General features: G+C 44.5%; 6 protein-coding genes across 16 annotated transcripts in view; 2 read left to right on the top strand and 4 right to left on the bottom strand.

The window, feature by feature from the left end:
- EIF4E2 (eukaryotic translation initiation factor 4E family member 2) overlaps positions 1–9,617 on the bottom strand; it is a 44,879-nt gene extending 35,262 nt beyond the window's left edge. For 3 of the 5 annotated variants that reach the window (XR_004540703.1, XM_033959466.1, XM_033959467.1), the window contains exons 1-3: positions 9,215–9,617; positions 3,057–3,168; positions 1,202–1,360 (exon numbers count right to left, since the gene is read on the bottom strand). Coding sequence is in view for 4 of the 5 variants with exons in the window: in XM_033959466.1 (XP_033815357.1) it covers positions 1,202–1,360; positions 3,057–3,168; positions 9,215–9,330 (387 nt within the window). In the remaining variant the exon portion in view is untranslated. The remainder of the gene's footprint in view (positions 1–1,201; positions 1,361–3,056; positions 3,169–9,214) is intronic. The other 2 variants (XM_033959468.1, XM_033959469.1) reach the window with 2 other exon arrangements.
- Positions 9,618–9,822: 205 nt separating this feature from the next.
- On the top strand, positions 9,823–86,134 carry RUBCN (rubicon autophagy regulator). Of its 3 annotated transcripts, none has more exons than XM_033959462.1 (21): positions 9,826–10,133; positions 16,380–16,533; positions 17,466–17,549; positions 20,439–20,598; positions 22,272–22,378; positions 26,072–26,231; positions 28,455–28,994; positions 44,110–44,205; positions 46,346–46,461; positions 49,083–49,290; positions 49,680–49,781; positions 51,001–51,075; positions 55,615–55,672; positions 56,065–56,197; positions 60,231–60,376; positions 64,855–64,919; positions 67,830–68,068; positions 68,752–68,813; positions 68,913–69,066; positions 81,560–81,650; positions 83,177–86,134. In XM_033959462.1, the coding sequence occupies exons 1-21, from the start codon at positions 10,012–10,014 to the stop codon at positions 83,338–83,340; spliced, it is 3,036 nt and encodes a 1,011-aa protein (XP_033815353.1). In that variant the 5' UTR covers positions 9,826–10,011; the 3' UTR covers positions 83,341–86,134. The 3 variants fall into 3 exon arrangements, with proteins under 3 accessions (XP_033815354.1, XP_033815353.1, XP_033815356.1); XM_033959465.1 differs by lacking the exon at positions 9,826–10,133 and adding an exon at positions 10,247–10,460; XM_033959463.1 differs by lacking the exon at positions 51,001–51,075 and having other exon boundaries at positions 9,823–10,133.
- Positions 86,135–103,959: 17,825 nt separating this feature from the next.
- LOC117366627 (deoxyribodipyrimidine photo-lyase-like) lies at positions 103,960–119,231 on the bottom strand. 2 transcript variants are annotated; one of them, XM_033958230.1, is made up of 9 exons: positions 118,908–119,231; positions 115,797–115,942; positions 114,490–114,672; positions 110,493–110,651; positions 109,981–110,182; positions 109,316–109,468; positions 108,944–109,065; positions 105,567–105,726; positions 103,960–104,974 (listed from the first exon to the last, which is right to left on the bottom strand). In XM_033958230.1, the coding sequence occupies exons 1-9, from the start codon at positions 119,134–119,136 to the stop codon at positions 104,820–104,822; spliced, it is 1,509 nt and encodes a 502-aa protein (XP_033814121.1). In that variant the 5' UTR covers positions 119,137–119,231; the 3' UTR covers positions 103,960–104,819. The 2 variants fall into 2 exon arrangements, with proteins under 2 accessions (XP_033814121.1, XP_033814122.1); XM_033958231.1 differs by having other exon boundaries at positions 109,981–110,179; positions 118,908–119,229.
- LOC117366626 (mucin-17-like) lies at positions 105,672–154,600 on the top strand. Of its 2 annotated transcripts, XM_033958229.1 has the most exons (10): positions 105,672–106,268; positions 122,277–122,409; positions 131,393–138,175; positions 141,226–141,483; positions 141,666–141,923; positions 142,106–142,363; positions 142,546–142,803; positions 149,656–149,910; positions 150,359–150,441; positions 153,014–154,600. In XM_033958229.1, exons 3-10 carry the CDS (start codon positions 131,458–131,460, stop codon positions 153,086–153,088), a joined length of 8,163 nt encoding a protein of 2,720 aa, XP_033814120.1. In that variant the 5' UTR covers positions 105,672–106,268; positions 122,277–122,409; positions 131,393–131,457; the 3' UTR covers positions 153,089–154,600. The 2 variants fall into 2 exon arrangements, with proteins under 2 accessions (XP_033814120.1, XP_033814119.1); XM_033958228.1 differs by lacking the exons at positions 105,672–106,268; positions 122,277–122,409 and adding an exon at positions 128,734–128,835.
- Positions 154,601–155,848: 1,248 nt separating this feature from the next.
- Positions 155,849–259,114, bottom strand: MUC4 (mucin 4, cell surface associated). 3 transcript variants are annotated; one of them, XM_033959662.1, is made up of 42 exons: positions 258,649–259,114; positions 255,365–255,487; positions 252,515–252,637; positions 250,515–250,625; positions 249,633–249,749; positions 247,768–247,878; positions 246,294–246,407; positions 243,443–243,556; positions 239,902–240,024; positions 239,484–239,608; positions 236,606–236,764; positions 230,224–230,397; positions 228,630–228,763; positions 227,741–227,859; positions 225,892–226,110; positions 223,149–223,361; positions 221,100–221,219; positions 220,402–220,610; positions 219,254–219,332; positions 210,161–210,328; positions 207,010–207,123; positions 203,846–204,109; positions 201,738–201,884; positions 201,267–201,445; positions 197,949–198,129; positions 192,374–192,499; positions 190,479–190,601; positions 188,622–188,741; positions 186,514–186,750; positions 185,176–185,295; positions 183,037–183,162; positions 181,956–182,084; positions 180,959–181,081; positions 179,239–179,418; positions 176,685–176,764; positions 174,484–174,548; positions 172,093–172,268; positions 169,862–170,018; positions 167,852–168,013; positions 166,569–166,612; positions 161,962–162,068; positions 155,849–157,319 (listed from the first exon to the last, which is right to left on the bottom strand). In XM_033959662.1, exons 8-42 carry the CDS (start codon positions 243,453–243,455, stop codon positions 157,266–157,268), a joined length of 4,869 nt encoding a protein of 1,622 aa, XP_033815553.1. In that variant the 5' UTR covers positions 243,456–243,556; positions 246,294–246,407; positions 247,768–247,878; positions 249,633–249,749; positions 250,515–250,625; positions 252,515–252,637; positions 255,365–255,487; positions 258,649–259,114; the 3' UTR covers positions 155,849–157,265. The 3 variants fall into 3 exon arrangements, with proteins under 3 accessions (XP_033815553.1, XP_033815552.1, XP_033815554.1); XM_033959661.1 differs by having other exon boundaries at positions 155,850–157,319; positions 167,831–168,013; XM_033959663.1 differs by lacking the exons at positions 239,484–239,608; positions 239,902–240,024; positions 249,633–249,749; ... (2 more) ...; positions 255,365–255,487; positions 258,649–259,114 and having other exon boundaries at positions 155,854–157,319; positions 167,831–168,013; positions 247,768–247,874.
- Positions 249,568–288,127, bottom strand: LOC117366454 (serine-rich adhesin for platelets-like). The gene is made up of 17 exons (XM_033957790.1): positions 284,647–288,127; positions 281,494–284,604; positions 277,120–281,451; positions 275,854–276,555; positions 275,221–275,571; positions 273,355–274,767; positions 272,266–272,505; positions 271,777–272,016; positions 270,610–271,449; positions 269,760–270,219; positions 269,053–269,525; positions 268,141–268,269; positions 260,683–261,588; positions 258,649–259,299; positions 252,515–252,637; positions 250,515–250,625; positions 249,568–249,749 (listed from the first exon to the last, which is right to left on the bottom strand). Exons 1-17 carry the CDS (start codon positions 288,125–288,127, stop codon positions 249,568–249,570), a joined length of 17,745 nt encoding a protein of 5,914 aa, XP_033813681.1.
- Between the last annotated feature and the right edge of the window lie 231 nt (positions 288,128–288,358).

The following is a 288,358-nucleotide window of genomic DNA, read 5'->3' as shown; positions in this document are numbered from 1 at the left end:
CCTCTTTAGTCCGAGCTCCACTAAATAGTTTGGTGTCATCCTACATATCCCATTAAGGACAGGCCATCCTGAACCTTACCAGACATTAGCTAAGTACGGGGAAACTTGGCTAGTCATATTAATACGAGTCACTTATTATATCTGATGGTTGGTTGCATAACTAAATCTTCTTTGTCTTATTCACTGTTTCCAATTGTTTGTTTTTAGATCTGTGTCCGTGACTGGTCAGTTTCTTTCTTATTTGGTTTGTACGTATGTTTTGGGGTTTTTTTAGTTATAATTTTTATTCGTCTTTATAATTTACATCAAGTGTAACAGGAAATAACATTTGAATTGTAAAACAATCACTTGATTTGCTATAATATCATCTGAAAATCACGAAATTTAACCACCCTTTCCGTCTCTATTACATCACAAAATATTCATATATTATATTATACATTATATGATTTAATAAAATACAAAAAAATACCATCCCACCCACCCATTCCCATCCCCTCATTTCAATTATCTTATTATGGGAAAATGTTTATTGCTCATTACAAAAGTCTGTTAATGGTCCCCAAACCTCTTGAAATTTACCAAAATATCCTCTCTGTATTGCTAATGTTCTTTCCATTTTATAAATATGACATACAGAACTCCACCAGAAACTGTCATTTAATCTGCTCTGATTTTTCCAATTGAATGTAATCTGTTGAATGGCAACTCCAGTCAAAATAAGTAAAAGCTTTTTAAAACGTTTTTTTTTAAACCAGTTCATTTAGGGGTTTTCACAAGGATTAAGTATGCCTCAATAGCTTCAGGATCAAACTGAAATCCTGTTGTCAATATAGGACTGCATGTGCAGTTTCAGGATCCTGCCAAGCACTGCTCAGACTCTATGTGCCCATGGGATGCAACAAGCGATTTGCCTTTTTTTACTGACTTGTTCAACATTGGCACTTTTAGAGATTCCCAAAACTGTCCTGAGCTACATTTGGAGTGCTTAATCAAAGAGAGAAATACTTCCCAGGCAATCTGGCATCTGGACTGGTATGAAAGAGGAATCAAGAGCCTCTATTCACACTCAAATACTTTGCCCTTCATCCTGTCATGCTGCTCTGCAGAGGACAAAATGGAAGGCAGAACGAGGCATGAAGAGGAAGTGAGGATCATTAACTTATAATAAGAAAAAATAGTGCAGTAGACATGCACTTACCGAAGCGAATGAGCCAATCTGTTTAATGTTCTGTTCGTAGCTTTGGGAGCAGGTGGGTCTCCCTGGGGTTCTCCTGGAGTACCAGAAAGAATAGTTATACTGCAATGGGTGTTCAGCTGGGCCCGGCACAATAGCCTGTGAAAAAGAGCAGCTCGGACACTGTATCAAAAAGAAATGCCCAAAATTGACAAGCATTATGTACTATGACAAGCAAAATTAGCCTCATGTCACACTCACTCTATGTCTGCTTTTTGAGCATTGTTTTAGGGATTCTTGCCCAGAAATAGCTAAGAAGAAAAAAAAAAAAAAAAATTTAAATTGAATCAGGTTGGGCAGACTGGATGGACCATTCGGGTCTTTATCTGCCGTCATCTACTATGTTAGAACATTTTATTGGACTTAATCTATGACTTGCTTGTAGAGCTGGGTGGGGTCCTCAGCCCACTTTCCAATCAGTTCACAGAATAGAACAAAGCTAAATGAAAAAGTACTTAGTCCAATATAAAGCAACTCCTTGCTTGCTGACCCTTATTTTCTACATATCTAAGTAGGTCCATGGAGCATGCAATAAACCTACTAAGTAAAACAAACTGGAGAAGATATTTCTTCATTGAATGTGTAATTAAACGCTGGAATTTAATGTTTCAGCCTTTTGGCTAAGATCAAGTGTAGATACTCTGGAATTCGTTGTCAGTGAATGTGGTGAAAGCAGTTAGCTTAGCAGGGTTTAAAAAAGGTTTGGCTAATTCCCTACAAGTTAAAAAAAAAAAAGCCATTATTAAGGATGGGACTTGGGGAAATCCACTGCTTATTTCTAGGATAAGCAGCATAAAATCTATTATACTATTGGGAATCTTACACTTGTGATCTGGGTTGGCCACTGTTGGAAACCTTTGGTCTGTCCCAGTATGGCAACTCTTATGTTCTTATTCTAACCACAAATCACACCAATGACGCACAAAACTCTGATCCTTCAGGTGCAAATGTATGCATGATGGTTCCCAGGAGAATAAATCCCTAGTGCCCATGAAGACTGACAGACTGACACTGAATGCTTTTTCACAGGAAGTCCATCAATGGAGTGAAGAACAGGAAATACATAGTTCACACCCTTAATGTGCCACAAACTCTATATGCAATTTTGGGGTGTCAGCACCTCTAGACAGACCTGGAGCAGATATGACTTGAGGAAGAGCTGAAAGGGAGAGAAATGGGCAGGCAGGATGGCAAAGCAGGTGCTCAGGCCATAGCGGTTTGGCTGGATTGTGATTTTCAGAGAGCATTTTCAGGTTGTCCCTAGATTCAAAGTACTGGCCAGAGGGGAGATGGTTTATCTCGCAGTGTGAAACACATAAATACTGGCAGGGAATCTTCACAACATGTGAGATCCTTTCATTATTACTCATAGGACTCACAAGGTGATACCTGGGTGTAAAATACTTAGTACTGCAGTTTCCAAGCTACTGCTTTTGCTTTCTGACTTGCACAAAGGACACTTGAAAGATGACTTCTCAGCACATGTCATATACAAGTTACAGGATTTATTCCAACAGCTCCAGTACCTGCTGCAGGGAAATCGAAGATGAAAAGGACAAGAGGTGCTGTATGAGCCCAATCTCTAATCATCTAGTTAAAGCAGTCGTTATCCTGCTCAGGGATAACCCACTTTGCTATGCATAGAGGATGTAACTGCTTTCTTTTTTGAATGTGACACTGTCATGTTCAGAAGAATATCCAAACTGGGTCCATCTAGTCCAGTATTTTGTTTCCACCAGTGGCTAATCCAGATCATAAGTACATGGCAGAAAACCACCTACTAGCAACTCTGAGCAGGATGGAGGTGTTCTGGACTCACCTTCCTCTTGCAGCCTTGGCTTTTGTCCTTCTCTGGTTTTTCCTTCTCACTGTCTTTCTGTGCGCTGTTCTCCTCGTTCTGTTCATGGTCTCCACTGTCATCATCCTTCAGACTGTAGATGAGAGAATAAACAGGGACACACATCATTTTGGGAGCTGCTACTGTTCTTCCCTATCTGCTTCCACACCGGCCTTCAGAACCAGGGCTTTAAAGTCGGTACACAAAACCTTCCGACTCCTTTATTTAGATATCTATATAGGAGTTCACGGGGATGGGGACAAACTTTGTCCCTGTGTCATTCTGTGTGCCACTTTCACTAATCTCGTAAATATCATAAAATATATTCCATTTTGTAATCAAAGAAATTAATATCGAAATGTATTCTAAAAGTAAGACATAGCCTAAAACAAACTGGTTAATCAAATTATCTGTGAAATAAGAAATATAAGCATTATATTTGCATGACATATAATTTCACTCTATTAGGAATTGGAATCGGCACATTTTCATCGACTTCACAGCCCTGTTCAGAACATCCCTGGTTTTCCTCCAAAATTCCTCACAATGTTCATAATCTAAACTAAACTAAACTAAATCTTGGATTTATATACCGCATCATCTCCACTGATGGAGCTCGGCACGGTTTACATGGTTAGGGAAGGAACGGAAATCCAATGGAATTATATAAGTAAGAGAGGAGAGAGGTTTAGGTGTAAGAAAAGACAAACTTATAATATTATACATCAGTATGAGACAGAGGAAAAAAAACTACAGATCCATCAAGAAGAGAAACACTGGTACAAAATGCAGCAATCACAATATCATGAAACATTTGCAGAGTTCAGATGGCTGATCCAACTCGTACAGGATGCAGCTCCCACTAGAACATTTAAAAACTGAGCAGACTCTTTCATGAAACCCTGTTACTTTATTCGAAGCATTCACCAGGGCATCTAAACTACATATATCCCTGAGCTGTGCAAATATTGAATGCCAGTAGAAAAGGTGACTAAAATCGGCAGAAACAAAAAAATGAGGTTTTACTGAATTCTGTTAGAGAAAACAGCCCAAAGCCCATCCTTTTATGTGAAAATAATTTCAAAGTTACAGAAGTTCAAACATGTAACTTTTGTAGACTGCTTGTGGACCTATGACATGAAAAAAGCAAACAAACATTCTCAACATTTGGGATCTGCTACATTAGTCATCTTTTCCGAGAGCTGGTCACGTATCTGGCTTTGCCCGACAAATATTCCTGTGCATTATTTTCTGCACACCTCAGAATTCTGAGGAACAGAATGTTGATCTGCTGTTACGGGCAGAGGAGGACCGGTTTCCAGATCCTGACAAGAGATCATTGTCTTCATTCAAAAAGCGAGAATATTCTTTGTCAGAGGATGAAAGATTCAAGGTAACTAACTGCATGTATGCTATACCAGATAACATTCATTTCAAACAAGCTTGGAGGTAAATAACAAAACCTCAGACCATATTGCTGCGTCTCATGACAGCCAATGGCTGTTTGACAAATGCAATGTTGTAGTTTCAATCATTGGTCCGCCTTCGTCCCTTTGATATAAGTGCAATAATTCATTAAAGAAATCTTATAGTTTTATGATTAATGAAGTTAATGTGATTGTCAAAAATTGATAATAGGATTGTGTAAAATCAGATGAAAATTCTGTGCAAAATAGCAATTTTATCTCATAAAGCGTATTGAAAATTCATAGAAAAACCACTTATCTTAGTGGCCACAATGACTGACTGACGGATCCGTATTGTTAGTACTTCTTCAAAGAATCAGTTGAAAAAGCCAAACCGTAAATGTCACTTTTCAAGGAGCGTAAATGGACTGTATCAGACCTGAATAATGGCGCTTTTTCCATATATTAATTGTTTATCGGAGGGTGACTGGCTGAGAAGAAACAATGACCGATTCCTTTAAGCTGAGAATGTGTCCTCTAACTTTACTGCTACGAGTAGGGAGTGGTGCTTTTGTGTTTCTATTACAGAAAGGGTGGTAGATGTGTGGCATAGTCTCCCAGCAAAGGCGGTGGAGATAAAGACTGTCTGAATTCAAGAAAGTGTGGAACAGACACATAGGATCTTTTAGGGAGGAGATAGTGGATGCCGTGGATGGGCCATTTGGCCTTTATCTGCCGTCAGGTTTCTAATTTTTTCAATCACTACGGACAGGCTGGTTCTGTTTCCTGGAGTTCGGCTGCATTTGCTTGCCCCTCACTATTGAAAATGTGATGGTGAAACAGCTACCCCCTCCCCGGGCTATATGTGGAGGACCCACCTTTTAGAGCAGTGGTCTTCATTAATTTTTAAGCTGGGACCACTTTGGATTCTAATGAGACGAAGAAGAGCTGCTCAAGGTTGATAAGGCCATGGCAGAGAGACTGAATTAATTCTTTGCTTTGGTCTTTACAGAAGATGTTCAAGAGATCTTCCTGAATCGGAAATGGTTTTCAAGGGTGAAAGAAATCTCAGTGAACCTGGAAGATGTACTAAGCCAAATCGACAAGCTAAAACTAAAAGAACTCAAACATGAAATTGCTGACCTGCTGTTAATGATCTGTAGCCTGTTGCTCGATCTTTAAAAAGGGTTCCAGGGTAGATCCGGGAAATTACAGACTGGTAAGCCTGATTTCAGTGCCGGACAAAATGGTGGAAACAATTATAAAAAATAAAATTGTGGAACACGTAGACAAATATGATTTAATGAGACGGAGTCAGCATGGGTTCAGCCGAGGGAGATCTTGCCTCACCAATTTGCTTGACTTCTTTGAAGTTATGAACATAAACATAAGAACATAAGAAGCGCCATCTCCAGATCAGACCTTCGGTCCATCAAGTTCAGCAATCCGCACACACAGAGGCCCTGCCAGGTGTACACATGTGGGTAAAGGTGAGCTGGTTGATGTAGTGTATTTAGATTTTCAGAAAGCTTTTGACAAAGTTCCTCATGAGAGGCTCCTGAGAAAACTAGAGTCATGGGATAGGTGGTAAAGTTCAGTTGTGGATTAGGAATTGGTTATCGGAGAGAAAACAGAGGGTAGGGATAAATGGTCATTTTTCTCAATGGCGAGTAAACAGTGGAGTGCCGCAGGGATCTGTATTGGGACCAGTGCTATTTAACTTATTTATAAATGATCTGGAAATTGGAACGAGTGAGGTGATTAAATTTGCAGATGACACTAAACTTTTCAAAGGGAATAAAACGCATGCAGATTGCAAAAAATTGCAAGACATTGGAAGACTGGGCATCCAAGTGGTACATGAAATTTAATGTGGACAAATGCAAAGTAATGCACATTGGGAAGAATAACTGAAATCACAGTTACCAGATGCTAGGTTCCACCTTGGGGGTTAGCACCCAAGAAAAAGATCTGGGTGTCATCGCAAACAGGATGCTAGGATTTTAAAAAAGGATGGTTAACAAGACTAAGAATGTTGTAGTGCCACCTCTGTATCGCTCCATAGTGCAACCTCACCTGGAGTATTACATTCAATTCTGGTCTCTTTATCTCAAGAAAGATATAGCGGCGCTAGAAAAGGTTCAAAGAAGAGAGATCAAGATGATAAAGGGGATTGAACTCCTCTTGTATGAGGAAAGACTAAAACGGTTAGGGCTCTTCAGCCTGAAAAAGAGACGACTGAGGGGAGATAGGATTGAAGTCTACAAAATCCTGAGTGGAGTAGAACGGGTACAAGTGGATTGATTTTTCGCTCCGTCAAAAATTACAAAGACTAGGGGACACTCAATGAAGTTACAGGGAAATACTTTTAAAACCAATAGGAGGAAATATTTTTTCACTCGGAGAATAGTTAAGCTCTGGAACGCATTGCCAGAGGTTGTGGTAAGAGCGGATAGCCTAGCTCAGTGGTCTGAAACTTGCAGCTTGGGGGCCACATGTGGCCTGCCAGATACTATTTTGAGGAGCTCAGTATGTTACCATTGTTCTGGAACGTTGCCCGCCTCACTGCTGTAACCTCATGCAAGCACTTTCCTGCATCTTTCTGCATGTTGCACTTCTTTCAGCTGTGTATAGCTGAAATTATCAGAAGTAATTAAGGAGAGATTTATAAACTATAACAAGTTTTACTTCATGCAAAGTTATCATTTCTTTAATAAGCTCTCCAAGTATCTACAAATCCAAAATGTGGCCCTGCAAAGGGTTTGAGTTTGAGACCGCTGGCCTAGCTGGTTTTAAGAAAGGTTTGGACAAGTTCCTGGAGGAAAAGTCCATAGTCTGTTATTGAGAAAGACATGGGGGAAGCCACTGCTTGCCCTGGATCGGTAGCATGGAATGTTGCTACTCCTTGGGTTTTGCAAGGTACTAGTGACCTGGACTGACCACCATAAGAAAGGGCTACTAGGCTCAATGGATTATTGATCTGAACCAGTAAGGCTATTCTTATGTTAAATATTGGGGCCATGGCACTGCTGACATCCATTTCTAGAGCCCACCCTCACACCTCATAGGCGAGTATTTTTCAGGTTGTGACCACTTCCAATTGCGCTCTCTTTTGCGAGAAATGCCTTGTCCTTCAAACATGTGCTCTTCCACCCATCTACTTTCCCCTTTCTGTCCACAGCCTGGGTGGAGAGGCAGAGCAGCAGGAAATAAAACCCACCAGAAACGTGATGGGGGGCCACCATTGCCCCCCCCAGGCCTTGCATTCAAGAACACTGGTTTAACATATGAAAGAGATGTTTCAGCTTCCCAGCAAATTACACCTAGTCAGGAAGAATTGACTGCACTACCAAAGCCTAAATGAATTTGAGCAACACCCCCCACCCGGGGAGGGGGCAGGGCCGGATTTTCCTATAGGCTAACTAGGCTTCAGTCTAGGGCCTCAAGATCAAGAGGAGCCTACATTCAAATTGTTAGCAAAATTAAAATTACACTATTCTAAGAACAGTGAACACTAAAACACTGAACCGAAAATAAGGAGAAATTCTACGCATATGACTAATAAACAAACATAAAAATGTATTGGTTAAGATCAACGCGTTCGGCTCATTGGGTCTGTTCGTTTGTATATACTAGATTGCACCAAAGTATAGTTCATACGTTCACTGATTGCTATGGCAAATATTGAAGTGCCTTATGCTACTAAGCTCTGGTTTGTTCTTACATAAATAAAGTGCAGATTGGTGTAGATTGAAACAGACAAACGAACAGACCTATTGATATCCCGACGTTCGGTTATATTCGTGTTACTTCGATAATATGAAACACGTCTTAATGTTATTAGAAAAGATTCTTATTTTAGGATTGCGTACACGATCATTTGATTCTCGCCTTTTGAGTTCAGTAGGTTCAATACTTTAGTGAAGTGTTTATAGACTACTGAAAATTTTTTTGTGACAATATCTTCATTTCGCGGAATTCTAAGTAAGTTCTTAACATATGTTTTAATTTGCATATTTTAAAATGTATATTACGTGCTTTATTTTATATTTTCTATGATTATATCATAAATAATAAAATTCTAGAGCGCGCATGCGCTGTTGAATATCGTGAGTCCTGGTGGCGTGAGGTTTTGCTTCTGTGTCACTCCTCACGGCGCCTGCGCCAGCGACTCATCAAAATTCAGCCGGGGGTGGGGAATCCGAATTGCACACGTGCTCCAGCTCCGGATCAGATCCCACTGCTCCTCTCTCCCCCCCCCCCCCCGCTTTCCCGGCTCCGGAGGGGAATCGGTCTCAGCCCCGGGTGATGTATTTTATTATCTCTCATGTAATTTACAAACTTAAAAATGGGAGGTGAAAGGGCCTCATAAGTGGAATAGCCTAGGGCCTCTTTTCATCGAAATCCGGCCCGGGGGGGGCACTTATATTCTCTGCCTGAGCTTAGGTCAGCTCCCTGGGCCCAGGGACTTTGGTGCAGTTCTTTCAGCAGAGAGCTCCTTCAGCTTGGGATGGGGGCGCAGGAAGGAGCAACTGACCCCCCCCCCCCCACTACTGAACCATTCTGGGGTTCCTTACAGCTTTAGTGGGGGGGGGGCGTGATATTACGCCCCTCTATCACAAAATGTAAATCTGTGGCTGATGGGGAGGTTCCCGTTCCCCCCCCCACTGGCTGTGAGCTGGGGCCGGGACCGCCGGGGAGGGAGGGGGAGGCCGGGGCCAGCGCTAGACTCACGCGTCAAATTTGTTGTTCATCCTCCCTCGACGCTCTCGGCCGCTTCCCAGCCCTCGCGAGCGGCGGAACTCGAGCTGCGCGCGCCGCGTTTCCGGCCGGCCCTTCAGCGGCGCCATCTTGGGTGAGGCCGGCGGCGGCTGTTTGAGTGGAAGGAGTGAGGGAGGGGAAAAAAGTTCCCCAAATGGGCCGAGTTAACGTTCGCTGTGTCTGAACATGGCTCGGAAAGACGGGCCTAGGGCCTGGGTAAAGCACGGATCTGCTCTCCGTGGTAACATTTCACGCTTTCCTGACTCTCTTCTCCACTGTATGCAAATCTCTCTCATGCATATTCATTAGGGCTAGCCTGAAAACTCGACTATTTTTCATAGATGTCAGTGGACTTTGAAGGATCCGGATCCCCGTCCTTCAAAGTCCACCTTAAAAGCCTTCCCCTCTCGCGGGGAGCCCCTGTATGATGTCACGACAGGGGGCGTGGCCCGTGTAGGCCAATAAGATTGCTGAGCCTGAAGGGATATGTGGATTTTTTTTGAATGTTTTTACGCAGAAAGAAAAAAACGAAGCGCCGCAGTAGCGCATGCGCGCAATGGTTTTCCTGAAGCCCTCACGCTTGATCAGCTACAGAAAGACAGACACATTTTTATGTGTATGAGCACCAACAGAACCCACCACACGTTTCCAAAATTATCGGGGAGGGTGCTAAAGGCCAAGAGAAACGACTTCCCGCTGGACACAGTCAAGGGCAGCCCCAGAACGAGCTGCTATGATAGGCAGCGACCCAGCTTCCAGCCTCACCCAAGATGGCGCCGCCGAAGGGCCGGCCGCAAAGACTCAACTTCCGCCGCTCTGCCGGAAGTAGCCGTTCGCGAGGGCTCGGAAGCGGCCGAGAGCGTCGAGGGAGGATGAGCAGCGAATTTGACGCGTGAGTCTAGCGCTGGCCCCGGGTCCCCCCCTTCCCCACCCCCATAAGAGAGCCAAAGCTCCCGCTCTTAGAACCGAATGAGCCCCAATGATAATGCTAAGCCCCCCCCCCCCTCCTTTTGAGAATCGCTCGGAAAGCCGGTGGCTGCTTTTGGACGCTTTTCCCCCCGAGGCCCCCCGAAGGCCTTTGGCTTTCTTCTGCAATTGGCCCGTTGGGGTTTTTCTCTTGATGCTGTTGGCAGGGAAGTAGCAATGTCCTAAGAGCGACATGGGATTGCTCTACTCATTTCATTTCTTGGTAAAAGGTGGTGACTTTAACCAAAGATAGGTAGGAGAAAGCTAGAGATGCCTAGGCAAAATGTTTGGGTTTCTTTTTGAAATGTTCCCAAGATTTAAGTGTGGCTATCAGACGTTTTGGGGAAGATTTATTACAAAAACAAAGGAATTCATTTGTATCATTCTGTTCCAGTTGGTATGCCTGTATCATTTCTTTTATATCTTTGCCTATGTTGGTGTTGTGTTTGGAAGGCGGACCTGGGGGGGACTTGTTTGGGGAGCGGGGTGGTTACATAAGGGGGGGGAAGCAAAATTTGAGCTTCATCTTATGTACTTTTTTGCCTTTTTTGATGAGCTCAATAAAATATATCTGAACAGAAAAACAAAGGAAGGAAATACACTCTCCACAATTGTGGAATTGGAATGTGCAGAGACAGGTGTCCTTAAAGTCAGTACAGAGCAGTTCTTTACAGGAGTCACTGCCATCTGATAGCGGTCTCTTACCGCTTGGCCTTGCACTGCACAAGGAGGTAGAGCTTGAATTCTGTCCGAAGCTCATCCAGATCTTTTGTTTTAATAAAATATATTCTTGCAGATTGATTATATACACTGTGAATGTTCAGTGGGTTGATTTTTGGTTGTTACTGTGTTTCCTGCAGTGGGGGACAGACAGAGTGCCTCCTCTGTTCTTAATTTTGACAGTACTGTGGCAGGAATGAGCCTTGTCCTTATGTCAAGGCTTGTGTCGCATAACCTTAGTCTCACAGAGGCAGTGCCTCCACATTTAATGTGATGGTAATGAACCTCGCTCCAAAGCCAGGGTATGTAATGTACGAGTATGATCCGCAGCCCCTGTTTTAAACTGCTTTTGGTGTAACTTCTTGTGTGTAGAGGTTCATTAGCATGTGTCTTTGTGGCTCTTGGGTACATGAAACAATCTTCACATGTGAAAAATAAGTTTATAAAAGAATATTTGGTGCAACTTACTTCCCTCCTCCCCCTCTTATGAAGTTGCATTAGGCTTTGGTTTTTTTTTATCACCGGCCGCAGTGGTATTAGCTCCAATGCTCATAGAACTCTATGGTTATATAGCACTATATAAATGATAAATAGTAGTAGTAATGTGCAACCTTTATTTTGCCTGGGTGTGATAGGCGATGATTCTGATGTTAGCTAAGAAACTGACACATGAGGAATGGATCCGCCCAGCCTTATGAAGGCAGGTATCGATTTCATAGCTTTAGCACAGGGATAATGCTAATTACATAAGAACATAAGAACATAAGAACTGCCATCTCCGGATCAGACCTTCGGTCCATCAAGTCCGGCGATCCGCACACGCGGAGGCCCTGCCAGGTGTACACCTGGCGTAATTTATAGTCCACCATATCCTTATATGCCTCTCTTAAGGAGATATGCATCTAGTTTGCTCTTGAAGCCTAGGACGGTTGATTCCGCAATAATCTCCTCTGGGAGGGCATTCCAGGTGTCAACCACTCTCTGAGTGAAGCAGAACTTCCTGACATTAGTCCTGAACCTGTCCCCCCTTAGCTTCATTACATGTCCTCTAGTCCGTGTCAAATTGGACAATGTAAATAATCTTCTCTGCTCTATTTTGTCGATTCCTTTCAATATTTTGAAGGTCTCGATCATATCCCCACGCAGTCTCCTTTTCTCAAGGGAGAACAATCCTAGTGTTATAAGTCTGTCCTCGTATTCCAGTTTCTCCATACCCTTCACCAGTTTTGTTGCTCGTCTCTGCACCCTCTCCAGCAGTTTTATATCCTTCTTTAGGTAGGGAGACCAATGTTGGACGCAGTATTCCAAGTGTGGTCTGACCATTGCCCTATAAAGCGGCATTATAACTTTCTCCGATCTACTCGAGATTCCTTTCTTTATCATGCCTAACATTCTATTTGCCTTCTTTGCCGCTGCCGCGCATTGTGCCGACGGCTTCAGGGTCCTATCTATCAGTACACCCAGGTCCTTTTCTTGTTCACTCTTCCCCAGAGTTGCACCTGACATTGTATACTCGTATTCCTTATTCTTATTGCCTAAATGCATTACCTTGCATTTCTCCACATTGAACTTCATCTGCCATTTCTCCGCCCATGTTTCTAACCGACACAAGTCGCTCTGGAGTTTCTCTCTATCCTCCTGCGATCTGATCGCCCGGCATAGTTTTGTATCGTCTGCAAACTTGATGATCTCACTGGATGTTCCTTCCTCCAGGTCATTGATATAAATATTAAAAAGGATCGGCCCAAGTACCGAGCCCTGGGGTACACCACTAGTCACTTTCTCCCAGTCGGAGAACTTCCCATTTATGCCCACTCTCTGCTTTCGGTTTTCCAGCCATTTGCCTATCCATCTTTGTATATCCCCCTCTATGCCATGGCTTTGTAGTTTCCTGAGAAGTCTTTCGTGTGGAACTTTGTCGAACGCTTTCTGGAAGTCCAAGTATATTATGTCCACCGGCTTCCCACTATCAATTTGCTCGTTCACGGTCTCAAAAAATTGGAGTAAATTCGTCAAACACGATTTCCCTTTCCTGAATCCATGTTGACTGGGTTTCATCAAGTCGTGTGCGTCCAAGTGCCGGACTATGCTATCCTTGATCAGTGCTTCAACCATCTTGCCGGGGAAAGACGTAAGACTCACAGGTCTATAGTTGCCCGGTTCCCCTCTCGATCCTTTTTTGAAAATTGGGGTGACGTTCGCTATCCTCCAGTCGTCCGGTATCTGTCCAGTTCTGATTGTCAGGTTTGCAAGTTTTTGCAATAACTCTCCGATTTCAACCTTCAATTCTTTTAATACTCTCGGGTGAATTCCATCCAGTCCAGGGGATTTGTCACTTTTAAGTTTGTCGATCTGATAGTATATCTGGTCTAAGTCCACTTCAACTGTGGTGAGGCTGTCTTCTATTTCTCCTGCAAACACTTTCTCCGCTTCAGGTATTGTTGAGGTGTCCTCCTTCGTAAAGACGGTCGCAAAGAAGGAATTTAGTTTGTCTGCGATTTGTTTATCTTCCTTGATGTACCCTTTTCTTCCCTGGTCGTCCAGGGGTCCCACTGCCTCTTTTGCAGGTTTTTTCCCTTTCACGTATCTAAAGAAGGGCTTGAAGTTTTTGGCCTCCTGGGCTATTTTTTCCTCATATTCCTGTTTTGCATCCCTCACCGCCTTGTGACATTTCTTCTGATCATCTTTATGTTTGTTCCAGGCTTCGGTTGTCTTTATGCATTTCCATTTTTTGAAAGAGTCCTTCTTTTCTTTTATGGCTTCCTTCACCTGTATGGTAAGCCATGCCGGTTCTCTTTTGCTCTTTGTTCTCCGATCTTTGGAAATCCTCGGAATGTAGAGATCTTGTGCTTCTGTGATAGTATTTTTCAGTAGGGACCATGCCTGATCTACCGTTTCGAGTTTGTCCACCATCTTCTCGAGTCGTTTTTCTACCATGGCTCTCATGCGATCGTATTTACCCTTTTTAAAGTTCAAGGTGGTGGTTAAGGTTTTGGCATGTTTCCCTTTCCCGATGTCAAGTTTAAAGTTGATTACATTGTGATCACTCGTTCCCAGTGGAACCATGACTTCCACTTCTGTTATCGGTCCCGTGAGGCCATTTAGGACCAAGTCCAAGGTGGCGTTGCCTCTTGTCGGCTCTTTTACCATTTGTTCCAGGAAGCAGGGTTATATAGTTTCATAACAAACACACACCCTCTTTATATCCAGTGGCAAATTTCACCATTTAATAACTAGTTCTTTTACAAATCCTTAGCATGTTATGTATTTATTGTCTGGTGATTTAATTCCAAAGATAAAAACATAAGTGTTGCCGTACTGGGGCAGCCGAAAGGTCTTATCAAGCTCAGGATCCTGTTTCCAGCAGTGGCCAACCCAGGTCACCAATACCTAGCAAAATCCCAAAGAGAAAACATATTTTATCCTAGGAAGAAGCAGTGGATTTCCCCAAGCCATTTTAATAATGATTTATGGACTTCTCTTGTAGGATATTATCCAAACCTTTTTTTAAACCTTGCTGAGCTAACTGCTTTCATTACATTTTCCGGTAATGAATTCCAGAGTTTAATTACCCGTTGAGTGAAGAAACATTTTCTCCAGTTTGTTTTACAAATCTGCTAATTAGTAATTTCATCGCATGCTCCCTAGTTCTAGGATTTTTGGAAAGAGCACATCTGGCAAATAGGTACATCCAGTCTTTCTTATCTTTTATGACTATTTGATTTTTATTTTATTTTTTAGCATATGAATGTGAAAAAAGTGAGATTTCGTGAGCTAGTGGGAATATTTAGTTGTATCTGCTGCTTAGCAGGAGAAAAGTGATTAGCAGTAACTGGATGTAATTATAGGCCTAATACCCTTGTTAGACTGCAGTAAAGGGTGAAAAAAAAACCTGCTAATCTAATTTGGCTTATTGTTAGAGACCTGGAACCTTTTGTTTTCAATTTTAATCATTTCACTTTCTTGAGATTTTACCAGAGTTTACTTCAAAGAGGGCAAAATGGAGAATTAGAGTAAATACTGAAATTTGAGTGACCAGATAATAATTTTTTTTGTCTTAACTTGTGTCCTTTGGCATGCTGTATATACTAAAGCCTGCAATAGGTAATTAACATTTGCACTGAGTGATTAGTTCCTTTTAATGGCTTTAGTGCAGGCTGATAGGTAAATGCCCTGACACTCATAGGCATTTTATGAGCACGTGCTAAAAACCTCTAGCGCAGTTTAGTTAAAGGAGCCTTTAACTAGGGGCCTTATTTACTAAGGACCCATGGTTAAAAAAGCATCATTGGCTGCCTGTAGGGTCTTGAATAACTTTAAACACCAGTTGAGGACTTTAAGAACTGAGGGGGGCGATACGACTATGTTGGACAGAATTTTCACTGCAATTTCTTTAGCTGGAGTGAAATAATGGAACAAATTAATAAGACCACTAAGAGTACTTTTGGATCTACAAAACTTTAAGAAAGTATTGAAAACCACATTATTTGTTTTGAGATACGGTATAATCTCCCGATAAATATTGGCGTTTCATGAAGAATTCTTTCTACTATTATATGTAGGAATTTAAACATCTTTATCATATCTCCCTTTTCACACCTTTCCTCCAAAGTATACATATTGAGATCTTTAAGTCTGTCCCAATAACGCCTTATCACGAAGACCACACACCATTTTAGCAGCCTTCCTCTGGACCGACTCCATCCTTTTTGAAGGTGCGGCCTCTAGAATTGCACACAATATTCTAAAGAGGTCTCACCAGAGGCATCAGGACCTCCTTTTTCCTACTGGCCAAACCTCTCCCCATGCACCCTAGTAGCCTTCTAGTTTCACTGTCATCTTTTCAACCTGTTTGTTCACCTTTAGATCATCACATATATCACACCCAAGTCCCGCTTCTCTTTCGTGTACAAAAGTTCTTCACCCTCTAAATTGTACTGTTACTTCGGGTTTTTGCAGCCCAAATGCATGATCTTGCATCTTCCTGTCCCCCCTCCAAATTGTTCACCCCCAGCTTATGTTTTCTTCTCTCCCTGTCCCCCAGCAAGATGCCAGTTTTTTCTCTATACCTCTTTCTCAAAACGCTCTTTGGCATGCAACGCTCTTTCAGCATGTCTTTGGCATGCTCACACGCTAGTAGCTCTCTCTGACTCTCCAGCCTCCCCCACAACTCCCACCAGTAAGCCATAGCTTGCTTTCTCTCATCCCTTCAGCACCCCCTCCCCCCACACACACACAGTAGTGTGCTGGTCCACTCTCATAGCCCTTCCTTCTGAACACCCCTCCTTCCAACCAGGCACACATCTCACAGCTCTCACTCTTTAATAGAACCCCTGGAACATACCATCAGAGTCCGCAGCAGTTTAAGCTCGTATCAGTACTGTGGTTCGAGTCTGTGAACCTACAAGTCAGTGTATGAGGGTCTCTGATTTATTTCTTCAATGCTTTACAGAAAGGAGCACTGGAAGCTACTGGGGAACTTGAAGACCACTGTTGAGGGCCTGGTATCGACCAATAACCCCAATGTATGGTCCAAATATGGCGGCTTGGACCGACTGTGCAGAGACATGAACAATATCCTCTATCATGGGCTCATTCAGGATAAGGTAGGTCTTCGCAGCTTATCTGCAAGATACTGCTCTAATGGAAGAAGTTAATGCTGCAGAAATTTCTCTTTAGGCCTTATGAAATTCTCAGATGGACCTTTAAACTGTGTAACAGCGAGAACCAATCTTTACTTTTCTTAAAGTAGCTGTACTAGTCTTCTAGGCTTGTAAATAGTGAAAATGGGCAAGAAGTAGCCATACACTTTGTACTGCCCTCCTAATAAATGACCATATACCGTGAGGGTGGGAATCTAGTTTATTGCTGGTCAGAAGGATTCTGTAGGGCAGTTTTGAGATATATTGGCAGGATCCCAGTAGTGGAGGTCCCGAATGTAAGGTTTCATGTGTTCCCTGAATGCATAAAATTCAGTGTTTGACATGTCAAGATATAGAAACCTAAGTCAGTAGTGCAAGTGCAGAAGTATTGAATGCTGAAAGCAAATTTTTGGCCTTGTGCATCTTTAACTTAACCCTTTATTTGGCATTATTGCTTTGAACAACATGTGTCTTCTATGGCTCTTATGGGAGATCTGCTGAAATGGGGCTGAAAAAAATGGTCACTGCGGGGATGGGGAGAAGGCCATTTACCGCCCCGTGGAGTGGTGAATGGCCTTTTCCCTGCAGTTAAATGAGGATCAAGTTGAAGATCACATGGTCCAGCAGCCCCCTCCTCCCTCTTTCCTCACAATCATGGTCCAGGCATTTAGTCTTGAGGTAGCCAATTTGTCAGTGGTCTCCACCACCCTTCCATATAAATATTTGTTTGCTAAAACAGTTTTGGTTTTTGAACGCCATGTGGTAGCTGGAAGCCCCTGGGGTAGAGAGATACAGCAGCTTTCTACACACTTGGCAGTATACTTATTTCCCAGTGAGTCACTCTGTCTTTCACAGAAAAGCTTTTTCAGCGTGATTGGTGTTTTGTTTCTTGACAGGTGTACTGCAAGGAGCAGGACTACTGGCATTTTGTGAAGGATATTCGCTGGATTAGTCCACACGCCTCTCAACACATGGAGAAGGTGAGTGTCGGAAAGAAAATCACTACACCCAATCGGAAGCTTTAATCAGGCTTAAAAGTGAACTGTTGGACTTTCACTCTTCATAATGTGGTGTCAAGTCATTGGCTCTCACAGGGAGGGAACCAAAAATAACAATGTCTCACTTTAAATATTGTGGTTTCCAATTTCTCTCTATCGGGAAATCCCCAGTCTAAACCTTGAATTTAGAACAGGTGTCAGAAAGCATTTCTTAGCAAAGCAATAGAAACATGACGGCAGATAAAGGCCAGTCTGCCCATCTTCAGCATCCACTGTCTCCTGCTCTCCCTATAGGCTAAGGCTCTTTGCACCTGCATTGTGAGGTCCTGGAGCTTTATTCTTGTAAACTAAAGTTCTTAGCACTTGCATCACTACAGACAACTCTCACCACAGCGATCACTTCCTCGTTTCGCTAAACACAGGCAATGATCCTTCAGTATTTCCGTTGTGTTCCACTTTTTTTCTTCAAAAAGACCATCGGGGACCCCTGAGGAAGAGGTTTTAATTGAAATACGGACTATGTCGGGTCTCCGTTTCTCTAGAGAAAAGGTGGATTTGTATCACGTAACTGCTCACTGATTAAATAAAGTGCCTGTATCTTGTACTTCTGTTCTGGCAGTTTTTGTATTTTTTATGGAACCCCATCAGGCCCCTTCTATTAAATTTTCAGAGGCTGATTTTGTCTTTCATCCCCCTCCCCCCCCCCCAAGAGAGGCGTTATTGAGTATAAAGCAGCAGGCTAAGAACCAGGGAAGCCAGGTTCAAATTCAGTTCATCTTGGCCAAGTCACGTAAAGGGAGGTTCAGTAAAGATGGGCACAGAAGTCATAGAACAGCACTCGAGTGCATGATTAGTGCCACAAATTGGCATTTATGTGTTAAGGTCAGGAACATACATGTGGTGGGTCAAGAGTGATGTATAGAATACTATGTTGTGTGCACTTAGGGGACATTTGACTTAAGTTTCCATGCACCAGAACTGACTTCTTACATTACATCAATTCTTATATACTACAGCTACCTTTCGGTTCACAGCTAAGAGATATTAACCATATGTGGTATGATCATAACAAATTAATCAAAATATTTACCATAGAAATGGGTTTTCAGCAATTTTCTAAAGACTAGGCAAGAGTACTGACTTGTTTGTCTCACAGAGCTGCCAAATATGCCAAAGTTTTACTAAGAAATTGTTTGTAAACATGTCTCTTTAAAGATGGAAAATCAAAAAGTCATATCGCAAGTGTTTTCTAGTAGCAAAATTGAAGCAATCTAGGTAAAATCTGGGTAAAAGTCCATTCAAGGCCTTAAAGCAAACACATCCAAATTTGAAAACTATTCTAGTCTCTATTGTCAGCCAGTGCAGTCTATAATAATACTGTGACACGTGATCTGATCTTTTCAATCCGAAAAGCAGTTGTACCACAGTACATTTTTTAAAGAAATCGATCGATAGAGAATATTACAGTAATCCAATGAGGGACTGTACCAGCAATCTGAAAGTATAGCTTAATTCTTAATTTCAAGGTTTATTCAATATTTGATTAATCGCCTATCGTAACTACTAAGCGATTTACATTTACAGAAAATACATAATAAAAAGTTAACAATAATATAATAAACTATTAAAATCAATTTAAAACAAACTAGACAAATTTGGACAGGAAACATTAGGAAAGATGGGGAAGAAATACAATTTATAATAGGAAAGGAGGGATAAATAAGGTAAATACACAAAATGGATGGGAAAACAAAATAAATATATAGCTGACTGAAGTAAAAGGGAGTTGTACAGAGTAATTGGAAATTAATTAAGGATTAAAAGCGTCTATAAAAAGAAAACTCTTAAGTTGGCTTTTGAAATTGTCGAGGTTTTTCTCCTCCCTTAAATAAAGTGGGAGAGAATTCCATGTTTGGTGCTGTGACTGAAAAAATATACTGTCTTCTGGTATTTATAATTTTGAGAGAGGGAACAACTAATAAAAGTTGCTGATTGGATCGTAAGGTTTTTTGAGAAGTGTATGGAATTAGAACTTTATAAATGAATGATGGAGTTTTGGATGATAAAGATTTAAAGGTGAGTAAAGATAACTTGTATAAAATTCGATGTCCTACTGGGAGCCAATGTGCTTTTTGTAATAAAGGGGTTACATGGTCAAATTTTTTGGCCCCAGTAATTAATTTAATTGAAGTATTTTGTATGATCTGTAATCTTCTGACTTCTTTTTGGGCCATTCCTTTGAATAAGGCATTACAATAATCGATTTTTGCGATAATTAATGAATGGATTAATATATTTAAAGATTTTGCACAGAGAAATTTTGAAATAGAACGGATTTGACGTAGTCTGTAAAAAGAGGCTTTGACCACATAACTAATGTGGTCATGATATGTTAAGTTTTCATCAAGGATGACTCCTAAGATCCGAATTTCTATAATAGGAAGTGAGATTTTTTTAACTGCTATATTCTATAATGAGACTTGACACCCAGTTGCTGTTACAGACGTTGGGATGCCTAAATCTTGGAGCCAGTTTATAGAATTGCAACCTTAACCCGCCATTGCCTCAGATACAGACTTAAAGTGTAAGCCCTCTGGAGACGGGAAAATGCCTATTGTGGCTGAATGTAACACATCTTGAGCTACAGTGGAAAAAGTCATGAGCTGATTTCAGAATCCCTTTTCCTTGTATATAGTTTCCCCCCCCCCTCCCTAGTCTTCAGTGGGTTTGGAAAATAAAAAACTGATTGAGAGACCTGTGCTGAAGCTTCGTAGTCGCTGGCAGCATGTCGTGGGAAATAACTGTGCAGCTGCTCTTAGGGCTCTGTGTGCAGTGATGCTTCTTGAATTATGTCCTTGCTCTATTTTGTAGTTCATCTCCTCGCAAGAGAACAGACAGAACAGAGGCGATGGAGCAAGTGGCCAAGACACAGCCCAGCTCTGGCTGCAGCACAGCCTGCAGTTCCATTGCCTGTCTACCCAGCTGAGAGCTCTGCTGGGAAACAGACAGTACACTCGGAAATTCTACACAGGTAACTACAGGAGCCAAATGTGGGAGTAGAGAGTCACTGGTAATGCACTGGTTCTTGCTGGCTTTGTTGTACAAGGAGGGTGCCTCTTATTTAAAATGGCCTTGAATGGCCAAGAACATGCATGTTTTTACGCAGGAGAAGAGTTTGAGTGAAGTGTGGGCAGAATTGCAATTTACACAGATGATTTATGCACAAATGTGTCCCTCTACTTCACATATTTAATTTAGGCTTGCTTTCTGCAAAGTTCGTGCTGGTATTTTATAAATACACATCGACACTCGTTGCTTTTTGTTAAAGTTTAAAAACTTATTTGTATGATAACTCATCCTTAATTGGATATTTTAATTTAAGCTGCGTCACGTAGCAGTGGTTATATTTGTATTAACTAAAGTACTGTCCACCATTTTGGATCTGTCATTGGGAATTAAGCGGGTTACAAATGCCAAGATTAGATTGCATTTGATTTAGGTTTCTATAAAATAAGCCATCACCTTCCTTCTCAATCTTGTTGGGCTTGTTAGAAAATTAACCCTAGCAGAAATCTGCCTCATGGGAGCAGCCTAGGATGAAACTTTTTTTTAAAATTCTTTATTCATTTTTAAGTCTTTCAATAAGTGCAATATAAAATACAATCACTTGACACTTAAACATCACTTAATATTCCATCAAAAATTAATATACCCTAAGAAAACATAACATATCCCTCCTGGATGTGTATAAATAAAGGGAAAAAAACAATATTCATTCTATGCAGTAATTTGTTAATGGCCCCCAAACATCCTCAAATTTCCTAAAATGCCCCTGCTGTATAGCAAGTACTCGTTCCATTTTAAAGATGTGGCACAATGAGCTCTACCAAAAACTATAGCTCAGCCTATCCCAGTTTTTCATAATTTGTTGTATGGCAACTCCTATCATTATAAGTAAAAGTTTATTAGAATTGCCCCTCCTTTTTTTTTTTTTTTAACTGACCACTGGCATGTACAAAAGTGCTTGCTTATCATTTGTTTACATCAATTTAGTTATAAACTTCAGCCTACAAGTTTTCAGCCATGTCAGGGGTTGGGTATTTTCCTGTCATTATGTAAATATTGAGGCTTTTAGGGAGTACCTGTATATATATGTCTGCTCAGACCTCAGCGAGTATATAGACTAGGGGTGGGGAACGAAGGCTGCAATCAAGTCGGGTTTTCAGGAGATCAGTTTGCATGCACTGCCTCCATTGTATGCAAATAGATCTCGTGCCTATTCATTGGGGAAATCCTGAAAACCCAACTGGATTGCGGCCTTCGTTCCCCACCCTTTGTATAGACAGTCGTGCACACTAAACAGGAAGCAACTTTGGCGATGTAAGCCAGTTGATTTTTTCTTTCTGCAAATGATGTTAAGGATTGTATCCCACTTTAGGATATTCTTTAATAAGCAATTCAGGTTTTTTTAAACCAATAAACTAAGCAGATTTGGTCCAGAAATGACAAAACAGTCTTTCAGATATTACCTGCAGGTCTGATTTTAACATGGTCATCAGTTGATGGTGGAAAGATACTTTCATGCTTCCGCTCGAAACATTAATTCTTGACCTGTCAGGGAGGAGGATTGATGGTGCTGTTATTCACCCAGCAAGTAAATGGACAGATTTCAGCTAATAGCAGCTCTGATTCTTCTGTTCTTAGATACTGCCTTTCTGCTCAGCAATGACCATGTCAGGGCCATGTTTCAGTGCCTGGAGGCCGTGGAACAGAACAACCCTAAACTACTGGCTCAGATTGACACGTCTGTGGTGAGAAATAGCTCTTGCTTCGTTTGTTCATGAAATTATCTTACATTTTTAACTGTGGTGAAAATTTGTCCTTGTAAAAGTGGTTCCCAACCCTGTCCTGGAGGACCACCGGGCCAGTCGGGTTTTCAGAATAGCCCTAATCAATATGCATGAGAGAGATCTGCATATAATGGAGGTGCCAGTCATGCAAATCTGCTCCATGCATATTCATTAGGGCTATCCTGAAAACCCGACTGGCATAGTGGTCCTCCAGGACAGGGTTGGGAACCACTGATCTAGATGACTGTTTATTTTTGTAAAAGTTTAATTCTCCTCCTTTAGCAGAACCTAAGGATTTTTCCCGCTTACGATAGACGGAGACAGAGGAAAAATTCCTGTGTACTTTGCCCATTAAGACACTCCAGCCCTGGGGCTTCAGTATTGTTGTCTCCGGGGGATAGTGACGGGTCAACTGTGCATCTTCTGGAGTGATTGCTGAGGTAGCTCCAGAGTAGAGAATGACACGGGGACAAATTTGTCCCCATCCCTGCGAGTTCTGTCGCTGTCTCTGTCCCATTCCTGTAAGCTCTGTCTTAACTGCACAAGCCTCGGACATTTATGATTTTAAAGTGTTTGAGGCTTGGGCAGATGAGTGCGGAGCTTGCAGGAATGAGGAAAAGAACTTGCCGGGAAAGGGAAAAATTTGTCCCCATATCATTCTCTACTCCATAGCTATTAGGGCTTAACTTATTCCCACCCGTCTTGAGAAGTACTGTTCTACATCTTGCAGTTTTTAGACTTTTCTGGAGGTCCTCAGCTGCTGATCAAAATGAAGCTGGTAAGCTGGAGCAGAGGTGCAGCTCGGAGGAGTTTGTTACACCCCCATATCTACCCCACTTTCTAGTTCTTTTATCCCTGAGAATAATTTAAAAGGGACAAATATGAAAAGAACCTTGCTGCAGTTCACTTCAGTTAACAGCACTGTGTTAAGAAATTAAAACTTTCATCTGCACTGTGTGTGTTTGTGGGGTTCTTTTTTTTTTTTTTTTTGGAGGGGGGTTGGAGGGGATGCCTATTATGAACTGTTACTGAGGGAGCTTGTAATTTGGCCTACGAGCCTTCTCCAAGGTGTTGCTAGTACTTGCAGTTTTTTCACCTAGAAGATAATTGGACCTGTATTAAACAAGATATGGAGATGACAGCCTAAATCCTTCACCTTTCCAAGAGCAAGCTTGTTCATTCTCAAGAACTAGAGTATTTGAGAGCGAAGTCTGTCATGAAGCCAAGGATAATCTTGGTAGAAGGGTTATTCAAGTTCAATCCAGTTGCTTTGCATCAGGAGGAGCCTTTGGCATGGGCCTAATTGCAGGTGCTGGGTCAGCAGCAGGATCTGTGTATCTGACTGTCATAGAGCTCTCTACTATCATTAGTCTAAAGTTTGAGCTCTTCTTTCCAGATGTATTCTGATCTTGTGGGCAGTCTTGACAACAGTGATGATTCCAGTCAGCATCTGTAGGATAGCAATATGGTTATCCTTATACATTTGTAAGGCATTTTTGATTCGAAGTAGAAGCACTAGCACTAGTTGCATTTGGGGCTGAACTTATTCCAGCAGTTATTTCAGTCCCATCTGCAACCCCCAATCTTGAGGAGCGCTTTGCTAAATCCTACAAGCTCTTGATTGGTCTGGTGAAGATGCTAAGGCATAAGAAAGTAGGTCCTGCCTGTTAATATTCTATCCTTTAGTCCCACCAGATCAGTCCAGAGGCCCTCTCTAGTATATCACCAGTTCTTAAATGGCTTTAAATTTCTGTGATCTTGCTCTTTTTGGTTCTGGTTGGGAAATGTTACTTTCTCCTTGTGTTCAACATTCAATTTTCTCCCACAGTTTTTCAAAAGCCTATTTGACAATAATATGTTAACACGAGTAATATAAATAAAACATCTCCAGGGTAAAGGAAAACAAATGATCCATTCCCTTGAAGTTTTGAAATACTGAAACTTTAAGGCTACACAGTGCCCTTATTGGACAAAGTACATAGGAGGACTTTTTTTTTTTTCTTTCTTTTGTCTCCATCTGCTGGTGGATGGGAATAACAACGGGTTCTGGACTGGTTTGGTGGGACTAAGTAAAGTTGTGTTTTTAAGTGGAATATCAAGATACAATATTCCAGATAACAAAAGGGAACATTCTATAAATGGTGCCTTAACTTAGGCGCCGGGGGGCACCTTACCGGCACCTAAATTAACACGGAAATGCCGTTTGAAACACCAATTAACTTCAAAGCACCTACACAAAAGGCACCAAAATCACACCTCTGGAGGCATCTACCCCCGAAAATAAGCCCTAGTTGCCGGCAGCAACAGCAGCCCTCCCCCCTCCCCATCTCCCTCCCATCCGAACTGCAAGACAGAAATAAATACCTTATAACAAACCGGCAGTGTCAGCAGTAATCTAGACAGGCTGCTTCACGGCCTATCACCTGGCTGTTCCTTTGCCAGGGCGATAAAAGGCCACGAAGCAGCCTATCTAAATTGCTGCCGGTTTGTTATAAGGTATTTATTTCTGTCTTGCAGTTCAGATGGGAGGGAGAGATGGGTCGGGGGGGATAGAAAGATGCTACACGGGGGATGAGAGAAAGGAAGGGATAGAAGCTGCAAGGGATGGGGGAGAGGGATAGAAAGATACTGCACAAGGGGAAGGGTGAGAGGGGAGGAAAGATGCTGCACGTAGGGGAGAGAAAGGAAATAGGAAGAATTGGGGTGAAGGAGAGGAAGGGAGAGATGATCATTGTACATGAAAAAAATAAGACATCCCCGAAAATAAGAGACTGTCTTATATTAATTTTGGGTACAAAAAAGGCACTAGGTCTTATTTTCGGGGAAACACGGTTCCAGCGCCTAATACCACTACAGATGTGGCTTATGTCGGAAGTAGCATTAGATGACATAAAATGCCTATGTACATAAGAACATAAGAATTGCCACTGCTGAGTCAGACCAGTGGTCCATCATGCCCAGCAGTCCGCTCACGCGGTCTAAGACCAGCACCCTAACTGAGACTAGCCCTACCAGCGCACATTCTTGTTCAACAGAAACTTGTCTAACTTTGTCTTGAATCCTTGGAGGGTGTTTTCCCCTATAACAGCTGATGGAACTGTAGGCCTTGAAACCCCTGGCCTACATTTCTAGTGCTTATCTTTCCTGGAGGTGCAATTCTCTAAATGGGGCCATCGCGTGATTGACACGCGATTAACGGCCGCTTTTAAAGTGGCCGCTGACGGTGCCGTTTAGAGAATCCAGCAGAAAATGACTAAAAATCCTGACACATAGGAGAGGGAGTTGCAGTAACATTACATTACATTGGTGTCTTCTATCCCGCCAATACATTTCAGTTCTAGGTGGTTTACAACAAGAGTTGGCCTGGGCATTTCCAAGGAGAATACATGGTTAATAGATGTAGTATGCATCAGGGTCTGTGGAGGGTCGATCAGTTTTAGTTAGATCATTTGATAAATTTCTTGAATAGAAAGGTTTTAAGTTCTTTCCTCACTATTTTCTAGTTGGGCGTTATAGTCAGCAGATTGGAGAGATGTAAACAGCCTTATAACTTGGCCGTTTCCATTTTATACACAGCATGTAAGAAGTTTGTACTTTCTCCTAGCTTCAAATTACCTTTCACGTTCTTTCATTTATTCTATGTGTTTTTGTTAGTTTGCCAGGAAGAATGAGACTTTTTCGTCAATGATAAAAAGTCAAAGTTTGACAGCTCTTCCTGGCTCCCTTGGACTCCCTTCTCTGCAGTACTCCCAACACAGGTGCTCTGGATCCTTCAGCAGCCTGCAGCAGCAGCCAAGCTCCGGCTCTGACATAGGTAATGAGGCTTTGGCCACCAAGGCCTTCACTTATATTTTAGTGTTCGGCAGAAGTAAAGCAATTCACAGACTTACATTTACAGCCAAAGCACAGGAATGAAGCAAATGTAGACAAGTAATAACAGCTAAAGATAGGAAAGCTTCTGGGACACTTTAATTAATTCAAAGTCCTTTCTTCTACTAGTGTATATACTCATCTATAAATCAATCTTGTATACGAGTCAAGGGAAGTTTTAAGGCTAAAAATGGCTAAGTTCAATTTATTTGATATACTACAAAATATAAACATAAGTTTAGTCTAAGTGGTTTTCAAGGGAGGGGAAATGGTATTATAAAATAATAAAAACAAGTATAAAAACAAAGAACACAACAAAATACAAATGGATTGGTAGGTCTGGTAGGATTACAATTTTTATCGAAGAAAAAAAAGAGAAGGGGAAACACAAAAGTGAAGCAGGAAAGAGATTCATGATGTTGTGGATCCAAATGCCAAATTAAAGGGAGAGGCTTTTAATTGAGATTTACAATTCTTGAAGGATTGTTCCGTCCTAAGGTACAATGGAAGAGTTCATAGAGTATGTGCCCTAACAGAAAGACAAGAATTTCTATGAATGTCTAGAATATATGCCTGAAAGAGGGAATTGTTAGAAGATATTGCTGAGTTGAATGAAGTGTCCTTTGAGGAGAATAAGGAACAAGAAAACTAGATAAGGATAAAGGAAGACCTGAGGACTGGATCTGGAAAGAGAGGATATTAAGTTTATAAGGAATTCTATAAGATAGAACTGAGGTTTGTTGACCCCGTTTCAATTGTGTATAAAAAAAAATGTTTTGACAAATAGGAGGCTGCAAGAACTTCATAAGTGTTAGTTTTAGTTGCACTCAGGTAGTGGCTGTTGGGTTTCACTTTGTTTTTAGGATCCTATTGGCATTGGTTTTTTTAATGATAGCTGATTAAGAGCAGAACAGACTTGTTTTCATCAGGAAGTTCCCTTTGCCCATCCTCTTTCTTTGTCCTGTTGTAATGGCTATCAACTGCTTTGGTACAACCTGAGGAGCAAAACACAGTGCAGAGATAGGGAAGGCAGAGCTGAAAAATGTAGGTGATGTCTTCTACACAGACTTGCAAGTAGAGGTGAATAACCCATTGGTTCAAGACTTATGTTCCTTTCTACTATCATGGAAAGAAGATTATTGAGGTAAAAACCTAATCTTTTGGACAAGCAGTCCTGCATAATCTTTTTGATTGATAACCCTTTTTTTAAAAAAATATTTTTTATTCATTTTCATATTTTACATCAAGTGCACAAAATATTAAATTACAACAAATTATTACACAATATCACTTTTATATCTACTACATAAAATTCTAATAATATTTTTACCCCCCTCCCCCACCACCCACCCTTCAACTGCTTTCCAATCACCATATACACATTATATAACATATTATGTAATATTATTTCCATTACTCACCCCTCCTGATGTGCCAAAAAGAGGAAAAATTGATGATTATTCACTACAATATTTTGTCAATGGCCCCCATATTTTTATAAATTTAGTATATGTCCCTCTTTGTATTGCTATTGCTCTTTCCATTTTGAATATATGACAAATTGTATTCCACCAAAATGTATAACTAAGGTTACTATGATTCTTCCAATTGTTGGTTATATGCTGAATGGCAACCCCTGTCATGACTAGTAAAAGCTTGATAACCCTTTACCATCCACCTATCTGCCTTCTAGGTTGCTTTTACATTTGATAATAACATTTATATATTGACTAAGTTTTGACTCGCCATCAAGTGTCTCTGCATGTTTTTCTGTCAGTCTATTTAAAAAGCAGAGTTGCTTACATGTAATACTCTCCATAGTCAGCAGGGAAACCAACTATACTTTCCTAATCTCCTTCCAATCTTTTTATACATGACTACTTTATATTGAGCTGTCAGGGTATTGACTGAAGGGGATAGGGTCACTTATGCTCTGGGGAAGCTAAAAGGCATGACATCACCATCCAGAGAACGCCTATTACAGGTAAGCAACTCTACTTTTTTGGTTTCAATGGTTAAGGGGGTTCATGTGGTTTGATATTTTTTTTTTCCCCTCTCTCATTTTTAAGTTCAAATAGTCTTTATTAAGTGGCTGTGCTTGTTTATAGCTAGTCCTTTATTGTGGGGAAATATGACTCTAATAAATGTTTACCTTTTTGCCCCACAGATTGGAGAACAGCCCTTGAGGTGTCCAAGACCACAGGCAGTATCCAGTCTGAGGAAAACACACCGTACAAAGTCTGTGTCTCGGTCAGTGAGGACAGATTGGCTGCAGACACTTCTGTGATCCCAGTATTTAGTTCTCACTCACCCAAAGATCCCTTTTCCCCACTCAGTGAAATGAGCGTGAGTACGCTGACCAGCCAAAGTGAAGACCCCTGGGCTGGCAGCCAGGACGACACACAGAGCGAGGCCGATGATGGTCCAGAATACCTGGCAATTGGGAACCTGCGCAATCGGAGACGAACTTCCAGCCAGAGCAGCAGCAGCAGCAAAAGCAGTGCCTCCAACTTGTTTTCTTCCAGCAGTTCACAGAGACCAGATTCCCTGGGCCATAGCACATGTGCCAGCAGGAGCTCATCACTGCTAAGCTCATTGCGCAGATGCAGCTTCTCAGAGGGGCAAACTTCCACCAGCCAAGGAGGCAACAGGAAGAGCCATAACCGCTCACACTCTGACACCAGCGTAGCCTCTGTGAAGGTGCACGGTAAGCAATGCCTCTTTGCATGCTGGTTACAGTCTAATCTACAGTGACGTGATAGTCCTGTCCTGCCCAGATTTCCCCCATCTTTGCATAATGTTGCATTGAACAGTTTCTGATTTTTAAAGTGTAACAGGCAAAGGGAACACAACCCGGACTTAACTTTATTCCTTAAATAAATGAAGTTATCTAATCCAGCACCCATATCACTCATGCAAAAAGGTAACTGCCCCTGACTAAATTTAATTAATAATTAGATTTCGCTAATTGATTGCAGCCAGCGCTATACAATCTAAACCTTACCATGAGAGTGAAGTAGTCACTAGAAATGTTTTCCATAACAACATAAGAATAGCCTTACTGGGTCAAACCAATTGTTCATCAAGTCCAGTAGCCCATTCTCATGGTGGTCAATCCAGGTCACTAGTAGCTGGCCAAAATCCAAGGAGTAGCAACCAATGCTACCAATTCAGGCAAGCAGCGGCATTCCCCATGTCTTTCTCAATAACAGGAAATTGTTCAAACCTTTCTTAAAACCAGCTACGCTATCCGCTCTTACCACAACCTCTGGCAACGCGTTGCAGAGATTAAGTATTCTCTGACTGAAAAAAAATTTCCTCCTATTGGTTTTAAAAGTATTTTCCTGTAACTTCATCGAGTATCCCCTAGTCTCAGGATTTTATAGACTTCAATACCATGGATCAAAGGAAATTCCAGTTAAGAGATGAAGAGGAAAAGGTTGTTGAAATATATAGCTCTGGAAAGAGTTACAAAGCCATTTGCTTTAGTGAACCACAGCGAGAGCCATTATCTACAAATGGAAAAGTCTTGGAACAGTGGTGAACCTTACAGGAGTGGCCAGCCTGCCAAAATTGCTCCAAGGGTGCAGCAGCTTACTCATCTGGGAAGTCACAGAACATCTCAAAAGAACATTCAAAGAACTGCAGGCCTATAGCCTCAGATAAGGTCAGTGTTCACGACTCCACACTAAGAGAGAGGCTGGGCAAAAATAGGATTCATGGGAGCGTAGCAAGACGGAAACTGCTGTTATCCAAGAGTAACATCAACACTCATCTCGCATTTACAAAAACACATCTGCCTGATCCCCAAGCGGAAGTTTTTGGACCACATAAATCCCATTATGCCTGGTATAAAGTAAATACAGCACTCGGAGGTAAGAGCATCATGCTGCCAATTAAACATGGTGGTTAGGGTTGTCCAGAAAAACCTAAAGTTGGTAAAACTGAGTGAATTAAAGCTTTTCCCATGAATTTGATTGTGCTTGATCAGAAAATAATAGTGTTAAATTATTTTTAGAGCCCATCCTGGGGTCCCTCAAAAGCTACTGATTACATAATGCTCCATTTTTCTTAAAATTAACTGCTATTTTTGTGTAGTGGAGCAAATTTCTTGTTGTTATAGTCATAACTTTTACGTTTTCACACTCAGCAATGATACATTGATAAAAAGACAATTGACATCAAGTCTGTTGTATTGGAAAATGCTTGAGTACCTGAATGTAAACCATGTGGAGGGGCATAATCGAAAGGGACGTCTAAGTCCATTTATGTCCATATTGCAAGTCGTCCAAAGTTAAAAAAAAGCCTAAGACACATTTTCGAAAGATACGTCCAACTTTTTTTTGCTCTCGAAAATCGTTTAATTATACGTCCTGCCGATCTGATCGTCCAAGCCATTAAATTGTCTATCTTTATACCACATTTCCATCCAACATTCCATCCAAGTTCAAAACGCCTAGAACAAGCCCTGTTGGATGTGGGAGGAGTCTGCAAAATGATGGACTGCACACCCAGACATGCCACCTAAATAGTGGGGTACCTTACAGGGCCCTGCTGTGAACTTCACAAAAAGAGTGCCATGGCTTCTCCTCACTACAGCTCCCTTATAGGTGACGGTGAGCTCCCCAAACCACCTCCAGAATCCCCTAGACCCACTTATCTACAACCCCAATAGCCCGTATGGCTGCAGGAGCCACTTATATTCCAGTAAAAAAGGGTTGTGGGAGTGTATAGGGCAGTGCACATGTTTAAGTATCAATGCAGTGATTACAGGGGCTTATGGGCATGGATCCTCCTCTCTATGGGTCCCTAACCCACCCCCAAGATGACTTAAGCTGCCTCTGGGCTGGACGACTAGGCTTTCCTATGCCAGGCGGCCAGGTGATGATGGTCTGGAGGCAGAAATTTAAAGTTGTGAATACAATTTTTATGGGGGTGGGGGGTTGATGATCACTGGGGTAGTGTGTGTCTGTGTTATGTGTTTGCAGTGCTTATCTGGTAAGTTTAGGTGGGTTTTTGTGACTTACATGGTCTAAGTCATAACGTCCAAGTTCCGTCTAGGCTCTGTTGTTAAATTTTTGGTTATACATGCTGTACAACTAAGTCTAAGCTGGCCCACGTCTCGTCCAACTCCTGCCCTCGACACGCCTCCCGAAACACCCCGTTTAGCTTTGGATGTTGAGCGACACTATGAAGGCCTAGGTCATTTTTGTTTTTTTTTAAATTCTTTATTCATTTTCATATTTTACATGAAGTGTACAAAATATTGAGTTACAACTAATGAATACACAATATCACTTTTATATCTATTACATAATATTCTGAACAAATTTTTTTATCCCCTCTCCCACCCCCCACCCTTCAAGTACTTCCAATCACCTTATACATATTGTATACCATATTATAACATGTTATGTAAAATTATTTTCACTACCCCCCTCCATGTGTGCCATAAAGAAGACAAGAAAAAGAAAAGAAGAAGATAAATCCTACTATTCATTCAGTACAATACTTTGTCAATGGCCCCCATATTTTTATAAATTTAGGATATGTCCCTCTTTGTATTGCTATTACTCTTTCCATTTTGAATATATGACAAATTGTATTCCACCAAAATGTATAATTAAGGTTACTATGATTCTTCCAGTTATTGGTTATATGCTGAATGGCAACCCCTGTCATGACTAGTAAAAGCTTGTTATTTTCTGGTGAAATTTGACTTTTTTTTCTCATCATCATTCCAAATAACACTGTATCATATGATATTGCTACATGATTTTCCATCAATTTATTAATTTGTGGCCAAATTGCATTCCAAAAACTTTTAATGTAGGGACAATGATACAGTAAATGATCCAACATCCCAGGTTCCAGATTACAGTGCCAGCATTTATTGGACTTAGAACTATCTAATTTTTGCAAACGTGTAGGGGTCCAAAAAGCTCTATGTAATAAAAAGAACCAAGTTTGTCTCATAGATGCTGACACTGTACATCTCATTCTCCAAGACCAAATTAGTGGCCATTGAGATGCAGTAATTTGATGCTTAATCTCAATGCTCCAAATGTCTCTTAGACCATTTTTTGGTTTTTTATTCAAATATCCAGATATTAATTTATACCACAATGCAGCTTGATGCCCTAGGAAGTCTGCTTGGAAGCATAAGAACTCTAAACTCTATTGATTATTCAATGTTTTCCATTCAGGGAACCCAACCTGAATGGCCTGCTTCAATTGCAACCATTTAAAACTTTGTTTTTTACTAAGACCAAATCTATGTTGCAATTGTGAAAATTCCAGCAGTTTACCTTCTGAAATAACATCATTCAGAGATCTAATGCCTGCAATAATCCAGTCCTTCCAAAGGATTTGAGCTCCAACAATTTTAATCTTGGAGTTTATCCATAAAGACTGATTAGTTGACTTGTTTATTGGGACAGGTGTTAATTTACTAATAAACCTCAACGTTTTCCAAGTATCCATTAATATCTTATTTTCTCTGTATCTTCTAGGCATGATGATACTTGGAAGATGAACTAAATTTAGGGGAAACATAAGGCGCCATTCCAAATATAACCAATCCGGTGCATTATCTATCAGTTCTGGGAGGATCCAATACATACCCTGACGTAAAATATAGGCTTGATGGTACCTATAAAAATTTGGAAAATTTACCCCTCCCTCCTTAATTGATTTTTGCAAAGATACCAAAGCTATTCTATGCGTTTTACCAAGCCAAAGAAATTTCGTTAAAATGCTATTAAGCTTTTTATAAAAGGACCCCTGAAAATAAATAGGTATCATACTCATTTGGTAGCAAACTACAGGCAAGATCATCATTTTAATAGTTTGAACTCTCCCCCACCAAGAAAGATGTAACGGATTCCATTGCTCACATAACTCTGTAACTCTTTTCAATACAAATTTTTCATTTTCTTTTACTGTATCTTCAATTGTATTTTTAACTTGAATGCCAAGATATTTAAATCCTTCTTTCCATATGAACGGAAAAGCGTCAAATAATCCTTTTACACAATGAACATTTAAAGGTATAAGTTCAGACTTACTCCAATTAATTTTATAACCTGAAAATTTGCCAAACATATCAATTAATTCCAATAGACAAGATAAGGTAGACTCTGGATTCCTCAAATAAAGTAAAATATCATCCGCATAAGCCGAAATTTTATATTCCATATCGGAATATGGAATACCCTGTATCCCCCTTGCTTGCTGTATTGCTAACAATAAGGGTTCTAATACAACATCAAATAACAAAGGAGATAAAGGACAACCTTGTCTAACTCCCCTCTGCAATTGAAAACCATCAGATATCATATTATTAATATTTAATCTTGCAATCGGGAAGCTATACAATGTTTTTACCATTTGTATAAATCCAGAACCTATACCAAACCATTCTAAAGCCTGATACATAAAATTCCATTCTACCCTATCAAACGCTTTTTCTGCATCCAAGGAAACTGTAAAAAGCCAGTTCATCCATTTTTTTTTATAAATTTAACATATGAAACAATCTAGAGTTATTAGAGGAATGTCTTTTAGCAACGAAACCCGTCTGATGCGTGTCTATAATATGTGAGAGAGCTTTGGCTAATCTCAAAGCCAAAATTTTCACCAAAAGTTTATTATCCACATTTATTAAAGATATAGGCCTGCAGTTTGAAACCAAAGTAGGATCTTTATTTGGCTTAGGCAAAACAATTACTATTGATTCAGCCATAGTACCTTTAATATCACCTTTTATCAGTTGTGTCTGATATAAATTTAGTAAATATGGGGAAAGGACATTTTGAAATGTTTTATAAAATTCTACTGTATAACCATCACCACCTGGAGCGGATCCAACTCTAAGAGATCTCAACGCTGTTTCTAATTCTTTTAATGATATAGGTTCATCTAAACTCCGTTTTATATGATCAGGAACCTTAGGTCCAATAATTAAATCTAAAAAATTTTTACCATCTTTTTGCCTCTCCAAATAAGGCTCGGAAGAATACAGGTCCTTATAAAATTTTAGAAATTGCTTTAAAATTATATCCGTTTGATTGTTTATTATACCATTATCATCTTTTATCCCATTAATGTTAGTTCTTCTTTTTTTTGCTTTAAGATAATTTGCCAATAATCTTCCCACCTTATTAGAATTTCCATAATACATTGTCTGTTTGGAAAACAAGTCTCTTCTTATCATTTTTGAAGCTAATTCGTTATATTTACCTTTTGCTTTCAAAAGAGCTTGTAATACATTATGTTCCCATTTGCTTACCAATTTAGTTTCTAGTATTTTAATTTCTTTTTCTAACTCTATATACTGTTTTTTAATCTGTTTCCTAACAAAAGCCGAATATGATATAATATGACCTCTCATAGTCGCTTTAAAAGCGTCCCATACATTTTCAATAGATGTATCTTCCACTAAATTAATTTGAAAGAAATCACTAATTTGTGTTTTAAAATTTTCCAAAAATTTTTCATCCACAAGCAATGCATTATCAAATCTCCAAAGAGGTCTTCTATTTTCTAATTGATCTAATTGTAAATCTATCCATACTCCCGCATGATCCGAAATGATAATGGGATCAATGGAAGCCTTAATCACTTGCTGCACCTTATGTGATGAAATAAAAATATAATCTATTCTTGAAAATGATTTATGAACCTGTGAACAAAATGAAAATTCCTGATCATTAAAATGAAGAATACGCCATATATCCTTCAAATCACATGATTGAACCAAATTATCTAAACCTAAAGATTTTATACTTTTACCTGGTTTTTTATCCATTAATGGATCCATTACAGCATTAAAATCTCCAGCCACCACTAAATTAGAAGCAGCCAGTGGTAACAACATACTCTGCAATTTTTTAAAGAATTCTGATTGATTCGAATTAGGGGCATATATATTGAACAACGTCAGGGCATTATTTCCCATACTTATATCAACATGTAGCCATCTTCCATGTGGGTCCGAATTTACTATCTTAAAATTGGCCATACACTTTTTATTTATAAGAACTGCTACTCCTTCTTTTTTACCCTCTGCTGGAGCAAAAAAACATTCTTTCACCCACCCACCCGTTAGTTTCTGTGATTCCTTTATATTAAGATGGGTCTCCTGCAGACAATAAACATCCGCGTTTTGCTTCTTTAAAAATGATAATACCTTTTTCCTTTTGATTACATGATTTAGGCCATTGACATTAATAGAAAATATCTTAAAAGACATAATATATTTTATACTCCTTATCATAATCTTCCTCTTCCTTTCTTCCATAACTAAGATCTAAAAAACTTCTCCCCATGGCACACATTCTTACCTCCAAATTACCCAATCCCTTATTAATCTTTTCCTTAATCATCCTAGTAATATCTTTAATACCCACCTTCTTCCCACCCCTCCCCCCCAATATAATGACTGCTTAAGGACACACATTGGACAGTAATCCCAACTTCCCCCCTCCCCCCAGGCAACCAATATTTATTAATAACCCCTTTATCTTTTATTGAGACAAACTCACTACCTCTCCACAATGTATCTAATTATATCTCTCTTCTAATCATAAAACCTTTTCTTTTTTTTCCATTTTAAAGTAATGAATTTCTCTATCTATTATTTAACCTTTAGTCACATAACCATATTTATTTCCTAACATTCCATTAATGCATTTTTATCATTTCACCAATCTCTAATTCATTCCCCCAACATTTTATTTCATTCAAGAAAATTCTATCATAGTCATATATTTAATAAAAAGTATCATTTTCCTATATCTTATATTATCTAATCCATCTTCTCCTATCCTCCTTTTAATATCCAACAGCAAATATCCATCTCTTCATATATTTGTTAAAAAAACAAAACAAAAAACTTTTCAATTTTATAAGTTTTTATCCTCTATTTGTATTTAAACATTTTTATTTCATTTTCAAAATAATTTTTTTTTTCCCTTTTCCCTTTTTTTATATTCCCTCTTCTCCAAATTAAATCCAATCTTTTTAAAACTATATTATCACAACATCAATCTTTACATTCCTTCAGCTACCAATAAATTCTTATGTATCTTTCTTTTATATTATTCATTTTCCTTTCCTTTACTTGCATTTAAATATCATATAACTTGTCCTTTCTATCATTAGTCCATTCTGCAATCTTTTCCTTATTGTCCTTTCATTCTTTACTTTCTCCTTTTCTGACTTATTAAATAAACTGAACTTTAATATTTATTTCTTATCTCCATCCATCCACTCTTAAAAGACTTTTGACTGCCCATTGTCTTTCATTTTTTTTTTTTTTTTTATAATATCCTTTTAGTCTATCAGTCCTGCTTTCTCCTTCACATCTATTTATTTTCCTATTCAGTCTTCACTTTTCCTTTTGTGTTAATTTGTCCAGTCCTTTAATCCTTCTTGTTCATTCTTTACTCCAACCATCCATCTTTCAGTCTCCTAAAAGTTCAGTCTAATAACTTCACTTTAATGTCTTTCCAGTCTATCCTTCTTTCTACTTTCTTTTATTTTCTTTTTCACTTGTCCATTTTTATTTCCTGTTCTTTGTTGCATATTCTTCTTTTTCCAACAAACAAAAGTCCCATAGTTCTTTATATTTAATTTTTTGTTCAATATCCTCCAATCCAGTCTTAGTATTTATCCCTTCATTTCAACACCCATTGTGCTAAAATGACATAGGTTCTGATTTTGAAAAAAAGGTCTTTAGTTTTTCCGGATCACCAAAATACAAAGATTTATCCCCACAAGATACCCTCATTTTTGCTGGGTAATATAACCCATACTTATATCCTTTTTCCTTTAATTGAGATCTCAGATCAAGGAATTTCTTCCTAATATTTGCTGTATTTTTAGCAAAGTCTGGTAAAAACCATATTTTGGATCCTTTATAGTTTAAGTTTTTATCTTTTTTATTGCTTGCTGGTATCTTAACATCTTGAATATTAATGGTCTTGGTCTCCCTTGATTTTCCAGACTCTTTATTGGAATCCTGTGCGCCCGTTCTATTTCCAAAGGCTGTTTGAAATCCAACTGCAATAATCTAGGAATTAAATTTTCTAAAAACTGTATTGCATTTTTCCCTTCCAAATTTTCCTGTATTCCAAAAAGTTTTATATTCTTTCTTCTTCCACGGTTTTCGTAATCTTCCAGCTGACTTTTCAATTGAATTATTTCCAAACTGTCATTTTTGCATCTTTTTCCCTCCATTTTAACTTCTAACTCTGTTGTTCTTTTATTAGCTACTTCCATTTGTCTGTGTATATTCAGGATTTCTTCCTTCAGTTCTGCCATATTACTCACAGTCTCTGTCAGCATTTGTTTGATTTGCCTCAGTTCCCCCATAACTTCAGCTTTGCTTAACTCCTCCGATACATCAGCAGGAAGCGGAACCTTACTCGGGGTAATTTGATCCTGCTTCTGCCTTTTCACCACCCCTCCGGTTTCACTTTTACTCTGTCGGGTGCTCGCCATGTTCCCGCTGTCCTCTCCGAGGTTTTCAGCCGAAAACAGTTTAAAAGGAAATCTTTATTTATTCAACGGTTGCCCAGGTAAGAGGAGCGCTGCCACCACTCGTTGCATGAAGCAGAACTTCCTGATATTTGTCCTGAACCTGTTCCCCCCTTAGCTTTAGTCCATGTCCTCTTGTCCTTGTCACATTGGACATTGTAAATAGTTTTTTGTCCTGCTCTATTTGGTTGAATCCTTTCAGTATTTTGAAAGTCTCGATCATATCCCCTGGCAGTCTCCTCTTCTCAAGGGAGAACAATCCCATGCCTAGCATTCTATTCGCTTTTTTCGCTGCCACTGTGCATTGCGCCGACGGCTTCAGGGTCCTATAGATTAATACGCCCAGGTCCCTTTCCTGTTCGGTTTTCCCCAGAGTTGCACCTGACATACTGTACTTGTGTTCCTTATTTTTTCTTCTTAAGTGCATGACTTTGCATTTATCCACATTAAACTTCATCTGCCATTTATCTGCCCAATTTTCCAATCGGCTCAAGTCGCTCTGGAGTTCCTCGCTGTCCTTCTGCGATTTGATTGCCCGGCATAGCTTTGTGTCACCTCCTCCTCTTTATATTATTACTGCTGCATAGCGAGACTTGGGAGTGCGAGAGACTGGGGCTGCTAACAGCTGACGGGGAAACTAGTAAACGCCTCGTAAAGCCGAACAGTCGTAACTTGAATAGGTCGTAAGTCGACGAGTTCCTGTAGTCTCTGAAATATTTTATTAAATGAACCTTTAAGATCTGCACTTTATTGTGGAAAATAGCAAAAATTTGACATACTTGGCTAATAGCGAAACACGTACATTTTGTTGTAGTCGTCACCCAATGGAGTTCCAAATACTCAAGCATTCAGTGTTTTCTTAAGATAGGATAAAGCCTGTGATGCTGGTCAACTCTTTGCAACAAGGCCTCGGTGAGCTGAACAAAATTGCAAGCTTTATCCTGACTATCTCAAGAAAACATTGAATGCCATTGGGAGATGCCTACACCAAAGTGTACGTGCTTAGCTATTAGCGATGTATGTTAAATTTCTGTTATTTTCCACCATAAAGCAGACAGTGAAGGTCCATTTACTAAAATACTGCTAGATTTTTTGCATAAAATGTCTTTATCAGTGTCATTGCTGAGTGTGAAAATATAAGTTATAGCTATAATACCAAGAAATTCGCTCCATTAAGCAAAAGTAATAGCAAATTTTAAGAAAAACACAGCTTTATGTAATCAGTGGCTTTGAGGGGACCCCAGGATGGGCTTTAAAATTTTCTGATCAATCACAATCAAATTCATGGAAAAAACTTCAGTTCTCACAGTTTTGCCAACTTTAGGTTTTTCTAGACAAACCCTAATGATGGTGTAGGGATGCTTTTCCAACTCGGGACCAGAAGAAGTTGCCATTATTGGAGAGAAGCAAAATTTAAAGTTTTGGATTGGCTTAGTCAATAGAGATGCTGTGTCAGGAACTGAAATGAGCAGTTCATGCACAAAAACCTACAAAATGTGTGGACAAAGATTCTCAACAGTGATGTAAAAGATTGATATCTAATTATTGGAGGGAGGGTTGCTTGCAATCATTGCTGCTAAAAGTGGTATAACCAGTTAAGTTTATGGGCAGTTACTTTTTCATATGGGCAATATGTAGCATTGGAAGTTATTTAAAAATCTGAATAGTGTTTACTCAGTTTCCCTCTGTCTTATATTACATTTCAGTGTGACATATATGCAATAAGAGGGGAAATCAGGAGGGGGTAAATGCTTCTACATCTCTGTACTATAGAGGACCTCCAAGAGGTATGTTATAAGCGGTTTCATTGTGAGGACATGTTAGGAATCTGCCTAGACTTTGCTAGGCAAATGCCTACACTTTCTGATATGCAAGTGGACAGATGTTGCTGATGGCAGTGGGTTGGAGTACAGGGTCAGTTAGGGACGCCATTGTACATACTTTCACTATGTCCTCAGTAAGGTTTGATTGAGAGGATGCAGGAGCTTTAGAATCGATGGGTGGGTATTTGAGTTTTACCCAATGTTGAACAAACTCCGCCTCATCCAAGGAAAGACAATTTGTGCTGAGTTTAGCATCAACTTTTCTTTTTAAAAATGTGTTCCTATGGCCACCTGTGCTGTGTACCTAAAAGATAATAGATGGAAGAATCTTCTCATTTCCTAGATAGGTGGCATGAACCAAAGCTTAACTGTAGATTTTTTTTCATTCTGCACTAATAAGGGGAAAAGTTCTCGTAACTTGCAAATTTAGCTAATTCAGCTCTGTTCATCTTAAGAGTTTTGATATCATTTGCTAAAATTTGAGGTATTCAGAGACATTTCTGTGACGATGCTCAAGATTAGAAGTTCTTTTTGGACTTCCAAAGACTGACTGACTGAGGGCTGAAGTTTTTAAGTGTCAGGTTCTTAGCAATATATCCTTAGCTTTCTTGCTTGTGTCTCCATCTGAAGGCAACCTCCTGTGCTGGAGGTGTCTGCTTCCAGACCAAAAGGGTCTTCAGTTATGGGGGGGACCGATGTCTTGAGTGTCTCTAACCTCTTTGCTTTCCCCTTCTCTTAACACTGGCTGCTTCTCACAGGAAGTCTCAGGAATATCACCATTATAGTCGAAGATCCTGTGGCAGGTTTGGAAGCCAGTAAAAAACTCTGCATGCTCTCCTCATTCTGTGCAATTATTCCATCAAGATCAGACCCATTTCCAAAGCACTGGTGTCAGATGAGGTGCAAACAAACTCATGATGTAATAATGACCATACCTAGTAGTTAATTTGGGGAACAATGCCCCTTTGTGCCCTCCTCTTCTCTTTTCCCTTGATTTGTATGGCAGATCAAGACTGCAAAGGCTCCTTTAATTACCCATTTCTCCTTCCTGTTGCTGCAGACGCTCTCTCTGTTCACCTGTTGTTTTCTGTAATTTGCATGCAGTTTTTGCCATGGTTTCCTGCACTGGAGAGTCATCTGTATACATTTGCCGCCCTTTCTGTCTCTCCCTAGAATAACGCCTGGAATAAAGAATAGGACTATTAGAGATTTAAAAAACCAGAAGGGTAATTTTGTAATGCTATGTAAATTCTTTTCCTGATGTACTATCAAGAACCAAGTGTGCTGGGTGGAGATGACCCTTCGTTACTGGCCATACCCTGAACCCACTTCCAGTGGAGGAGGGAGGGGGAGTTTTACTTATGGCAGGGGTGTCCAATGTCAGTCCTCGAGGGCCGCAGTCCAGTCGGATTTTCAGGATTTCCCCAATGAATATACATGAGGTCTATTTGCATGCACTGCTTTCATTGTATTCATTGGGGAAATCCTGAAAACCCGAATGGATTGTGGCCCTCGAGGACCGACATTGGACACCCCTGACTTATGGGATACACAAAAAAAGGGTCTTTTTTTTTGAAAAGTGTCCCCATACGTAAACAGTAATACATCGATCAAGGCCAGGAAGAAACTCAGAAACAGCACCAAGAAATCACAGACTGTGGAGCAAGCCTGGTCTTTATTCAAAGACACGGTAAATGAGGCGCAAAACCTGTATATACCCAGATTTAGGAAAGGATGCAAGAAGAATCATACAAAAAACCCAGCATGGATAACCAATGAAGTAAAAGAAGTGATAGACAAGAAAAAATCATTTTGGAAGTGGAAAAAGGACAAAACTGATGAAAATTGGAAGGAGCACAGGAAGCAGCAAAAAGAATGTCACCGAGTGGTCAGAAAAGCAAAGAAAGAATACGAAGAGAGACTAGCCAAGGAAGCACGATATTTTAAACCATTCGTCCTTTATGTGAAAGGAAAGCAGCCGGCGAGGGAGGAGGTGAGACCTTTGGACGAGGGAGACAGGAAGGGAGTGGTGAAGGAGGAAAAAGGTGGCTGACAGACTAAACACGTTCTTCTCGTCGGTCTTTACACATCCAACGTGCCTGAACCGGAAAAAATCTTCAAGGGGGATCAAGAGGGAAAATTATCATACATGGAGGTAAGCCTCGAAGATGTGCTCAAGCAGATAGATAGATTAAAAACTGACAAATCTCCGGGCCCAGACGGAATCCACCCGAGAATACTGAAAGAGCTCAGAGACGAAACAGTGGAGTTACTGCGGCTGATTTGTAATCTATCCTTGAGAACAGGGGTAATCCCGGAGGACTGGAGGATAACAAATGTTACACCTATCTTCAAAAAAGGATCGAGAGGCGACCAAGGAAACTGCAGACCGGAAACTGCAGAGCTTAACCTCAGTTCCGGGGAAGATGGCCGAATCATTGATCAAAGAAAGTATCAGTGAGCACATAAAAAAAAATAATCTGTTGAGAACAAGCCAGCATGGTTTCTGTAAAGGAATACTGCATTTCTTTGAGGGAATAAGCAAACAACTGGACAAAGGTGACCCTATAGACATCGTATATCTGGATTTCCAAAAAGCCTTTGACAAGGTACCCCACGAGCGCCTACTAAAGAAGCTGTGGAGCCACGGGGTGGAAGGGGTCGTGCACAGATGGGTCAAAAATTGGCTGGCGGACAGGAAGCAGAGGGTAGGAGTAAAGGGACACAACTCTGACTGGAAAGGGGTCATGAGTGGTGTCCCACAGGGGTCAGTGCTGGGACCGTTGCTGTTCAATATATTCATTAATGACCTGGAAACAGGGTCAAAGTGTGAAGTTATAAAATACGCGGACGACACAAAACTCTCCAGTAGGGTCAGAACTGTTGAGGAATGCAAAGATCTACAAAGTGATCTGAACAAGCTGGGTGAGTGGGCGAAAAGATGGCAGATGAGCTTCAAAGTAGAGAAATGTAAAGTCTTGCACATAGGGAAAGGGAACCCGATGTACAGCTATACGATGGGAGGAAGGGTACTGGGGGAAGGCAACTTAGAAAAAGACTTGGAGGTATTGGTGGATACAACGATGAAGCCAGCGGCACAATGTGCAGCGACCTCAAAGAAGACGAACAGAATGTTGGGCATTATCAAAAAAGGTATCGCTACCAGAACGAAAGAAGTTATCCTGCCACTGTATCGAGCGATGGTGCGCCCGCATCTGGAGTACTGCGTCCAATACTGGTCGCCGCACCTTAAGAAGGATTTGGCGATGCTTGAGAGGGTCCAGAGAAGAGCAACAAAGATGATTAAGGGCATGGAAAACCTTTCATATACTGAAAGGCTAGAGAAGCTGGAGCTCTTTACCCTGGAAAAGCGGAGACTTAGAGGCGACATGATAGAGACTTATAAAATCATGAAAGGCATAGAGAAGGTGGAGAGGGACAGATTCTTCAGGCTAGCGGGGACATCAAAAACAAGAGGGCATTCAGAGAAACTGAAAGGAGACAGATTTAAGATGAATGCTAGGAAGTTCTTCACTCAGAGGGTGGTGGACACCTGGAATGCACTTCCAGGAGAGGTGATAGGACAGAGTACAATATTGGGTTTCAAAAAGGGATTGGATGTCTTCCTGAAGGAGAAAGGGATTACAGGGTATAGAATAGAGGGTTACTATACAGGGTACTTCAGGATTAGGGCATAAACAATTTAGGTGGTGGAGAACTTACAGGTCATGGACCTGGGGGGCCGCTGTGGGAGCGGACTGCCGGGCACGATGGACCCCTGGTCTGACTCGGCAGAGGCAATGCTTATGTTCTTAAGTCATTTCTTTGTTAAAGCATTTGGTTGATGTAAAAATCTTGATTGTTGGATAATGGTGAAATATGGCCTTTGGAGAGTAGATGAAAATCAAATTGGATAGGACAACTTCACCGATTGAGTTTGTTGTTATTCTTATGTATGTTTTATTGTGAGCGGATTATAAATAAATAAATAAACAATCTGCTCCCAGGAGATAAGGTAGATAAGGCAAGACAGAAGGGGATTATTGTAAGAGTGAGGCTCTTCGTGGTACCTTAAATCTCTCTCATCAGCACGGCTTCCTTTAATTGACTTTAGGTAGTAGTTTGGGTTGGCAATGGCCTTTGCTTCTGAGGGAATAAAAGCCCCTGTTCAGCAAGACAAGGAATTGCTTTTGAATTGACACCAGTGTTTGTACTCCTTTCTTCCCCATTGCTGGACTGACTGTTGCATGATTTTATACTTCACCAATCATTCACTCTTTGTTTGCATTAATAAATATGGACCCTTTAAGTTGAGCAAAATAAATGTTTTTTGTACATGCATTGTGAGCCTTTTGTAATAGTTTTCTCTCACGTCATTTTAGGTCCTCTATCTTCAGTATAATTGTTTCTGATTCATAATGCCACTGGTATGTTTTTCTTGTCCTTTGTATCTCTTAGAGTCCTGCAGTGACACTTTGAAGTTGAAGAACCATATCTCCTGTACATCTCAGAGCAGAGGAGTCCACCCGCAGAGTTCCCTGTATATGGAACAAGGTGAGTGGCATCTGCATTCACTTCTGCACCACATTTGAAGCTGTTTTACTTGCAGATGAGCAGATAAAATCCCTTTTACAGAGGAACACAAAAGCCCTCTCTCAAACCCACAGTGGGTTTTCTCTATTTCATCTCTCTGTATACCATGTCTTTTAACCATACCTTTCTGCCTTCATCTGCTTGATCCACTTGAGGAGTAGGGCCCAGTCTGAGCCCTCTAGTTAGCTTTGTTGACAGGGGAGGGACCAGGGGTGGCTGCACTAAACCCGAACCACGCCCTGAGCCTCCTGGGTTGGGCTTCATCTGTCAGCTGAATGGCAGTAAGGAGGGGAACCTGAATCGAAGGTGGAGGATCCATTGAAATGAAGCAGGCTGAGTTTTGCAGATAGCCTAGGTAAGAGCCCCCGTCCCCTACACCTGTTTTCTTTCAGGGAGCTGAGGTTCACCAGCTGTAGATTAGATTTAGCTGGATGCTGAGATCAGCTAAAACAAGTTGGATTATTTTTTAGTTATTTCATTACTACTAGTATTAAATTGTACATATATAGTAATGGCAAACAATTTGGATTTTTACATTTAGTGGATTTAGAATGAATTGTTCATCTTTTCCAAATCCGAGCTCAAGGTGAGCTATTTCTCTGCCCAGTTGTGTTAACAGTCTAAGTTGCAATTGAGGCAATGAATGACATGGAATTTGAACCCTGGCTCCACTGGTTCACAGCATGCTTCTCTGACTTCTAAGCTGCAGAGTCATGGATTACATTGTAGAGCATCTGTGTTAAGAAATTATTTAGAAATATATTTTTGAAAAACTAGTTGGGTGGACTGTAAACTAAGAAGAAAAGCTGCTTGCTCTGGGCACTCCTGGCAAGCATACCCTGACCCTGTAACACGTAAAGGTTCTATTAAATGTATGCTGTACGCTAGGGTTAGTGTTTGTATTCTATACTAACATTTTAATTGCAGGTTGCCATTGCAGAAGGTAGCAAACAAAATTCTTCAAGACCAGAGTTCCTGATTCTGTGTAAAAATGACCAGAACATAGTCGGATCTACTTATGTCCCACCAGAAAGTTCCTGATGTTGTTGTGTAAAACCAGAGCCATTGGCTACCCCTTGACAGAAAATGAGTCGCCTCTAAAACCAGAGCCATTGGCTACCCCTTGACAGAAAATGAGTCGCCTCTAAAACCAGAGCCATTGGCTACCCCTTGACAGAAAATGAGTCGCCTCTAAAACCAGAGCCATTGGCTACCCCTTGACAGAAAATGAGTCGCCTCTAAAACCAGAGCCATTGGCTACCCCTTGACAGAAAATGAGTCGCCTCTAAAACCAGAGCCATTGGCTACCCCTTGACAGAAAATGAGTCGCCTAAAAAACCAGAGCCATTGGCTACCCCTTGACAGAAAATGAGTCGCCTCTCTCGGCAGGAAGCAGACCAGCTTCTCAGGCCTACCTTCAGAAGCACTCATGGTCTTGTGGCCTCATCGAGCTAGTTCGGTGCCAAAACCAAAAACATAAAGGGAAAAAATGATACCTTTTTAATTGGATTAGCTTAATGTAGTTTGATTAGCTTTCAGTCAGAAAAACCAAAACTGAAATTTGGCCACCCTCAGTAGCCAGACCTAGTGCAAGTCCAACCAGAGAGTTTCTGATTCCACGATGATAGATTTTCAAAAAAAAGTTTTCCCATTGATATTTAGATCTACTCAGAGGAGTTTTTGAGCGTCAGTTATCTGCTTGCTTGGACCCAGTGTCTGTGCTAGTGATGGTGGGGAGGAACAAGAGGAGTTCTACTTACCTCAGTAGTATCTTAGTGCTACCTCAAGCATAGCAGTGTCAGTCTGTTTCTTAATTGGCTTCTCTTGTATACGCAGTCTTCTGAAATCTGGCATTTGACATGTGTAATAATTACCAGTGTCTATGTGTGTAAAACCCTAAATGATGTCGCTTGTTTTGAGAAAGTGATGCTCCTGCTTTTGAGTTTGGCAGTAAGTTGCTGGTATTCTAATGCAAAACACACATCCTGACCTGAACATCTTGTGCAAATGAAGCTTTTTTGCCCTCCTCTGACCACTTTGTTTTTTTACCTGCACATCAGGGATTCCTGGGCAATATGTAATATTTACTCTTCTCTTGCAGAAAGCAGCCAGAGTCTGACTTCAGGAGAGGGGATGTTCCGAAGACCTTCCAAGGGACAGTCCTTAATAAGTTACTTATCTGAGCAGGACTTTGGAAGCTGTGCAGACTTGGAAAAGGTATAACGGGAAGTTAGAGGCTTGTCTTTTCATCTTTTCTCAGTTATTGTAAATTGGCTATACACAGTTGGGCTGGGAAATTCCCTGGTTCTTGTACAATCCTGCTCTATTCCTAGACAAGTGGGTTATGAATCTATGGTCACCAGACAGCTTGTAGGAAGCCTCATGTGCATATTTTCAGCCCCCTCCCATGAATTCAGTTGCATTCCTACAAGCCAGACAGTTGGAGCTAGCTCGTCTTTTCTTCTCATGCTTAGTTTTTCTTTAAACTCGGTCTTTTGATTGTGATTTCCACCTTTGTGCTGTGGAGGTTCCCCACGGGGACAGCTCTGACTGCGGGAGATCGCAGAGTTTACAGAAAGTCTGTTTCCAGGAGGTTGGCTGCCTAGCAGTGCACCTTCTGGATAGCCTGCACTTTCAGATCAGGGCTCAGTAGGTCTGAACACAGGCGGTATGGCTTCATGGAGGTGTGCCCAAGATCGGAGCTGACGGTGTTTCACTGCTCCGTTGTTACGGTGGAGAATGGAAAATACTGATGGGAATATGATGGCAGCTTACAGTGACTGGTGATGCTGTAGAATTTGAACCCTATTTTGGTGTTTCAGAAGAGTGTCCCAGCAGTTCATGAAGGGAGGAAGTTAAACTTAGTCTTTTATGCTAGAAACATTTTTTGGGGGAAAGGGAGGTTGTAGAACAAGAAATCATGGTGCAGAAGGACACAGTACTACTCGAAAGGGTCCAGAGAAGAGCGACTAAGATGGCTAAGAGGCTGGAGGAATTGCCATACAGTGAAAGATTAGAGAAAATGGGCCTTTTCTCTCTCAAACAGAGGAGATTGAGAGGGGACATGATCGAAACATTCAAGGTACTGAAGGGAATAGACTTAGTAGATAAGGACAGGTTGTTCATCCTCTCCAAGGTAGGGAGAATGAGAGGGCACTCTGTAAAGTTGAAAGGGGATAGATTCCGTACAAACATAAGGAAGTTCTTCTTCACCCAGAGAGTGGTGGAAAACTGGAATGCTCTTCCGGAGTCTGTCATAGGGGAAAACACCCTCCAGGGATTCAGGACAAAGTTAGACAAGTTCCTGCTGAACCGGAACGTATGTAGGTAGGGCTGGTCTCAGTTAGGGCACTGGTCTTTGAACAGACTGCTGGGCATGATGGACCACTGGTTTGACCCAGCAGCGGCAGTTCTTATGTTCTTATGCTTGGAATGTCCTCCCTAGCAGAAGTATAGAGACCAAATCAGAAGTAGAATTCAAACAAGCCTGAGACAAATGTAAATAAGTGAGGAAAACCAGAGAGCAAGTCAAGCCTATGGCACTGTGAGAGGAAGCCAGTTGGCCAGACTAGATGGTCCATTTGCTTATTCAGTAGGTGCCATAAGTGACTTGCCAATACACATCTGTAAGAGGGTTGACTGAGTTTCTATTATAAGCAGGCATAAAGAGGCTGTCGTGCCTTGGCAGAATCTGACAGTACTTCATATGGGTGACCAGTGAACTGACCATTCCAGTTCTGGCCCTGATTCACTTTCCTAAGCTTTAGCAGTTTTTATATCTTTGTGGTGAAGCCTGATGGTCTGAGTTAGTTTGAAATGAAACTCTGTCCTCTACACTGGGGCAGGGAGAGCCGCTCTCGATTTAGAGCTAGGTGCAGTGCCTTTGTTCCAGAAAGGGACTTGTGACGTTTCTGCCACTGCATCCGCACTATCAGTAGACTGGTCAGAGTGACCCTGCTGCTCCTGAATCTAAAGTTTGCTTCTTGTGGTGGGAGTAAAAAATGCTCACAAGAAAATTGAAATTACAGAAATATTTTGCAAACCCCTTAGAGATGGACACTGCCCAAATTCTTGTTTGACTCTGATCTGTCCTTCCAATGCTGCTGTCTGCTCTTTTTTTCTCACCCTCTTATACACACACGCTCCTTTTCTCCGTTGTCATCTCATGTATTGATTACCAGAATTCTCTTTATGCATCTTTCTCTTTACTTCCTCAAATGGTTACAGTTAATCCAGTCTGCTGCTGTAAAGATTCTCAACTCAGCCCATCGCTTCGCTCCCTACTTCAGTCTGGTCTGGGCTTCAAGTCCCGTTATCCTAGTGCTCCTCCCTGAGCGCCCTCTTCATCCCTTAGACACCTCCCCGCACCCTTCGCTAATCTCTTTGCAAAGCCTACTTTCCCATCTTTGTCTTACTATCTCTCGAGAATATCTTCAGCTACCCAGGCCCCTCTCTATGGAATGACTTTCCTCCTCACATCCATTCAGAATCCTCAAGTTCAAATCTCAAGACCCATCTGTTATTTATTTACCACCTATCAATGGAGGTTGTCTAAGCAGTTTATATTCAGGTGCTTCAAGCATTTTCCCTGTCTGTCCCGGCGGGCTTACAATCTGCGTATCTAACGTACCTGGGGCAGTGGAGGATTAAGCGACTTGTCCAGGGCCCAGAATCATTTGGACCAATTGTTGTATGACTTTTGTGTCTCTTATCTTGTTTTTATTGTAAACTGTGTAGTTGCCACTGTGGATCGCTTGCAACATATCAAGTCTGGAAGTAAATACAATTTCAATATTTGATTGTTCCCTTCTGACTGACCCATTTCTAATTGTGTCTAGGAGAATGCGCACTTCAGCATTTCGGAGTCGCTGATTGCAGCCATCGAGTTGATGAAATGTAATCTGATAAGTCGACAGTTGCGGGAGGAGGAGGAGGATGATGACAGTGATAAAGAAATCCAAGAGCTAAAGCAAAAGATTCGAATGCGGAGAAAGGAAATCCAGACTAAGCGCAACCTTCCCATCTATGGAGACCCGGAATCTGATAGTAAGATCTCTCTCGAATCAGTGATTGTGTCCTGGGAAATCTTTCATTGTCAAGAAGGGTTGGATCAGACTTCAAGTTGCAAGCACAATGTCTAATCTAGTTGTTGATAATTATCTCAGGAATTCATCTCTCCATCCTATTCTTAGCCATTTACTTACCTGAATTAGTGATGAACCTGGTGTTTTGTCCAGTAGTTTCCCAAAAGGAACCTGTGATTAGAAAGCTTTCTTTATGAATCATCGTATCTCTTTCCATTCAGTGGACTGTGATCTTAGAGCCACATATAGTCTTAAACCAGCAAAGGCTGTCTGCTCCATTTTAAAAGCTGACGAGAGACCTCACATGGGTGGCGATGGTGCTTAAAATTGCTTTCTTGAACTTCTTTTCAGGCTTCACAGCCACAGAGAGTGGGTCTCAGTTCAGCTCCCGTGATTCCATGAGGCTGTCTGATTCGGGGTCAGTGGATGAGGTGGATGAATACGAGATAAGAGGTGAGAGAGCCCCACTTATGTGGGCAGAATAGAATTGACCGTTTCTGTCATGTGGATTTAACCTTCTCCTTGCTGTAATCCAAAATATGTCTCCTGATCAGGCATAATAACCTTATATGCAAGACGTTATGTCCTGATCTGGAAGATATGGAATCCTTTAAGGGCAACCATCAAAATAAGGTTAAAATACTGCCTGCCTTCAAAGGAGCAATTTTTAAGGATGTTTTCATGGTTAAATAGCAAATGACACGTGTAATTGACCTCCCTCACTGGTGTTCTGCAAGGCATGTAATGTTAGACCCACTTGGAAGAGGATTTCTGCTGGGTCAGAGCAAGCAAATAATGTACATAGGTTGTATTTTCCGTACAAAAAAAACAGGGGCAGATATTTTTTACCTGCAGTAAATTTCAAGGGAAACTTTGAAAACTGATGCAGAGTCAGCAGGTTAAAAGTTTCCATAAAGTTTGTCCCAATATGGGCAGTTTGGAAACTGCGCCCGAAAAGTTTTTGCTCTTTTGATACACCTTGGTCTTGAGCTCTGCTGATTAGAAAGTCTCTTTTGGCCAGCAAGCCTTCACCAGTGAAGCCACTTCATGTGCCGCATGGGTTCGCATTTTACTCAACAGAAGGAATCTGTCTGAGATCGGCCACTTTTTCTTACGTATTAATACTCAGGGGATCTTGGCTGCATACTGTGACTTTCCCACGGGTTAAGTTCTGTATGTGTAATGAATTTCTTGCTATGAGAAGCAGTCTGAGCAGACCCTGTCTTTTCTGTCTACTAGAGCATACCATTTCTGTTGACATCATTGCACAGAACCTGCTCTCTCCTCTGCATCAGAAGAGCTCTGGGTTTAGTTAGACTTTCAGTGTCATCTGATGAGTGGAAATGTCTTGATTTGTGGCTGTACCTTATTGTGAGCCGAGAATTTGACAATTGCTTAGTAAATCTTAATTCAGAGCAAAGGAAGTTAGGCATCATGATTCTGAACGGAACGGCAGACAAGGTTGCCAGGATCTCTGAACAGAAACCTCCAGATACGGAACTACTTAGACTGGGATGTCCTTAAACTATTTTATTGGCCCAGGTATAATGCCTGCTCTGTTATCTATTTAAATCTTAAGGAGCTAGTTTGGCTACAGAATTGTTCTTGCTTTCACTCCACTGCTCAGCTACCAGTGTGCCAATGTTAAACATTTTGTTGCTGTATCACACAGATGGTTGTGATGACTCTAACCTGGTTCTAATGTCTAAGAACGGACTGTCAGTATCAATGGCTTCCTTATTTTCAGGTAGTATACCAGCTTGCATAACGGGGGTGTTTCATGCGTGTGCACTTCATGTGTGCGAAACTTTTTTTATTAGAGTTTATCTAAGCATCACAGGGAGATTACATTTTGGACTGCAAGATTGGACTTTAAAGATGAAGTCAAAATACATAATCTAATTCGGCTCCAGATGCTGCTACTTCTAGACAGGTTTTGCACTATATTTTCCCGGCTCCCTGTCATTCTTAGATCATGCCATACACCTGTGTGTGTGACCTTGCACTTGCACTTACCTGTCTGCTGGGCTTTTCTTGGTCTGGGTCCCTGCAGAGTCTTTTCTCTAGGAACTGATTAACAGATATTAGGTTTGGGGGTGGACAACTGCTTTCTGTACCTATGCGTGCAAATGCTTTTTTTGTTGTTTTCTGTAACTCTTTTCACGGTGCTGGAAATGGATTGAGTCACTCCTGAATAATGTGCATATGCTAAATTTTACTGTGATATCTGTAGTATATAAAGCCACATAGATCCAAAGCCCTGGCTTCTGCATGAAATCTTTCTGTTTTGAGAATACTAACTGAATCAAGACTGGGAAATTGTTGGAAATTCCTCTCTTGTCATGGCTGACGATGATGATGAGGAAACAGCATAGAAAGGCAAAAAGCGGGTTACAAATTTGTAAAATAAAATATCATATCCATGACACTTTACTCTGAGTTTCTGTGGGCTCTGTCTAACTGGAGATAAAACTCTGCCATATAATTTTGCTCCTAGGTAAGTGCTATTTTTTTCCAGCAGTTCTAAATCAGGAGGGTCTCCTTTTAATATGTTGGTGAAGTAAAAAAACCAAACCAAACCATGGAGTCCTTCACATTATGGGAATCAAGGAAGCTCTTGACATTATTCAGTATGTTCTGAGAAACGATGCACACTGTGGTTTGATGATAGAAATTGCTCTGTAAATTCAGCCTGCCAGCAGTGGCCCCTTCCACTTGATGCGTCTCATAATCCTCAGGAAGGATAATTACTAGGGATGGGCTGTTATTTCCAAACACCTAGGAAAATGTTTCAGGTTACCAAATAAAAACGAGGAGAAAAAACACATTTCATGTTTTGTTTTGTACACTATTATCAGAAACGGAGAAAACAAAATGAAATTTCATGAGAAACGGCAGGAAACAAAAATGTTCTGCCTGCCAACCCCTAATAATTTCAGCAGGGTCCAGGCGTGTATGTCTTCTGGAAAGGTACCAAAAAGCCACACAAATTCCTGGGGGTTACAGGTAGTTTAAAATGAAGTATTTATTTCTCAAAAGACTGTGTGATAAAAGTCAAATATACAAAAGGTATCAAGGAATTACAGTGATAACACCAAAATGAAAAATGGACCACAATACTCCTGGATTTTGATATTTGAAGGGCTAAAATGATCTGTTTAACTTGTACGGTCTGGATAAACAATGGTGAGGGGCAGAATTACAGGATACATCACTTTTTTTTTTCCTCTTAAGTCATATGTTCTATGGTTCGAGTTCAACAAAGATGAATTCCTGTGTAGACTCCTTTTACAGCAGTGACCTTTGCTAGTTTATATTACCATAGCACAAAGTCAAATTTATGCATCTCTATCTATTGTAAATCTCCCTGAATTGATTCTTTCAATCTTGGTCTTCTAGGACAGCGTTATCTCAAACCAGCTGTTTTTCAGGATGTCCCCAGTGAAAAAGATTTGCATGCAGTGGAGGACAGTCCTTCAGGACTGGCTTGCGAAACTGATCATTGGCTAGATTAAGCTGGCTCAATTAGCATAAATACAGTTAATTATACAGAATAAAGATGGTCAATAAATATTGATAGTTGACTCTTTTAGTACAGTGGGCAATAGTGAAGTGCTATTCAAGGAGACATTAGATAAATCAAGGGAATAACCTCTCCATTGTACCCAGAAGTCTCTGCTCCAGAGGGCTTACAGAGAGGGTGGCACATGGGTAGGGGCTGCACTAAACTGATATTTGATGGGTGATGGCTTTCTTTTTTTTTTTTTCAAATCTGTTTTATAATGTAAATAAGTCCCAGTCCTTGTGGCCCCAAAGTCATTTCTTTTTTTTCTTTCTTTTTTTTTTTTAAATCTTTATTCATTTTCAGAAATTACAACAAGTGTACAATAATCACTCAGAAATATATTAATTAATCACTTGACAATCTTATTTGTAACCCTCCAGATATATAAATATAAAAGAATCCCATCCCTCCCACCCATATATTAATAATTAACAATTATCAATTATTGTCATTCATATTCCCACCCCCCCTTTATCTTAACCAATACTGAGGTGTTTAAGATGTCTGATCATTAGAATAAATAATCAGTGGCCCCCAAATCTTTTTAAACTTATTATAATTACCTTGTTGCATAGCAAGCACCCTTTCCATTTTATAAATATGGCATACTGAATTCCACCAAAAAGTATAATTTAGTTTAGTATAATCTTTCCAATTTCCTGTAATCTGCTGAATGGCAACCCCTGTTAATATTAATAGAAGTTTATTATTATTCGCTGAAATTTGGCTTTTAAATCTCATTGATGTATCATATGAAAGGCCAGTATGATTTTCTAACAATGAATTAATTTGTGGCCAAATTAACTTCCAAAAGGCATTTATATAGGGACAGAAAAATATCAAATGATCTAATGTCCCAGCTTCTAAACCACAATGCCAACATCTATTGGACCTTGAACTATCCAACTTCTGTAAACGAACTGGGGTCCATAAAGCTCTGTGCAACAAAAAAAAACAAGTCTGTCTCATAGATGCTGCCCTTGTAGTTTTTATTCTCCAAGACCAAAAACGCGGCCATTGAGAGGCAGAAATTTGGTGCCCAAGCTCAATGCTCCAAATATCCTTAAGAACAGTTTTTTGTTTTTTATTCAAATATCCATATAACAATTTATACCACTGTGCGGCTTGGTGGCCCAAGAAATCCGCCTGAAAGCACAGGAATTCCAAACTATACTGAGAATTAAGAACTTTCCATTCAGGGAACCCTTCCTGAATAGCCTGCTATTGGTACCCAAAGTCATTTCTCTTTTGCACTTGCACTGACTGAGCTTCTGCCCATACAAAATTCTCCATATTCAAACTCCAGCATGAATGATCAGTGGAGAGCTTGCTGAGAGGGAGGACAATCCCCCTCTGAATCAGGGCTATAAACAGCAAATCTATTCCCCAGCTGGTAGTGAACATTTGTATCCAGGATCTTTTGGGTCTATGACTTTCCTGCATTTTGGATTAACTATATAATGGCTAAAAAAGATCCTTATTGTCCATGCCAGATCAGATCAGATGAGGGTTATGTCATTCTGCCAGCAGATGGAGCCAGAGAGAAACAGCTCAGAGCTGACCACTCCTCTTAAGGGGGGGGGCTGGTGCTGCTTTCATCTCCTCAGTATTTCTGTGGCCTAGTTCTACAACTATAAGTAGGCCATTCCTAGGAAGGCTGGGGGAGACTACAGGCAACAGGCCAACCACATTTGGGGACCCTGAAATCTAAAGTCTGTCACCTCCATGAGTGGGCTTCATATTAGAAATAAATGAAGGGGCCAATTCCTGGATGTTGGGAGACTAGGGCATCACAGTGGCAGATGAAAACCACATAGAAGACTTAATGTTGGAGTTTGAAGTCTCTGCAAATTCAAGTTTGGGGGACACTGTTCCCATAGGAATCTATTTCTTCAGTCATTTTGCAGCTCTCACAGAGGACAGAGGTTGACTCAGAGACACAAAGGGTGGTACATGCATGGAATAGTCTCCCAGAAGAAGTGCTGGAGACAGAGATGGTCTGAATTCACGTGGGATCTCTTGTGGAACAAGGACGAGATAATGGTTACTGCGAATGGACAGACTAGATGGGCCATTTGGGCTTTATCTGCCATCATATTTCTATGTAAACTTCTTCACTGCTCTAGACAAGCATGCAAGAACACTATTAGTCCTAAGGGTTTAGTCTATCCCTCCCTCTTAAGCCTTGCAGGGTAGAATCTCGTAGTTTTGTGTTTTTTTTTCTATTGATGTACCTTATTAGAGTGCAGTGGTCTTTAAGGCACTTATTCCAGGAGGAGTTGAGATGATCACCTCTGACCACACCAACAAGAGCTAGAAAGTCTCAGAGAATTAGAGTCCTCGTTGGCAAAATTAGACTCTGGTTTTCTGTGCTCCCATGGTAGATACCAGAACACAACATATTCAAATACAAGCTAAAGAGCTGATCAGCTACTCTGCAGCATGCAGGGCTGTGTGCTGGTGTCTACCATGAGGGCTCAACCTACCACCAGCTCTGAGGGTGGCATAGATCCCCCACTGTCTGCATTGGGATAACTGTAGGATTTTCATTGTATGGCTTTACTGAGCCCTAACGTGGTTTGCCCCTGCAGGTTGTTCTCATGGAGAAGTCGCACTCCAGAGAGATTATCCATCTTTTACTCTTCAGGTGGATCTCCTATGCAAACAGAATTATTTATAACCACTTCTTGAATATTTATACTTTTCTTTTTAATTTCATAGATGCAGACATCAAGAGAGGTGGAATGTTGAGCAGCAGGTCGACCACCACTTCGTCAATGTGCGTAGAGTCGTAGACCTCAAGGAGGGATTTTATGTTTTTGGGAGGCTTGCCTGTTTATAGCCTTAGAGATGTGCTTCCTCAAATCCATACATACTTATATGCCATGGGAGGGAAGGTTCATTGGAATTCATTTACATTAGTGTGTGGAGGAAGGAGGAGGGGGGATTTTTAAAATTATTTGTGTAGCAAAGTCAGGGCTCAGAATCCATGTACATAAAATGAAGGGGGGGATGCTTCTCAGATTGTATGTAGTTGAAAAGAGGGGAGTTATCTTGGAATCCATGCATATTGCAGGAACAGAGACTTAGAATTTATTGCTGTATATAAGCTAAGCCAGCCATGCCTGTTTTTATAGCTTTTAAAGATGCTCCTTGCTTGCTTTTGCGCAGCTCTCACTCCTTCCTGTATTCTAATTCTGCGGAGGCGGTAGCCATGGGTCTCTTGAAGCAGTTTGAGGGGATGCAGCTGCCGGCTGCCTCAGAGCTGGAGTGGTTGGTGCCGGAGCACGATGCTCCTCAGAAGGTATAGTTACCTTGAAGTGCACGCGATGGTGGACCTACGCTGTCTTGCTCAGGTTCCAGGGGGATTGCTGCTCTGCCAGGGGTCAGATTTCAGCTTACTGGAGCCTCTTGCCCTTGGAAGTGCTAAAAGTCTCTCCATTGGCATGCAGTCATTAGAGGAACGTGGAACATACTGAGTAGACTTTGGTTTGAAGTGGGGTGTGGATACCATTGTTTTCTGTGACCTCACTTTGCCATGTGGCTTAACATTTTTACAATTCAAAAAATTTCAGGATTTTCAAATGTATTGTTCATGCATAAGCCACTTATTTTCAAAGAGCACAGTGTTCCAGTAGTGATAGTCAACATGTCTTTAAACAAGAGTGCCACTGGCTAAATTAGATCAGATATTCAGTGCCAGCCTCTATGTGGGTAGTGCCGCTGAATACCTGGAACAGCTGCCGGCAGTTACCTGGTTAGCCATTTGGGTTCTGAACTAATGCTCTGGCGAACAGATAGGATATTGAGCAGTTCTGTCATCAAATGTTCTCATTAACTGTATAGGAGCCTGTCATACCTGGTTAATTAGCACTGAATATGAATTGGAGATGGTTATGGGGTCTGTCCCCTCAATGGCTGGAATAAAGGGTCTGGTAAGAGAGTGGAAAGCCTGCCTGTCTGTGTGCTGGAACGGATTTCCACAACTTCTGGAAGGAGAAAAAAATTGCACAGAAAAATCCGTGGAAACAAAAGTGCTGTGAATGTTAGTCTGATCCTTATAATAAGATGATAAAGCAGTAAAAGCTCTATTGGTCTATCCAGTCTCTTTACTGTTCACATTACAATGATATATCTCAGCTGCCAGTCCCCGTCTCCTTATCCAGAACCATCTTTGGCATGTTTCTCCTGTTTTCCTCCTTCCTGGGTGTTTGAGCTTACAAGATTCTCTGTTTAGAATGAATTCCCCCCCCCCAACCTTCCCAGTTCCAATCAGCTCAGTAGTTACCAGTATTAGTGGCTGTCATCAGGCTTCCTAGATTCCCGGACTTTTATGGATGGTACCTTGCCATTGCCAGTTGTTGCACCTACGCTGTTTCCATGAGGCATGTGTAGCCTGCCAGCCTGACCCTGCTACAGGACCATGTGCACGTCTGCCAGGACTTCAAGTATTTGTTGCTTGTTTGCTGTCATTCTGCCATTCTGTGTTAAACTGTCTGGGTAGAAAACTTGAAGCGTGTATCACAAGGACACACTTTCTTAAAGTCTAACTGTTTTTAGTTTCCATCCAGGTAGGCATGCTGTCTGTCCGTCCACCTACCCAACTACCCACCGCTTTCTTTGGGGGAAAAACAATTCACTTTTTGTACCCGAATATATTTCACACTATTGAAATGTCTTCATCTCTTTTCACTTACATATATTTAGACCCTTATCTTAATCTACAGAGGCATCTTACCTTCCTTTGCTTTCTACAAGTTAATGCACCCCCAAGCAACTCTCACCTCTGGTCACCACTATACTACACTATTAGAGCTAAAGGTGCTTTTGAATAAGTTTGGTTGTTTTTTGTGCAGTTTTTTTTTTTTCAGCAGAAGTTCTAGGAAATGAAAGCCTTAGTTGAAAGGTGTGCTGTTCAAGAATTGTGAAAGCACAGAAACTTTGGGGTTTGTGTCTGGGTTCTGCCACTAAAGACTTGCTCATTTGACGGGCCTTGGTTGGTGCTCGTTGCGCCTCTGATCCTGCCAGATAGGGAGAGTTCTTGTGGAGACCCTTTATTGCTCCTCTCTTGTTGGTTTTCAGGGCGCACGGCTGCCTTTTAAAAAGCTCTTTAAGTTTACCCAGCGCCTTAAGAGAAAGAAACTTTCCAAAAAGCTTAAGTTGGTATGTTGTAAGTGGAGTGTGCCCTAAACATGCATGAGTGGAAAGCCAGAGCTTGCCCTGACCTGCTACTAATCTCCATGGAATAGGGAGCATGGAGCTGTTGGCCTTGCCCTGAATGGAGCGTGCCGCATCCCCCCCCCCCCCCCCCCCCACACACACACTTTGCTGAGGAGGACAGTAATTAACAAACCACACTACACTGGATCACATCACAGTGAGGTCTGTTTGTGTAGGGCCGGATTTAGAACCATAGAGCAATCGGGAGGAGAGATTTCTTCCCCGAGTGCCTTCAAAGTTTGGCACCAGGTCAGTTGCCTATCTTGCTTAAGCCAGGCCTGCTCATGTGGCCATCGGGGAATTATTTCCGCTAGATTACAGATAATGACCATTTGTTTTAACAAGGCGCCAGAAAGGTTTTAAAATGTTTTATTACACTAGTTGACTGTATCCTTTCCTGGCAATTCAAATGTCCTATGGATGAGACTGGAGAGAAGAAATCCATTTTCATGTTTCATAATTCATTTGCAAATACTCAAATCGGTCCCCCTAAACTGTATCGCCACACCAGTATACACAAACAGTTAGTATGTGTCCATGGTGCCTGTGCCTTTCTCTCCTTCCCCTATAAACTCAGAAATCCCAGGTTAGTCACCCATAAAGACCTTTTGTGTTTTCAGAGAAGTATCGGACTCTTTGCAGACTCTGAAAACTCCCTTTGGGGCTTTCCTGATTGCTCTGCTATCTTTTACTGTTACTTACCCATGGGCTGTAAAGTAGCATAAAGGTGTGAAAAATGCTGAAGAAACCCCACTTTAACTGTCTGAATCTTCATTCTGCACTGATGGATGTTTGAATGCTTTACTGGTGTGAAATGAACTTTGGAATTTCCTCAGAGAAATGGCAGTTCACTTCATTCCTTTCTACTGCAACGGTGGCTCTCAGCAGCAGAAAGGAAATGGCTTATATTTGACGTGATGAAAATAAAATGGCATTTTGTAATCCAGCTTGTGATTCTAATGGGCTCCTTAACTAATGTAGCTTCCAAGTCATGGTAGTTATTTGTTCTGCTCCTGTATGGAAGTTTTAATACCATTTTTACAGCAATATCTCACCTCTTTACTCAGGGCTAAAGGGAATTGGTATGTAGATTCAAACCTCCAGTTGATGTAGGCTACTAGACACTTAATAGAGACACTTGGGGGGAGTAATGTTAACTTATCCTGTATTACACTTCCCCCTCAATATTTGCAGGGGTTAGGGGTAGAGCCAGCCCGCGAATATTGAAAAAACGCAAATAACATTTAGGGCCGACTCTGACCCAGCCCTGCCTCCTGGACCTCCCCAGACCTTACGTGGTAGTCTAGCGGTGAAGCGGAGCAGGAGCTCCTGTCCCATGCAAAACCATCAACAAAAATGGCTGCCCTGAGTTCCCATGGTCTCACAAGACTACAACGGGAGCTCACGGCAGCCACTTTTGTTGACGGCTCTGCACGGAGCAGGAGCGTAGGAAGATCGCTCCTGCCCCACATCACCACTAGACCACCAGGTGAGGTCGGGGACGCAGGGATGGATCAGAAGCAGCCCTTAAAATTTAATTTTGTTTGGATAGGAAAAAACCGCGAATAATCAAAGTCGTGAGTAATAAACCTGCGAATGTGGAAGGAGAAGTGTATATGTGACACTGAGATATGTATTGCTCCTAAACTATATTGTTGGGTTAGATTTACTTTGTATTATCTGTGACATAGTTTTAGGTACAATTTTGTTTTTGTTACTGGTTCATGGTACACTGCTGTGAATTGACTTTCCAGCCATTTAAGCGGTATATATATTTCCAATAAAGAGAGCGGCACAGTTTTTGCAGCATCTCTGGGATATTCCAAGCCTAAGTGAAGTTCAGAGCCTGCCTGGGGATCACACAGTGAGCGCTGGATAGTGAAACTGAGTCAGGCTTTGGATTGTATATTGGCCTATTAACTCTGTGTCTTGTAAATCTGACACAAGACATTGCCTCTGATAACAGAGAGTTCCCTTGGCTTTTTGGAGTCGCTTTGCATCTCTAACAATCCTTGCCAGTGAATATGCACTTTGATGGGACTGGCATTTAACACTGGTGGGACTTCTAGGAGGCTCTAGACTTGCCGTCTTCTCATTGTCCTCTCTCCCTGTCACAGCTGTTACCAATTCCAAACGCCCTGCCAATTTCTCCCGATGACGGAGAACACGCTGATATCTATAAGCTCCGGATCCGCGTCCGAGGAAATTTGGAATGGGCACCTCCAAGGCCTCAGATCATCTTCAACACTCACAAAGCCCCAACGTATGTAGCATATTACTGTTGATTCCAAATACATTACAACTGGGGGAGGGAAAGAGGAGCCAAAGGAAATTGATATGTAGATTCAAACCTACAAGCAAATTTCCTCTATTGTGATAAAGCAATAGGGCATTTTATAGTATTAAAACAGAGCAAATGTTTTCTTGTATCTTATGCAAGGAGATCTGTAACATTTGTGTGAAGGCAGTATGTATTGGTTTGGGTCCCTGCAGTATAAATAAATATGGCCTGCTAAGCCTCTGAGCCAGGCAGGGCAACTTTCATGCGTAGGGGGCTGCAACATTATGTCACATCGGAAGCGGAATTGCAGAGAGCTTGATAGACCTGTGACAAATAAACCGTTTAGTTCTATTTGGTCACTAATGTGATAAAGGAAAGGATGGAAATTGCTAGAGTGAGTGGCTCTTCTGAAAATATTGTGTGAGACAGTATTTAAAATCATCAAAACGCTGGTTAATTTGACATTCTGTCATAAGTGAGGACTAAGTGCTCTGAGATGTCGTGAAAGGGTGTAATTTTCCTGTTATGCATGGGTCAGGATGGGGCATTTCACTGCCTTGCTCATTTCTCATTAAGATCAGAGAACAGTGTGGTGTAGTGGTTGGAGCTCTAGCCTCAGCAGTCTGAGGTTGTGGGTTCAAACCCCACACTGCTCCTTGTGACTCTGGGCAAGTCACTTACTCCTCCACTACCCCCAGGTACATTAGATAGATCAGTGTATCGCAAACTGTGTGACCCGAGAAGCCAGGGAGGAGGAGAGGCACCGGCTGACTGCCTACAGGACGCACCTCTCGCAGTGAGAGGCACATCCATTGGCAGTCAACCAGCGCCGCGCCTCTCCGTGCATCTTCTCTTCCAGCACTCTCCACTGGCAGCTCAGGGCCCGTCTGGAGGGTCTTCATGCATGCGCAGACGTCGACTTGATGACATCATGTATGCGCATGACATCATCAGGTTGATGTCCGCGCTCTCCCGGATGCCTCAAGCTGTGGCCACTAAACTAAACCGTAAGTTTGTATACCGCATCATCTCCATAAAGATAGAGCTCAACACGGTTTACAGGAAATTCAATAAACGAGGGAAGGACATAATAAGAAATTAGGGGTTTTGAAGAGGATAGCTAGCTTTACATTTTCAATAGATAGCTTTACGTTTTGGAGAAAAGCCAGGTTTTCAGATGCTTTCGGAATAATTGGAATGAGCCTAGATTCCGCAGCGGGGCAGGGAGGTTGTTCCAAAGCTCAGTGAATTTGAAGAAAAGGGATTTCCCTAATTTACCTGCATATGATGCCTTTTAATGAGAAAGAGAAAGAAAGAAAAAAAGAAGAGAGAGAGAGAGAGAAAAAAAAAGAGAGAGAAAAAAGGAGAGAGAGAAAAAAAAAGAGAGAGAGGAAGAGAGAGAGAGAAATAGAGAGAGAAAAAAGAGAGGAAGAGAGAAAGAAAAAGAAGAGAGAGAGAAAAAAAGAAAGAGAGAAAAAAGGAGAGAAGAGAGAAAAAAGAGAGGAAGAGAAACTAAACTAAACGAAACCTTAAGTTTGTATACCGCATCATCTCCATAAAGATAGAGCTCGGCACGGTTTATAGGTAATTCAATAAACGAGGGGAGGACATAACAAGAAATTAGAGGTTATGAAGAGGAGAGCTAGCTTTACATTTTCAATAGATAGCTTTACGTTTTGGAGAAAAGCCAGGTTTTCAGATGCTTTTGGAATAATTGGAATGAGCATAGGTTCCGCAGCGGGGCAGGGAGGTTGTTCCAAAGCTCAGTGAATTTGAAGAAAAGGGATTTCCCTAATTTACCTGCATATGATGCCTTTTAATGAGAAAGAGAAAGAAAGAAAAAAAGAAGAGAGAGAGAGAGAAAAAAAAAGAGAGAGAAAAAAGGAGAGAGAGAAAAAAAAAGAGAGAGAGGAAGAGAGAGAGAGAAATAGAGAGAGAAAAAAGAGAGGAAGAGAGAAAGAAAAAGAAGAGAGAGAGAAAAAAAGAAAGAGAGAAAAAAGGAGAGAAGAGAGAAAAAAGAGAGGAAGAGAAACTAAACTAAACGAAACCTTAAGTTTGTATACCGCATCATCTCCATAAAGATAGAGCTCGGCACGGTTTATAGGTAATTCAATAAACGAGGGGAGGACATAATAAGAAATTAGAGGTTATGAAGAGGAGAGCTAGCTTTACATTTTCAATAGATAGCTTTACGTTTTGGAGAAAAGCCAGGTTTTCAGATGCTTTTGGAATAATTGGAATGAGCATAGGTTCCGCAGCGGGGCAGGGAGGTTGTTCCAAAGCTCAGTGAATTTGAAGAAAAGGGATTTCCCTAATTTACCTGCATATGATGCCTTTTAATGAGAAAGAGAAAGAAAGAAAAAAAGAAGAGAGAGAGAGAGAAAAAAAAAGAGAGAGAAAAAAGGAGAGAGAGAAAAAAGGAGAGAGAGAAAAAAAAAGAGAGAGAGGAAGAGAGAGAGAGAAATAGAGAGAGAAAAAAGAGAGGAAGAGAGAAAGAAAAAGAAGAGAGAGAGAAAAAAAGAAAGAGAGAAAAAAGGAGAGAAGAGAGAAAAAAGAGAGGAAGAGAAACTAAACTAAACGAAACCTTAAGTTTGTATACCGCATCATCTCCATAAAGATAGAGCTCGGCACGGTTTATAGGTAATTCAATAAACGAGGGGAGGACATAATAAGAAATTAGAGGTTATGAAGAGGAGAGCTAGCTTTACATTTTCAATAGATAGCTTTACGTTTTGGAGAAAAGCCAGGTTTTCAGATGCTTTTGGAATAATTGGAATGAGCATAGGTTCCGCAGCGGGGCAGGGAGGTTGTTCCAAAGCTCAGTGAATTTGAAGAAAAGGGATTTCCCTAATTTACCTGCATATGATGCCTTTTAATGAGAAAGAGAAAGAAAGAAAAAAAGAAGAGAGAGAGAGAGAAAAAAAAAGAGAGAGAAAAAAGGAGAGAGAGAAAAAAAAAGAGAGAGAGGAAGAGAGAGAGAGAAATAGAGAGAGAAAAAAGAGAGGAAGAGAGAAAGAAAAAGAAGAGAGAGAGAAAAAAAGAAAGAGAGAAAAAAGGAGAGAAGAGAGAAAAAAGAGAGGAAGAGAAACTAAACTAAACGAAACCTTAAGTTTGTATACCGCATCATCTCCATAAAGATAGAGCTCGGCACGGTTTATAGGTAATTCAATAAACGAGGGAAGGACATAATAAGAAATTAGGGGTTATGAAGAGGAGAGCTAGCTTTACATTTTCAATAGATAGCTTTACATTTTGGAGAAAAGCCAGGTTTTCAGATGCTTTTGGAATAATTGGAATGAGCCTAGGTTCCGCAGCGGGGCAGGGAGGTTGTTCCAAAGCTCAGTGAATTTGAAGAAAAGGGATTTCCCTAATTTACCTGCATACAAGACGCCTTTTAACGAGGGGAAAGATAGTTTGAGTATGTTTGCGGATCTGGTAGTGTCAGATGTTGAAGCATTCCAGGATAGTGGGATTAGGGGAGGAAGAATGCCATGTGGGATCTTGAATATTAGGCATCTACATTTAAAGGTTAGTGTGCCACGGCTTGACAAAGTTTGCACCGGGACAGAGAGGGAAAATGCTTGAAGTACCTGTATGTGAACTGCTTTGAGTCTGGTTCTAAAACTACAAAAAAGCGGTATACAAGTGCCAGTCCCATGGATTGGCCACTGCTTAGGCTTTGTTGGCAACTCAGCTAGTTGGGAAGTAGGACCGGTGCTGGGCAGACTTCTACAGTCAGTGCCCCCAAATTGGCAGGGGGTGCGAGAGATTTAAGTATGTTAGTGTTTAGTCATGAAGAAGTAGAACCTGTGCAGACGCTAGATACAACACCGTCTGCCTAGATCAGGGGTAGGCAATTCCGGTTTTCAGGATCTCCACAATAAATATGCATGAGATAGATTTGCATCTCAAGGAGGCAGTGCATCCTGAAAACCTGAGCTGTCTGTGGCTCTCAAGGACCAGAATTTCTTACCCCTGGCCTAGATGAACCATGCAGGTCTTTAAAAACATGCCAGCATTTACTCCATTGCTATGTCTGAAACGCACTGCTGGGGTTCAGTGGAGAGCTCTTCTGATCAGCATGACCGTCCTTATTGGTTTGTATCTCACAACATCACAGCTTTAGCTGTGCCAGAGATTTTTGATGAGAGGTGTTCAATCTTTTTCAGATATGACCTCCAGGAAATGTTGAAACGTAAAGGCTGCAGCTTTACTCTTCTGAAAAGTTTTCTGTCGTCATGGGCTCTGTCCTGCAACTTTTACTAAATCAGGATCTGTCCACAATGCCAATTGCTGTGTGTATTTCCTCACTGTTTGATACTGATGCTTAGCAAATTGTCCTGTGTAAACAGTAGTGAAGGAGACCTTGATTCCCCCGAGTTTAAAATTGTCCTGTGCGATTTTCAGGCTCCTCTTGAATGCTGTTCCTCTAAGCCACCCTCTCTTTACTTGTTTTGCAGAAGAAAAGTGGCTGTAGCCAAGCAGAATTATCGATGCGCAGGGTGCGGTATAAGGACAGACCCTGGTGAGGCTCCATCCAAATTCAGTACTTGTCTGGGAAATTAGCCACTTTGCAGTATTCTGTATGATAGCCCAGTCCCTTGTGAGATAGTTGGGGACGGAGGAGTCACATGAACAGATCATAAGGCTAACATTATTGCATGGCGAAATCCATTCAGCAGATCTGTGTACTGATCAATAGTAAGGCAGCTTTCATGGTGCTCACAGACTCTATGGAGGGGTGTTTGGATTTAAACCAATTCATGTAAATCGAGCCTAGAATTACATTACATTGGTTCTTATATACCGCATCAATCTCACAGTTTACAGATCACAATCAGTCATAAAGATTTAACAGAAATAAATTTCCAACAGTTTAGAAATCTAAAATTAGTCATGATGGTTACCAAACAGATATGTTTTCAACATTTTTCTAAAGACTGAATATGATGCAGAGATAGATATATGAATACCAGTTTCTTTCTCCCATAGTGCTGGTGGAAAATCAAAGTGACGTACTATACGTAAATGCTTCCTATCAACAAATATATTTTTTTTTAATCAACAAATTTAAAAGCATCAGAAAGATAACTAGATAGCAATCCATTCAGAACTTTAAAACATAAGCAGCCTAGCTTAAAAATCAGGTGAGGAATAATGCTTTTCAGGGAAGTGCAGTCATTCTAGAAATGGCATGCAAATTCTGGAAGAGTTTCCAAAAACTTTACAAATAACTACTTTTCTATGTCGCTTCCAGTGCTCGTTCCTTTTAAAGCTGCCATTCTGATTTCCCTAGGAAAAGCCTCAGAAATCTTGCTGTTCAAAGAATCTCAGGATTAGTTACCATTCCACATGAAACACATTTTTGAATCTCAAGTATTTAAAACTTTTTTATACCGTTTACAAAAAAACTAAATGGTTTACATTACATTAGGGATTTCTATTCCACCATTACCTTGCAGTTCAAGGCGGATTACAAAAGAATTATCCAAGATGTATTACAACAAGAACTTTAAAAAAAAAAAAAAATTGATCATTTTCAAAAAGAGTAAGAAATGGGTACGGTTATTTGTTTGGGGTAGTTGGCTTTAGTGAGAGGTGGAGTTTGAGACTTGCGGTATTATTTCTTTTTTCAGAGTTTTCTTGAAGAGTATGGTCTTTACATTAGTAAAAACATACATAAAATAAAGGACAATAAAGGGAGTAATAGTGGACAACACAATGAAGCCGTCGGCACAGTGCGCAGCGGCCTCTAAGAAGGCGAATAGAATGCTAGGTACTATCAAGAAAAGTATTACAACCAGAACGAAAGAAGTTATCCTGCTGTTGTATCGGGCGATGGTGTTCACATCTGGAGTACTGCGTCCAATATTGGTCGCCGTACCTTAAGAAGGATATGGCGTTACTCGAGAGGGTTCAGAAAAGAGAGACACGATTGATAAAGGGTATGGAAAACCTTTCATACGCTGAAAGATTAGAGAAACTGGGGCTCTTTTTTTTCCCTGGAGAAGCGGACACTTAGAGGGGACATGATAGAGACTTACAAGATCATGAAGGGCATGGAGAAAGTGGAGAGGGACAGATTCTTCAAACGTTTGAAAACTACAAGAACGAGAGGGCATTCCGAAAATTTAAAAGGGGACAGATTCAGAACCAATGCTAGGAAGTTCTTCTTCACCCAAAGGGTGGTGGACACCTGGAATGCGCTTCCAGAGGGTGTGATAGGACAGAGTACGGTATTGGGGTTCAAGAAGGGATTGGATGATTTCCTGAAGGAAAAAGGGATAGAAGGGTATAGATAGAGATCACTATACAGGTCCTGGACCTGATGGGCCACCGCATGAGCGACTGCTGGGCGTGATGGACCTCTGGTCTGACCCAGCAGAGGCACTGCTTATGTTCTTATGACAAACCAGATCATAAAATCTACGTAATTAAACAATTTCTTCTCTTCAATTTTCATCTAATAAATCACAGGAATACAACTGCAAACAATGATTAAACAGATTCTTTTCTTCAAAAATGCAGGAACAAACAAATGAGTTTTTAACCGTTTCTTAAATTGAAACTGGTTTACACACAGTTGCAATTGGCCCATTAGAGCATTCCACATTTTAACACCAGCAATACAGAAAGTCATCGCTCTAGTTTCTGCATAATTTCCCTGCACTGTTGGAATTAATAAGTTTTGATTTTCAGATTGTAAAGAACGATTAGGCTTATAGATGCCATAATTTGTTGCTGTTATTCAAATCACATACAGTATATGTAACTGAAGAAAAAGATTTATTTAAGTTGTGAATGGGGTTAATTTGCAACCAGTATGTTTTTATAGCCCAACACTTGCATACACTGAGTGCAGGTCTTGCCTATCTCGGAGGGGGGGGAGGGCAGAAGACATAGGAGAAAATGAATACATAACATTGTGCTTATTGACTGTGTAACCAGAAGTTCAAAGTGGTTTACAAAAGTTATAAAAGTAAACATGTTACAAGAAATAAGATGATTCATTAAACAGTCAAATATTTAGAAATAATTAGAATAATTATTAGATTGTTGGTTCAGCATTGCCTCGATAATGAATGTGACTGATGGACCATTCAGGTCTTTTATCTGCCGTCAATTAAATGTTTAGACCCTGGGATCAACTATTGACAGCTGACCCCATAGATTGGTGGCAGTCAGGTTTGGGTTTTGGCTAGTGGAGATGATAATCTTGGGGCTCCATGGCCAGCCTTGGAATCTTTAGTTGGTTTGTATGATTCTCCTAGAAGCAAGAGAAGAGCGGCAGTGTGGAATAACATCTGTTACGAGTCACTTTGGTCCTGTGCTAGAATTGAATTAATATCTAATACGCGATTACAAAGATTTGTGCTTTAATGCCTTGTTGTTCTCCGGAACTGAACCTGCCACTGCTGTCTTTTCTCTCTGTCAGATTACATCAAGCGTATGCGGTACTGTGAGTACCTGGGGAAGTACTTTTGCCAGTGTTGCCATGAGAATGCTCAAATGGTCATTCCCGGTAGGATCCTGCACAAATGGGACTTCAGCAAGTATTATGTCAGCAACTTTTCCAAGGACTTGCTGACCAAGATCTGGAATGATCCCCTCTTTAACGTTCAAGATATCAACGACACACTCTATCGAAAGGTGAAAGCACTGGACCAAGTGCGGGTAAGACCTTGGCCATTGCCATTGACTGATTCGTCCTCAGGTGCTTTCTGTGAAGATTACTTTATGAAAGGAATGTTTTACACACACAAAAGAGCTGTTATAAAGTTACCCTTGCGTGTTGAAGTTGTGTCCTTTTGTGGCCCTCATGTAGTGTTCTGGGAGGAAACTTGTTTTATGCATATATTTATAAGAACTCCAGAAGGAAGCGCTTTAGCTGAGATCATGTGTCACCTGATAGGTACAAAATGGAGCCATTTGGACATACTTACCCCAAAGATCGATTCAGCTCAGTTCAGCTCTGTTAATTTTCTATTTAATGTCAAGAACAAGAGTTGCCAGACTTGTTCTGGTGACTTATTTATTTAATTCATTCTCCCCAAAGAGCTCAGGACAGGTTAAAGGTTAACATACATAATATACAATTGTGGTACAAGTTTTTATCCTAACTCATACAAATATCCAGAACATTTAAACTTGATGTTTCAAAAGAGGCAAACATTTTGGACTTTGGGCCAAATTAATGGTTCTTCCTTACCTCAAGGGCTCAGGCTCTTTAAGTCAAACGAATATCCTAAATCTGACATCGCAACCCAGAAAGGGAACAAGCCCATAATGCAGTTCATGTACTGTTGGCTGAATGATGCCTTTGATTGACACTAATCTAGGAATGATTCTTTCCACAGGTCCTCAGGGTTCAGCTGGTGGATATGAAGAATATGTTTAAGACCTGCAGGCTAGCTAAAGAGTAAGATTTTCCGTTCTCTCCTGCTTCTTTTGGCTGGTTGTCTCTTTGAACACCTCTGGAGTATGCCCTTAACTTTCCCTTTTTTTAATTTTTTTAAAGCCTCCTGGATTTGTTTGACACGATACCAGGTCATTTAACAGAAGACCTTCATCTCTACTCATTAAATGACCTTAGTGCTGTTAAAAGAGGCGACCTTAGCCCCTGTTTTAAGGAGCTCGTAAAAGCAGGAATTCTGCATGTTGAAAAATGTATGGTGAGTAATTTAATGTGTCCAACTTTATTTAATAGAAATGAACACTAGAATAGACTAAACTGCTTATTATTTTAAAATGGTGCTAATGAATTTGCATAGAAGTCGCTCTGACCTTTGTACATTAATTCAGTCAGTGGTGTCCTGGAAAATGTTTTTCTTTGCTAAAAGAGGCCTGTGAGGTTGCTCTTAATCTCTTGGGTTTACTTCTTCCATTTACAAGATAAAATGCTCGTTTATTAGATGTTCAGAGAGCAATTTTGAAACTCTGAAAAGGAAGCTTCTCGTGCAGTTTTCCTTTGAAAATCCTACTTTGTGCATGTACAAAAGGTGATTGCCATCTACTTGGTCACATTTCCTCTTTAGCTTTTTTTTTTGTGCGTGTGTGTGTGCGCACTGTTCACAATTCAAGTACTATTGCCTGGATTGAGGAGATGGACAGTAATCAAAACACTTCTTTCCCCTGTAAAATTCTTTGATTACTGGTCTCTTAGTTAATGTGCAGTACAAGGAAATAACAGGAAAACTCATCACCAAGATATAAAACAGGCTTTTAGCTAACAGACTGAAAATGGACACAAAGGAATACACAGGTCTTCTTTCATATTTAGACTAGCCTGGAATTGACTTCTAGGGCCAAGGCCTAACCTCTGCTTTCCAGACCCACTAGGGCTGGGGAGATTGTGCAGGTAGCACTTTAGATTCCTTCGTCTGTGCTGTACCATTAGACTGCACCGCTTCCTTAAAGAGATTCTGTGATCCACTAAGCACAAAAGCAAAACGACTTGTATACCGCTTTTTATGGTAACACATTAAAAGCAATGGAGGATGAAATGACTTTGTCCATGGTCACAAAGAGCAGTGCTGAGAGTTGATCCCACAATTTTGGGGTCCTGAGGCAGCAGCTCTACAACTAGGCCACTCAAATTGAGATAAACAGAATTTAAAATGTATCCCGGGACAAGCAGGCAGCATATTCTCTACATGTGTGTGACATCACTGACGGAGGCCCCTAGCGGATGTTTTCGCAAGCAAACTTGCTTGAAGACCTTCAAGCTTGTGATTGACCCGCACATGCCCCTCCCACCCGACCTAGGGCATGCGTCTCCTCAGCGTGGCCTCAGTTCTATGTTTTCTGCGGAGCCAGAAGCACTGCTCCCTTGCTGCGAGCGATCTCGTTGTTCCTCTTGCATCGCGGCTTTCTTTGTTATTTTCGTTTGAGTCGCTGTGCTCGCGTCTTTCTTTATTTTCTTATGTGTCTTTTTGAACGGATCTCCAGTCTTGCTCTGGACGCTGGGCCTCGCAGGGTTGCGGCCATGTTTTTTCTTATGTCCCGGCCTCGCACCGGGTTCAAGAACTGCACCAAGTGCAACCGGGTTATCTCCATCACCGATCCTCATCGTTGGTGTGTGGAGTGCCTGGGTGCGTAGCACCGCGCTGAGACGTGTCCGCGTTGTGTGACTTTGCAACCGCAGGCTCTTCGTCGGAGGGTGGCCAAGATTCTTCAACTTTTTGACCCGATGGATCCTGAGGGACAGGCCTCGAGCTTGGCTTCGGCACTGGTTTTAGGTGCCTCGGCCTCAAAGTCCTCGGCCTCGAAGTCCCCCCCGGCCTCGGGTAAGTATCCTCTTTCCTCTTCAGGTGTGCCGGCAAAGAAGCTACCACTGTGTCTCATGCGAGTGCCGCCTCGTCAGCATCTTCGAGACCTCATTCTAAGCGTGGTGGAGGAATTTTCCTTTGCCCCGTCTTCTTCGGGGCTCCGCAAGATGGTCCCTCGGACTTCGAGGTCCTCCCCGACCCACTTGATGCGGGGTCGTTCTTTGACGCCCCCGAGGCGCTTTAGTCGAGCCTCCTCAATTTCCCATTCGCAGGACTCTGAGGCTCCAGCATGCTATTTGAGGGAAATTTCTCCTTCTTTCTCTGCTGCCCCCAGATCTCGCTCAGGGTCTCCTCAGGAGGATGAGTCTTCTTCTCGAAACTCTTCCTTCACTCATTTCATTTCTGACAAGGGCAGGGCCTTGAACCTGGACCTCCAGTCTGAGTCCCGTTATACCCAGGAATTTCTGGCGGAAATGGGTGTTGCTCATCCGCACTGAGAGGCGCTGCGCTTGCCGTTGTACCAGGATCTTCAGCAAACGTTTCTCCAGAACCTGGAGACCCCTTATGCGGTCCCAGCTATTCCCTCCAAATTGGAGTCCCGTTACCGGACGATCCCGGTCAAGGGGTTCTAAAGTTCTCAGCTTTCTCACCAATCCTTGATGGTTGAATCTTCCTTAAAGAAATCCAACCCCTCAAAGGTATACGCAGCCGTCCCTCCGGGCCGGGAAGGCCGTATGATGGACAAGTTTGGTCGCCGTTTTTATCAAAACTCAATGAATGGAGGGGAAAGGGGAGGGATTGTATAAATGAAGAAAAAGGTAAAAAGAAAATATGAAAAAGATTGATTCAATTAAGAAAATAGTATGGAAAAGGAGGGGGGAGAAGGGTTTAGATACATATACATTTGTTATTATTCTTGATAGATTTATCAAGTGTTGTTTGTATCACTTTTATTGTACACTTGTTGAAAGATTAAAAATGAATAAAGAATTTAAAAAAAACAACTCAATGATGGCGAACCGTGTCCTCAATTATAACTTTATCTTCTTTAGCACTCTCCAGACCAGTAGAGGTTAACTTTACGATTGGGTATATATCTAATCATGACCAGCAGGTGGAGACTGAAAACAAAACTTTGGGACAGTATATCCTAGCCCCTCCTCTCTATTTCCCTCAGTCTTCTTTCAGTCTCCAGCAGGTGTTGAGTGATCTGTACCCATCTCCCTTGGTAGGGCTGTTGGAATTTGTTTAGAGGTTTATTGTCCCTGTTTTTAGCCGGACGGAGCTTGGACGGACTCTGTTTGGGGGTTCGTCCGACCTCGGGGGTGTCAAACCCGGCGGGTCACGAGCGGGGTCCCTCCCCCCACTTCCTCCACCTCCCCATATTTTTTTAGAGGAGCCTCAGCAGTAAGCCTTGCCCCCTAAATCAAGCAAGGCATATTGCTTCGAGAGCCTGTGGAGTCTGTTCTGTAAAAAAAAAAAAAAAAAAAAAATCCTGAGGTAGTGCTGGTCTGGAGGGTTGTATCCCTTTAAGAAAACTGTATTTTACTGTATTTTTTCAACTAACCGGCACTTTTTTACAGCTAGGTCGCGTATGGAGCAATGAGCACTTCTAAAGGGAAAAAGTGCTCATTGTGCTCCAGACGCGAGGCACTCGCGGCCGGCCTGTGCAAGCGGTGTTCAGGCCGGTGCGGTGGAGGAGATCCGTCGGCAGCGGCTGCAGGCGCCCAGAGCTCCCCGCCGATGGTGCCTCGCGAGTCGGCAGGGAACGGTGGAGAAGCCCGGTCTTCTCCGTCCGCCCACGGAGGGATTCCCCGAGCCGCTGACGGTCGGGTTTTAGAGGATTCCCTCTCAGCTGATATTTTGACAGCTGATGCCGGCTTGCCTGTTTTAGCGGCTGAGACTATTCAGGTCTCTCAGCCGCTGCAGGCTATGGAGGGAGCTGTTTTGGCGGGAAAGACGCCATCTTCTCTGTCTGGCCCCTCCATTTTGTCTTCCACCTCAGGTGACCTTCCCCCTGTTTTGGCTAAGCAGGGGCAGGTTTCTGCTGGGTCCCCTGCTGTGGCAGGGAGTCCCTTGGGACCCTCGGGGGGTTTTTCCCCTGATTTTTTCTTTTCATTATGCAAAGCCTATTTTCAGGCGGCTGGGGGTCCCGGTTGCGCCCAGGGGGTCTCGGGGGGTGGGGTTGCCTCCGCGCTCCCTGCGGCTTTGCCTCTCTCGTCTGACGTGACGTCCCCTCCGCCGCCTCTCTTGTCCAAGCGTCCGCGGGTGTCGTGGGACGAGGATTTGTGGTCGGAGGAACGTGTCGGTCTGGAGGAGGACCTGGACCCTTCTGAGGAATTCCAGGACCCTCTGGAGGGGACGGAAGCTGGCGGCGGGTTGTCGGGTTTCCCGTTCTCCAGTGACGAGGCGTCCGTGGTGCGCCTTTTTCAGAGAGATGAGCTGCCTGACCTTATTCAACAGGTTTCTTCGGCTTTGCGTTTTGAGGACGCGCCGCCGGAGACTCCGCGTGTGGGGGACCCTCTGTTACGAGGGATCCGTTCCGTTTCCCGCTCTTTTCCTATGCATCAGGATATTAGGGATATTATTCTTGAGCAGTGGAAAACGCCGGAGACGCCGTTTCGGCTGGCGCGCAGCATGGCTCGCCTGTATCCCATTCCTGAAGGGGATCGGGCTACGTTAGCTTCGCCAGTCGTGGATGCGGTGGTCTCGGCTATTTCCAAGCGGCATACCGTGCCTGTTGAGGGCGGTTCTGCCTTGCGGGACTCTGAGGAGCGCAAATTGGAGACCATCCTTAAGCAAAATTTTCAAGTCTCTGCCTTTGGGGTCCAGGCGGCTATTTGTGGGGGACTGGTCGCTCGCGCCGTGTTTCGGTGGGCGGAGCGGGTCTTGGATCGAGAGTCTGACGACTGGTCTCTGGTGGATCAGGAGGTAGCGAAGATTGAGATGGCTGCCTCATTCCTCTCGGATGCTCTGTATGACTTGGTGCGGATCTCGGCTAAGTCCATGGCTTTTGGCGTGGCCGCAAGGCGTGTGTTGTGGCTGCGCGCTTGGGCGGCGGATGCTGCGTCCAAAGCTAAGCTTACTAAATTTCCCTTTCGGGGGTCGTTTTTATTTGGAGAGGACTTGGATAAGCTGATTCAGACTCTGTCGGACTCGAAAGTTCCCCGTTTGCCGGAGGACCGTGCCCGCCCGGCGTCTCGGGGTGGTGCGGCCCGGGGGCGTTTGCGGGAATTTCGCAAGTATCGCCCTGGGCGTGGGGCTGCTTCTTTCCAGTCTCCGGGGTTTTCCCGGGGTCGGTTCTTCCAGCGCATGCAGCCCTTTCGGGGGGCCCGTCGGGGGGCGGGGAATCCCTCCGCCGGTTCCCCCGCTTCCCGTCCTGCACAATGACGCCTTGCCGGCGCCCCCCTTGGTTCCGGTGGGGGCCCTGCTGCACGACTTTTTTCCCAAATGGGCCGAGATCACGTCCGATCAGTGGGTCCTGGAGGTGGTGCGGGACGGTTATGCCCTGGAGTTCGCCCGCTCTCTGCCGGATTTTTTCCTCGCTTCTCCGTGTCAGACTCCTGGGAAGACGCTGGCGTTTCGCCAGACCCTTCAGCGCTTGCTAGATCTCAGGGCAGTAGTTCCAGTGCCCCCCCCGGAGTGGGGCACGGGCAGGTACTCCATTTACTTTGTGGTGCCCAAGAAGGAGGGGACTTTTCGGCCCATCCTCGATTTGAAAGGGGTCAACAGGGCTCTCAAGGTTCCCTCTTTCCGTATGGAAACGCTGCGGTCGGTCATTCTGGCGGTTCAGCCGGGGGAGTTTCTCACTTCTCTCGATCTGACGGAGGCCTACTTGCATGTTCCTATTCGGACCTCTCATCAGCGTTTCCTGCGCTTTGCGATCTTGGGTCGGCACTATCAGTTCTGTGCGCTTCCCTTTGGTCTGGCCACGGCTCCCCGGACGTTCACCAAGGTGATGGTGGTCGTCGCGGCAGCCTTGCGGTCGGAGGGCATCCTGGTACACCCCTACCTGGACGACTGGTTAATTCGGGCCAAGTCGTTGCAGGAAAGCTCCCGGGTTACGGCTCGGGTGGTGGAGTTTCTCCGGTCGCTGGGCTGGGTGGTCAACCTTTCCAAGAGTCGGTTGGTTCCGGCTCAGCGTCTGGAGTACCTCGGGGTGCTGTTCGACACCTCCTTGGGGAAGGTCTTCCTCCCAGAGGCCCGGGTGAGCAGATTGCAGTCTCAGATTCGCCTGCTTTTGGCGTCCCGGTGTCCTCGGGCGCGAGATTTCCTCCAGGTCCTGGGGTCGATGGCGGCGTCCCTGGACGTGGTGAGGTGGGCGCGGGCCCACATGCGTCCTCTCCAGTATGCTCTGCTCCGGAGGTGGTCTCCCCAGAGGCACGGGATGGATGTTCCGGTTCCCCTGCGAGGCTTGGCGCGCTGCAGTCTGCGTTGGTGGCTCCGGACCCCTCACCTAGTTCAGGGGGTGGGTCTGGATCTTCCGCAGTGGACGGTGCTCCTTACGGATGCGAGTCTCCTGGGTTGGGGGGCCCAGTGTCTGGGTCACTCAGCTCAGGGAACCTGGTCCACGGAGGAGGCCTCCTGGTCGATCAACGTGTTGGAGACCAGGGCGGTCCGGCTGGCGCTGTTGGCTTTCCACTCCCTTTTGTTGGGCAAGTCGGTCAGAGTCCTGTCGGACAATGCCACGGCGGTGGCTTATGTCAATCGTCAGGGGGGCACCAAGAGCACTCTGGTGGCGCAGGAGGCGGCTCGGCTCATGGTTTGGGCGGAGTCGCATCTTCTGGACCTCTCGGCCTCTCACATTGCCGGGGTAGAAAACGTTCAGGCGGACTTCCTCAGTCGTCACTTCTTGGATCCGGGAGAGTGGTGTCTCGGCGCCGAGGCGTTTCAGTTGCTAGTGCGTGCTTGGGGGCAGCCCCTGATGGATCTGATGGCTACAAGTGGCAACGCCAAAGTACCCCGCTTCTTCAGTCGTCGCAGGGACGGTCTGGCCGAGGGTCTGGATGCTCTGGTCCAACCGTGGCCAACGGAGGGGCTGTTGTATGTGTTCCCTCCTTGGCCATTAGTGGGCAGAGTACTGCTTCGCATTGTTCGCCATCCGGGGCTGGTGGTCTTGGTGGCTCCGGATTGGCCTCGTCGTCCGTGGTATGCGGATCTGGTGAGGCATCTGGTGGCGGATCCTCTTCCTCTCGAGTGCGATCTTCTGACGCAGGGTCCCATTCCCATGTTCGACCCGTCTCCCTTTTGTCTTACGGCTTGGCTCTTGAAAGGGGCCGCCTGAGTAAGAAGGGATATTCCGACAAGGTGATCTCTACACTTTTGGGGTCCCGGAGGCTTTCTACCTCTCGGGCTTATGTACGGGTTTGGCGTCTTTTTGAGGAATGGTGCCGAGCGCGGGGAGTGGTCTCCTTTCGCGCTTCTCTGCCTAACATTCTAGAGTTTTTGCAGGATGGCCTGGATAGGGGCCTGGCCTGGTCTTCTCTTCGGGTTCATCTGGCGGCCCTGTCGGCTTTTCGGGGGCTGGTGACAGGTCAGCGTTTGTCAGCCATTCCTGATGTGATTCGCTTTCTTAGAGCGGCCAAGTTGATCAGGCCTCCCATAAGGCCCTCGATTCCCTCTTGGGATCTCAATCTGGTTCTCTCTGTTCTAGTGCGCCCTCCTTTCGAGCCGTTGGATGGCTGTTCGTTGAAGGACCTTACGCTGAAGTCGGTCTTTTTGGTGGCCATTACTTCCGCTAGACGGGTGTCTGAGCTACAGGCTTTCTCTTGTAGGGCTCCCTTCCTGGAGTTTTCGAAGGAGCGGGTTGTTTTGCGGCCTGTTCCTTCCTTTCTGCCGAAGGTAGTTTCTCCTTTTCATGTCAATCAATCGGTGGTCCTCCTGGTCTTGGGTAGTCGGGAGGGTTCTTCTGAGCAACGACAGCTGCGCAAGTTGGATGTCGGTCGGGTCCTCCATGCTTATGTGCAGCGGACCCGGGATTTTCGGAGCTCCGATCATCTCTTTGTGCTTCTGGCGGGTCCTCGTCGGGGGGCTGGCGCTTCTAAGGCTACTATTGCGCGTTGGATCAAGGAGATGATTGCTTCCGCTTATCTTCTGAGTCAGAAGCCGGTTCCGGAGTTTCTCAAGGCTCATTCCACTAGGGGTCAGGCGGCTTCTTGGGCTGAGTCGTCGCTCGTGCCTCCGGTGGATATTTGTAAGGCTGCGGTTTGGTCCTCCTTGCATTCATTTGTTCGGCATTATCGGGTAGATGTTCAGGCGCGTCGGGACGCGGTGTTCGGTGAGCGTGTTCTGGTATCGGCCCTTCGGGGGTCCCGCCCGTGAGAGGGACTGCTTTGGTACGTCCCAATCGTAAAGTTAACCTCTACTGGTCTGGAGAGTGCTAAAGAAGGAGAAATTAGGTTCTTACCTGCTAATTTACTTTCTTTAGCTTCTCCAGACCAGTAGAGGTCCCCACCCTGTCTGTTGTTGTTGTTGTTGGGGCTGTTGCGCGGGCAGTTTTTGGTTTTTGCTGCGGGTTCTAGTATTTTTCTAGGGCCGGGGAGAATTGAAGAACAGCGGCTGTGGCTCGGCTGGCTTAGCTGGCGAGCTGTGGGGACCTTCTTCCTTCGGGAATTTCTCCTCTGCATTTTCCAACAGCATTTTTGGGTATGTTATTTGTTACTCCTTTCGGAGTATTGTTTTTTCTCTCTGTTGTTTTCCAGTTCTTGGTTCTGCTTGGCTATTCGGCAGACTGAGGGAAATAGAGAGGAGGGGCTAGGATATACTGTCCCAAAGTTTTGTTTTCAGTCTCCACCTGCTGGTCATGATTAGATATATACCCAATCGTAAAGTTAACCTCTACTGGTCTGGAGAAGCTAAAAGAAAGTAAATTAGCAGGTAAGAACCTAATTTCTCCTTCACGTCCTATCTCCGATTCTGTGTGGAAGACCTCCACTCGTTCCGGGCGGATGTGCCGGATTCTCGTCGTCAGGAGTTTTGTCTCCTCGAGGAGACTCTCTCCCAGCTCCGCCTCTATATGTTTCAGGCGGCCTATGACGCCTTCGAGTTGTCCTCGAGGGTCACGGCTTTTGCGATCGTCATGCGTCGCCTCACTTGGCTCAGGATTGTGGATATGGATCCGAATCTCCAGGATCATCTAGCCAATCTCCCTTGCGTGGGTAATGAGCTCTTTGATGATTCCATAGAGGCGGCCACCAAGCGCCTTTCGGAACATGAACGGTTCTTCGCCTCTCTGAGACTTAAGCCGAAGACCCCTCCAGCTCGGCAATACAAAATCCCTCTCCGGAGGTACCCACAGAAATCTACTCCTGCGTTCTCTCGGCCTTCTTCGAAGCGGCCGCAACAGCAGCAAGCTAAGGCCCAGTCGCCGGCGAAGCCTGGGCCGTCTTTTTGACAATTCTGGTATGAGCCTTCGGGCTCCCTTCCTTCTGGAGACTTCTACCTTCTCCATCGGGGAGTGTCTCCATCATTTCTACACCCAGTGGGAAAGTCTTACCACCGACAGTTGGGTGCTTTCCATCATCTGGGATGGGTACTTCCTTCATTTCAGTCACGTAGCCCCAGACCTTCCTCCAAGAGGGTTTCCTTCAGTCCGGTCTCAGCTGCCTCTCCTTCAGTGGGAAGCGCGGGCCCTTCTTCGCCTTCGGGCGGTCGAGGAGGTTCCTCGGGACCAGTGGAATACGGGATTTTATTCCCGGTACTTGCTGGTACCCAAGAAGATGGAGGATCTGCGTCCGATTCTGGACCTCTGTGCCCTGAACAAGTTTCTGGTCAGGGAACAGTTCAGAATGCTCACCCTTCCTACCCTGTACCCCTCTTGGACGAGGGGGACTGGCTGTGTTCACTGGACCTCAAGGAAGTGTACACGCACATTCCGATACACCCAGCCTCTCGCCGGTATCTGAGATTCCGGGTGGGGGATCTCCACCTCCAATATCGTGTTCTTCCCTTCGGCTTAGCGGCCTCTCCGAGGGTTTTCACAAAATGTCTAGTTGTGGTAGCTGCAGCCCTACGTCTTTGCGGCCTGCAGGTGTTTACCTACCTCAACGATTGGTTGATCAAAGTGTCTTCGCGCCTCGAAGTTCTGCGAACCATGAATCAGACCATCTTGTTCCTTCAGAGTCTCGGCTTTGAGGTGAACTTCCCCAAGTCCCACCTCTGTCCGTCCCAGTCTCTGGAATTCATCGGAGTGGTCCTGGACACGGTTCGTCTCTGCTTCTTGCCTCGGCCTCGTAAAGATGCCCTTGTTCGTTTATGCCAGAGGTGGTCCATCTGACCTCGGCCCCGGCTCGGCTCTTGATGGTCCTCCTGGTTCACATGGCCTCTACGGTTCACGTGACTCCTTTTGCCAGACTTCACCTCCGTATTCCACAATGGACTCTTGCGTCCCAATGGAACCAGGATCGAGATCCTGTCTCTCGACTCATTGTCGTGACTCCTTTGTTGAAGAAGTCTCTCCGTTGGTTGATGCTCTCTTCCAATCTTTCTAGAGGTTTTCTGTTTCATGCCCCCCCTCCGCAGAAGGTCCTCACGATGGACTCGTCAACCTATACTTGGGGGGCTCATCTGGACGGTTTTTGCATTCAGGGTCTTTGGTCCAGTGCCAACCGCCTTTGTCACATCAATCTGCTGGAACTTGTCACCTGCTTCGTGACCGAGTGGTGCTGATCCGCACGGACAGCCAGGTTGCCATGTATTATATCAACAAACAAGGGGGCACGGAGTCCCTGTCCCTGTGCCAAGAGGCGATGCGGCTCTGGGATTGGGCCATCTGCCGCAACATATTCCTTTGAGCGGTCTACATTCAGGGCCAGCACAATTGTCTGGCGGACAGGTTGAGTCGTCTTCTGCGGCCTCACGAGTGGTCCATCCATTCCTTGACCCTGTGTCAAGTATTTTCTCGTTGGGGGACTCCGGACGTCGATCTGTTCGCGTCCCCCCTCAATCACAAGTTGCCCCACTTCTGCTCCAGGATTTACACCCCTCTCAAGCTCGAGGCGGATGCTTTTCTGCTGGACTGGACGAACCTGTTTCTGTATGTGTTCCCTCCATTCCCTTTGATTCTGAAAACTTTCGTCAGGCTCAAGTCCACGAGTGCCACCATGATTCTGATAGCTCCTCGGTGGCCCCGACAGCCGTGGTTCTCCCTTCTATTGCAACTCAGTTCCAGGGAGCCTCTTCTTCTGCCTATTTTTCCTTTTCTGCTTACGCAGAGTTGAGGTTCTCTACTTCATCCCAACCTTCAGTCTCTGCACTTAACGGCTTGGTTCCTCAAGACTTAATGCCCTCATTCCAGTTCTCACAGCCTGTGCTGGATGTCCTGGAGGCGTCTCGGAAGGAGTCCACTCGCTAATGTTACCATCAGAAGTTGACCCGCTTTTCTTCCTGGTGTGCTACTCGGCAGCAGGAGCCACTATCTGCCTCCTTATCTGCTGTCCTGGATTATATGTTACACTTGTCTGGCGCTGGACTCAAGTCCTCTTCGGTTCGAGTCCACCTTGGTGCCATTGCTGCTTTTCATCCGACGATTGACGGAAAGCCTATCTCTGTTCATCCTGTGGTTTCCCGCTTCATGAAAGGCCTTTTCCACGTTCATCCGCCCCTTAAACCTCCTCCTGTGGTTTGGGATCTTAACGTGGTCCTTGCTTGTTTGATGAAACCCCCGTTTGAGCCGCTAGCACGGGCTCTTTTGAAGTATCTTACTTGGAAGGTTGTGTTTCTTATTGCTCTCACTTCTGCCTGTCGGGTCAGTGAGCATCAGGCCTTGGTGGCGGACCCACCCTTCAATGTCTTCCATCATGATAATGTGGTTCTCCGTACCCATCCTAAGTTCTTGCCTAAGGTTGTTTCTGAGTTTCACATCAACAAATCCATTGTTCTTCCTGTGTTTTTCCCGAAGCCCCATTCTCACCCTGGAGAAGCGGCTCTGCATTCTCTTGATTGTAAGCATGCGCTGGCCTTCTACTTGAAGTGCACCTCTCCTCACCGTTCTTCTCCCCAGCTGTTCCTCTCCTTCAATCCTAATCGCTTGGGTCGCTCTGTTTCTAAGCGGACCATTTCTAACTGGTTGGCTTCTTGTATCTCTTTCTGTTACGCTCAGGCTGGGCTCAGGCTGGTCTCTCCCTGCTGGGTGGAGTCACAGACCTCAAGATCAGAGCGATGGCGGCGTCTGTTGCTTTCCTCTGCTTGACTCCGATTGAGGAAATCTGTAAGGCTGCCACTTGGTCCTTGGTTCATACGTTTACCTCGCACTACTGTCTGGATGCTTTCTCCAGGTGTGATGGCCATTTTGGCCAGTCCGTTTTGCAAAATCTGTTCTCCTAAATTGCCAACCCTCCCTCCATCCCATTCTGGTTAGCTTGGAGATCTCCCTCATGTAGAGAATATGCTGCCTGCTTGTCCTGGAACAAAGCACAGTTACTTACCGTAACAGGTGTTATCCAGGGACAGCAGGCAGATATTCTCGCAACCCACCCACCTCCCTGTGGTTGGCTTCTTTGCTAGCTATCTGAACTGAGGCCAGGCTGAGGAGATGCATGCTCTAGGTCGGGCGGGAGTGGCACGCGCACATGCGCGGGCCAATCGCAAGCTTGAAGGTCTTCAAGCAAGTTTGCTTGCGAAAATGTCCGCTAGGGGGCTCCGTCGGTGACGTCACTCACATGTAGAGAATATCTGCCTGCTGTCCCTGGATAACACCTGTTACGGTAAGTAACTGTGCTATTTGTCTCAAATGTGGAATTTTCTAGAAGTACAATGCCCATTTATCCCAATGCGCTTTCAAACGTTCCACATTTTCAGACATGTTTTAAGGTAGGCATCAGCATGATATGAGAAATCAAAGTCCTTGAAACTGTTTCGTTTGGTTAATCTATTGGGTGTGTTTCCATCACTTTTACAGCTCTGCCAAGCTAAAGGCTTTATCTGTGAGTTTTGTCAAAACGAGGAGATTATTTTTCCATTTGAGCTGAACAAATGTCGGCGATGTGAAGGTAAGAATCTTATAAATCAGCAGGGCCTTTTAAATTCTTGCATGCTTGGCTCCATCTCTGATGTCTGAATTTCTTAATACTGCTTTTGGGGGAGTTAGTCCTATCAACCATGCTTGGTTCTCTCTGCTCAGTAGGAGAGTAAGATATATTGTAATTGTGACCCCAGTCTGAGATGCACACCAGTGTCACGGTAATTATCCTTTGACATAATTTGGTAATGTAAGTAACACGGAAGTGAAACATTAGCAGATTTATTCAGTAGTTGTTGAGCATTTTGAATTAAATTACTGACTGTTTTCTAATCCAAGCTCAAGATGAGTTACAGTTCAGGTACACATTTCAGGTTGTGGTTGAGGCAACAGGGGGGGAATTAACTTGTAAGTGGGATTTGAACTCTGGCTGTCCCAGTTCAGTCTCTTCCTCTATCCTAGTGCTTCCTAGACTTTTATCCTACAAGACCTAGTTTTATTGTTAAAATCAAAATATGGGAACTCCATTCTCTTACCCCTTCTCATCCTAGCTTATCTAAAGCATGAAGGTAACTGCAATCAGCACAAGACCTTGTGTGTCACTGTGCGAATACTAAGAGACCCCAGTATTCTGTGCCTGTGAACATTTATGGACTTGCAGGTCCCATGCTAGCGGCTACTACTGGGCATAGCTCACAGTGGAAGTTCAGCTGTACTTCTGAGACCTCATGTTTAGCTAATGTGAGCCACAGTTTGTGAACCATAAGGGCTTCTGCTCCATGCCATGATCACAGATAGGGTTGTGCATTTAACCAGTGCCAATGGAGAGCTAGATTTTCACCCTTGAAGCTGTTTCATCGTAGCCTAGTGCCACAGCTTAAGAAAGATGCCAGCTGTCATGTGAGCTAGTAACAAGAACAGTTTGCCTTCAAAACCACTCCACTGTGACCTATCCCTGACGCAGAAGCACTTCCTCCATTTGCTGAGACAGTGAGATAGGGCTGTACCAATTGATGCCCTGAATACATTAGTCACATGCTCGGACGTCATATTGCTGCTTTTATTATTTCTTATGTTAAAAAGCTTGATGCTTAGTATTTGGTATTGGACTGAATAATATAAATATAAGCTATTCAGTATAGCGTAATGTAAAGAAAGCTGAGAAACAGTCCTAAAATGCTTTTTCTCTCTCGGCTTTTCTTCTGTTTGTCCCCCTTTTACTAAGCCACGGTAGAGGTTTCTACCTTGGCCTGGAGCGCTAAATGCTCCGACATTCACAGGAATTCTATGAGCATTGGAACATTTAGCGCTCCGGGCTGTGGTAGAAACCTCTACCGTGGCTTAGTAAAAAGAGGGTTACGTCCCCATGTTTCCCTTGACTCAGCCATCACAGGCTTGATGCTGGAGAAGTGGCATGATGAAGCACAGGAAGAAACTCATGTATGAATCTGAGTGTTGTCAACTTAACACAAAATATACTTTGTATATTGGATTTTAAGTGCTTCTAGACTGCTTAGTGTCCAAGATCTTTAAGTTAGTACCTTCTTTCTCTTTCAGAATGTAAAGCCTGCTACCACAGATCCTGCTTTAAAACCGAACACTGCCCAAGATGTCACCGATTGCGGGCACGGAGAGAGCTGCTGGCAAAAGAGAACATGGAATCCTACATCTCTGACCATGAGGAAGAGGAGGCTGCAGAACTGGTGATGAGTCCGGGGTAGTAGGACTCAAGTGACTCTCCTGTCTCTGGATATTTCTCCATCTTAGTGGACTGATGAGAGAAGGAACTCCAAGTGGCTAAAAAGGAGTGAAACCGACAGGGCTTCCCTCACCTTGCAGACTGACAAGATGGCCACTGAAGGATCTGACCTCCATTTAAGTACGAAATTGTATGGGAACTGTGTTTTGTAAATTAAATTATTTCATGTAAATTTACATTTAAGGCACTAATATAGATTTGCATAATCTTCACAGAGCCAGAGCTACTTCCACGTGCCTTGTCTTTTGTGATGGTTTGTGGTTTAAAAAAAAAAAAAGACCTTTTCCTGTGAAGGGGATTTTGGGTTTAATGAAGAAACTGTGTTATTAGCCAGTTCTATTGCACTCACTAAAGCTGATTTCCTGGTAAGGAGCACTTCTAACCTTTGAGAGAACTTGCCTGCCATTATAACCTAGAAACTAATTTCCATTATGTCTCTGTTAATTGACTGACTTGCAACATCAGTGGAGAAGGAAATAGTGTTTTGTTTTGTTTTATTTATTAGGATTTTCTTTATGTAAAAAAAGACATTTCAGAAAAATAGGCAAAATACAAAACAGAAGAAAAAAAATGCATCCACTTATTCAAATCTACAGCAAGGGAGATCAATGGAGATAATCTAACTGAAAAATAATCTACCTCTTATATCAGCAACATTATAATCAGACATTGTCACTTGCTAACCAACCCCAAATTAACCTACCTAACTCTAAAATTTTTTTCGATAAAAAGTATCTCAACTCACATTGTCTCCAAGTGAAGTATAAGACTTTATCTCCAGATGTAACTAGACAGTTACAGGAAAATTTTCCAAACAAGTGGCTCCCACAGCTAATACCTTAGGCCTTACGTTTCAATTGTGTTGGCCTAGAAATATCTGGAAATATAGAAATCTTTTTTTAGGGAAATAAGCTTTACGAGCTAACTTTTTGTTCTTCTCTTCAAAGAGAGACCAATAATGTTGATCTCTTCGTAATGGTATCTTGAAGTAGATTCAAGAAATTTAGATATCTCAAGACTATCTGAAGAATTAAGAACATCAAAGGAACCTTCCTGTTCAAAGGACAAATTAAGTGACTCCTTCATATACATTTTCAGTAATTCTAAGAAAGAAAGAGTGTGTGTAACTGGAAAATGGTGTTTCATTGATTGCTTCCTCAAACTTTCCTGGCTGAATTATTTATTTGTATTCCAATAGTTTTACTTGGAATGGAAATTGTTTTCTTAAACTTGTTCTGTTCTGGTTTGAAGGGACAAAAAAAGCAACTTGGTTGGAAACAGCCGTGCAGTTGTTGCTTGTTGATTTAGTAGGTATGAGGGAGACTTGTTTTGCCGCCTCTACTCCATGACTGTGCTTTCCAAGTGACGGAGATCAGAGGTGGTTGTCATTCATAGGTATCTTGCCATGGGTTTAACTTGAAGGTGTACACACAGTATAAGATATTTTCTTCATTTGTCTGGCTTCTGAAGAGCTCTTGTAGGTGTCGGAGAAAGAAATGAACTATTTAAATGGTTTTTGCTCTTATTTTCCTTTGACATGAAAATGTGTCTCTCTTCCTCGTGTCTTCATGTAGTTTCATGGACTTCATCCAGGCGAAAGATTGACGGTTCCCATGGTGAAGATGTGTGCTGCTGGACTACCACTTTCCCTGTGTGTCTTGACTCCTTTTAGGATGTGTTTCAGTCCAGTCAGGTTTTCAGAATTTCCACAGTGAATATGCCTGAGATTAATTTGCATGTAGTGCTTCCTATGTATACAAATAGATCTGAAGCATCTTCATTGTGGAAACTTGAAACCCTGACTGGGTTGTGGTCCTCGAGGACCCCATGGTTGCCTGCCCCTGCTCTAGGGACTGGGCTGCCGTCTGTAGCAGTGTTCCCACTCTGGATCTTTTAGCTGGTTTAAATTTTTCTAAATAGTCTGAAAAGGAGCAAAGAAAATGTGTTGAGCCACAACCACCCCAGCGCTGACAGCAATATGTGTAGCAAGACCATAATCTGTCATGCCATAGGGCTCTTTTGTATTAGAATGCAAAAACAGGTTTTGTTTTGATAAGTTGAATGCTTCTCTTTGTGTCAATGTATTGAAAGCTCTGACTTTCTGTCACCTTTTGTGCAATGCTTTCAAGTAGAGAACGCCATGGGGACAGATTTCTCCCCGTCCCCGCAGGAACTCAATTTCCCCATCCCTGTAAGATTTGTCGTAACTGCACAAGCCCCAAACACATGATTGGAAAGTGTTTGAGGCTTGTGCAGATGAGGACAGAGCTGGCTGGGATGGGAAAATGAGTTATTTGTCCCGTTGTCATTCTCTGCTTTCAAGCACACTAAACCTGCTGCATTGAGCACTCCCAGTTCTTGGTGTCTTGGCTTTTCCTGCTGTTTCTCATGGCCTTTTTTTTTTTTTTTAGTCTTTTGCTCCTTTTTTGGTCTAGTACTATTGCCTTGTGCTATAGATGAGCATTTTAACCCTATGCAAAGAAGTAGCTCGTTCTGTGGCAGGCAGTGTCTCTTCAGGAAGGGAGGAAAAAAATACCACAAATGACCAACTTTCCTGTCAAATGATTAATGTGGTAAAGGTGCTTTTTCACTCTAGAATTCACAGAGCAAATAGCTGTCATGGAGTACTATTTTCTTTCATTGTTTAAGGGAGTTTATAGATGAGGTATGATTAAAAAAAAAAAAAAAAAGATTCTACTAAAAGATACATTGCCATTAATCTCCCACTTTGAACACACTTATCCCATCGTTCTTGCCACTTTCTGAAGCAGTTCTGGAAATCCTCTTTCGTGAGTGTCTTTGCACTGTCATGGCTGCCTCGATGTCCTGAATTGATTCAAAATGTTTACCTTTCATGGTCATTTTGATCCAGTGAATAAGGTAGAGGAGGACATACAGTAATGTCTCAGAAGCATTGTGTGACATGGGATGTTGTCCTGATGGAGGATAAACCATTTGCCCATTTCTCAGGTTGTGCTCACTCACCTCTTGTTCAAATGTTTTGAATGGAACCACAAGTGATGTCCCTAAAAGTCAATCGCCTGTTTGATCAAATCATTTTACTTACTCTTTCAGCATTCTCTTGGGGTTTTGATGTTGAAGAGCGTCTTGATATCTCCTCTTCAACCGATTCACAAATGTTATGAAATAGCTCAAACCACTTTGCAGCAGCAGCACCACCATAAACTAATTTTAACATTTCTTGTGTTTCTTTAGCACTTTTTTGCAGTTTGAAACGCAATTTCATGTTGTTTGTGATCCCTGATTTATGGCACCCTTTAAACACAGCTCACAACCGCCTGCACCGAACAAGTTGAAACTTGTCACACATTGTTACTAAGGTTTGAAGATCCCTGCCTCTCCACTGGATGGCGTTCAGAAGCAGCATTCAACGTGTGTGTGTATATACAAACTCCCTTACACAATGAAGGAAATTTTTTTTAAAGGATGTCTGCTACCCCTCTATAGTATTCATGCAAGCCTATTAAAACTGCTTTCCCTGTTCATGGTTTTGTTCACTGGCTCTCTAAGGACGCAGTGAGAACTTAGGTGCAGTTGGCTGTTCTCTTTACCAATGGTTTATTTATAAACTAGCAGAAAGGGAAATACAGTGGTGCCTCGCATAACGGACGCCTCGCACAGCGAACGCTGCGCACAACGAACTTTATGTCTTGATCCGTACAACGAACTTCGTTTCACACAACGAAGTCGCCCGAGCTGCATCCTTCCGCGCAGGCACTGCGCTTAACTGCCCTCTCTCCGCCTGGTTCCCTCTTGCCCCCCCCGACTCCCCGACACGATCGGGGCAAAAAGGAGCCCAAGCCCTCTTGCCCCGCCGATTCCCCAACTCCCCACACAATATCGGGCCAGGAGGGAGCCCAAGTCCTCCTGGCCACGGCGACCCCCTAACCCCACCCTGCACTACATTACGGGCAGGAAGGATCCCAGGCTCTCCTGCCCTCGACGCAAACCCCCCCTCCCCCCAACGACCGCCCCCCCCCAAGAACCTCCGACCGCCCCCCCAGCCGACCCGCGACCCCCCTGGCCGACCCCCACGACACCCCCAACCCCCTTCCCCGTACCTTTCTGTAGTTGGCCGGACAGACGGGAGCCAAACCCGCCTGTCCGGCAGGCAGCCAACGACGGAATGAGGCCGGATTGGCCCATCCGTCCCAAAGCTCCGCCTACTGGTGGGGCCTAAGGCGCCTGGGCCAATCAGAATAGGCCCGGGAGCCTTAGGTCCCTCCTGGGGGCGGGGCCTGAGGCACATGGGCCCAACCCGACCATGTGCCTCAGGCCCTGCCCCCAGGAGGGACTTAAGGCTCCCGGGCCTATTCTGATTGGCCCAGGCGCCTTAGGCCCCACCAGTAGGCGGAGCTTTGGGACGGATGGGCCAATCCGGCCTCATTCTGTCGATGGCTGCCTGCCGGACAGGCGGGTTTGGCTCCCGTCTGTCCGGCCAACTACAGAAAGGTACGGGGAAGGGGGTTGGGGGTGTCGTGGGGGTCGGCCAGGGGGGTCGCGGGTCGGCTGGGGGGGCGGTCGGAGGTTCTTGGGGGGGAGCGGTCGTTGGGGGGAGGGGGGGTTTGCGTCGAGGGCAGGAGGGCCTGGGATCCCTCCTGCCCGTAATGTAGTGCAGGGTGGGGTTAGGGGGTCGCCGTGGCCAGGAGGACTTGGGCTCCCTCCTGGCCCGATATTGTCGGGGAGTTGGGGAATCGGCGGGGCAAGAGGGCTTGGGCTCCCTTTTGCCCCGATCGTGTCGGGGAGTCGGGGGGGCAAGAGGGCTTGAGCTCCCTTTTGCCCCGATCGTGTCGGGGAGTCGGGGGCAAGAGGGCTTGAGCTCCCTCTTGCCCCGATCGTGTCGGGGGGGCAAGAGGGCTTGAGCTCCCTCTTGCCCCGATCGTGTCGGGGAGTCGGGGGGGCAAGAGGGCTTGAGCTCCCTCTTGCCCCGATCGTGTCGGGGAGTCGGGGGGGGGCAAGAGGGCTTGAGCTCCCTCTTGCCCCGATCGTGTCGGGGAGTTGGGGGGGGCAAGAGGGCTTGAGCTCCCTCTTGCCCCGATCGTGTCGGGGAGTCGGGGGGGCAAGAGGGCTTGAGCTCCCTCTTGCCCCGATCGTGTCGGGGGTGCCAGGGACCACACGGAGTCACCCACCGTACCACCCGATTCGGGTAAGCGCAGGTATCGGTGGGTGGCTTATTTGCGGGGGGGGGGGGGTGCCTTATTTTACATTTTTTTCTAAAAAGGGGGGGCTGTCTTATTTGATGGCCCTGCCTTATCATCGGGGAAACACGGTAGAAAAAAAAAAAAAAATGAAGTTAAGTCCCAGTTTTTGCCGCTGAGACTCTGCCCTCTCACTGTAAAATTAGACTCTACTTAGTCTGTCTTTAAATTTAAAAAATGTGTGTTGTTTTAAAAAACAATTATGTTTTTAGATGTATCTAAATAAAAATAATAACCAAAAATTTATCTTTTTTTATGTCATCTTAGCATATTTTATGCTACAGAACGAATTATTTTTTTTAACATGTATTGTTATGGGAAAACGCGTTTCACACAACGAACGTTTCACATAACAAACTTGCTCCTGGAACGGATTAAGTTCGTTGTGTGAGGCACCACTGTATTGTAGTGTGCTAGGCCACAATTCTAGGAATGTATGATAAGCCACTTCAAACACTGTTGCCTAGTCCTGGGTTGAAGCTAGAGTCTCCATAATAAACAGACAGGATCAATTTGCACATATTTACTACCCAGTGTATGCATTATCTATGTCATGCTATTCATAAGTAACCCAGATTTGTTCAGGAACAGTTTAATATTGATATCGGGGGGGGGGGGGGGGGGGGGGGGGGAGGTTCTGGGTGTTCAGCAGCAGCTCAGTGTCCTGAAACTTTGCTTAATGGGTTGTTGTCACCACAGCACTGTTTCTAATATGCCCTACTCCTGTTTTAGTGATGCAGCTGATGCCAGAACACAGCCATGCTTTCAAAATAGACACCGTGGATACACTCGAGTGCATTGCTTCCACTGTCTGCATCGATTCACTATGGCTTTCTTGAAAACTGGCCCAAAATGATGTTAAGAGGTCAGGAAGTAACATGTTCTTAAAGTGATGGGTTATCCCCCTCCCCAGCGGTTCTTGGAAACAAAACAATTGCATTGGGATGTGGCTCTTCAAAAGACCTAGAACTGCAGTTCTCTCTACAAGGAGAAATAGTTCAAAAACAAGGCTCCAGCCAAAAATTGCTTTCGTTTTATAACATGCCTGAGATGTTTGAGTTAAGATGAATTGTTGTGGCACTTATTTTGGAGAAACACATCGGTGCTGCTTTCAGAATTGGGGAAAGCAGTGCCTACCAAGGACTCTAGATGCCCGAAATGTAGGCCAGGGTCCTTGCAGAATTGCTGCTAGCGTTGCCAAATGACGCTGAAGTCCAGCACTGCCCTCTTCCAGGACACTTCAACGTCACTAGGTGCTGGGCCCAGAGGCTGCTTAATTTTTTGGGTTTTAATGGTACAACCAATTAAAAGCTTAGTCACCAGTAGGTGTGATCAGGTGGCCCATTGTGTCTAATGACCAAGAAGGGGAACTTGGAGCTCTGCTGTTTTTCACCATGGTTTGGATTCTGTATAGTGGAAAACTTTCTGCTAACCATCTGAACTGATGCTTTATCTGCACTAATTGAAAATGTTTTTCTATTTAGAAAAGAAAGCCTTGACAAGAGCATACATGTGTAAAACTTGTGATTTGTAAATAACTCATGATCTGTCTGTTAAAGCTACTTAATTCTATTAAAATTGAGGTGATCTTTTTATTAAAAAATTTTTTTTTGCTTAAATGAGTGATTGTTTTTGCTTTATAACTAAGTGCATCATGCTTGCTCTACCTTTGTGACTGCTGCTTTTGTTGGAAACATTCAGGTATATAAATTAGAAAAGGGTAAGATGGTTGTATCAGAAAAACATCTCTTCTTTAGCACTCTCCAGACCAGTAGAGGTTAACTTTACGAATGGGTATATATCTAATCATGACCAGCAGGTGGAGACTGAAAACAAAACTTTGGGACAGTATATCCTAGCCCCTCCTCTCTATTTCCCTCAGTCTTCTTTCAGTCTCCAGCAGGTGTTGAGTGATCTGTACCCATCTCCCTTGGTAGGGCTGTTGGAATTTGTTTAGGGGGTTTATTGTCCCTGTTTTTAGCCGGACGGAGCTTGGGCGGACTCTGTTTGGGGGTTCGTCCGACCTCGGGGGTGTCAAACCCGGCGGGGTCCCTCCCCCCACTTCCTCCACCTCCCCACATTTTTTTAGAGGAGCCTCAGCAGTAAGCCTTGCCCCCTAAATCAAGCAAGGCATATTGCTTCGAGAGCCTGTGGAGTCTGTTCTGTAAAAAAAAAAAAAAATCCTGAGGTAGTGCTGGTCTGGAGGGTTGTATCCCTTTAAGAAAACTGTATTTTTTCAACTAACCGGCACTTTTTTGCAGCTAGGTCGCGTATGGAGCAATGAGCACTTCTAAAGGGAAAAAGTGCTCATTGTGCTCCAGACGCGAGGCACTCGCGGCCGGCCTGTGCAAGCGGTGTTCAGGCCGGTGCGGTGGAGGAGCTCCGTCGGCAGCGGCTGCAGGCGCCCAGAGCTCCCCGCCGATGGTGCCTCGCGAGTCGGCAGGGAACGGTGGGGAAGCCCGGTCTTCTCCGTCCGCCCACGGAGGGATTCCCCAAACCGCCGACGGTCGGGTTTTAGAGGATTCCCTCTCAGCTGATTTTTGACAGCTGATGCCGGATTGCCTGCTTTAGCGGCTGAGACTATTCAGGTTTCTCAGCCGCTTCAGGCTATGGAGGGAGCTTTTTTGGCGGGAAAACCGCCATCTTCTCTGTCTGGCCCCTCCATTTTGTCTTCCACCTCAGGTGACCTTCCCCCTGTTTTGACTATGCAGGGGCAAGGTTCTGCTGGGTCCCCTGCTGTGGCAGGGAGTCCCTTGGGACCCTCGGGGGGTTTTTCTCCTGAATTTTTCTTTTCTTTATGCAGAGCCTATTTTCAGGCGGCTGGGGGTCCCGGTTGCGCCCAGGGGGTTTCGGGGGGTGGGGTTTCCTCCGCGCTCCCTGCGGCTTTGCCTCTCTCGTCTGACGTGACGTCCCCTCCGCCGCCTCCCTTGTCCAAGCGTCCGCGGGTGTCGTGGGACGAGAATTTGTGGTCGGAGGAACAGGTCGGTCTGGAGGAGGACCTGGACCCTTCTGAGGAGTTCCAGGACTCTCTGGAGGGGACGGAAGCTGGCGGCGGGTTGTCGGATTTCCCGTTCTCCAGTGACGAGGCGTCCGTGGTGCGCCTTTTTCAGAAAGATGAGCTGCCTGACCTTATTCAACAGGTTTCTTCGGTTTTGCGTTTTGAGGACGCGCCGCCGGAGACTCCGCGTGTGGGGGACCCCCTGTTACGGGGGATCCGTTCCGTTTCCCGCTCTTTTCCTATGCATCAGGATATTCGGGATATTATTCTGGAGCAGTGGAAAACGCCGGAGACGCCGTTTCGGCTGGCGCGCAGCATGGCTCGCCTGTATCCCATTCCTGAAGGGGATCGGGCTACGTTAGCTTCGCCAGTCGTGGATGCGGTGGTCTCGGCAATTTCCAAGCGGCATACCGTGCCTGTTGAGGGCGGTTCTGCCTTGCGGGACCCTGAGGAGCGCAAATTGGAGAGCATCCTTAAGCAAAATTTTCAGGTCTCTGCCTTTGGGGTCCAGGCGGCTATTTGTGGGGGACTGGTCGCTCGCGCCGTGTTTCGGTGGGCGGAGCGGGTCTTGGATCGAGAGTCTGACGACTGGTCTCTGGTGGATCAGGAGGTTGCGAAGATTGAGATGGCGGCCTCATTCCTCTCAGATGCTCTATATGACTTGGTGCGGATATCGGCTAAGTCTATGGCTTTTGGCGTGGCCGCAAGGCGTGTGTTGTGGCTGCGCGCTTGGGCGGCGGATGCTGCGTCCAAAGCTAAGCTTACTAAATTTCCCTTTCGGGGGTCGTTTTTGTTTGGAGAGGACTTGGATAAGTTGATTCAGACTCTGTCGGACTCGAAAGTTCCCCGTCTGCCGGAGGACCGTGCCCGCCCGGCGTCTCGGGGGGGTGCGGCCCGGGGGCGTTTGCGGGATTTTCGCAAGTATCGCCCTGGGCGTGGGGCTGCTTCTTTCCAGTCTCCGGGATTTTCCCGGGGTCGGTTCTTCCAGCGCATGCAGCCCTTTCGGGGGGCCCGTCGGGGGGCAGGGAATCCCTCCGCCGGTTCCCCCGCTTCCCGTCCTGCACAATGACGCCTTGCCGGCGCCCCCTTTGGTTCCGGTGGGGGCTCGGCTGCGCGAATTTTTCCCCAAATGGGCCGAGATCACGTCCGATCAGTGGGTCCTGGAGGTGGTGCGGGACGGTTATGCCCTGGAGTTCGCCCGCTCTCTGCCGGATTTTTTCCTCGCTTCTCCGTGTCAGACTCCGGGGAAGACGCAGGCTTTTCGCCAGACCCTTCAGCGCTTGCTAGATCTCAGGGCAGTTGTTCCGGTGCCCCCTCCGGAGTGGGGCACGGGCAGGTACTCCATTTACTTTGTGGTGCCCAAAAAGGAGGGGACCTTTCGGCCCATCCTCGATTTAAAAGGGGTCAACAGGGCTCTCAAGATTCCCTCTTTCCGTATGGAAACTCTGCGGTCGGTCATTCTGGCGGTTCAGCCGGGGGAGTTTCTCACTTCTCTCGATCTGACGGAGGCCTACTTGCATGTTCCCATTCGGGCCTCTCATCAGCGTTTCCTGCGCTTTGCGATCTTGGGTCGGCACTTTCAGTTCTGTGCGCTTCCCTTTGGGCTGGCCACAGCTCCTCGGACGTTCACCAAGGTGATGGTGGTCGTCGCGGCAGCCTTGCGGTCGGAGGGCATCCTGGTACACCCCTACCTGGACGACTGGTTAATTCGGGCAAAGTCGTTCCAGGAAAGCTCCCGGGTTACTGCTCGGGTGGTGGAGTTTCTCCGGTCGCTGGGCTGGGTGGTCAACCTTTCCAAGAGTCGGTTGGTCCCGGCTCAGCGTCTGGAGTACCTAGGGGTGCTGTTCGACACCTCCTTGGGGAAGGTCTTCCTCCCAGAGGGCCGGGTGAGCAAATTGCAATCTCAGATTCGCCTGCTTTTGGCGTCCCGGTGTCCTCGGGCGCGAGATTTCCTCCAGGTCTTGGGGTCGATGGCGGCGTCCCTGGACGTGGTGAGGTGGGCGCGGGCCCACATGCGTCCTCTCCAGTATGCTCTGCTCCGGAGGTGGTCTCCCCAGAGGCACGGGATGGATGTTCCGGTTCCCCTGCGAGGCTTGGCGCGCTGCAGTCTGCGTTGGTGGCTCCAGACCCCTCACCTAGTTCAGGGGGTGGGTCTGGATCTCCCGCAGTGGACGGTGCTCCTGACGGATGCGAGTCTCCTGGGTTGGGGGGCTCAGTGTTTGGGTCACTCAGCTCAGGGCACCTGGTCCGCGGAGGAGGCCGCCTGGTCGATCAACGTGTTGGAGACCAGAGCGGTCCGTCTGGCGCTGTTGGCTTTCCACTCCCTGTTGCTGGGCAAGTCGGTCAGAGTGCTGTCGGACAATGCCACGGCGGTGGCTTATGTCAATCGTCAGGGGGGCACCAAGAGCACTCAGGTGGCGCAGGAGGCGGCTCTGCTCATGGTTTGGGCGGAATCCCATCTGCTGGACCTCTCGGCCTCTCATATAGCCGGAGTAGAAAATGTTCAGGCAGACTTCCTCAGTCGTCACTTCCTAGATCCAGGAGAGTGGTGTCTCGGCGCCGAGGCGTTTCAGTTGATAGTGCAGGCTTGGGGGCAGCCCCTGATGGACCTGATGGCCACGGGTGGCAACGCCAAAGTGCCCCGCTTCTTCAGTCGTCGCAGGGACGGTCTGGCCGAGGGTCTGGATGCTCTGGTCCAGCAGTGGCCAACGGAGGGGCTGTTGTATGTGTTCCCTCCTTGGCCGCTGGTGGGCAGAGTGCTTCTTCGCATCGTTCACCATCCGGGTTTGGTGGTGCTGGTGGCGCCGGATTGGCCTCGCCGTCCGTGGTATGCGGATCTGGTGAGGCACCTGGTAGCGGATCCTCTTCCTCTGCCTCTCTCGGACGACCTTCTGATGCAGGGTCCCATTCCCATGTTCGACCCGTCTCCCTTCTGTCTTACGGCGTGGCTCTTGAAAGGGGTCGCCTTAGCAAGAAGGGATATTCAGACAAGGTGATCTCTACACTGTTGGGGTCCCGGAGGCTTTCTACCTCTCGGGCTTATGTGCGGGTTTGGCGTCTCTTTGAGGAATGGTGTCGGGCGCGGGGAGTGACCTCTTTTCGCGCTTCTCTGCCTAACATTCTGGAGTTCTTGCAGGATGGCCTGGATAGAGGCCTGGCTTGGTCTTCTCTCCGGGTTCATCTTGCGGCCCTGTCGGCTTTTCGAGGGTTGGTGTCAGGTCAGCGTTTATCGGCTCTTCCTGATGTGATTCGGTTTTTGCGGGCGGCCAAGTTGCTTAGACCTCCCCTACGGCCCTCGGTTCCCTCTTGGGATCTTAATCTGGTTCTCTCTGTTTTGGTGCGTCCGCCTTTCGAGCCCTTGGACGACTGTTCTTTGAAGGACCTTACTTTGAAGGCGGTCTTTTTGGTGGCCATTACTTCTGCTAGGCGTGTTTCTGAGCTGCAGGCTTTCTCTTGTAGGGCTCCCTTCTTGGAGTTTTCTAGGGAGCGGGTCGTCTTGCGGCCTGTTCCTTCCTTTCTGCCGAAGGTTGTTTCTCCTTTTCATGTCAATCAATCGGTGGTTCTCCCGGTCTTGGGTGGTCGGGAGGGCTCTTCTGAGCAACGGCAGCTACGCAAGTTGGATGTCGGTCGGGTCCTTCGCTCTTATGTGCAGCGGACCCAGGAATTCCGGAAGTCCGATCATCTCTTTGTCCTCCTGGCGGGTCCTCGTCGGGGAGCTGGCGCTTCTAAGGCTACTATTGCGCGCTGGATCAAGGAGACGATTGCTTCCGCTTATCTTCTGAAACAGCAGCCTGTTCCGGAGTTTCTCAAGGCTCATTCCACTCGGGGTCAGGCGGCTTCTTGGGCTGAGTCGTCGCTCGTGCCTCCAGTGGATATTTGTAAGGCTGCGGTTTGGTCTTCCTTGCATTCCTTTGTTCGTCATTATTGGGTTGATGTGCAGGCGCGTCGGGACGCGGTGTTCGGTGAGCGTGTACTGGTATCGGCCCTTCGGGGGTCCCGCCCGTGAGAGGGACTGCTTTGGTACGTCCCATTCGTAAAGTTAACCTCTACTGATCTGGAGAGTGCTAAAGAAGGAGAAATTAGGTTCTTACCTGCTAATTTACTTTCTTTTAGCTTCTCCAGACCAGTAGAGGTCCCCACCCTGTCTGTTGTTGTTGGGGCTGTTGCGCGGGCAGTTTTTGGTTTTTGCTGCGGGTTCTAGTATTTTTCTAGGGCCGGGGAGAATTGAAGAACAGCGGCTGTGGCTCGGCTGGCTTAGCTGGCGAGCTGTGGGGGACATTCTTCCTTCGGGAATTTCTCCTCTGCATTTTCCAACAGCATTTTGGGTATGTTATTTGTTACTCCTTTCGGAGTATTGTTTTTTCTCTCTGTTGTTTTCCAGTTCTTGGTTCTGCTTGGCTATTCGGCAGACTGAGGGAAATAGAGAGGAGGGGCTAGGATATACTGTCCCAAAGTTTTGTTTTCAGTCTCCACCTGCTGGTCATGATTAGATATATACCCATTCGTAAAGTTAACCTCTACTGGTCTGGAGAAGCTAAAAGAAAGTAAATTAGCAGGTAAGAACCTAATTTCTCCTTTTGCTTCAAGTTTTGTTTGAAGACAGGGCCTCACATGCATGTTGTAAACCTATACTTCTACTTCCGGATTATCAAGGAGCACTATTTTATTTTTTTATATTAAACATGGGGGAAGCTACCAAGTCAGACCACATCATGGCTCTTGAGTAACAACCTTGATTGTCATAAAGAACTTATAGTAGTTTTCTACTAGAAGTAATTTTTCATTAAATGAGAAATCCTGTTCTTAACACACGTACAATAACAAACTCCACATCTAATAAGCCTCTATCCATAGGGATCTTGAGTTAAAAGCAACACTTGACATGTAAAGGCCAAAATTCTAGTCTACACAAACAGTTTCGGGTCTAAAACCTAGTCATGGCCATGCTGTGAAGAATGGAAGGGAGGATAGAAAAATAAATGCACCAACTCCAACCTATTGCCTGTGGCAGGGATAGTGATTCAAACAGTGTCAGGATCCACAAAGAATATATTCCAATTTATAGGCAGGGCTATGAAGTCGGTAGATAAATCATTCGACTCCTCGACGCCCTGTTTACAGGTAAATGCTTTAATGGTATAACAATAAAATAATAGTATAAGACTAATACACAAAAAGCTAAAGAAGCTGAGATTGAGAAATGTGTTAGGTATTTGACAGGCAGATGGTGATCTTAATAATAAAATATATTTTTATACCGCATTACCTCTCAGTTTTATGTGGTTAATAATAATAAGCTAATCAAAACAGCGATGGTACAGCAATAGCATACATTATCCCAGGACAAGCAGGCAGCATATTCTCACAGTGGACAGCCTCAAAAGCAGACTTGCTTTGAAGATCTTCATAAGAGCTTTCAAGTACTGCAGTGCACATGCCTTCCCGCCCGAGTTAGTGCGCGCGTCTCCTGTGAAGTACCTCAGTTCAACGTTTTCTGCGGAGCCGAGAAGACCTTCTTTTCAGCTCTGCAGCCTTCGTTGCCTTCTCTCACCACGGCTTTTTTATTATTTTTATCTTAAGTTGCTGTGCTCGTGTTTTCCTATCGGATTCTTTCGTTTAAAAAAAACAAAAAACTTTTTATTATTTTTTGTTTTTTTTCTCCGGTCAGCGGCCTTTCGGCCTAGGCCTGGCCCCTCACCTCGTTCGCTATGTCAGACTTGTTTTTTCTATGTCCCGGCCTCTTACCAGGTTCAAAAAGTAGCCAGTGCAACAAGACCATTTCAATCACCGATCCTCATAGTTGGTGTATTGCTTGTTTGGGTCCTGAACATTGCCCCAACGCTTGTCTGCGCTGTGCTACCCTTCAACCTCGAGCCCTTCGTCGACGCCGTGCCAAGCTTCTCCAACTTTTTGGCACTATGGACCAACCGTCTGAGAAGGTCTCGGCTTCGGGGATGGCCTCGACATCTTAAGTCCTCATCCTTGACGCCAGCTTCTGCCTCCACCAAGGCCTCGACCTCGAAGGCCTCGACGGCAGCCCCTCTGAAGTCTTCCTCGATGGGTAAGTCTCCTGTCTCTCCTTCAGGTACCACTAAGAAGCCTCCAGAGTCTCAGGCATCCCAGGCCATATCTACGGTCCTGCCAGCCTTTTCGAGACCTCCAGCTAAGTGTGCCTCCGAGCATCGGAAATACTCATCCTGGAGGTCGCTCTCCTTGGAGCGTACTGCTGCACCTTCGAGACCTGATCCCTTTGTCTCGGTGGCTATGTTCAAGGACATGTTAAAAGCCTTTCTGACCACTCAGATTTCCTCGGTCATGGCACAACTCCTACCATCCTCGACCCTGCTTCCTACGAGCCAGCCTGAGCAGCAGTATGAAACCTCTGGCAGCACCTTGAGGCAAGCCTCGGAAGTCTCGCCGGTTTTCATCCAGCGACTTTCCCCTACTCCTCAGACACAGTCTCCTCCACCTCGACCGAAGCATCACTCAAAGCATTCGAGGCACCTTGCTTCCAAGCTTCCTCAGGAGACATCTCTGCTGCAGAAACCTTCTCCTTCCCTGGATACTGAGTCTTCTATGCCTCGTTTATCCAAGGCTACTGAGACTTCTTCTAAACCCAAACATAAGTCTCACAAAGCTATTACACCGGCTGCTTCTCCTCGAAGTCCATCGAGGTCGAAGACTCCTCCACCGAGACCGCCTCCGAGGGAGTCTTCCCCTCCTGCCTCGACTCAATCTGTTCCTCGAACTCCAGGGCCTTCACCATCACAGTTTTTGAAGCGCAAACACTCACTGACTGCTCCTCACACGGGTAGTGCAGCTTCCTCAATCACGGTGCGCCTGGACTCTGAATCTCTGTCTCAATATTCCAGAGAGGCCTCTCCTTCCTATTCAGTAGTTCCTCGGTCTCACACTCCTTCTGAAGGTGCCTCGACTTCGAAGTCTGCCTCTTTTGCCAGGTTTGTCTTCGACATGGGATAAGCTCTTCAACTGGATCTCCACTCTGATTCCAAGTATACACCTGAATACTTGGCCGACATGGAGTTGCCTCATCCACCCAAGGAGACATTGAGACTTCCTATGACTCCAATACTGAAGCAAACTTTGTTAAGGAATATGGTAACTCATTCCATTACAGCCATTCCATCTAAGCTGGAATCCAGTTACAGTTATCGCACAGTACCTTGCAAAGGCTTCGAGAAATCTCAATTGTCCCACCAGTCTTTGATTGTGGAATCTTCTTTAAAGAAAGCTCATCCATCTAAGCTTTACGCTGCAGTCCCTCTATGCAGGGAGGGCTGTACCATGGACAAGTTTGGCCGCAGATTATACCAGAATTCCATGATGGCTAACAGAATTCTCAATTATAACTACATTTTCACAGCTTACTTTAATCATTTCCTCAAATTGATGCCTAAGTTCTACCCAGCTCTTAAGGAACAAAATCTTTCTGAATTCAAACAGATCATCAGAACTCTATCTCAACTTCGATTCTTCATGCTCCAAGCCACATACGATGCTTTTGAGCTCTCTTCTAGAGTTTCTGCATTTGCAGTAGCCATGCACTATATCGCCTGGCTCCGCATTGTTGATATGGATCCCAATCTGCAGGACTGTCCAGCGAATTTGCCCTGCCAATGGAATGAACTCTTTGGTGATTCCATTGAAGCTGCTACAAAACGCCTCTCTGAACACGAGCGCTCTTTTGCTTCTTTAATTCGGCCGAAGCCTAAGACTCCTCCTGCTCACCCATACAAGCAACCACCAAGTTTCAAGTTTATTTATTATTTGATTAATCGCCTATTCCAAATTCTAAGCGATGTACAAATTGGTAAAATACATTATCTAAAATATACATAAAATAGACCTACATAATTAACAAGGGGATAAGTTACAAAAAAAACTAATTAAGTTAAGACATGAATACAATAGGGACACCAGCTTTCTCCAGGCTTCTGCCCCGAAGGCCTCCACAGCAACAACAGCAGAAGGCTCAAACTCCTGCTGTTACTAAACCTGCTCATTCTTTTTGACGTTCCCAGTCTCAGCATGCCAACCTCCAACCTCCCTGCATCAGAATTCTCTTCTGCCCATAGGTGGTCATCTTCACCATTTTTATCACCGGTGGGAGATGATCACCTCAGATCTCTGGGTTCTCACCATCCTTCAGGAGGGATACTCTACACTTTCTTCAAGTGCCTCCAGATCGCCCTCCAAGAGTGTCCTTCAAATTTGTTGCAACTTCCCCTTCTTCTTCAGGAAGTTCAGGCTCTTCTTCGCTGTCGAGGAAGTTCCCTTAAACCAACGGGACATGGGTTTTTATTCCGTTATTTTCTAGTCCCAAAGAAGACGGGGGATTTGCGACCCATTCTGGATCTCAGAGCCCTCAACAAATTTCTAGTCAAAGAAAAGTTTCGGATGCTTTCTTTAACAAACTTATATTCCCTGATGAACCAGGGAGATTGGCTATGCTCTCTGGATCTCAAAGAGGCTTACACTCATATCCCGATTCATCCAGCCTCTATGATTCCAGGTGGGAAATCTTGATCTACAATACAGAGTTCTTCCCTTCAGACTCGCCTCATCCCCCAGTCTTCACGAAGTGTCTGGTGGTGGTGGCTGCAGCCCTCCAAATCCAGTGTCTTCAACTGGCTCATCAAAGCCCCCTCTCAACAGAGGGTTATTGCAGCGACTCAACAGACTATTATGTTCCTCCAAAGTCTGGGGGTTCGAAGTCAATTTTCCAAAATCCCAGTTGACCCCATCACAGTCTCTTCATTTTATTGGGGTCACTCTGGACACTGTCCAGCTCAGAGCGTTTCTTTCTCCACCACGTCGGAATACCCTCATTCGCCTTTGCCAACAAGTGTCTCATCTCACATCAATTTCAGCAAGACAAATGATGGTTCTGCTCAGTCACATGGCTTCTACAGTTCACGTGACACCTTTTGCCAGACTTCACCTTCGCATACTTCAGTGGACCCTGGCCTCTCAGTTGGCAACAGGCTACCGATCCGCTTTCTGAACAGATTACAGTAACTCCTTTGTTGAAGCAGTCTCTCCACTGGTGGATGCTCTCTTCCAATCTTTCCAGAGGTTTGCTGTTCCACACTCCCCCTCATCAGAAGGTTCTCACAACAGACTCATCAACCTACACATAGCGAGCCCATCTCGACGGTCTTCGTACTCAAGGCCATTGGTCTCCCACAGACCGTCTCTGTCACATCAATCTGTTGGAACTCAGAGCGATTTTCAATGCTCTCAAAGCTTTTCAACACCTTCATTACCAGGTAGTTCTTGTCCGGACGGACAACCAAGTCACCATGTACTCTGTCAACAAACAGGGAGGGACGGGATCTCACTTCCTTTGTCACAAAGCTCTGCAGCTCTGGGATTGGGCAATCCATCACAACATCTTCCTCAGAGCTGTCTACATTCAAGGTCAGCACAACTGTCTGGCAGACAAATTGAGTCATCTTCTGCAACCACACGAATGGACACTCAATTCCTCACCTCTACGTCAGGTGTTTGCTCGCTAGGGGGCTCCTCAAATAGACCTCTTTGCCTCCCCCCTTAACAACAAGCTGCCTCAGTTCTGCTCTCTAATATACTCATGTGGTCTCGAGGCAGATGCTTTCCTTCTAAATTGGACAGGTCAGTTTCTTTATGCCTTCCCTCTGATTCTCAAGACTCTTGTCAAACTCAAGACAGAACATGCCACCATGATTCTGATAGTTCTTTGGTGGCCCAAACAACTGTGATACTCTCTTCTACTTCAACTCAGCACCAGGGAGCCTCTACTTCTACCAGTTTTTCCCTCTCTGCTTACTCAAAGTCAAGGGTCCTTGCTACATCCCAACCTGCAGTCTCTACACTTAACAGCTTGGTACCTTTCAACCTAACAGACTCTCTACAGTTTTCTCAGTCTGTACATGATATTTTGGTTGCTTCCAGGAAGCTGTCCACTAGGCAGTGTTATGGCCAGAAATGGACTAGATTTTCTACGTGGTGTTCCACTCGCCATATGGAACCAATGTCTACCTCCTTGGCTTCTGTTTTGGATTATTTACTTCACTTATCATAATCTGAACTCCAGTCTACATCCATCCGAGTCCATCTCAGTGAGATTGCTGCTTTTCATCAGCCTCTTGATGGGAAACCTCTGTCTGTACATCCTCTAGTTTACCGCTTTATGAAAGGACTTTAATGTTCATCCACCGCTCAAACCACCTCCAGTGGTCTGGGATCTCAATGTTGTCTTGGCTCAATTGAAGCCTCCATTTGAACCAATTGATCAGGCTCATCTCAAGTACCTTACTTGGAAAGTAGTTTTCCTGATTGCCCTCACGTCTGCTCGAAGGGTCAGTGAGTTACAAGCTTTGGTTGCAGATCCACCTTTCCCAGTTTTCCATCATGACAAGGTGGTCCTCCGTACTCACCCAAAATTCTTGCCTAAAGTTGTTTCAGAATTTCATATCAATCAATCTATTGTTCTTCCAGTATTTTTTTCCAACGCCTCATTCTCACCCTGGAGCAGTGGCGCTTCATACTTTGGATTGTAAGCGTGCCTTGGCTTTCTATTTGCAACGCATTCAACCTCACAGAACAGCCCCACAACTTTTATCTCCTTCGATCCAAATAAGTTGGGACATCCTGTCTCGAAGCGAACCATATCCAACTGGATGGCTATTTGCATCGCTTTCTGCTATGCTCAAGCTGGTCTCCCTCTGCAGGGTTGAGTCACGGGCCACAAAGTTAGAGCAATGGCAGCGTCTGTAGCTTTCCTCAGATCAACTCCTATTGAGGAAATCTGCAAGGCTGCCACTCGGTCCTCATGTTCACCTCTCATTACTGTCTGGATATTTTCTCCAGACGGGATGGCCATTTTGGCCAATCTGTTTTGCAACATCTCTTTTCTTAATTTGCCAACTCTCCCTCCATCCCATTATGCTTAGCTTGGAGGTCACCCACTGTGAGACTATGCTGCCTGCTTGTCCTGGGATAAAGCACAGTTACTTACGGTAACAGTTGTTATCCGGGGACAGCAGGCAGATATTCTCACGAGCTGCCCTCCTCCCCTGGTTGACTTCTTAGCTAGGTATCTGAACTGAGGTACCTCACAGGAGATGCGTGCCCTAACTCGGGCGGGAAGGCACTCAGAAGCTCTTATGAAGATCTTCAAGCAAGTCTGCTTTCGAGGCTGTCCGCTGCGGGGCTCCGTCGGTGATGTCACCCACTGTGAGAATATCTGCCTGCTGTCCCTGGATAACAACTGTTACGGTTAGTAACTGTGCTATTTGTAATAGCAATTGGCAAATTTATCAAAAGGAGAAGTTGAACAAATTTGTCAAGAAAATAGGTTTTAATGTTTTTCCTAAGCTGAACAAAAACAGAAATCGTACAGCAATAGCATTAAAATTCATGATAGTATCAGGCAAATTTATCAGAGATAAGTTTTAACACTTCCTAAAAATTTGATAGGTGTTCTCATGAGAAATGTGTCAAGAATTTGGTGTACAAATAATAAGTGACAATGGATGAGAGAAGCTAAACAAAAACATTAGTGTCACTATGACAAATGAAATATTTGCAAAATGCGGAGTTCGGTGTAGGGGACACTTGATGGCTTATCATACAATGAAAATGCAACAGAAAGATGTTGCTCCACTGTTTAACAATGCTAAATGAATGAATTAAAGGCATCCAGATTGCAATCTAATGTACATTATAGTAGGCACAATAATGCTGTCTGATACAACAAACTAATTATGGAAACAGATTAACCACTGCATCGGTGCTGTTGAATTTGCCTCGACTCGCATCAAGAAAACTCCAACAGTGACGTGTATGGATACAGCAACGTATAATATAAAAAAGGGACATACGGTTAATGCCTAAACATGAGACTTTAATGTAAAGCTATTTATAATGACGCACTACTGGCATCTTGAAGGAAACAAAATTTACTCGATATGTCACTAGAAATAAGTGCATTTGAAAGCTGTCCGCATCTTCCCAACTGCAAGGCCAAATGTGAACAGGAGCACACATGTTCACTTCTTTGTAAAGCAGTTAAAGAGAGAATATCATGGATTAAATAAAATTAAAGATGACTGACTTAAAACTCTCACTGTAACGAAATGAAAATTACACATGCGGTTAAAAATAAAAGAGAAACAGATTATACAGTAATCTTGCCTCTTTAAATGAGATCACTACACTCTTCACAATCTGCTTTGTCAACTACTATCTTTATACTTTGAACGAGATATTCCTCCTTCAAAGCGATTCTGAGCCACTGTGCCTACTCCCTCCGACTAGGTCCATCAGATGAAACCACCTGTGGGTATGCCTAACACAAGCCTGTTTCATGCTGAACAAATAGTCTATCCCCCCCATTTTTTTTTTTTTAACTTCTGAGGGTATCCTTTGTGTGTATGTTTCGTGAAAAATTCCCCATCCTAAGGCATGAGACCACCACCACACTCAGTGTCACTCTCCAGCTGCCACCCTTTCCAGCTCTGTCTTTTCCCAACTTGGTTGGAATAGTGAAAAAGATCAAACAGAGTTCAACCCTCCCCCCCCCCCCCCCCAAACTTCTCTCTGCCTCTGCTTTAGGGTGGACACCTTCTAGTTTCCTCCCCCCCTCCACAATGCCCTAACTGCCAGCAACAGCCTCTCGCCAATGCCAAGGTTCCCCTACCATGAGCTCTATTCCCTCCAAGCTGACTCTGGCACTTGCTTGCTCATTTATTGCAGGCGATTCACATCCGTCACTCACGTACAGGATGGTGCGGCTGCTGACTCTCACAGAAAATTGCTCTGGGGTATTGATCGATGGAACATGTTAACCAAAATTAGAAAATTTTCAGCCATAATATTTTCTCCCTGAGCTCTAAAGCTTAGTAGATGCTGCAGCCACTTGCTGGAAGGATTTTAACAGCTGGAAAAAAAGCTCTCAAAAGAAATGAAAGTGCTCATCAAATCAGCACTTGCTGCTTTTTGTAACATAAGTATCGAGGCTCAAAAAAATGTCTCTGTTCAAATTTTATTCTAAGTACTAGTGAACACTGGCACCCCAGCCAGGAAGGGTTAAGCCTCTTTGTGTAGCCCAGCTGTTCCCCAAGAAAAGTGTATTTGCCTATCTTGCCCAAATCAAGGAAAAAGCCACATAGAAACTGTAGAACTCAGAGCAGATTGAGGATAGGAAAGCAGGATGCAGGACTAGTGACTGAACTTCTTAGGGTGGTATCTTCGCTCAAACTGTTCCACATCAAATTTTCTCTTGCAGCCCGCATAGTTCATATACCGTATTTTCCCAAATACAGCTCGCTCCGCCCACCCTTGGTCATGGATTCCACAGATAGACCACATACAACCTGCCATGGAAAGAAAGTAGATAGGAGCGGGTTAAACACAGGGGAGAAGTAAAGCACAGTGACACCTAGTGTCTGCTGCTGGCAATAGCTTGTGTTCTGATTCTTTCGGGGGGGTTGGGGGGTGCAGTGCTATAATTTAGAGTGGAACAGATATTGCTGCTGTTTGCTGAGTCTTCAAGTACAATCCAAGCTTTTTCTGTGTGGTTACAATCAAAGCATTTTACATAAGGACTTGTTTACTGCCTTTTGGTAGCTTTCTCATTTCAATGCTCACATTCAAAGCGGTGGGCACTGGAGGATTAAGCGACTTGCCAATTCAGGTACTCAAGCATTTTTCTCTCTCTGTCCTGGCAGGCTCACAGTGTATCTAATGGTCACAAGGAGCAATGAAATGTCAAAAGGAGTAACAGTGGGAATGAAACTCACAACCTAAGGCTGCTGAAGCAGCTGCTCTAATCACTAGAGAAAACGGTGAACTTGACTTAGACAAGCTTTTCTGCTAATATTAATAGAAATGAATGTGTCCAAAAAAAAACAACCCCAGCTTAAGCAGTTAATTCTGCAATGATTCAGGAACAAAACCACGACTAACCTACATATCCGTTGGGGTCCCGACCATCCAGTTCAAATCTGTCATTAAGGTAGATTGCATATTTCAAGGCTGTCTCTGGAGTACTTGTCCATTCCAGGATTTTCTTGGCCCAGTACATTCTCAGAAACCCATGCATTTTTCCTTCATGTACCATCTGGAGCTAAATGAAAGAGGCCATGACTTGGTAACTCCAAAATGGCTGAGACAGCTTAAAGCAGCTGCAGCACCTAATGATCTATCAGCAAATAGTAAGGTCACCCGGTCAAGGTCAAAGACAACCAGATTAAAAGTCAAAAGAGCATGCTTTAATTGAAACACTTTCCTTAACTTCTACTGATGGATTAGCTTGGCTTTTTAAGTGACTAAAAGCAAAGAGCTAATGGGACATAAACCAATATCCCACACCATTACCCAATTATAAAATGGGAAGCTAAAGGTTAGACTGGGAGTAGAAATCCTCTAAGCCACAAATGCAGGCTGGATGGTTCCAGTTATCACTTAAAGTCTGTCTTGATGCAAGGTGGATTTCAAAAGAACATAAGCAATACAAAACACTACAACTCCAGTCATCATACTGACAAATGTTCCAGTGCATACGCTAAACAAAAAGAGATGATTCCTCAGTTTCTTTGATTAAAAATTAAGCAGCAACAGGACACAAGGAACTGCTCATCTGCTCAAATCGTAACCACCGCAATGCAGGTACAGTGAGCCCACATGCATTGGCAGAACGCAAAGTCAGTGGGGCTGGAGTTTCAGTTTTCAGGCTCTTATTTTAGAATAGATTGTTGGGGTTTTAGAAGGTGTATAAATGTTGAAAATAAATAAATATCATTTAAAAAAAACGTTTTGAAATTCCTGGTATTAACCGTGTCCTATATATTTTTTCTACTCTTATGCAGACTGACTGTTCTATTAATCTGAAGACCCAAAGCAACTTGATGGTTTGTTGGCCACATTAGTATTAGAGCTTTAATGACACTCAAGTAAGGGCCCAGGTCTTTCTGCTTCTATGTGACATGAAAAAAAAGATACAGTCCTTATAGCTGTTTCATAAAGAAATATTTCCTTAGATTGCATAAGTTTAATCAGGTACTCAAGCATTTTTACCTGTCTCACAATCTATCTAATGTACCTGGGGCAATGGGGGCATTAAGTGACTTGCCCAGGGTCACAAGGAGCAGGAGGGGTTTGAACTAGAGGTCTGCACGAGAACGGGGATCGCGGGAATCCCCCCAACCCACAGGACTCCCACGGGGACCCCCGTCTGGCCCACAGGATTCCCACGGGGACCCCCCTCTAGCCAATGGGATTCCCACGGGGATGGAAAGCTTTGGAAGCAGGGTTCGTCCATATAATATAATGGACACGTCAGCCTTAGTAAAAGAGAGGGTTTATAAGTTAATTACCTGAACAGAAAACAAAAAAAGGGTTCCACCAAAGAGATTCCACAAGGAAAACAGCAAAAGAAACTGTGGAATTGATGATCCTGTCAGAAGTAATTGCTGCTTTTTATGGGGACGGGCGGGGATGTAGGTAATTCCTTGCAGGGATGGGTGGGGACGGAGAGGATCCTGATGGGGACGGGTGGGGACGGAGAGGATCCTGATGGGGACGGGTGGGGACGGAGAGGATCCTGATGGGGACGGGTGGGGATGGAGAGGATCCTGGTGGGGACGGGTGGGGACAGAGAGGATCCTTGCAGGGATGGGTGGGGATGGAGAGGATCCTGATGGGGATGGGTGGGGACGGAGAGGATCCTGATGGGGACGGGTGGGGACGGAGAGGATCCTGATGGGGACGGGTGGGGACGGAGAGGATCCTGGTGGGGACGGGTGGGGACAGAGAGGATCCTTGCGGGGATGGGTGGGGACGGAGAGGATCCTGATGGGGATGGGTGGGGACGGAGAGGATCCTGATGGGGACGGGTGGGGACAGAGAGGATCCTGATGGGGACGGGTGGGGACGGAGAGGATCCTGATGGGGATGGGTGGGGACGGAGAGGATCCTGATGGGGATGGGTGGGGATGGAGAGGATCCTGATGGGGACGGGTGGGGACGGAGAGGATCCTGATGGGGATGGGTGGGGACGGAGAGGATCCTGGTGGGGACGGGTGGGGACAGAGAGGATCCTTGCGGGGATGGGTGGGGATGGAGAGGATCCTGATGGGGATGGGTGGGGACGGAGAGGATCCTGATGGGGACGGGTGGGGACGGAGAGGATCCTGGTGGGGACGGGTGGGGACAGAGAGGATCCTTGCGGGGATGGGTGGGGATGGAGAGGATCCTGGCGGGGACGGGTGGGGACGGAGAGGATTCTGGCGGGGACGGGTGGGATTTCTGTCCCCACGCAACTCTCTAGTTTGAACCCACAATCTCAGGGTGCTGAGGCTGTAGCTTTAACCATTGCACCACTCTAGAACTCAGAATGTAGTAAAAGTGAGCCAAGTGTAGGACAATGAAGCCATTGTGACATCACTGATGAGGTTGGCTCTTATTGGTGGAATGAGGCATTATGATGTCACAATACCAGCTCTGGTTATCAGATGCTGAAACTTTTCACACTATTTATTTATTCATTTTTCTATACAATTCTCCCCAGGGAGCTCAGAACAGTTTACATGAATTTATTCAGGTACTTAAGCATTTTTCCCTGTCTGTCCTGGTGGGCTCACAACCTATCTAATGTACCTGGGGCAAGTGACTTGCCCAGGAGCAGCGTGGGTTTGAACCCACCACCACACTCTCCCCCTCTCTTGCCTTTCTCCCAAACTCCACATATTGAGATCTTAAAGTCTGTCCTCATATGCTTTATGACAAAGATCACTAACTATTTTAGTAGACACTCTTTGGACCAACTCCATCCTATTTATATCTTTCTGTGAATGTGCAGTTTCCAGAACTGCACATTGGACTCGAAATGGGGGCTCACCAGAGACTAAAACATCCTTCTTCCTACTGGCCGTTGTTCTTCCTATGCACCCAAGCATCCTGGGGTTTTGGATCTCAAGACATTTCATAAATGCAACAGACTCCAAGACATGGATTAAATGGATCTCGATACATTTGGCTTTTCTTATGTAAAGTGCGTTCTTATAGCTGCATCGCCTTCACTTCCATGGCAATACTTTCTCAACTAGTTTGCTCTTTTTTTTTTTTTTTTAAGAGAGCTGGAATACATGTACATGAAGAAATGAGATGTAGGGAATAGTTGTATTCTGTGTATAATGTGATGTTTGTAATTGTTATGGATTTTATGTTATTTATGTAACTTGCTGTTAAGCGAGCGATACTCTGCATTTATCGATCAGTCCTTTATATGCTGAGTGCCAGTCGGGAAAGATACCTGGATGAGCTAAGTAAGAACAATGGCATACCTGTGCAGCATTCCAGAGAGGGTCATGGGTCTTCCCTGCCTCCAGCTGCTCCAGTGTGTAGATGTGAGTCCTCCTGTCCTTTGTATGGTCTTTCAGAGTATTTCTGGCCCAGGCATATGCACCTTGACAAGAGGAATTCAGCCTTGTAAGAAAGAAAATTTGAGAAGCAAGGGGACATCTTGCTTGTATAGCACAAATACCTTGGAAAGGACAATGCAAACATTTCTTCCCAGCCTCAAGTACAGGAAGAACGTGGTAAAAGTTAAAATAATGGATGAAGGTAAAAGCATATGCTGAAGAATGACACAACACCATCTGCTGTTTGGACATTTGACCTGGTTTACCTATTCCCTAGCAAACATGCTAAGCTACCTTCCAGCTTGTCGTATGTCTCATTATAGAAACAGAAGTTATCTGCCAGCTCCCGCCGGACCACTGCTTCTTCAATAAATGCATCCACCGATTCTCTGAATTTACCACCGTATTTTTGCACTTCTAGAACTGCACGTTGCACAGAAACTTGACCTGAGATGGAAAGCAATGAGAAGAAACAGCCACGTGGAATTATCAAAACCATGCAGACTACCTATTACCACAAAATCCGTATTTGTTGGAGCTCTCTCTACATGTACACACACAAGAAACATTTTGTATACGTGGTTCATAATAACGCTATTGTAAACTACATTATCTACTTCTGCATCTTGGAGAAATTTATAAAATAGCCCGTAACCTATATTCTCCCCACTCATCCCTTCTCCAGTCTTAGTAGAGCTGTTATTTCACCACCATTTTAATACTTTGGCTGTGCTACGCAGTATACAAAGAAATTGAATTGGTGTGTACTCTGGCACAGTGGAACATTGCATTGCTCCTCCAAGATAATGAATTACAGTAGGTACTTTTCTGAATTGATGGAGGGCAAGTGACAAAACCTGGCTTCCTCGGTTGACTGTCCCCACTCTATTTCCAAAGACACTTTGGTAAGAGGACTGTAATATTTGAAAATAAAATACACAGTGCGTCTAAAGACTCACCAAAGTGAAACCATGGCGACAGGTTGCTGAGCGCAGCTTTGTTTGGGTTATTCCTATCGGTGTTGAAGAACTTCAGCCGCTCGCCTATGAAGGACTGTAACACTCTCAGCCCTGCTGTGCCACCTGGCGTGGCCCAATCCACTTCCCCCACTGTACGATCAACTTGCAGACTGGCATAGCAGGCATCCCAGTCTACGGACTGCTTAACAGCACAGGACAGATGAGAAGGAAATAAAGACCTGAAACAGTTGCATCACTGGGGCTTATCTTATTTTAGCCAGTTAGGAAAATGCTCCACCAGGCAGATGGCGTGGAGTTTGAGAGCTGCTTCTGGGGTTAGCCCTAAGGCACCATCCCCTCTACAGCTTAGAGGAAGAGAAGATAAATGCATTGCAGTACTAACTTTAATACATTAGCCAATTACAGACAGTGTCTGCCTTCAATTTCAACACACAGAGATTTAATCATTTTAGAAAGTCATGTTTTGCACACAGCCAAGCTGAAAATCTTACCTCTGCTGTAAATTTGGAATTGTGAGGGTGTCTGGAAACTGCAGGGAATTCTGTTAGGAACTGTGGGAGCTGATCGTGGATTTTCTTTCTAATTGTTCGGGCTCCGTATTCCTGCTTGCTCGAGGCAAACCAGCAAGGAACAATATTGTGAGCATCAACCTAATGTAAAGAGAGCAGATCGGGAAGACGAGTGCAAGCGAGTGGTCACTGTTTCTAGAATCTGACCTTTACTGCCTACAAAAGAGGCGTTGGTAATTTCTTTAATGGACATCAATTCAGAAAGTAGGAAAATCAGCCATTTTCCTGCCACAGAAAAATATCAAAAAAAGGGGGGGAGGGACTCAATCTGACCATCTCTCCCCACTTACACACACACCTCTACCTTAATATAAACTGCTATATTCTGCAAAACCTGTAGTTTACATATTTGCAATTCAGGAAGAACCAGTCGTACAATGTTGAAATAGGCTATTCACAGATACTTTGGTTCTAGGAAAGGTAAAATCCAAGGGACCAATCTTAGGTTATACAGAACTTTCTTTACCTCAATAACCACATAAAAAATCCTGCTTAAGAATCCACCGACACTCTCATTTTGTGTATGAATACTGGATGAATGCTAACTGAATAGCACTAAACCTTTCAAAGACACAAATTCTATGGCTTTTGCAAATTTGCTCATGTAGAAATCACGAGTCAATTCTTTTTGAAAGGATTTTGATTTCTATTCTTTAGGAAATGGGGATTTAGGGGTGATATTTGATTCTATCTTTTGTTCAGATCCCAAACAAAAATTGGAATTCAGAAAGCCTTTTACAGATTAAAGATGTTGTCCAGACACAGAAGGACAGTAATTCAGAGTTTCATTATTCCTTATTTTAACTACTGTTAACACATTATTTTTAGGGCACGAGTTCTGTCTTGTGGTATTCAATTTATACCAGTAAAGAAAGGTTTACACTGGCTTCCAACGATTTGGCACATTCAATTTCTGGTTTTAATGTTGAATTTCAATGTCTTATCTAACTAACGAAGCATCTCAAAGTATTGTCTCGTTACATATCAATACACCATCCCGCCACACAGTAAGTGATGAAGGCAAAGCTGAACCCCCACTCGGTGCATCATGCTAGCCACATATGGGCAGTTAAATGTCATTTGACATTTTATAAACCAAAGTATTACGAACAGTATTTAACTTGCTAATCTCAACATTAACATGTGACGATAATAAAGTGAAATCCAATACACACACTTGATCTTTGCTTTTTATGAGGCGCATTGCCCTTCCTTCCCTAATCCACATCTCTCTTTTGACATTTGTAAGACACAGACCCTAGACGTCTATCTGGCACTGGCCTCACTCCTGTCCAGGTGGCTTCATTTCATCATCTTCAGTACACATTTTCACATGCTAGGATTGTTTTTGGGTAGCGAGACCTAAATCACAACACAGTTAGCTTTCCATAAATAGGGAAAAGCTCTAGCAAGAATTAGGCAGAAGCACTTCAAACTGCACGTCATTTGGGCTTTGATTTTTATGCATGTTATTTGCACCCCTTTCCCATGCCAACCCGAGTCTAGCAAAACCTCTCCCCCATATCTGCAGCCTTCCTTCCTCCCTCTATACCCAGGACACCAGCACCCTCTTCTCTCTCGACCCTTGAAGCACTGACCGTTCCCTATCCTCAGTCGCAGTCCCAGAAGCGTTCCCCTCTGCTCCCTTCCCCAGGGACACATGCATAAGAACATAAGACTTGCCTCTGTCGGGTCAGACCGGAGGTCCATCGTGCCTGGCAGTCCGCTCACGCGGCGGCCCCTCAGGTCCAGGACCTGAAAGTGCTCCTACCCTAAAACTCACATACGCTTTTCGCTTTTGTCCTATAGAGCAGTGTTTTTCAACCGCTGTTCCGCGGCACACTAGTGTGCCGCGAGATGTTGCCTGGTGTGCCGCAGGGCCGCCGGGCCCGGAGCTGACAGGGGGCCCGAGGCAGGGGCGCCAGTAGCTCGCCAAAGCAAAGTGAGTCGATCACCCAGGACTCACTTTGTCTTGGCGATCTAATCTATCGAGCCGATAAGTCTTCTTCTCCCCGACGTCAATTTTGCAGTCGGAGAGGAAGTTCGGGCCAGCCAATCGCTGCCTGGCTGGGCGGAACTTCCTCTCCGATTGCAGAATTGACGTCAGGGAGAGCATGCGTCGGCGTCGGCTTTGGGGCCTGTTATCCATTGGTGGGTCCTGTTCCCCGATGGCAGCGGCAGTGGCAGTGGCTTGGGGAACGGCAGGGAGAAAGAAAGAAAGAAGAGAAACAGAAAGAAAGAAAGGTCAGGGAGAGAGGAAGAAAAAGTTGGGGGAGGGAATGAGGTGTGGAGGAGAGAAATCATACAGGCTGATAGAAGGGAAGAAAGATTGGATGCACAGTCAGAAGAAGAAAGTGCAACCAGAAATCACCAAACAAGGTAGGAAAAATGATTTTATTTTAAATTTAGCAAAGTGGAGGCAGTATTACCACAGTTTTCAAAGGAATTTGCCCAAATAACTTAATAGTTAACTGGGTAAATTCCCAGAGATGAAAACTTCCCTTCACTTACTATGCACAGTTCTGAATTTATATCTGTTGTCTATATTTTACAATATGGTCACCTTTTACTAAACCGCAATAGTGGTTTTTAGCGCAGGAAGCCTATGAGCGTCAAGAGCAGCGCTGGACATTCAGCGCAGCTCCCTGCGCTAAAAACTGCTATTGTGGTTTAATAAAAAGGATGGAGGGTATATTTGTCTATTTTTGTATGCTATAAAAACCAAATACAGAGAGAGACTGAGAGCTGTTGACGAAGAGCTACGTGTGTGTCTTTCTTCGATTCCAGCCAGAATATCAGCTTTGTGTTCAGCCAAACAGGCCCAGGTTTCGCACTGAATAAAGTATTTTATAATTTTTATAATTTTTATTTCGTAATAAAGTAATTATAAAATACTTTCTTTGTGTTTATTTGATTCCTATTCAAGAGAATTACTTTATATATAGTCAATATAGGCAGAGAGTTAAATTTTTTAACATTTTCTAATGGTGGTGTGCCTCGTGATTTTTTTCATGAAACAAGTGTGCCTTTGCCCAAAAAAGGTTGAAAAACACTGCTATAGAGTAACCTTCTATCTATACTCTGCAATCCCCTTCACTTCCAGGAAATCATCCAGTCCCTTTTTGAAACCCAGTATTGTACTCTGTCCTATTACCTCCTTTGGAAGCGTGTTCCAGGTGTCCACCACCCTCTGAGTGAAGAAAAACTTCCTTGCATTCGTTTTGAATCTGTCCCCTCTCAGTTTTTCTGAGTGACCTCTTGTTTTTGTTGTCCCCGCTAGTCTGAAGAATCTGTCCCTCTCCACCCTCTCTATGCCTTTCATGATTTTATATGTCTGTATGCAGACAGAACCTCTCACTTCAGTTGGATCAGGCCCAATAGATTAAAAAAAGCAGGCAGCCTGCAGCAACTTCAGAGCCACAAAAATTGGTGTGGTGAGAGGGTGATTGTTTTATTTTCTTCTCATCCACAGCAAGCTCCTCTGGCTGCTCACCACCTCTCTGCCTAAGCTCTCACTCCCTTACATCTAATGCAGCATGTCTCACCAGGCTGGAACAGTAGGCATCACGATTGTCATTACTACTACTTCTAATCATTTTTATGGTGCTACTAGACATATGCAGCGCTGTAAATCAAAAAACAGAAGAGACAGTCCCTGCTCCAAAGAGCTTACAATCTAGTCAACACAAAGTGCTTAGGAGGGAAACCTCACTACACCAACTGTGTATCACTGGCATGTGACTCCTTCATCCCACTCCCTTTCCTTTTGTAGGGTGGATGCCTATATGTTGACCCACTGTTACAGAATTATCCCCTGTCTGCGCAGACCACAACTTTCCAATACAGTCAGTTACGGAAAATACATATTTTCACTTGAAACGCCCACAGCCCAATCTCCACAAGTTTGACCATCTCTTACCTGAACAAACGGCACGTCGTCAGGAAGATTCTTTCTGACATCATCTACCCACTGCAGTGGGACCCTTAATGGAGAGAAATCTGTCACTAAGCCTCCAATGTCATGTTCGTTAATAAACTGTGGAAGCACATCTTTTGCCAAACCGATCAGCAGGTGGAAAGGGATATGCAGCTCCTTGCACTCCTAAAGTGAAAAAATGCTAGTTACAGAATAACAAGTAGAAATCAATCCCTTTCTGGGAGACAATTTAACCACTAAGAACAGGATGACCCAAAGATTTAAGTCATGCAAAACTAGGAGGAATATCTCTTATAGTTGCACAACTGGCAAACACACCTGGAATGGTTTTCTTTGCTCTTACCAGTAAGAACTGGTGCTGCATTGTAACCCAGAATCAGAATCCCCAGACTTCTGATATTCCATGGCCACAGAAGGGTTGCAAACTGGGTCCCATTCCATGGAATTCCCTTTTACTTGCAGAATCACAGGAAATGGAGGGTCAAGGTGGGCTGCCCTGTGTGTCGGTTTATACCCCTACTGCAGTCCCAGTGAGGGTGCCTACTCTGATTGCATCTCCCTCACTATGATTCCAGTAGCTACCCTAGATGTATCTTCCCCTCCTTGATAATTTGGGCCTCAGGGCAGAGAGGACATTAGTGAAGGATTCCTGCTGTACACAAGCCAGGATGAGAGGATGACTCAGAAGATGGAGGAGGAACAAAGGAAAACAAGTCATGGAACAGAGAAAAGAGGAGCGAGGGTCTGATTGCAAGGTTTAATGCACAAAATTGTGGGCTAATGTGCAAAGTCCAATTCCTAGTCATAAAACATTATTGAAAAATCTGGCAGAAGGAATTTCAGCTCACCACTATGACAGCTTTCAGTTTTGCAGCTGGTATATAAAAGCACATCTCTTTTAAAATCAAATATTTAGGCCTCCGTGAAAAACCAACACATGCAGCTTAAACTAAATTCTGCAAACTGGCAACCAGCGAAGACATCCACCTTTTCCAATCAAAAACTATCCCCCCTCCCCCCCATTTTACTAAACCACGATAGCGGATTTAGCGCAGACAGTCACGCAGAATTCAGCACGTTTCCCTGCGCTAAAAACCACTATCCTGGTTTAGTAGAAGGGAGGGGAGAGCATACTGCTACTCCAGTACGAATTACATCTTTATTTTCTTCTCTTGTCCCCTCTCAAGTCAAGATTTCCAGAAAATTTACATTTCTAACCACAAGCACTGCCCAGATGATAATTTTTAAGTTAGTCATTTATCATATTTTGGGATTTGCTTCAAGAATACCTCTGCAACTTCCTGCAATCCCTTCAGCATGAAGCCATAGTGGCGAATTGTCGCATCCAGGAACTTGGGGACAAGACAGAAGCAGACGTGGAGTGGGAGTTTCTGTTGGAGAGCAAGGCGCTGAGCATATAGGAAAGCCCAGTTATCTGAAAGAAAACACTTTAAGTCAAAACCCAAGCGGCATACTTGGTTTTTCCTTTTTCTCTGGGTACTTAATGCCTCCTTACTATAGAAGCATATAGGGACAAATTTTTCCCCGTCCCCGCAGTTTTTAAAACATTGACTACAAATGAACCCCAATTTATTAATAGATTACTTATTCCACATAGTACATCACGCTCTTTAAGATCCACCAATCAAAAACTCTTAACAGTTCCATCACTAAAAGTCATCGGAACTCGTCGCCCTGACATTTTTTCTGTAATAGCCCCACAATTATGGAACAGTTTGCCCCAGTATCTTAGAGTAGAAAATGATCTGAAACAGTTTAAAAGCAGCTTAAAGAGTTTCCTTTTTAAAGATGCGTTTAATTTATAAGCTTAACTAAGGATTATTATCAAATTTTTCCTTTTTTATCTTTTTATTTCCCTGTTATCTCCCCTACCTGTTGTTTTTTACCATTTATGTTTTCTTTTATATATACGATTGTAGTTCTACCCTTTCTTTCCCCATGTATCTGTTAGTTTGTATGTCTTTATTTATTATTTTGTATGATAATGTGTCAAATTTATGTATCCTTTTATAATTAATCTGATGTATCTATTTTTTATCTGTAAATCGCTTAGCAAATTAAATTAAGCGATTCAATAAGTCAAAAATAAACTTGAAACTTGAACGCAATTTCCCATTCCATCCCCGAGAGTTTTCTCCCTGTCCCATTCCTGTAAGCTTTATCTTAACTGCACAAGCCTCAGACACTTATAATTTTAAAGTGATTGAGGTTTGTGCAGATGAGAACAGAGCTTGCAGGAATGGGGCAGGGACAGGAAAAGAACTTGTGGGGATGGGATGGGAAAATGAGTTCCCGAGTCTGGTTACTCTTTGGCATTCTAGAACGCTGCCACTATTTGGGATTCCGGAGTCTGGTTACTCTTTGGCATTCTAGAACGCTGCCACTATTTGGGATTCCGGAGTCTGGTTACTGTTTGGCATTCCAGAACGTTGCCACTATTTGGGATTCCAGAGTCTGGTTACTGTTTGGCATTCTAGAACGCTGCCACTATTTGGGATTCCGGAGTCTGGTTACTCATTGGCATTCTAGAACATTGCCACTATTTGGGATTCCGGAGTCTGGTTACTCTTTGGCATTCCAGAACGTTGTCACTATTTGGGATTCCGGAGTCTGGTTACTCTTTGGCATTTCAGAACGTTGCCACTATTTGGGATTCCGGAGTCTGGTTACTCTTTGGCATTCCAGAACGTTGCCACTATTTGGGATTCCGGAGTCTGGTTACTCTTTGGCATTCAAGAACGTTGCCACTATTTGGGATTACGGAGTCTGGTTACTCTTTGGCATTCCAGAACGTTGCCACTATTTGGGATTACGGAGTCTGGTTACTCTTTGGCATTCCAGAACGTTGCCACTATTTGGGATTCCGGAGTCTGGTTACTCTTTGGCATTCCAGAACGTTGCCACTATTTGGGATTCCGGAGTCTGGTTACTCTTTGGCATTCTAGAACGCTGCCACTATTTGGGATTCCGGAGTCTGGTTACTCTTTGGCATTCCAGAACGTTGCCACTATTTGGGATTCCGGAGTCTGGTTACTCTTTGGCATTCCAGAACGTTGCCACTATTTGGGATTCCGGAGTCTGGTTACTCTTTGGCATTCCAGAACGTTGCCACTATTTGGGATTCCGGAGTCTGGTTACTCTTTGGCATTCTAGAACGCTGCCACTATTTGGGATTCCGGAGTCTGGTTACTCTTTGGCATTCTAGAACGCTGCCACTATTTGGGATTCCGGAGTCTGGTTACTCTTTGGCATTCCAGAATGTTGCCACTATTTGGGATTCCGGAGTCTGGTTACTCTTTGGCATTCTAGAACGTTGCCACTATTTGGGATTCCGGAGTCTGGTTACTCTTTGGCATTCCAGAATGTTGCCACTATTTGGGATTACGGAGTCTGGTTACTCTTTGGCATTCCAGAACGTTGCCACTATTTGGGATTCCGGAGTCTGGTTACTCTTTGGCATTCCAGAACGTTGCCACTATTTGGGATTCCGGAGTCTGGTTACTCTTTGGCATTCTAGAACGCTGCCACTATTTGGGATTCCGGAGTCTGGTTACTCTTTGGCATTCCAGAACGTTGCCACTATTTGGGATTCCGGAGTCTGGTTACTCTTTGGCATTCCAGAACGTTGCCACTATTTGGGATTCCGGAGTCTGGTTACTCTTTGGCATTCCAGAACGTTGCCACTATTTGGGATTCCGGAGTCTGGTTACTCTTTGGCATTCCAGAACGTTGCCACTATTTGGGATTCCGGAGTCTGGTTACTCTTTGGCATTCTAGAACGCTGCCACTATTTGGGATTCCGGAGTCTGGTTACTCTTTGGCATTCCAGAACGTTGCCACTATTTGGGATTCCGGAGTCTGGTTACTCTTTGGCATTCCAGAACGTTGCCACTATTTGGGATTCCGGAGTCTGGTTACTCTTTGGCATTCCAGAACGTTGCCACTATTTGGGATTCCGGAGTCTGGTTACTCTTTGGCATTCTAGAACGCTGCCACTATTTGGGATTCCGGAGTCTGGTTACTCTTTGGCATTCTAGAACGTTGCCACTATTTGGGATTCCAGAGTCTGGTTACTCTTTGGCATTCCAGAACGTTGCCACTATTTGGGATTCCGGAGTCTGGTTACTCTTTGGCATTCCAGAACGTTGCCACTATTTGGGATTCCGGAGTCTGGTTACTCTTTGGCATTCTAGAACGTTGCCACTATTTGGGATTCCGGAGTCTGGTTACTCTTTGGCATTCCAGAACGTTGCCACTATTTGGGATTCCTGCTATTATCTGTGTTTCCGGCAGGTACCTGTGACCTGCATTGGTCACGGCTGGAAACAGGAAGCTGGGCTTCGGCTCTTCTTACGTGACAAGCACCTGAGAGGCCTTACCTTGCACCCTCTGGTCCCGGGACATCCAGTAGCTGATGCCCCCGGAGGCCTCCTTCAGCTCACTGGAGCTCGAGACCAGGCGCACGCGCTTCTTGTTGAAGGCGAAAGCGAGCACCGAGGAGCCGGCTCTGAGCCGAGACCTGGCCACGCCCTCTAGCAGGGTCTCCCCGCCCCCGTCCGAGCTCGCGGCCTCCTCGGGGCTCCTCGCTCTCTTCGCTTTTCGCGGCATCCGAATGAAGAACAGGAAGTGCCCGTCTCGCGCTCACGACGTGCTGGCGCTGGCGGCGAGGCGCGAGACAGAGCAGCGGAGGTTAAGGGGGCGGAGCGACAGTGCGCGGGAGAAGGGAGGCTGAAGCGAAGGTGGAGCTGGAAGAGGGCTGGAATGGGAGGAGTCTGGAGGAGGGGTGGGAGGGGCTTGGATAATGACTTCTGAGAATGACTAGTAGAGAGACATTTTTTGACTGTTGACTACTGGTAATGTTTTCCTACCATAAAGTTTAGCAATTTTATTTTATTTATTTATTTATTTTTTTGGGGGGGTGTAGGGAGTGGCTGTATTGATGAAATGTTTTGAGAGTTGGGGTTCTCCTGATAAGGGACCAATTGTTTCTGATTCGGGGAAGATTCTCAAAACCTACTGTGCTTGTAACGATGGTCACTACATAAGAACCTAAGAATTGCCGCTGCTGGGTCAGACCAGTGGTCCATTGTGCCCAGCAGTCTGCTCACGCGGCGGCCCCCAGGTCAAAGACCAGCGCCCTAACCAAGACCAGCCCTACCTGCGTACATTCTAGTTGAGCAGGAACTTGTCCAACTTTGTCTTGAATCCCTGAAGGGTGTTTTCCCCTACGACAGACTCCGTAAGAGCATTCCAGTTTTCTACCACTCTCTGTTTCCAGTCGGTTTAGCGTGTAAGTGTTCTACCAGCCAGTTCTCAAAAGGCCTCACCATGGTCTTTCCCGAGCTTCCTGGCAGACTCCAACTCTGCCATGCAAATATATTACAACAAAGTCATTAATTAATATTTAAACAAGCACTCAGGGCAATTCTCTATTATTGCTGGGTGATTCCCTAAACATAGAAACATAGAAGATGACGGCAGAAAAGGGCTATAGCCCATCAAGTCTGCCCACCCTACTGTCCCTTCCTCTTAAGTCTATACCTAGTGACTATTTATTCGACCCTCATAGGGATCCCACATAGGTATCCCATTTATTCTTAAAGTCCAGCACGCTGCTGGCCTCGATCACCTGCGCTGGAAGCTCATTCCAACGGTCAACCACTCTTTCTGTGAAGAAGTACTTCCTGATGTCGCCATGAAATTTCCCGCCCCTGAGTTTGAGCGGATGCCCTCTGGTGACAGAGGGTCCCCTGAGAAAGAAGATATCATCTTCCACCTCGATACGTCCTGTGATGTATTTAAATGTCTCAATCATGTCTCCTCTCTCCCTACGTTCTTCTAGAGTGTAGAGCTGTAGTTTGTTTAGTCTCTCCTCGTACGAGAGACCTTTGAGACCCGAGATCCTCCTGGTGGCCATCCGTTGAACCGACTGAACTAACCTCGCTGTCCTACATTTACGGACAAAATTTTTCGGCAGGTCTGAGCTGTCTTAGCCTTAGTTTCTGGTCAGTGCCTGAGTGCTAATTGGCTCAGGCATTGACAGGAAAGTAAGGCTTGACAGCTTAGACCCGCCAAAAAATTCTGCCCCCGACACCCCTGACAGGAGGGATGCTCACTCCCTCCTACCCCACCATCAAGCAACCCCTCTGAACCCCTCCACAAACAGAAGATGTCCACTCCCGCCACCACTGACAAGCAAACCCCCCACCCCCAGCAGCAGGAGGAATGCCTACTCCCACAGCCACCATCAAGCAACCCCCCCTCACCCGACACACATGCACACCACCCCCAGCAGAAGGAGGAATACCCACTCCCGCCACTGCCATAATGCTCCTGATGACCCCCGTCCCCCCTACCTTGTTCACAAAAGCTCACTGGAGGGATGCATACTCCCTCCGGCCAACAGGCCCACCTCTTCAAAATGGCGGGCCTTCCCCTCCCTGGTGCATCCTGGGATACAACGGGGAGGGGCCTAAGGCTCTGTTTGGCCCAGATTGATTAAGGCCTCATACAGTTTTACAGCGTTTGTTGGAGCAAGTAGCTACAACGCCCACAATCTTTTCTGTTTATTGAGCCTCTGTGAAGCTTACGGGGTTTTTTCAAAACATATTCACATGACAGCAGTACAATTTCCTGCAGACAAGTCCTCTATATAGTTATCAGAGTTATTTTCTATAGAGGAGGAAAACTCCAGAGTTACTAAAGACTCCTAAAGAAGGAACAGTTTCCTTTACCAAAACACTTGCAGTATTGAATCGTGAATTATAGAATTATATTCATGCTCTCAGTAAATGACTTTGTTTGGAGACATCTCATCCTTCCCACTTGATAAGAACTTAAGAATAGCCGTACTGGGTCAGCCCAGTAGCCCGTTCTCACGAATGGCCAATTCAGGTCACTTGTACCTGGCCAAAACCCAAGAAGTAGCAACATTCCATGCTACCTATCCAGGGCAAGAAGTGGCCTCCCTTGATTTCTTTGTTATTTACATATCCGTGGGAATTGTGCATCACTTTTTGTCCTTTCATTCTGTAAAAATATAGAAACATGATGGCAGATAAAGGCCAAATGGCCCAACCAGTCTGCCCATCCGCAGCATCCACTATCTCCTCTTCTCCCTATAGGCTAAGGCTCTGATCACTTGCATTGCAAGGTCATAGAGCTTTATTGTTATAGAAACATAATGGCAGATAAAGGCCAAATGGCCCATCCACAGCATTCACTATCTCCTCCTCTCTCTAAGAGATCCCATGTTCTTGTCCCAAGCTTTCTTGAATTTGATGATTTCTGAACCGTAATCCAGAGCACTGTTTTAGTCAAGTGAGATTGTTGCAATGTTTTGTGCCTGGTGTCTTTTACTGTTATGTTACATCTATTTCAGATAGTGCAAAACACTGCTGCATGCTTGCTTACTGGTTTGTCATATTATAATGCCATTATGTCTTGTCTTTTCCATCTATGTTAATTACCTATTCAATTTGGAATTAAATTCAAGATTATGCCTCTAATTTATATAAAGTGTTGGACGCTCCATTTAAATCTATTAAAAATCTGTAAGCGTGTAAGATCACTGAGGTCAGAGGATACTTGTTTGTTGGAAATTCCATATGTGGGACAGGTGCAATTTGAAGAAATGTGAAATACAGCTTTTTATTGCCTGGCCTAAGGAGTGGAATTCATTCTCATTAAGATGCAGAACTCTGATACTGTGGCTGTCAAGAAATCATTAAAATATTATTTGTTTCTAGGTGCCTTTGGAGAAACTGAATGTTACATAGCACGCCCACCATTATTCTTTTAAAATGTGACAGGAAGTGAGCGGTTTTCACTTAATAAATTAGAGGACCTTAAAGTGTGCAAATTGGATTATTAATCAATAAGGTAAGATCATTGTGGTGATGTGAAATTAGCTAAATTAGGTGCCTTTCAGGTTTGTCGTATGTGTGTGTTCTACTACTGCTACTCATTCCTGGAGTGCTGTACACATTGGCCCCCTTTTACAAAGGCGATTAGCCTGGTGAGTCGCAGTAATCAGTCCATCTCCCATAGAGATCCAGTGTACATCGGAGCATTTGCCATGCAGCCGCTGCTACCACACTTTTGTAAAAGTGGTGGGGAGGGGGGTTAGATGTAGTTACTGTAGGTATTGGGGATTTTTTTTCTTTATTCTTTATAGTTGTATGCGGTATATACATTTTTTAATAAATAAATACATTTGTCCAAGCCTTTCTTAAAACCAGCTACGCTATCTGCTTTTACTACAACCTCTGGTTGCTGCAGTTCTGAAGGGAAAACTTGGACGTTACCTGAGTTTGAGAGAAGTGTGGCCGCCATCTAAGATTCTCCTGACTCATTTTACTAAAATTGTTGGCCATTTACTCTACAATTCCTGGGTAATTTTTGTCTTTATCTGCTGTCATTAATAGCATTATTATATTTTAAGTGAAAACACAGTGGTGCATTCACTTTGAAGTGAAAGCAAAGCTTGAAGGTAGAATTAACCCGTGAACTTTACACAGATGTAGGCTTTACAAAATGACTCCCTCACTAGTATCTGAGTTAGCCCAGGAGCCTTTTCTGAAGATGAGTGTTTATTTGGCAGCTCTTTGGTCCTCACAAGGTTGTTGCTTTGATAAGTTCCTTGTATTTTTCTTCAGGGCTCTTGGATGAAGTAAGTTTAGGTTATTCATTTGCTCATAAGGTCTCCTGTCTTGTAATCACTTTTGAACTAGTTCTTCATGTTTATTTCCTGAAAAGTAACTGGAGAAGGACGGTTCGGTAACAGAGACTGTAATATAGCCACAGGAGGAAATAAACCCATACAAATCCCATCGCAAAATCATTTGCATAAGGGGAACTACACAAAAAAACAGGAAACTTTTAAGAAATTTAAAGGGGAAGCTGAGATGGTCAAATATTGACAGGTGCTTTAGAATCTACTCAGTTAACAGGATCAAATGAAATGTTGGCCACCAAGTCAAAGAGACTTGAACTAGCTGGGTTTTCGGGATGTCCACAATGAATACCCTTGAGAGAAATTTGCATATTCTTTGAAGATATTGTGAAACACAGACTGACTCTGCAGTAGAGAGTTGCGCGGGGACAGAAATTCCACCCGTCCCCACCCATCCCCGCCAAAACCCCACCCGTCCCCGCGAGGAATCCCTCCGTCCCCACCCGTCCCCGCGAGGAATCCCCTCCGTCCCCACCCATCCCTATAAACTTCAGAAATAGTTATTTCATTTAATTATGCTACTGAATTAAAGGCTCTGGAAGAGACCCATTTACAAATAAGCAAAGAGACTTTATTAATTTGGAAATATTAATTAGGAAGAATACATACTTTGTAAACGGGTTTCTACCAGAGCCTCTAATGTAAATATAAAATATAAATACTCAGCTGATGAGAACTCCCAAGCTGTCAGCTGAGGACTTCCTTTGCAGTTGGTCGGAGGGAGGGAGGGAGGGCTTTGCTTAAGCCCTCCCTCCGACATCAGCGCTGACATTGGGAAGATTTCCAGTTGACTGTGTGCTGCGGCAGAGCAGCTAGGGAAAAGAAGATGAGCCTCGCGGCTCGAGTTGCTTCGAACACCGCAGGATTCCCGCGACCCTAGGGGGCGTCCCCCACGGGATCCCCGCGACCCTAGGGAGTCATGCTTAGGGAGCCTGAGACCCTCGTACTGGTGCTTCCACATTTGGGTTTTCTTTTTTTCTTTTTTTCTTTATTTATCAATTTTCAAATTATAATAGAAGAATTAACTCTTGCCACAGCAATACACCATGAAAATAACTAAAGGAAATCGTAACAATCAAAAGCTCTTTAGACCTCAATCGGTGGAGGAGGAATTCCGAATAAGTGGGGAGAAACTTGTTATTTGTATAATTAATCAATTAAGAAAAGGCTTAATAGCAAAAGAGTCCCATTTTAACTAACTACTTCACAATTATCTAGACTAAACATTTCCTGTAGCCAACTTCTTCAAATCCAAGAGAGCCCGGAGCTGTTCAGTAGAATAAAACACATAATTAACCCCTAGATATTGAACTAGCCATTTATAGGGGTAGGCTAAAAGAAATGTACCTCCCAAAGACTATTTCAGGTCTCATTACAAGAAACAATTTCCTACGTTCCTGTGTCTGTCTAGCTACAACAGGGTATATATAAACTTTTTTTCCATAAAACAATAGCTGTGAAGATCGAAATTATAAATTAAAAACTGCATTTATGTCTTGTTCAAAGTAACATTTAAAGCTCCTTCAATGTTTAAATTAGCTCGTTCAACACCTGGGTTTACCCCAGCTCCTTTTTTTGATGGTAAATAATATATCTTATTAACAGGCGGTATACATTCAGGAAAAAAATTTCAACAATAGGAGATACTCTGAGGGTCCTAGGAAAATTCAAAAGGCAAATAGTCAACAGCCGATTAAAATTTTCTAATTGTTCAACCTTACGATTCAATTGAATTTTGTCCTTAATAAGTCCAGAACATAGGTCTTGAAGTTTTTACACTTTATCATTTACTTGTTTTAAGTCATTAGTAAAATCTTCTTTAGTCCCCCTCTAATTTAAGACCCAAAGATTCAACTGTAATTACTAAAGTTGCAATTTCTTGTGAAGACTTTGCCACTGTAATGTTCAGGCTAGAGAGAGCATCCCAAATGCTCTCCAATGTAACCACCGGTGGTTTGATCAGCTGAGAGCTGGTTTCCCTATCAGCTCCCAGGTATCCCTGCTCCTTCGTTGCTCTGGCGGCTTCTGCCCCTCGAACCAGGGTTTCCCCTGCGATCTCCATTCAGCAGGGCTCCACAGTCAGTGCCGAGTTTGAAGCAGGACGTGGTGGGGGAACAGCTGCTGGGGGATATAGAGATGTCTCCAAGGCAAACTCCTCCACTTCTCCTTGTGTGGGGGATAACGCTGTCAATGCCCCAGGGAACTCTACTGGATTCAAAGTAGTTGTGAACACCCGAATCAACTGCTGCATCGGGGAGGAAGTTCTAGGTGTTGAGGGATCCACCCAAACTATCCCCTTACGCTTTGTATGTGGCATCTGGATAAAGATAGAAAAAGTTGAACAGAATGCTCTCGGGTCTGTTCAGGAGCTTGAGTAGTATGCTGCCGCCATCTTGGATTCCTTCACACCCACATTTGGTTTTTCATCTCTCATATATCAAAAGAAGGTTTTAGCTTTTCCTTTTATTAATTGGACAATTTTCTCTTCTGCTTTCAGCCTTTGCTCTTCCAAGTGAATATTAGCTGGTAAAATTCTCGTCAGTACTTCCCTTCATAGAAACATAGAAACATAGAAGATGACGGCAGATAAGGGCCATAGCCCATCAGGTCTGCCCACTCTACTGACCCACCCCCAAGTCTACTATCCTAGGGATCCCACTCCTGGTGACAGGTTCCCTTGGCTTAACCCTCTAAGGGATCCCACATGGGCATCCCATTTGCTCTTAAATTCTTGCACGCTGTTTGCCTCGATCACCTGCACCGGGAGCTCGTTCCAAGGATCAACCACTCTCTCGGTGAAGAAATATTTCCTGGTGTCGCCATGAAATTTCCCGCCCCTGAGTTTGAGCGGATGCCCTCTTGTGGCTGAGGGTCCTTTGAGAAAGAGAATCTCTTCTTCCATCTCGATATGGCCGGTAATATACTTAAACGTCTCGATCATGTCTCCTCTCTCGAGTCTCGATGTCTTGAGTGAGTACAGCCGCAAATTTTTCAGCCTTTCCTCGTACGATAGATCCTTGAGCCCCGAGACCATCCTGGTGGCCATCCGTTGCACCGACTCTACTCTCAGCACATCTTTTCGGTAGTGTGGCCTCCAGAATTGCACACAGTATTCCAAATGAGGCCTCACCATGGTTCTGTATAATGGCATTATGACTTCAGAAAGGTATCCAATTCCTCCATTCCTCTGAATCAGTCAGATCTGTCTCTGGGGTTTTCTTAAATATGTTTTGAATTCTAAACTCTTTCAGGCCCAATATTTAAAGCCATTATGCAGAAGGCAGTGAGGGCCTTCTGTATAAGTAAATTTTGGTTGTTTTTTTAATGAAATTTGGGTAATAAATTTTGGCTGTTTAAGTTCCTCACTGGACAAAAATTACGCATTATGTGGAAAGTGGGATTAGGGACCTTCTGAGGCTGGGCCTAAAATGCATCTGTTCAGTAGCAAAATTCAGCTGCTGAACAGACAAATTATCCATTTAAGTCTGGATGCGTCAATAGCAAATATAACTTTAAAATTGCATGGGTACATTCAGTGCTGTACATTTACCACTCTGTTGAGCGCCTCACTAAAGGTCCTTTTACAAAGGTGCACTTTTTTTTGTAGGAAAGGAGGATCCAGCTCCTCTGAGTGCAAAAGTTAGAGGAATGGTCTAATGCCTGGCAACTAAAATTCAATGCAAAGAAATGCAGAGTAATGCATTTGGGGATTAATAATAGGAAGGAACCGTATATGCTGGGAGGAGAGAAGCTGATATGCACGGACGGGGAGAGGGACCTTGGGGTGATAGTGTCCGAAGATCTAAAGGCGAAAAAACAGTGTGACAAGGCAGTGGCTGCTGCCAGAAGGATTCTGGGCTGTATAAAGAGAGGCGTAGTCAGTAGAAGGAAGAAGGTGTTGATGCCCCTGTACAGGTCATTGGTGAGACCCCACTTGGAGTATTGTGTTCAGTTTTGGAGACCGTATCTGGCGAAAGACGTAAGAAGACTTGAGGCGGTCCAGAGGAGGGCGACGAAAATGATAGGAGGCTTGCGCCAGAAGACGTATGAGGAGAGACTGGAAGCCCTGAATATGTATACCCTAGAGGAAAGGAGAGACAGGGGAGATATGATTCAGACGTTCAAATACTTAAAGGGTATTAACGTAGAACAAAATCTTTTCCAGAGAAAGGAAAATGGTAAAACCAGAGGACATAATTTGAGGTTGAGGGGTGGTAGATTCAGGGGCAATGTTAGGAAATTCTACTTTACGGAGAGGGTGGTGGATGCCTGGAATGCGCTCCCGAGAGAGGTGGTGGAGAGTAAAACTGTGACTGAGTTCAAAGAAGCGTGGGATGAACACAGAAGATTTAGAATCAGAAAATAATATTAAATATTGAACTAGGCCAGTTACTGGGCAGACTTGCACGGTCTGTGTCTGTGCATGGCCGTTTGGTGGAGGATGGGCTGGAGAGGGCTTCAATGGCTGGGAGGGTGTAGATGGGCTGGAGTAAGTCTTAACAGAGATTTCGGCAGTTGGAACCCAAGCACAGTACCGGGTAAAGCTTTGGATTCTCGCCCAGAAATAGCTAAGAAGAAAAAATTAAAAAATTTAAATTGAATCAGGTTGGGCAGACTGGATGGACCATTCGGGTCTTTATCTGCCGTCATCTACTATGTTACTATGTAAAGAAGGGAGTATAACCTACCAAGTTGTGGAGTTTTCTCTCTTGTTTGGAGTAAAGCTATAAACAGAGTCAGTGCTGCAAATCCTACAGGTAGCGAATAGCAAAAAGCTGGATTTGATTCATTTAGACTGGAATTCATTTCACTACGCCTCTAAATGGTTTTCAGAGATACCATTCACACGGTGCCTTATTTGCATCTCATTACTGGCTGTTCACATGTTGCTCTATGATGGTTTCCAAGTGTTCCCAGTTAGACACCCCCGGTTGTGCTTTCACCTCCCTCTTCAGTCGCTTCTGTATCATCCATAGAGCCAACAGGAAATGCTGCCTTCCAGTTTATTTAAAGGAAATTCATAGATATTATCTCTGTTTCTTATAAAAGTCTTGCATACAAACATGCAGAACTCTACCAAACAGCCTGTCTTTTAATAATCAACAAATCTGGTTTTGAAAATGGAACAGGTTTAATATACAGTAATTGTAAGGAGAGGGTATGTCACTCACCTATACAATATCAATTGAAATATTTTTAATATGTAAAATAGGGGGAAATTTAATTCAACATAGAGCTAATTTTAGTCCTGAAAATGAAACTATGTTGCAAAAGGACTTAAGTGTTCATTAACCATCTGCGGGCAGAGAAGGAAGTTTGGATGATGGGGGAGGTTGGTAGCACCCACCGAGGGGGTGTGGTGTGTACCTGACCAGGAACTATAGCAAGAAACTGTTCCAGAGAAGAACAGAGCAGGGGTGGAAGGAACTCCCCTCAATGCCCAATAGCAGGTTTCAGCTGCTGCCTTCGGTTTCATCCCTGGGATTCTTCGAGCTCTGAAAATATGGACAAGCAAAAGCTGATGTGGTGCTGCCTGACCACCTGCTTTGGGATCTTAGTAGCCTCTCCTGTAGGTAAGGAAATAGCATTGCCAGGCATAGGTAAAGCAGGTATGTGATTAGGATCCAGATGTTTTGGAGGAGTTCCCTAGGCAGATATTTATGCTGCTAAGTCAGCTATTCACAGAGAGAAGAATTGGGGGGTGGGGGGCAGAGTTCTGCCTATTCTCTTCCCTTGGTCCTATGCTGTCTTTCCTCTGTAATCAGAGCTAAGTGGAGACCCATTTGTAGAGTGTTTAACAAATTTATATTATGATATGTGGTCTGATGCGCTCTTTTGCCTAGAGGCTACCAAAGGGTTAATTCCATGCTGGAAAATATGGATAGGAGGCAGTTGATAAATAAGAGTTTCTTCAATTATTGATTCCAGCTAGAATTTGCATGCTAAAAGTGTGGATAAAGTAATTGCTGACTAGGATTTCAATCCACAAAATGCTACCTAATGAGATGTACCTCATTCAGGAATTGGATGTAGGATCCACAGTAGGAATATGGATTATGTCTTGTGTCAGCGTGCTAGTCATTGACAAGAATTTTGTAAAGTGGGCACCTTTATGAATGGGATTTATTTACCTATCATTTAATCTGAAATTATTTGAACTAGCTGTATGGAGGTGGAGTTCTGGCTTGTATGTCTGAATTTCATTATACACACTTACATTTGTCTCCACTTCCTCTACCAGGGGACTAATCCACACATCTCCCACCCTTTCTGTAAAAAAGAATTTCCTGAGCCTTCTTGGTTTTCTCACAAGTGTCATAGAAACATAGAAAATAACGGCAGAAAAGGGCCACGGCCCATCTAGTCTGCCCACACTAATGGCCCACTCCCTAACTACCTCCATGAAGAGATCCCACATGCCAATCCCATCTTTTCTTAAAATCTGGCACGCTACTGGCCTCAATTACCTGTTGTGGAAGATTATTCCAGCGGTCAACCACCCTTTCGGTGAAGAAATATTTTCTGGTGTCGCCATGAAATTTCCCATCCCTGAAACTGGCTAGATTGAAAGCCTGCTTTAATACATTTTTATTACCACATGTGATATTCTGTAAAATAAGACACGTTGTTTATAAGCAGTTCTTGCTAAGACCACTTCATGACATGAAATGTTTGTTTGGATGAGAAATCCTCAAAAGTAAAATGTGTCATAAGCATTAAAACTAACAAAGCAAATGACAGAAATAACAAAAAAATGTTACAAACCCCTTAGAAAAATATAGCCCAATATTCAAAGACTTGTTAATGTATCTTTGCAGGTTAAATGGATTGTTTGTTTTCAAATTCCTGCTTTTCTGAATGCATACATTTTGGCCAACCAAAATTTATATGAAAAAAGTGGAGTCGGATTAGATGGGACCAAAAGTTATTGGGATATCTGGAAATATCCAACCACTCATGGGAGTTGAACCCACCACTGGAGGAAAAGTTTGTTACCTTTCACCAAATATTCCTGGGTTCAGCTCCCATGACTGGCTGTTTGAATATCCAACCACTGTCTGAAAACTTATTTGTATATATAATGGGTGCAGAACAATCAGCCCTAACTTTATGCAGATAATGTATCCGCATATTCAATATTCTGATCTATACAGATATCTTGGCTGATTTATGCATGTAGCTTTATGTGGTGTCTGTGCTACCCTCTTTATAATTATTATTTAGTCAAATTTAGATTCCAGGGGACAATTAATTATCAATATGCCTCTTTTGAGACAAAGTCTGCTGGTGCTTTTTATCTGTTTCAAATAAAAGTGCATACATATTTAAATATCTCCGTGGCGTTAATGTACAGGAGGTGAGTCTTTTTTCAAATGATGGAAAACTCCGGAAGGAGAGGGCATAGGATGAAGTTAAGAGGTGATAGGCTCAAGAGTAATTTAAGAAATCACTTCTTTACAGAAGGGGTGGTAGATAGATGTATGGAATATCCTGGTGGATGTGGTGGAGATGAAGATTGTATCTAAATTCATGATAGCGTGGGACAGGTATGTGGGATCTCTTAGGGAGAGGAGGAGATTGTGGATGCTGCAAATGGGCAGACTGGATGGGCCATTTATCTGCTTTCATGTTTCTAAGTTTCTATCTGTTTGCTTTGAGACTAGCTGTGGCTAAGATATGTGGCAGATGCTGGCTGGCATCTGTTGTTGAACTAGAATTTTGCTGGTTAAGTCTGCAGAGAGACTTGAAAAATGTAGTCCATGTGCACTTGTTTGCTACCATGACCTAAACACAGTCATGGGAATGTCTCATCTCAGTGCTGCTAACAGCATGTCCAGTGTGAAAATACAGACAAGACTTTTTGCAGCATTCAAGATGGCAGTTACCAAGTGATTGATGGACTTTTTACCCACCCAAATGGCTTTCAAAATTCCTCTTTCTATGTCTAATAACAGAACAATCATGAGCACCGCCTTTGTGCAGAAATCCAGGGTCTATAAGCATTATATATTTTCAAACAGAATAAAGCATGCAATGTTAAAATAAAATAGAATAAATCCTAGTAATATTAAATATGAATCTAATACCTTATTCCTGTATTTGAATTCCACAAATTGACCACTGATGCAGCACAAACAACCAGCACACCAGACCCTGAGACCAGCACAGCAGGAGAAGAAAACAAAACAGAACTAATGGCAGTGAACAATACTCTGGTACACTCCAGTTCTCATACCACGGTAACAGAGAACAGTCCAGGGACAATAGACAGCACAATCCCAGGGAGAGAGGGCAGGAACAGAGGCAGAGCAGAGACAAGCTCTGTCACTCCAGAGAGTGTTATAGTCACAGAACCAGGGATAGAAGGCACAAATACTCTGGCAGAGATTGTATCTAGTACCCCAGGTAGAATCAGAGTAACTGAGATAAGAACAGGCTCAACAGAAAGCACAATCCCTGGGACAGAGGACAGCAGCACTGCAGAACAGATCAACTTTAGTATGCCTAGAAGTATCAGAGTAACCGAGAGCATCACAATACCAGGAAGCAGAATCCCAGTGATTGAGGGTAGCAGTACTACAGTGCAGACCAGCTCTGGCACCTCTGGTAGTATCACAGTAACTGAGAGTATTAGAACAGTACTAGGGAGCATAAGTTCAGGGACAGAAGACAGCAGTACTTTAACAGGGACCAGATCTGGTACTCTGGGTGTTATCACAGTAACTGAGAGCACTGGAGCAATAAAAGGCAAAAAAACAGGGAATCAGGGCACAAGTACTCGGGTACTGATGCTACCTAGTACCCTAGAGACTGTTAAAGTAACAGAGATCAGTAGAGGATCAATGGAAAGTCTAACCCCTATGGCAGAGGAGGACAACAGTACTGCAGCACAGATCATCTTTAGTACTCCTAGAACTATCACAGTAACTGAGAGTATCACAACAATACCAGGAAGCAAAATCCCAGTGAGAGAAGGTAACAGTACTCCAGCAGAAACCAGATCTGGAACTCTGGGCAGTACCACAGCAACTGAGGGAAGTACTAGATCTAGCAAGGGCACAATCACAGGGACAAAGGACAGTAAGACTACAATCGAGACCAGCTCTGGCACCCTTGATGGTATGACAGTAACTGAGAGAAGTACTGGAGCTACAGCGAGCTCAGTACCAGAGACAGACAGTAACAGTAGTACAGTGCAGACCAGCTCTGGCACCTCTGGTAGTATCACAGTAACTGAGAGTATTAGAATAGTACTAGGAAGCACAATCCCAGTTACAGAGGGCAGCAGTACTCCAGTGCAGATGTTGTGTATTACCTCAGATATCACGAGTGTAACAGAAGTATTAAGGAACATCACTTCAGGGTCAAAGGGCAGCAGCACTCCAGTGGAGGTGAAATTTATTACCCCAGATAGCATCACTGTAACTGAGAGCATTACAAGTGCACTATGGAACATCACCCCAGGAACAGAGGACAGCAATACTTTAGCAGAAACCAGTTCAACCACGTCAGGGAGTGTCACGGTAACTAACAGTAACACTGAAGCAGGAGAAGACATAAAATCAGAGATAGAAAGCATAATCCCTGGGACCCAGGGCAGCAGTACTGCTACAGAGACCAACTTTAATATTCCTAGAAGTTTTACAGTAACTGAGAGCATCAGAACAATACCAGGGAGCAGAATCCCACGGACAGAGGGCAACAGTACTACAGTGCAGAACAGATCTAATATTCCAGATAGTATCACAGTAACTGAGAGAATTACTACATCTACAGAGGGCAGCAATACGGTAGAAACCAGCTCTAGCATTCCTACTAGTTTCATAGTTACTGAGAGTTTCACAGCAGTACTAGGGAGCAGAATCCCAGGGACCAGATCTGGTACTTCAGGTAGGATCCCGGTAACTGAAACAATAAAAGGCACAAAACCAAGAAATCAGGACACAAGTACTCTGGTACTGACGCTACCTAGAACCCTAGAGAGTGTCAAAATAACTGAGATCAGTACAGGATTAATGGAAAGCACAATCCCTGGGACAGAGGACAGCAGTATTCCAGCAGAGACCAGATCTGGAACTCTGGGCAATACCACAATAACTGAGAGTTTTAGAACAGTACTAGGGAGCATAAGCCCAGGGACAGAGGACAGCAGTATTTTAACAGGGACCAGACCTGGTACTCTGGGTGTTATCACAGTAACTGAGAGCACTGGATCAATAGAAGGCAAAAAACCAGGCTTGCAGGGCACAAGTACTCTGGTATCAATGCCATCTAGTACACTAGAGACTGTTAAAGTAACTAAGATCAGTACAGGATCAATAGAAAGCACAATCCCTAGGACAGAGGACAGCAGTACTCCAGCAGAGACCAGATCTGGAACTCTGCGTAGTACCACAGTAACTGAGGGAAGTACTAGATCTAGCAAGGGCACAATCATAGGGACAGAGGACAGCAAGACTACAGTCGAGACCAGCTCTGGCACCCTTGATGGTATGACAGTAACTGAGAGAAGTACTGGAGCTACAGTGAGCTCAGTACCAGGGACAGACAGTAACAGTAGTACAGTGCAGACCAGCTCTGGTACACCTGGTAGTATCACAGTAACTGAGAGTATTAGAACAGTACTAGGGAGCATAAGCCCAGAGACAGAACACAGCAGTATTTTAACAGGGACCGGAACTGGTACTCTGGGTGTTATCACAGTAACTGAGAGCACTGGAGCAATAGAAGGCAAAAAAACAGGGATGCAGGGCACCAGTACTCTGGTATCGATGCTACCTAGTACCCTAGAGACTGTTAAAGTAACTGAGATCAGTAGAGGATCAATGGAAAGTACAATCCCTGGTGCAGAGGACAGCAGTACTCCAGCAGAGACCAGATCTGGAACTCTGGGAAGTACCACAATAACTCAGGGAAGTACTAGATCTAGCAAGGGCAGAATCACATGGACAGAGGACAGTAAGACTACAGTCGAGACCAGCTCTGGCACCCTTGATGGTATGACAGTAACTGAGAGAAGTACTGGAGCTACAGTGAGCTCAGTACCAGGGACAGACAGTAACAGTAGTACAGTGCAGACCAGCTCTGGTACACCTGGTAGTATTACAGTAACTGAGAGCACTGGAGCAATAGAAGGCAAAAAACCAGGGAATCTGGGTACAAGTACTCAGGTACTGATGCTACCTAGTACCCTAGAGACTGTTAAAGTAACTGAGATCAGTAGAGGATCAATGGAAAGTACAACCCCTAGGGCAGAGGAGGACAACAGTACTGCAGCACAGATCATCTTTAGTACAGTAACTGAGAGTATCACAGCAATACCAGGAAGCAGAATCCCAGTGAGAGAAGGTAGCAGTCCTCCAGCAGAAACCAGATCTGGAACTCTGGGCAGTACCACAACAACTGAGGGAAGTAATAGATCCAGCAAGGGCACAATCATAGGGACAGAGGACAGTAAGACTACAGTCGAGACCAGCTCTGGCACCCTTGATGGTATGACAGTAACTGAGAGAAGTACTGGAGCTACAGCGAGCTCAGTACCAGGGACAGACAGTAACAGTAGTACAGTGCAGACCAGCTCTGGTACACCTGCTAGTATCACAGTAACTGAGAGTATTAGAACAGTAATAGGGAGCGTAAGCCCAGGGACAGAAAACAGCAGTATTTTAACAGGGACCAGATCTGGTACTTTGGGTTTTATCACAGTAACTGAGAGCACTGGAGCAATAGAAGGCAAAAAACCAGGGATGCAGGGCACCAGTACTCTGGTATCGATGCTACCTAGTACCGTAGAGACTGTTAAAGTAACTGAGATCAGTAGAGGATCAATGGAAAGTACAATCCCTGGTGCAGAGGACAGCAGTACTCCAGCAGAGACCAGATCTGGAACTCTGGGAAGTACCACAATAACTCAGGGAAGTACTAGATCTAGCAAGGGCAGAATCACAGGGACAGAGGACAGTAAGACTACAGTCGAGACCAGCTCTAGCACCCTTGATGGTATGACAGTAACTGAGAGAAGTACTGGAGCTACAGCGAGCTCAGTACCAGAGACAGACAGTAACAGTAGTACAGTGCAGACCAGCTCTGGTACACCTGGTAGTATCACAGTAACTGAGAGTATTAGAACAGTACTAGGGAGCATAAGCCCAGGGACAGAAGGCAGCAGTATTTTAACAGGGACCGGATCTGGTACTCTGGGTGTTATCACAGTAACTGAGAGCACTGGAGCAATAGAAGGCAAAAAACCAGGGATGCAGGGCACCAATACTCTGGTATCGATGCTACCTAGTACCCTAGAGACTGTTAAAGTAACTGAGATCAGTAGAGGATCAATGGAAAGTACAATCCCTGGTGCAGAGGACAGCAGTACTCCAGCAGAGACCAGATCTGGAACTCTGGGCAGTACCACAGTAACTCAGGGAAGTACTAGATCTAGCAAGGGCAGAATAACAGGGACAGAGGACAATAAGACTACAGTTGAGACCAGCTCTGGAACCCTTGATGGTATGACAGTAACTGAGAGAAGTACTGGAGCTACAGCGAGCTCAGTACCAGAGACAGACAGTAACAGTAGTACAGTGCAGACCAGCTCTGGCACATCTGGTAGTATCACAGTAACTGAGAGTATTAGAACAGTACTAGGGAGCAGAAGCCCAGGGACAGAAGACAGCAATACTTTAACAGGGACCATATCTGGTAGTCTGGGTATTATCACAGTAACTGAGAGCACTGGAGCAATAGAAGGCAAAAAAACAGGGAATCAGGGTACAAGTACTCAGGTACTGATGCTACCTAGTACCCTAGAGACTGTTAAAGTAACTGAGATCAGTAGAGGATCAATGGAAAGTACAACCCCTAGGGCAGAAGAAGACAACAGTACTGCAGCACAGATCATCTTTAGTACAGTAACTGAGAGTATCACAGCAATACCAGGAAGCAGAATCCCAGTGAGAGAAGGTAGCAGTCCTCCAGCAGAAACCAGATCTGGAACTCTGGGCAGTACCACAACAACTGAGGGAAGTAATAGATCCAGCAAGGGCACAATCATAGGGACAGAGGACAGTAAGACTACAGTCGAGACCAGCTCTGGCACCCTTGATGGTATGACAGTAACTGAGAGAAGTACTGGAGCTACAGCGAGCTCAGTACCAGGGACAGACAGTAACAGTAGTACAATGCAGACCAGCTCTGGTACACCTGCTAGTATCACAGTAACTGAGAGTATTAGAACAGTAATAGGGAGCGTAAGCCCAGGGACAGAAAACAGCAGTATTTTAATAGGGACCAGATCTGGTACTCTGGGTTTTATCACAGTAACTGAGAGCACTGGAGCAATAGAAGGCAAAAAACCAGGGATGCAGGGCACCAGTACTCTGGTATCGATGCTACCTAGTACCCTAGAGACTGTTAAAGTAACTGAGATCAGTAGAGGATCAATGGAAAGTATAATCCCTGGGGCAGAGGACAGCAGTACTCCAGCAGAGACCAGATCTGGAACTCTGGGCAGTACCACAGTAACTCAGGGAAGTACTAGATCTAGCAAGGGCACAATCACAGGGACTGAGGACAATAAGACTACAGTTGAGACCAGCTCTGGCACCCTTGATAGTATGACAGTAACTGAGAGAAGTACTGGAGCTACAGCGAGCTCATTATCAGGGACAGACAGTAACAGCAGTACAGGCGAGACCAGCTCTGGCACCCTTGATGGTATGACAGTAACTGAGAGAAGTACTAGAGCTACAGCGAACTCAGTACCAGAGACAGACAGTAACAGTAGTACAGTGCAGACCAGCTCTGGCACCTCTGGTAGTATCACAGTAACTGAGAGTATTAGAACAGTACTAGGGAGCAGAAGCCCAGGGACAGAAGACAGCAGTACTTTAACAGGGACCAGATCTGGTACTCTGGGTATTATCACAGTAACTGAGAGCACTGGAGCAATAGAAGGGAAAAAACCAGGGAATCAGGGTACAAGTACTCAGGTACTGATGCTACCTAGTACCCTAGAGACTGTTAAAGTAACTGAGATCAGTAGAGGATCAATGGAAAGTACAACCCCTAGGGCAGAGGAAGACAACAGTACTGCAGCACAGATCATCTTTAGTACAGTAACTGAGAGTATCACAGCAATACCAGGAAGCAGAATCCCAGTGAGAGAAGGTAGCAGTTCTCCAGCAGAAACCAGATCGGGAACTCTGGGCAGTACCACAACAACTGAGGGAAGTAATAGATCCAGCAAGGGCACAATCATAGGGAGAGAGGACAGTAAGACTACAGTCGAGACCAGCTCTGGCACCCTTGATGGTATGACAGTAACTGAGAGAAGTACTGGAGCTACAGCGAGCTCAGTACCAGGGACAGACAGTAACAGCAGTACAGGCGAGACCAGCTCTGGCACCCCTAATAGTATGACAACAACTGAAAGCATTAGAACAGTACTAGGAAGCACAATCCCAGAGACAGAGGGCAGCAGTACTCCAATGCAGATGTTGTGTATTACCTCAGATATCACTGCTGTAACTGATAGCTTCACAGGCCTAAGCAACATCACCACCGTGTTATATGGAAACAGTACTTCAGTAAAGGTGCAGTTTATTACTCCAGATAGCTTCACTGTTACTGAGAGCATCATTGGAGCACCATGGAACATCACCCCAAGGACAGAGGGCAGCAGTACTCCAGCAGAGAGCAGCTCTGGTACCCCAACTGTGGTCATAGAACCTGTAAATAATACAGTATTAACAACTGGAAGAAGTGTTGGAAGTACATCAAGCGATGGAAACACAACTTCAGCTGGAATCAGCAGGTCTACAGCGAGTTCTCCAGCTACATCTTCTCCCTGGCATTATGGGATCCCTCAGAGCACCACAGGGATAAGGATTTTCAGTAGAGCTCCTACAGGATCAAGTAAGTGTCATGTCACAATAGATCTATGGAGTGAGATGTTTATATTCCATGACATATTAATTTAATTTCAGATTAGCTTTGATAGAGGGAGAGGATTCAGTTACCCCCTTTGCTTCAGTGGTTTTCTAGATGGCCCTGAGGTTTTGGGGGGCAGCTGTGGCACTCCTTTTGTTAGCTAGCAAAGAATCAGGTTTCTTTTCCACACCAGAGACTGTTCTAGGTCTTCCGTGTATTCAGGGGAAAATGGTTGGGCTTCAGACCATAATTCGGAGCTATATCGAGTCCTTGATCAGTGAATAGTGATCAGGTCTCCCTGTAAAGACATTGCCATGGTTCTGCATGTCATAAGCACAGGTTGATCCAGGCCTGGCCTTATTCCATTGCTCTCTGAATTTGTAGTTCTAATTTTTCTCAGACAGGAAGGATCACAAATTCATAGATGCAGTTGGGTAAAATTTGAAGTGACTCCTCCTCTCACAACTTGACACTTGTTGGTCCCAATTATGAGGTCTGAAATAGCTCTGGTTGACCTGAGGTACTGCAACTTTTTCCAAAAAGTACACTATATGCTAGTACTAGATTACATGAAACTAATTGGCAGCAGATATAACTAAGGCCCTCTTATAGGGATTTTTATCGCCAGCCATGGCGGTAAAAACTCTGACTCTCATAGTGAAGGTCAGAGCTTTTACCACCATGGCTGGCAATAAAAAAACCTTAATTCAGCATGATGAAAGGGGGCCTAAATTTAAGGAGAGTTATTGAGCCATAATGCATATTATTTGTTCTTTAAGATGTGTTAAAGAGCAATAATGGGGACTGGGTAAAACACGGACCCCGCAGAGAACGTGGTGTCGAGGGGCTTGGTTTTGGACCTCCCTGCCAGCATGGCTGTACTTTTTTTTATTCTGTTGTGCCTGTGTGCACAATACACACACACAACAGTTACCAGCAATACAAGGCCCTGTGGGTATGCAGTCTGTGTGCATTTGGTGTTGACCGTGCTGGAGAGGAGACCCATGCTTGCAGTGCCCCTTATTCCCTGTACCTTTGCTTCTTTTTAAGATGCCCACTGCTGCCACTTCAGCCTTCCCAGTGAGGGTACTCCCCTTCCTCCAGAACAAATTGCTGAACCTGGAATCTAGAATGTGCAACGCCAATCCAGATAGACATAACATAACATAACATTATACTTATAGACCGCGTTACCAAAAAGTTCTACGTGGTTTACAAAAGATTATAAACATTAAACATAATCGAATATTTGAATGAGTCAGCTAGTCAGGTATTTGGAGAAAAGATAGGTTTTTAGCTGTTTTCTAAGAAACAGCTGTGAGCAACAATAATCAAAATTCTTTTTCATGAGAAGCCGCCTGAGATGCTAAAGAGTGGTTTAGGAATTTCTTGCTTTTACAACCTTTTGCAGAAGGGAAATTGAACCGAGCATGAGTTTTTCTACTGCATTTGTGCGTAGCTATGGAAAAACTATTAGCCAGATAAGTAGGAGCTACACCATATTAAACCTTGTAACAAAAACTGCCCAACGTGAACAATAGCCGAGCTTCCACAGGCAACCAATGCAATTCGCAATAAAATAACGTAACATGATCGTATTTCTTCAATCTAATTGCTGTGTTCTGTATCAATGATAATCTCAATAATTCCTTCTTAGTAATTGATAAATAAGTAATATTGCAATAGTCAAGAAGACTCAACAGTAATGAATGGACCAATAATTTAAAGGCTGAAAATTCAAAATAGGGTCTAATTGTTCGTAGTCTCCGTAAAGCAAAATAACTTTTACGTACAACAGCATCTATCTGGGTTTTCATAGTAAGATGTTTATCTAATTCGATTCCTAAAATTTTTATTGAGAGAAAGATGTGAACATGAGAGCATAGAACATAAGGGTTGCCATACTGGGACAGACTGAAGGTCCATCAAGCCCAGTATCCTGTTTCCAACAGTGGCCAACCCAGGCCCCAAGTACCTGGCATAAACTCAAATAGTAGCAACATTCCAGAGCTGAGATTGTGATGTCATAATGCCTCATTCCACCAGTGCCTAAGAGCCAACCTCAGCAGTGATGTCACAATGGCTTCATTGTCCTACACTTGGCTCACATAAGACCATAAGAATAGCCCTACTGGGCCAGACAATTGGTCCATGAGAGCAGAGGGCCAACTTAATGCACAGATCCAAATTTATATTATATATTTATTATATTTTAAAAGTTTATTTCCCACCTAAAACCTAGCTGAGTTACAAATCACAAACATAAAATCAAATCATAAATATAAAATCAATTTACTCTTAAATTGTAAAATACAAACATACAACAATTCATCAAAGGAATGCCTGAACAAAAAAATAGGTTTTCAATAATTTACAACATTGATCAATATTTTCACAAGGGGACTTTAAGAACATAAGAGCTGCCATACTGGGACAGATCGAAGGTTCATCAAGTCCAGTACCCTGTTTCCAACAGTGGCCAAGCCAGGTCCCAGGTGAGAAATCCTGGCATGTTCAGAGCAGAAAGGAAGCAGCAGAGAGCCATGGCACTCTAGTACTGAAATTTCGCTGGTGGGACTTAGTATCCCTGCTAGCAAACAAACCGTTAGCATGCCTACTTGTGGGGGAGGGGCATGAAAGAGTGGCGTAAGGAATGCTTTGCCCCCCAAGTCTACCTCTGGCCTTCCCTAAATTGCAGTTCTGGCTGTGCTACTGGCCAGCCACTTCCTGTCACGTCCCCTCCCACCTATGTGAAAACAGAAAATAGATCACACAGGAGTCTGGAATAGGCCGCTGCATTCACTGGAGGCAACGTCATACATGGGGACTGGAGTCAGATCTCTACATATACCAGTGAGTTCCAGAAACAGATATGAATATAGAGCGATTCACCATATTTGGTGAAAAGAGAAATATTGAACAATCTAGATACAGTATAAGTACTTCCTATAGTCCAATATTTTCTTTCAAATATGGTATTCTTAATCTATCTATTCTAATGGATATATTCATTTTCTCTCTTCTTATGTATACAGGGCCTGAAATGATACAGAATTTGACCATTGCAAATATCACCACTAGGTCTGTATTCCTGGACTGGCTTCCACCCGTGGGAAACAAAAGTTTCTATGAGATACGAGTGGTGGAAAACCCATCGACGATCCTTCATGTGAGCTCAGAATCTGTATCTGTGGAAGGGCTGACTCCAGGAAATGAGTACACATTCCACATTGCTGCATTCGCTGGAGACAATGTCATACATGGGGACTGGAGTCAGATCTCTACATATACCAGTGAGTTCCAGAAACAGATATGAATATAGAGCGATTCACCATATTTGGTGAAAAGAGAAATATTGAACAATCTAGATACAGTATAAGTACTTCCTATAGTCCAATATTTTCTTTCAAATATGGTATTCTTAATCTATCTATTCTAATGGATATATTCATTTTCTCTCTTCTTATGTATACAGGGCCTGAAATGATACAGAATTTGAACATTGCAAATATCACCACTAGGTCTGTATTTCTGGACTGGCTTCCACCCGTGGGAAACAAAAGTTTCTATGAGATACGAGTGGTGGAAAACCCATCGACGATCCTTCGTGTGAGCTCAGAATCTGTATCTGTGGAAGGGCTGACTCCAGGAAATGAGTACACATTCCACATTGCTGCATTCGCTGGAGACAATGTCATACATGGGGACTGGAGTCAGATCTCTACATATACCAGTGAGTTCCAGAAACAGATATGAATATAGAGTGATTCACCATATTTGGTGAAAAGAGAAATATTGAACAATCTAGATACAGTATAAGTACTTCCTATAGTCCAATATTTTCTTTCAAATATGGTATTCTTAATCTATCTATTCTAATGGATATATTCATTTTCTCTCTTCTTATGTATACAGGGCCTGAAATGATACAGAATTTGACCATTGCAAATATCACCACTAGGTCTGTATTCCTGGACTGGCTTCCACCCGTGGGAAACAAAAGTTTCTATGAGATACGAGTGGTGGAAAACCCATCGACGATCCTTCGTGTGAGCTCAGAATCTGTATCTGTGGAAGGGCTGACTCCAGGAAATGAGTACACATTCCACATTGCTGCATTCGCTGGAGACAATGTCATACATGGGGACTGGAGTCAGATCTCTACATATACTAGTGAGTTCCAGAAACAGATATGAATATAGAGCGATTCACCATATTTGGTGAAAAGAGAAATATTGAACAATCTAGATACAGTATAAGTACGTCCTATAGTCCAATATTTTCTTTCAAATATGGTATTCTTAATCTATCTATTCTAATGGATATATTCATTTTCTCTCTTCTTATGTATACAGGACCTGAAATGATACAGAATTTGAACATTGCAAATATCACCACTAGGTCTGTATTTCTGGACTGGCTTCCACCCGTGGGAAACAAAAGTTTCTATGAGATACGAGTGGTGGAAAACCCATCGACGATCCTTCGTGTGAGCTCAGAATCTGTATCTGTGGAAGGGCTGACTCCAGGAAATGAGTACACATTCCACATTGCTGCATTCGCTGGAGACAATGTCATACATGGGGACTGGAGTCAGATCTCTACATATACCAGTGAGTTCCAGAAACAGAGATGAATATAGAGCAGTTCATTATATTTGGTGAAAAGAGAAATATTGAACAATCTAGATACAGTATAAGTACTTCCTAATCTAATTTAATCTAATCTAAACCTTAAGTTTATATACCGCATCATCTCCTTGAGTATGGAGCTCGACACGGTTTACAAGAACTTAAAATAGTAGGTAGAGAAGAAGAAAAAGGATTACATGAACTTATGTGAAGAAGGGGGGAGAAAAAAAAGGGGGGGGGAAGGATAGAGTTACAATTTGCTGAAAAGCCAGGTTTTCAGTTGTTTGCAGAATAACTGAAGGGAGCTCAGGTTCCACAACGGGGAGGTGAGGTCGTTCCAAAGACCTGTGATTTTGAAGAGAAGGGATTTTCCCAGTTTGCCTGCAAAGTGGATGCCGTGTAGGGAGGGGAAGGCTAGTTTATACCTTTGGGCAGTTCTGGAGGAGTCGGGACTGGAGGAGTTGAAAGACAGTGGGATAAGAGGAGGGAGGATGCCATGAATGATCTTAAAAGCCAGGCAGGAACATTTGAAATGGATTCTGGAGATTATTGGGAGCCAGTGAAGTTTGGCAAGGAGTGGGGAGGCATGGTCAGATTTGCGTTTTGAGAAGATCAGTTTGGCTGCAGTATTCTGGATTAGCTGGAGTCTTAGAAGACTTTTTTTGATAGATTTAAGTAGATGGCATTGCAGTAATCTAGTTTGGAGAGGATGATGGATTGGACAAGGATGGCAAAGTGTTGTTGGCTGAAGTAGGATCTAGCTTTCCTCAGCATGTGGAGGCTGAAAAAGCATGATTTTACCAAGGAGTTGAGGTGGTCATTGAGGGAGAGAGAGGAATCGATAATGATACCAAGGACCTTGCATGAGAATTCGAGCTGGAGTGTATCGCCTGTGGATAGTGTGAAAAGGGTGGGCAGGTGTTCGAATTTTGGGCCGAGCCAGATTAGTTTTGTTTTTAATTCGTTTAGTTTCATCTGTACCGAGAGGGACCAGGCACGGAGTCTCATTATGCAAGCTGTAATGTTTTCGTGGAGGTTGCCTCCGTTTCCAGGTCATTGATAAATATGTTGAAGAGTAGCGGCCCCAGCACCGATCCCTGCGGCACACCGCTCGTGACTCCCCGCCAGTCAGAATATTGGCCCTTTACTCTGACCCTCTGTAGTTTACCGGACAACCAGTGCTTGATCCATCTGTGTACATCCCCGCCCACCCCGTGGTTCCACAGCTTCCTAAGCAGCCTTTCATGTGGCAGCTTGTCAAAGGCTTTTTGAAAATCGAGGTAAATGATGTCTATGGGTTCCCCTTTGTCCACCTGACTGCTTATTCCCTCAAAGAAGTACAGAAGGTTTGTCAGGCACGACCTTCCCTTACAGAATCCGTGCTGGCTTGTCCGCAGTAGGCCATTTTTCTCGATGTGCTTGCAAATGCTGTCCTTGATCATTGCTTCCACCATCTTCCCTATAACTGAAGTCAGGCTCACTGGCCTGTAGTTCCCGGGGTCACCTCTCGATCCCTTCTTAAAGATAGGTGTGACATTCGCCAGTTTCCAGTCCTCTGGTACCTCTCCAGTTGTCAAGGATAGGTTGCAAACATGCTGGATTGCGCCCGCTATTTCCTGTCTTAGTTCCTTCAGAACCCTTGGGTGGATCCCGTCCAGTCCCGATGATTTGCTGTTTTTCAACCTGTCAATCTGTTTGAGGACATCCTCCCGACTTACTTCTATATGCCCCAATTTTTTGGCCTGCTCCCCACTCATGAGCTCCTCTGAGTCCGGTATATTGGACGTGTCCTCGCTCGTGAAGACCGACGAGAAGAACGTGTTCAACCTTTCAGCTACCTCTTTATCCTCCTTAATCACTCCCTTCCTATCCCCATCATCCAATGGCCCTACCTCCTCTCTCGCTGGTTGCTTCCCCTTTACGTAACTGAAGAATGCCTTGAAGTTTTTTGCCTCCCTGGCCAGCCCCTCTTCGTATTTCCCTTTTGCTTTTCTAACCTCTCGGTGGCATTCCTTTTGGTATTTCCTGTGCTCCTGGTGATTTTCCTCCGTTGGATCCCTCTTCCATTTCCGGAAGGACACTTTCTTGTCACTGATTGCCCTCTTTACTTCAGGTGTCATCCAAACCGGGTCTTTTGACCGCTTGTTCTTGCGGCCTTTCCTGAAACTGGGGATGTACAGTTTTTGCGCTTCCTGCAGGGTGTCCCTGAGAAGGGTCCAGGCACTCCCTACAGTCTCCATCCTAAAGCCGTTCCTGAGCTTCCTCCCCACCATTTTCCTCATAGCAACATAGTTCCCTTTCCTGAAGTTGAGCGCAGTTGATGCGGTCCTCCCCACTATGGGTGACCTCCTTTCTAATGTGAATCTGATCACGTTGTGATCACTGTTGCCTAGTGTTCCTCCCACTTCTACTCCTCTTGCAGGCCCCCCTAATCCGTTAAGGATGAGGTCAAGAGTAGCACCACCTCGCGTCGGTTCCTTGACTAGTTGCTCCATGAAGCAGTCCCTCATAGCTTCTACGAATCCTGCTTCCCTCGTGGAGTTGGAGTGACCCGTACTCAGTCTATCCCCGGGTAGTTGAAGTCCCCCATCACTGTTACACTTCCAGTCCTGCATTCCTGTCTCAGTTCTGCTTCCAAGTCGTGTCCTATTGTTTCTGACGCACCAGGTGGGCGATAATACAGCCCCAGCTTTATGTCTGCATTCTTCTTTCCCGGCAATTTGACCCATAGCGATTCCAGCTCCTCTGCCTTTGTTGCCGTATCGATCCCAATCGAGTAGATATAGTCCTTTATATACAGCGCTATGCCTCCCCCCTTCTTGTGGGTCCTGTCCCTCCTGTAGAGCTTGTACCCAGGCAGTGCCACATCCCATTGATTTTCCTCTGACCACCAGGTTTCTGTAATTCCTATTATATCCAGGTCCTCCCCCTTGGCCATGACTTCCAGTTCACCCATCTTAGCCATGAGGCTTCTTGCATTTGCGTATAGGCACTGTAGGTCCCGGTGTTTGTCCTCCACCTCTGCCTTTACCTGGGCCGCCTTCCCTTGAGTCTTGGGCCGTTTTCCCACTCCTGGTGCCACCACCTCTGCCTTTACCTGGGCTGCCTTCCCTTGGGTTTCGGGCAGTTTTCCCGCTCCCAGTGCCTCTGCTGTGCCCTCCGCCTTTACCCTCGCAACTCTCTTCCTCCCCATGTCCCCTCCAACCCACCTCCCTGCTATTCCCCGGGGAGTACCAGCCCCCTCCCGTGCTATCGTCCCCTGGGCCTTGGTTTGTTCCTCCTTGCCTTGTGGCTCCCCTTTGCCCTGTGGCTCCACCTTATCGCCTTCTGTTTGCACCCTGGTGCCATCTCGTCCCCCTGAATCCCCTGTTTTCCCCTTCCCCTTAGGCTTCTCCCAGCAAGTTGCTGTTACCTGGTGTTTCCCTCGCTGTCTGATCATGAGTTCCATCGGACCCCCGTCCTTCTCCCTGCAGTCAGCCCATTCAGCATCTTTTCTGGATACTGCTGTCCGAAGCGTCATCAGGTCAGCTGTCGGCTTTCCCCCTCTCCGTAGTTCCGAAACTTCTGTATCCCCTGCAGACTATGCCTCTTTGGCTCAGCAGGCGGGACGAATATGCTTTCAAATCTACCATTTCTCGTTTCATTTGGAGGTCACGCATACCTCGGATAGCGATGTCCAAACTTACTTTAGACAAACGTCTAGGGGGACTTAATGTCCCGGATATTCGGCTTTATAATGTAGCGTCTCTTCTTCGCTGGATACATGAGGGCTACACTGGGTGCTGTCAGTATTCTCCCCGGGGCTGGCTAGCCGGCTGGAGCTCCCCTTTTCACTTTCTGAATACATTACATCGACAGGATGATCCTGGGAGGCGATACCTTGTATGCTTTCGATTTTTACGGCCGTTCCGAATGGCATGGCGATGGTGGCGGTGCAGACAACAGTTGTTGACGGAGGTGTCTCCTTTCCTACGTCTGGTAGGGAACTCCAGGTTTCAGCCGGGCTGGGGTAAATCAGTATTTCAGCAATGGGCGGCTCGAGGCTGCGAAGCGATGGACACTCTCCTTGATTTATCTCCTGATGGATTCCCATCCTTCCAACAAGTGCGGGATGCGTGGGGTCTTCCTTCTTGTTATTTATTTTCTTACTTTCAAGTGCGTCACTACTGGGAAGTTGAGCGTAGAGGAGGTGATGAAAGTTGGGTCAAGGGTCCTCTGGATACCCTTTTTTCGGCTACCCAACCCATAGCTAATTCCCTTGCTCACTGGTACAGAGTCCTCAAAACGTCTCTTCCCTTGTCGGTGCTTACTCCTGTGCGCTCCGCCTGGGAACGGGACATAGGACAGGAAATATCTGAACCACAATTTTTAGCTTGTTTCAGCACTTTATATTCTTACACTAAATCCGCTGACTTCAAGGAACTCCAGTATAAGATTATCCACCGGGCCTACTTCACTGCTCACCGAGGGGCGCGCCTAGGGTTCTGGGACAGTGATTTCTGTGTTAAATGCAAGATCAGCGTAAGCACATACCTTCACTCCTTTCTGGAATGCCCCAAATTGGGTATATAGCGGGAGGCCCTCGCCCTGCTGGAGCGTGCTGTGCAACGCACTGTTGATTGGGACTATGGGTTTCTTCTCCTGGGTCTGCAGACATCCCTCCAGGATCAGGGTTTCACTATCCCCCAATGTAGATTCTTTTATAATGTAATACTTGTAGTGAAAAAATTGATTTTGACTTATTGGATGTCGATGGAGCCGCCTCCGATACCGCACTGGAGGAATAGACTTCGGGAAGTACTACAGTTCGAAATTCGACTGTATGCTCGGTCTCCGAGTGTGCTTAAACAGCATTATGTAAGCCTGTGGGAGAGACTGAGGGACTTGGTGCCATCACATGAACAGGAAGGGGGACTGGTGCCCATCTAGTTTTGTCATTCTATGCTCTTCTTGTAACGCCCATGATTTGCCCCAATGATTTTTCCCGTTTTTCTGCTTTGACGTCCCAGGGAGGGGCGGGAGGGTGGGGGGGGGGGGGAGGGAGGGAGGGGAGCAAGGGACTGTGTGCTTTGCTTGAGAGGTGTGGATGGTATAGTGTGTGATTGGTGAAAAAAGACAAATGGGTGTGAGATCGCCATCCCTGAAAGGACACATTTGAAAGGATAGGTTTTCTGTCTCTGTCTATGAAAGGACACATTTAAAAAGGACACACATATTTTATGTGTTTTGTTCCTGCCTGTGCTGGAGGTAATCAAATGCAGAATGTTTGTGTTTACTCTCTCGATGGTTTGGGAAGAGGTCATTTAATCATGTTAACGAAGTTTCATCTTTAAGACAATACAGGCTCAAACCCCCTGCCATGTACATATCCTGCTCACACCCCCCCTCCCCTCTCTTGTCCATCCCCCTTTTCCTGTGATGGTTACCACTGACCCATGTGAAGGATATATAAATGAATGCAGACTAATAATAAAACAGGCTATCCCTTTTGAACTCTATCTGCGTATTCTTTCTTTCTAAGGGGAACTGCCTCCAGACATCTGAAATAGATGATAGAATGTTTGCAGGATGATTTCGGGACCAAGAAACGGATCTTGTTCATTTCAGTCCCCACTGGGCGACTTTATTTATCTCTGCTGTCCTCTAATGCTTATGCTTCAGATGCCCTAGATGCCTTTTGTACTTTTTGTGCTTGTTGCACACTGTTTTTGTGCAGGGGGTTCTGTTTGGGAGGCTCTGCTTCTGTTATTGTTCTTTTACTTGATATGGACACTTATTGCCTTGATGTAGTTTGATGTTGCGTCCTGTTGGGTGGTGTATCTTTCACTGCTAATAAACATATGTTTAAAAAAAAAAAAGAAATTAGGGAAGCTCACATACTTGGCAACACTATTTTAATGGGTGATTTCAATTAGGCTGGCACTGACTGGATTAAGGTCATCCCAGGATATACTAGGGAGGTAAAGTTCGTAGATGAAATAAATGACTGCTGTATGGAGCAGCTGGTTCAGGAACCAACAGTAGGGGGAGCTATTTTAGATCTGGTCCTTACTGGAATATAGGATTTGGTACAGAACATAATAGTGCTGGGCCCACTTGGCAATAGTGATCATAATATGATCAAATTTGATTTAATTACTGGACCCACTAATTACTGTAACTATGCTATCTAAGCCTCAATATTTTACCATTTAAGGGAATTATCACCTAATTTTGCAGAATTCCAGTCAAGATGCAAAATTAATATCACAGGTTTTTTGAGCTTATAAAACATGAGACTTCTATGTGCTAATAGTGAAAGGCACATAAGTGATTGGTAGCACATAGAGGGTAATTATATAACAGGTTGAGAGGCAGACAGGTGCCTAGTTTATAAAGACACGTAAGCATCTGTACGTCTTTCTAAAAGTGCCATACAAAACCCTGTCAGAACATGGCCAACATGAAGCCACAGAAGTTTACGTCTGTTGAGCATAAATGTCCTTGCATAAATTAAGTGTGAACACATGCATTTTACTGTATAAAAGATGTGAGTTAAGTGGGATTTTGCTTGTGCTTTCTCCAAAATCTGCCCCTCAACACACCGACACCCGAATGCACATTGTCACGTAAATACATTTCATAAGCTGCATGTGGTGTGCATATATTTGCCTACACATGTGAAAAATTCATTTTAAAATTACCCACAGCAGCTCAGTATCGGCACTCTTCAGATAATCTTTAGTCATTGCCCTCGCTCTACTTGGTTACTATATTTATTCATTCCTGTTTATTCTCGGCTTCTACTAGAGCTGAAAACATTGGCTTAAGACCATGCCTTTCTTCTGTTCATAGGACCCAACATTATCAAGAACCTAAAATTTCTCAATATCACTGTGAACTCTGTCGATCTGTGCTGGGAAAAGCCAGAAGGCAACAGAAGTTCTTACAGAATCGAAATACAAGGTGACCCATCGAGGTCTCGTTCAGTGAGCTCAGAATCAGAACATGTTGGTGATCTAGAACCAGGACATCCTTACAGATTTGTGATCTATGCACTTTCTGGAAATGGTTTAGAAGGAGAACGACTTGTGAATTCTATGTATACACGTAAGCACTTTACTCATGCAATTAACATAACCAGAGTACACAAGAACTGCCCAGGGCATAGGAGCTAGTTCTGCGAGTGCTTGAGCACCCCCAGTATTGAACAAATTCATTGACGCTCTCCAGGGAGAGGTAACTTCCATTGGGTTTAGCACCCCAATAATTTGTAAAAGTTGGCTCTTGTGGCCTAGTGCCCACAACCACATCTTACCACTGAACTGTACAGGCCCTTCTCATTGCCTGACACACGTGGTTGAGACACCTTTGAGTTTCTGACAGCTGATCGCTCTGAGGAAAAGGCTTTTTACCTGGGAAAATACCTTTGAAAGTTGCCCTCCATATTGGGCCAACAGCACGTCCTCACTTTCATTTATGTACTTCAGTGTTTGATTATAAGCTATCTGAAAATCTCCCTGCAGATACTCATCAATCTGTTTCTTTTTCCTTACAGACACTGCGGCTGTGTATCTGTCTCTAAAATACTCCACTTTTAATACACTGACGAATGGAATAGAAGAGAAACTTTTGCAAGAGGTGGGACTCTTCTAATGCCCAACCCTGATGGGGGTATTAAATTCTAATAAACCCAAGCAGTCATCTGACCACGTGGTCCATAAATAATACAAAATAGAGAAAACGCCCACCATGGAATTATGTACTGCTGAGATAACTTTTTATTATATTACTATCTTTCATTTAGAAAGTCTAAACATTATTATTATTATGAATATGATTATAAGGGGGTGAAAAAAGCCTCAGAGTATGGAGCAATTAACCCAGCTGTGTTTCAAACGTGATCGATTCACTCACTCCCAATCAGATCATAGGCCAAAAAATCCTATCCGTCCTATTAATCAATTTTTGTCTTTTTTTTTTTCTTTTCTTGCTAAGTTATGTTGTGCTCATACTTCTTGTAAATTCGTGTTCATATACATAAGTCAGCGAAAAGTGTTTTCTCTATCAGGCCTGTAGGGATGTCACACAGGAAACACACACACGCAGTCTTAGAGTCGGGATGGAGGCGCTGCCAGGGGCTAGCTCCGAATCCCTTTTATTATGCTTCTAAGCTAATGACATCATAGTACCGCCCTCGTTTACACATCTCATGATTGGTGGGTACAAAGGTACATGCTTTGACCTCGTGATCACCTTCCTTTTACCTTGTGATCATCCTCCAACTCAGCACTTAGACAAGGGCCTGATTAACACATGGACAGAACCTGAGTCTATGCATGTCCTCAAGGCCTGTCAGCTGATGTCCTTTCCTAATAAGGACTGCTCAGTTAAGATAAGGGTTAATATGTGACAGGGGTTTTGTGTCAAGAAGGGAGGGGGGAATGAGGAATGATTCAGTATTCATACACAAGGGCGAAAGGTCAATGTGCTGAACTTGCCTTGTATTAGAACATTACTACACAGGCCGTCAAATTCAAAAACTGATTTCTGATAACCTCAGCAAGTCATAAACCAGCAACTTCAAAGTTCATATCAGCCATAAGCTGTTTTTGAAAGGAATGCGCTATGCTGTGGAAAGCGACGCTGTCAGCGTTTCGCGAGGTTACAAAATCTCCCGCTGCATCAGGGTATTTCTATGGCAGCTAATTCAATCATGTTGCATTCGTCTGTAGATGACGTTCCCAGTTCTCAGCACGGTGGCTTTTTTCTCTATTTTATGCTATTAAATTCTAGACAGTGGCAGCTACATTTAAATTAATCCCTGTAGTCAGTGGCCCTCAATATTACTGGCTCCTCGGCACTGCTGCTATAATGAAGCAAGCCCAAATTAACAGTCTAAAATATCCATGTCAAGGGTAATTTTATAAACTGGCTGCCGGCATGTACTATGTACCCGTTGTGCACCTAAACATTTAGGGCTCCTTTTACAAAGCTGTGGTTTTATCGCATGCACCGGAATAGCGTGCGCTATAGCGCATGCTAGCCGGAAATCTACTGCCTGCTCAAAAGGAGAAAGTAGCGGCTAGCATGTGCGGCAAGTTAGCAAGCACTATTCCGTGCGTTAAGGACCTAGCGCGGCTTTGTAAAAGGAGCCCTTAGAATATTCGCTTGTATGTACGTAGGTGCACAGTTACATGTGTTTATGCCCGTCTGCCACCTAAGCACGTCTTTGTAAATTTTCTTCTTTTGGAATTGGCACCATATAGGTGCCCTGTCCTGGCTTAGTGACTGATGCCATGCAAACTTCTGAGAATGAGGCGTAAAGAGTGTGCTCAGGTGCTGTGAAGGAATTTCATATTGTTCAGCCTAGTAGGGGAGAGTGTGGCGCAGTGGTTAAAGCTACAGCCTCAGCACCCTGGGGTTGTGGGTTCAAATCCCTGGGACCCTGGGCAAGTCACTCAATCCCCACATTGCCCCATGTACATTAGATAGGTTGTGAGCCCACCAGGACAGACAGGGAAAAATGCTTGAGGGGGAGGGAATGCTGCTTTGGACAGACAGACAGAGGGAGGAAGGGAGACAGAAAGAAAAGAAGAAAGACACAGGGGCAGGTGCACAGGGAACTGGTGTGGGGGGAGGGAATGCTGCTTTGGACAGACAGACAGAGGGAGGAAGGGAGAAAGAAAAGAAGACACATGGGCAGGTGCACAGGGAACTGATGTGGGGGATGGGAAATGGAGGGGGAGGGAATGCTGCTTCGTACAGACAGACAGAGGGAGGAAGGGAGACAGAAAGACACAGGGGCAGGGAGATATACAGAAAGACAAACAGACAAAGGGGGCCAGGGACAGAGACAGACAGAAAGAAAGACAGCGGGAGTCGTGTCAGGAGGGGTGCTGGATGCGACAGAAGGAACTTCCAAGGAATAAATTCATGGAAACCATTCTGAGCTCCCCTAGGAGAACAGTATAGAAAATAGAATGAATTAATTAATCAAATTTAATGTGGCATTTATATTCCACTCAAAGTGCAAAATAAACAAAAAATTGTCAAAATGTAACACAATAATCTAAATTGTGTGACAGGGATGTTTATAAAGGCATTTTAATTTGGATTACACCCTGCTGTAGCACTTTTCAAAGCATCATGATTGGTAACTGTAGGTTTGAAAAGCATATTTCATCATTCTCTCAACGATTTTGTCTTTCAGCTGAATAAGCTGCTAAACCAGACCTTTCCAGATAAAAACTTTACTTTGAAGTGGAAAGGAGTAAGACACGCATAAGATGTTCTTCACGTGTGATGGAAGAAGGAGAGATCAAAACTGTGGCTTTTGGGACTGGACTGCTGGGTCTAAATCCAGCTTCTTCCTTGGAGCATCTCCACATTGAGGCCCTTTTGCTAAGCTGTGTTACGCAGAAACGCACACCTAACACAGACAAAAATGGCACACCGTGGAATGTTCTCAGGCGTCCTGTGGGAACTTTGAAATCTGTGCGCATTAACTACATGCTAAAAATATGTTCTAATGTTTTAGGGGGGTGTTGGAGTGGAGTGGGAATTCCTGTGCTGACCAGTTACCAGAACTACATTAATTAACTGGTTAGCGCATGGGTACTGCGTAAGTCCTTACTACCTACAAAATGGATGGCGCTAAGTACTCGCACGGTAAGTTTTAAAAATATTAGCACATGGCCATTGATGCAGAAAATAGAAAATCATGGTGTAGTAAAAATGACCTTAGCAGGAAAGGCCTCTTTTTACAGCAGTTTAGTAGAAAGGACCCCTTTATCTCTCATTTCCTCTTGGACCCACGTACGATGTCTTGAACAGGAGGGGTTATGTCTTTGTATAATGTGTTGTAGATTTCTCTGTATGTCTAAATAAAGAACAGATGTCATAATCCATGGAATAAATTAGCTGTCGCTTCACAAATGACCTTGACACTGAAAATCAGGAACAAAAATTCACAGAATCAATATAAGACCACAAATTCCTGTTCAGCTGGTTTTTGCTTCATCAGCAATTATTTAAGTTTGCAATTGTGTATTACACACAGCCAACAATTCCCAGAATTTCTATCCGTAAATTATAGCCACATTTCAGGCAGCCGCTTTTCTGCTTCTTTTGAGTGTGGCCACCAATGGCATGGCATGCGGCAAATGTCGCATCAGTTCTGCTGAACTAAGGTCACATATCAATGCTCTGCTTCAAAGCATTGTCAGAGCCTAAAAGATTTTTCTGAAGCAGAAGCCGAAGCATAACAACATTGAAATTATCAAGGGAAGTGCTGGACGGACCTCCTGGAAACACATCATTACTTTAGTTCATGAAAATAAAGAGATCGAACTGCTCTTGGGTCAGATTCTGTATAACATGGCTATATGGTGATCTTCCTCTCTGGATGTCTTTTCAGCCTCCACTGTCATACCTTCGACCCTGACAAGAAGATAAAACAATTCCTCCAAGCTGAGCTATCAAGGCCACAGCTTTTAATCCTGGTTTTGCACAGAGCTTTTAAGTAGGAATTGGGACATCCAGGAAAGGACATAGTTCTCCAAGCATTTTACACTAAAGTCATGCCAAAACTCTATTGGCCTCTCTCATCCTTCCCATACAATAGGCCAGCCCCCACCTAATTCAGCTGTAGAATGAGACTTTGCATTTTTGTACTTTGGTAGGGTTACCAGACATCCGGATTTCCCCAAACACGTCCTCCTTTTGAGGATATGTCTGGGGGTCAAGACGGCTTTTCAAAACCCGGTACTTTGTCCGGGTTTTAAAAAGAAATCACGTAGATGCCTTCCTGCCCGATGAACAGGCAGTGTGTGTGGGGGGGGGGGGGGGGGGGGGTGGAGCTGAGGCAAAGCGAGGTGGGTTTGGGTGGAACTGGGTGGGCCTGGGAGGCAGGTCTAGGGGTCCGGATTTTACTCACATAAAATCTAGTAACCCTATACTTTGGTAATCAGGATTTTCCAGCAAACTTCAGAGCAGGAGCAAAATACAGAACTTCAGAGTGGATCTGGCATATTGCACAGATTCTACCCCCTTATGTCCTGGTTTTGCCGGACATGTCCTCTTTTCAAGGGCTCTGTCGGATACCCAGGTGGCTTCTGAATAATTTTGATTTTGTCTGGGTTGAGCAGTAGTGGCTCGTGACCAGTAGGGGGTGATGTCTATGGGACGGTAATGGAATGGACGTCAGGACATGATAGTGCAGTATTTTGTGGAATGTTTCTACAAAAGTGCTGGTTTTTCGTATGATTCTGGGTAACTCTAGTTAGATACAAGCATATGTGTCAGTTAAGGCCACACCCAAAAGAAGCGTACGAAAAACTGGTGAATAAAAATCTGATTATGGCTGTAGCCAAGGCCAGAAAAACGCACTACAGATTAATATTAAGGGAAAGCATAATAATATTCTTTTTATGTACTTTGCTATTAGGCTAGATCATGGAGGAAATCAGGATATACATGGACTCAATTTTGTTCTCTGTCTTTCTATGTCTTTCTGTGTTTTGGACTCCATTTTGTGTCAGTGACTTTCTGTCAAGTCTTTGTTCAGGTTTCCCGCTTCTAAGCATCGTGGTTCTAATTGATACCAGATGTGCCTCAGGCTGGTTAGAAAAAGTATATCAGATTATATATCCCAATCTGAGATATAACATGCATTAAATATGAATGAAATTATGAATGAATGAAGGGCCCGAAAGTGAGTGATTATGTGTATTGTATGGATGTGTATTGAACAAAAGAATGGGTTTTGAAAAAACATATTATATATATTTGCAACCTAAAGAAATTCAAAGGAAGCTTGAGCACAACATCTGGAAATAATTAGTCAGAGGCTACAACATGAAGCTGTTAGGTTTCAGGGAGAGGGGGAAAACAGCCCCACCTTCTCTTTCTCCTTTTCCTCCAAGGCTGACCAATTTTCAGCACTGTTTGTAGGTGTAACATGAAACTTAGTTGTTCAAAGCAGGCTTAGAACATTTCAGCATCTTGCCTGACACATAGACAAATTGTCTGAAATAAGTTTTAAGAATGATAAAAGGAATATTGGATATGTTATAAAATGTTAATGTATATTCAGAAATGAATGTAAACAAACAAATGTAATTTCTGAAACTTTTAAATGTAGAGGAATTTTCTTTGACTAACTTTAAACACCACCTGTTAATTTTGATTGGCCCGCACAGCCAATGATGTCACACTGAGCCAAAGGTATATAATAGGGTGCTTCGAAGTATTGAGCTGAGTTTGTTATCAGAAGGCCAGCATTTTGGCAACTATAACGACCTCCCACTAACGCAACTGTTAACACAACTATGCTTTATTCTTTTGAGTTTCATGATTGAAAAATAAAAACAATAAATACATAATTATTATATTTTGGTAAAACCTTGCTTTAGCGTCATTTTCCATGTTTTTTTGTTATTTTTCATACCTTGAGTGAAAGCTAGCAGCTTAATTGGCAACTGCAGCTTTATGAGTGCGCAGGCGTCCAATGCTCTTGCTTAGGGTGTCCGAAGGCAAATGTAAGTGAATCTACAGCTCTCCTAGTGCCAAAGCTAGAATCTGCTTTTCTTGACACATGCATTCTGTGAACTGCATCCCCTGCCCTTCCCTTCCCTCAGCACTTCAGTGCACGCCACCTTCATTTGATCAGCAGCCGACGGCCCCCTCCTCTCCTTAGCTTCTGCTTTCGTTTACAGTCCTTTTGTCTGAAGCCTCCCCCAGATCTCCAGAGCCAGACTAGCCCTGCTCGTGCCTCCTCCCTTCTCTTAGTCCCACCCTTTCTGGCGCCTGATACATGTCCAGAGATACGCCCCCACCTCCCTTCCTTCTGAGAAGATAGAGCAGAAAACACAGATTGTACATGATTGGCATACAAGTAAATTATCTGACACATTAGTACAGAGAAATGTGATACACCTAAAGGGTTTCATGGAGGAATATTATGCAATTAGACATCCATGAATTTTTTTGTGCAATTTTGTGTCTAGGGCACACTTTATGAGTTTAATAGTAAAAAATTAGAAATATTTTTAATACAACATAAGTGAAAACCAAAATATAAGTTCCCAAATTCAAATCTAAAGAAACATATAAAAATATAGTACTCATCTTCAATCATTTTGGTAGGAGTGCAATATATTGTGTGCAAAGATTTGCCTTCTGGGACTACCACCAACACATTCATCAGTTGTCCGTGTCATTTTAGGGCAAGATGGTTATTTTAAGTTCATCACAACATATAGTTTGTTTTTTTTTCTCTGAAAAAAGCAACTGTTATCTTCCCATAAAAAGCCACAACTCGTCATTAGTGGAGGAGGAGGAGGAGGATTGGTCTTGGGACCTCATGGCCATTTTTTCTTGCATTGCAGACGTAGGATCCATGCAGTGGACAACTGAATTGTCAGGGCTTAGTTTCAGAAACTGGCTAAAACCCTTGGATGGCACTATGTTTCTGTGATCCCTGCTCCAGTTTTCAGGTATGGTCTCTTTATTTTGCACTGAAAGACAAAGAAATGGACTGTAATATAATCTTTCTTCTTTTTAACATCTTTCAGAAACCCTGCCTTTAGGATAGACATGGGGAAAGCCACTGCTTGCCCTGGATCGGTAGCACGGAATGTTACTACTCTTTGGGGATTCTGCATGGAATGTTGCTACTCTTTAGGGTTCCGGAATCTCGTAACTCTTTGAGATTATGGAATGTTGGTACTGTTTGGGTTTCTGTCAGGTACTTATGACCTGGGTTGGCCACTCTTGGAAACAGGATCCTGGGCCTGATGGACCTTCGGTCTGTCCCAGTATGGCAACGTTTATGTTCTTATTTGAGCCAAGTATAGGACAATTGAGCCATTGTGATATCACTGATGAGGTTGGCTTTTAGGCATTGGTGGAATGATGCATTATGACATCACAATGTGAGCTGTGGAATGTTGCTACTCTTTGGGTTTCTGGCAGGTACTTGTGACAAGGATTGGCCATTGTTGGATACAGAATACTGGACTGACCTAGCATGACTTGTTCTTATGATGCAACAGGGCTGCATAAAGCGTATCAAGCCTGCAGACTTAGTGAGCACCCTCTGTGCAAAATGTACCACTAGAGCCACGTAGGGGGAAATTCTATAAGCGGTGCCTATATAAATACATGCCTAAAGTTAGGTTCCCAACTTAATTTAATAAATTGGCTTTAATTATGAGTTTTAACAAGGTCATAATTGGAAAAATGAATTAGGTGACAGGCACCTGTCTCATGGTGCTTAGTGGCACTTATCTCCAGAGTAGGCGTGTTTAGGAGTGGAGAAGAACTAGGCGCAATTCTCTAAATGACTTGAGCGCCTTTAATGTAGGCTTTTAAAACCCTGGACTACATTACTGGCGCTTAAGTTTTAAGTTAGACGTGATTCTGTAATAGGTGCTTATCTGTTTAGATGCCATTTACAGAGTACAAGCAAGGAGAAATCCTTTGTACAGTTTTGTACATGTAGGTGGAGATAGGCAAAGTTTGGGATTCACACATACACTGAGAAATGAACCTCGATGTGTGTAACCCAGCAGACAGACCCACTTGCGAATACACCTACACCTGAACAGACATAGGCTTACCAGGCGTCCGGGGGTCCAGATGGCTTTTCAAAACCCGGCATTTTGTCCAGGTTTTGAAAAGATCGCGTCAGGAAGGGGCATTCATGCATGCGCGGATGCAATGCAGTGACATCATGATATCACGTCCACGCATGCGTGGATGCCGGCTGGGGGCAGGATGGAAGAGGCCTGACAGAGGCGGAACTGGGCAGTCCTGGGGGCATGACACGGGTCTGGATTTTCCAGAAGGAAAATCTGGTAACCCTAAACGGACATAAATATCCACTAGGTTCCTGCTGCCCTGGGAAGTTTTAGAAGGGAGAGGGTAGTGGATGCCTGGAATGCGCTCCCGAGAGAGGTGGTGGAGAGTAAAACTGTGACGGAGTTCAAAGAAGCGTGGGATGAACACAGAAGATTTAGAATCAGAAAATAATATTAAATATTAAACTAGGCCAGTTACTGGGCAGACTTGCACGGTCTGTGTCTGTGTATGGCCGTTTGGTGGAGGATGGGCAGGGGAGGGCTTCAATGGCTGGGAGGGTGTAGATGGGCTGGAGTAAGTCTTAACAGAGATTTCGTCAGTTGGAACCCAAGCATAGTACCGGGTAAAGCTTTGGATTCTTGCCCAGAAATAGCTAAGAAGAAGAAAAAAAAAAAAAAAAATTTAAATTGAATCAGGTTGGGCAGACTGGATGGACCATTCGGGTCTTTATCTGCCGTCATCTACTATTTTACTATGTTACTTTCCCTTTCTCAAACTGATCCTTGCTAGATAAATTTCAATCGCATCCACTTTATTCTCTCTCTGTCTCTCAAATACAATGGGCTGATTTCCATTCCTATGGACATCTTATAATATTAAACAGTTTATTCAGAATTTCAGCCCGTTATCCAGTTAAGTGGTGCTGATGTAATCTAAAGAGAAAGTCAAATGATCAGACAGGAATAAGGTTTCCCTGTAACTTTATACCTGCTATATGTACAGTGTCATGTACCGTAAATGGATTATCTGTTTAGCAGACAACCATTATCATTTAAACATGTGAAGCAGCATTTTTAGAAAGGACATAGAAACTGGATGTCTCAAGTTCCACAAGGGGAGGGGAGACGTGGCCCAGTGGCTAGAGCTGCTGATCCAGCACCCTGAGGCTATGAACACAATCCAGCCTGCTCCCTGTGATCCTGGGCAAGCCACACAACCCTCCATTGGTTCAGGCACCACAGTTAGACGGTCAGCCTGCCAGGACAGATAGGGGAAATACTTCAGAGTACCTGATTACTATTCAGTGTATTGTAATCCACTTTGGTGAATCCCATAGGAGGGGCTAAAGGTATTTCAACCAGAGTCTTAGGTCCCTCCCAGTGCATCGAAGAGAGCCCTGTGGGAGGAGCCTTAGGTATCTGGGCCAGAGTCTTAGGCCCCTCCCCAATGTATCTCATAATGGACTGGGAAAAGGAAGATCTGCCATTTTGAAGACATAGCTTTGCCAGCAGGAGGGAGTGGGCATCCCTCTTGCCAGATTTCTACAGGGTACGGGGGGGGGGAGGTTTGTGGGGGGTGTACTAGAGCTGGGGTGGGGGGTTCTGACCCCCAGACCACCAGACCACCAGGTCCTTCTCTTGGGGACTTGGTGGGGAGGTGGGAGAGGTTGGAAGGGGGGGTCCTTGGTGTTGGGGGAGGGGTTGTGGGGGAATCTAAGTTTTGGGCAGTCAGGGGTATGGGAGTGGTTCGGGTGGCCAAGGCAGAAAGGACTTGGCATATCTGCTGCTGATTTTTTGTAAGTTGTTGAGAGGGGGCCATCGTTGAGGGGGGGGGGCGGGCATATGTGTGGGGGTCCAGGTGGCCAAGGCAGGAGGGAGTGGGTATCCCTCCTGCCTTTTTTTTCAGGGGCTATTGTTGAGGGGTGGCTGTCGTCAGGGGAGGGACATCATATATCTAGATTTCCAAAAAGCCTTTGACAAGGTGCCCCATGAACGTCTACTACGGAAACTGAAGAACTATGGGGTGGAAGGAGATGTACATAGATGGATCAGAAACTGGTTGGAAGGTAGAAAGCATAGGGTAGGAGTGAAAGGCCACTACTCGGACTGGAGGAGAATCACAAGTGGTGTACCGCAGGGCTCGGTGCTCGGGCCGCTGCTATTTAATATATTCATAAATGATCTAGAAACAGGCACAAAGTGTGAGATAATAAAATTTGCAGATGACACCAAACTATTTAGTGGTGCTCGGACTATAGAGGACTGCGAAGAATTGCAAAGGGACTTGAACAAGCTAGGGGATTGGGCGACGAGGTGGCAGATGAAGTTCAACGTTGAGAAATGTAAAGTATTACATATGGGAAGCAGAAACTTGAGGTACAACTATATGATGGGAGGGATATTATTGAATGAGAGTACACAGGAAAGGGACTTGGGGATAATTTTGGACACAACAATGAAGCCGATGGCACAGTGCGCAGCGGCCGCTAAGAGAGCAAATAGAATGCTTGGTATAATCAAGAAGGGTATTGCGACCAGAACGAAAGAAGTTATTCTCCCGTTGTATCGGGCGATGGTGCGTCTGCATCTGGAGTACTGCGTCCAATTTTGGTCGCCATACCTTAAGAAGGATATGGCGTTACTCGAGAGGGTCCAGAGGAGAGCGACACGTCTGATAAAAGGTATGGAAAACCTTTCATACGCTGAGAGATTGGAAAAATTGGGTCTCTTTTCTCTGGAGAAGAGGAGACTTAGAGGGGATATGATAGAAACTTACAAGATCATGAAGGGCATAGAGAAAGTAGAGAGAGACAGATTCTTCAAACTTTCAAAAAATAAAAGAACAAGAGGGCACTCAGAAAAGTTGAAAGGGGACAGATTCAAAACGAATGCTAGGAAGTTCTTCTTTACCCAACGTGTGGTGGACACCTGGAATGCGCTTCCAGAGGACGTAATAGGGCAGAGTACGGTAATGGGGTTTAAGAAAGGATTGGACAATTACCTACTGGAAAAGGGGATAGAGGGGTATAGATAGAGGATTACTGCACAGGTCGTGGACCTGTTGGGCCGCCGCGAGAGCGGACTGCTGGGCACGATGGACCTCAGGTCTGACCCAGCAGAGGCATTGCTTATATTCTTATGTTCTTAAATGGGGACAGGTATTGTGCATGTGTAAGAGACACACATCTGTGACATAAAAAAAAAAAAAAGATAAAAAAGTCTTCCTGCCCCGAAGAGCTGAGTGGCAAGAGGCTGCTTCAGGGCTTCCCCTGCTGGGTCTGTGCATGTGTGAAAGCCACTTTTTCAATGACTGATGGGATGGGATTATGATTGACCTCCGCAAAACTAATTTGCATGCATAGTCAGTTGAACATCGATCATCGTTTTAAAATCGGACAATTAATCGGCCCACAGTGACCCACATGGTGTGAATGATGATTGTTACTGCATCTGGGCTCCAGTTTGGAAAGAAGAAGTGACTTGCCAGAGTCACAAGGAGGTGCAGTGGGAATTGATCCCGGTCTCCCTGCACTATTAATTACTCACTATGGAGAGTATCACCTTAACACAGACCCACCTGGAGTGAAGGATTGACTTTGTCGAGTTGGGGTTTCCAACTCGTCAGAGTGGGCTCAGTTGCAGATGAAGTGGACCACACGGATTTCTCTTCCACCTTAGAAAAGGCTGAAAACACAAAGACAATAACACATAGAGGTCATTTTGCGTATATACATACAAAACGTAATGTGCTTGCAAAAATGACTCTTTTCAAATTGCACCCAAGAAAAAGTAGCAGACAGCCGTCTAGCATGTCCACCTGGACATTCCTTGGTGGGCAGTTTGAAAACAGCAGGGGCTGAGTTGCAACATATTCTATGCATGTTGTATGTGTCCATGCATAGAACATGTATGCAATGGAGCTGTGAGAAGCTTGTTCTATAAAGATATACTCTATAGGCTTTTATGACGTAGGCACATTTTATAGGCTTCCTGTTTTTGAATTTGCCCAAAGCTATTTCCATGCGTAAGTCAACATCTTATGTATGGAAACAACATATTATAACATGTCCCTGAGTTTATGGGACAGATGGGTAATGCCATTCAGTGAAACCTTGGTTTACGAGCATAATTCGTTCCAAAAACATGCATGTAATCCCAAAAAACTCGTATATCAAAGCAAATTTCTCCATAAGAAATAATGGAAACTCAGACAATTCGTTCCACAACCCCAAAACTTTAATGCAAAATACTATACGTACTTATATTGCAAGACCTCTCTCATTTAGAACAGTCACTACAATCCTGCAGTGTCAGAGAGAAGAGCCATCGTCTCAGTTGTGATGTGTATATACTGTATGTAACCTATGAACTTTAATGTTCTTACTTCTTCTATTCTGTATGCATGGATTTAATGACTTTATATTGTGACTATTTCTCTGATTGTCCAGCACTTCTTGTTGTAAACTGCCTCGAACTATTATGGCTTTGGCAGTATATAAGAATAAAATTACAGTGGTGCCTCGCATAACGGACGCCTCGCACAGCGAACGCTGCGCACAACGAACTTTATGTCTTGATTCGTACAACGAACTTCGTTTCACACAACGAAGTCGCCCGAGCTGCATCCTTCCGCGCAGGCACTGCGCTTAACTGCCCTCTCTCCGCCTGGCTCCCTCTTGCCCCCCCGACTCCCCGACACGATCGGGGCAAGAGGGAGCCCAAGCCCTCTTGCCCCCCCCGACTCCCCGACACGATCGGGGCAAGAGGGAGCCCAAGCCCTCTTGCCCCCCCGACTCCCCGACACGATCGGGGCAAGAGGGAGCTCAAGCCCTCTTGCCCCCCCGACTCCCCGACACGATCGGGGCAAGAGGGAGCCCAAGCCCTCTTGCCCCCCCGACTCCCCGACACGATCGGGCCAGGAGGGAGCCCAAGTCCTCCTGGCCACGGCGACCCCCTAACCCCACCCTGCACTACATTACGGGCAGGAGGGATCCCAGGCCCTCCTGCCCTCGACGCAAACCCCCCCTCCCCCCAACGACCGCCCCCCCCAAGAACCTCCGACCGCCCCCCAGCCGACCCGCGACCCCCCTGGCCGACCCCCACGACACCCCCAACCCCCTTCCCCGTACCTTTCTGTAGTTGGCCGGACAGACAGGAGCCAAACCCGCCTGTCCGGCAGGCAGCCAACGACGGAATGAGGCCGGATTGGCCCATCCGTCCCAAAGCTCCGCCTACTGGTGGGGCCTAAGGCGCCTGGGCCAATCAGAATAGGCCCGGGAGCCTTAGGTCCCTCCTGGGGGCGGGGCCTGAGGCACATGGGCCCAACCCGACCATGTGCCTCAGGCCCTGCCCCCAGGAGGGACCTAAGGCTCCCGGGCCTATTCTGATTGGCCCAGGCGCCTTAGGCCCCACCAGTAGGCGGAGCTTTGGGACGGATGGGCCAATCCGGCCTCATTCCGTCGTTGGCTGCCTGCCGGACAGGCGGGTTTGGCTCCCGTCTGTCCGGCCAACTACAGAAAGGTACGGGGAAGGGGGTTGGGGGTGTCGTGGGGGTCGGCCAGGGGGGTCGCGGGTCGGCTGGGGGGGCGGTCGGAGGTTCTTGGGGGGGGCGGTCGTTGGGGGGAGGGGGGGTTTGCGTCGAGGGCAGGAGGGCCTGGGATCCCTCCTGCCCGTAATGTAGTGCAGGGTGGGGTTAGGGGGTCGCCGTGGCCAGGAGGACTTGGGCTCCCTCCTGGCCCGATATTGTCGGGGAGTTGGGGAATCGGCGGGGCAAGAGGGCTTGGGCTCCCTCTTGCCCCGATCGTGTCGGGGAGTCGGGGGGGCAAGAGGGCTTGGGCTCCCTCTTGCCCCGATCGTGTCGGGGAGTCGGGGGGGCAAGAGGGCTTGGGCTCCCTCTTGCCCCGATCGTGTCGGGGAGTCGGGGGGGGGGGCAAGAGGGCTTGGGCTCCCTCTTGCCCCGATCGTGTCGGGGAGTCGGGGGGGCAAGAGGGCTTGGGCTCCCTCTTGCCCCGATTGTGTCGGGGAGTCGGGGGGCAAGAGGGCTTGGGCTCCCTCTTGCCCCGATCGTGTCGGGGGTGCCAGGGACCACACGGAGTCACCCACCGTACCACCCGATTCGGGTAAGCGCAGGTATCGGTGGGTGGCTTATTTGCGGGGGGGTGCCTTATTTTACATTTTTTTCTAAAAAGGGGGGGCTGTCTTATTTGATGGCCCTGCCTTATCATCGGGGAAACACGGTAGAAAAAAAAAAAAAATGAACAGTTAAGTCCCAGTTTTTGCCGCTGAGACTCTGCCCTCTCTCACTGTAAAATTAGACTCTACTTAGTCTGTCTTTAAATTTAAAAAATGTGTGTTGTTTTAAAAAACAATTATGTTTTTAGATGTATCTAAATAAAAATAATAACCAAAAATTTATATTTTTTTATGTCATCTTAGCATATTTTATGCTGCAGAACGAATTATTTTTTTTTACATGTATTCTTATGGGAAAACGCGTTTCACATAACGAACGTTTCGCATAACAAACTTGCTCCTGGAACCAATTAAGTTCGTTGTGTGAGGCACCACTGTATTATTATTATTAAGTCAAAATTTAATAAAATGTTTTGCTTGTCTTGCAAAACACTTGCAAGGTTTTACTGTATTTTTTACCTGTGATGAGTGCAGATGTTTCTGGAGGATAGAATTGGGGTGGGGTTTTAACTCATGTAAAAACTTGTTCCCAAAACGTGTGCGCATGCCAAATAGCAAGTGTCATTTTCAATGTAGCAATTTTTGCAGGAAAAGGATGTCCAAACTTTCCTTTGAAATGTGACGCAACTTTGCATGTACTGGCTGCTCAAATGATGCACAAACAAAGGCCCAGATTCTATAAATGAGGCCTAAAATTAGGTGCCTAGATGGGCACTCCTAGCTGATCGAGACACCTCATTAACAAAAGAAAGGGGGGACGACCCAGTTACTCCACAGTAAAGAGAGTCCAGAGAATGATGTCCTTCATGCTACTTTATTGGTGTAAATCCACATATGTTGCAATGTGACAGGACCCAACACGGTCCATGTTTCGGTGGACACGCCTTCTTCAGGGGTCCAGGTTCATGTAAATACACAAAACCACTCCTATGGAGAACAAACTTGAAAAACACTCCGCTGGAGCAGTTTTTCTCTGCTTCTTCATCCACATTTGTTTATTTACATGAACCTGGACCTCTGAGGAAGGCATGTCTGACGAAACACAGACCGTGTTGGGTCCTGTCACGCTGCAATATATGTGGATTTACACATTTAGGCCCAGATTCTGCAAAGTGCGTCCCGATTTTAGGCAGCTGTAGGTGTCCTACAGCTGTCTAATCAACCAATCAGGATGCACGTTTAAAAAAAAAATGCTCCCCAGGCAGCCGTCTATATTGAAGGTGCCTCCGGGAGCCTAGGGAGGCCTGCAAGACCACCTAAGCTCGCCTAAGGCTAGGCGTTAGCCTTAGGCTAACCTAGGTGGACCTACACATCTCCCTAGTAGAGTGGGAGACACTTACAATGTAGGCTTATCAGGTCCACCCATCCCCGATAAGCCTAAGCCCTGATTGGCTTATCAGATCCACCCATCCCCACCCATCCCCAATAAGCCTAAGGCCTGATTGGCCCAGCCTGGGCCAATCAGGCCTTAGGCTTATCAGGGATGGACCAGAAAGGGGCAGGCCCGCCTCATTTCAATGAGGCGGGCCTGCCAGGCCAGATAGTAGGAAGACCCAGCCGGCCAATGATTAAAAGTTAGTGGATGGAGGTCTGGAGGGGGGGGCGTCCTCCGGCAGGAGGGGATTGGGCACCCTCCTGCTGGCTTTTGGGGGGGCATTGGGGATGTCTTCTGGCAGGAGGGGTTGGGCACCCTCCTGCTGCCGATCATCGGGGGGTGGGGGGGGAAAACAGGCAGCCGCAGCCACTTTACCTATCATGGCAAGGAGATCCCTTGCCGCGATAAGTGTAGAGGCGCATCTACACTAACCCGGTTCTGTAATCAGCATCTGTAACATGGACGTCGGTTACAGAATCGGGTTTATTGTAGGCCTGATTCTGTATAGGACGCCCCTCCCAGGGTCTCCCATTTATAGAATCAGACCCTAAGTGAGCAACGGTGATCTTGGAACAATGCATCAAAGTTTCCTATAAAAGGTAGAAAAGTCAACTTACGTTTAAATGAACTGACTTTCCAATAAAAATCCGTCTTTAACAAACTGCAAGAGAAGACACCAGTAAGACACAACAGAGACTCTCCATAGATTTGCTCCCATCAACAACCTTTTTCATGTGAACTTTCCTTTTTCCTGTTCTGTGTAGTGACTGTTTGTATCAAGTCTGTCTGACTAAACCCTCTTTTACGAACGCATAGTGCGGGTTTTAGTGCCGGTAGCAGGAATTCTATGAGCATTGGAGCAGTTACTACCGCTGCCGGCGCTAAAACTCGCGTTCGTAAAAGAGGGGGTAAATCTTTTGACTGGAAATTTCCTCTTGTCAATGTTTCTCCGCCAAATTCAAAATGAAAGATCAAAATCCACCCCTCTTCTCACCTAAAAATGCCAGATATAATTCCACGATCTCCAGGTCACCCGCTCTTCATACTGTACGTTGCACTGAGCTTAAATGGGTAACTTTGGGTAGTGAAGCCCTAAGAATGCTCTTGAGTGGACTCTGATATTGCCATCAGGTAAATCACAACTTAAGCAGGAAAAGTTCACAAAGCCCAGCACGAGAAAAATAGACAGAACACCAGTCCATCAAATACCTCTGAAAAATATGAGATTCATGAAAACAGAGCAACGAAAATAAAAGCTAAATTGAAATTGCCGAACGGTGAAATTATCAGTTTGTGCACTGCATTCGATCTTGTCAGCTAGGCTTTTAAAATATGGCCTAGCCCACGGGGAATATGGTTTTCTTTCATCTAATACCGAGCGTCGTCGTAGAAAGGGTCGTACAAATCAGACTTGAGATGTCCAATTCAAGTTCTGCGAATATTTTAGAATAGGATCAGTCGACGTTCTAAACAAGTGCCGGTTATGTGTGACGAGAGAATCTAATGTGTGACGTATCAATGGCTTCAGCAATCAATAAACCCATAAAACATTCCATCCAGAAAATCCCATCTATATCAAAACGAATGAATTGTTTCTCACACACACTTGTTGTTACAACTTTCAAATAGCCCTTACCCCTGGGCAAAATACTCTTTTACCTCTGGGGATGGCTTTGGAAATCGCTCTCTACTGTATATATTTCTGTAGTTTTAAGCTTAATAACTCTATCTTTCTACACATAACCACCGTATCAGTTCTGTTTCATGGATCTCGCGTTCCAATTGGATAAAATGGACCTTTTTTGTGTCTACTGAAAATTCCAGAAAATATAACTCATTACATAAAAAGCCCCCCTCCCCCCCCACCGCCTCAGCCTACCTTTCGGCATCCCCTGCTTGCCTGGCTCTCCTCTTGCAACAGTAAACAGTGAGGATGATGGCGAGCATCAGTAAGAAGAGGAAGGCCAGCGCTCCAAACAGGATCCCAAAGAAAGCCCCGAGGTTTATGGAGAGGTCCTGGCAGCGATCCCCAAAGGGTATATACATGGAAAATGCCACACAGCTGTAAAGAGGACATTGGGCATGTTACCGAGATTATACACCTAAATATACATCACTGTATAAACGTACGGAAGAGAAGAATTTAGAAGCTTCACAATACCATACTGGAAGTGGCACAGCGCGGGTGAGAGGCAACCGGGGCGGAGGTTACCCTCCCCCATCTCCGCTCCTCTCTGTCACATACCCTACCCTTCCTCCGTCCCTCTAGTTGTTCACCACCGCAAGTAACAACTTCAGTGTGCCCCTCGTGACCCCAGCGGCTCTCCCTCTGACATCACTTCCTATGCAAGGCACCCGGAAGTGACATCAGCAGGAGAGCTGACGCGGTCACAAGGAATACGTTGAAGTTATTGCTCAGGCAGTGAACAGCTAGAGGTAAGGGGGAAGGGAAGGGGGGCACGTATGTGGCGAGGGGAGGAGTGGGAAGAGGCGGGGGTGGGGACAGAGAGGTGCTAGTGCCCCCACCCACATGGCGCCTAGGGCAGACCTCACCCCTCTCCACCCCCCCTTACTATGACACTTCGTCTGATGCACCACAGCAATCCTGGCACCTGGCACCCCAATCAAGAGCTAACGTTCAACAGATTCCTGCAATTCTTTTTATTTATTTAATCATTTATATACCACTTATATCCTAAGTGATTTACATTCAGGTACTTTATCATATTTCCCTTCTGTCCCGGCGGGCTCAAACTCTATCTAGTGTACCTGTGGCAATGAGGGGATTAAGTGACTTGCCCAGGGTCACAAGGAGCAGCCAGGGATTTGAACCCATAACCTCAGGGTGCTGAGGCTGTAGATCTAACCACTGTGCCACATACTCCCCTACAGCAGAAAGCAGAGCAAGGACCCTCTTCCATGAGAAGAAGCACAGCTGCTCCCAGGACAGACGCCAGTTATTTCTCACCTAGATTTCTCAGAACAAGTAACCACACAACCTTAGTGAAGACTAATGTGAAAACCAAAAGGGAGGAGAGTGCTAGCCCAAGAAAAGAAAAGAGTTTGGGTGAGCTGATAGCAGCCGTGTCTTATGGAAAGATTAGAAAAGAAAACTTTCTCCTTGAAATGGAAATGTCAGCTTTCAGGACTACAAAAGGTCTCGGAGCTGGCAAGAGTCCAATTTTAATGCTTTACTGGAAGTCAATATTCTAAAGTTGAGGAATTAACAATGCAAAAAATCACTCCATTAAGTTAAAGCCACAAAAAGCCTATTGAAATGCACTGATCAGAAGTCTACCCACATGGTTGGCAAAAAACTTTTGCAAGTGGTATGTATAAACAAAACAGAGAGTGTTTAAATCAAAAAGACTAGCCGATAGGGATAAAAATGTGCTGCTGGAGTCACTGTGTAGCAAAAGACACACGGCACACAATCGAGCCAACGCCACTGCTTCAGGGCCTACACAAATTCCCAGCTATCTGCGCGAAGATCCAAACTTCTGCATATCACCAAGATTGGATCTTCACACAGAGAGCTGGGAATTTGTGTAGGCCCTGAAGCAGTGGCGTTGGCTCGATTGTGTGCCGTGTGTCAGTGTCTTTTGCTACACAGTGACTCCAGCAGCACATTTTTATCCCTATCGGCTAGTCTTTTTGATTTAAACACTCTCTGTTTTGTTTACATGCACCACTTGCAAAAGTTTTTTGCCAACACCTCTCCAATAAACTGAGGCTTTTTCTTTCGCTGATCAGTGCATTTCAATAGGCTTTTTCTGGCTTCAATGGAGTGTTTTTGTACATTGTCCTTACTGGAAGTCAAGACGGTTTCCAAGATGTTGTCAGAGGAGATTCTGAACCATTCTGCTATATTTTCACCGTAGAAACTCTCAGAAAAGTGGATTTGCATTACCTGCAGACTGGTCCAGCCTTGGTGTGACTGCACACGCCACCATTTTGGCAGTAGTTTGCGCAAAGGGATTCGCACACGAAACTAGTGGTGTTCAGCACATATCCTCTGTATCCAATGCTGTCGCATGTGAAATAGTCCTTCAGCTTGTCCACAGGTACTGCAAAAGAGAAAGCTGCCTCGGTTAGTTTTCCATGCAAAGAGTCGCATGCCATCCTCCTAATGCTATAACAGGCACCTGAGTAAACAAGCTCATAATTGAAAGAAATCAAATTTAATTGGGAAATAAATCTTCTTAGGTGCGATTCCAGGAAAGATAGGCACGTATCATATGTCGCCTACCAGAGCCTAACTCCAAAATAAGCGTGTTTAGGGCTGGAGAAAGATTAGGTGTGATTCCCCTAAGCACTTAGGTGCCTATAATGGAGGCCTTTAAAACCCTGGCCTAAGTTTTTAAGTTAGGCACGATTCTGTAATGGGCGCCTAAGTGCGACTGACATACAATAGGTGCCTACCTTTTTTGGGCGTGAATTACAGAATCTGGTCCTTAGCTGCTAAATGTAAGCGCCATTTATGGACTAAGATTGTAGAATGCTAAAGTTACCCGCGTGAGTGGAACATTCACAGAAATAAGTGCTAGGCCTGTGCGCAGTGGTATTATATATCTCCAGATTCTATAAACGATGCCCAAAATTTGCACACGATCCTGAGATCTGTGTGCTAAGAAATTAGACAACCAGCAATTAGCAATCAATAATTAGCTGTTAACAAGCAATTACTGACGTTAATTGAAACTAATTTGGATTTGCACGTGGATCTGTCTGTGCGTTATTCTATGAAGACCCGTGCCCAAATTCTCTCACATGCAACCCTTAAGGGGCGGATCAGAGGCGTTCACAAAAGATATACGCAGTGCCTAAGCGCTCTTCTATACCTCCTCACATAGCTCCAAGAATGCATAGTTTGTACATGACTATCTACATGGGCAGAGTCTGACTAGATCATGGGGGGGGGGGGGGGGTACAAATTTACATACATGTGTAATGTTTAGAATATATAAGTTACATATATATCTCTGGAACATAGGCGTGCACCCATGCCAGCGCTATGCTTGGCATAAATGCTTGTGCCCAAACACATATGAACATATATATACCGGTAATGCTAATATTCTACTTTCCTGTATAGACCAATCAGCTGCCCACTGGATGTATGTGTGTAAGTGCACAATTACACAATTACCCCTGCCATAGGTCTGAAGGACACAGCAACTCTGAACCAGTGGCATAGTAAGGGGAGGTGTGGGGGAGGGGTAGTCTGCCCCAGGTGCCAGTAGCTGTCCTCCTCTCTGTCCCCTCTTCCCCCCACTATCACTCGCCCGCACGGAGTCAGGTCAAAAGCACGCCGGGACAAAAACGTGCACAGACAATTGAACTTAGCGCGGAGGTGCGCGCCAAAAAAAATTACTGTTTTTAGGGGCTCTGATGGGGGGGTGTGGGGGGGAACCCCCCCACTTTACTTAATACAGATCGCGCCGCGTTGTGGGGGCTTTGTGGGGGGTTTGGGGGGTTGTAACCCCCCCCCCCATTTTACTGAAAATTTCACTTTTTCCCTGTTTTTCGGGAAAAAGTTAAGTTTCCAGTAAAATGTGGGGGGTTACAACCCCCCAAACCCCCCACAACGCCGCCACGATCTGTATTAAGTAAAGTGGGGGGGCTCCCCAACAAAACCCCCCGTCGGAGACCCTAAAAACAGTAATTTTCTTTGGCGCGCGCCTCCGTCTTGCGCTCAGTTGTCGGCATGCGCCTTTGTCTTCCGCGATTATGTCTATGAACCCGCCTGCACCCCTTCCCTTCTCTTTAACATTCTTGGTGCGAGCAGCAACCCAATCTGCTGCTCGCACCAGCGTGGGCTGTTCCTCTGATGTCACTTCCTGGACCCGCATCTAGGAAGTGATGTCAGAGGAAGAGCCAATGCTGGCGCAAGCAGCAGGCTGGGATTGATGCTCGCACCAGGAACATTATTGAGGTGTGGAGGAAGGGAAGGGGCACACACATGCGGCAGGAGGGGTAGGGGAGCGGAGAAGAGGGCGGGGGAGGGGCTCCGAACTATTCTAAAGTAGCTCATAAGTTAAATTCCTGCCAACTGGAATTTGGTGTGTCTTCATTGAAATGGAGGTTAGAGAATGTCGGGGTTTCTGGGTAGTGCACAAGAGAGGAAGAAGGTGAACTTACACAGGACAACGTCTTCTACTTTTAAGAGCTTCAGGTTCACAGTTGGCATTGACCTTGAAAATCTTTCAGCCTTGAAAGCCTGTTTGACCGCAGGAATCAAGCGCTCATTCAGGAATGTAATCACGGTGATGTTTCCACTGTAGTTAAATTCGGATATTAGGCTTCCTCCAGTGGCACTGTTGATATTACAGAGAGAAAGGGGGGAAAGGATTAAACAAAAAAGAATGCACTTTGGTCACAAGTATCCAATTCAAAATAAAATGTAAAAAAACGTAGCCATTTAGAGCAAATGCTGAGCGGGCCCAGCTTAAGGGGGAAAAAAGAGCCAGGTAGCCAAATCTATCAAGCTTGACATCCAGATTGCTCACTTCTTCCTACCCTATGGTCATTTATTTGGTAAAAGGTCATCATTTCTACCCTCTGACCAGACTGCTCTTCTCCCACTACCCCTCCTTCCCAATTCTGCTGCTGCCAAAAACACTTTAACCATTTCCTTGTGGCCACCTCCTTCCATCTGTGCAAGAGATCCTCTCACCCCTTCCTTTGTGTCCAAAAAATGATTGAGTAGGGGCTTGAGACTCCCCCCCCACCTCATGTGATCCCATTCAGACTTGATGGGGTGAATCAGAAGAGTGGGCAGACTTGATGGGCTGTAGCCCTTTTCTGCCGTCATCTTTCTATGTTTCTATGTTTCTATTAGCACCACTAAAACCTCTGAGGTGACGTAACTTTATCCAATGCCATCACACGTGTAAGAGTCCTTCAACTTGTCCACAGGCACTGCCGAGAGGGAAGCTGCTTTGGTAGTTCTCCATGCAAAGAGTTACATGTCTTCCTCCTAATGCCATAACCTAAGTTTCTAAGCACCATTGTTAGGCGTGTGCACAGTAGTATTTTATCATTTTAACATGTAACTCACATATTCCCAGATTCTATCAATAGCACTCAAATTTCCAGGAGAAAAGAGAGAAGTGGAGTATGTTCCAACCAAAGGCTCCAAAAGCCTGAAAAAGTTGAGCATCTCACAGCATGTCAGAACAACATCTGGGTAGCATGTATGTATTCAGTGTGCACTGCCTCCTGTGAGTTAGGGAAGGCTCTCATTGGCAGTGTGTGTTAAGTGCCACGTGTGGGATAGGGATGGCTCTCATTGGCACTGGGCTGTTGTGCCGTGTGTGTTAAGTGCCACGTGTGGGATAGGGGAAGGCTCTCATGGTCACTGGGCTGATGTGCAGTGTGTGTTAAGTGCCACGTGCGGGATAGAGAAGGCTCTCATTGGCACTGGGCTGTTGCGCTGTGTGTGTTAAGTGCCACGTGCGGGATAGAGAAGGCTCTCATTGGCACTGGGCTGTTGCGCCGTGTGTGTTAAGTGCCACGTGTGGGATACGGAAGGCTCTCATTGGCACTGGGCTGATGTGCAGTGTGTGTTAAGTGCCACGTGCGGGATACGGAAGGCTCTCATTGGCACTGGGCTGTTGCGCCGTGTGTGTTAAGTGCCACGTGTGGGATAGAGAAGGCTCTCATTGGCACTGGGCTGTTGCGCCGTGTGTGTTAAGTGCCACGTGTGGGATACGGAAGGCTCTCATTGGCACTGGGCTGTTGCGCCGTGTGTGTTAAGTGCCACGTGTGGGATAGAGAAGGCTCTCATTGGCACTGGGCTGTTGCGCAGTGTGTGTTAAGTGCCACGTGTGGGATACGGAAGGCTCTCATTGGCACTGGGCTGTTGCACCGTGTGTGTTAAGTGCCACGTGTGGGATAGAGAAGGCTCTCATTGGCACTGGGCTGATGTGCAGTGTGTGTTAAGTGCCACGTGCGGGATACGGAAGGCTCTCATTGGCACTGGGCTGTTGCGCCGTGTGTGTTAAGTGCCACGTGTGAGATAGAGAAGGCTCTCATTGGCACTGGGCTGTTGCGCCGTGTGTGTTAAGTGCCACGTGTGGGATACGGAAGGCTCTCATTGGCACTGGGCTGTTGCGCCGTGTGTGTTAAGTGCCACGTGTGGGATAGAGAAGGCTCTCATTGGCACTGGGCTGTTGCGCAGTGTGTGTTAAGTGCCACGTGTGGGATACGGAAGGCTCTCATTGGCACTGGGCTGTTGCACCGTGTGTGTTAAGTGCCACGTGTGGGATAGAGAAGGCTCTCATTGGCACTGGGCTGTTGCGCCGTGTGTGTTAAGTGCCACGTGTGGGATAGGGAAGGCACATTGGCACTGGACTGTTGCGCCGTGTGTGTTAAGTGCCACGTGTGGGATACGGAAGGCTCTCATTGGCACTGGGCTGTTGATGCTCTGCAATCCTCTTGGGTTTCCTCTAGGCCACCAGATCAAGAAAGAGGAAGAGCCTTGTTTGTGGTCTGCCCACACCAGCTCCTCCTGTGTGCCTGAGTACTCACTTCACAGTGATGTTGCTGTTGGTCTGAAAAGCCTTCACTGGCAGTCTCTGCATGGTCAAAGCGACCTGAAAACAAAGGAGAATCGGGTTTTACACTGGAGTAACAGGACACAGTGGAGTAGAGAGACTGCTCTGAAAAAGCCGGGTTGTACCACACCAATGTAATTACAGGAAGAGGCCCCTAGAGGGCTCCTAATTGGAGCCTTCCAGTGTAACTGGGTGTATAAGTGTACAACATACTGTTTACGCACAAGAGCTGATATACAGCGCATCTCACACCTGGATTCCAGGAAAACATGTGCAACTTATAGTATTCTATCTGCATAAGTGTGTGCCCTGCCCATAGAAATACCCAACTACAGACGACATACCACTGATGGAGTGGCGTGCGGTGAGGGATTTCAGGGAATTCAGGGCTCTTGGGTTGGGGATTCACTGAACCCCCCTGAAAGTACTGATCTGATGATATGCATGGCCAGATTTCAGGCATTTATGTAAACATGGGCATGTGCACACATGCATGGTGGTATTCTGGGCATTTGCATATGCATTTGCCAGGTTTATGTAATACTAGTGTTTTAGCCCGTTACATTCGTTACAGTAATGGGTGCTAGAATAGCCCCTCCTATACCTTGACCCTGACTCTGACCCCACTCATGCCCCGCCTCTATCATGCCCGGATCCTGCCTCCCACTGATCCCAGTCCCACCACCTCACCTTTCACCATTTCCTTTGTACCCTTTTGGCCCTCCTGATAGGGGCTTTACTTACCCGAGGCGGCGGCAGCACTCCTGACGTACCAACCTTTCCTCCCTCAGTGCCCCAAAGCAGCAGTGGTCCTACCATTTCCATCTCTCCCTTTCCCCCTTTCACACCTCTACCATCTCTCTCTGACCCTGTTTCACCCCTTTTGCCATCTTTCCCTTTCCTGTCCCCCTCTGTCCTTCCCCAAGACCATCTCTCTCTCCTGCCCCCTCCACACTCCCTGAAGTCTATCTCTCCCTATCCCCTACCATCTCTCCTGGTCCCCCTAGTAGCCCCTCTGTCCTTCTCATCCATCTGTCTCTGTCTCTCTCTCCTCACCTCCTGCCTCTGCGGAGCTCTCGCAGCTCCTCCTCGTCCTCCTCCAGCCAGGCTTCAGCCATCTGCCGCCACGGCCTTCAGCCGCCGCGGCCGACATCCGCCTCAGGGGATTCTCATGCATACGCACTCCTACCTGCGGTGCCCTACAGCGTACAGAAAATGGGAGCACGCGGGTGGAAGTGCGCATGCGCGCTTAGGGCTTTATTATATTAGATAGATGTGATTTATTGATTCATTTTTCTATCCTGTTCTCCCAGGGGAGCTCAGAACGGTTTACATGAATTTATTCAGGTACTGGTGGGCTCACAATCTATCTAATGGAGATTAAGTGACAAGGAGCAGCGTGAGCTCAAACCCACAACTCCAAGGTGCTGAGGCTGTAGCTTTAAGCACTGCCCCACTCGCTCTCCTTCTTTAGGGAATGATCCCTTTTATGCTAGATTTGACTGTTTTATTCCATTTTAGGTCAAATCCAAACTTCTTTGGCTTGTTTATAAATCCTTTCACTCTCTTTCCTCTGTAGTCCCCTCCTCCTGCTCATCTTCCGTGTCTGCCCCCCGCTGGAATCCACATGACAATTTGTGTTTGTCTCTGTTTGGGACTTCTCCGTCTTCCATCCTAGTAACGCTCAGCTCATGACAGGCCTCAAATCTCTCTTCTTTTGAATACGGACAGTAATAAGCAGTGGGGCCAGATCTTTATACCTCTTGATTCTCTTCTCCTTTTAAGATTCTGTTTGCTGTATCTCTCTGCCTTTTTGTAAGACTCTATACGCTCTTTGTGAGATTCTATATGCATTTTTTGTAAATGTCTATATACTGTATCCAGGACTTCTACATATTGTAACTCGCTGACTGTCCAGCTCTCTTCAGTGTGAACTGCCTAGAAGTCTCACGACTATGGCGGTATAGAAGAATAAAGTTATGATTATTATTACTACTGAAACGGAAAACTATCGTCTTCTCACGAAGCCACTAAGGAAACTGTAGCTCATTTTCTTCTCCGCTTCCCCTTCCCTCTCACCCTTTACTCTATTACTTTATGCAACAGCTTTAATTTTATTCCGCGAAGGTGGTATAGACGGTATCCAGAAACTAAAGTAACCTAAATGAAACTTACTGATGAATTTACATCTTCCATTTTGACAGTCTGATTCCCCGTTGAGTTAAAAAGTAATTGAATGGTCCTTCTTGGGATATCTAAGAAAGGAAATATGAACCCATGAATACTGTTATAAGAATAAGGTTAACAAGTTCACCGTCTGAATTAATTAAACTATATACTGTAAAATAATGTGCTTAGGTGAGCTGCAGGGGGGGTCTCGCATCTGCTGAGAGGTGCCCTGGCCTGGCCTAACCCGGCCCCACTTGGCTGATTTTACTGATAAACTGGGACCAGAAAAGAAATTAAAGATTTTGTCTTCTACAGATGACATGCAGGGATCAGCTCATTATTATTATTATTTAGAAAGCACCACAGAAATAAAAAAACAATGAACAGGAGGAAAGGAATTGGGGGAATGCAGGTCCCTGCCCTGAATTTCCCCATGTGATAGTGGCTCAGGACTAGAGAGCTGCACGGGAACGGGGATGACGGGAATCCCGCGGGACCTGCGGGGATCCCGCGGGTTCCCCCTTTGGGTCACGGGGATCCCGTGGGGACACCCCCTAGGGTCACGGGGATCCCGTGGGGACGCCCCCTACGGTCACGGGGATCCTGTCGGGACGCCTCCGAGGGTCGCGGGGTTCCTGCGGGGTTGGATCGCAGTGCACTCGAGCCGCAAGGGTAGTCTCCTCCTCCTTACCTGCCCTGCCGCAGCACACAGCCAAACGGAAATCTTCCCGATGTCAGCGCTGACGTCGGAGGGAGGGCTTAAGCAAAGCCCTCCCTTCCTCCGACGTCAGCGCTGACATCAGGAAGACTTCCGGTCGGCTGTGTGCGGCAGGGCAGGTAGGGAGAAGGCAATGACGAACGAAAGAGGGGGGAGGGGGCGGTCCGCCCCGGAGAATGTGCACAGCCGGTCAGGTCCCCCGATCGACCGACAACAGGCCCGGCCGACAAATCTCCCTGCCCTGTAGCCGCGAATCTAAATTACCTCTTACAGCAGCTTCACTACTCCAGCTGCTGTAAGAAGGTAATTTAGATTCGCGGCTACAGGACAGGGAGATTTGTCCGACCGGGCCTGTTCTGTTGTCGGTCGGGTGCGAAAGCGCCACAAAGGGAGGGAGGAAAGGTGGAGTGGAGAAGAAAAGACGCTTAAGGGGGGAGAAGGCCGCTGAAAGTACTGGGGAAGACAAAGGGGTGGAGAAGAACGCTGAAAGGACATGGGGTAAACGGGAGGAGGGGGGGGGAAGGACCCTGAAAGCACTGGGGAAGACAAAGGGGTGGAGAATGCCACTGAAAGGACATGGAGAAAACAGGGGTGGAGAAGGCCGCTGAAAGGACATGGGGAAGACAGAGGGGGGAGAAGGCCGCTGAAAGGACATGGGGAAGACAGAGGGGGGAGAAGAACGCTGAAAAGACATGGGGAAGGCAGAGGGGGAAGAAGGATGCTGCCTGACAGGACATGGGGAAGATGGTGGGGGAGAAGGACACTGAAAGGAAATGGGGAAGAGGGAATGGGAAGAAGACGCTGGCAGGGAAGAAGGCAGAGGTGCCAGACTATGGGGGGAGCGGAGGGAAAAAGATGGGTGCCAGACCAATTTGGGAGGGGGGAGAAAGGGAGAGGCACAGTAACAGAGCAAATGGAAGACACAGAGAGAAGAGAGGCAGTGGATGGAAGGAATTGAATGAGAACATGAAGAAAGCAGAAACCAGGCAATAAAGGTAGGAAAAAAATTCTTTTTTTTTTTTTTTTTGCTTAAGGATAAAGTAGTATATTAGTTGTGTTGATAAAAATTTATAAACATTAGAGGCTCTGGTAGAAACCCGTTTACAAAGTATGTATTCTTCCCAATTAATATTTCCAAATTAATAAAGTCTTTTTGCTTATTTTTAAATGGGTTTCTACCAGAGCCTTTAATTCAGTAGCATAATTAAATGAAATAACTATTTCTGTAGTTTATAGGGACGGGCGGGGACGTAGGGGATTCCTCGTGGGAACATAGGGGATTCCTCGCGGGGACGGGCGGGGACGGAGGGGATTCCTCGTGGGGACGGGTGGGGACGGAGGGATTCCTCACGGGGACGGGTGGGAGTCCTCACGGGGACGGGTGGGACTTTTGCGGGGACGGGTGGGGACGGGTGGGATTTCTGTCCCCGCGCAACTCTCTACTCAGGACAGAGTGAGTGCTGGCAGGGGCATGTGGAGGGCTGGGTAGGGTTACCAGATTTTACTTTAGTAAAAACCGGACCCCATGCCCATCCTTGCTCCGTTATGCCCCAATCCTGCCTTAGCCCTGCCCCCCTGCTGCCTGCTCTCGTCGGGATGCCCTCCTGCCCAAAGCGATTTTGAGGAAGCTCTTCAAAACCCGGAGAAAGTGCTGGGGTTGGAAAAGCCATCCAGATCGCTGGACATGTCCTTGAAAACGAGGACATGTCCGGGGAAATCCCCTACACATAGGATACCAGCTGTAAGCATGGCTGAACAACTCAACTCTCAAGCAGGAGCAAAAAAGGGGAGCTGAACGTGTGAGTAGTCCATGCCAAATAAACAGTGGGGGTCAGGACGTACCATGTAAGAGCTGTGGCATGAAGCTATTCCCAGCCAGCTCACATGTCTTATCTTTGAAAGGTTCAGGGCATTGACAGATGAGTTCACAGGCTTCTGTTAGGCTGCAGTTCCCGCCATTGCTGCAGTAAGTTGGTGAACAGGTCATCCCAGCACAAGACGGTGCAGGAGTTGTTCTGCTTCCTACAAAGATATTACACAAACAGAACGATTAGAGGGACCAGAACCATAGATTCCTGATCTCCAGTCCCAGCTCTGGCTATTCATAGATCATTTCTATAGCGCTGAAAGGCGTATGCGTCGCTGTACATTTAATATTCAATAAATGGTCCCTGTTCAGAAGAGCTTACAATCTACTTTGGACAGACAGACAGACAGGACGTCTCACGGTTGGGGAGTTTCTGGTAGAAGGAACGTTACAATGGGTAAAGGTATCTGACAAGAACACAGAACAGAAACACAAAAGCCAAGTGGAAGAAAGCCGGAAGCCGGAGCATCGCTTGATGCAAATGTACCCAAGGGCTCCTGTTGCTGTCCTGCCCCACCCACTTCTATGAAGTCAGCAAGCCAATGCATGGGGTGCAAATTGGCACCCTGCCTTCTTTGGCACCGTGTGTGGCTGCACTGGCTGTACATAGCAGGCGAAAGAACCACACAGAGTCCAGCAGGATTCAGGCCCCAGGAGCAAAGCAGAGCTAAGGAAGTGGGACTAGACAATGGACCTTCAACTCACATACCAAGGAACAGACAATGAAATGTCGTAAAGTGGTTTATTAATATCCAAAAAGAACAGTCCAAACCCAACACAGTACTGTGTTTCAGCATGAAAAACACGCCTGCATCAGAGGTACTGAGAATTTGAATCCTGTTCACAAAGAGGTGATGCTTTACAAGTGTATATGCACAAAACAATTCAACACGTGAGCGTCTAAAAACAACTGGCAAACAAAAAAAAAAAAGACGATCACGTGTCGAGTTGTATTGTGCATATACACTGAAATCCCCCGGGAGTGTTGGAACAGCGCTGAGTGCAGTTATGCAGATTGAATGCACATTCATCCACATCTGTACAAAATCAGACATAATTGTGTTATCCATGCTATAAGGGGCTTATTTTCCACTCTTTAACTGCTTGGACTTTGCAGGATCTTTATTTTTTCCAATTACCATTTTTTTCTTGTATTTATTCATTCAATTTTCTATCCTGTTCTCCCAGGGGAGTTCAGAATGGTTCACATTAATTTATTCAGGTATTTAAGCATTTTTCCCTGTCTGTCCATCTAATGTACCTGGGGCAATGGGGGGATTAAGTGACTTGCCCAGGGTCACAAGGAGCAGCATGGGATTGAACCCACCACCTCAGGGTGCTGAGGCTGGAGCTTTAACCACTGCACCACTCTAGAAATCATAATGTAGCAAAGTCAGCCAAGTATAGGACAATCAAACCATTGTGACATCACTGCTGAAGTTGTCTCTTATTGGTGGAATGTGGCATTATGACATCACAATACCAGCTCTGCTTATCAGAGGCTGAAACTTCTCACACTATTTAGTCAGTTTTCTATATTGTTCTCCCAGGGAAGCTCAGAATGGTTTACATGAATTTATTCAGGTACTTAAGCATTTTTCCCTGTCTGTCCATCTAATGTACCTGGAGCTAAGGGGGGCTTACAGTAGGTATTTGTCCTGTCTTTTCATTGGTTTGTACAGAATTTGGATTTACCTATGCACTTCTGTTTTGTGCCGTCAAGTTCGTACCCAGGATGACACTCACACTCGTAGCTTCCAGGCAGATTCTTACAGGTTCCATTCCCAGAGCATAGAGAATGAAGACATTCGTTAATGTCTGATGGATGCAAGAGAACAGGGGTTAGTTGGGCTGGCAAGCAATATAATCTATCACAGTCTGAGATGGAAGTGAGGGAGGGGAGGGAAAAAGAAGAGCAACATCAGGATTAGATAACAGCCCACCCAAATACGGCTTTTCAGGCATAATATCTACAATATTTGAAGCCACATTTTCTTTTTAAATGTTGGTTGCAGTGTTTAACTATTTCACATATATCTAGTGCCATTACAGTTTTCAGCCCAACCTACAGACTTCCTAAATTCTGAGCGTTATTTGGCCACTGGAGCTGAAAAGAGCGTTATCTGATTCGTTAAGTGCCAATTTGCAGAAATGAAATTCTCTGTTTTGACATTGTTTCAGATCATCGATGGAACCGTATCCAGCTCATTTTCTTCTTGGTTGGGCTGAGAACTTTTCAACACCCCCTTGTAGAAGGTTCAACGCCAAATATACCTCTCGAATGGCTAGGGCTACCATATAAGTGTGTAGGGGTGCAGGCTGATGCTAATATATGCCCTGTGCACAGGGATTCACAAGGGCAGAGAGGTTTTGCAAAATATGTGCACACACCCAAATCAACACCGTCTTCAGAGCCAGCGTCAGTATTTCTGGGATCTTAGGTTGCCTTTATAAACTGGCATCTCGTTGGTCTTTTCAGCCAGGATAACCGTAATTAAATTGCTCTTATAAAGCCATTTCATGCCACGTGCCAAGCAGAGGTGTTCCCGAGGGGGAAGTAGCGTTTATTCTGATTTAGGGTTGCCAAGGCCAGATGGTCAGTATAAAAGCCTGTTTTGAACTGTTCCTCTTACGGATCGGAGGCAAAGACAGGAAAGCATGGTGCTCTGTGCCCAACCTCCCTCTTCCTTACCTGTACAAGTCTCGCCATCTCCCGTATAGCCTTCTATGCACAGACAGCCATAAGAACCAGCGATGTTGGAGCAGATGCCGTGGGTTTTAGAGCAGTTATTCATTTCGGGGATGGGGCACTCATTAATATCTGCACAAAACAAAGTTCAACGGTTAGCTCCTCCCCTAGACATGGTCATTTTTCCTCTCGGTATTTTCTATTTTGATTGTGGTCTGAATAGAATTAATCTCTGCTCTTAACAGACCCTCCTCGGTCTTGCACTCTTGCAAAGTTTGCAGATACTTTTAATCACAGGTTTTGCACCAAGTGTGTAGGGGTGCATGAGAGTGCTTTCTGTTTAAAAAATGTCTGTGCCTGCATTTGCCATGGACGCCTTCTTCAGATTTATTAATAAAATATTGAGGGAGGAATTTATCAACGTGGGTAACCATTAAGAAGGAACCCCTGTTATTAGTAACTAGATCTCATTACATAAAATGGGACTTATGCTGAAATAGCATGAGTTAGTAGACCAAGTAGATAAGCGCCCTCTGGTATTGTGACGTCATAATGCCTCATTCCACCAATAAGAGCCAACCTCATCAGTGATGTCACAATGGCTCACTTGTATTACATATTTCAATTTCTAGAGACATTGTTTCTTTAAGGGAGAAGTTATCATTATGGGCTATTGGAGATTTTTGTTTATTGTCTATAAATATTTTATATTGTTCATAAATAAAATATTCAGTACCAGGCTGTACTTGGTGGACTCGAGTCATTGAAAGCTGATCGATTTTCTGGGTATGACCAACTGCGTGAAGTTGTATTTCATGTGGTTATCTTAGTTGCTTAAGTACTGATTTAACCAGCTAAGTGCCAATTCCGCCCCTGCAACCACACCCCAAAAACAGGCAGTTGTGGCAGGTGATTTAAATGGCCAGGAGTCACATATGCACATGAATGACTCGAATACTGACATTCATGCACCTATAGGCCAGTTGCTTTCAAAATGACCTCTCATGTGTTTCCAAAATGAATGGATAAAGGGCATAATTCAGAGAAGTCATTTTGAATATTCGTCCTTTAATGTTAATCTTACCTTCACAGGTTCCATTGACTTTTCTGTAACCAGCCTTACAATGACACTCAAAACTGCCCGGTATGTTAGCACAGTCCTCGGCAAAAGGCGAGCAGACATGCTCCGAAGCAGCACACTCGTCTTCGTCTGCGACAGAAAGATCCGGGTTAAGTACAGTCTTTGCATGAGCACAAAATCCTCACTCGCCACAGAGGTTAGAAACATAGAAACATAGAAATTGACGGCAGAAAAGGGCCACAGCCCATCGAGTCTGCCCATACCAATGACCTACTCCCTGACTTTTACTGCCCTATAGATCCCACGTGAATATCCCATTTTCTCTTAAAATCTGATACGCTGTTGGCCTCAATCACCTGCTGGGGCAGCTCGTTCCAATGATCGACCACCCTTTCCTAGTATCACCTTGAAATTTCCCTCCCCTGATTTTCAGCGAGTGTCCTCTGGTTACCGAGGGCCCTGTAAGACTGAAGATATCATCTTTCACCTCTATATGCCCCGTGATATACTTAAAGGTCTCAATCATGTCTCCCCTCTCTCTTCGCTCCTCCAGTGAGTACATCCGCAGTTTTTTTAGCCTTTCTTCATACGTGAGATCCCTGAGCCCCAAGACCATCCTGGTAGCCATTCGCTGGACCGACTCAATTCTCAACACGTCTTTCCGGTAGTGTGGTCTCCAGAATTGAACACAATACTCGAGATGAGGTCTCACCATGGATCTGTACAGTGGCATTATTACTTCAGGTTTTCTGCTGACAAAACCCCTACGGATGCAGCCCATCATTTGTCTTGCCTTGGATGAAGCCTTCTCTACCTGATTGGCAGCCTTCATATCGTCGCTAATGATCACTCCTAAATCACGTTCCATCGTGGTCCTGGACAAGGTTTCACCATTTAGTGTGTAAGTTCTGTGTGGATTTTTTTTGCCAGGTTCATTCCAATGTTCTCGTCACTCACGCTGAACGTGTCTGTCATGCCAGCAAATGTTATTCCCTGGCCGAAAATGCCACGGCCTGGTGGTGGTGGAAGGCTGAGGGGAGGATGGGAGGAATCCCTTGTTACATCTGGCCCAAAGGGTTTTGCTGGTTATGTTTTAAGAAAAGGCCGTGGCTCGAGCAAAACAAAAGAGGAAAGAATTGTGCAAAGATCCGCACCAGACCAGGCCAACGGTTAGATGGTGTCACCAAATGTCCCTCCTGATTACCCCTCCTAGCGCCACCCCAATTTCCAATAGGGACACCTAACTTCAAAGGTTTTACAACTATAACATCCAGACATGTGGCCCAGCCCCAGCCCCACCCCACAAACCTCTTCACCTCGAGCTCAAAGTCGCATTTGGAGGGCCTTCGAGCATGTGCAGGTGTGATACGATGATGTCACATGCATGCACACATGCGTGTGACATCACAGTGCGCAGAAGCCGTCCAGACGCGGCTCAAAACCCAGACAAAGAGCTTCACGCAGATATTTTTGAAAACCAAATGACCACATGTGGTTTTCAAATTGACCTCTGCAATGCTGCTGGAATGTTTCTTTTCAATATACGCTCAAAAGAGTGCACACACTCCCTGGGGGTGGCAATTCATTCCGGAGTCCTTTGGCTTTAGCACACCCTTAACACAGGCTGTTCCACCAGACAATGGCCGAGTCTCTATTTTCTTCATTAATAGCAATGCCCTAAAGCTGCCATGCGTTTTGTATGCTGAAACACGGCCCATGTTGGTTCCATCAATGAAGAACTTCTGGAAATCCCTCGATGCTCTTTTATGAGCCATTAACAAAGTTACCCCCCCAGCCCCTCACCCCCCACTGAATGCACTGCACTGCTCCCGACATCCATAGAGTTCCTATGAGCATCGGAAGCAGCACAGAGCTTTCAGCATGCCAGCCTGCACGCAAAGAGGGGTGGCATTAGCTTGTAGTGCCACCCATTCTCTAGGGAAAGGGCTCCTGTGGTAACCGGTTAGCATGCGGTATCGTATATGCACTAACTGGATAACACTGCAGCTTAGCGAACGGGCTCCTCGCTCTTTCTAAAACGTCGATACATCTTTGAAAACTTCCTCCTCCTTTAGAGTTTTCCCTGCTCTCTTCCTCTTCCTGACGCAAATATAAATGTTCTTTGATGTACAGTTCACCAACCTTGACATGAACCATTCAAAGGTAAATATCCGCTCTTGCATGAACATACGAAGCCCCCGTTGGTATTTTGACAGTTCTCACTTGCACTGCACAAAGAGCTATTCAAGCACTCATTGATATCTAGAGGCAAAAAATAGTCTAGGTTAACTTCTGTGGAAATAATATTTTGCAGGTCTGCGATGCATGACAGATTGACTCAGCTAAGCTATGGGGGGGGGGGGGGGAGTATTTTCAAAGCCATTTCTGCAGTTAGAAGCATGCTTTACTCCTGGAAATAGTCTATTTGAAAACTGTCCGCCCTGTCTGTAGAGAAAAGTATGTCAGTATGGACTTTTAGCCGCATTTAGCAAAAGGCGTGCAGAGGGAGATGGGGTTGCAGCTGGGATTGCAACAATATATACAGTTCAGGTCATATAAAGCAGTGGTTCCCAGGCCAGTCGGGTTTTCGGGATAGCCCTAATGAATATGCATGGAGCAGGTTTGCATGCCTGGCACCTCCATTATATGCAGATGTCTCTCATGCATATTCATTAGGGCTATCCTGAAAACCTGACTGGCCTGGGGGTCCTCCAGGACAGGGTTGGGAACCACTGATTTAAAGAACCTATAGGAAAGGAGGTGCAAGTCTCTGCAGGTACTTTTCATTAGGAATTTTTAGAGTGAAAGTAGGTCCACTGGTACCTTTGATTAAAAAGACCAGTACCTGCAGACTACAGCTAGGTGGCCCTGTGAAAACTATGCTCTGTGTCAAATCAGAGGGCAACTCCAGAAGGTGACAATGAGTAGAAATGATTCTTAAAGTGTCACTTACTGCAGTTTTAGAAGAGATTTAGAAGGAAATTCTCCAAAATTGGCAAGGCATGTGGTAAGGGTATATTCTATAACAGCATCTGGGGGGGGGGGGGTTAATTACTGATATTAATTGGCACTCATTGAAATTTGCGTCTAACTCCCATAGCATGTATTTCAAAATGGGGTGTAGCTATGGGTATATTGGAGCATTCTGAAAAGTTATGCATGGAATTACAGAATAATATCTAAATGCATCTATCTTGAGTGCCAGCATTTGTACCAGGTTTCAGCAGTTCTTCAGAATAAATAATAAATTCTGGAAACCAGTTTTTGACTCCCAGTGGAGGATGACAGGATTCAGGCAGAGATGGGTCATGGAAGAGGATGGGACTTCATATATTTAGACAGGTACGTAGGTGGTACCTGGGGCTTGCCCAGAGTCCGAAGGAGCTGAAGTGGGAGTCAAACTCCCCTATCGAAAAGAAGACTGGTCTATGGTTTATGGCTCATTTGATGAGAGTATGAAATACTTAGCAAAACCCCTGCCTTCACAGTGTGTTCCGTTCCCCCTATATCCACTCCGACACGTGCAGAAGAAGGATCCATTGGTGTTCGTGCAGTCAGCAACAGTAGAGCAGCTGTCCAGCTGTGCACATTCGTCAATATCGGAGCACTTTTCACCCTCATAACCTGAGTCACACCGGCAGGTGAACGAACCGACAGTGTTCAGGCACTTGGAGTTTAGTGGACACACAGGAACATCTGCTTGGCATTCATTAACATCTAAAGAGAAACACAACTGATTGGGAATTACGATGTTTAATCTGCAATACAACGAACTCATGAACAACCTGAATGGCAAGGTGTAGAATTGCTCATGAAAGAGACAGGAGCTTGCAGTCGATTTTCATTTTGGGATTTGGTTGGTTGGTTTAAATGGCCAATTACACTTTTAAAAATTGTGCCTGTTATTTGCCCATTGGCACTTCAGTGGGTGAGTTATATATTCTGAGAGCTCCTGATAAGGGTTTGCATATTACCAGCGTATCAGTCAATGTACATGTATATAACATAGGTGTGAGCTCTGGTGCAAATGCTCACACATAGTTTCAGGAGATACACATGGAGGGTATAGTGTTCTTGTGTGTAAGTGAGCCCCCCCTCCCCCAGTACTCTGCCAGGACTCCCTCCTGAACCCCATATGCTATCAGATATATCTACATCTGTGCACATATACATGCCATATATGACAGTATTCTACCCATTTATGTGCAAATGTCTTGCCCAGCTGTGGGCATCTACTTTATACGTTGTCTCCGGGTTTCCACAGCTGGCATCGAGACCTGAAGACCTGAACCAAGCTGAAATCTATAACTTTATTTTGTTCCCCTTATCTCCTCAAACCACAGCACTTTTCTGAAATCTCAGCCAAATTTATCCAAAGAACTGCCAGGAAGTTTGTTTAAAAGATTTATCCATTTCGTACCAACTACAAAAATACTTTCCAATATCAACTTCAGCCTCTTTGCCTGGTTTTTTATGGGGCCCACAGCACGTCCTTATGTAGCTCATTTCCACATGCTAAAGATATTTTTACCGCCAGGGTCAAATGATAATTTTTCCTATTAATGGCTAATGCTCTCATTAGCGCATGAGCCCCTATCACCATCCGTTGTAAGTGGTAAGCATGTGCTAATTGGGTTAGCACATGACAATTTAGCTGGGCTTTCTGATTTGCGTGTGACACGCCCTCTCTCTATCCCCAGACCTGCCTCAAGGTGGGTATTGTGCACATATCCAAAAATTGCCGCAGGATGCCTTGATGAGCCATTTTTTTCTGTGGAAAGCACACATTCGTGCTGGGGTGTCCGATCTTGACCCTTGCCAGGTCGGGCTTTCAGGATTTCCCTGATGAATATGCATGAGGTCTATTTGCATGCAATGGAAGCAGTGCATGCAAATAGATCGCATGCAAATTCATTGGGGAAATCCTGAAAACCCGACTGGATTGTGGCCCTCGAGGACTGAGATTGGACAACCCTGCAATTAGTGCTTACTGCAGTTTAGTGAAAGGGCCCCTACATAGGACTAATAATAGATGTCACAAAAGTCCAGTTTTGTCTAGGATTAAGATAAGAACTTACTGGGTCAGACCAATGGTCCATCAAGCCCAGTAGTCCGTTCTCACGGTGGCCAATCTAGGACACTTGTGCCTGGCCAAAACCCAAAGAGTAGCAACATTCCAGAATCCCAAAGAGTATCAAGATTCCAAGCAGAATCTCAAAGAATAGCAAGATTCCAGAACCCCAAATAAAACCAACATTCTAAACTAAATCTTAGGTTTGAATACCGCACCATCTCCACAGTCGTAGAGCTCGGCCCGGTTTACAGGAATTGGGATGAGAAAGGAACTCCAAGGAAAGGATGAAGATCGGAGGAAAGAAGAATGTTTAGAGGACTAGGATATCAAAGGAGGAGGGAGTGTTACATTTTGGAGAATAGCCAGGTTTTCGGATGTTTACGGAAAAGTTGGAGAGAACTCAGGTTCCGAAGAGGGGAATCTGTGCTACCGATCTAGATTTTTAGGACTCTAAGTGAACTGGTAAAGAATTTATGGAATAGTTACAAGACATGTGGGTGAATCGCTGTTTTACCTGTGCAGTTTGATGCATTGAAACCAGGAAAGCATTCGCACTGGTAGGAGCCATTCGTGTTAATACACAGAGACGTGTCTGGGCAAACAGTGGAGTTGGTGTTTGCACACTCATTGATATCTGAAAACAGAAGAGCATTAGTAACATAGTAAATGATGGCAGATAAAGACCTGAACGGTCCATCCAGTCTGCCCATAAGTTATTCCCATTAAAAATACATGATTTGATTAACTCGTCTCTTCTTTGATATTTCTGGGCCATAGACTGTAAAGTCTGGTCTTGTCCTAAGTTCCAAACGCTGAACTTGCCGTCCAAGCTCACTCCAGCCTGTCCAACCATGCTGTTTGCAAGATATCAGATAAACTCATAATCCCACCCTTCAATAATTTAAATACCAAAGAACATATTCAAGAGTCTGGAGATCACCTGGTAGGAGCCTAATCAATAAAGGAATAGGGGCGTCTACTTTCCTTTATAGAATATAGGAACAGTGGATCGGTCTTGCCAGCCACAGTAAATGCTCACACCTGATTGTCAGAGATATGCGCATAGCTTACAAGTTACGAGTTTAAGTGGGAGTCCCACCCAGACTCCATCATCTCATACAGATATGCCCTTCTGGCAAATACAGATTATGAAAAATACACCCGTATTGAGACATTAATGCTAAGGTTTAAATTTGGAGCATTTGTCGGTATTCAAAATATTTACTTGTGTATCTGTCAAGTGGCATAGCTAAGAGTGAATGGGCTCCATGCAAACAACTGAAGATGTCCCCTCTCCCTATAATGCTGTTTCTCCCAAGTAGGGACCGGGGGGAGAAGGAAGAATCCCTTAAGAGCTCCAGTAAAGAAATCCTGCAAAAATCAAATGATTCTAGACCTGTCACAGAACTGAAACGCAAGATATCACAGATGCACACTTACCACAGTTGACATATTTACAATTAATAAATTCAGAAACCAAAACTTTGTATTACATTTCCCGTCTGGTCATTTTGGTCCCAGTGTCTCTATTCTACTTTTCTCTTAACTCTCTTTGCAGAGACTCCTGTCTTTTTGACATTTATTTTCGATGTCTATTATCCATTTTTCTTCCTGTCCAGCATCTCCGCTCTGGGCTCCATCCCTGTCCTCCCTCCAGGTTTTGCAACTGTCCTCTCTGTGTCCATATCCTCCCTCCTATATTCAGCATCTGGGTCCTTTTTCCTAAGCTACTTCTGTAGTCTGCTAATCCTCTCTTTGTCACTGTCCCTCCCCATGTCCAACTTCTCCTCCCTTTCTTTCTTTCCTTCCTTCCTTCTACACTCCCACCCCAGTCCAGTCTGTCTCTCTCTTGCACAGTTGATTCAGCATCTCTCCTCTTAGTCTAGTCTCTTTCTTCCCTCCACCAACCCCCCAACCTCCACCAACCCCAGTCCAACATTTCTCCTCCTCACCTTTGCTCCAGGTCTCTCTTTCTCTCTCTCCTTTCCCTCTACTTCCTCCACCACAGGTCTTACATCTCCCTCCTCCTTTGGCACAGGTCTCTCTCTTCTCTTATTCCCCTCTCAGTTTCAGCTTCTCACCCATATCTCTAACCCACCTACCACTGTTGGATTCAGGATGTTAGGTGTAATGGAACTTTGATCTGAACCATTATGGCATTTTTTAATGTTCTTATAAATTCTGTGACTTACTGCAAGCTGTGAAAAGGAGCTTTCTCTGCAGCTTTGAAAGTTTTCAAGAACAAGTTAGAAAGTTCAAATTTATTATCTCAGAATCTCATGTAAAGCTATTCACATGACCCTAGGATGTAGAACTATGCAATAATTCCATCTTCAGATCTTGTTGCATTAACCTCATCAACATGACTTACCAGCACAAAAGAGAGAGGCGTTTCCAGCGTAACCAGCTTTACACTCACAAACGTAGCTTCCTGGATTATTTATACAATTGGTGTTTTCAACACATGGCGAGCTCTCTGAACATTCATCAATATCTAGTAGGGTGGAAACAGCAGAGATTAATGATAAAGATGTCAAATGGTAATTTATAAAGTGTATCAGACGTAAGGGCTACAGAACCACAAGCTATTCTACTGTATCACAAATAGTTTGCAAGGTGGTGGATCATCACAAGGACCACTTCACTCCACCCATGGATCACTCTCGCTCCACCGTGGACCATCCTCGCTCCACCAGGACCACTTCGCTCCACCATGGACCATCCTCACTCCACAAGGACCACTTCGCTCCACCATGGACCATCCTCGCTCTACAAGGATCATCCTCGCTCCACCAGGACCACTTCGCTCCACCGTGGACCATCCTCGCTCCACCAGGACCACTTCGCTCCACCATGGACCATCCTCACTCCACCAGGACCACTTCGCTCCACCATGGACCATCCTCACTCCACAAGGACCACTTCGCTCCACCATGGACCATCCTCGCTCTACAAGGATCATCCTCGCTCCACCAGGACCACTTCGCTCCACCGTGGACCATCCTCGCTCCACCAGGACCTCTTCGCTCCACCGTGGACCATCCTCGCTCCACCAGGACCACTTCGCTCCACCATGGACCATCCTCGCTCTACAAGGATCATCCTCGCTCCACCAGGACCACTTCGCTCCACCATGGACCATCCTCGCTCTACAAGGATCATCCTCGCTCCACCAGGACCACTTCGCTCCACCGTGGACCATCCTCGCTCCACCAGGACCTCTTCGCTCCACCGTGGACCATCCTCGCTCCACCAGGACCACTTCGCTCCACCATGGACCATCCTCACTCCACAAGGACCACTTCGCTCCACCATGGACCATCCTCGCTCTACAAGGATCATCCTCGCTCCACCAGGACCACTTCGCTCCACCGTGGACCATCCTCGCTCCACCAGGACCACTTCGCTCCACCGTGGACCATCCTCGCTCCACCAGGACCACTTCGCTCCACCATGGACCATCCTCGCTCTACAAGGATCATCCTCGCCCCACCAGGACCACTTCGCTCCACCATAGACCATCCTCACTCCACAAGGATCACCCTTACTCCAACCGTTAACCAGCAATAACTATCCAGATACTGCAGAGAAGGTCTGCAATGATTTTAAGTAACTAAACTAAACTAAAACTAAACTAAACCTTAAGTTTATATACCGCATCCTCTCCATAAAGTTAGAGCTCAGCACAGTTTACAGGAACTTTAATATAAGGAAGGAAAAACATGGAGGAGTGTGTGGCGTGGTGGTTGAAGCTACAGCCTCCGCACCCTGGGGTTGTAGGTTCAAATCCCATGCTGCTCCTTGTGACCCTGGGCAAGTCACTTAATCCTCCATAGCCCCAGGTACGTTAGATAAATTGTGAGCCCACCGGGACAGATAGGGAAAATGCTTGAGTACCTGATTGTAAAACCGCTTAGATAACCTTGATAGGCGGTCTATAAAATCCTAATAAACTTGAAATAAGAATTAGTGATTATAAAGAGGGTAGCCAAGTTTTCAGATGCTTTTGGAATAATTGGAAGGAGCCCAGATTCCGCAGCAGGGCACTGTCTAGATAATGCCACTAAATATTAAGGGACAACCCCAGCCAGCACTACTTTTCCAGGTGGCAGCACCAGTTCCCTGGATAAGTAGCTCTGGAAATCAGCTACTTTGTGATTGAAGTAGATACGAGTATATCTGAGATAGGAATGAAACGTCACACTTCTACGGCAGGATCAGTCCAAATTCAATGACAAGAAATGAGTAGGAGACACAAGAATTTACCGTCACAAAGGGAGGAGTTGAGAGAGTTGACCCTGAATCCTGCTTCACAGCTACAGTTGTAACCCTGCAGGGTGTTGAAACAAATCTGTTGACACTCAGATTTGTTTTCATAACATTCATCAATATCTATGGATAAAAAAAATACAAAGCTCTGTTATAGTTCAGTTTTTCAGATAAGGGAATGCACAAGAACAGCTCATCTGAGGAGTCCTTTTACTGAGGTAAATCGGAATTTCTCAGCAAAAAGTATATGGCATAGCCACAGCTGGGTGATAGGTGGGCCCAGGCCCACCCTCATGGAGCTCAGACCAAACTGAGCAGTGGTGTACCTGTGGCTGGTGGGGGGTCCCCAAGCCCACCAGCATTCCAGCATCTCTTCCTCCCTTCCGTGCAGTGTCTCTCAACAACCCTTCCCCCCCCCCCCCCCCCCGGTACCTTTTAAACACTTCAGTTCTTTGTTGTCAGCAAGCACTGGCTCAAACTTGCTGCTTGTTCTGACCTCCAATCCTTCCCTCTGATGTAATCTCATCTACATAGGAAGTTGCATCAGAGGGAAAGGTCTAGAGCAGGAGCAAACAGGATGTATGTGTAGCTACTTGCTGTTGGCATAGAACTGAATTGCTTAAAAGATGCATGGGGAGGAGGGTTTGAGAGGTTAGGAGAGATGTCAAATTGCCTTTGGGGGAGGAGAGGGATAAAAGTCAGGAAGGAGGGAGGTTTATGTGCCCACCCCAAGATTGGGTGTCTGCTACACATAAATCAACACTGTGTCTAGGTCAGGGAAGGGAAATTACACATGCAAATTAAGTTTTCCTATCTACAGCTGTTAATTTCCAGGAACAAAAGTACCTTCAGAGAGACCATGTGGAGAACATAAGAACTGCCATCTCCGGATCAGACCTTCGATCCATCAAGTCCGGCGATCCACACACACAGAGGCCCAGCCATGTATACACCTGGCGTAATTCTAGTCACCCATATCCCTCTATGCCTCTTGTAAGAAGATGTTTGCTTTTAAATCCAGGAATGGTGGATTCCATAATAACCTCCTCTGGGAGAGCATTCCAGGTGTCCACCACTCGCTGTGTGAAGCAGAACTTCCTGATATTTGTCCTGGACTTGTCCCCCCCTCAGCTTCAGTCCATGTTGTCTTATCCGTGTCACATTGGACATTGTAAATAACTTATTTTCCTGCTCTATTTTGTTGTTGCCTTTCAGTATTTTGAAAGTCTCGATCATATCCCCTCGCAGTCTCCTTTTCTCAAGGGAGAACAATCCCAGTCTCCTAAGTCGTTCCTCATATTCCAAGTTCTCCATACCTTTTACTAGCTTCGTTGCTCGTCTCTGCGTTCTCTCCAGCAGTTTTATATCCTTCTTTAGGTTGGGAGACCAATTGGACACAGTATTCCAAGTGTGGTCTAACCATTGCTCTATAAAGCGGCATTATAACCCTCTCCGATCTACTCGTAATTCCCTTCTTTATCATGCCTAACATTCTATTTGCTTTTTTTGCTGCCGACGTACATTGTGCCGACGGTTTCAGGGTCCTATCTATCAGTACACCCAGGTCCTTTTCTTGTTCGCTCTTATCCAGAATTGCACCTGACATTCTATACGCGTGTTCCTTGTTCTTTCTGCCTAAATGCATTACTTTGCACTTTTCCACATTAAACTCCATCTGCCATTTCTCTAACTGACACAAGTCACTGTGGAGTTCCTCGCTATCCTTCTCTGATCTGATTGCTTTGTGTCTAATAGCTTTGTGTCATCTGCAAACTTGATGATCTCACTGGATGTTCCTTCTTCTAGGTCTTTGATGAAAATATTAAATAAGATGGGCCCAAGTACCGAGCCCTGGGGCACACCGCTAGTCACTTTCTCCCAGTCTGAGAACTTCCCATTTATGCCTACTCTCTTTCTGTTTTCCAGCCATTTGCCTATCCATCTTTGTATATCTCCCTCTATTCCATGGCTTTGTAGTTTCCTGAGAGTCTTTCATGTGGAACCTTGTCGAACGCTTTCTGGAAGTCCAAGTATATTATGTCTACTATCAATTTGTTTGTTCATGGTCTCAAAGAATTGAAGTAAATTCGTCAAACAAGATTTCCCTTTCCTGAAGTCATGTTGACTGGTTCTCATCAGCTCGTGTGTATCCAAGTGCCAGACTATGCTCTCTTTAATCTGTGCTTCAACCATCTTTCCAGGGACAGACGTAAGATCTCTAGGTAGTTGCTCTGTGGCAGTTTTCAAAGAGAAAGCACGCTAGATTCACAAAGCAAAACGATCGGTTTGCAACCCCTTTGCGACCAGATTTCCCTCCTTCCCGATTCACTAACCTCTCCTGCGATCTGCTTTGAATCCATGCATGCAAATGAGGAGAAACGCATGCAAAGTAGACAGGGACACGATTCACTAAAGAAATTTCGGGCTGGCCGATCAACTCAAGAAGCAACTGCTGGGGACCAGTCTGAAATGGCTTTCCGACTCTCCAGCTCCATAGAAGCCCTTCTCTCTGTATGCCCTGCTCTCTGCTGCCCCTAATCTCTCCTGCCTGTTGCCCCAATGCTCTTCTCCAGATCTCTCCTGCCTGCTCGCCCCAAATCACAGCCCTGCTCGTCCCCGGTTTTCTCCTGCCTGCCGCTCTGTATCTCTCCTGCCCTTACCCGCACTGCGAGCCCATGGTTTTAACCCGCGGGTTTAAGCGGGTTAAAACCACGGGCTCGCTGGGCTAAAAAGTTTTTTTTTAAGTTAAAAATTTTTTTTTTAAGTTGCGGCTCGGACGGGTCTAGACACATGCGCAGACCCGTGCCGGCAGATGGAGGTGTTCCTCTGAACACCCCTATCTGCATATTCAACTTTGAAGAATCCATCAGACCTGCCCGGATCGGGAACGAGTCGGTCCTGATTGGGTAGGTTTGTGAATCTAGCCCTTTGAGTTGGTGTAAAGCCCAAAGGTAAAATTTATATCCACAGACTGCAACAATTTGGGCATTTCTGAAAATTGCCTCTGTCTGGCTCATATAACATTTTCAGCCCAGGAAAACTTTTCATATCTTTTTGAAAATGACCTCTTATATAATTCTCACGTTGACGTAATGGCATCTACTTTGCTGGTACACAAGTACAGGCTGGAGTTTGTGCTCAGCTGAGGCAGACTTTGCAAATATGTGCTCTAGAGTTGTCCATAAAAACCTACTGGGAAAACTGCGAACTGAAGTTTTTCCCATGAATTTGAATGAGTTTGATCAGAAAATAATTTTTTAAGACCATCCTGAGGTTCCTCAAAGCCACTGATTACATAAAGCTCCGTTTTTCTTAAAATTTGTTAGTATTTTTGCACTCAGCAATGATACATTGATAAAATGACATTTTATATAAAGTCTGTTTTAAACTAAACTAAACTAAACCCTAGGTTTGTATACCGCGCCATCTCTGCAAGCGTAGAGCTCGGCACGGTTTGGAAAAGAACAATAAATCAGTACAGGAATAACACCACAGGGTCTACAATATGCTTTTTATAATAAGTGGGGTCGGATTCCTTAGAACCCCAATAATACAGTGTTACAATCATAAAAGACTAGGAAAATATTCTCCTCTCATTAAATTTATTTATTTATTTAAAAATTTATATACCGCATACAACTATGTGGTTTCCATATGACATACATAGAATCTTGTTTCCCTCCAATTATCACATACAACACAGGGCTCCTTTTGATTTGTCTGCGCGATTTTGTCTGCGCGCGATTGTCTTGCGCGCTTTTGACCTGTCACCAAGGTGGTTAGCATTTTTAGCGCCCCCACAAAAGTACCACACGCTAAACCGCACGCTACACTTCTAGAATAATGCCAGCTCAATGCTGGCATTAAGGTCTAGAGCGCGGGGCTATTTTGCGTGTTAAGGCCCTAACGCACCTTAGTAAAAGGAGCCCATAGACATATCAAGACAATTCGATCAATTCAGAAGTACAAACAAGCTTTAAATCATGCTTCGATGTCAGAAATAAATTCTAGAAGGCGATTATCAACTGAAATACATCTTAGCATAAGAAGGCATTAGGAAACAATTGAGTTTTCAGCATTTTCTTAAATAATAATAAAAATCTAGCAGTATTTTATTAAATGAACCTTCAATATCAGCACTTTATTGTGGAAAATAACAGGAATCCAACATAGTTTGCTAATAGCTAAACACATACCCTGTGGTGTAGTCATGTACCAGTGGCGTTCCAAATGCTCAAGGATTCAGTGTTGTCTTGAGATAGGATAAAAGAAAGCCTGCGATGCCAAACTGATTCATTGTTCTGTATGATGCAAATGTCTTTTTATCAATGTACTAAGGTGCGTTAGGGCCTTAACACGCAAAATAGCCCCGCGCTCTAGACCTTAATGCCAGCATTGAGAGAGAAAGTAATAGCAAATCTTAAGCAAAACGGAGCTTTATGTAATCAGTGACTTTCAGGGAGCCTAAGATGGGCTTTAAAAATTTTTTTTTAATGATTTTCTAGTCAAGCACAATCAAATTCATGGGGAAAACTTCAATTTGCAAAGTTTTTCCACTTTAGGTGACGCCTAAGTGGAGGTGCCTTCTAAAGCCTAACGACACCTACCTGAAAAGTAGGGTTGGTTAGGGGCAGAGAATAGGCGAAGTTGACATAGGTGTCGCTAGGCTTCTGAGTTAGGCCCTGCTAAATTAGGCCTGGTTTTTGCCTAGCGACACCTAAGCCTACTTAGACACTGCTAGATGGGATTCTATAAACGGTGCCTAGTGGTTGATTGCCAACCGTGCCAAGCAGCATCTATAATGGAAGCGCCACTAGGCACCATTTATAGAAGCAGCCTAAGTGTCTGTATGATGCCCAACGGGCACCTATTGCACTGGTAAATTAGGTACCCGGTTATAAATTTGCCCTCCAGAACTGTTCCAACACATTAAAAACCAGTTTGAAAGAGGTTCAACTGGATCTTGAAAAGGCAAATGAGCCCTGAATTGCAGGGGTGGCAAGAGGTGCTCAGAGCCCTCCACCTTAATACCCAAATCAAAGGCACATCTACAAATGATCATTGTTAGGGTTACCAGATTTTCGGGACCCATGGCCCTGCCCCAGCCCCGCCATGTTTCAGATGAGTCACGCCCCATTCCACCCCCCAACCCCGCCTCCAGCCCTGGTCGCCTCCAGCCCGGTTTATCTGTGTATACAAGTGGTCCTGCATGACAAATCTTACAATGATTAGGGTTCCCAGACGTGCAAATTTCCTTTTCGAGGACATGTCCAGAGGTGTAGACAGCTTTTCAAAACCTGGCACTTTGTTCGGGTTTGGAAAAGCTTTCCAGGCAGCAGTGACATTGGGATGGCATTTGCGCATGCGCTGGCGTGACACGATGACATTGCACGCATGCACGTGACACCACCGCATTGCATCCGTGCATGCGCAAATGACATCCCGATGTCACTGCTGCCTGGAAAGCTTTTCCAAACCGGTGCGGACTAGGCTAAGATGTTTGTAGCCCTTCAAAGAAATGACAGCCCCCTCCCCAGGTAGTTCTGTGTCGTAAAGGAAACCCTGAACATACCAGAGCATTTCATTCCATTTCCGGTAAGACCCGCAGGACAGGGTCCACAAGTTAAGCCCTCTCCGGGAGCAGGATGATCTGTACAGGTTCCGTTATCGTAACAGTTGTTTTGCACACAAGCATCAAAATCCTCTGAACAGTACTGGCCCGACCAAGCCGCTGTGCAGTTACAGCCCGCTACCTGCAAACAGAAATTCCCAGTGTTAGTTAAGAAGCAACCGAAAGGCATAAATGACTGCGATCGAATTCCAAAAGGTGTGGGATGAACACAGAGAATCTCCGCTTAGAAAATGCAAAAGTTAAATGAATGCATGTGTGTTTGATGTGTCGAATGGTGCTTAGGTGGCAACTCTAGCTAGGAAGAAAGAAGGAAAGGGTCGTGGATCTGATACAACGCCTTTCTGCAAGTACAATCAAAATGGCTTACATTAGAGAATGACACGTCTCCATAAGCTCTGCCTTTCTGTCTCAAGTGGGCTCAGAGTCTGAGAAGGGTGAAATGACTTGCCCAGGGTCACAAGAACCACCAGTGGGAATTGAACCCAGTTCCCCAGCCTCTCAGTCCACTGAATTAACCATTAGGCATCTCCTCCATTCCACAGCCTGTGTCCCATTTATGGAAATTTGATTTAGGGTGGGTAGCAGAGGGCTTTTTGATGGGAACTCCAGTCATTTGGAACCTGAAGACACGGCTAACCTCCTACCCTTCTCCAAAGGAACGTGAAAACAATATGTGCTGAGTATTTTTAAATCATTTATGAGTCCTGAACTAATGCATCCCCAATCCCCAAGAAAAGGATACTTATAAACACTGCAAAAGGACTCAGAGAGGCTCCTTGGCACTTAGGTCCTGATTCTCCAAAAGTGCGTCCCGATTTTAGGCAGCTGTAGGCGTCCTACAGCTGTCTAATCAGCCAATCGGGATGCACGTTTTTTTAAAAAAATGCTCCCCAGGCAGACCTGAAGGCGCCTCCGGGAGCCTAGGGAGACCCGCAAGATGCCTAAGCTCGCCTACAGGCCTTAGGCGAACATAGGCGGCCCTTCGCGTCTCCCTAGTAGAGGAAGAGACGCTTAAAATGTAGGCCAGCAAAATGCTGGTCTACATTGTAAGTAGACGCGGCCGCTGTACTGATCGCGGCAAGGGATCTCCCTGCTGCAATAAGTATAGCGGCCGCGGCCGCCTGTCCCATCACCGACAGGAGGATGCCTAACTCCTCCTGTCGGAACCCCGGAACCCCCTCCCCCCCCCAAACTCGTAATCGCCGACAGGAGGATGCCCAACTCCTCCTGTCGGAACCCCGGAACCCCCTCCCCTCCCAAACTCGTAATCGCCAACAGGAGGATGCCCAACTCCTCCTGTCGGAACCCCGGAACCCCCTCCCCCCCCAAACTCGTAATCGCCGACAGGAGGATGCCCAACTCCTCCTGTCGGAACCCCGGAACCCCCTCCCCCCCCAAACTCGTAATCGCCGACAGGAGGATGCCCAACTCCTCCTGCCGGAAAGCCCAACGACCCCCCGCCCCAACTAATCTCCCTCCCCCAACTAACCTTTCAATGTTGGTCGGCTGGACGGGTCTTGCTGCCGTCCAGCTGACGGGCCCGCCTCGTGGAAATGAGATGGGCCCGCCCCTTCCCGACCCATCCCCGCTAAATCTAAGGCCTGATTGGCCCAGGCTGTAGAAGCCTGGACCAATCAGGCCTTAGGCATAGCGGGTCCGCCCATCCCCACTAATCCTAAGGCCTGATTGGCCAAGGTGCCTAGCCTGGGCCAATCAGGTCTTAGGATTAGTGGGGATGGGTCGGGAAGGGGCGGGCCCGTCTCATTTCCACGAGGCGGGCCCGTCGGCTAGACGGCAGCAAGACCCGTCCAGCCGACCAACATTGAAAGGTTAGTTGGGGGAGGGAGATTAGTTGGGGCGGGGGGTTGTTGGGCTTTCCGGCAGGAGGAGTTGGGCATCCTCCTGTCGGCGATTACGAGTTTGGGGGGGAGGGGGTTCCGGGGTTCCGACAGGAGGAGTTGGGCATCCTTCTGTCGGTGATTACGAGTTTGGGGAGGGGGTTCCGGGGTTCCGACAGGAGGAGTTAGGCATCCTCCTGTCGGTGATGGGACAGGCGGCTGCAACCGCGGCTGCTATACATATTGCAGCAGGGAGATCCCTTGCTGCCATAAGTATAGCGGCCGCGTCTAATTTAACCCGATTCTCTAACCGGCGTCTGTACCATGGACACCGGTTACAGAATCGGGGTTTAGTATAGGCCGATTCTGAATAGGACGCCTCTCCCGGGCGTCCTATACAGAATCAGGGCCTCGGTGTCTTGCGGGCCTCGCCTTCAATATAGGCGGCCTGCCTGAGGAGCATTTTTTTTTTTTAAAACATGCATCCCGATTGGCTGATTAGACAGCTGTAGGACGCCTACAGCTGCCTAAAATCGGGACGCACTTTTGGAGAATCAGGGCCTTAGTGCGCTTTAGTAACGAAAAACAACATGCCTTAAGTGCAAAGGGTGAGTCCAGCATGTCCTCTGCAATTGCTGTCTTGAAAGGGATGCACTTAGACAGCAATTATAGAACTGGGCAAAACAAGGGTGTGTGCTAGGAGTGCAATCTATACAGGAATTTAGGAGCCTAGGTCAACACACCTCACATTTAGACATTGGCACTCATGTCACCCATAAAGCTGGTGGAAATGCTAGTGTACACATGTGACAACTGCCTGCGTAACTACACATGCAAGTGGAAGACCCACCCATGCTCCAACCCTCTCTGCAAATGCACGCTATGTAACGTAAGCATCTACGCCATCATTCTAAATATGTTATTGAACTGCTCTTTTGGTGCTTCCTCGTGACAGTGAACCTGCACTAATCGCACAAGTGATAGTGCACAGTATTATACACTAAGGGGTCCTTTTACTAAGGCCCGCTAACCGATGTAGCGTGCGCAAACTGATTTATCAGGCGCTAAATCGGTTTGCGCACCTTAGTAAAAGGACCCCTAAGTGCAGTGTGCAGTTCACGCCCCTTTTCTGTCCCCTAACAGCATGCAGTTAACGTGTGAATCAGTGTGCACTGAAGCCATTGCTTGTACAGTATCACTGTATGTTAATTCACGCCAATTGCATGATATATTAGGAGACAACAGTTAAGTAAAAGGGTCCCAAAGTGGCACCACCTTCCATCTTACTTCTTTGCCAAGTTAACCATTTTATTGCATTTAGTAAAAACCCTTCACAATTTGTCTTTAAAATGCAACAGAAATGGAAAGTGATTAGAAGAGAAGAGATCCGGAATAAATGAAGGGTACTGGGATGTCATACCATAAAGTCTGTGCTGTTTCCAGTGGAAGAAGTTCTGTTGAACAGGCAAGTGGCATTATTGGAGCAGTTACATAGTACTAGTGAAAGAAACAGCTCCTGAGTAACTTTAGAATCATTTGCTCTCACGATGGCACGGAGCGGAGAGGAGCTTGTTGGATTCCAAGTCAATGTTCCATTTCCTAGTTAGGAAAATGAAAACAGAATTGGTCGGGTCAGCAACAATTTTGAGCAGACTAATACTATCAGAAAATGTTCTCCCATTTCTAAACAGCCAGTGTAGTACATCTGAGGGATTATAATGAGCTACATTGGTCCACTTCAATACAATTGCTTTTTGAGCTCTTCCAAAATGGCCACCAGTTTACTGCTCAGCACGGAGGGTTCACTCACAGGTGACTTCTCACGTTGTAAGTTTAGCTCTTGTAATATTTTTGATAACTAAATAAGGAGCCTTCCTCTAATAATTCTTACCTGTTATTCTGATATCACTTGAGTTTGTATCCAGTGAGAAAATAACGATATCATTATTCGGATCAGTCGCCACATACTGAATTGTGACTGGTTCATTAAGTTTTGTGCTAATTAGAGAAGGTCCTGTGATATTTGGGGGGAAGTTCTCTGAGGAAAAATACAACAACAAGGTCTTAGTTTCAGAACTATCGATATTCCCAGAGGAAAAGGCCTGAACAAAATGCAATTCCTTCGAAAGTTAAATTTGGTATTTTAAGTACAAATATCTTAGGCAGAAAAAAAATAGCACCTGCTAGTCTCCTTTCTCAACTCTGTCATTTAACTTCCCTGTTATCTTGTCTCTTCATGAATCCCTCTCCTGCCTACTATAGCACTGAGTTTATGGATTTACATTTAATTATTTGCCTTTTCCAAATTTGTGCTTAAGGGAAGTTCCAGGCAGGTGCACAAGCTGTGTTCTCTATATTGTATCTCAGAACCATCTGCAATTGCCTAATGGTTCTGCAAAGAAAAGATCTATTCTTATAAACCAGTGGTCAATAGCAGGGATGACCTGTGGCTCAGAGCCATGCGGAGGACTTCCTGGGTCAGCTAAGGCAGAAGGGAGGGGACGTCCCAGTCCCCACAGAGAAGCACCTGGACATGTTACACCTTATGAACTCCAGAAGGAAGATCTCGTTGGCACGATGCATGTACTATGGTGAACATTAGCAATAAATTTGAGAGACTGAGATAATTCGCCACAAACGCTGGCTTAGGAGTGAGGTTCATTACTGTCATGTTATACACAAAAAAAGCCCCTGGTGTCTAGATTTGGATCACTGGATTGCATGGTTCTAGTATATGCGCCCCCCCCCCCCCCCCCCGAAATGGCACTGGGAGTTGGGAGGGAATCTAAAACAGGCAAAAAAAAATCTCCAGGTCCCAACCCTGGTTAAAAATGAGCTGGAAAATTCTAGCCCCTCCCCCCCAATAACTTTCATAGAGGTAAAGTGATGCTTTCATTTATTTTAAATTGTGTCATTCCACCCCTCTATAAATTTCACTTAAGAATTCAAAATAGCGAGTGAAATTCAGTTGCAATAAAATCCACTTGGAAACCACCACCCTCCCCCCTTTTACTAAGCCACGAGAAAGGTTTCTACCCTTGCTCGGATCGCTATACGCTCCGATGCTGCTCCAATGCTCAAAGAATTCCTATAAGCGTCAGAGCAGCATCGGAGTATTTAGCACTTAGGGCTCCTTTTATCAAGGCGAGCTACGGGGACATTTCATCATGCGCTAACCCCCGTCGCAGCCTAAGATCCTAACGCTTCGTCAATGGAGGCGTTAGGTACTAGCACGGCAGGCGGTTTAACGCACGGTATTCCACGCGTTAAACCGCTACCGCGCCTTTGTAAAAGGACCCCTTAGTAAAAGGGGGCCAAAGATTTGCCTTTAATAATTCTAATAGAAATATAATATGAAGTTTTATGCAAAACAGAACCTTTCAAAAGTATAATCAAGTATCAAGTTTATTTAAAATATTTGATTTGATCGCAAAATCCAATCCAAATTGTTCATTTTTACAACATCACATCGGGAATTCAAAAGAAACAATCATTCTAGAGCTTTCTGCCTCTAGTTTTGGTGGCATTTGAGAGGATTTTTGCAAAGCAAGTTCACTGGCAATCCTGGGGGGAGGGGGAGAGGGTAGGACAAAAGTTTGGACTAAAAAGCTCACCAGGTATACTTTTAAGATTATGAATGGAGGATTAGCACAACTGTTAGAGCAGGGCAGCAACCAAAGACCATGAAGAAACATGCTAGTGTGCACCCAAAGTCTGTCAAAAAAATGGTTACTTTGCTTTTGTTTTCTGTAACTTGGTTCATGATTGTCCACCGGGGCTGCTCAATTCCGGTTCTCGATATCTACAGGCAGGCCAGGTTTTCAGGAAATCCACAATGAACGTGCATGAGAAAGATTTGCATACCAAGAAGGCAGTGCAGGTAAATCTCTCTCATGCACGTTCATTGTGGATATCCTGAAAACCTGTCCTGCCTGTAGATCTCGAGGACCGGAATTGGCCAGCCCTGGTCCAGACTAACAAAAGGTGCAGTGGACCTACCCATAGAGCTGCTTTGCATTTTAAACGAATCAGAGCTCTCCAGCGTAGCTTCGCCCACAGCGAAATCTCCAGTGCTCAAAATGTCAAAGACGCACTCCTCGTTCCCTCCGCAGCTGTCATTGGCTTTCCTCAGCATTGCGCTGTCCGTGGTCCTGAGCAGCTCATCGTAGAATTTCGGCACAAAACTATTGTTATTGTAAGTGTACCATGATTCACCAGTTGTGGAATTGTATTGGAAGATGCTGTTGTTGGGTGTAGTTTTCCCTGAATTGCAAGAGAGTGTATTAAAACCAGCTACATCAACACTAATTATACAACACTGTTTCCAGAGCTCCTGCGCAGTTCAGCGGAGTTGTAGAACAAACCAGGTAAACTAGGTCTTCTTTAGGGAAAGAGGATCCATCTCCAGCCCGATAGATATCAAGAGTGCGCAGAAGAACTTTTGGATGTTCTAGGTTATCCAGATAATTATCTGGGTTGCTGTACTGATTATTGTCATTTACCCACTGCTCTGCCCACGGACCACCCCTCTGAATGTCCCTTTCACTGGAGTCCCTCTTACCTGGATCAGTACCTTTGAATATTGAGCTGGAGAATGTGGTGCAGTGGTTAAAGCTATAACCTCAGCACCTTGTGGTTGTGGGTTCAAACCCACACTGCTCCTTGTGACCCTGGGTAAGTCACTTAATTCCACCCCCCCACCCCCCACCCCCCATTGCCCCAGGTAAAATAGATGGTGAGCCCACCAGGACAGACAGGGAAAATGTTTGAGTACCTGAATAAATTCATGTAATGCATCCATTCAGAGCTTGCCTGGGAGAACAGTATAGAAAACTGAATAAATACATTATGTATTTAAGAGAAGGGGGTTAAAAGATTTTCTGTGGGATGGGGCCAAAGATTATGCGAATAGCATCAGTACTGAGTACTATCTAGATCGGTGGTTGTCAATCTGTGGGTCGTGACCCTTTCACAGGGGTCACCTAAGACCATCGAAAAACACATATTTCTGATGGTCTTAGGCAGTGTTCTTCAACTGCCGGTACATGGACCGGTGCCGGTTCGCAGGGCCTGCACATCCATTGGGTCCAAGACAGCGTTTTTCAGCCACCAGTCCACAGTGAGATCAATGTGACGTCTTCGGGCCGGCTCTCTGAGTGCTGCAATGCACAAAGCAGTGGGAAAAGGCTCTTATGCACAGCCTGCACCTGAACCGGAAGCCTTCTCTCTGACGTCGCAAAGTCAGAGGGAAGGCTTCCAGATGAAGTGGGAGATACGTGCGAGGAGCTGCTGCCCACAGCTTTGTGCAATGCAGCACTCAGGGAGCCGGCCCAAAGACGCTGCATTGATCGCACAGTGGACCGGCCCAAAGATAACACCAGAGGGCAGGCCAGAAGGCACAGCACATGGAGGGAGAGAGACAACAACGGTAGGGGAAATGCTTTTTTTTAATTTTTTTTTATTTAGTGATTGATTTGTCTGTTCAGGAAGAAATGCATTTATTTCTTTTCCTCTGGGGTTGTACTGCTTGCAGAGTCTTGTATCTTAAGGTTTGTTTGTGAACATTAGTACTTTTAGTTTTTGGTCCTGCATTTGCATGGGGTTATCTGTTTTCTGGTAGGAATGAATGTTGAAAAGCATACAGTGTGCTTTGTGTATTTTAATTTTGTATTTTAATTAACCATTGTGTGTTGTTAATACAATTTTATTGTGTGCATATATGAAAAATGAATGGAAAATATGGTGTTACAATTAGTACTATTATGTGGGCGGGGTCTGGGGTAGAGATTGGGTGGAGATGGTCAGGGTCTGGCCCACGACTTAGCCCAGTCTTCTTCAACTGCCAGTCCACAAAATAATTATTTTATTTCCGCCGGTCCATAGATGTCAAAAGGTTGAAAATCACTGGTCTTAGGAACCGAGACACCGCTCCTCTATCCGTCTCCAGGCGGGTCCGCCCATTAACATTTATTTGTAATTAGAAATAAATATTTCACAATATATAATTACATATTGTTTCTGTGATTAATCACTATGCTTTAATTATGTTCAATTTGTAACAATGAAAATACATCCTGCATATCAGATAAAAGGTATTTTATATATATATATATATATCCATAAAAGGTATTTCCCATGTAGGCAAACTTGGGTCATCCCTCCCCTTTAGAATCACTGAGATCTGGAATAACCTCACCTCCCCTCTCCGAACCTCAAGCTCCCTCCAACTCTTCCGCAAACACCTAAAAACCTGGCTATTCTCAAAACTGTAACACTTCCCCCCTCTTAGGCCTCTCACCTTCCCCCTTTACACCTAACTCTTTAATCTCTCCACTGTAGTTCCTCTCTCATCTTTCTTCCTGTAAACCGTGCCGAGCTCCGCATTCGTGGAGATGGTGCGGTATATAAACCCGTTTAGTTTAGATATTTACATTACGATTCATAACAGTAGCAAAATTACAGTTATGAAGTAGCAACGAAAATAATTTTATGGTTGGGGGTCACCACAATATGAGGAACTGTATTAAAAGGTCACGGCATTAGGAAGGTTGAGAACCACTGATCTAGATAGTTTTATTCATATTAGGAAGACTAGACAGACAGGGCCAGATTCTACACATAGCACCAAATATTCAATGCCAAAAAATTTCAGCACTCGCTGTTATTCTAAAAAGGGAACTTTGGAGGGGCATCATTAACAAAATAGGTCTGTTTCAGACCTCGGGCGTTAGTTGGCCAAAGTCAGCAGCGTCCAAAGTCCAAATTTATGGTTTAAATTTAAAGAAACTCCAGATTTGAAACAAGGTCGCCTATCGGAGCAGGTCAGCTGTATGGTGATGCGTGAGAGCGAGTGGGCATGTGAGACTTCTCGGAAAGTGGTTAGAGATAGGATTTCAGGGCGACGGGTAGAGTCAAAAGGAGATTCTTTGGGTTGAATTTGGGTTGAAGAGTAGCTCGTTTTAGTGAGTTTGACAGCTGAGAAGCGATTTCAAGTAATTTTAAGAGATTGTAAAGCAATTTCAGGAACATGATTCAAAATACATTTTGGGAAAAAATAAAAGAGTAACTCTCCCACACTTTCTTCCTCTAAACTCATGACAATGTTAGCTTATATTCTGATACAAGAGGAGACCAAAATGAATGAATGAAGCAAGGTAGCATACATGTCATTCCCATTTGAAATATCTGGCTGGCATTGGGCGGGTTTTTTCCATCAGACTCCAGGAGTTCTCCATTTGCTGCCATAAGATCATCCCTTTTATCACCGTTATAGACACCTGGAGAGAAAGGGAAAAGACACAGTGTTTAGTTCCCTGACAAGTGACAACTAAACTAAACTAAACCTTAAATTTGTATACCGCATCATCTCAACATTCGCAGAGCTCGACACGGTTAACAAGAATTAGGGTGGAAAGGAACTCCAGTGGAGGGAAAGATGAAGAGGAAATTTAGAGGACTAGAGTAAACAGAGAGGGAGGAAGAGTCTCCTGAACCACTGAGAGGCAATTAAACACGTCAATGAATTACATTTTATCTTTATGCAGCATCAAAAGCCTCATTTCTGAGAGATTCAGACCGAGTTCTATAAAAATATTGGCTTATACCAGAGGTCTTCAAATTCAGCTCATGATATGATTTTATCCGGCCTGTGGAAGAATTGCACAGAAATGTGCCAGTTGGACTCATTTTCCAACGAGAATCCACAAAAAACCCCCATGAGGTTTCAAATGCATGAATTAAAATTGTGTTTAAAATATATTGATATTCCATATTATCTTAATAGTAATATTATTCACAACTTTATTTAATGCTGAATCGTAATTGTGTACTTTGTGGTATTTCTCTTTACTTGGTCAGCACCAATCAACAGTGTCAATTTGCGGCATTGTAAGTAGCTCTGGCGCTGTGACTAATCTTTAAATTGAATCTGGAAGTTCGTTACTAGTCATTACGGTTAATTGTCCATTAGAATATTTGCAGTGGTGCAGTGAAAATATTAAAATTTGCTGGTAGTGTTCGTCGTCATTGATATACGATAATTTAATCTCACATACTCTCTAAATTTCTGCTTTCGCTAAAACTCATATATCTGGAGTTATTTATCTTTTTTTTTTCTATGGCCCGCTGAAAAGTGCTGAAGTACTCAATGGTGAAAAGTTTGGAGACCCTTGGCTTACACAATTAACAGATTAAAATGATTTTACCCATGAAACATAATCCCTCCAAATTTGCTTTAAAATAGATTAGGGGAGGTGGAAGGTCCCTGTATCTGATTATTTCTGAGCGGGATACTGGAGCAGACTTGGTGGTGAATGAGACCATCATCTTATTAAGTGACTGGTGTTGCTCCTGCCATGATTATATCACCAGACCATCAGTCCTAGGGGGGGAGGATACTTTTTGTGTTTTTATTGTACTGGGATTGAAAGTCATCTAGTTATGATCTTGCTCAATAGTGTATATCAGGGGTAGGCAATTCCGGTCCTCAAGAGCCGGAACCAGGTCAGGTTTTCAGGATATACACAATGAATATGCATAAGATAGATTTGCATCTCAAGGAGGCAGTGCATGCAAATCCATCTCATACATATTCATTGTGGATATCCTGAAAACCTGACCTGGCTCCGGCTCTCGAGGACCAGAATTGCCTACCCCTGGTCTATAAGGTAGACAGCTTCAAGTAAATGCTTTCAATACAACATTTTTGCAGGAATTTAGTCTGTAAATTTGGGATGATAACCTCCTTAGGAATTAGCCTCTTTAAGAAATTATGCTGTCACCTATCACTTTGAGTGTGGCACGACATCAGCCACTAAAAAAGCACTGTGGCTTGTAGTTTCAGTTTTCAGATAGCTACAGTCCATGAGCAGAGGTAAAAGATGGCCTTTCATTATTGAAATTACTATAATCTGGCTCGGATACTGTGGGGCTCATAATCAAAACAGAAAAACATCTAAAAACCAGCCTAAATCGGCACTTGGACGATCTAAAAGACAAGTTGTCCAAGTGCTGATAATCGAATCAGGTTTTAGACGTATTTAAAAACGACCTAGGCCTTCACAGTGCTGCTGAATGACCAAAGCTAGAAGGGGCGTGTCAGGAGGAGTGTCGAGGGCGGGATTTGGGCAGGACGTGGGCCGTCCTAGACTTAGTCGTACTGCATGTATAACTGAAAGTTTTACAACACTGGCTAGACAGAACCTGGAAGTTGTGACTTAGGCCATCTAAAACCAGTCACAAGAAGGTATCCAAAGTTACCAGATAAGCACTGCAGACACAAAGTACAGAACCCCACACACTGCCCAATGATCACTGACCCCCACCCCCTTAAAAATCATAATAACAACTTTATATATCTGCCTCCAGAACATCAGCGTCCTGGCAGCCTGGCATAGGAAAGCCTAGAAGAGCTGCACAGAAGTGGCTTAAGTGGTTTCGGGGGTGGGTTAATGAACCATGGAGAGGAGGACCTAGGCCCATAAGCCACTCTAATCATTGCATTCATGGTGAAACAAGTGCACCCCCAAAAAAACCCTGAAACCCATTTGTACTGCCATATAAGTGGCTCCTGCAGCCGTAAGGGCTATTGGCGTGGTAGATAGGTGGGTCTAGTAGATTCTTGGGGTGTTTTGGGGGGCCCACCATGACCTATAAGGGAGCTATAGTGAGATGTTTATGTGGGACCCTTTTGTGAAGTTTACAGCAGTGCCCTGTAAAGTATCCCACTACTCTGGTGCCATGTCTGGGTGTCCAGTCCATCACTTTTCTGGCCCCTCCCGCGCCCAAAAGGTCTTTTTCTAGGCGTTTTTGACTTGGACAAATTTTTGGTTGAAAATGGGGTATAAAGATGGAAGACTTAGCGGTCTGGACGATCAAATGGCTGGACGATTTAAAAAATATATATATATTGGACATATTTTTCAAAAATGGACCTTTTCCCATGTCTGACTTTTGTCTGACTTTGGGTGACTTGCGACTTAGGCCCTAAACGGGCTTAGACATTTCTTTTGATTATGCCCCTCTGTGGGTTTAGCAGAGAGATGCAGATTGCAAGCTTTATTGACACAACTAAACTTGAGTTCTTTTATTTCAGTTTTGGCTGAAATCAGGTGACTTGGTGGTGTTTCGGTTTTGGCCAGAAGCTTTCAGGCAGTTTTGGTAGCAGTTTCAGTTGGGCCTCCACAACACTTGTCGCTGATCTTTGCTCTGCAGGACCTCCTCTGGATAATCCCAACTGTCCAGCCTTTGTAAGTTTGAAGCTAAATTTAAGGGGACCCCCCAAAAAATCCACACACACACATTGTAGCTTCTTACCCATCAGCCCTTCTGTCTGATTTTGATAAGATGGATTCAAAGAAACAATGAAGTTCAAGGCTCCCACCCTGGCCGAGATGGTCACAGAAATCCCACCATCAAACGAAGCTTGGATTTCATTATTCTCTATTTTCTGCAGCATAACTTTGCCGATGTACGTGGCATTATCTTCATCAAAATAGAACACAAAATGCATAATTGTATGAAAAAAAAACATCCATTAACTATAAATCAACCGCATAAGAAGTGAGATCCTTAAGTGATGCTCAATTTACTAATTTGCTACGATTTCACCCTTTCTTTGTAATGCAGTACATTTTAGGAGGATGTGTTTAGCAGAACATGCGTGCTTAATTATATGCTTTCTGGTGAAGGAATAAGAAAAAAAACATTATTCACGCAATAGAATAAAACAGCATTTTGGAAGAGAAACAGTTAAAAAAAAAAAAAACCATCTTGGACCAAAAAGGTAAGTTAGCAATTCTTTAATCAAGTGGACAGCACGAAGTCAAGGGGCTCTTTACCAAACTGCAGTAAACAGTGGCCTTAGCGTGTCTTTACACGGACCATACCCACGCACTAAGGCCATTTTTGCCACATGAGTAAAATGGCTGCTTTCTGTATTTTTTTCAATTAATTTTCCCAGTAGCACCTGGACATTAACACGTGAAACCAAACAAAACCAAAAACTGAGCAGACAATGTTCAGAATTATCATTTTATTTCTTCAAAAAGACTAAACACACCATCCACATTGGCATGGAACGGACCCATACCAATGTGGACGGTGTTTTTTAGTCTTTTTGAAGAAATAAAACGAAGATTCTGAACATTGTTTGTTTCCACGGTTTTTGTTTGCTTTTGCCTTTGCTTTCTGTGGAAACTTGGGTCTCCTTTTTTGGCTTCTCGTTGATTTGTCTCACCATCAACACGTGAACCCTTACTTCCACCGATTTTGTAGACAATAACAGCCCAATTCTATGAAAGTTGGGCGCACTGTGTACTGTTGGCGGTCTTGCTAGGCATCCTAACTTTTAGGCACCCCATATTGATGCCAGGGTTTCCCCTCTTATACTAAGCTCAATAGCAAGGGCCCATAGGGACTTGCTTCCGCAGCTTAGTATAACTGGCCAAAATTTGGATTTGCATGTGAATCTGACTCCACCCTATTCTATAACCCTGAACACCTAAATCCCACTGCACACAACTCAAAAGGGGGTGTGGCCAGGGGGAGGGACATGGGTGTAATGTAATGTAATGTAATGTAATTTATTTCTTATATACCGCTACATCCGTTAGGTTCTAAGCGGTTTGAAGAAAATATACATTAAGATTATAAATGAGAAGTAAGAAGGTACTTAAAAAATTCCCTTACTGTCCCGAAGGCTCACAATCTAACTAAAGTACCTGGAAATTAATAAAGAAGAGAAAATAAAGATGGTTGAAAAAAGAAAAATTCTATGTGAATTTATAGGATGGAAATTAAACTGACAGTGAAGAACTGTATGAAAAATACATATGGAATTCAGTTAGAGAGGGTAGGTTACAATCTATTTATGGTATTTGTTTAATTGGAAGGTGTTAAGGTGGGTAATTTGGGGGAAGGTTATCTGAAGGTAGGTGAATCTTCTGGAGGTAAAAGAGGAGGGGTTAAGATATTTGGATGAATTTTTTGAAAAGCAGGGTTTTGATTTCTTTTCTGAATGTTTTGAAGTTGTCTGATATTGTCATAAGATTGGCGATGGAATGGTTGATTTTTGCTGCTTGTGTTGCTAGAAGGTTGTCAAACATTTTCTTGCGTTGTGTGCCTTTGAGTGGGGGGAAGGCGAAAGGGTTCGATGTTCTTCTGTGTCTTGAGGTGGAGATTTGGTTTAAGCGGTTATTTAGATAGGAGGGGGAAGAGCCGTGTAATGCTTTGAATATCAGGCAGTAGAATTTGAATTGGATTCGTGCTTGTATGGGTAGCCAGTGAGAGTCTAAGAAGGCAGTTGTTATGTGATCATATTTTTTGAGTGAGTAGATCAATCTGAGGGCGGTGTTTTGTATGGTCTGGAGTTGTTTTATCATAGTGGCTGGACAAGGAAGATATAGGGAGTTGCAATAATCCAGCAGACCTAAGACTAGGGATTGGACGATTAGTCTAAATTGTGCTTGGTCAAAGAATTTTCTGATTTTACGGAGATTTCTCATGGTTAGAGGCACCAAAGTTCCACAAGTTGAGCACTGCCATTTACACCAGCTCAATGCGAGAGCTGAACTTTAGGTATAAGTCTAGGGCTCTAACCCATCTGAGAGCACCATTTTTAGATTATTCCTTAGCGCCAATTTTTGAGCTTCTTTATAAAATTCCACCCCCCCAGGAGATTTATGACTACACTAACCTAAATGCCTGTTTTGTCCCCCCAGACACCCTCAGATTATGGCAGTGAAGAAGGAGAAATTAGGTTCTTACCTGCTAATTTACTTTCTTTTAGCTTCTCCAGACCAGTAGAGGTTAACTTTACGATTGGGTATATATCTAATCATGACCAGCAGGTGGAGACTGAAAACAAAACTTTGGGACAGTATATCCTAGCCCCTCCTCTCTATTTCCCTCAGTCTGCCGAATAGCCAAGCAGAACCAAGAACTGGAAAACAACAGAGAGAAAAAACAATACTCCGAAAGGAGTAACAAATAACATACCCAAAAATGCTGTTGGAAAATGCAGAGGAGAAATTCCCGAAGGAAGAAGGTCCCCACAGCTCGCCAGCTAAGCCAGCCGAGCCACAGCCGCTGTTCTTCAATTCTCCCCGGCCCTAGAAAAATACTAGAACCCGCAGCAAAAACCAAAAACTGCCCGCGCAACAGCCCCAACAACAACAACAACAGACAGGGTGGGGACCTCTACTGGTCTGGAGAAGCTAAAAGAAAGTAAATTAGCAGGTAAGAACCTAATTTCTCCTTCTTTAGCACTCTCCAGACCAGTAGAGGTTAACTTTACGATTGGGACGTACCAAAGCAGTCCCTCTCACGGGCGGGACCCCCGAAGGGCCGATACCAGAACACGCTCACCGAACACCGCGTCCCGACGCGCCTGAACATCTACCCGATAATGCCGAACAAATGAATGCAAGGAGGACCAAACCGCAGCCTTACAAATATCCACCGGAGGCACGAGCGACGACTCAGCCCAAGAAGCCGCCTGACCCCTAGTGGAATGAGCCTTGAGAAACTCCGGAACCGGCTTCTGACTCAGAAGATAAGCGGAAGCAATCATCTCCTTGATCCAACGCGCAATAGTAGCCTTAGAAGCGCCAGCCCCCCGACGAGGACCCGCCAGAAGCACAAAGAGATGATCGGAGCTCCGAAAATCCCGGGTCCGCTGCACATAAGCATGGAGGACCCGACCGACATCCAACTTGCGCAGCTGTCGTTGCTCAGAAGAACCCTCCCGACTACCCAAGACCGGGAGGACCACCGATTGATTGACATGAAAAGGAGAAACTACCTTCGGCAGAAAGGAAGGAACAGGCCGCAAAACAACCCGCTCCTTCGAAAACTCCAGGAAGGGAGCCCTACAAGAGAAAGCCTGTAGCTCAGACACCCGTCTAGCGGAAGTAATGGCCACCAAAAAGACCGACTTCAGCGTAAGGTCCTTCAACGAACAGCCATCCAACGGCTCTAAAGGAGGGCGCACTAGAACAGAGAGAACCAGATTGAGATCCCAAGAGGGAATCGAGGGCCTTATGGGAGGCCTGATCAACTTGGCCGCCCTAAGAAAGCGAATCACATCAGGAATGGCTGACAAACGCTGACCTGTCACCAGCCCCCGAAAAGCCGACAGGGCCGCCAGATGAACCCGAAGAGAAGACCAGGCCAGGCCCCTATCCAGGCCATCCTGCAAAAACTCTAGAATGTTAGGCAGAGAAGCGCGAAAGGAGACCACTCCCCGCGCTCGGCACCATTCCTCAAAAAGACGCCAAACCCGTACATAAGCCCGAGAGGTAGAAAGCCTCCGGGACCCCAAAAGTGTAGAGATCACCTTGTCGGAATATCCCTTCTTACTCAGGCGGCCCCTTTCAAGAGCCAAGCCGTAAGACAAAAGGGAGACGGGTCGAACATGGGAATGGGACCCTGCGTCAGAAGATCGCACTCGAGAGGCAGAGGAAGAGGATCCGCCACCAGATGCCTCACCAGATCCGCATACCACGGACGACGAGGCCAATCCGGAGCCACCAAGACCACCAGCCCCGGATGGCGAACAATGCGAAGCAGTACTCTGCCCACTAATGGCCACGGAGGGAACACATACAACAGCCCCTCCGTTGGCCACGGTTGGACCAGAGCATCCAGACCCTCGGCCAGACCGTCCCTGCGACGACTGAAGAAGCGGGGTACTTTGGCGTTGCCACTTGTAGCCATCAGATCCATCAGGGGCTGCCCCCAAGCACGCACTAGCAACTGAAACGCCTCGGCGCCGAGACACCACTCTCCCGGATCCAAGAAGTGACGACTGAGGAAGTCCGCCTGAACGTTTTCTACCCCGGCAATGTGAGAGGCCGAGAGGTCCAGAAGATGCGACTCCGCCCAAACCATGAGCCGAGCCGCCTCCTGCGCCACCAGAGTGCTCTTGGTGCCCCCCTGACGATTGACATAAGCCACCGCCGTGGCATTGTCCGACAGGACTCTGACCGACTTGCCCAACAAAAGGGAGTGGAAAGCCAACAGCGCTAGCCGGACCGCCCTGGTCTCCAACACGTTGATCGACCAGGAGGCCTCCTCCGTGGACCAGGTTCCCTGAGCTGAGTGACCCAGACACTGGGCCCCCCAACCCAGGAGACTCGCATCCGTAAGGAGCACCGTCCACTGCGGAAGATCCAGACCCACCCCCTGAACTAGGTGAGGGGTCCGGAGCCACCAACGCAGACTGCAGCGCGCCAAGCCTCGCAGGGGAACCGGAACATCCATCCCGTGCCTCTGGGGAGACCACCTCCGGAGCAGAGCATACTGGAGAGGACGCATGTGGGCCCGCGCCCACCTCACCACGTCCAGGGACGCCGCCATCGACCCCAGGACCTGGAGGAACTCTCGCGCCCGAGGACACCGGGACGCCAAAAGCAGGCGAATCTGAGACTGCAATTTGCTCACCCGGGCCTCTGGGAGGAAGACCTTCCCCAAGGAGGTGTCGAACAGCACCCCGAGGTACTCCAGACGCTGAGCCGGAACCAACCGACTCTTGGAAAGGTTGACCACCCAGCCCAGCGACCGGAGAAACTCCACCACCCGAGCCGTAACCCGGGAGCTTTCCTGCAACGACTTGGCCCGAATTAACCAGTCGTCCAGGTAGGGGTGTACCAGGATGCCCTCCGACCGCAAGGCTGCCGCGACGACCACCATCACCTTGGTGAACGTCCGGGGAGCCGTGGCCAGCCCAAAGGGAAGCGCACAGAACTGATAGTGCCGACCCAAGATCGCAAAGCGCAGGAAACGCTGATGAGAGGTCCGAATAGGAACATGCAAGTAGGCCTCCGTCAGATCGAGAGAAGTGAGAAACTCCCCCGGCTGAACCGCCAGAATGACCGACCGCAGCGTTTCCATACGGAAAGAGGGAACCTTGAGAGCCCTGTTGACCCCTTTCAAATCGAGGATGGGCCGAAAAGTCCCCTCCTTCTTGGGCACCACAAAGTAAATGGAGTACCTGCCCGTGCCCCACTCCGGGGGGGGCACTGGAACTACTGCCCTGAGATCTAGCAAGCGCTGAAGGGTCTGGCGAAACGCCAGCGTCTTCCCAGGAGTCTGACACGGAGAAGCGAGGAAAAAATCCGGCAGAGAGCGGGCGAACTCCAGGGCATAACCGTCCCGCACCACCTCCAGGACCCACTGATCGGACGTGATCTCGGCCCATTTGGGAAAAAAGTCGCGCAGCCGGGCCCCCACCGGAACCAAGGGGGGCGCCGGCAAGGCGTCATTGTGCAGGACGGGAAGCGGGGGAACCGGCGGAGGGATTCCCTGCCCCCCGACGGGCCCCCCGAAAGGGCTGCATGCGCTGGAAGAACCGACCCCGGGAAAACCCCGGAGACTGGAAAGAAGCAGCCCCACGCCCAGGGCGATACTTGCGAAATTCCCGCAAACGCCCCCGGGCCGCACCACCCCGAGACGCCGGGCGGGCACGGTCCTCCGGCAAACGGGGAACTTTCGAGTCCGACAGAGTCTGAATCAACTTATCCAAGTCCTCTCCAAATAAAAACGACCCCCGAAAGGGAAATTTAGTAAGCTTAGCTTTGGACGCAGCATCCGCCGCCCAAGCGCGCAGCCACAACACCCGCCTTGCGGCCACGCCAAAAGCCATGGACTTAGCCGAGATCCGCACCAAGTCATACAGAGCATCCGAGAGGAATGAGGCAGCCATCTCAATCTTCGCTACCTCCTGATCCACCAGAGACCAGTCGTCAGACTCTCGATCCAAGACCCGCTCCGCCCACCGAAACACGGCGCGAGCGACCAGTCCCCCACAAATAGCCGCCTGGACCCCAAAGGCAGAGACTTGGAAATTTTGCTTAAGGATGGTCTCCAATTTGCGCTCCTCAGAGTCCCGCAAGGCAGAACCGCCCTCAACAGGCACGGTATGCCGCTTGGAAATAGCCGAGACCACCGCATCCACGACTGGCGAAGCTAACGTAGCCCGATCCCCTTCAGGAATGGGATACAGGCGAGCCATGCTGCGCGCCAGCCGAAACGGCGTCTCCGGCGTTTTCCACTGCTCAAGAATAATATCCCGAATATCCTGATGCATAGGAAAAGAGCGGGAAACGGAACGGATCCCTCGTAACAGAGGGTCCCCCACACGCGGAGTCTCCGGCGGCGCGTCCTCAAAACGCAAAGCCGAAGAAACCTGTTGAATAAGGTCAGGCAGCTCATCTCTCTGAAAAAGGCGCACCACGGACGCCTCGTCACTGGAGAACGGGAAACCCGACAACCCGCCGCCAGCTTCCGTCCCCTCCAGAGGGTCCTGGAATTCCTCAGAAGGGTCCAGGTCCTCCTCCAGACCGACACGTTCCTCCGACCACAAATCCTCGTCCCACGACACCCGCGGACGCTTGGACAAGAGAGGCGGCGGAGGGGACGTCACGTCAGACGAGAGAGGCAAAGCCGCAGGGAGCGCGGAGGAAACCCCACCCCCCGAGACCCCCTGGGCGCAACCGGGACCCCCAGCCGCCTGAAAATAGGCTTTGCATAATGAAAAGAAAAAATCAGGGGAAAAACCCCCCGAGGGTCCCAAGGGACTCCCTGCCACAGCAGGGGACCCAGCAGAAACCTGCCCCTGCTTAGCCAAAACAGGGGGAAGGTCACCTGAGGTGGAAGACAAAATGGAGGGGCCAGACAGAGAAGATGGCGTCTTTCCCGCCAAAACAGCTCCCTCCATAGCCTGCAGCGGCTGAGAGACCTGAATAGTCTCAGCCGCTAAAGCAGGCAAGCTGGCATCAGCTGTCAAAATATCAGCTGAGAGGGAATCCTCTAAAACCCGACCGTCGGCGGCTCGGGGAATCCCTCCGTGGGCGGACGGAGAAGACCGGGCTTCTCCACCGTTCCCTGCCGACTCGCGAGGCACCATCGGCGGGGAGCTCTGGGCGCCTGCAGCCGCTGCCGACGGAGCTCCTCCACCGCACCGGCCTGAACACCGCTTGCACAGGCCGGCCGCGAGTGCCTCGCGTCTGGAGCACAATGAGCACTTTTTCCCTTTAGAAGTGCTCATTGCTCCATACGCGACCTAGCTGTAAAAAAAGTGCCGGTTAGTTGAAAAAATACAGTAAAATACAGTTTTCTTAAAGGGATACAACCCTCCAGACCAGCACTACCTCAGGATTTTTTTTTTTTTTACAGAACAGACTCCACAGGCTCTCGAAGCAATATGCCTTGCTTGACTTAGGGGGCAAGGCTTACTGCTGAGGCTCCTCTAAAAAAATGTGGGGAGGTGGAGGAAGTGGGGGGAGGGACCCCGCTCGTGACCCGCCGGGTTTGACACCCCCGAGGTCGGACGAACCCCCAAACAGAGTCCGTCCAAGCTCCGTCCGGCTAAAAACAGGGACAATAAACCCCTAAACAAATTCCAACAGCCCTACCAAGGGAGATGGGTACAGATCACTCAACACCTGCTGGAGACTGAAAGAAGACTGAGGGAAATAGAGAGGAGGGGCTAGGATATACTGTCCCAAAGTTTTGTTTTCAGTCTCCACCTGCTGGTCATGATTAGATATATACCCAATCGTAAAGTTAACCTCTACTGGTCTGGAGAGTGCTAAAGAACAGGAGTAAACCGCTCTAAATCAAATTGAAAAACCTTTTGATGTGTAACCATCCAATCCTAGAACGCTCAGTCCGTACGTCCTTACTCGAATCATTTCTATAGATGGGATCCCCTATCCTTATGTGTTAACCATTACCGTTTACTTTCCTATAATTTCATGTAGTTCTTACCCCCTCTCTCTCTATTTATGTTGATTTAAGATTTGATCTACCGCTCCTGTGTTTTACTGACCTAAGTGGTTTACAATGTGTCAAACTAAAATGAAATTAGGTACTTGAGAAAAATGACTCGATCTGTCCCGAAGGCTCACACAATTCAGCTAAAGTACCTGATTAAAATTAAAATGTGTAATACATTTCTAAGATCAAAAATCAAAGAAACAGAAATAATGAAAGAAGATAAAAAATTGAAAATAAAATAAAACATATTTAAGAGATAGAAAAGTCTCTGAGGCGGCTTGATAGTAAGTTCAGTCTGCAGAACCAGGTCGACCGGTCGCCACCAAAGAAGCAGGACCAGGAACCACGCCAATGAAGACCACCATGACACCGGTCACCAGACAGGCAAGGCCAGGCGCCGCCGACAGCAGACCCCTGAAGTGAAGTCCAGTTTCCCTTCGATGTGTCCAACAACGCAGCTGCAGGAGTGCAAGTCCGCCGAAGAGAGAGGGCGGACCACAGCAGATCCTCCCACGCTGGCATCAATCCACCTCTGTTCTATTTTATGCAATCCCCTTTTTTTATTACACGCACTTAGAATTTTGATAAGCGGATAAACAAATTTTCAATAAACTTGAACTTGGAACATACCAGTGACATCAAAAGCGTTCCCATCGACTACAACTGCACTTGAATTCTCACCGACAATACTCCATTCAACCTGAAACAACTATCAAAGCACATATATAAACTTTAGTACTGTAATAAAACGTAGTAGTAGTGAAAAAAGCCCTGAAGACTGTAGCACACTATCCCCTCCCCCTTTTACAAAACTGTAGCACCAGCTGTGGCGGTGACAGCTCTGACGTTCATAGCAATTCTATAAGTGTCAGAGCTGTTACCACCGCGTCCAGCGCTAAAAACCACGCTACGGTTTTGTAGAAGGGATAGTTGCACCTGGTGTCCCCGTCACACCTGCTTTACCACCGCCTACGAGAGGAGACAGTGGACAGGGAGCAATTTTTCAGAAGGCAAGATGCGCCTCCAAACGCTGACAGTATACATTGTTTAATGCCTTCGTGGAAAACATTCAACAGCAATTGAATCTGTGGTCATTTGGGCTTTTTTTTTTTTTTTTATTTAAAAAGATGCAGAGTAGTGGCTCATTTTAACTTTTAATCTCTAGTGCTAATTAAGGGGTCCTTTTACAAAGGCGCGGTAGCAGTTTATACCGCGCGTTAAACCGCCTGCCGCATTAGTACCTAACGCCTCCATTGACGAGGCGTTAGGATTTTAGCCTGCCGCGGGGGTTAGCACGTGATGACATGTCCGACGCGCTAACCCCCGTAGTAAGCCTTGATAAAAGGAGCCCTAAATCTGTGGTCATTTCTGGTGATTTTTATTTTTTTCTGTGTTTAGAAGGACGCAGATTAGCGACTTTCAATTTAAATTGTGTTGTCCATCACTACAGACGTTCACCTGATGGTCAAACATCCCAGCTCTGGCACCTGAATTATATCCAGCCACGACAGCAAGCGACACTCGTGTTCGTAACGCTGCCAGACAGTGGGTGGATAACTGAGGAAAGATCCAGAACTCTTAAAGGGCCTCTTTTAAAAAGCCACGGCCCCAATTCCCAGTGCAGCAACTGCGACACGGCCCATTTAATTACTATGGGCTTTATGCGGCTTTGTAAAAGGGGCCATAGTTAATTCCAGTCTAGAAGGGTTAATTTTGTGGCAAGACCTTGTGTTATTGCTAGGTTCCAAAAAAAGAAAGCTGATTACTGAGGCCTTTACCTGTGTCCCATTGTCAATGGCGGCTGCCAAGCCCACAAAGATTGTGGCATAGGACGTCCCATTTCCAGCTCTGGCCGTGCGACCCTGGAGTCTGAATATAACCGTATTGTTCTTATCCTTCACATTTAGCAGAATAAATTCCCCCAGGCCATTGAAGGTGTAGAGGACGTCATCCAATGAATTAATGTGTGGATCTCCAAAAAACATTCCTTTTAAAGTTTGGGATGGGGGAAGGGAAAGGTTAATAATCAATCACAGAAAGGTCGCATACAATGACTTCCGGGCTCCTGTTGTTCATCCACCGACCCTTACTGATCCCTGGTTTACTTTCTGTTCTCCACCACGTTGGGGTTTGTCTGCCTCTTTCAGGCTTTCTTCAATTCTAGTTATTTTCTGCCTTCGGCACCCTATTGAGAGGCTCGTTCACGCATCCATCTTTTGTTTTATCAGAAACTATTTCCCTATGTTATTCCAAATCCTATCGAGTTTCAAACCCAACCTATCACTCCTAATTCTAAAACTTCCTTTCCTCTTAAATGCCTGCCTCTTATGGATTATTTAAAATGAACTTCATTTGAATGTTTTGGTCATCTCTTCCATTCTCATAGTTTGGTCGTCAACCCTCACAACTCATAAAGTGTTACAGCACTGAAGAACCCACCATTACCTGACGTGTGGGCTGCAACACTTTAGTTTACCTATTCGAGGTGGAGAATACCCCCAGCAGAAATCTAATGGTCTCCTGGAATGATACAGTCCACAGAATGAGGAAGAGCCAGAATCTCGGCAACAGGAATTATAGGGGTCAACTTCATTTACTGAAAAATAGAAAATCAAGAACCTTCATTTATTCCTACTAAACAAAAGTATCACCAGTGAAAAATACGAATATGTTCCATAATTCACTGCCTATTGCAGTAACAATGAATTCTTCTTACAATGCATTTTTAATCTATGCTATTTGCTTTTTGACCATAGGAAAGACCACACCTGAAATACTGACCTACCCAACAACTTCACCTTTGGTTTACCTGCAGTATTGGCAGATCTTAGGGCTAGGGTAATCTAAAGCATTTTCCATATTTTTCATGTCTAAAGCATGTTTTACACATTAAAAATGGGTCTTATAAAATTGTGTTGGTGTATATAGGGTTATCAGATTTCCTCATTATAAAAGAGGACATGTGGCCACGCCCTGTTCTACCACTAGTCACACCCTTTCCTGCCCCCAGCCCCGCCTCCACACGCACTTCATATCTTCTTCTTCCCTGAGCTCAGGGCCATGTGTGGAGGGCCTCCAAGCATGAGTGAATGCAACACATGATGTCACATGCATCTATAAGGAGGTGTCAATATTTAGGCACCAAGATCATGTATAAAGGATCGGAATACATAGAAACATAGAAGATGACGGCAGAAAAGGGCTACAGCCCATCAAGTCCGCCCACTCTGCTTACCCACCCCCTGTCTATGCCCTAATGACCCAATTTCCTTATCTTGACCCTCGTAGGGATCCCACATGGGTATCCCATTTATTCTTAAAGTCTGGCACGCTGTCTGCCTCGATCACCTGCACTGGAAGCTTGTTCCAATGATCAACCACTCTCTCTGTGAAGAAATACTTTCTGGTGTCGCCATGAAATTTTCCGCCCCTGAGTTTGAGCGGGTGCCCTCTTGTGGCCGAGGGTCCCTTGAGAAAGAAAATATCATCTTCCACTTCGACACGTCCCGTGAGGTACTTAAATGTTTCGATCATGTCTCCCCTCTCCCTACGTTCCTCAAGAGTGTAGAGCTGCAATTTGTTCAGTCTCTCTTCGTACGAGAGACCCTTGAGCCCCGGTCCGTTGAACCGATTCAATTCTGCACACATCTTTACTGTAATGTGGCCTCCAGAATTGCACACAGTACTCCAGGTGAGGTCTCACCATGGCCCTGTACAATGGCTAGCTGCTAATCCATAGAATGGTGTCTAAAGGCAATGGGGGGTAGTTTGAATGCAAGTGTACGAATGGAAGGTATCTAAGCAGAGCATGAGCAGAGCAAGTAAATTATTAAAATTCTTTCTTTTATAGAATGAGCTCTAAATAGGTACCTTGCGAGTGCTTAAAACTAGACTCCCCTCGATAGAAGATAATTCCATAACAGCCCATTCTATAAAGAGAAACAGGCACAAATGGATGAAACTGCATGTGCATTTGGGTCCTACCACTGGTGTAAACACCCTCGTCTAGATGTAGGACGTTTGGGCATAAACGATGGGATTCTAGACTATAGACTCTCCAGCCAAACTCCACCCATGCGCACGCCCTGCGGCAAAGTATATGCCATCAAATTGAATAAATAAATAAATAATTCATGGTCTGTACTTTTCCACTAATCACTTACATGTCTAAATGTCCTGAACACAGCCAATTATCCCCCCTTTTATTGAGCCGTGGTAAAGGTTTCCACCGCAGCCTGGATCACTAAATTCTCCGATACGGCTCTGACGCTCATAGAATTCCTCCGAGTGTTAGCGCAGTAGAAACCTTTACTGTGGCATAGTAAAAGACGGCCTATGTGCTTTGCTTGTTGGTATCAACCTCAACATATGTGACGAAAATGCAGATCACCATATTCACTAATGAACAATGTAAAATTCCTGACCAGGTGAAATGCTCTGTTATGGGTTAACCCCAGTGTTGATCTCTTACCCTCATAGAACAGAATACTCATTACACGATCTCAAACCTCCCCAAAAGATTTACCTCTATACTGTTCTCTTAGTGGCCCAATGTTGCTCCACAGGTCAAGGGAGGCCCAGGGATTCCATCGGTTAGACCAACGTCTGGCATATCTCCATGGAGTTGGCAGGTATCTCTCCTTCTCTCCATACACCAAGGCTCCGTTCCAGCTGTAGTAACATCTGGTCCCTGCTCCATTCCAGGAGGGTGAGGCGCTCTGCATGCTGATGTAGTTTGCTGGGAAATAGAAACAAAGCTTGGTTGCCTTCTCAATCTTTGAAAATAATCAGTACAAGACGCTTGGAAATCTCAGTCACAGCTCCTCAGCTCCTATACTCAACCGCTTCAAAGGGGAACAGAAAAGCTACCTTTTCAAAGATGCCTTCTCATTATAACCTCAACTTTACTTAATGCCCTTGTCCAATAACAAGGATTCTCTTTTATTTTAGCTAACCCTCCCTAGGTGTTCTTACCTTGAATGCTTTTCTATCCTTTAACGAATGTAGATCCTCACTGCTTACCCTTCATGTTCCAGTATGTCTGGTTAGTTTGGAATTATGTCTATGCAGTTTTCGCATTGTACAGTTTTTATTTCTGATTTCGCCTAGAAATCTTTTAATAAAACTTGAAACCTTGATCTAGTACAGATGAGTTGGCTGTCCACAGTTATGTAGCAGTCCATGCCTTGTAGGATCGTTATAAAGTTGGTTATCTAAGTAGGGTTAATCGATTCCTCCATGGACGTCATCTGGATAATGCCATTGGAAATCGTTATAGACTTCCCGGCGCAATCTGGATAGAGCCAGACAGTCCATGATGGGAGCCTGGGTAGAGCTGGGATTTATCTGAAGACTGACAATATTTAGTGACAGCAGGCCGATAACTTTCCAGTCGCTTAGGACAGGAAAAGGGCTGTTCAAAGTTATCCGGATTCATATTGTGAAATGCTGCTGATCACCATTACTGTATACAAAAAATTGATGGGGTCAGGGCCATGCCCAAATATTTTGGGTGGCACTGAATGGTGAAACATTCCACCCCGTGATCAGGAATTTGCAAGCAACGCTGAACATGGAGTGGAAATATTGCCCTGTTAGGGAAACATTCTGCATCTGAAAAGAGCCCAGCCTTGACTTTAGCCTTCCAGGTATTTCCCCAGGGAACAGACCACCCACCCTGCCCCCATCTATACTGTATACACTTCTCCCTCCATATTCGCTGTAATAGGGGATTAACAGAACCACGAATACAGAAAAAACGCAAATAACTTTATTATATGCTATTTGCTGTTTTCCATTAAAACTCATCGTGAATACGGTGAAACCACGAATAACATGGTGGGAGACCTGGCCTGTTCCTGAAGGAGAGGCAAAACACGGTGAAGAAAGTGCCAGGAATCGGTGATTTCTCTATGCAAGCTGATGCAATTTGGGGGGAGGAGCCAGCAAGCTAAAAACCGTAAATAATCGAAACCGTGAATGCTGAAACCGCGAATACAGAGGGAGAAGTGTATCTGTACTTGCTCCCTGAATGTTCCAATGCATGTTTATTAGGCATTCATAAGTATTATGCTGACATTGTATTATATCTCTAATATTTGAATTTCAGTGTTGTTAAATGTGTCTCATTTTTATACAGTTTCACGCCAGCTCCATTATTAAGTTTCAATGGGCTGATTTTGAGTTATCCTCATTCATTGTATTAATGTTTAGATTTGGTCCTTGTACTATTGTTATGCTGTTAACAAAATTGTAAGCTTTGTGTTGAATTGTACTGCAGCCCTTCCCCCACCCCATTTGCTCCTTCCCCGACCCTTCCTGCCATGTACTCACATGCCCTTCCCTTACCCTGTACCTCGTTAATGTGCAACCCCAACCTGCTGCTTACACCAGCCTCAGCTCTTCCTCTGATGTCACTTCCTAGGTGCGGGTCCAGGATGTGATGTCAGAGGAAGAGCTGACACTGGTATGGGGAAGGGAAGAGGCGCACTTGTGTGGTATTACATAAGAATTGCCGCTGCTGGGTCAGACCAGTGGTCCATCGTTCCCAGAAGTCCGCTCATGCGGCGGCCCTCTGGTTAAAGACCATCACACGAACTCAGACTAGCCCTACCTGCGTACGTTCTAGTTCAGCAGGAACTTGTCTAACTTTGTCTTGAATCCCTGGAGGGTGTTTTCCCCTATAACAGCCTCCAGAAGAGCATTCCAGGTTTCCACCACTCTCTGGGTGAAGAAGAACCATCCCCTTTCAACTTTAGAGAGTGCCCTCTCGTTCTCTCTACCTTGGAGAGGGTGAACAGCCTGTCCTTATCTACTAAGTCTATCCCCTTCAGTATCTTGAATGTTTCAATCATGTCCCCCTCTCAATCTCCTCTGCTCGAGAGAGAAGAGGCCCAGTTTCTCTAATCTTTCGCTGTACGGCAACTCCTCCAGCCCCTTAACTATCTTAGTATTGGAAGGGGTGTGGAAGGAAGATGGATGCTGGCGCCCCCATGAACACAGCACCCCACCCCCTCACTATGCCACTGTGGACACCACCTTGAGTGAATCTCTTGACAAAGTCAGTTAATAAATCCCAATAAACAACTAAATTTCCAATTGCACATCGATTGGACTTAAAAATGAATGATCATACAAGTGCAGCAGTTGCATGCCTGCGTATGTGAACTTCTGTTCCCCAAGTCACTGCTACATCTGCGCCCAGAAAAGACAGCTGCCCATTTGTTTTTGAACCTCTAAAACATCTGAAACTGCAGAAAGGTACTCACTCGTCTTCTGTTCAAATCCATAGTGGCTGATCATATCTCCGGCAGCGAACGAGGAATCAAAGCGTGCTTGGCCATGAGTGCAGGGACACGGTGGAGCTGAGAAGGCCCACTGCTGGTACGGCTCAGGCTGATTGTAGTACCAGATCAGACACTTCTGCCGAGGATTTTCCGTGTTCCTGTTGTTTCTCTCCAGGCGATAAGCCCATCGTCCTTTCTGGCCTGTGAATGAGAAGCTCAGCTCAGCCACAGTGGACCACAAATGTTCTGAAGAAGCTGGAATTCTGCAAGGTCCATTCCACTCTCTCTGAAGAACGCTTGAGCTGGTGCGGGGGATGGGAGGGGTGTGTGCGCTCAACTACCTCACTTTTTCCAGAAGCAGTCGTTCAAATACTGGCCACTGTTGGAAGCGGGCACCGCAATGTCAAACCAATATGTTTCTCACCATTTGATCCTGAAAACACTGTTTGATTTTGAAAATAAAAAGTTTAGGGAAAGGCTTTAGCCAGTGACTGAGAGACAGGAGTATTACACTTGAGTTTTCCTCAGGTGTTTTCCTTCCTAGATAGATATTACAGCCCCAAAAAGAGATTTACCGTGGAATATGGTGCCTCAGCTAGCAGCATTTTTAATTGCTGTTGGTTTGCATTTCGCCCTCCCCCCTTTGTGGCTGATTAAATGCAGCCGCAACATTTGTATATTATGGGTACATTCAGTGCAATTACCGTGTGTTATGTCACCAATTTCTATATGGTACGATTCCTGAATTTTTTAAGAGTCCGATGTCTGGGTATCAACCTTTAAGATCAATGAAACCGAACGAATGCCATGACTTTTACACGTGCAGGAGTTAAGTTGTGGAATAGCCTTGTTGGCCAAATTCGAAAATGAAGAGATAGGAACTCATTCAAGAAAATGTTAAAAAACACAACTATTTGGAGATCAAGTTTATTAGGATTTTATATACCGCCTATCAAGGTTATCGAAGTGGTTTTTACAATCAGGTACTCAAGCATTTTCCCTGTCTGTCCCGGTGGGCTCACAATCTATCTAACGTACCTGGGGCTATGGAGGGATTAAGTGACTTGCCCAGGGTCACAAGGAGCAGTGCGGGGTTTGAACCCACAACCCCAGGGTGCTGAGGCTGTAGATCCAACCACTGCGCCACACACTCCTCTTTGAGCGATTGATCTAATGTAAAGATCGAATCTGTCTGTTCTTATTTTGTTCTGACTTTTTAATATTGTATGGATGTAACGTTTTGTAAACCGTTTTGGGAAAAAACCAGTCTAGAAATTTTAAAAATAACTGCAGAAGTGGTGGTGTTGAAATTCATAGACAGAGCAAATGTCACTGCTGTAGAGATAAATTTGCCTGGAATGAACACAGAGGATCTCTGGCCAATCCGGCACGGTCTGTGATTTGGTTTGGGATGGGTTAAGGGAGGGCTTTGATAGAAACTCCAGTGACAGGATGCAGAGGGATGGGGACACTGGCACTTGTTCTCCTCTCCTCCCCCTCCCCCCGCTCCTTCTTGACCCTCCCCCGCTCCTCGAATGCGTCCGCCCCTTCCTTTCCTACATCTTTAATTTTCCCGGTGCGAGCAGCATCGTGAATCGGTGCCAGCTCTCTGTGACATCACTTACGGGCTGCCACTATAGAATAAGAGATTTTCATGACTTCCGAGGCATATGCTTTAGACTCGGGATATGTTATGTTTGTTGCTGTTTCTTGGAAAAATAAAACCCCCTGCCTTTGCCTTTAGATAAGCTGAGGGTCTCTTCCGATTTTAAATAATTTACTGGTCTGAAAATGAGCAACGTAAATAGTGAAACTGCAGTGGTATTCTTACCGGTATTTCTGCCTATGTACTGATCCGGTCTGTAGATTTGCTGGATGCTGACATAAGGTTCTGTCTGTGGGTCATTGAAAGCTGGAAAGCCCTCGACATTAGAATATCTGGAAACTCCACTACAGGATTATTAAAAAGAAACAAAAAAACCAGCATATACTGTAGTACCAGAAACCTGCCAGCGATGTTTGCGGGGGTGGGGGGTGAACATCATCCCTCCTGCCGGTGATATTTGTGGCGACGGAGGGGGGGAGGGTTCCAGTAGGAGGGATTGGGCATCCCTCCTGCTGGTAGGTTTCATGGGGGGGAGACGGGTTGTCGCAGCCGCTAAATTTATCACGGCAGGGAGATCCCTTGATGTGATAAGCTCAGTGGCTTGAAATGTAGGCCAGCAGACCTAGGGAGGTGCGTAGGGCTATCTAGGCTTACCTAAAGCCACGCCTAGCCTTAGGCGAGCTTAGGTGGGCCTCTGTGCCTCCCTTGGATCCCGGAGGCACCTACATTGTAGGCGGCCTGCCTCGGGATTTTTTTTTTTTAAACATGTGTCCCAATTGACTGGTTAGACCGGCTACAATCAGGACGCCATTTATAGAATTTGCCTCAAAATGTTCCAACATTCAAAGGAATTCCATGAGCATTGGAGCATTTAGCGCTGTGGGCCGTGGTAGAAACCTCTACCGCGGCTTCGTAAAAGAGGGGTAGGGGGTTAGTGCATTGTTTGAAGAGCTCTGGAAGGTGACCCTTCTTCAGATCAGAGATAGGACGATGTTGACAACTCTTTCCGCCGTTCTAGACAGAGCGGAGGTCCAGAGGGTGAGTCGGACACGCATAGGAAACCATTTGTTCAATAGAATAGGAATTGGAAATTAGAAATTCATTAGTTGCTCACCTGAAATATCCCATTTTAGGCCGATATGAGGAAGGAAGTGCATAGTAATTCCAGTTCATTCCTCCATCGTCAAATAATATCAGGCAGAATGAGTAGAGGCCATCTGTAGCCAAAATGACTTGATAAGTATTGGTCTGAGCAAAAGAGAGAGTAAGGATGAGAAATGGAGTCCCAGGAATTCATGGAATTGACAAGGCGGGAAAATCTGGACACCCCTAGACCCGCTCCCCCAGGCCCACCCATCCCCACCTCTGCCCTTAGCTCCTCCCCCAGCCCCACCCCCCACTGCCTGATCGTCAGCCAGAAAGGAATGCGTGGATGCCCCCTCCAGACGCAATTTCTTTTCAAAACCAGGACAAAGTGCTGGGTTTTGAAAAGCTGTCCCAGACCCCCGGACATGTCCTGAAAAAGAAGACAGGTTCAGGGAAATCCGGACCTCTGGTAACCCTACAATAGCATAATGCTCCAAGCCCACCTTTTAGGTTTAAATCTGTTTTATTGTGAACTTGAAGAGAACAGAGAACAAGGAATACAACAAGATCAAAAGAAGTAACATGAAACAGTACAGAATGTCAGAAACAGACAAAAAAGCAAATCCAGCCTCCCTCCCCTCCACCCTACCACCAAAACCCCCCCAGTACATCTTCCCCCCCGTGGATCCCCTCCAGAAATCAATAAAAGACGACCAAAAGGTCTCCCAGATTTCAAAGGCCCGTACTCTTGTGGCACTTGGGCTACGTCAGGAGGAGACCCCTCCCCCCCCAAAAAAAAGAAAGGACAGGCAGTGACCGACCTTGGGAGCAAGTGTGGGGAACATTAGTAAGCTAAGCAAGAGGATTCAAAAGGAGGCTACGACCTCGAGGAGGTAAGGAATCCAGATAGGCTCCCCAAAGCAGCAACCGCCTCTCGGGCTTCCCAGGCGGCCAAATTATGCACCAAAGATCTCCAAGTCCAATAAGAGGGAGGCTCAGAGACAGTCCAGGATTGCAAAATGCACTTACGAGCAAGGAGACACCCCTTACGACACCATTGGAGACCCTCTTGGGGAGTCCACGGAAAGCCTCAGGGAGATCTAAAACCAAGGTCTCTACAGTACCCGAGATGGGACCCCAAAATAAGCCCTGGAGATACCAAGCCCACCTTTTAGATGAAGCAGGGATTTATCATTAAGAAGAGTTTCAGTCCGGGGTCTGTTTTCAGGATATCTACAATGAATATGCATGAGGCAGATCTGCATGCAATAGAGGATATCCTGAAAACCACATTGGCTAGGCTGAGATCTCCCACTCCAGTGGCAAGAGAAGAGACCCCGGCTGACCCGTTGCTCTTCTTTCTGGAATAACTGGGACTCTGTCGGAAAGCTGGTGTTTCTCATCACGACAGGAAAAATGCGACAGTCTGGTTTGGTTCCATTTCATTAGAAGACAAATAAGTAAATTGCAACAAAAATTCTTTTCACTTGGTTTCATTTGCAAACTGCATGTGCTAAAAATGAAATATAGCAAAATGGAAAATCAAACGAAACAAAAACAACCCCATACAACTGAAATGAAACACAACCAGTGGACACATCCTGGAACTTGCGCACACTTACCTGGGCAGGTGAGAAGTAGATGGCTGGATATGGGGGCACCTTTTCCCATGTGATTTTAATTGCCCAAAGTGCTTTGAACTTCGTGTCCAGAGAAGTAAAACTAGTGCTGATTGCACTTTCCAGAGATGATTTGAAACCTTGGTTAGAGTTTGGTGATGCTTGGAAATCATAAACCTACAAGGGAAAAATATAACATTTTCCGTTGTGTTCTTATAAAAATATGACGTTACGAAAACACAAAATATGGCAGAGTCAATATAGGGTATGAGCAAAGCGACAATGGAGAAACCATTTTCTCATATTAATGCACCAAGAAATGAATTTTAAGAAATTTAAGACTTTATTAAAGATTCAGTTTTTCACATTAGCTTTAGACAAGATACAATTATATTGATGTCTGATGAACACAATAAAAAATTTTTCCCCGTGTCGAGCGCAACAAAGATTCTATCTGCCCGAAGTGTCATCATCAAAATGCCACACTCGGTCACTTGTTTTATTCCTGTACAATTCATTTATTTTTGGAAGAGGATTTTCCCTCATATCCATGTCTTATGGGGGGCTGGACTTATTTTCCTGTTGTCTAGTAGTGGCACCAGTGCCTACGGGACTGCGTGATGTTTTGAAAGTCGCTCTCCTCTTGGGTGTTAAATCAATATTGCTTCACTTCTCCGTCGGTAGCTCAATGGAGATCTCTGCTCATACATCTGCAACTGGAACGCCAGGGGGTCTTGGATCGGGACACTCCTAGAGGAAGGCGTTTGCACGCCACTTGGGAGCCCTTTTGGAATTCCTTAGCCCCGGAGGCTAAACGTGTGATTCCCTGTTTTGTTCTGTTTTACCCTTTCTTTAAGCACATGAGTGCTGTTTGTTGGGGAGGGGAGGGGAAAATTGTGAAAAATTCTTGATATTCAGATATGCTGTATCTTGAGCATGGCAATGCTCTTTTCTGTCTTGTTCTTTATTGTATTGTCATGATACCTTTCCAATAAAAATGTTAAAAAACAAATAGACAATTGTTTTAAAGGGGCAAAGGAGAGTTAAGACACGAAGAGATTTGCAGATATGGGAGGTTAAACATAGAAACATAGAAATAGACGGCAGATAAGGGCCACGGCCCATCCAGTCTGCCCACCTTAATGACCCACCCCTACCTTTCTCTGTGAAGAGAACCCACGTGACGATCCCATTTTGTCTTAAAATCGGGCACGCTGCTGGCCTCAATCATCTGAAGTGGAAGACCATTCCAGCGATCTACCACTCTCTCAGTGAAGAAGTACTTTCTGGTGTCACCGTGCAGCTTCCCTCCCCTGATTTTCCACGAATGCCCTCTTGTAGCCGTGGGACCTTTGAAAAAGAAGATATCTTCTTCCACCTTGATGCGGCCCGTGAGATATTTGAACGTCTCGATCATGTCTCCCCTCTCTCTGCGTTCCTCGAGTGAGTATAGCCGCAACTTATCCAGCCGTTCCTCGTACGGGAGGTCCTTGAGTCCCGAGACCATCCGGGTGGCCATTCGCTGGACCGACTCCAGTCTCAGCACATCTTTGCGGTAATGAGGCCTCCAGAATTGTACACAGTATTCCAGATGGGGTCTCACCATGGATCTATATAATGGCATAATGACTTCAGGCTTATGATTGACGAAACCTCTACATATACACCCTATGATTTGTCTAGCCTTAGATGAAGCCTGCTCCACTTGATTGGCAGTCTTCATGTCCTCACTGATGATCACCCCTAAGTCTCGTTCTGCTACAGTCCTTGCAAGGATCTCGCCATTAAGGGTGTAACTTTTGCATGGATTTTGGCTGCCAAGGTGCATGACCTTGCATTTTTTGGCATTGAAACCTAGTTGCCAGATCCTAGACCAGCGCTCCAATAGGAGTAGGTCGTGCGTCATATTGTCAGATATTGTGTTTTTGACCGTTGCACTCCTTTCTACTACATTGCATAGTTTGGCGTCATCTGCGAATAACGTTATTTTACCTCGAAGCCCTTCTGCTAAGTCTTTTATAAAGATATTGAACAGGATCGGGCCCAAGACCGAGCCCTGAGGCACTCCACTGATCACCTCTGTCATTTCAGAGGGGGTGCCATTCACCACCACCCGCTGAAGCCTGCCTCCAAGCCAGTTCTCAACCCATTTTGTCAAAGTGTCACCCAATCCTATAGAACTCATTTTGTTCAACAGCCTGCGGTGTGGTATGCTATCGAAAGCTTTGCTGAAGTCCAAGTATACGATGTCCAGGGGCTCCCCAACATCCAGCTTCCTCGTCACCCAGTCAAAGAAGCTGATCAGGTTGGATTGGCAGGATCTCCCCATAGTAAATCCATGTTGACGGGGATCCCGTAGATTCTCCTCGTTCAGGATCGTATCCAATTGTCGTTTGATTAGAGTTTCCATCAGCTTGCTCACTATTGATGTGAGACTCACCGGTCTATAGTTTGCAGCCTCCATTCTGCAACCTTTTTTGTGGAGTGGAATGACATTAGCCGTTTTCCAGTCCAACGGGACTATACCCGTACTAAGGGAGAGATTGAAGAGCGCGGATAGTGGTTCCGCCAAGACATCACTTAACTCCCTGAGCACCCTGGGGTGTAGGTTGTCTGGCCCCATCGCTTTGTTAACCTTGAGTTTAGACAGCTCACAGTAGACACTGCCTGGCGTAAACTCGAAGCTACTAAACGGGTCTACTGAACAATCCCTTGTCTGTAGCAGAGGGCCAGATCCCGGCTTCTCACGGGTGAAGACCGAGCAGAAGTATTCGTTTAAAAGTTTAGCCTTTTCCGAGTCCGCTTCTACATAGTTCCCGTCTGTTTTCCTAAGGTGTACCATCCCGCCTGTGTTTCTGTTTCTGTCGCTAATATACCTGAAAAAGGATTTATCGCCCTTCTTGATGTTCTTCGCTAACGTCTCCTCGTTTCGGAATTTGGCCTCTCTAACTGCTGTTTTGACAGCTCTTGCCTTGGCCAGGTAGTCTTCTCTCGAGTCCTGATTCCCTGATTGTTTGTAAGAAATGAACGCTCTTTTCTTTTCTTTTATGAGGCCCGAGATCTCCGCAGAGAACCACTGTGGCCTATTGTTCCTTCGCCGTTTACTTACTGATTTTATATATCGGTTGGTTGCCTCCTGTATGGTATCTTTCAGAGCTGACCACATTTCTTCTACGTTATCTGTTACCGCTTGGTTTTGTAGCGCTTGATGGATGAATTCCCCCATGCCCTCGAAGTTGGCGTCCTTGAAGCTTAGGGCCTTGGTCAATGTGTTAGATTTGGCGAACCCCTTTTTGAGATTGAACCATACCATATTGTGGTCACTGGAGGCCAACGCTTGATCCACTGAGACCTCTGTGACACTTTCGCCATTGGTAAGTAACAGGTCCAGTATTGCCTGCTTCCTTGTTGGCTCCAGTACCAGTTGTTTCAGTCCTGCTCCCTTTAAAGAGTTCAATAGCCTCCTGCTGCTGCTGGATGCAGAGGAAAGTGTGTTCCAATCCACACCAGGCATATTGAAGTCACCTAACAGTACTGTATCCCCACGCAAGGTGATATTCTCTATGTCTCCGATCAATTCCATATCCAGGTCCTCCTTTTGACTTGGGGGTCTGTATATTACGCCAAGATACAGGCATTTGTCTTTCCCCCTGGCCAAATTTACCCAAAGGGATTCCCCTGTGTACCTGACATCTGCAATTCTGGTGACTTTAATGTCATCTTTAGTATATAGTGCTACACCTCCTCCCATTTTGCCCTCCCTGTCACGGCAAAGTAAATTGTAGCCTGGTATGACCATGTCCCACCCGTGGGAGTCCGTGAGCCAGGTCTCAGATATCGCCACCACATCCAGGTCAGCGTTCCTCATTTCAGTCTCTAATTCTAAGATCTTGTTGCCCAAACTGTGGGCGTTGACGTACATGGCTTTCCATGTCGCATGTTCGCTTTTAGTGCTAGTTTTAATGTGAGTATCTACCCCAGACACAGAAATGTGTGTACCCTTTGGGGGAATTCCCGCTTGAGCTATTTGGACTCTTTTGGTACAATTTGCAAGGTGTGTACCCTCCCTAGACCCCAAATCACAACATGTACCCACCCCAGACTCGGAAATGTGTGTACTCGCCCCAGTCCCGGACCCAGAATTTTGGTGTCCACTTACCCCAGTCTCCAAAAAGTGTTGGCAGCCTAGCTTGCCAGGTGGGTTGATTGAGCCTGTACCCTCCCCCAACTTACCTAGTTTAAAGCCCTGTGAAGTAGGCGGGCTAGTCGGTGTCCAAGGACGTTCTTCCCTCTTCTGGTCAGGTGTAGCCCGTCTGATCCTTGTAGTCCTTGTAGCATCTCTCCATGGTGCTGAAACCCGAAGTTCATCTCCTTGCACCATCCTCGCAGCCAGTCATTAGCCCTCTGGATGCGCTCATCTCTGGCTCTACCTTTGCCCCTCACTGGGAGGATCGAGGAGAAGACCACCTGCGCTTCCATCCTCCTCAGCTTCTCACCCAGGGCTCTAAAGTCTTCTTGTACGCTCTCCTGGGTGTTCTTGGCAGTGTCATTAGGTTGAGAGAATCTTAGAATGAGTTATGGGGGAAAATGGATGACTCTCGTGTTTGAATGTTCTTTCATGATATATGGAGCTCTTTTCTACAAATATTACTTTTGTATTTTATTGTAAATCGCCCTGATCCATAAAGGCCAGGGGGGGTATATCAAGTTTTATTAAACCGCAAACCAATGGCCAAATGAGAGAGTTTGTGTCGATTTGCTTGGAGATAAGCAGCAGGTATTATCCATGTCCTCTGTTGATAGTTCTGACGAGGTCTCCAGTGTGTACAAAACACGGCAATCAGACTTTTAAAAAACTGCCATGCCCGTGACCCTGTCTCCCGAGCTCTATGCCTGTAGCCATATGCTGAGTCTTGTGACAGGGATCCCACTAGCCAGGGCTCTGTGCCTCTGGAGGAAGAGCGTAGTCCTACCAGGGATCCAGGATTTAAAACTGAAAGAGCCCCAAAGGGTTTTCCTTTAAAGTGTACCAGAGGTCAGCCCCACTTTAGCAGGGCTAGTTGCTTTAAGAATAGAGCTGTTTCAGCCGGGAGGAGCCCTGCAGCCCAAGGGAAGCTGTAAGGATGTGGCCCAGAAGGAAGTTATCTTTACCTCTGGAGGAGCTAAGAAGGAAAAGATGAAATCAGTGTCACAGGGGAACTGGAGTGGGTTCTAGCCCACCAGATTTGCCTGAGGCATGGAGTGTGATAATGCCTCAGGGTACTTTTATTTTTGCCTTTTGGGATATTTAAGGATTCTGGGCACAAATTGACTGTTATGGGTCTTGCATGCTCAGGACTAAAGGCCATGCTTTAAAAGATGTTTTTTGTTTGCTTTTAATCTGACCTTATGAAAGAAGCCTGAGTGATTGGCTAAGGAAGTGCTGGTTGCCTTTAACTTTGGGTGGGTTGGCCAAGATCTGAGGGTTTAAGTTACACCTTCCTGCCAGTTTGGAGTCCTGGTCTGTTCCAAACTAGGCCAAAACGATCAAACTGAAGCCTGAAGAAAAATGTTTGGTTTTGTTTGCTTCTGGAGAAGGGTTTGAATACTCAGCATGGGAGGGGCCAGGCCTAAGTGAGACTTCTGCAGGAGCAGAGAACAGAAACTGTTACCCCTATTGTTTGGGGGTTCAGGAACTATACCAATTTTCATTTTTCTCCCTCTCTCTTAAAGGGAAGGGATTGAGTACAAAGAAGGCTTAATTTTGTTTCCGGGTTTGGGGTTTTTATGCCAGAAGGACTGTTTCTGAACCTTATTATATTGTTGGAGCAGCACTCATGCCATTCTAATTGGACGTCCTGACCTGATTGTCCACTGGGCTGAAAGGGAACTGCTGTGGCCATGTTTTGTTTTTTTTGTGTCACCAATAAATACTTGTTTTGAACTGGAATTGTCTCGGTGAGCCTGGGAGACACTGGGAACGAAGCTGCCTGCTGTGAACCAGTTATCATACTGGACAGGTCATCCCCCAGACCACTTCGGTCTGTGCAGGACCCTGTCACAGTCTTCAGGGGCCTGATGTTTGCGACATGGTGCCGGGCTATATGACGACCACGATTCCTCTGTATGTGCCTAAGAGGTCCCTTCGCTCCCAAGATGAAATACGCCTTCAAATGACGTTCCTATTCCCACTTCATACCAAGCCACTGGAATCAATTGCCCCCACCGATTAGATCCCTCGAAGGACTCCTCAACTTTAGGAAAGCAATCAAAACAGACCTGTTCAACAGAAGCCATCAATAGTCAACAAATCTCCCCAGACAATATGGGTGCCATACACAGAAAGGTGCAATCAACAGAGCAGCTGTCAGTGCTGTATTCTCTTCATGCAACATGAGTTACTCACTTGATAGTACATTTCTCCATATCCTGTTGACAAGTCAGCGTCAGCCCAGAAAGCAGCAATCATGGGTGGCATCGACGCTTGGAAACGGCTCGGATAGCTAAAGGTGTACATATTGTCATAGCTGTACCGTTGAAACACAACCACCCCGTTGTCTGTGAACTGGAGGGAAATCACATGACATGGTAAAGAAGTGGCAAATACCCAACGTCCTACGTGTGGATCTAGGAAATCTGCTCAATGGCGTTTGTCTGCGTGGTGGGAAAAATGCGCACTACAGAACTTGATAGAATTTGGCTCTGAACCTAATTAAACCCAATGATCAAGTTTCAAGTTTATGAATACATTTGATGAATCGCCTATTAAAATTACTAAGCGATGTACAAAATCCAATTAAAGAATAATAAAGAGAAACTAACATTTTAACAATATAATTTCATTAAATACAAACATGAGTCGGGAGGGAAAAAATAAAAGTTACAATTTTCAATTTTTGGTAGAAAAAAGGAAAAAACAAGGGGGTGAGGGGCAGTTAAACCACAGCACGATTAGAAACCTCACTAAAAAAATTTAAAAAAATTTTAAATATTAAAAGCATCTTTAAACAGGTAGGATTTTAAAGATTTTTTAAATATTGTGACGTCTTTTTCGTTTCTAATATAATGTGGCAGAGCGTTCCACCATTGAGGTCCCATCGGCTGCCTCCACAGATCAGATCCTTCACCTAACTCCCCTGCCTAAGACCGATGGATTACAAAGAAATATGAATGGCTATTGGGACTGGATCCTCCTCGATGTGTGGCAGGTCAAGATAAAAACTTCTATTGATAAATCTTGCACTGGAAGTATGTCAAATTTATACTGTAAACTCTATACTATGTCTAGTGGTATTAAATCCCTAGTATGTGTCGAGTTAGGATATAAACTTGTATTTAAAACTTGTACTGTAACCTGTTAACTGTATATTATGAACGCCAAGAAATTTGATCATGTGACTCCTTTACTTAGAAAAGCACATTGGCTTCCAGTCGCACATCGATTAATGTATAAATTAAGTTTGCTCACCTTTAAATCTCTCCTATTTAAAACCCCAGCTTTTATTTATAAAGTCCTCATACCTTATACTTCAGCAAGATTACTACTTATTGGTCATTCCCTCTCTCAAAATTATTAACACACGGCAGCAATCTATCTTTTCCATCCCAGCTCCTCAAACATGGAATTCACTTCCAATTTATTTAAGAGAGGAAAAGAATTTGGAGAAATTTAAGAGCAAACTTAAGGCTTTTCTTTTTAAAGATGCATTCAATGACGAAATGAATTGCTCATGACTCTTATTTTTCCTTTATATTTTCTGAGAGTTTACTCCTTCCCTTTCCTATTGTTTTTAACCTTAATTGTTTTTCTTCATATTAATCAGATTGTATTTCTTTCCTAACCTTTCCTTGTGTTTCATTATGTTTATATAAGTTGGTTTTTATTTTCTTTTAGTAGATTTAGTCCCTTTGTTAGTTATGTTTGTTTCCCCTAATTCTGTCATTTTGATCGATTTGTATATCGCTTAGAATTTGTAATAGGCGATTAATCAAATTTTATAATAAACTTGAAACTTGAATATTATGTATATCAACCTGTATAACCCATTCTGAGCTCTTTGGGGAGAATGGGATAGAAATGAATTAATTAAATAAATAAATTTGTACCTCTTTAGGGCTATGTAATTACGCACAAGCTGCAGAAGGAAGTCAGTTGGAAGATTTCTACTGTGGGGAGAGTGTGGCGCAGTGGCTAAAGCTCCAGCCTCAGCACCCTGGGGTTGTGGGTTCAAACCGATGCTGCTCCTTGTGACCTTGGGCAAGTCACTTAATCCCCCCATTATCCCAGGTACATTAGATAGAGTGGGAGCTCACCAGGGCAGACAGGGAAAAACCCTTGAATACTTGAATAAATTCATGCAAGCCCCTGGGAGAACAGGATAGAAAATTGAATGGATAAATAAAGGAACTGGGGTGAGTTAAATGAACATAAGAGTTGCCATACTGGTTCATACTAAAGCTCCATCAAGCCCAGTATCCCTTTTCCAACAGTGGCCAAGTACCTGGCATAAACTCAAATAGCAGCAACATTCCAAAGCTGAGATTGTGACGTCATAATGCCTCATTCCACCAGTGCCTAAGAGCCAACCTCAGCAGTGATGTCACAATGGCTTGATTGTCCTAGACTTGGCTCACAGAAGAACATAAGAGCTGCCATTCTGGGACAGACCAAAGGTCCATCAAGCCCAATATCCTGTTTCCAACAGTGGCCAACCCAGGTCCCATGTACCTGGCAGAAACCATTCCAGAGCTGAGATTGTGACATCATAATGCCTCATTCCACCAATGCCTAAGAGCCAGCCTCATCAGTGATGTCACAATGACTCGATTGTCCTATACTTGGCTCACTTAACAACATAAGAGCTGCCATACTGGGTCAGTCTGAAGGTCCATCAAGCCCAGGATCCTGTTTCCAATAATGGCCACCCCAAGTCCCAAGTACCTAGTTTAGATCCCAAGTAGCAAAACATATTCTATGCTGCTTATCCTAGGAATAGGTAGCCTAGTTCCTAACAAACCTAAATGCCTCAACCCTGCGCCATTGTCTCACCAGCACTTTGCATCTGCTCCTTGTGCAGTAGGTGCCACACACATAGGACACTTCCTTGTAAACCCAAATTACCCACAGTATAAACCATATTTAAAGAGGGCAATTTTCAGTCAGCCATTTAATCTGGGCAAATGCCTTTCAAAACGTCTCCCTTCTCCCCATCCCTGTACTGTGTGTTTCACTCATTGTCTTCCCACAATGCGCAGTGTCCCATGTCACACTATATGTCACTTACATAAAGACTGTAATAAAACACTGTGTCAAAGGGGAATCCTATGGGAATGTCAATGAGTGGAGAGGTGAAGTCCGAGACTCGGAGGGTCACTCTTATATCATCTTTATAGTCAAACAGACGATTCTCTAAAAACAAATCCAACAGAAATAAAGATTAGGAGAAGTCTTGTTCTTTGCAAGCAAGCTGTCAGTGATATATTTACTGTGGCTGGGAGACAGGGACAAATTTGTCCCCATGCCATTCTCTAACCAAAGTGTAAAACAGAAGCTGACTGCCATGTGAATATCATACCAATATATTTCCATATGTATTGTCTAAGAATCAACATAATTTGCATGCTTTCCTTGCTTCTGAAATCCTAACTTGTTTGCAGCCTTCAGGGATGGGCATGAAGAATGTCTAGTTTAAATCTCCATACCTCTGCAGGTGAAGCCATTGCCTTTATAGCCCTTGTTACAGGAGCAGATATAGGACCCCAGGGTGTTCGTGCAAGTTGCCTTCTTATCACACCTGCTGAGGCCCGCAGAACATTCATCCACATCTGTGGAATTGAAGAGAATGAAATTTTTTAAAAAATGACCTCCTGACAAATGCAATCAAATACAACAGGATTTCCCTATAATGAAAGGCTAAAGCAGCTAGGGCTCTTCGGGTTGGAGAAGAGACGGCTTAGGGGCGATATAATAGAGGTCTATAAAATACTGAATGGAGTGGAAAGGGTAGGTGTGGAATTGCTTGTTTACTCTTTCCAAAAATTCTAGGACCAGGGGGCATGCGATTAAGCTACTATGTAGTAGATTTAAAACAAACCGGAGAAAATATTTCTTCACACAACGTGTAATTAAACTCTGGAATTTATTGCCAGAGAAAATGTGGTGAAATCCAGTCAGCTTAGCGGGGTTTAAAAAGGTTTGGATAATTTCCTAAAAGAGAAGTCCATAGGCCATTATTGAGATGGGTTGGGGACATCCACTGCTTGTTCCCAGAATAAGCAGCATGAAATCTCTTTCACTACTTGGGACCCGGGTTGGCCACTGTTGGAAACAGGATCCTGGGGTTGATGGATCTTCAGTCTGTCCCAGTATAGCAGTTCTTATGTTCTTAAAGTCCCCTTGTGATCCTGGCAGTCTGGTTTAACAAATTGTATTGTAATTAGCAATCCCTGGAATTGCATGCCTGGAATGCGCTCCCGAGAGAGGTGGTGGAGAGTAAAACTGTGACTGAGTTCAAAGAAGCGTGGGATGAACACAGAAGATTTAGAATCAGAAAATAATATTAAATATTGAACTAGGCCAGTTACTGGGCAGACTTGTACGGTCTGTGTCTGTGTATGGCCGTTTGGTAGAGGATGGGCAGGAGAGGGCTTCAATGGCTGGGAGGGTGTAGATGGGCTGGAGTAAGTCTTAACAGAGATTTCGGCAGTTGGAACCCAAGCACAGTACCGGGTAAAGCTTTGGATTCTCGCCCAGAAATAGCTAAGAAGAAAAAAAAAAAAAAAAAACAAACAAAAAAAAAAATTTAAATTGAATCAGGTTGGGCAGACTGGATGGACCATTCGGGTCTTTATCTGCCGTCATCTACTATGTTACTATGTTACTATGTATCCCTGCATCTGATTCATTCAGCTGTACAACATCAGTTTCAAATGAAAAACTATAGCTAATGTGTTAAATCGACATCTGATTGCAGTAGAAAGCTGAATGAGGGAACATGAACTAAAATTGAACTCGTCTATGTCCAAAGTTCTTGACTTCACAAATTGAGGTGCCTTAGACTTCTGTCTGCTCCCTGAATTGAATATCTAAGCATTGATACCACAAGATAAAGTACGCAAGCTGGTGTGTGATTTTAGGTCCTCAACAGAATGAATGTGGGCCTACAGGAGCATGAACGCTTTTGGCAAACTGAAACTGGTAGCAGTAAGTGTTAGGATTGCATTGCAAGGTTTAATTTCATCCCATCTAGATAGAAACAGAGAAAACTGAAGTCAAATGAAGACCATATGGCTTATCCGGTCTGTCCATGCATGCTATCTACTCTTCCTTAGGGATCCTATAGATTGAACCCAAGCTTTCTTGAATTCAGATACTGTTTTTGTCTCCACCTGGAGGTCATTACATAAATTCCTCGCTTTCTCTGTGAAGAAGTATTTCTTTAGGTTACTCCTAAGTCTGTCCCCTTTCACCTTCATCCTATGCCCCCCCCCTGCTCATTCCAGAACTTCCTTTCAATTAAAAGAGACTCTCATCCTATGCATTTATGTCAAGTAGGCATTTAAATGTCTTTATCATATCTCCCCTCTACTGTCTTTCCTCCAAGATCTCAATATGCTTTTCAGTCTGCCCTCATATGCTTTATGATAAAGACAACTGACTGTTTTAGTAGCTAACCTCTAGATCGACTTCATCCTGTTTATATCTTTTTGAAGGTCTCCAGAATTGTACACAATATTCTAAATGAGGTCTCACCAGAGTTTTATTCAAGGGCATCAATACTTCTTTTTTCCTACTGGCCATTCCCCCTCTATGCACCCTAGCATCCTTCTAGCTTTCGGCATCGCCTTTTCTTCTTTTTGGCTACCTCAAAAAAAGCGAACAGAATGCTGGGCATTATCAAAAAAGGTATCACTACCAGAACAAAAGAAGTTATCCTGCCACTGTATCGAGCAATGGTGCGCCCACATCTGGAATACTGCGTCCAATACTGGTCACCATACCTCAAGAAGGACATGGCAATACTCGAGAGGGTCCAGAGGAGGGCAACGAGGATGATAAAGGGTATGGAGAACCTTTCATATGCCGAACGGTTGGACAGGCTGGGGCTCTTTACCCTGGAGAAGCGGAGACTGAGAGGGGACATGATAGAAACCTATAAAATCATGAAAGGCATAGAGAAGGTGGAGAGGGACAGATTTTTTAGACTAGCAGGGACAACTAAAACAAGAGGTCATTCAGAAAAACTGAGAGGAGACAGATTCACAACAAATGCAAGGAGGTTCTTCTTCACTCAGAGGGTGGTGGACACCTGGAACGCGCTTCCCGGAGAGGTGATAGGACAGAGTACAATTCTGGGGTTCAAAAAGGGACTGGATGACTTCCTGGAAGCGAAAGGGATAACAGGGTACAGATAGAGATTTACCTTACAAGACATTGAGTGAACAGGGTATGGATATTTTAAGTTAGGTAGGGAACACTTTCAGGTCATGGACCTGGGGGGCCGCCGCGGGAGCGGACTGCCGGGCACGATGGACCCCTGGTCTGACCCGGCAGAGGCAACGCTTATGTTCTTATATGTTCTTAAGATCATTACATAGGATCACATCCAAGTTCTGCTCTCCTTTCATGCATAAAAGTTCTTCACCCCCCCACCCCCCCTAAACTATACCATTCCCTTGGGTTTTTGCAGCCCAAATGCTTGAACCTGCATTCTTTAGTATTAAATCTTAGATCACTGCAATGCGCTAACAGGGTTACCAAGGTGCACTAAGACATTAGCATTCATTATTTACAAACGGTATTTAATAAGAATCAGATCCCTGGAAGAATTTCTGTTGAGCACCAGTCAGCTATTTAATCCTTTCAGTTGGGGGATCAGGCCCAGATTTAGGCATATGTAACACAGGCAATTGCTTAGACACTGCATACTCAGGTCACCAAGGTTCATGCATTTTTGCTGCTTCAAGGGGATGCCACAGTGGCACTTTGATCTTCCTCTGCTCCTCTTTTGGTTCTCAAACCTTTGGGTTTTCTGGGTTTTGTCTAATGGCACCAACGTCTTAAATCTGGATCTCTACACTTTCTCAGTCTCATCAAAAAGGCAGAGATAGTGGTACTTTGAAAGCCTAGCACTAACTGTCAATGGTCTAAGGGTCAAGGTACGTACCACTTTAGAAAATCATGATCTTATTGAATAAGAGAAATCTGACCCATCCTCTACACAGAATGGAGGTGCTGTAGTACCTGTATTACACATCTTGTCCTGCCAGTTGCTTGGACAGTAGCAGAAAAAGTCATGAACTCTATCACTGCAGACTCCTCCGTTCCTGCAGGGGAAGCTGGCGCAGTCATTGATGTCTGGAGAAGAAACAGAAAAGAACACGTAAACACCGATACAAAGAGCCGTCGTGGATAGCGAAGCTGGTGGATATCAGAGAACACTGGAGAACATCGGGAGACTTGTCTTCTATTTAATATGATATGCTAGAAATATCTGTAGTATATGAATGGTCTTCCATTATGATGTGTCATCTGTACTCCGCTTATACAAACGTTCTTCTGTGTTGTTTCAGTATATGTATTTCTGTCACAGTATCATGCTGCTCCTATTGTCATTAAAAGCTGTCAAGTCAGTGTTGACTCTTGCTGACCCTGTTGCCCTGAACTGTGTTTGGGAAAAAGGGGCAATGTCTGGAAAGCAGTATACACTAATGCTCAAATTATGGAAAACAAGGTTCTGGATCTAGAGGCTGTGATGGAAGAGGCTGAGTTGGATTTGGAGATGTGGTTCACGGAAAACTATGACTGAGATGTAGTTATACTGGGCTATAATCTGTTCAGGAAAGACAGGGTAGGAAGAAAATTAGGGGGGAGTGACATTATATGTTAAAGATCATATTAAAGCCACACAATGGCCGGATCTGCAGAGCAAGGAAGAGGCCCTGTGGATCAATTTGGAAAGAGGGAATGGTGAATATATTTACATTGGTGTGATATACAGGCCTCCTTCACAGACGGAAGAAGTGGTCAGAGATTTAATAGTAGACATTCAGAATATATCTAAAGGGGAAGTCTTGCTAATAGGTGATTTTGAACATGCCGGATGTTGATTGGGGTCTTCTAGAAGTAGGGAGATTCTGGATTCTCTACAAGGAGAACTGTTCCAGCAGTTGATAATGGAACCCATGCAGGATGGGGTCATACTGGACTTAGTGCTTACAAACGGGGAAAGTGTTTTTGATGTTACAGTGGTTGATCATCTGGCATCCAGTGATCACTGCATGGTGTGGTTAATATTAATCAAGCTGCTGACCACAACTACGGACTACAAAGCGTTTCGAAAAGATATAAAAACTATACTATTCAAAAAACATATTCCAATATTATAATCTACCATCATCTTCTCTCCCTTCATAACCTCCTGCAACTCACAACCAACTGCAATCTCGTCCCCATAGGCAACAGCTAATCTAGTAGCAACGGGCGAAAAGCCAATTCATATCTAGAAACAGTTTCCCCAAATACCGAAAAATCAGATATAAAAACCTAGGAACAGACGATCTTTTTGGTAACATAAGGTTATGCGTTGTAATATAACATAAGGTTATGCCTTGTAATATCATGTAATGTAAGTTATGCAATGTATTGGAATAATAAGGTAAAATAACATAAAATAACTCTACGTAAAGTCTTGTAAAGTTATGTAAGATAAATTATGTAAGATAAATTATGTAAACTTAATGTAAGATAAATTATGTAAACTTAATGCAAGTTATGCAAGCACGGTAAGGATAATGTAAAGTAACACAAAGTAACACCACGTAAAGTTATGTAAAGTTATGTACGAAAAGTTATGTAAAGTTAGGTATGCAAAGTTTGTAAAGTTATACAAATAATTGTATTGTCATCGCCTGGAAATGACCAGCCATATTCTAATGTAATCCGCTTAGAACCGCAAGGCACAAGCGGAATAGAAATCACTAATGTAATGTAATGTAATCAGGAAAAAAAAGCACAAAGGGCCTCAATAAACAGGGACTTGTCTTTATTGACCCAACATGAGCCGTGTTTCGGCATAAAATGCCTGCATCAGGATTCAACCAATGAGTAAACTACGATTACCAAACTTTGGGGGTCAGTTTGGTCCTAAAGCCCAAGCACAGAGAGCCATCTTTTAGTCCTATTACCATCTACTATGGCAATAAGACATTTTCCACCCAAGCAAATCCCAAGTCCAGTACTGCTTTCTCAAATGTGGGTTTACTAATTGCCTGAGCAGAGCCCCTTGCAGGTAAACTAGGATCCCCATGCTGCTTCTGTTTTTGCAGCTGGGTTACCTCTGATCAACATCCCCAACTAGCAAAGCCCTCCCTCTTCCCGGCAATATCATGAATATTTGACTAAGGCGGCCATTTTAGAGGCTCTATCTGCATTTTAGGCATGCACATCCCAGCATTTAGATATGCATATCATATACACATCTAACCACAGAAACACGAATGTGGCAAAGGGGCATTGCCAGGCATATTTTGGGACAAAAAATAAGCACATATTCCCCATTTCAGAAGAAGAACGTATGTCTTTGTCCAAACAGATTTACACCTGTTCCCCGGGACATTTAGGTTTCAAAAATTCCTCCTGTTGGGCAGAAGGTCCTTCCCTTCTACTGTATTCTTCACTGTTTATCCTCTTGACCAAATCCTTGTTCTGAGCAGATACATCCTTGGGTTATTGGCCATGGTCTACTGGACTTTTGAATCATTCAGGAGATAGTCAATTTCATCTACATTTATGTACATTTCTAGACCAGTTTGGCCTTCATGTGGTTATCTGATTTCCACGTTGCAGAGGAAATTAATCATAAAACATGACATAGAATATCAAATTGCTAAAAGTCCGAAATATCCAGTCAGTCAGACTTGTTCACATATATTCATTTATATATCACATATTTCAGGGGCTTGGTTGAAGGAGGGGTATAGGGAGGAAGGGATACCAACTTTGGTTTCCTGTTCTAGATTTGGGTTGTTTTTTGAGTTTTGGCTGCTAGTTTGTTTCTGTAGTTGTAAACTTTCAAACAGGTGCAATTGCTCACCAATCTCGCAGCGCGTGCCCGTATAGCCTGGGCTGCAGCGGCATGAGAACTTGTTAATGACATTTATACACGTGGCACCATGCTGACAGGGGTTACTCCGACATTCATCGATAACTAGGGAGGAAAGCATCAGAATTAGAAGCAAATTACACGCATGTACACACACGTGCTGCCTTACCACAGAAAAGGGATGCCACAAGCAGCATCAGTGCAAGTTTCACACACATTGCCTAACCAGACACTGGCACACACACACACACTACAGCATTACTACTTATCATTTCTCCAGCGCTACAAGATGTACACAGCGCTGTACATTAAAATATTCAAGAGGAGAGGAGGCTTCATACCTGCCGGTTCCCCTGGGAGAGAGTGGCAAGGTAATGGGGCGGAGACGTCTGATCTGGTGCATTTTTTGGACTCCCTGGGAGAGAAAGAACTTAGGCATTGGGGCATCATTGTCCGACGTCATTAGCCACCACCGGAACATCTAAAACAGGGGTGTCGAACCTTTTGGCTTCCCTGGGCCGAATTGGCCGAAAACAAAATGTTTCTGGGGCCGCACAAATGTGCAAACGCTGCATCAAGACGGTAAACACGAGGGGGCAGCAGAGGAAAACACTGCATTGCCCTCGACTGGGGCCACACAAAATACTTCACGGGGCCGCAGGTTGGACACTCCTAGATGAATCGCGTGCGCCGGTGCCTGGCTAGAGCCATTCAGCCTTTAGCCTCTTCTAATGCCTATGAGAATTTTAATAATGTGCTCAGGTCCCAGAGGCCGCCCCACATGAATTCCAGTTGTAATGGTCTCTGGCCGCTGCTGCATTATTATTTCAGACAGTAGAACACAAGAAATTTGACATTTATATTCTGATGGAATGCAGAGTCAATTCATGGCCTTGAAACATTCATCATTGTGCACAGTAAATTTATAAAAATGAGCTTTAACGGGGGGGGGGGGGGTCATTCCTGTAAAATAGAAGGTATTTCTGATTTGAAGTTTTTCTGGAATATTGCCAGAAGTACCTTGTGAGGCTAAAATCCATCCATTCCAGGTGACATTGTAATCAGTTGTGTCTACCCATAGTTTTTTGCTTATAAAATTGGGAAAGATCCCACCCACCTGTGTAGGTTGTGTTTCAGAAGGAGGTACAGCTACTAGTAAAAAGTTAGGCTTTGGCCTTAACATTCTTCTAGAGTATTGATTTGATCTGTGTGTTCTTGCACCTATTCTATTGTTAAATTCATTGAATGTAAGTGATGTGATTGTTCTTTTAGAGTCATAGTCAATTAATGTTGTGTATAAGTGCATCCACACATAATCTTTAGCTTCGGTAGTTTGTAGACGTTGAGGGTCAGGGTGCTTGATATTGTCTACTCCTAGTGCAGGGAGGTGATCCTATATTTCAGAGAACGGCACATGTGATAAGCTCCTGGCACAAGGTGGCATCAGAGTGGAACAGTTACATACCTGAATCACAGTTCACACCTGTCCATCCTGGCGAGCATGCACACCAGTAACTTCCTGGTATATTGCTACAAAATCCATTTACACAGGGCTTCCGCTGGCATTCGTTTATATCTGAAATAAGAATTTTATTCAGGCATAATGGGAAATATATCACTGGACATCAACTGAAGTGAACTATGAATGTCTTTAATGCGGTTAAATTAGGTATTTTAAATTATATTTTGCACAATCCCACAGTTCTAGGCAGAGTACAGAGCATTAATTCCTAATGCGGTCTTAATGTGAATAATTTGGTAATAACCTTGACCTCGGTGAAAGCAACTCCCTTCATGGATCAGAGCTGACTGGCCAGAGGTCAGCTCTCACTTCTCTGTATGCAAGCAAAGAGCACCAATGATTAAGTTAGGGGAGAGTCTGTGATGGTTCTTAGGCTCAAAATAGTTCTGTAACTGTTTAAAAACCTTTGGGATAACCAATAAACTGTTTCTCATAAAAGCCTTAAAGCAGTAGGTGAAGGAAACTTTATATACCAAACCTAACCGGACTTCACACAGGCCGTGTTTTGGCACTACTGGCTGTATCAGGAGTTCACTGGTTCTGTAGGAAAGAAACAGTTGATACTAGGTGGATAGAAACTTAGAAACATGAAAGGTCAAATGGCCCAATACGGTTACAGTGATTTGATTTCATATACCACCATTTTTAACAAAAAAGTCAAATCAAAGCGGTTTACAAAAAAATATCAAAGCAATGGGCAATAATTAAAATCGATAAAACCAAACAAGGGGGATAGACATAGACAAATTAGCTAAACTGGACACAAGTAGCCAAACGAGGGCAGGAAAGGTTTACAATGCCATAAGGAAAAAAACAAACAGGATAAGAACAAGAGGGGGGTAGGTTAAAATGCAGAAAGAAAGAATAAGCTAAGATATGCAAAGTGTCAGACCACTAGGAACTGGGTTCAAACGCCATTCTGAAATAATAAGTTTTCGATTGAGACTTAAATGACTTAAGAGATTTTTCAGATCGCAAATATAACGGATGAGTTCCAAAGTGTTGGTGCCATTACAGAGAAACTAGAGTCTCTGTAAATATCCAGAAACATCTGCCTGAAAGATGGAATAGACAGTAAGTGCTGGTGGGAGGAGCACAGGTCCCGCATAGGTGAATTTGGAATCAAATGAGTCGACAAAAATACAGGAAGACCAGAAGTCTAAATCTGACAAGAGCTGATGAGAACTGGAGAGAGAGCCAGAATGAGAAAGAGTAGGTCCGATCTGTCAAGTAGGAACTAAACCATAGGTCCTTCAATTGATCAAGTAATATTGCATGTAAAAAAGTATTTCTTCCTGAGCCTATCACCTCTTAACTTCATCCTATACCCTCTCATTTCAGAGCTTCTTTTCAAATGAAAGAGACTCAACTCATGCGCATTTACTCCACATAGGTATTTAAACGTCTCTATCATATCTCCCCTCTCCCGCCTTTCCTCCAAAGTATATAGATTGAGATCTTTAAGTCTGTCCCCATACGCCTTATGATGAAGACCACATACCATTTTAGTAGCCTTCCTTTGGACCGACTCCATCCTTTTTATATCTTTATGAAGGTGCGACCTCCAGAATTGTACACAATATTCTAAATGAGGTCTCGCCAAAGTCTTATACAGGGGCTTCAATACCTCCTTCTTCCTACTGGCCATACCTCTCCCTATGCACCCTAGCATCCTTCTAGCTTTCGCCGTCACCTTTTCAACCTGTTTGGCCACCTTAAGATCATCACATACAATCACCCCCCCTAAACTGTACCGTTGGCATTCATGTACCATAAGATTATTTGCACAAGTTTCTCTGTGTATTTACCATCTGAGCAGGTTGGCCCCTGCCATCCGGTGCTACAGTTGCAGAAGTAGGAGCCAGGGGTATTTACACAGGATCCATGTCTGCTGCATAGGTTGGGTCTGTTACACTTGTTCACATCTAATAAACATTGAGAACACAGAAGGAAAACAATTATTGCTCCCCAAATGAACAATGTCGGTTGTATCTGTTCTCTATAAATGCTGGTGAGTAAAATTGGGTTTCCAAGACCTCATTATTTATTATAAGAACAATTTAAAACTCCGAGGAATACACAGAAGAAATGTACCATATTTATCCATTGGAAAGACCCCAAAATCAGAGAAAGCTGAGCTCTCGGCAATTTTAATGTCATCTTTCCTGGACAGGAAGGTCACTTCACCACCATATACCTGTGTGGTGATATTCAAATGAAACGATTGGGGGTGGATGAAGTCAACCAAAATGCCCAAAAAGCTCAAGCACTCTGCTCTCCATTTCCTGGATATGGCAGTATTTTTCGAATGCTTCAGTCGCTCATTTTCTGAGGGGCCGTTGAAAAGTTCTCAGTCCAACCAAGAGGAGAATAATGTGGAGCCATGAAACTTACAAGTTATTCCACACTTTTTGTGACACTTTTCATTTCACATAAGTCACATAAGTCACTGTTTATTGTTAACCAGATCATACTTCTCTGAATAGCATCCTATATTAATGCTTACCATAACAAATAGGTACACATTTAACCAAGGCTAGACAAGCAACAAAGCCAGGGAAACCCAGTTCAATTGTCACAATGGCCTGTTCATCCAACTCCCTATTTTGTATAATGTCACAGAAATAGCTCTGTATATGCAAAAACCAAGGAGGACTCTTGGATTTAACTCTTCTTGGACAGGAACATACCTTGGTCACAGCGCGTTCCTTCCCACCCAGGGTCACAAATGCACACAAAGGTATTGAGACGGCTGGTACACCTTCCGTGGGCACACGGTGAACTCCTGCACAGGTCGATGCCTGTGAAAGAGGACAATGAAAGCCAGATCACGTCATCTCAATGTGGCGCATGAAAAATTCAAATGATTTAATAACGCAGTACCACAATATCTGTGTAGCATCAGGACTATACAGTGTATCATAGTAAAAATTGTAAATTAAGAATAAAAGAAATGAAGAGTTGCTCTAGGGCTCCTGAAATGCCCAGCCTGGTCTGCCAAGCCACTGTCCTTTCAAGGTCATCTGTACTACCCAAAAACTCCATTTCCAGAACCTGAAATGTCATTCATTCACCTTCACGAAGGAGTTGAAAAGATGAATAATGAAATTGAAAATCCAAATTTAGAAAAGCTTCCATTGATTTGAAAAAAAAAATTTTTTTTTATCATTTCAGAAATGCAGCCCCTTTAAGGGAAATTCTCAGTGGACTGACCATGTAAAATTAAATGGATTTCTTACCAGTTTAACTTTATGCAGTTTTCCAGTGAATTTGTGGCTCTTTGCATTTACACGGTGCCACAGAACATCCACGGATATTTGTTGAACCTGATACTGCCACTTTAAAAGGCTCTCTACCTGTTAAATAGGCAATTTTGCTTCCAGCCCAGAAGCTCTTTGCCAAGCCCCTTTCTAAAATAGAGACCTTTCAATGTTGATTGACGTAAACAACCAAAATGTTTCCATATATATGGCCTTGATGTACAAAAATAAAAAAAAACATACTTATGGACTGACTGGTGAAATCACAATATATCTCAAAAGTATCAAGGTTTGGGAGGAGGTAAAGATTTCTAGAAGTAGGGGAGTGTCCTATCATCAATATGCTAATGAGAATCAGTGGGACTTTAGTTTTATAATATGACAAATGAACTGTGCCTTGCCTTTCCTTGCAAGCATCACATCGCTGACTCTTTCCTATATATTAACCTTCACCTCTGGCTGCCAATTTTTCCCGGGAACTACTTTTGGGTGCCACTTACTGAATCCTGCTCTCTCTCTGCTCTGCTTGGAACAGATTGGTAGAGAGGCTTCAGTCCAACCTATGATGCAGCCAGAGTATTTTCAGCTGCCACATTCCTTTGATCAGGTTGGATTAACACCACTTGAACACTTGTAAGAAGCACTGGCATCTTAGTTCTGGTGACTGGTACCACTGCCACCAGTTCCCCCTTTACGCCCATTTGTCCAGTGGAGGAAAAGTCCATAGTCTCTTCTTGAGAAAGACATGGGGGAAGCCACTACTTGCCCTGGATCGGTAGCATGGAATGTTGCTACTCTTCGGGATTCTAGAATCTTGTTACTCTCTGGGATTCCGGATTCTTGCTATTCCTTGGGATTCTGTATGGAATGTTGCTGCTCTTTGGGATTCCGGAATCTTGCTATTCCTTGGGATTCTGTATGGAATGTTGCTGCTCTTTGGGATTCCGGAATCTTGCTATTCCTTAGGATTTTGTAGGGAATGTTGCTACTCTTTGGTATTCCGGAATCTTGCTATTCCTTGGGATTTTGTAGGGAATGTTGCTACTCTTTGGTATTCCGGAATCTTGCTATTCCTTGGGATTCGGTATGGAATGTTGCTACTCTTTGGTATTCCGGAATCTTGCTATTCCTCGGGATTCTGCAGGGAATGTTGCTACTCTTTGGGATTCCAGAATCTTGCTATTCCTTGGGATTCTAATCTAATCTAAATCTTAGCTTTATATACCGAGTCATCATTCAAGAAAGCTCGACTCGGTTTACTACTCCTTGGGTTTTGACCAGGTCCTAGTGGCCTGGCTTGGCCACCGTGAGATTGGGCTACTAGGCTTGATGGACCATTGGTTTGACCCAGTAAGGTGATTCTTATATTCGTAGTGTATGTATGTCTACCATTTCTTTTTAAAAGCTGAAAAAAAAAACGTAGAACTTACGCCTGCAGCTTCTATTATCTTCGTTCAGCTGATAGCCCACTGCACAATCACAAGTGTACGAGCCCAGAGTGTTTCTACACACCTGCTGACAAGTATTCTGGTTCAGTTCACACTCATTGATGTCTAGAAGAGGAAAGCACAGTTATTTAGCACGGCCTGTCTCCTGCTGTCTGGAGAAAAGAGTTTCTAATCAAGCTTGCAGGACAAGTCTGAATATTTTAGCACCAATAGTGTGAAAAAGATATTAGGACACAACTCATGAAAAGAGAAACCACTTCAACAGGCACCAACCAACCAAATAACAAGAGTGGTTTTAAATTTCACTGCTTCCAACTGTCATTTAAAACACATTTCCTTTAACTGTGTGTTCGAATAACGTTTCCTTTGAGGTAATACTTTGTCTTTTCTATCGGCTGTTCCTACTTCCCCCCTCCCCCCACTGGAAAATCCCCAGAAAATGCTACTTCATTTTCAAAGGCATTTACACGTGGAAATTGCCTTTTTAATAATTGTTCACGTTATGTGCACATAAAGTTACGTGTACCATGCCACTGCATGCATAAATTTGCATAGAGACGAGGGCAGGATTAACATTTCCACACATACCGTACTTCTGTATATCCAAAACAAAAACAACATAATTTTACCCAAAAAAAGTTCCAACACAAATCTCACATGCAGGATTGCCTACATACTTTCATTGAGAAAAAAACATTCCATTTGTGAATATTGCCTTCAAGGGGGGTAATTTTATCAGAGTGTCTGAGAGCAAAATTGTAGTTTACACATTGGCATACACACATCTTATTTCCTGGGGGCATAAGTGCATGAAAGTGGGCAGAGAAAAAACCCTAGCACCTGTTTTCACGTGGCATGGAAGGGCATTTCAGAAATGATGTCCACATCAGAATGTCCCAAGCAGGCATCCATCTCACATGTATTTATGAACATGAAAATACATGAGACGGACAGCCATGCACTGGAAATGTACAGCAGGAAGGACCACATTATTAACAGGGAAAACCAAGGGACATAGACGTCTGTACAGCATTCATAGAACACAGCCACTCAAAGAGTAGCACCATTCCAGAGCTGAGATTGTGATGTCATAATGCCTCATTCCACCAATGCCTAAGAGCCAAACTCAGCAGTGATGTCACAATGGCTTCATTATCCTACACTTGGCTCACATAAGACCATAAGAATAGCCCTACTGGGTCAGACCAATGGTCCATGAGAGCAGAGGACCAACCTAATGCACAGATCCAAATTTAAAAGTTTATTTCCCACTTAAAACCTAGATGAGTTACAAATCACAAACATAAAAGCAACTTACTCTTAAATTGTAAAACATTAACAGAGAATAGTAACAGAATTATTCATCAAAGGAATGTCTGAACAAAGAAATGGGTTTTCAATCATTTACAACATTGATCAATATTTTCTGCAGAAACGTAAAGTATCTGGCTTATTAGTCAATTAGTTATGCAACTTTACAATAAGTTGCAGGCAACTTTGCAGGCATAATTTGGGTGCATATATAGATCTTTATAGCGGTGGACTTCACTAATGCAAATTAGTGCAAATTTTTGACAACTAGTAAGATTTGAGGTAGTTTATAAAGTGAGTGCACATTTATAGGCTTAGGGGTTAGTCTGTTAGAAAATGAATCTGCCTAGGCCAGGGGTAGGGAACTCCGGTCCTCGAGAGCTGTATTCCAGTCGGGTTTTCAGGATTTCCCCAATGAATATGCATGAGATCTATTTGCATGCACTGCTTTCAATGCATATTCATTGGGGAAATCCTGAAAACCCGACTGGAATACAGCTCTCGAGGACCGGAGTTCCCTACCCCTGGCCTAGGCCAACACACAGAGGGTTAAAAAAATACAAATAAAAGAGGTGGCAAGGGGCCCTTTTGGAAGTGCCCAAGAAGAAGTGGCAAATGCAGCAGAAGAGGGCACTGGAAGCTTCTCACATATAATCGGGAGAGGGGAAGTGGCAAATGCAGCAGAAGAGGGCACTGGAAGCTTCTCACATATAATCGGGAGAGGGGAAGTGGCCAATGCAGCAGAAGAGGGCACTGGAAGCTTCTCACATATAATCGGGGGAGGGGAAGTGGCAAATGCAGCAGAAGAGAGCACTGGAAGCTTCTCACATATAATCGGGGGAGGGGAAGTGGCAAATGCAGCAGAAGAGGGCACTGGAAGCTTCTCACATATAATCGGGGGAGGGGAAGTGGCAAATGCAGCAGAAGAGGGCACTGGAAGCTTCTCACATATAATCGGGGGAGGGGAAGTGGCAAAAGCAGCAGAAGAGGGCACTGGAAGCTTCTCACATATAATCGGGGGAGGGGAAGTGGCAAATGCAGCAGAAGAGGGCACTGGAAGCTTCTCACATATAATCGGGGGAGGGGAAGTGGCAAATGCAGCAGAAGAGGGCACTGGAAGCTTCTCACATATAATCGGGGGAGGGGAAGTGGCAAATGCAGCAGAACTGGGCACCGGAATCTCTCACATATAATTGGGGGAGGGGAAGTGGCAAATGCAGCAGAACTGGGCACCGGAATCTCTCACATATAATTGGGGGATTTTCTTGCATGAGCAGTAGACAGATGTCACCCTTCCCTCTATGAAGAAAAAGGAGAAAGAACGTGTCCTATATAGAGACAAGATTTTCCAGCAGCAGAAGCTGGGGCAACAGAGGTTTGTAAGTCCCTATTTCCATGCCATGTACCTCGGACTCTCTTTGCTTTAAAGCCAGTTTTCACACAGGCTGTAAATATATCTCCATTTCATTTACCTGTTACACTGTAGCACCCAAGCTCCCAGTATAACCAGATTAAACCCACCTCTGCAGGTTTGCCCAGTTGGACCACTGGTGTATCCCCTGTTACACCGACATCTTGGGCGTGTGGAGACTGGTTCTACGATGCAGAAGCCATTGGTACAGCCGAGTGTGCACGGAACAGGGCCTGTAAATGATACAAATGCAGGAAGAGCTTCATTCTCTAGAAAGTTCTATCTGCAACACGATCTAATCTTTTTTCTCTTTTGACCTGACAGTTTGGAGTCTTCATTCAAAACTACCCAGAGACTTTACGACTTTTTATATTCTCCACCCAACACCCTCAATATACGTAACCTGGTCACAGTCCCCACTCCCTTTCCCTGCAATGTACCTAGTCTGGTTATTCTGATGACCATCTTAGACCAAAAACTCTGCACTAGGCTCCTTCTGGAATCTGGGGCTCAGAATGCAGCTACTGGATGTAACCATTCAACAATGACCACAGCTTCCTTTCTCCAACTGGCCCAGGGAACAGGAAGTGCAACTCAAGGACCCTATGCATGATGCTGAACAATGGTTCCCACCTTAGTCACTGGGCCAACCTTTAAAATATCTCCAGCAAGAGTGAATTGAAATAGCTGGTGTTCTCTTCTTTGCGATTTCCTGTTGTATTTAATGTGAGCAAGTGCAAAGTGAAGCATGTGGGAAAGAGAAACCCAAACTATAGCTACACGCTACAGGGATCCACCTTAGGATTCACCACCAAGGAAAAGGATCTAGGTGTCATTGTTGAGGATATGTTGAAACCCTCAGCTCAGTGTGCGGTGATGGCTAAGAAAGCAAATAGAATGTGAGGAATTCTCAGGAAAGGAATGGAAAACAAAGATGAAAATGTTATAATGCCTTTGTATCGCTCTATCTACACCTCGACTATTGTGCATATCTCAAAAATAGATGTACGGGATTAGAAAAGGTAGAGAGAAGGGCAACAAAGATGATAAAAGGGATGGGATGACTTCCCTGTGAAGCTATGGCTTCAGTTTGGAGAATAGACTGCTCAGGGGGGGCTATGATAGAGGTCTATAAAATACTGAGTGGAGTGGAAAGGGTAGATGTGAATCACTTGCTCACTCTTTCCAAAAATACTAGGACTAGGGGGCATTCGATGAAGCTACTAAGTAGTAGATTTAAAACAAACCCGAGAAAATATTTCTTCACTCAACGTGCAGGGCAGGATTAACCAATAGGCCAACTAGGCACGTGGCTAGGGCCTGAAGTTGTCAGGGGGGGCCCGATGAAACAGAGGACTCGTTTTGTTATTTTTCTCTTGGCAACGCGGGCCCCCCGGGAAAAATCGACAGCACTGCCCCCCCTCCTGGAAAATCAGCAGCGCTAGGCCCCCCCCCCAGGAGATCGACAACACCGCCCTCTCCCGGCATCGCCATCAACCAACCTGAATAAGTGACATCGGAGGGGGTGGGCGGGCAGATGCAAAGAGTTGGAACTGGTGTGCAGGGGAAGGGGAGAGATAGGGGAAGGATACTGAATGGAATTGGGTTGAAGGGAAAGAAAGAGGGCAGATGCTGATGGAATTGGGGTGCAGGGAAAGGGGGAAGGATACTGGATGGAATTGGGTTGGAGGGAAAGAAAGGGGGCAGATACTGATGGGATTGGTGTGCAGGGAAAGGGGGAAACATAAGGGGGAAGGATACTGGATGGAATTGGGTTAGAGGGAAAGAAAGGGGGCTGATGCTGATGGAAGTGGGGGTAAGGGAAAGGAGAGAGTGAAATTCCAGACCATGTGGGTGTGGGAGAGGGAAGGGAAGAAGAGGAGAGGAGAGAGATGCCAGACCATTGGAGGAGGGAATGGAAGAAGATGGATTCCAGACCAATGGGAGTGAAGGGAAAGATGGAAGGGGGAGGCATACAGTTTCTGGAAGTAGCACAGAAGGACAGAAGATGAAAGGATGAGAGTGATAAGAAAATGAGGAGAGCTGAAAGCAGACAAGATAAAGGTAGAAAAAAATTTTCTATTTATTTATTTTTTTGCTTTAGGGGACATGCATTGCTGTTTCTGTGGTGTTGCATTGTATGCAGAGTCCAGCGTCTTGGTGATTTTATTTAACCTTTGTCTATGTATTTCTATTTTATCCCCCCTTTTACAAAACTGTAGAACATTTTTTTAGCACTGGCTGTGGCTAAAAAACATACAACAGTTTAGTATAAGGGGGGAAAGGTTAGTTTGTGATTACTTATTCCATACTAGGCAAAGGTGTTTTCTGTGTTCTGTTTGTATGAAAGACATGGTTTTTTGTTAGCGTTGACTATCCTTGTTTGGCGAAATGCATCAGGCATGGTTCTTGGGAGCACCTTGAATTAACCTGGTTTGAATCTCCTTATTTTCTGCCAATCTTCTTTTATTTCACGTTGGATTCTTTGGTGGACTGCTTGCCTTGTTGTTTCATTGCAAATAAACATACATGGAGTGGAACGTACTAGAGGAGTTACAGATTTGGTTGTTTATCCGTACATATGGGTTACAGTTGGTTGACGTAGAGTGAGGCAGTTGAGAGGAGTTGTAAACTTGGTTATTAATATAGATTTATATTTCGGATAGTATTACTGCTTTACAAATATTTGAACACTTTCATATATGCATGGAAAGGGTTCAGCATTAAAGTCCTGGGTAAGTAGGTGGGAAGGGAAGGAAGGGGGATTTGTTCAGAGATGTTTGGGGGTTGCATAGAAGAAAAACTGTGCACTGGTATACTAATCTTTGTTTGTTTTGAATTTATAAAAAAAAAAAAAAAGAAATACAAGTGGAAATAAAGAAGTGAAGAAGAAAACAGAAAAATGAGGGCGGGACATGGGCAGGGTAGGGGTGGGGCATGGGCGGGGCCCAGTGTACTTGTGTGCCTAGAGGCCCTCGAAGAATTAATCCTGCCCTGTCAACGTGTAATTGAACTCTGGAATTCATTGCTGTAGAATGTGTGAAATCAGTTAGTTTAGCAAGGTTTTAAAAAAAAGGTTTGGATAATTTCCTAAAAGAGAAGTCCATAGGCCATTATTGAGATGACTTGTTCTTATGACAACATCTTAACCATTACCCTACCTGCAAGATTGAAGTGTTTAGGGGGTACGTTTCACATCTAGGGTACATGTCAACTGCAGCTTTCAATCAGTTTTCCTGTGTTGAAATCCTTAAGACACCTTTTCTATGAAACTACCTGGAAATGTATTTTTTTCCCTTACCACGCCTGTTCACTGGAACTCACTACCACTCTACTGTCAGATCAGTTGGAACTACATTTGTTGTAAATTCAGGTGACCTAGTGCTTCTTGTACCTGTAGTGCTTCCAGTCTCTGTCTGATCAGTTGGAACTACAGTTGTTGTAAATTCAGGTGTCCTAGTGCTTCTTGCACCTGTAGTGCTTCCAGAATCTGTCTGATCAGTTGGAACTACAGTTGTTGCGGATGTACTCTCTGATTCTATCTGACTGGTAGTAAATTCAGGTATCCTAGAGCTTCTTGAACCTGTAGTGCTTCCAGACTCTTTCAGATCAGTTGAAACAACAGTTGTTGTAGTTGTGCTCTCTGATTCTGTCTGACTGGTAGTAAATTTAGGTGACCCAGTACTTTTTGTACCTGTAGTGCTTCCAAATTTTGTCAGATCAGTTGGAATTACAGTTGTTATAATTGTGCTCTCTGATTCTGTCCGACTGGTAGTAAATTCAGCTGACCTAGTGCTTCTTGCACCTGTAGTGCTTCCAGACTCTGTCTGATCAGTTGGAACTACAGTTGTTGCGGATGTGCTTTCTGATTCTGTCCGACTGGTAGTAAATTCAGCTGACCTAGTGCTTCTTGCACCTGTAGTGCTTCCAGACTCTGTCTGATCAGTTGGAACTACAGTTGTTGCGGATGTGCTCTCTGATTCTGTCCGACTGGTAGTAAATTCAGCTGACCTAGTGATTCTTGAACCTGTAGTGCTTCCAGACTCTGTCAGATCAGTTGGAACTACATTTGTTGTAAATTCAGGTGTCCTAGTGATTCTTGCACCTGTAGTGCTTCCAGCCTCTGTCTGATCAGTTGGAACTACATTTGTTGTAAATTCAGGTGACCTAGTGCTTCTTGCACCTGTAGTGCTTCCAGACTCTGTCTGATCAGTTGGACCTACATTTGTTGTAAATTCAGGTGTCCTAGTGCTTCTTGCACCTGTAGTGCTTCCAGAATCTGTCTGATCAGTTGGAACTACAGTTGTTGCGGATGTACTCTCTGATTCTATCTGACTGGTAGTAAATTCAGCTGACCTAGTGATTCTTGCACCTGTAGTGCTTCCAGACTCTGTCAGATCAGTTGGAACTACATTTGTTATAAATTCAGCTGACCTAGTGCTTCTTGTACCTGTAGTGCTTCCAGACTCTGTCTGATCAGTTGGAACTACAGTTGTTGCGGATGTTCTCTCTGATTCTATCTGACTGGTAGTAAATTCAGGTATCCTAGAGCTTCTTGAGCCTGTAGTGCTTCCAGACTCTGTCAGATCAGTTGAAACAACAGTTGTTGTAGTTGTGCTCTCTGATTCTGTCTGACTGGTAGTAAATTTAGGTGACCCAGTACTTTTTGTACCTGTAGTGCTTCCAAATTTTGTCAGATCAGTTGGAATTACAGTTGTTATAATTGTGCTCTCTGATTCTGTCCAACTGGTAGTAAATTCAGCTGACCTAGTGCTTCTTGCACCTGTAGTGCTTCCAGACTCAGTCTGATCAGTTGGAACTACATTTGTTGTAAATTCAGGAAACCTAGTACTTCTTGCACCTGTAGTGCTTCCAGACTCTGTCTGATCAGTTGGAACTACAGTTGATGCGGATGTGCTTTCTGATTCTGTCCGACTGGTAGTAAATTCAGCTGACCTAGTGCTTCTTGCACCTGTAGTGCTTCCAGACTCTGTCTGATCAGTTGGAACTACAGTTGTTGCGGATGTGCTCTCTGATTCTGTCCGACTGGTAGTAAATTCAGCTGACCTAGTGATTCTTGAACCTGTAGTGCTTCCAGACTCTGTCAGATCAGTTGGAAATACATTTGTTGTAAATTCAGGTGTCCTAGTGATTCTTGCACCTGTAGTGCTTCCAGCCTCTGTCTGATCAGTTGGAACTACATTTGTTGTAAATTCAGGTGACCTAGTGCTTCTTGCACCTGTAGTGCTTCCAGAATCTGTCTGATCAGTTGGAACTACAGTTGTTGCGGATGTACTCTCTGATTCTATCTGACTGGTAGTAAATTCAGCTGACCTAGTGATTCTTGCACCTGTAGTGCTTCCAGACTCTGTCAGATCAGTTGGAACTACATTTGTTATAAATTCAGCTGACCTAGTGCTTCTTGTACCTGTAGTGCTTCCAGACTCTGTCTGATCAGTTGGAACTACAGTTGTTGCGGATGTTCTCTCTGATTCTATCTGACTGGTAGTAAATTCAGGTATCCTAGAGCTTCTTGAACCTGTAGTGCTTCCAGACTCTGTCAGATCAGTTGAAACAACAGTTGTTGTAGTTGTGCTCTCTGATTCTGTCTGACTGGTAGTAAATTTAGGTGACCCAGTACTTTTTGTACCTGTAGTGCTTCCAAATTTTGTCAGATCAGTTGGAATTACAGTTGTTATAATTGTGCTCTCTGATAATGTCCGACTGGTAGTAAATTCAGCTGACCTAGTGCTTCTTTCACCTGTAGTGCTTCCAGACTCAGTCTGATCAGTTGGAACTACATTTGTTGCGGATGTGCTTTCTGATTCTGTCCGACTGGTAGTAAATTCAGCTGACCTAGTGCTTCTTGCACCTGTAGTGCTTCCAGACTCTGTCTGATCAGTTGGAACTACAGTTGTTGCGGATGTGCTCTCTGATTCTGTCCGACTGGTAGTAAATTCAGCTGACCTAGTGATTCTTGAACCTGTAGTGCTTCCAGACTCTGTCAGATCAGTTGGAACTACAGTTGTTGCGGATGTGCTTTCTGATTCTGTCCGACTGGTAGTAAATTCAGCTGACCTAGTGCTTCTTGCACCTGTAGTGCTTCCAGACTCTGTCTGATCAGTTGGAACTACAGTTGTTGCGGATGTGCTCTCTGATTCTGTCTGACTGGTAGTAAATTCAGCTGACCTAGTGATTCTTGAACCTGTAGTGCTTCCAGACTCTGTCTGATCAGTTGGAACTACAGTTGTTGCGGATGTGCTCTCTGATTCTGTCCGACTGGTAGTAAATTCAGCTGACCTAGTGATTCTTGAACCTGTAGTGCTTCCAGACTCTGTCAGATCAGTTGGAACTACATTTGTTGTAAATTCAGGTGTCCTAGTGATTCTTGCACCTGTAGTGCTTCCAGCCTCTGTCTGATCAGTTGGAACTACATTTGTTGTAAATTCAGGTGACCTAGTGCTTCTTGCACCTGTAGTGCTTCCAGACTCTGTCTGATCAGTTGGACCTACATTTGTTGTAAATTCAGGTGTCCTAGTGCTTCTTGCACCTGTAGTGCTTCCAGAATCTGTCTGATCAGTTGGAACTACAGTTGTTGCGGATGTACTCTCTGATTCTATCTGACTGGTAGTAAATTCAGCTGACCTAGTGCTTCTTGCACCTGTAGTGCTTCCAGACTCTGTCAGATCAGTTGGAACTACATTTGTTATAAATTCAGCTGACCTAGTGCTTCTTGTACCTGTAGTGCTTCCAGACTCTGTCTGATCAGTTGGAACTACAGTTGTTGCGGATGTTCTCTCTGATTCTATCTGACTGGTAGTAAATTCAGGTATCCTAGAGCTTCTTGAACCTGTAGTGCTTCCAGACTCTGTCAGATCAGTTGAAACAACAGTTGTTGTAGTTGTGCTCTCTGATTCTGTCTGACTGGTAGTAAATTTAGGTGACCCAGTACTTTTTGTACCTGTAGTGCTTCCAAATTTTGTCAGATCAGTTGGAATTACAGTTGTTATAATTGTGCTCTCTGATTCTGTCCGACTGGTAGTAAATTCAGCTGACCTAGTGCTTCTTGCACCTGTAGTGCTTCCAGACTCAGTCTGATCAGTTGGAACTACATTTGTTGTAAATTCAGGAAACCTAGTACTTCTTGCACCTGTAGTGCTTCCAGACTCTGTCTGATCAGTTGGAACTACAGTTGTTGCGGATGTGCTTTCTGATTCTGTCCGACTGGTAGTAAATTCAGCTGACCTAGTGCTTCTTGCACCTGTAGTGCTTCCAGACTCTGTCTGATCAGTTGGAACTACAGTTGTTGCGGATGTGCTCTCTGATTCTGTCCGACTGGTAGTAAATTCAGCTGACCTAGTGATTCTTGAACCTGTAGTGCTTCCAGACTCTGTCAGATCAGTTGGAACTACATTTGTTGTAAATTCAGGTGTCCTAGTGATTCTTGCACCTGTAGTGCTTCCAGAATCTGTCTGATCAGTTGGAACTACAGTTGTTGCGGATGTACTCTCTGATTCTATCTGACTGGTAGTAAATTCAGCTGACCTAGTGATTCTTGCACCTGTAGTGCTTCCAGACTCTGTCAGATCAGTTGGAACTACATTTGTTATAAATTCAGCTGACCTAGTGCTTCTTGTACCTGTAGTGCTTCCAGACTCTGTCTGATCAGTTGGAACTACAGTTGTTGCGGATGTTCTCTCTGATTCTATCTGACTGGTAGTAAATTCAGGTATCCTAGAGCTTCTTGAGCCTGTAGTGCTTCCAGACTCTGTCAGATCAGTTGAAACAACAGTTGTTGTAGTTGTGCTCTCTGATTCTGTCTGACTGGTAGTAAATTTAGGTGACCCAGTACTTTTTGTACCTGTAGTGCTTCCAAATTTTGTCAGATCAGTTGGAATTACAGTTGTTATAATTGTGCTCTCTGATTCTGTCCGACTGGTAGTAAATTCAGCTGACCTAGTGCTTCTTGCACCTGTAGTGCTTCCAGACTCAGTCTGATCAGTTGGAACTACATTTGTTGTAAATTCAGGAAACCTAGTACTTCTTGCACCTGTAGTGCTTCCAGACTCTGTCTGATCAGTTGGAACTACAGTTGTTGCGGAAGTGCTTTCTGATTCTGTCCGACTGGTAGTAAATTCAGCTGACCTAGTGCTTCTTGCACCTGTAGTGCTTCCAGACTCTGTCTGATCAGTTGGAACTACAGTTGTTGCGGATGTGCTCTCTGATTCTGTCCGACTGGTAGTAAATTCAGCTGACCTAGTGATTCTTGAACCTGTAGTGCTTCCAGACTCTGTCAGATCAGTTGGAACTACATTTGTTGTAAATTCAGGTGTCCTAGTGATTCTTGCACCTGTAGTGCTTCCAGCCTCTGTCTGATCAGTTGGAACTACATTTGTTGTAAATTCAGGTGACCTAGTGCTTCTTGCACCTGTAGTGCTTCCAGACTCTGTCTGATCAGTTGGACCTACATTTGTTGTAAATTCAGGTGACCTAGTGCTTCTTGCACCTGTAGTGCTTCCAGAATCTGTCTGATCAGTTGGAACTACAGTTGTTGCGGATGTACTCTCTGATTCTATCTGACTGGTAGTAAATTCAGCTGACCTAGTGATTCTTGCACCTGTAGTGCTTCCAGACTCTGTCAGATCAGTTGGAACTACATTTGTTATAAATTCAGCTGACCTAGTGCTTCTTGTACCTGTAGTGCTTCCAGACTCTGTCTGATCAGTTGGAACTACAGTTGTTGCGGATGTTCTCTCTGATTCTATCTGACTGGTAGTAAATTCAGGTATCCTAGAGCTTCTTGAACCTGTAGTGCTTCCAGACTCTGTCAGATCAGTTGAAACAACAGTTGTTGTAGTTGTGCTCTCTGATTCTGTCTGACTGGTAGTAAATTTAGGTGACCCAGTACTTTTTGTACCTGTAGTGCTTCCAAATTTTGTCAGATCAGTTGGAATTACAGTTGTTATAATTGTGCTCTCTGATTCTGTCCGACTGGTAGTAAATTCAGCTGACCTAGTGCTTCTTGCACCTGTAGTGCTTCCAGACTCAGTCTGATCAGTTGGAACTACATTTGTTGTAAATTCAGGAAAACTAGTACTTCTTGCACCTGTAGTGCTTCCAGACTCTGTCTGATCAGTTGGAACTACAGTTGTTGCGGATGTGCTTTCTGATTCTGTCCGACTGGTAGTAAATTCAGCTGACCTAGTGCTTCTTGCACCTGTAGTGCTTCCAGACTCTGTCTGATCAGTTGGAACTACAGTTGTTGCGGATGTGCTCTCTGATTCTGTCCGACTGGTAGTAAATTCAGCTGACCTAGTGATTCTTGAACCTGTAGTGCTTCCAGACTCTGTCAGATCAGTTGGAACTACATTTGTTGTAAATTCAGGTGTCCTAGTGATTCTTGCACCTGTAGTGCTTCCAGCCTCTGTCTGATCAGTTGGAACTACATTTGTTGTAAATTCAGGTGACCTAGTGCTTCTTGCACCTGTAGTGCTTCCAGACTCTGTCTGATCAGTTGGACCTACATTTGTTGTAAATTCAGGTGTCCTAGTGCTTCTTGCACCTGTAGTACTTCCAGAATCTGTCTGATCAGTTGGAACTACAGTTGTTGCGGATGTACTCTCTGATTCTATCTGACTGGTAGTAAATTCAGCTGACCTAGTGATTCTTGCACCTGTAGTGCTTCCAGACTCTATCAGATCAGTTGGAACTACATTTGTTATAAATTCAGCTGACCTACTGCTTCTTGTACCTGTAGTGCTTCCAGACTCTGTCTGATCAGTTGGAACTACAGTTGTTGCGGATGTTCTCTCTGATTCTATCTGACTGGTAGTAAATTCAGGTATCCTAGAGCTTCTTGAACCTGTAGTGCTTCCAGACTCTGTCAGATCAGTTGAAACAACAGTTGTTGTAGTTGTGCTCTCTGATTCTGTCTGACTGGTAGTAAATTTAGGTGACCCAGTACTTTTTGTACCTGTAGTGCTTCCAAATTTTGTCAGATCAGTTGGAATTACAGTTGTTATAATTGTGCTCTCTGATTCTGTCCGACTGGTAGTAAATTCAGCTGACCTAGTGCTTCTTGCACCTGTAGTGCTTCCAGACTCAGTCTGATCAGTTGGAACTACATTTGTTGTAAATTCAGGAAACCTAGTACTTCTTGCACCTGTAGTGCTTCCAGACTCTGTCTGATCAGTTGGAACTACAGTTGTTGCGGATGTGCTTTCTGATTCTGTCCGACTGGTAGTAAATTCAGCTGACCTAGTGCTTCTTGCACCTGTAGTGCTTCCAGACTCTGTCTGATCAGTTGGAACTACAGTTGTTGCGGATGTGCTCTCTGATTCTGTCCGACTGGTAGTAAATTCAGCTGACCTAGTGACTCTTGAACCTGTAGTGCTTCCAGACTCTGTCAGATCAGTTGGAACTACATTTGTTGTAAATTCAGGTGTCCTAGTGATTCTTGCACCTGTAGTGCTTCCAGCCTCTGTCTGATCAGTTGGAACTACATTTGTTGTAAATTCAGGTGACCTAGTGCTTCTTGCACCTGTAGTGCTTCCAGACTCTGTCTGATCAGTTGGACCTACATTTGTTGTAAATTCAGGTGTCCTAGTGCTTCTTGCACCTGTAGTGCTTCCAGAATCTGTCTGATCAGTTGGAACTACAGTTGTTGCGGATGTACTCTCTGATTCTATCTGACTGGTAGTAAATTCAGCTGACCTAGTGATTCTTGCACCTGTAGTGCTTCCAGACTCTGTCAGATCAGTTGGAACTACATTTGTTATAAATTCAGCTGACCTAGTGCTTCTTGTACCTGTAGTGCTTCCAGACTCTGTCTGATCAGTTGGAACTACAGTTGTTGCGGATGTTCTCTCTGATTCTATCTGACTGGTAGTAAATTCAGGTATCCTAGAGCTTCTTGAACCTGTAGTGCTTCCAGACTCTGTCAGATCAGTTGAAACAACAGTTGTTGTAGTTGTGCTCTCTGATTCTGTCTGACTGGTAGTAAATTTAGGTGACCCAGTACTTTTTGTACCTGTAGTGCTTCCAAATTTTGTCAGATCAGTTGGAATTACAGTTGTTATAATTGTGCTCTCTGATTCTGTCCGACTGGTAGTAAATTCAGCTGACCTAGTGATTCTTGAACCTGTAGTGCTTCCAGACTCTGTCAGATCAGTTGGAACTACATTTGTTGTAAATTCAGGTGTCCTAGTGATTCTTGCACCTGTAGTGCTTCCAGCCTCTGTCTGATCAGTTGGAACTACATTTGTTGTAAATTCAGGTGACCTAGTGCTTCTTGCACCTGTAGTGCTTCCAGACTCTGTCTGATCAGTTGGACCTACATTTGTGGTAAATTCAGGTGTCCTAGTGCTTCTTGCACCTGTAGTGCTTCCAGAATCTGTCTGATCAGTTGGAACTACAGTTGTTGCGGATGTACTCTCTGATTCTATCTGACTGGTAGTAAATTCAGCTGACCTAGTGATTCTTGCACCTGTAGTGCTTCCAGACTCTGTCAGATCAGTTGGAACTACATTTGTTATAAATTCAGCTGACCTAGTGCTTCTTGTACCTGTCGTGCTTCCAGACTCTGTCTGATCAGTTGGAACTACAGTTGTTGCGGATGTTCTCTCTGATTCTATCTGACTGGTAGTAAATTCAGGTATCCTAGAGCTTCTTGAACCTGTAGTGCTTCCAGACTCTGTCAGATCAGTTGAAACAACAGTTGTTGTAGTTGTGCTCTCTGATTCTGTCTGACTGGTAGTAAATTTAGGTGACCCAGTACTTTTTGTACCTGTAGTGCTTCCAAATTTTGTCAGATCAGTTGGAATTACAGTTGTTATAATTGTGCTCTCTGATTCTGTCCGACTGGTAGTAAATTCAGCTGACCTAGTGCTTCTTGCACCTGTAGTGCTTCCAGACTCAGTCTGATCAGTTGGAACTACATTTGTTGTAAATTCAGGAAACCTAGTACTTCTTGCACCTGTAGTGCTTCCAGACTCTGTCTGATCAGTTGGAACTACAGTTGTTGCGGATGTGCTTTCTGATTCTGTCCGACTGGTAGTAAATTCAGGTGTCCTAGTGATTCTTGCACCTGTAGTGCTTTCAGCCTCTGTCTGATCAGTTGGAACTACATTTGTTGTAAATTCAGGTGACCTAGTGCTTCTTGCACCTGTAGTGCTTCCAGCCTCTGTCTGATCAGTTGGAACTACAGTTGTTGCGGATGTGCTCTCTGATTCTGTCCGACTGGTAGTAAATTCAGCTGACCTAGTGATTCTTGAACCTGTAGTGCTTCCAGACTCTGTCAGATCAGTTGGAACTACATTTGTTGTAAATTCAGGTGTCCTAGTGATTCTTGCACCTGTAGTGCTTCCAGCCTCTGTCTGATCAGTTGGAACTACATTTGTTGTAAATTCAGGTGACCTAGTGCTTCTTGCACCTGTAGTGCTTCCAGCCTCTGTCTGATCAGTTGGAACTACATTTGTTGTAAATTCAGGTAACCTAGTGCTTCTTGCACCTGTAGTGCTTCCAGACTCTGTCTGATCAGTTGGAACTACAGTTGTTATAATTGTGCTCTCTGATTCTGTCCGACTGGTAGTAAATTCAGCTGACCTAGTGCTTCTTGCACCTGTAGTGCTTCCAGACTCTGTCTGATCAGTTGAAACTACATTTGTTGTAAATTCAGGTGTCCTAGTGCTTCTTGCACCTGTAGTGCTTCCAGACTCTGTCTGATCAGTTGGAACTATATTTGTTGTAAATTCAGGTGTCCTAGTGCTTCTTGCACCTGTAGTGCTTCCAGACTCTGTCTGATCAGTTGGAACAACAGTTGTTGCGGATGTACTCTCTGATTCTATCTGACTGGTAGTAAATTTAGGTAACCCAGTACTTTTTGTACCTATAGTGCTTCCAAACTTTGTCAGATCAGTTGGAAATACAGTTGTTGTAGTTGTGTTCTCTGATTCTGTCTGACTGATAGTAGATTCAGGTGACCTTGTGCTTCTTGCACCTGTAGTGCTTCCAAACTCTGTCAGATCAATTGGAATTACAGTTGTTATAATTGTGTTCTCTGATTCTGTCCGACTGGAAGTAAATTCAGCTGACCTAGTGCTTCTTGCACCTGTAGTGCTTCCAGACTCAGTCTGATCAGTTGGAACTACATTTGTTGTAAATTCAAGTAACCTAGTGCTTCTTGCACCTGTAGTGCTTCCAGACTCTGTCTGATCAGTTGGAACTACAGTTGTTGCAGATGTGCTCTCTGATTCTGTCCGACTGGTAGTAAATTCAGCTGACCTAGTGCTTCTTGCACCTGTAGTGCTTCCAGACTCTGTCTGATCAGTTGGAACTACATTTGTTGTAAATTCAGGTGTCCTAGTGATTCTTGCACCTGTAGTGCTTTCAGCCTCTGTCTGATCAGTTGGAACTACATTTGTTGTAAATTCAGGTGACCTAGTGCTTCTTGCACCTGTAGTGCTTCCAGCCTCTGTCTGATCAGTTGGAACTACAGTTGTTGCGGATGTGCTCTCTGATTCTGTCCGACTGGTAGTAAATTCAGCTGACCTAGTGATTCTTGAACCTGTAGTGCTTCCAGACTCTGTCAGATCAGTTGGAACTACATTTGTTGTAAATTCAGGTGTCCTAGTGATTCTTGCACCTGTAGTGCTTCCAGCCTCTGTCTGATCAGTTGGAACTACATTTGTTGTAAATTCAGGTGACCTAGTGCTTCTTGCACCTGTAGTGCTTCCAGCCTCTGTCTGATCAGTTGGAACTACATTTGTTGTAAATTCAGGTAACCTAGTGCTTCTTGCACCTGTAGTGCTTCCAGACTCTGTCTGATAATTTGGAACTACAGTTGTTGCGGATGTGCTCTCTGATTCTGTCCAACTGGTAGTAAATTCAGCTGACCTAGTGATTCTTGCACCTGTAGTGCTTCCAGACTCTGTCTGATCAGTTGGAACTACAGTTGTTGCGGATGTGCTCTCTGATTCTGTCCGACTGGTAGTAAATTCAGCTGACCTAGTGATTCTTGAACCTGTAGTGCTTCCAGACTCTGTCAGATCAGTTGGAACTACATTTGTTGTAAATTCAGGTGTCCTAGTGATTCTTGCACCTGTAGTGCTTTCAGCCTCTGTCTGATCAGTTGGAACTACATTTGTTGTAAATTCAGGTGACCTAGTGCTTCTTGCACCTGTAGTGCTTCCAGCCTCTGTCTGATCAGTTGGAACTACAGTTGTTGCGGATGTGCTCTCTGATTCTGTCCGACTGGTAGTAAATTCAGCTGACCTAGTGATTCTTGAACCTGTAGTGCTTCCAGACTCTGTCAGATCAGTTGGAACTACATTTGTTGTAAATTCAGGTGTCCTAGTGATTCTTGCACCTGTAGTGCTTCCAGCCTCTGTCTGATCAGTTGGAACTACATTTGTTGTAAATTCAGGTGACCTAGTGCTTCTTGCACCTGTAGTGCTTCCAGCCTCTGTCTGATCAGTTGGAACTACATTTGTTGTAAATTCAGGTAACCTAGTGCTTCTTGCACCTGTAGTGCTTCCAGACTCTGTCTGATAATTTGGAACTACAGTTGTGGCGGATGTGCTCTCTGATTCTATCTGACTGGTAGTAAATTCAGGTGTCCTCGTGCTTCTTGCACCTTTAGTGCTTCCAGGCTCTGTCAGATCAGTTGAAACTACAGTTGTTGTAGTTCTGCTCTCTGATTCTGTCTGACTGGTAGTAAATTTAGGTGACCCAGTACTTTTTGTACCTATAGTGCTTCCCAACTTTGTCACATCATTTGGAAATATGGTTGTTGTAGTTGTGCTCTCTGATTCTATCTGACTGATAGTAGATTCAGGTGACCTTGTGCTTCTTGCTCCTGTAGTGCTTCCAAACTCTGTCAGATCAGTTGGAATTACAGTTGTTATAATTGTGCTCTCTGATTCTGTCTGACTGGTAGTAAATTTAGGTGACCTAGTGCTTCTTGCACCTGTAGTGCTTCCAGACTCAGTCTGATCAGTTGGAACTACATTTGTTGTAAATTCAGGTGTCCTAGTGCTTCTTGCATCTGTAGTGCTTCCAGACTCTGTCTGATCAGTTGGAACTACATTTGTTGTAAATTCAGGTGTCCTAGTGCTTCTTGCATCTGTAGTGCTTCCAGACTCTGTCTGATCAGTTGGAACTACATTTGTTGAAAATTCAGGTGTCCTAGTGCTTCTTGCATCTGTAGTGCTTCCAGACTCTGTCTGATCAGTTGGAACTACATTTGTTGTAAATTCAGGTGTCCTAGTGCTTCTTGCATCTGTAGTGCTTCCAGACTCTGTCTGATCAGTTGGAACTACATTTGTTGTAAATTCAGGTGTCCTAGTGCTTCTTGCACCTGTAGTGTTTCCAGACTCTGTCTGATCAGTTGGACCTACATTTGTTGTAAATTCAGGTGTCCTAGTGCTTCTTGCACCTGTAGTGCTTCCAGAATCTGTCTGATCAGTTGGAACTACAGTTGTTGCGGATGTACTCTCTGATTCTATCTGACTGGTAGTAAATTCAGCTGACCTAGTGATTCTTCCACCTGTAGTTCTTCCAGACTCTGTCAGATCAGTTGGAACTACACTTGTTATAAATTCAGCTGACCTAGTGCTTCTTGTACCTGTAGTGCTTCCAGACTCTGTCTGATCAGTTGGAACTACAGTTGTTGCGGATGTTCTCTCTGATTCTATCTGACTGGTAGTAAATTCAGGTGTCCTAGAGCTTCTTGAACCTGTAGTGCTTCCAGACTCTGTCAGATCAGTTGAAACAACAGTTGTTGTAGTTGTGCTCTCTGATTCTGTCTGACTGGTAGTAAATTTAGGTGATCCAGTACTTTTTGTACCTGTAGTGCTTCCAAATTTTGTCAGATCAGTTGGAAATACAGTTGTTGTAGTTGTGCTCTCTGATTCTATCTGACTGATAGTAGATTCAGGTGACCTTGTGCTTCTTGCACCTGTAGTGCTTCCAAACTCTGTCAGATCAGTTGGAATTACAGTTGTTGCGGATGTGCTTTCTGATTCTGTCCGACTGGTAGTAAATTCAGCTGACCTAGTGCTTCTTGCACCTGTAGTGATTCCAGACTCTGTCTGATCAGTTGGAACTACAGTTGTTGCGGATGTGCTCTCTGATTCTGTCCGACTGGTAGTAAATTCAGCTGACCTAGTGATTCTTGAACCTGTAGTGCTTCCAGACTCTGTCAGATCAGTTGGAACTACATTTGTTGTAAATTCAGGTGTCCTAGTGATTGTTGCACCTGTAGTGCTTCCAGCCTCTGTCTGATCAGTTGGAACTACATTTGTTGTAAATTCAGGTGACCTAGTGCTTCTTGCACCTGTAGTGCTTCCAGCCTCTGTCTGATCAGTTGGAACTACAGTTGTTATAATTTTGCTCTCTGATTCTGTCCGACTGGTAGTAAATTCAGCTGACCTAGTGATTCTTGCACCTGTAGTGCTTCCAGACTCTGTCTGATCAGTTGGAACTACATTTGTTGTAAATTCAGCTGACCTAGTGCTTCTTGCACCTGTAGTGCTTCCAGACTCTGTCTGATCAGTTGGAACTACAGTTGTTGCGGATGTGCTCTCTGATTCTATCTGACTGGTAGTAAATTCAGGTGTCCTAGTGCTTCTTGCACCTGTAGTGCTTCCAGGCTCTGTCAGAACAGTTGGAACTACAGTTGTTGTAGTTGTGCTCTCTGATTCTGTCTGACTGATAGTAGATTCAGGTGACCTTGTGCTTCTTGCACCTGTAGTGCTTCCAAACTCTGTCAGATCAGTTGGAATTACAGTTGTTATAACTGTGCTCTCTGATTCTGTCCGACTGGTAGTAAATTCAGCTGACCTAGTGCTTCTTGCACCTGTAGTGCTTCCAGACTCTGTCTGATCAGTTGGAACTACATTTGTTGTAAATTCAGGAGACCTAGTGCTTCTTGCACCTGTAGTGCTTCCAGACTCTGTCTGATCAGTTGGAACTACATTTGTTGTAAATTCAGGTGACCTAGTGCTTCTTGCACCTGTAGTGCTTCCAGACTCTGTCTGATCAGTTGGAACTACAGTTGTTGCGGATGTGCTCTCTGATTCTATCTGACTGGTAGTAAATTCAGGTGTCCTAGTGCTTCTTGCACCTGTAGTGCTTCCAGGCTCTGTCAGAACAGTTGGAACTACAGTTGTTGTAGTTGTGCTCTCTGATTCTGTCTGACTGGTAGTAGATTCAGGTGACCTTGTGCTTCTTGCACCTGTAGTGCTTCCAAACTCTGTCAGATCAGTTGGAATTACAGTTGTTATAATTGTGCTCTCTGATTCTGTCCGACTGGTAGTAAATTCAGCTGACCTAGTGCTTCTTGCACCTGTAGTGCTTCCGGACTCTGTCTGATCAGTTGGAACTACATTTGTTGTAAATTCAGGTGACCTAGTGCTTCTTGCACCTGTAGTGCTTCCAGACTCTGTCTGATCAGTTGGAACTACAGTTGTTGCGGATGTGCTCTCTGATTCTATCTGACTGGTAGTAACTTCGGGTGTCCTAGTGCTTCTTGCACTTGTAGTGCTTCCAGGCTCTGTCAGAACAGTTGGAACTACAGTTGTTGTAGTTGTGCTCTCTGATTCTGTCTGACTGGTAGTAGATTCAGGTGACCTTGTGCTTCTTGCACCTGTAGTGCTTCCAAACTCTGTCAGATCAGTTGGAATTACAGTTGTTATAATTGTGCTCTCTGATTCTGTCCGACTGGTAGTAAATTCAGCTGACCTAGTGCTTCTTGCACCTGTAGTGCTTCCAGACTCTGTCTGATCAGTTGGAACTACAGTTGTTGCGGATGTGCTCTCTGATTCTGTCCGACTGGTAGTAAATTCAGCTGACCTAGTGATTCTTGCACCTGTAGTGCTTCCAGACTCTGTCTGATCAGTTGGAACTACATTTGTTGTAAATTCAGGTGACCTAGTGCTTCTTGCACCTGTAGTGCTTCCAGACTCTGTCTGATCAGTTGAAACTACATTTGTTGTAAATTCAGGAGACCTAGTGCTTCTTGCACCTGTAGTGCTTCCAGACTCTGTCTGATCAGTTGGAACTACATTTGTTGTAAATTCAGGTGACCTAGTGCTTCTTGCACCTGTAGTGCTTCCAGACTCTGTCTGATCAGTTGGAACTACAGTTGTTGCGGATGTGCTCTCTGATTCTATCTGACTGGTAGTAAATTCATGTGTCTTAGTGCTTCTTAAACCTGTATTTCTTCCAGACTCTGTTAGATCAGTTGAAACTACAGTTGTTGAAGTTGTGCTCTCTGATTCTGTCTGACTGGTAGTAAATTTAGGTGACCCAGTACTTTTTGTACCTGTAGTGCTTCCAAACTTTGTCAGATCAGTTGGAAATATATTTGTTGTAGTTGTGCTCTCTGATTCTGTCTGACTGGTAGTAGATTCAGGTGACCTTGTGCTTGTTGCACCTGTAGTGCTTCCAGACTCTGTCTGATCAGTTGGAACTACAGTTGTTGCGGATGTGCTCTCTGATTCTGTCCGACTGGTAGTAAATTCAGCTGACCTAGTGATTCTTGCACCTGTAGTGCTTCCAGACTCTGTGCGATCAATTGGAACTACATTTGTTGTAAATTTAGGTGACCTAGTGCTTCTTGCATCTGTAGTGCTTCCAGACTTTGCCTGATCAATTGGAACTACAGTTGTTGCGGATGTACTCTCTGATTCTATCTGACTGGTAGTAAATTCAGGTGTCCTAGTGCTTCTTGCACCTGTAGTGCTTCCAGACTCTGCCAGATCAGTTGAAACTACAGTTGATGCTGATGTGCTCTCTGATTCTGTCCGACTGGTAGTAAATTCAGCTGACCTAGTGATTCTTGCACCTGTAGTGCTTCCAGACTCTGTCTGATCAGTTGGAACTACATTTATTGTAAATTCAAGTGACCTAGTGCTTCTTGCACCTGTAGTGCTTCCAGACTCTGTCTGATCATTTGGAACTACAGTTGTGGCGGATGTGCTCTCTGATTCTATCTGACTGGTAGTAAATTCTGGTGTCCTCGTGCTTCTTGCACCTGTAGTGCTTCCAAACTCTGTCAGATTAGTTGGAATTACAGTTGTTATAATTGTGCTCTCTGATTCTATCTGACTGGTAGTAAATTCAGGTGTCCTAGTGTTTCTTGCACCTGTAGTGCTTCCAGACTCTGTCAGATCAGTTGGAAATACAGTTGTTATAATTGTGCTCTCTGATTCTATCTGACTGGTAGTAAATTCAGGTGTCCTAGTGTTTCTTGCACCTGTAGTGCTTCCAGACTCTGTCAGATCAGTTGGAAATACAGTTGTTATAATTGTGCTCTCTGATTCTATCTGACTGGAAGTAAATTCAGGTGTCCTAGTGCTTCTTGCACCTGTAGTGCTTCCAGGCTCTGTCAGATCAGTTGGAACTACAATTGTTATAATTGTGCTCTCTGATTCTGTCCGACTGGTAGTAAATTCAGCTGACCTAGTGCTTCTTGCACCTGTAGTGCTTCCAGACTCTGTCTGATCACTTGGAACTACATTTGTTGTAAATTCAGGTGACCTAGTGCTTCTTGCACCTGTAGTGCTTCCAGACTCTGTCTGATCAGTTGGAACTACAGTTGTTGCGGATGTGCTCTCTGATTCTATCTGACTGGTAGTAACTTCGGGTGTCCTAGTGCTTCTTGCACTTGTAGTGCTTCCAGGCTCTGTCAGAACAGTTGGAACTACAGTTGTTGTAGTTGTGCTCTCTGATTCTGTCTGACTGGTAGTAGATTCAGGTGACCTTGTGCTTCTTGCACCTGTAGTGCTTCCAAACTCTGTCAGATCAGTTGGAATTACAATTGTTATAATTGTGCTCTCTGATTCTGTCCGACTGGTAGTAAATTCAGCTGACCTAGTGCCTCTTGCACCTGTAGTGCTTCCAGACTCTGTCTGATCAGTTGGAACTACATTTGTTGTAAATTCAAGTGACCTAGTGCTTCTTGCACCTGTAGTGCTTCCAGACTCTGTCAGATCAGTTGAAACTACAGTTGTTGTAGTTGTGCTCTCTGATTCTGTCTGACTGATAGTAGATTCAGGTGACCTTGTGCTTCTTGCACCTGTAGTGCTTCCAAACTCTGTCAGATTAGTTGGAATTACAGTTGTTATAATTGTGCTCTCTGATTCTGTCCGACTGGTAGTAAATTCAGCTGACCTAGTGCTTCTTGCACCTGAAGTGCTTCCAGATTCTGTCTGATCAGTTGGAACTCCAGTTGTTGCGGATGTCCTCTCTGATTCTATCTGACTGGTAGTAAATTCAGGTGTCCTAGTGTTTCTTGCACCTGTAGTGCTTCCAGACTCTGTCAGATCAGTTGGAAATACAGTTGTTATAATTGTGCTCTCTGATTCTATCTGACTGGTAGTAAATTCAGGTGTCCTAGTGTTTCTTGCACCTGTAGTGCTTCCAGACTCTGTCTGATCAGTTGGAAATACAGTTGTTTCGGATGTGCTCTCTGATTCTATCTGACTGGTAGTAAATTCAGCTGACCTAGTGCTTCTTGCACCTGTAGTGCTTCCAGACTCTGTCTGATCACTTGGAACTACATTTGTTGTAAATTCAGGTGACCTAGTGCTTCTTGCACCTGTAGTGCTTCCAGACTCTGTCAGATCAGTTGAAACTACAGCTGTTGTAGTTGTGCTCTCTGATTCTGTCTGACTGGTAGTAAATTTAGGTGACCTTGTGGTTCTTGCACCTGTAGTGCTTCCAGACTCTGTCAGATCAGTTGGAAATACAGTTGTTATAATTGTGCTCTCTGATTCTGTCCGACTGGTAGTAAATTCAGCTGACCTAGTGCTTCTTGCACCTGTATTGCTTCTAGACTCTGTCTGATCAGTTGAAACTACAGTTGTTGTGGATGTGCTCTCTGATTCTATCTGACTGGTAGTAAATTCAGGTCTCCTAGTGCTTCTTGCACCTGTAGTGCTTCCAGACGATGTCTGATCAGTTGGAACTACAGTTGTTGCGGATGTGCTCTCTGATTCTATCTGACTGGTAGTAAATTTAGGTGACCCAGTACTTTTTGTACCTGTAGTGCTTCCAAACTTTGTCAGATCAGCTGGAAATACAGTTGTTGTAGTTGTGCTCTCTGATTCTGTTTGACTGATAGTAGATTCAGGTGATCTTGTGCTTCTTGCACCTGTAGTGCTTCCAAACTTTGTCAGATCAGTTGGAATTACAGTTGTTTTAATTGTGCTCTCTGATCCAGTCCGACTGGTAGTAAATTCAGCTGACCTAGTGCTTCTTGTACCTGTAGTGCTGCCAGACTCTGCCTGATCAGTTGGAACTACATTTGTTGTAAATTCAGGTGACCTAGTGCTTCTTGCACCTGTAGTGCTTCCAGACTCTGTCTGATCAGTTGGAACTACAATTGTTTCGGATGTGCTCTCTGATTCTATCTGACTGGTAGTAAATTCAGATGTCCTAGTGCTTCTTGCACCTGTAGTGCTTCCAGACTCTGTCAGATCAGTTGAAACTACAGTTGTTGTAGTTGTGCTCTCTGATTCTGTCTGACTGGTAGTAAATTTAGGTGACCCAGTACTTTTTGTACCTGTAGTGCTTCCAAACTTTGTCAGATCAGTTGGAAATACAGTTGTTGTAATTGTGCTCTCTGAATCTGTCTGACTGGTAGTAAATTTAGGTGACCCAGTACTTTTTGTACCTGTAGTTCTTCCTAACTTTGTCAGATCAGTTGGAAATACAGTTGTTGTAATTGTGCTCTCTGATTCTGTCTGACTGGTAGTAAATTCAGCTGACCTAGTGCTTCTTGCACCTGTAGTGTTTCCAGACTCTGTCTGATCAGTTGGAACTACATTTGTTGTAAATTCAGGTGACCTAGTGCTTCTTGCACCTGTAGTGCTTCCAGACTCTGTCTGATCAGTTGGAACTACAGTTGTTGCGGATGTGCTCTCTGATTCTATATGACTGGTAGTAAATTCATGTGTCTTAGTGCTTCTTAAACCTGTAGTGCTTCCAGACTCTGTTAGATCAGTTGAAACTACAGTTGTTGAAGTTGTGCTCTCTGATTCTGTCTGACTGGTAGTAAATTTAGGTGACCCAGTACTTTTTGTACCTGTAGTGCTTCCAAACTTTGTCAGATCAGTTGGAAATACATTTGTTGTAGTTGTGCTCTTTGATTCTGTCTGACTGATAGTAGATTCAGGTGACCTTGTGCTTCTTGCACCTGTAGTGCTTCCAAACTCTGTCAGATCAGTTGGAATTACAGTTGTTATAACTGTGCTCTCTGATTCTGTCCGACTGGTAGTAAATTCAGCTGACCTAGTGATTCTTGCACCTGAAGTGCTTCCAGACTCTGTCTGATCAGTTGGAACTACATTTGTTGTAAATTCAGGTGCCCTAGTGCTTCTTGCACCTGTAGTGCTTCCAGACTCTGTCTGATCAGTTGGAACTACAGTTGTTGCGGATGTGCTCTCTGATTCTATCTGACTGGTAGTAAATTCAGGTGTCCTAGTGCTTCTTGCACCTGTAGTGCTTCCAGACTTTGTCAGATCAGTTGAAACTACAGTTGATTTAGTTGTTCTATCTGATTCTGTCTGACTGGTAGTAAATTCAGGTGACCTAGTGTTTCTTGCACCTGTAGTGCTTCTAGACTCTGTCAGTTCAGTTGGAACTACAGTTGTTGTGGATGAGCTCTCTGATTCTATCTGACTGGTAGTAAATTCAGGTGACCTAGTGCTTTTTGCACCTGTAGTGCTTCCAAACTCTGTCAGATCTGTTGGAACTACATTTGTTGTAGTTGCGCTCTCTAAATCTCTCTGACCGGTAGTAAATTCAGGTGATCTAGTGTTTCTTGCACCTGTAGTGCTTCTAGACTCTGTCAGATCAGTTGGAACTACAGTTGTTGTGGATGTGCTCTCTGATTCTATCTGACTGGTGGTAAATTCAGCTGAGCTAGTGCTTCTTGCACCTGTAGTGCTTTCAGACTCTGTCAGGTTCATTGGAAGTACAGTTGTTGTAGGTATGCTTTCTGATTCTATCTGACTGGTAGTAAATTCAGGTGACCTAGTGCTTTTTGCACCTATAGTGCTTCTAGACTCTGTCAGGTCCGTTGAAACTACAGTTGTTTTAGTTATGCTTTCTGATTCTATCTGTATGGTAGTAAATTCAGGTGACCTAGTGCTTCTTGCATCTGTAGTGCTTCCAGACTCTGTCAGGTCCATTGGAAATACGGTTGTTGTAGTTATACTTTCTGATTCTATCTGACTGGTAGTAAATTCAGATGACCTAGTGCTTCTTGCACCTGTAGTTCTTCCAAACTCTGTCAGATCAGTTGGAAGTACATTTGTTGTAGTTATGCTTTCTGATTCTATCTGGGTAGTAGTAAATTCAGGTGACCTAGTGCTTCTTGCACCTGTAGTGTTTCCAGACTCTGTCAGGTCCGTTGAAACTACAGTTATTGTTGTTATGCCTTCTGATTCTATCTGACTGGTAGTAAATCCAGCTGACCTAGTGCTTTTTGCACCTGTAGTGCTTCCAAACTCTGTCAGATCTGTTGGAACTACATTTGTTGTAGTTGCGCTCTCTGAATCTCTCTGACCGGTAGTAAATTCAGGTGACCTAGTGCTTCTTGCACCTGTAGTGCTTCCAGACTTTGTCAGATCAGTTAGAACTACAGTTGTTCTGGATGTGCTCTCTGATTCTATCTGACTGGTGGTAAATTCAGCTGAGCTAGTGCTTCTTGCACCTGTAGTGCTTCCAGACTCTGTCTGATCAGTTGGAACTACAGTTGTTGCGGATGTGCTCTCTGATTCTATCTGACTGGTAGTAAATTCAGGTGTCCTAGTGCTTCTTGCACCTGTAGTGCTTCCAGACTTTGTCAGATCAGTTGAAACTACAGTTGATTTAGTTGTTCTATCTGATTCTGTCTGACTGGTAGTAAATTCAGGTGACCTAGTGTTTCTTGCACCTGTAGTGCTTCTAGACTCTGTCAGTTCAGTTGGAACTACAGTTGTTGTGGATGAGCTCTCTGATTCTATCTGACTGGTAGTAAATTCAGGTGACCTAGTGCTTTTTGCACCTGTAGTGCTTCCAAACTCTGTCAGATCTGTTGGAACTACATTTGTTGTAGTTGCGCTCTCTAAATCTCTCTGACCGGTAGTAAATTCAGGTGATCTAGTGTTTCTTGCACCTGTAGTGCTTCTAGACTCTGTCAGATCAGTTGGAACTACAGTTGTTGTGGATGTGCTCTCTGATTCTATCTGACTGGTGGTAAATTCAGCTGAGCTAGTGCTTCTTGCACCTGTAGTGCTTTCAGACTCTGTCAGGTTCATTGGAAGTACAGTTGTTGTAGGTATGCTTTCTGATTCTATCTGACTGGTAGTAAATTCAGGTGACCTAGTGCTTTTTGCACCTATAGTGCTTCTAGACTCTGTCAGGTCCGTTGAAACTACAGTTGTTTTAGTTATGCTTTCTGATTCTATCTGTATGGTAGTAAATTCAGGTGACCTAGTGCTTCTTGCATCTGTAGTGCTTCCAGACTCTGTCAGGTCCATTGGAAATACGGTTGTTGTAGTTATACTTTCTGATTCTATCTGACTGGTAGTAAATTCAGATGACCTAGTGCTTCTTGCACCTGTAGTTCTTCCAAACTCTGTCAGATCAGTTGGAAGTACATTTGTTGTAGTTATGCTTTCTGATTCTATCTGGGTAGTAGTAAATTCAGGTGACCTAGTGCTTCTTGCACCTGTAGTGTTTCCAGACTCTGTCAGGTCCGTTGAAACTACAGTTATTGTTGTTATGCCTTCTGATTCTATCTGACTGGTAGTAAATCCAGCTGACCTAGTGCTTTTTGCACCTGTAGTGCTTCCAAACTCTGTCAGATCTGTTGGAACTACATTTGTTGTAGTTGCGCTCTCTGAATCTCTCTGACCGGTAGTAAATTCAGGTGACCTAGTGCTTCTTGCACCTGTAGTGCTTCCAGACTTTGTCAGATCAGTTAGAACTACAGTTGTTCTGGATGTGCTCTCTGATTCTATCTGACTGGTGGTAAATTCAGCTGAGCTAGTGCTTCTTGCACCTGTAGTGCTTCCAGACTCTGTCAGGTCCGTTGGAAGTACGGTTGTTGTAGTTATACTTTCTGATTCTATCTGACTGGTAGTAAATTCAGGTGACCTAATGCTTCTTGCACCTGTAGTGCTTCCAAACTCTATCAGATCAGTTGGAACTACATTTGTTGTAGTTGTGCTCTCTGAATCTCTCTGACCGGTAGTAAATTCAGGTGATCTAGTGCTTCTTGCACCTGTAGTGCTTCCAGACGCTGCCAGTTCAGTTGGAACTACAGTTGTTGTGGATGTGCTCTCTGATTCTATCTGACTGGTGGTAAATTCAGGTGATCTAGTGCTTCTTGCACCTGTAGTGCTTCCAGACTCTGTCAGGTCCGTTGGAAGTACGGTTGTTGTAGTTATGCTTTCTGATTCTATCTGGCTGGTAGTAAATTCAGGTGACCTAGTTCTTCTTGCACCTGTAGTGTTTCCAGACTCTGCCAGATCAGTTGGAACTACAGTTGCTGTGGATGTGCTCTCTGATTCAATCTGACTGGTAGTAAATTCAGCTGACCTAGTGCTTCTTGCACGTGTAGTACTTCCAGACTCTGTCAGATCAATTGGAACTACAGTTGTTGTAGTTGTACTCTCTGATTCTGGTTGACCGGTAGTAAATTTAGTTGACGTAGTGCTTCCTGCACTTGTAGTGCTTCCAGACTCTGTCAGATCAGTTGGAATTATAGTTGTTATAATTGTGCTCTCTGATTCTGTCCGACTGGTATTAAATTCAGGTGACCTAGTGTTTCTTGCACCTGTAGTGCTTCCAGACTCTGTCTGATCAGTTGGAACTACAGTTGTTGCGGATGTGCTCTCTGATTCTGTCTGACTGGTAGTAAATTTAGGTGACCCAGTACTTTTTGTACCTGTAGTGCTTCCAAACTTTGTCAGATCAGTTGGAAATACAGTTGTTGTAATTGTGCTCTCTGAATCTGTCTGACTGGTAGTAAATTTAGGTGACCCAGTACTTTTTGTACCTGTAGTTCTTCCTAACTTTGTCAGATCAGTTGGAAATACAGTTGTTGTAATTGTGCTCTCTGATTCTGTCTGACTGGTAGTAAATTCAGCTGACCTAGTGCTTCTTGCACCTGTAGTGTTTCCAGACTCTGTCTGATCAGTTGGAACTACATTTGTTGTAAATTCAGGTGACCTAGTGCTTCTTGCACCTGTAGTGCTTCCAGACTCTGTCTGATCAGTTGGAACTACAGTTGTTGCGGATGTGCTCTCTGATTCTATATGACTGGTAGTAAATTCATGTGTCTTAGTGCTTCTTAAACCTGTAGTGCTTCCAGACTCTGTTAGATCAGTTGAAACTACAGTTGTTGAAGTTGTGCTCTCTGATTCTGTCTGACTGGTAGTAAATTTAGGTGACCCAGTACTTTTTGTACCTGTAGTGCTTCCAAACTTTGTCAGATCAGTTGGAAATACATTTGTTGTAGTTGTGCTCTCTGATTCTGTCTGACTGATAGTAGATTCAGGTGACCTTGTGCTTCTTGCACCTGTAGTGCTTCCAAACTCTGTCAGATCAGTTGGAATTACAGTTGTTATAACTGTGCTCTCTGATTCTGTCCGACTGGTAGTAAATTCAGCTGACCTAGTGATTCTTGCACCTGAAGTGCTTCCAGACTCTGTCTGATCAGTTGGAACTACATTTGTTGTAAATTCAGGTGCCCTAGTGCTTCTTGCACCTGTAGTGCTTCCAGACTCTGTCTGATCAGTTGGAACTACAGTTGTTGCGGATGTGCTCTCTGATTCTATCTGACTGGTAGTAAATTCAGGTGTCCTAGTGCTTCTTGCACCTGTAGTGCTTCCAGACTTTGTCAGATCAGTTGAAACTACAGTTGATTTAGTTGTTCTCTCTGATTCTGTCTGACTGGTAGTAAATTCAGGTGACCTAGTGTTTCTTGCACTTGTAGTGCTTCTAGACTCTGTCAGATCAGTTGGAACTACAGTTGTTGTGGATGAGCTCTCTGATTCTATCTGACTGGTAGTAAATTCAGGTGACCTAGTGCTTTTTGCACCTGTAGTGCTTCCAAACTCTGTCAGATCTGTTGGAACTACATTTGTTGTAGTTGCGCTCTCTAAATCTCTCTGACCGGTAGTAAATTCAGGTGATCTAGTGTTTCTTGCACCTGTAGTGCTTCTAGACTCTGTCAGATCAGTTGGAACTACAGTTGTTGTGGATGTGCTCTCTGATTCTATCTGACTGGTGGTAAATTCAGCTGAGCTAGTGCTTCTTGCACCTGTAGTGCTTTCAGACTCTGTCAGGTTCATTGGAAGTACAGTTGTTGTAGGTATGCTTTCTGATTCTATCTGACTGGTAGTAAATTCAGGTGACCTAGTGCTTTTTGCACCTATAGTGCTTCTAGACTCTGTCAGGTCCGTTGAAACTACAGTTGTTTTAGTTATGCTTTCTGATTCTATCTGTATGGTAGTAAATTCAGGTGACCTAGTGCTTCTTGCATCTGTAGTGCTTCCAGACTCTGTCAGGTCCATTGGAAATACGGTTGTTGTAGTTATACTTTCTGATTCTATCTGACTGGTAGTAAATTCAGATGACCTAGTGCTTCTTGCACCTGTAGTTCTTCCAAACTCTGTCAGATCAGTTGGAAGTACATTTGTTGTAGTTATGCTTTCTGATTCTATCTGGGTAGTAGTAAATTCAGGTGACCTAGTGCTTCTTGCACCTGTAGTGTTTCCAGACTCTGTCAGGTCCGTTGAAACTACAGTTATTGTTGTTATGCCTTCTGATTCTATCTGACTGGTAGTAAATCCAGCTGACCTAGTGCTTTTTGCACCTGTAGTGCTTCCAAACTCTGTCAGATCTGTTGGAACTACATTTGTTGTAGTTGCGCTCTCTGAATCTCTCTGACCGGTAGTAAATTCAGGTGACCTAGTGCTTCTTGCACCTGTAGTGCTTCCAGACTTTGTCAGATCAGTTGGAACTACAGTTGTTCTGGATGTGCTCTCTGATTCTATCTGACTGGTGGTAAATTCAGCTGAGCTAGTGCTTCTTGCACCTGTAGTGCTTCCAGACTCTGTCAGGTCCGTTGGAAGTACGGTTGTTGTAGTTATACTTTCTGATTCTATCTGACTGGTAGTAAATTCAGGTGACCTAATGCTTCTTGCACCTGTAGTGCTTCCAAACTCTATCAGATCAGTTGGAACTACATTTGTTGTAGTTGTGCTCTCTGAATCTCTCTGACCGGTAGTAAATTCAGGTGATCTAGTGCTTCTTGCACCTGTAGTGCTTCCAGACGCTGCCAGTTCAGTTGGAACTACAGTTGTTGTGGATGTGCTCTCTGATTCTATCTGACTGGTGGTAAATTCAGGTGATCTAGTGCTTCTTGCACCTGTAGTGCTTCCAGACTCTGTCAGGTCCGTTGGAAGTACGGTTGTTGTAGTTATGCTTTCTGATTCTATCTGGCTGGTAGTAAATTCAGGTGACCTAGTTCTTCTTGCACCTGTAGTGCTTCCAGACTCTGCCAGATCAGTTGGAACTACAGTTGCTGTGGATGTGCTCTCTGATTCAATCTGACTGGTAGTAAATTCAGCTGACCTAGTGCTTCTTGCACGTGTAGTACTTCCAGACTCTGTCAGATCAATTGGAACTACAGTTGTTGTAGTTGTACTCTCTGATTCTGGTTGACCGGTAGTAAATTTAGTTGACGTAGTGCTTCCTGGACTTGTAGTGCTTCCAGACTCTGTCAGATCAGTTGGAATTATAGTTGTTATAATTGTGCTCTCTGATTCTGTCCGACTGGTAGTAAATTCAGGTGACCTAGTGTTTCTTGCACCTGTAGTGCTTCCAGACTCTGTCTGATCAGTTGGAACTACAGTTGTTGCGGATGTGCTCTCTGATTCTATATGACTGGTAGTAAATTCATGTGTCTTAGTGCTTCTTAAACCTGTAGTGCTTCCAGACTCTGTTAGATCAGTTGAAACTACAGTTGTTGCGGATGTGCTCTCTGATTCTGTCTGACTGGTAGTAAATTTAGGTGACCCAGTACTTTTTGTACCTGTAGTGCTTCCAAACTTTGTCAGATCAGTTGGAAATACAGTTGTTGTAATTGTGCTCTCTGAATCTGTCTGACTGGTAGTAAATTTAGGTGACCCAGTACTTTTTGTACCTGTAGTTCTTCCTAACTTTGTCAGATCAGTTGGAAATACAGTTGTTGTAATTGTGCTCTCTGATTCTGTCTGACTGGTAGTAAATTCAGCTGACCTAGTGCTTCTTGCACCTGTAGTGTTTCCAGACTCTGTCTGATCAGTTGGAACTACATTTGTTGTAAATTCAGGTGACCTAGTGCTTCTTGCACCTGTAGTGCTTCCAGACTCTGTCTGATCAGTTGGAACTACAGTTGTTGCGGATGTGCTCTCTGATTCTATATGACTGGTAGTAAATTCATGTGTCTTAGTGCTTCTTAAACCTGTAGTGCTTCCAGACTCTGTTAGATCAGTTGAAACTACAGTTGTTGAAGTTGTGCTCTCTGATTCTGTCTGACTGGTAGTAAATTTAGGTGACCCAGTACTTTTTGTACCTGTAGTGCTTCCAAACTTTGTCAGATCAGTTGGAAATACATTTGTTGTAGTTGTGCTCTCTGATTCTGTCTGACTGATAGTAGATTCAGGTGACCTTGTGCTTCTTGCACCTGTAGTGCTTCCAAACTCTGTCAGATCAGTTGGAATTACAGTTGTTATAACTGTGCTCTCTGATTCTGTCCGACTGGTAGTAAATTCAGCTGACCTAGTGATTCTTGCACCTGAAGTGCTTCCAGACTCTGTCTGATCAGTTGGAACTACATTTGTTGTAAATTCAGGTGCCCTAGTGCTTCTTGCACCTGTAGTGCTTCCAGACTCTGTCTGATCAGTTGGAACTACAGTTGTTGCGGATGTGCTCTCTGATTCTATCTGACTGGTAGTAAATTCAGGTGTCCTAGTGCTTCTTGCACCTGTAGTGCTTCCAGACTTTGTCAGATCAGTTGAAACTACAGTTGATTTAGTTGTTCTCTCTGATTCTGTCTGACTGGTAGTAAATTCAGGTGACCTAGTGTTTCTTGCACTTGTAGTGCTTCTAGACTCTGTCAGATCAGTTGGAACTACAGTTGTTGTGGATGAGCTCTCTGATTCTATCTGACTGGTAGTAAATTCAGGTGACCTAGTGCTTTTTGCACCTGTAGTGCTTCCAAACTCTGTCAGATCTGTTGGAACTACATTTGTTGTAGTTGCGCTCTCTAAATCTCTCTGACCGGTAGTAAATTCAGGTGATCTAGTGTTTCTTGCACCTGTAGTGCTTCTAGACTCTGTCAGATCAGTTGGAACTACAGTTGTTGTGGATGTGCTCTCTGATTCTATCTGACTGGTGGTAAATTCAGCTGAGCTAGTGCTTCTTGCACCTGTAGTGCTTTCAGACTCTGTCAGGTTCATTGGAAGTACAGTTGTTGTAGGTATGCTTTCTGATTCTATCTGACTGGTAGTAAATTCAGGTGACCTAGTGCTTTTTGCACCTATAGTGCTTCTAGACTCTGTCAGGTCCGTTGAAACTACAGTTGTTTTAGTTATGCTTTCTGATTCTATCTGTATGGTAGTAAATTCAGGTGACCTAGTGCTTCTTGCATCTGTAGTGCTTCCAGACTCTGTCAGGTCCATTGGAAATACGGTTGTTGTAGTTATACTTTCTGATTCTATCTGACTGGTAGTAAATTCAGATGACCTAGTGCTTCTTGCACCTGTAGTTCTTCCAAACTCTGTCAGATCAGTTGGAAGTACATTTGTTGTAGTTATGCTTTCTGATTCTATCTGGGTAGTAGTAAATTCAGGTGACCTAGTGCTTCTTGCACCTGTAGTGTTTCCAGACTCTGTCAGGTCCGTTGAAACTACAGTTATTGTTGTTATGCCTTCTGATTCTATCTGACTGGTAGTAAATCCAGCTGACCTAGTGCTTTTTGCACCTGTAGTGCTTCCAAACTCTGTCAGATCTGTTGGAACTACATTTGTTGTAGTTGCGCTCTCTGAATCTCTCTGACCGGTAGTAAATTCAGGTGACCTAGTGCTTCTTGCACCTGTAGTGCTTCCAGACTTTGTCAGATCAGTTGGAACTACAGTTGTTCTGGATGTGCTCTCTGATTCTATCTGACTGGTGGTAAATTCAGCTGAGCTAGTGCTTCTTGCACCTGTAGTGCTTCCAGACTCTGTCAGGTCCGTTGGAAGTACGGTTGTTGTAGTTATACTTTCTGATTCTATCTGACTGGTAGTAAATTCAGGTGACCTAATGCTTCTTGCACCTGTAGTGCTTCCAAACTCTATCAGATCAGTTGGAACTACATTTGTTGTAGTTGTGCTCTCTGAATCTCTCTGACCGGTAGTAAATTCAGGTGATCTAGTGCTTCTTGCACCTGTAGTGCTTCCAGACGCTGCCAGTTCAGTTGGAACTACAGTTGTTGTGGATGTGCTCTCTGATTCTATCTGACTGGTGGTAAATTCAGGTGATCTAGTGCTTCTTGCACCTGTAGTGCTTCCAGACTCTGTCAGGTCCGTTGGAAGTACGGTTGTTGTAGTTATGCTTTCTGATTCTATCTGGCTGGTAGTAAATTCAGGTGACCTAGTTCTTCTTGCACCTGTAGTGCTTCCAGACTCTGCCAGATCAGTTGGAACTACAGTTGCTGTGGATGTGCTCTCTGATTCAATCTGACTGGTAGTAAATTCAGCTGACCTAGTGCTTCTTGCACGTGTAGTACTTCCAGACTCTGTCAGATCAATTGGAACTACAGTTGTTGTAGTTGTACTCTCTGATTCTGGTTGACCGGTAGTAAATTTAGTTGACGTAGTGCTTCCTGGACTTGTAGTGCTTCCAGACTCTGTCAGATCAGTTGGAATTATAGTTGTTATAATTGTGCTCTCTGATTCTGTCCGACTGGTAGTAAATTCAGGTGACCTAGTGTTTCTTGCACCTGTAGTGCTTCCAGACTCTGTCTGATCAGTTGGAACTACAGTTGTTGCGGATGTGCTCTCTGATTCTATATGACTGGTAGTAAATTCATGTGTCTTAGTGCTTCTTAAACCTGTAGTGCTTCCAGACTCTGTTAGATCAGTTGAAACTACAGTTGTTGAAGTTGTGCTCTCTGATTCTGGTTGACCGGTAGTAAATTTAGTTGACGTAGTGCTTCCTGCACTTGTAGTGCTTCCAGACTCTGTCAGATCAGTTGGAACTACAATTGTTGTAAATTCAGTTGATCCAGTGCTTCTTACACCTGTAGTGCTTCCAGATTCTGTCAGAACAGTTGGAATTATAGTTGTTATAATTGTGCTCTCTGATTCTGTCTGACTGGTAGTAAATTCAGGTGTCCTAGTGCTTCTTGCACCTGTAGTGCTTCCAGGCTCTGTCAGATCAGTTTGAACTACAGTTGTTATAATTGTGCTCTCTGATTCTGTCCGACTGGTAGTAAATTCAGCTGACCTAGTGCTTCTTGCACCTGTAGTGCTTCCAGACTCTGTCAGATCAGTTGGAACTACAGTTGTTGTAAATTCAGTTGACCTAGTGCTTCTTGCACCCGTTGTGCTCTCGGATTCTTTTACATCAGTTGGAAAATCAGCTGTCCTAGGTGTAGTTATGCTTTTTACTTCTGTGGGAGTCTTCGATTCTTTCGGATTATTTGTCAGTAGAGTTGTAGTGGTATCCTCTCTGTTCACTTTTCCTGTTGTACTTGGAGCTTCTGTATTACGAGCATCTGTATCTGTTGTCTCTGTGCCTTTTGGAACATCTGTGGTCATTTCTGCTTCTGTGGTACTCCTAGATTCCATTGTCTCTGTTAATGTTTTGAATAAATAGATTATGTTAATCTAATGTAATAAAATATTTAAGATTGTTCATAGATGCACAACTAGATGAAGACCATAATACAGATGACCTTTGAGTTGCTTGTGCTAAGTCTATTTGGCACATTTAAAACTCATTTTAAAATTGCATTCTTGGAAACATGTCAATGCAACAGGTCTAGGAATGTGGTTTTTTGGAGGATGATAGAAGCTGGA

The sequence above is a fragment of the Geotrypetes seraphini genome, chromosome 9 (genome assembly GCF_902459505.1).
Source record: "Geotrypetes seraphini chromosome 9, aGeoSer1.1, whole genome shotgun sequence".
In the NCBI taxonomy this organism is placed as follows: domain Eukaryota; kingdom Metazoa; phylum Chordata; class Amphibia; order Gymnophiona; family Dermophiidae; genus Geotrypetes; species Geotrypetes seraphini.
Note: the sequence above shows the minus strand (reverse complement) of the source record. Positions and strands in the feature narration are given on the sequence as shown.

Coding starts and splice junctions, on each gene's coding strand:
- LOC117366627 (XM_033958230.1), bottom strand. CDS start 119,136: ATGCCGCGAAAAGCGAAGAGAGCGAGGAGCCCCGAGGAGGCCGCGAGC. Junction 109,469..109,980: donor GTCGCCATGGTTTCACTTTG/GTGAGTCTTTAG, acceptor TTTCCATCTCAG/GTCAAGTTTCTGTGCAACGT. Junction 109,066..109,315: donor GACATACGACAAGCTGGAAG/GTAGCTTAGCAT, acceptor CCTCTTGTCAAG/GTGCATATGCCTGGGCCAGA.
- RUBCN (XM_033959462.1), top strand. CDS start 10,012: ATGGCGCCGCCGAAGGGCCGGCCGCAAAGACTCAACTTCCGCCGCTCT. Junction 55,673..56,064: donor TCGACCACCACTTCGTCAAT/GTGCGTAGAGTC, acceptor GCTTTTGCGCAG/CTCTCACTCCTTCCTGTATT. Junction 81,651..83,176: donor CAAATGTCGGCGATGTGAAG/GTAAGAATCTTA, acceptor TTTCTCTTTCAG/AATGTAAAGCCTGCTACCAC.
- LOC117366626 (XM_033958228.1), top strand. CDS start 128,766: ATGGACAAGCAAAAGCTGATGTGGTGCTGCCTGACCACCTGCTTTGGG. Junction 141,924..142,105: donor TCAGATCTCTACATATACCA/GTGAGTTCCAGA, acceptor TTATGTATACAG/GGCCTGAAATGATACAGAAT. Junction 149,911..150,358: donor TGTGAATTCTATGTATACAC/GTAAGCACTTTA, acceptor TTTTCCTTACAG/ACACTGCGGCTGTGTATCTG.
- LOC117366454 (XM_033957790.1), bottom strand. CDS start 288,127: ATGGAATCTAGGAGTACCACAGAAGCAGAAATGACCACAGATGTTCCA. Junction 275,572..275,853: donor AGAGTCTGGAAGCACTACAG/GTGCAAGAAGCA, acceptor CTGATCTGACAG/AGTCTGGAAGCACTACAGGT. Junction 252,638..258,648: donor AGAGACTGGAAGCACTACAG/GTACAAGAAGCA, acceptor TTCCTCTTCTAG/ACATCAATGAGTGTGAACTG.
- MUC4 (XM_033959661.1), bottom strand. Junction 188,742..190,478: donor CGCCTCTCTCTTTTGTGCTG/GTAAGTCATGTT, acceptor TTCTGTTTTCAG/ATATCAATGAGTGTGCAAAC. Junction 157,320..161,961: donor AAGTCAATCCTTCACTCCAG/GTGGGTCTGTGT, acceptor TTTGTCTTTCAG/TGCAAAATAAAGAGACCATA.